Source organism: Phyllostomus hastatus, unplaced genomic scaffold (genome assembly GCF_019186645.2).
Source record: "Phyllostomus hastatus isolate PE091 unplaced genomic scaffold, TTU_PhHast_1.1 phas_contig_40, whole genome shotgun sequence".
Taxonomy (NCBI): Eukaryota; Metazoa; Chordata; class Mammalia; order Chiroptera; family Phyllostomidae; genus Phyllostomus; species Phyllostomus hastatus.
Genome location: NW_025333872.1, coordinates 95,504,830 through 95,722,724, shown reverse-complemented (window position 1 = coordinate 95,722,724; position 217,895 = coordinate 95,504,830). Strand labels below are relative to the sequence as shown.

At 52.9% G+C, this 217,895-nt stretch overlaps 3 protein-coding genes and 1 long non-coding RNA gene across 5 annotated transcripts; 3 read left to right on the top strand and 1 right to left on the bottom strand.

Annotated features, from left to right (window-relative positions):
• Positions 1–37,949: 37,949 nt before the first annotated feature.
• PLG (plasminogen) lies at positions 37,950–74,021 on the top strand. Its single transcript, XM_045843813.1, has 19 exons — positions 37,950–38,104; positions 42,306–42,441; positions 43,647–43,753; positions 46,989–47,103; positions 48,530–48,669; positions 50,083–50,203; positions 51,640–51,758; positions 52,853–53,015; positions 53,708–53,853; positions 56,983–57,142; positions 58,854–59,038; positions 60,582–60,730; positions 61,590–61,683; positions 62,576–62,696; positions 64,135–64,209; positions 64,668–64,808; positions 66,704–66,810; positions 72,852–73,003; positions 73,608–74,021. Exons 1-19 carry the CDS (start codon positions 38,056–38,058, stop codon positions 73,767–73,769), a joined length of 2,442 nt encoding a protein of 813 aa, XP_045699769.1. The 5' UTR covers positions 37,950–38,055; the 3' UTR covers positions 73,770–74,021.
• Positions 74,022–74,640: 619 nt separating this feature from the next.
• On the bottom strand, positions 74,641–163,114 carry SLC22A3 (solute carrier family 22 member 3). Of its 2 annotated transcripts, none has more exons than XM_045844103.1 (11): positions 162,895–163,114; positions 113,622–113,725; positions 110,453–110,607; positions 108,553–108,721; positions 107,337–107,454; positions 89,289–89,386; positions 88,955–89,169; positions 83,078–83,186; positions 82,195–82,307; positions 80,024–80,123; positions 74,641–76,020 (listed from the first exon to the last, which is right to left on the bottom strand). In XM_045844103.1, the coding sequence occupies exons 1-11, from the start codon at positions 162,970–162,972 to the stop codon at positions 75,960–75,962; spliced, it is 1,320 nt and encodes a 439-aa protein (XP_045700059.1). In that variant the 5' UTR covers positions 162,973–163,114; the 3' UTR covers positions 74,641–75,959. The 2 variants fall into 2 exon arrangements, with proteins under 2 accessions (XP_045700059.1, XP_045700058.1); XM_045844102.1 differs by lacking the exon at positions 162,895–163,114 and adding an exon at positions 153,715–154,201.
• Positions 153,322–159,602, top strand: LOC123822168. Its single transcript, XR_006786228.1, has 3 exons — positions 153,322–153,548; positions 159,054–159,427; positions 159,502–159,602. It is a non-coding gene; the product is annotated as an uncharacterized LOC123822168 (long non-coding RNA).
• A 25,314-nt stretch (positions 163,115–188,428) lies between the features above and the next one.
• On the top strand, positions 188,429–217,667 carry SLC22A2 (solute carrier family 22 member 2). Its single transcript, XM_045842522.1, has 11 exons — positions 188,429–189,253; positions 190,642–190,745; positions 193,452–193,606; positions 195,867–196,035; positions 198,943–199,057; positions 200,244–200,362; positions 201,605–201,819; positions 202,689–202,797; positions 203,772–203,884; positions 206,979–207,078; positions 216,725–217,667. Exons 1-11 carry the CDS (start codon positions 188,843–188,845, stop codon positions 216,789–216,791), a joined length of 1,677 nt encoding a protein of 558 aa, XP_045698478.1. The 5' UTR covers positions 188,429–188,842; the 3' UTR covers positions 216,792–217,667.
• Positions 217,668–217,895: the final 228 nt, after the last annotated feature.

Below are 217,895 nucleotides of genomic sequence, written 5' to 3'. Positions count from 1 at the left end.
TGTCCCTTCCTTGTCTCCTCCTGCTCCCCGTAGTGCTCAGCACCGGCAGGGACAGTGGGTCTGCCGCCGCCCGCTCCCTGTCGGAACCAACACCATCCCACGCCCAGCGCGCACGCCTGACGTCCATGGCCCACGGCCAGCGGGCTGCCAACGTCAACGGCCCCATCTCCTACTTATTAAAAAAAAAAAAAATGAAGCCTCCTCACTAGTTCCTCCAGGACTTGCAAATCAGGCCTCTCCCTTGGGGGAAATGGCCCTTAAGCACTTTAGATCGAGTTGGTTTTCAAGAAAAACTCTTAAGAAAGAACACTGTCAACACTGCAGCATAAATCAGATGACAGTTTAAGATAAGCCTGAGAACTCTCTGGCTTCTTTGAAATGTTTAGAGGAAAATAACCAATTTTAAAAAGATCTTCTAAGAGACATCTCATCATCGACCTCAACCATTTCAGCAACTGCGGACTCACCTCCCCCCTGTTTCTGCGCCCTCACGACCCCCTCACTCCAGGGAAGGTGTGTCTCCAGCGGCCTCCCGTGGGCACGGCTGTGTGCTGGGCGCCAGGGGAAGGGCGCTCTCCCCGGGGGTGTGCGATCTGGTTGTGCACAACGTTCAGGCAGCGCCACGCCGGCCGCCGGCAGAGAGTGCCTGCTGCGCTCTCGGCCCACCCTTCCAGGCGCAGCCCGCGTCCCGTCCCGCCGCCTCCACCACCGAGTCCTCGGCTCCCCAGGCGGCCCACTCCCCCCTGCCCTGGACTCTGCCGCTCACCGCCCACGCAGCGACTGCCAGGTGCAAACAGAGCCCTCACTTGTGACTCGATTGTCTTGTAGGTGCTGCCTTTGTCCCAGAGCTGGAGAGCAATCTTTTGTGGTGGGGGGCAGGGAGGAAGATCAGTTTGTTTTTTTTTTTCTTTTTGCATCCTCCTCAGCAACTAGCACATGGACAAGACTCAATAAACAGTCAAGTGCTGAAGTACGAGATCAGGCTTCACAAGGCACCAGGCTTGGGTGACGCTTAGCTCTCTGGGGGGGTGGGGGGATACCGCGGGTAGTTAGCGAGACACTAATAAAGGAAGAGAGCAAAGGAAATTGGACATTGAGCTTAATAAACTGGGGAGCGGGAGCCTGTTTTGCCTCACCGGGAAGCTACAGCTGCACGCCCCAGGGGTCCCACATTGCTCCACCAAGGGGGTTAACACTCCTCCCTCCCCCTCCCGGTCCCAGACTGGTCGGGGAGCAAAGGAGGAGGGGCCTGACCACAGAGGCCTGTCGGCCTAACTAGGGGGTATGGACCTATCAAAATTCCGAGAAAGCTTGAGAAGTCCATTGGTTACTTTGAGAAAGCCCCTGGACTGTCCCAAATCCAAGCTAACGCAATCCCAGGGGAATGAGAAGTCTTTCCCTCCCTCTCTCTCTCTCTCTCTCTCTCTCTCTCTCCCACCCAATGATGCACTTGCCCTGTTTGTTCACGTGCTCTCTCGCCCAGGAGCACGTGACCTTGCAGGTCTAGCCGCTCCTGGGGCCCAAGGCACAGGGCGCGGCTCCGAAGGTCTAAGCGTGAACCTGAAGCAGTAACTCTGGACACTGGCTCTCACCTTGGCCTGGCTGAGCACACGGCTGGATTTCTTCCCACGGCTGGACGGAGCGGGATGGGAAATTGGAAACCCAGGGGCAGCCCTCCACACAGATAAACCACCTCAGCACGCCGCAGTCCCCCCTGCGTGAGCCCTTGCAAGGCTGTCCTTGCGATCGCGTGGAAGAGCCTAGTAACCGCCTTCATCAGTATCTCAAAGAGGAGAGCGAACCAGAAGCAACCCCCATCAACAGCTGTGGCCAGTTGTGGTCGGAGGTACCTGTTTTTGCCCCAGGACCAATCGTAACCAGCCTGGCCTGGGTTCCGAGCTAATGTCCGACAAATATACAAGAGGACCTCAGCAGCTAACACCAGGGCGCGCAGACCACCCCGTGGAACAACGAGGAAGAAACACGGGGGATCTTGATGAAATCTTTATCAGCCTCCTCCAAAGGTTTCAGTGAGTAGAATCATGATAAAGCCAGATCTTTAATGCCTATCTTAAATTGTTACTTATTTTATGCGCTGATGTTGACAATATTCTTCCCTTAACTCCACCTGTGTTTCTGAAAAATCATCTTTCATCTCCGTCTGAAGAGCCACTTCTGGGTACCAGAGTCAAAGCGACTCACGGGGCCGAGGTGCTGGCAGCCGTCCTTGTGCCCACTGGAAACGGGTGTCTGAGTTCCACACTGAGAGCCTCCAGCGTCCTGGTGACACGCGCTTCAAGCCATCCCCGCTTTAAAACTCTGAGCAGCAGCGGTTTCCCTGAGATAGCTATGTTGGAATAAAATACTGTAGCATGTTGAAATGAATCCACCACGGCGGCTTCTAAGCCGCAGAGTGTCGCTGCCCTGACCAGAAGAATGCACGCCCTGATTTGCACTAAGTGTGGACGGCCTGCCTCCTCTGCACTGCAGACCCGGTGACCCCGCACAGTGTGTCCTTGCACCCCGTCCGCTGCTGGAAAGTGGCCTTACGGACATGTGGGACACGGCCTCGCTCCAGGCACTAGCAAAGGGCGAGGGGTTTGAATTAGAATAAAACACTGCAATTCAGAAAGTTTGGCATTCAAAACATCTTCCTGCAGATTGTCTCACGGGCTTGTGCAAAAGCCTTGGGTTTACTCCGAGGGGTTCTCCCGGTGACTCTGGGCCCGCCTAGGCGCCCAAGGGCCAGTCTCTGAACCCCATCTCATGTTCTCGAGGAGCACTTAGGGAATAACTACACTGGGGAGGAAGTATCCCACTTGAGGGAAGCTGCCGTCTGAACACCTGGTGCAGATCAACCTTTCCAGGGGCAGCACCTACGTTAAACACGATCGGCAGACCCAGAGCCCCCCGAACCATCCATCACAGGTGACCGGGAGACCGGCCTACCGGAGGGCTTCCGGGAAGGAGGGTTCTTCGCCTTCCCCTGCCGTCCAGGCCACTGGTTCACAGCCCGGACTGAGAATTCTCTCGGCTGTAAAGTGAAACCCACACTCCCCACCAGGGTAACACCGGTCGCCTGCCCAGGGTCAGTGCAGAAGGTCCCTCTGTGTGTAGTGCTCAGCCAGGGACGTCCGTGCATCCTCCATCACTACGCACTTCCTCTCCTCGGGAAAAAATAACACCAGCCACCACATTCTCTGCTCATTAGAGCTATTTTTCAAACCTGTCGTCATCTCTGTGACACTCAAATGATTTCTAGGTTTTTTCTCTCTGCAGATACATCTTTTTTTTAGAGACAAGGGGAGGGAGGGAGAAAGAGAGAGAAAAACACTATGTGCAAGAGATACATCGATCAGTTGCTTCCCCCAAGCCCCCAACTGGGGGCCTGGCCTGCAACCCAGGCATGTGCCCTGACTGGGAATCAAACCGGCGACCTTTAGGTTCTCAGGCCAGCACTCAATCCACTGAACCACACCAGCCAGGACTGCAGGTATATCATTATATTTGTGACTTACGGTTCAACTGTAAAACTTATGTTCCTAAATTCCACAGTCTCTTTCCTCCACTCTTAGAGGGGTGTATAGGGTTGGGGATATAACGTAAGATTCATTTTCTCTCTTTTACCCTTCAACCTCCTGTAAAAACCATGTCATCTTTGAAATACTGAAGGTTTTTTCAACGTACTCAGATTCAGAACAAGCTATAATGAGTTTCTTAAAATACACAAGCATTTCCAAAGATTTAGAGATGCCTACTGCCCACAGGCAACAGCTAATGCTTTAGTTGTTGTGACTCAGTTTATCTGGACACAGTCAGGCCCGGGCGAGAGCATGCGGGAGCCGGAGGGACTCGGGCGGCAGACCCTTCAACGTGCGGGCCAAGGTCCTCAAACCGCAACACCATTTCCTTCTACGGTTCATAGACCTTTCAGCGTCCTGCCGTCACCGAGGGTTAAGAGAGGTTCATCTCACAGACACACTAGGTGACACCATTTGGAGAGGAGAGGAGAGACACCATTCACTCACTCATGCATGCATTCATTCATTCATTCAGACACCTAGTTTTTGAGCTCAGTTTGCTGCCCACCACCTGGCTGAATGCTGTGAATGGCACCGAACAAGTAGAAAAAAAGAGAAGACATGTTTTTACATCTTATGCCAATTCCTAACGGTTCCTGGTATCCTGCTAGAGCAGCTGGGCCCCTTAGGAAGTGTTCCGTGACCGAGGCTGGGAGAGAACACGGGACGGTGCTGGCGCGGAAGCAAGCATTCCATGAACGCAGCTCTCCCAGCGGGCACCACACTCTTCCTCATGGGGCACTTATCACACTTCCTTTACGACTGTAGAGGGGACTACTACCTATCTGGCTACCAAAAGCCTCTTTTATAAGTACTATAAAGCGCATCATGATACATTAACATATAACATCCTTCTAAATGATATTACTATTTTATCAGTAATTATATTGTATATGACATTTTAAAATATGTTAATATGACGTACTTACTTATATGTTATATGTTGATATTATAATTGTATAATGACATGCTATATAATTATAATATTTATATTAATATAAAGTATAAATAAGTTCCACTTAGAATAGCGATAGAGATATGATGCTAGTGACCAATGTGAGCCATTTATAAAATTTTTAATTTCCGACTTCCGGCCAAGAAGGAGGCATAGGTAGATACACTTTGCATCCTCACACAACCAAAAGAAGGACAACAACAAGTTTAAAAATGAAAAACAACCAGAACTGCCAGAAAATTGAACTGTAGGAAAACCCGACAACCAACAAGTTAGAGAAGAAACATTCATCCAGACCGGTAGGAGGGGCAGAGATAGGCAGCCGGGGTGGAGAGGACTCTTGGCAAGGCGGCGGCTGGCAGACCAGGCAGTCCCATGTTTGCATGCAGGTAAACAGGGAGGAACAACTGGGAAGCGAGACAGACCCAACCCAGGGTTCAAGTGCAGAGAAATAAAGCCTCAAACCTCTGACTGAGAAAACCTGTGGGGGTTGCGGCGGCGGAAGAAACTCCCAGCCTCACAGGAGAGTTCGTTGGAGAGACCCACAGGGTCCCACAATGTACACAAACCCTCCCACCCAGGGAATCAGCACCAGAAGGGCCCAATTTGCTTGTGGGTAGCGGGGGAAGTAAATGAAAGCCAGCAGAGAGCTGAACAAGTGGCACTGTTCCCCCTTGGACCCCTCCCCACATACAGCATCACACAACACAGCGACGTGGGTTGCCCTGCCCTGGTGAACACCTAAGCCTCCACCTCTTATATATAACTGGTGTGCTGAACCAAAAAAATGGCCCAAACGGAAGAACAGATCAAAGCTTCAGAAAAAACACAACTAAGTGCCCTGGCTGGCTGGCGTAGCTCAATGGATTGAGCGTGGGCTGCAAACCAAAGCATCGCAGGTTCGATTCCCAGTCAGGGTACATGCCTGGGTTGCAGGCCATGACATCCAGCAACCGCACACTGATGTTTCTCTCTCTCCCTCTTTCTCTCTCCCTTCCCTCTCTAAAAAATAAATAAATAAAATCTTTTTAAAAAATACAACTAAGTGATGAAGAGATAGCCAACCTATCAGATGCACAGTTCAAAACACTGGTAATCCGGATTCTCACAGAAATAGCTGAGTATGGTTGCAAAACAGAGGAAAAAATGAAAGCTATGAAAAGCCAAATAAAGGAAAATATACAGGGAACCAACAGTGAAAAGAAGGAAACTGGGACTCAAATCAATGGTTTGGACCAGAAGAAAAAAATACAGTCAACTGGAACAGAATGAAGAAACAAGAATTAAAAAAAATGAGGAGAGGCTTAGGAACCTCCAGGACATCTCTAAACATTCCAACATCCAAGTCATAGAAGTACCAGAAGGAGAAGAGGAAGAGCAAGAAATTAAAAACTTATTTGAAAAAATAAAGGAGAACTTCACCATTCTGGCAAAGGAAAGAGACTTCCAGGAAGTCCAGGAAGCTCAGAGTCCCAAAGAAATTGGACCCAAAGAGAAACACACCAAGGCACATCATAATCACATTATCCAAGATTAACGATAAGAAGAGAACCTTAAAAGCAGCAAGAGAAAAGGAGACAGTCACCTACAAAGGATTTCCCATTAGATTATCAGCTGATTTCTCTAAAGAAACCTTACAGGCAAGAAGGGGCTGGGAAAAAGTATTCAAAGTAATGAAAAGCAAGGACTATATCCAAGATTACTCTATCCAGCAAAGCTATCATTTAAAGTGGAAGGGCAGATAAAGTGCTTCCCAGATAAGGTCAAGTCAAAGGAGTTCATTATCACTAAGCCCTTATTATATGAAATGTTATAGGGACTTACCTAAGAAAAAGAAGATAAAAAATATGAACAGTAAAATGACAACAAACTCACAACTATTAACAACTGAGCCTAAAAAAATACAAAAATGAAAACAAACTAAGCAAACAACTAGAACAGGAACAGAACCACAGAAATGGAGATCACATGGAGGGTTAAAAGTGAGGGAGTGGAAGGGGGATGGTGGGGGATACAGGGAATAAGAAGCATAAAAGGTAGGTAGAAAATAGACAGGGGGAGGTTAAGAATCGTATAGGAAATGGAGAAGCTGAAGAACAACTATGTATGACCCATGGACATGAATTAAAGGGGGAAGCGGGTGGGAGATGGTGTACAGGGTGGAGAGGAATAAAGGGGGAAATGGGACAACTGTAATAGCACAATCAATAAAATATACGGAAAAATAAAATTTTTCATTTCCTAGGAGCCACACTAAAAAGGAAAAAAGAAACAGGTGGAATTTATTTCAATGAGATTACGGGCAGACAGTGATAGACGTGGTTGAACTTTTTGTCTTAGTTTAAACAAATTAACTGAAAACAAACAAAAACCAAAAACACAGAACAGACGTGTAGCTGGAAGCACAATTTAGGAGTTTATCGGAATAAATGACCCTCGCGGGACCACAGTCCTCGGTCCCATCAGGCCCGCGGTCCTGACAAACGCAGGCGTCCGTGTCTCCAGGCACGGCTGTCAGGAGTGAGCCTTTGTGAGTGAAAGTAATTTCTGAGATAGCATAATTTCAACATGTAGTCAACATAAAACTTTATTTGGGAGATATTTTCCTTTCTCTTGCAGAGTCTCCCGAGCCCAGCGATCCTCCTCGCACGGCTCCCATCAGCCGGAACGAGCCACGCTCCGACCTGGGACCAGCCGCGGGCCCCCCAGGCCCCCTCGTCAGGCAGCACAGCTCCAGGCGGCTAATTAGAACTGATAGTCATGTAAACTGTTGTGTTTCTTTTTCCTGCCCTGGTTGCCAGGAAACCCAAAGCTAAATTTGGTGTTCAGTAACAGAAATTTTCTCATCTCTGTTCACCCTGTGTTCCTCTAGAGTTTATTTCTCTTCCTTCCAAGTGGATTTGAGTATCTTTGTTTTGTATGTCTTTCTAGAGAAGTAATTTAATATCAATAGCAACCATAATGGTAACTGCCTTTTGTTGTTGATAACAGCAATGATGATAATGATAACAATAATGACAATCAGTCACTCGCTGCGAACTAGGCAGGTGCCACAGGATTCACACGCATCACACAGCAGAATAGTGGCAGATCGGAGGCTAGAGCCAAGGTCTGACCCTGCAGCCCTCACTCTCGACCATTTCACTCTTAGAACGCCAGCAGCGATGGCCACCAGCACCACTGTGCCCAGACCTCAGACACGCCCCACCCTTTAGGCCTCGGAAGAAGCTTGTCTGGGCAGTTGCGTCGTTCCCGCTGTACAGGTTGGGGCTGAGGCGCAGAGGCCAGCTTCCCTAGTGCAGAGTTAGCTAATAGCCATTAGAGCAAGCAGGTGGCCTCGGGCTGCAAGTCCATGCAACTTCTCGATGCTCTCTTCTTCAATCATGGAAAACCAACTCAAAAGGACCAAACCTCTTAAGTCAATCACAGTATTTCCAGCTCTTTTCAGGAGACAGTCACAGTCCCCCCTCCCCTCCCACCCCCAATGCTGGGGCTTCACAAATGGAACAGACAACATCTCTGTCCTTCATAATGGAAGACATGCAAAGTAAAGAAAAATGTCATGCCCCTGGCTGGGTAGCTGAGTTGGTTGGAGTGTCATCCTGATATGGCAAGGTTGTGGGTCTGATCCCTGGCCAGGGCACATACAAGACGCAGCCAACCAGGGGCATACAGGGAGGAACTGAAGTGTCTGCCATAAAGGAGGGCGCTGGGGGACAGCTTTCTCCCAGAAAGGAAAGCAGGCAGAGGCCCTTGTCCCTTTTCTGAACCCTCTCCCCACAGAGTCACAGAACCAGCAGGTGGATGCCGTATCTGAGACTCTATCAACCTGGCTAACACTGTTTTCCCTGTCCTAGAGATCACCTGAGACTCTGTCCCACCCACGCTACGGGCCCACCCAAACTGTTAACTGTGACTTTTTCATATGAATGGCTGGTCTTGGCTCATGCTTCACAACTTCCTAAATCCTATCAAACACAACAGCCAACTTCAGTAAGTCCCCTGCCCCCATACTTCTTTCTAAGTGGCCTCAGGCCTGGCACTAGTGGCAGCCAGCATAGATTCATGGGCTGGCTTCACCTGGGAATCTCCAAGCCCAGCACAAGTAGCAGCCATCTCAGATTGGATTGCGTTATAGCTCATGCAGGGTGGTCCTGGGCAGAAGAACACCGGTGGGGGATGACCTTGGCCTGCACCACATGGGAAACCCCAGGGCCAGCACACCCAATGGACAGCTACAGACCATTTTGGAGCACCACCACCCTGCCCCTGCACAGCTGATCCTCCATGGAGGGCGGAGGGTGGTGGTCAGTGGTCTCAGCCAGTCCTTGCAGCTGACTGGCCTGGGTAACTCCCTCCCATTGACCTGCCAACAGCAACCAAGGCTCAACTACAAGAGGAGGGTCTACTCAGCCCACACAAAGGGCGCACCTCATGTACCCAGCTTGGGTGATAGAGGAGGCTGTGCCACTGCATCCTACAGCACACCCACTACATTCTGCCGTACTACCAAGATAGAGTCTTAGCAGCTCTACTTGATACACAGAAACAAACACAGGGAGGCTGCCAAAACAAGGAGACAAAGAAACATGGTCCAACGGAAAGAACAGGTCAAAACACCAGGAAAAGGGACTAAAAAAAATGGAGATAAGCAATCTCTCAAATGCAAAGTTCAAAACACTGGTTACAAGGATGCTCACAGAACTTAGTGAGGACCTCAACAGCATAAAACAGATCCAGTCAGAAACGAAAGATGCACTAATTGAAATGAAGAACAATTTACAGAGAAACAACAGTAGAGTGGATGAAGCCGAGAATGAAATCGATGATTTGGAACACAAGGAAGCAAAAAACAACAATCAGAACAACAAGAACAAACAAGAATCCAAGAAAATGAGGACAGTGTAAGCAGCCTCTGGGACAACTTCAGGCAGTCCAACACCCACATCATAGGGATGCCAGAGGGGCAAGAGAAAGAACAAGAAATTGGAAATCTACTTGAAAAATAATGAAAGAAAACTTCTCTAATTTGGTGAAGGAAATAGACATGCAAGTTCAGGAAGAGAGTCCCAAACAAGATGGATGCAAAGAGGCCCACACCAAAACACATCATAATTTAAATGCCAAAGATTAAAAATAAAGAGAGAATTTTAAAAGCAGCGAGAGAAAAGCAGTTAGTCACCACCAGGGGAGTTCCCATAAGACTGTCACCTGATTTCTCAAAAGAAACTTTGCAGGCCAGAAGGGATTGGCAAGAAATATTCAAAGTCCTGAAAAGCAGGGACCTATACCCAGACTGTGCTACCCAGCAAAGCTATCATTTAGAAATGAAGGGCAGATAAAGAGCTTCCCAGACAAGAAAAACTAAAGGAGTTCACCATCACAAAACCATTATTATATGAAATGTTAAAGGGACTTATTTAAGAAAAGGAAGATCAAAACTATGAGTAATTAAATGGCAATAAATACATATCTATCAACAAATGAATCTAAAAAACTAAGCAAACAAGAAGGACAGAGACAGAACCATGGATATGGAGAGCATTTTGACAGTCGCCAGATGGGAGGGGGTGGGGGAGAATGGGTACGGAGGTGAGGGGGTTAAGAAGTACGAATAGGCAGTTACAGAATAGCCGTGGGGATGTGTAGTACAGCACAGGAAATGGGAGTAGCCAAAGAGCTTACACACATGACCCATGGTCGTGAACGAGGGTGTGGTGACTTCCTGAGGGAGTGGGGGGTGCTGGGTAGAGAGGCACAAAAGAGGAAAAGTGGGACAACTGTAATAGCATAATGAATAAAATATAAGAAAAAACAAGAAGCAGCCAATGAACGCATCAATAAGTGGAACAACAGGTTGATGTTTCTCTCCCCCCACTTCCTCTCTCTTCTAAAATCAATCAATACAATTTTCTAAAAAGTCACAAATAATGATGGAAAATTCTTGACTAGATTTTGCATAGCAGGTGCAAATAAACAAACATGTCTAGCTAAGACTAACTAAATAAAATCAGAAAAAACAGGTCAAAGCAGTTAGACCACTGAGGGGACCCAAGAATGTGTCAACGTTGACTGCCACCTGCCCAGTTCTCCTAAAACGCCCTACATGCTCTCTCCTTGTCCCCATGAGCTGGATGAGGGCAACGTGCCCACGAGAGGACCCAGGCCAGTCTCTCTGTCCCAAGACAAAGTGACACTCAGCGCCATCCGCTCAATTGCTTTGGTGGCTTCTGGAGTTCACAGGAGGAAAGGTCACAGGTGCTGGGTTTCACGTTTGGCAGGGGCTTGTCATTCCACTTCATGAAGTTTTACACATGCGGGCTGTTGGCAAACACATGGGCCAAGGGTACTCGCGTTGGGTTTGGTGCCGTTACTTTCACTTTGGCCCTGCCATCTGGGCTTGCCACAGACTTCCCCAGCCAATGATTGTGAGACTCAGCGCCACGTCCGATCCCCAGGCTGCACGCTCTCTAGCAGATCTTCAGCCCAGGTCCCCGATGCCCTGTGATCACACAGGCCAGCAAGTAGAGAAATGACGACCAAAGATCATAGATCAGGAATCAGTAGGGGAGCAGGGAATGTTGGCACTTCAACACATCAACAATGTTGGCACATTCATTGTTCCAGATGAAATCTAATTCTGTAAAGACCATGGTTTTAAGCCTAACCTTTAAATGCCGTCTCACTTTTCAGGCTACAGTGCCCTTAATTATCCCTCCCAGGAGACTTCAGCCTGAGTCACTCCCAGTTCCCACTGGAGGATTATCTGTTTTCTGTACACCTGGTGGAGACAGTTTGCTACTCCGGCTATTTTGGCTGCAAGGAACAGAGCATGCTCTGCTCAGCTCCGGGGGAAGGGGGAGGGCTTGTCACGAGACCACAGAGACATGTACATGGAACCTGACGTACAAGGCAGGTCTTGGGACTGATGCACGGCCAGCTTCCTCTCCCGAGCACAACCTGTCCTCTCCTGTGCTCTCAGGGGTCATGGCCCTGACTCTCACGCACGGCTTCCGTCCAGCTGCTGCCCCAGCGCTCAACAATTCATATTCCCAGCAAAGATCGCTGTTCCAGTCCAACCCGACTCGTAACACGCTACGTCCCTCACCACCGATGGACTCGCTTTGGACGTCGGCAGGGGTGGGATGGTGTGGCACCAAACATGCCTGTCTGGCAGGCAGGAACCCTGAGTGGGCAGTTTCCCTGAGAGGTGCCTGGATGGCATGCAAAGGTTTGCCCTGCCCAGGAGAGACAAGTGCAATGACTTAGGCTGCTGGTCACCTGAGGAACGTGGGGGAATGGGAGTCACGTATGCAGCTGAGAAAGGAGATGAATGAAGAATAGAAATACACCCAGCTGGACTCACAGCTGAAATGAACATTTATTAGATACTTTATGCTAAACACTATACAGGGTAGGTAGGGCAAAAGGAGGTTTACAGTTTAGTGTAAAATAATACAATAATAAATAGCAATATAAGAATAAACTCCATTTCACATGGTCACAACAGTAAACCTACTTTTGCCCCACCCTGTACAGGCATTTTATATACATTATTTCATCTAAGCCTTACAAATATACTGAAAAGTAAGTGTCATTAATCCATCTTCCTCTGTAGGAACTGAGACTTGGGGACATTACCCTTGTTTCTACGTCACTCAAGCTCACAGAGACAGTAAGAGGTGGACCCAAACTTGAACCCTTGTATATTGACTCCAAAATCCTCTCCACTATGAAACACAGGCAAAGAGGTAACTATCAACACCATTCTCACCTACCTGATAAAACGTGACAAAACGTGGCTACCCCTGGGCCTTACCCATATTACTATGAATGAACAAAACTCAGACGTGACTGGGCCGCAAGAGGAAATCATGAATAATAAATCGCTGCATTATTAACAATGTGAACACTTATGACTCAGGACAGGGCCAAGCCCTTAAAAGAATTTGTTTTAATCTACCATTTCAACGATTCCGTCAATGCCAACCAAAGCCGACCTCGTGACCCGCTGAGCCAGTCCGCTGCGGGCATCATTCCCCCGCAGGCCTCGCCCGCTGAGCTTAGGGAAATAAAGGGCAGGCCCGACTCCGCCTCCTTTCAAAAGTGTTCTCATAAGCTCGTACCTATTTTTCTTCGCGATGAAGAAAAACTGACCAGTTTAATCAATCAGATCAATAAGACGCCGTGTTACGCTCTGAAAGAAATGAAATATTTTTAAAGCTCAGACCCGATCCTTAAAGATTTGAACCCGATCCCCTCAAAGCCTTAGAACTGGGGGTCGATCGGAAGCACGCTGTAACAGGAAGCCCCACCTTTCCACAGGTAGAGATGGGGGTGAAGGAACCCTGCCGTTGAAAACTTTTTCTTTTTAGACAGGGAAGGGAGGGAGAAAGAGAGAGAGAGAAACATCAATGTGTGGTTGCTGGGGGCTGTGGCCTGCAACCCAGGCATGTGCCCTGACTAGGAACCAAACCTGCGACACTTTGGTTCGCAGCCCGCGCTCAATCCACTGAGCTACGCCAGCCAGGGCCCGTTGATAACTTTTTATGCCGTTAAAATCAGCCATTGTTGAATCCAGGTAGAAATAAACGTGTTGCGTTTGACCCAATACCTTTGTAACATTAAAAAAGCAAAGCGATCTTTAAATGATCAATCACCCTGTAAGCAGAAGAGCAGATAACACTTTAGAAACGCCGTCGTACTAAGAAGGGCCGCATCTGACGTCACCGTGTCATTCCACCGTCGCTGTTCGAAGTGTTTCGGGTCTCTGCTGGGAAATGGCCGGAGACGTAACAACGAGAGAGAATGCCGACTGATTTCGGTAGAAAAGGAACTTACTTTTCTCTAGACATGGTGCCCAAAGGATGCGTGCAAGAACGATCGCGGCAGCACGGTTGCTAAGAGCCACGGCCGGCCCGCGTCACGTCCGTCCGTCGAGAGCGGAGAGGACTCGGGAGCGGAGCGGAGGTGCGTCCTTCCCGCCGTGGGAACGGACGGCGCTGAGCTCAGCCCCACCGCCGAGCCGACGATGATGCTGCACTCAGGGGCGCGCGGTGCAGCACGGGAAGGGAGGTGACCTTTGCAAAGGTCAAAAACACCGGAAATCTAATGCGTCCTCTGGGGAGTCCGGACGACGCGCTTTTTCCGGGCCCCGCAGTGGCGGACGGGCGTGAGACGCGGCTAGGGTTTTGTTTCTGGATTTGGGTCCGGACTGTACGAGTCGTTCACTTCGTGAAAATTCAGGCACAGATGGTGGGTAATAGAGAAGTCCCCTCTCCGTGCGTGCAGTCTTGTGTGTGTGTGTGTGTGTGTGTGCACTGTCGACACACAGTTTCATATTGGGAATGTCGCATGGCTCCAGGGCGCTGGAGACCCAGGTTCACGGCTGCACAGCTGGGAACGGAGCATGTGCAGAACTCCAGGCCGGGAACCCTGAGGCCACTCGCTGCGGCCTGCAGGCCCGCACTGCCTTGCCCGCCCCGGCGCGAGCCCTGCCGGGAAGCCTCCGGGACCTCGTGATTCTGATGCTGGCGGACAAGGTGCGGGTGGGGGGTGCCTGGTGAATGGGGCAGAGGACGCAGACTCTAGGCTGGTGTCTGAAGTTTTCCGCTTCTGTAGTGAAGAGCTACGTGGAGACGCCTAAGGCAGGAAAGGAGTGGGATACTGGGCAGGAAGGCCAATGACTGCCCCCACGTCGGCACGGGACTCTGTTCCGGGGCACACAGATTCAGATGACTCAGAGCAACTTCAGACTGGGCCCTGGCTCGGTAGGCCAGTTGTTTAGAGCGTTATCCCAAAGTGCCAAGGTTGTGGGTTTGATCCTTGGTTGGAGTGTGTAGTAGGGGTGTCAACCTCATTTTCACCGGGGGGGCACATCAGCCTCCGGGTGGCTTTCAAAGGACCAGATGTAATTTAGGACTGTATACATGTAACTACTAACTAGGGGAAAGGAGCTCAGCACTGCTGCCGGGTAGAAACAAGGTGCAGGGCGGGGTAAAACAGGGTGGAGGGCCAGATCTGGCCTGCGGGCCTTGTGTTTGCCACCTGTGATGTAGGGGAAGCAGCAGAACTGTCTCTCTCTCTCTCTCTCTCTCTCTCTCTCTCTCTCTCTCTCTCTCTCTCCCCTTTCCCCGCCTCTCTCTATAATCCATAAGCGTATCCTCAGGTGAGGACTAAAAAACTAAAGGTGTGTAGGTTTATAGTGCGTGGCCTAAACCTCCACACCAGTTGAGATCTGGGCCCATGGCTGTGCTGTAACTCTATGCAGGAGCCCCTGTCCGTACATGTAATTCCATTACCATGTTTATGTGCTGTGATTTGTATGCAAAAGTTTGCTAATTTATCGTTTCTGAGTGAATTTCAGTTTTAGAACTTGAAACAAGGCTCCTTTACGGAGACTGGTTTAAACCGTATCATCAGCATATTGTATCTGAGTTGTCTCTGCAGCGTTCGGAGTGATGAGAGCAGGCGCTGTGAAACCAGGGAGTCCGTCCTCAGAGCCCCGCGGATGGAGGCGCCCAGTCCTGGGGCCCGAGGTTGGAGAGTCGGGTTGGCGGTGGGAATGGAGAAGCAAAGCTACGGTCAATAAGATTCTAACCTACTTCCGTCCAGAGAAATGGGCTGAACACCAAGCCCTAGCAAAGACCAAACAACCCAGGGCTGAGCCTCAAATAGTAGTTTTGCATCCGAACTTCCTGCTTTCTGGGCTTCCTATCAGACCCTGGCGCGGGAGGGAAGGGTGGGTGGGTGCATGTTGACCTTGACTGTGATGCCCGGTGACACGGAGATCCTAGGCTTGGGTTAAAAACTTGACTTCCCCTCTTGCAAACCCCTGCCCAAGGCAGCTAATTCTGCTGAAAACAGTAACATCCCCCGCGGACAACAGAAAAGGCATGAACTCTTGGAGTCTCTTGGCATCCTAGAAATGAGGGAATTCTTAGGAAGGACTGAAAAGAAGGTTAATGCAGTCGGCTGGCCACTTGCCAGTCCTGCAGTTGTAAAATCGACGCGGCTGAGCTTGGAGACAAGAGCTCCCTGTCTTCCACACACAGCCGTCTCTGAGGACTAACCTTTGATATTTCAGACGCGGGTGGAAATTAGGTAATTGCGAAGCCCACTCACATTACTTGCAACAAAAACACGTTTTAGAAATAATGTCCGAAACTACCTTTCGGGTGGCACGGAGAAGTCCTGGGTTTCTAAGGTGGGCTGATCACACGTGTGATGAGGGGCAGTTCGACACAGTCCCCCTCCGCCGGTTTCGGGAGAGGCACCTGGCGCCCGCGTGCTGGCAGAGTGGAGCCCTGCCCCCAGGCGTGCTGGGCGCGGCGGTCAGAGGTGGTGGTAGCAAGGGGCGGGGGGGTGCTTCGGAAACAGGCAGGTGGGTTTTAAAGGGCTCGTTTAAGCTTCCGCTTGAATGGACTTAGGTGTCCCCATAAAGGTTTGAATCTGGACTGTGACAACAAGCCATGCCTGTGGGGACAGACAGGATTTGGTGTACTGGTGTGGCCAGCGATCACAGGTGAGCCTGGCATCCAGATGTACTTTGTATGTGTCACTTTCATGACCAGCTGTCACATGGTTGGTGACACGGCACTGAAGGGCTGAAGGTGCAAGGATCTCTACTCCCTGTTTCAAACAGGTTGTTGAACACAAAGCTTAGGAAATGGGTGATAAAGTCAACTTTATGTTGCCCTGAACACCTTCTCACATGTCACCACGACCCTGGCTAGGGTGGCTCAGCTGGTTGGGTGTCATCCAGGAATAGAAAGGTAGCTGCCAGTGCAATTCCCGGGTCAGGGCACCTGCCTGGGTTTCGGGTTTGGTCCCCGGTAGGGGCACGTGTGAGAGACAGCCGATCAGTGTTTCTCTCTCACATTGATGAGTCCCTCCCTCTTTTTCTCCCTCCCCTCCCCTCTCTCTAAAATCAATAAAAGAAAAAGAATTTTTTTTAACTGTGACCACGGCTAATTTTCTTGGCCGGAGAGTAGACCCCTCAGGTCCTCTGTCACTGTCTGTACCCTTGGGACAGTGGAGCGCCCTGGGTGGGGGTGGGGGAGGTGGCAAAGAAGGAAACCTTTGTTGGAAGACTGTAAGACGGATCAAGTCAACTTTTCCCACCTAGAAAAAGGGAGTTGGAGAACAGGCTACCGACAGTCCCTCCTCCTCCCCATTCGCAGTCAGAAGGCTTCCGTGCGCACTGTCAGGCCAGCGACATCGCTTTCCCGGGCTGTCTGCGCTTTCACAGCCCGGTGGCTCGCCCAGCCCACGGGGAGAACCTGTGGCGGTGGCGGGGCTAGTGCTGACGCACAGAGACTGTGCAGGACGGTGTGGCTCGAGCGAACCCTAGCGTAAACAGCTGTAGGATCTCAGTGAATCGACTGCTGGTCGGGGCTCTAGGACACAGCTGCTCGACTGGGTCGGCATGGTGGGCCCGAGTCAATGGCAACATCGGTGGGCAGTCCGTTGGGCCACCTGGGCGGCTAGGAGCCATGCGGGGGGCTGGCTGGCCGGGAGGTGCTGTGCTAAGGGACATCACAGATGGAAGACAAGACCACAAGACCCAGCATGGATGGAACGGCAAATCAATATCATACACATCTCTGCTTACATCACAGGCGCATGGGGTATGAATGAGTGACATCAGTAGGTGACAGTGCATCCAGAAAGGGGCCACCAGATGGCAAGGGGGTGAGAAAGGAAGTCATAGAAAGAATGACTGGAAGCAGAGGATTTTGTTTTCCGGAAAACCGGAAGACAGGAAGGGCACGGGGTCATGCAGATGGGGGCAAGTCGGTGTGGGGGCGTGAAATGCGACCGCCACGTTCAAGTGTTTGAAAGCACACGTGGAAAAGCCCTCCTCCGTGTTCTTGAGGCCAGCCCCAGAGCCGGGGCAGGGGCCCGGGCACAGGAGGGCACTCCCTGAGCATTCCCCTTGCTTCCCCGCCTTCCCCAGCCCCCTGCAGTTAGGCAGGACCACGGCGACCTCAAACCCCACTTCTGATCTCTCGGCAAAATGGCCGGTTTGCCCTGCAAGATGTGTCCGGAATGGAACCGCTGCACTCCTCCACGCTGGTCCGGTCTCAGAGGCCAGCACCATCCAGGGGGACCCACTGCAGGACCTGGTCTCGGGGCTGCCCCATCTCTCACCAGGCTGCTCATGGCAGCAGCAGAAGGGCCCTCCTCTCCTCAACACGCCCCCAGCTCACGCGGAGTCGGAACCAGAGACCTACAAGAGCCTAGAAAGCCAGTCGGGCCCCAGCCCTCGGCCACTCTCTCTGATCCCCTCTCCCACGCCTCCCCACCCCCGCAACCTGGTCTCCACCTCCAGCCACTCTGGCGGCCCTGTCATGCTCCCAGCGGCCCAACGGGGTCCCACCCCCCGGGGCCTTTGCCTTGCTGCTGCCTCCCTTGCAACACCAGGTGCCTGCAAGGCTCGCTGGCCTCTGCCTAAATGGGGCCTGCGCCAGGAGGCCTCGCCTGAGGTCCCCGTGGTGAAGAGCAGTCCCCAGCATCCACCCCCTGGCTCTGCTCCCTTTTCCTGGATAGCGGGGATCTCTCCTGGGTCTGTCACCCACTTACTGGCCATTTGCTCATTGCCTTGCACTTTTCCCTGCGCCAGAATGCATGCTCCTCGAGGACAGAGGCGCCGCGCTATTCCCAGGGCCTGAAAGGGCGCCTGGCAGGGAAGAAGCCGTGGCGCATCCACTGCATGGATGCAGGAAGGCCGTGCATGGTTTTAAACAGGGCACTCAGCTGCAGTGTTTACATCAGAGCCTCAGGCGAATTATTTGGAAGCTGGGACTGAGACGGGTGCCTTATCTGTTTCACCCTGTGCCTGTGAGGCAATGATATGTGTGTAACACTGGACAGATGCTGGCGGTGTGACGTGGATGGGGACGGGGGGAGCAATGCTCTTCTCTGGCAAGGGGAGAGAACCGTCACTGGTTTTCTCTTCCTAAGAGCAGTATGGGTACAGAGCTTCGAAGCTGTGCATTGCTCCAGTCGCCAAGGGAACCCCACCCCGCCCCCCTGGGGGCGGGGACAGGGCTGAAGGTCTCCAGCCCAAAATCAGCTGGCTTGTTCGCTCTCTTAGGGACACGTCCTAAGTTGTAGGGACAGCTGAGGCAACCTCCAGGATGGCTCCGAAGAATGGCATCAAGCGTGTGATCCCTGTGTTGATGCAGAAATCTGCGAAGTGGGCGTATGCGACCCCGACAACAGCCGCAGGCACCGGCGCGCACTGGTTCCCGACCCGGTGCGGAGAGCTGGGAGTCCTGGCTCCCTTTCTGCCACCCTCTCCCACGCCTCCCCTGGGGCCCACCTTGTCCTCCTAACGCTCCGTGTTGGGAAGGATGTCCTGGTTAGCTAGTTCCAACTCTTAAATTACATACATGGACAGACCTTGCCCTTGCCATATAGGTTTAAACCACATGGAGAATAAACGTTTGACTCCATTTACATTGCACTTGAAAAACACCCGATTAAGTCACTCATTCGTTCTTAAGGGAACGTTCGGAAGGGAACAAATCCTTCCTCCCTCCCTCCCTCCCTCCTTCCTCCCTCCCTCCTTCCTCCCACAGTCATCCAGAGCCCTCCACTGTGCGCAGGACACTGGGGACAACGGCAACTAACAAAACGGGGGAAAATGCCGACTTCATTCAGCTTGCAGCAGAGTGGTGCAGACCAGACCCGTAACCCATAAGCAATAAACAGACAAGTACGGCAGTGTGCCAGGAGGTGGTCCGTGCTGGAGATGGAGAAGGGGAGGCGTGTGCCGAGTGGGACTGAACAGTGCGGTTTTACGTTGGGTGGTTGTGGTACTTTCTTCTCCAGTCACATTTTCAGCCGTGCGACAGCCCCAGGGAGTCACAACAGATGGAACTACGGAAAAACACGTCCGAGTTTCCCGCCAGAGTTAGACCGTGCGCCCGTGAGGAAAGGGGCTGCTGCCCGCTGAGCGTCCCTCAAGGTCAAGGAACGCTCCTTCAAAGTTCGCTCCGACAAAGACGCCTCTGAGCCCACATTCTTTCCTGTGGCGCACAATGACGCTCTGCGAGAAGGGGAAGCCACTCGGAAGCAGAACTGATGCAGAGCTTCCGAGGGGCAGAGAGACGCTGGCCACCGGAGAGCGCGCAGCACTCAGACCTGCACAGGAGCCAGACACATGGGGCAGGCACCCCCCGAGCGCCGCTCCTTCCTCCTGGCCTGATCACCAACCCCCCCACCACCACCACCGGGAGGCCCGATGGCGCGGAGAGACGCTCGGGAAGCACCACTCTCGAGCCGATCTCCCCTTGATGTAGATGTCCAGACACACCCCGAAAGTTGGAAAACGGGGCAAAGTTCAGTGGCGGGTATACTCGGAGTGTGGCGTTTCTGTTTCTCTGAGGGTTTTCCCCCAACCGACAAAGCACTGAATGTGTTCCTCTTCTCTCTCTCTCTCTGACCAGCCCTCTAAAGTGTCTCTTTCTTGTGAAAACCGGGATCGGACAGGACTTCAGCAATCTTGCCTGCCCAGATTCCGAGCTGTCTCTGATGCCCGGGAGAGGGGTACCTCTCCGAAGGGCCGCCATCGGAGAGCTGTCACGAGCCAGGGCTGGGACTGGACCCCAGGGCACGGGTGTGCACGGCCCCAGCTCCCTACTAAGGAACTTCAGCAGGACTCCCATTCAGAAAAAGAGACAAACTAGAGAAAACTAGCTGAACATGCATGGCTAATGCTTCGTTATGATCTGGACGCTGAACTCACCCCCTTTTACACATGTGGGTTGGTGCCCACCATGTGCCGGGCAGCCTGCCACCTGTGGGGATGGGTGATGAAGAAGGCCAGCACAGTCCCTGTCCCCAGGGAGCTGACAGTCTAGTGAGGAAGACAGACAGTGGAACAAGCAATTAAGGTGAAGGCCATGAGACTCCACCCTGGGAGCAGGACGGAGATTGAAGTTGTGCGTGTGTGTGTGTGTATGTGTGAGAGAGAGAGAGCTGGGTGGCAGATGTAGGGAAAGCCTCCCCACCATCCTCTGCCCTCCAAACAGGCCCCATCATCCAGTCCCTGGAGCCAGAGTCCTGGCTGGGGGTCACCTCGGCCTCTCTCGCTCTTTCACCCCCATATCCAGCCAGCCCTCACGTCCTGAGGCTTCTCGTTCTGCAGGCTGCCCCGACCCCCCAACCGCTAACACCGCCTGGTGCACCTCTGCCCCCCTCCGCGACTGCTGCTTCCCCAGGGCTCAGTCTTGCTCCCCTCAGTTCTGACTTCTGTCAGCTGATCTGCCAAAAATGCAGCTCGGACCACGTGACTCCCCCGCCAGAAACTTCTGAAGGCTCCCCATCGGCTCAGGATACAGACCGAGTCACTAACAGGGCCCCAAAGCCTCCAGGCCCCAGCCCTGCCTCCCCCCCAGCTTCCCCCCTCCCTTGCCGGCGCCCCCGTGCCGTGCCGTGGTTCATCTGCCCGCAAGGCCACGCCGCTTGCTCTTCCTCGGAGCTCGGTAGCCTCCGCTGTCGAGCCCCCTGCCGACAGGTGCCCTTCCCTTCGCTTCGGTTGGCGACCTGCCCACGCTCGCCCCCTTCGACTCAATCAGGCCCCTCCTTAGGAAGCCGCGCTGACCGCCCCTCCCCCGCCCCCACCACGCCGAGTTGGGGTTGCTCCAGCGCTCTCAGCGCACCTGGGCGCACACCGACAGTCACTCCTTCCACCTGAAAGCCTGAAGCTCGGTCTGCGGCTCTGATTCTCTCGCGAGCTTTCGAGCTCAGCGAGAACTGGAATTGCCTTGCTCCCCTCTGCCCGGCTGGCGCCCAGCGCAGCCCGGATGCCCAGCAGGGCATCACCGCCCGTGGGCCGAGTGACGGGATGACCGTCTCGGGTAGTCCGTGTGGGCGACACTTGGCCCGACAGTTGGAAGTGATGACATCACACATGGAAGTAAAACATGGGGGTTTGTCTTCCCAAAGCCGGAGCAATTGATTCCAGCTTCCTGCAAGGTACCGCTTTGGGCTAGACAGAGAATAACGACACCTAAAATTGTTTCTGTGTTCCAAATCCTATGTTTTATCACTAAAGGGATATGAAGTCAACGCGTGCTCTGGGGAATTACTTTACATGCGGCACACCCGCACGGCACAGGTCCTGAGTCAGAGCCTTACTTGTTTTCAGAGCCGCTGGAGGTAAAGACACTGGCACCTGGGCAGGTACCTCGAATGACACCCCGCCTAATGAGGTCACCCTTCAAAATAGCAGACTCCCAAAATGACACGCACTCACCCTCAAATGTCGGAACAGTATGCTCCTTTCTCCGAGGAGGCTTGCCTCCTTTCAAAACTAGTTACTCTTTTGTAAACACTGCTGGGAAATCTAAGGAGGGCTTTGCAAGGAGAGAAACCTCAAGAAGTGTTTGGATAGAACGCAGGGGCCACCAGAGGCAAAGGGGCTTTGGGGGAGGTAGAAGTAGGTAGAGGCGGGATAAAAAGGGAAGGAAGGAGACTTGACTTGGGGTGGTGGACAGACGATCCAATACACAGATGACGTACTATAGAACTGTACACTTGGAACCTTGATACTTTTATTAACCAGTGTCACCCCGATAATTCAATAAAAAGGAAAAACAATGGCAGAGGCCAGCCATATTTTAAAATGGCTATCAAAGAGTGCAAACTACCCATCAGTAACCTATAACACTTAGAAATCAATTGCTCTAACCCCATGCAATCTGCACTTAAAATGACAAACTAGCCCTGGCTGGCATAGCTCAGTGGATTGAGCTCAGGCTGTGAACCAAAGTGTCGCAGGTTCGAATCCCAGTCAGGGCACAATGCCTGGGTTGCAGGCCATAACCCCAGCAACCGCACATTGATGTTTCTCTCTCTCTCTCTCTCTCTCTCTCTCTCTCTTTCTTTCTCCCTCTCTTCCCTCTCTAAAAATAAATAAATAAAATCTTTTTAAAAATGTTTTTAAAAATGACAAGCTATATGATCACTGTGGAGAAGTCTGTGACGTCATTTTTGGGGGTGGGTGGGGATGGGGTAGAAAAGCAAGCCCTCAGCCGTGAACACTGCGGGCCGGTCCCTACAAGGCACACACAGGCACCGCTCCCCCCTCTGAGCAGACAGGCTGCGGCCTCGGCCCGGCGAGAGGGGGGAGAGTTTCACACGCTCTCCAGTTGTGTTTTTTTATAACGTGGGTGGGGAGGGAAATGTCACACGGCCACACGCCCTAGACTTCCCCGCCTGCCTTTGCTCTCCGCCCTGAGCTATTTCTACCTTCCTTCGCAACCCCAGATGTTAAAAGTGTGTCTTGTCAGATTGTGATAAATCGTTACCTGAACGGCAGCGCACTTGGGGACCAGGAGCAGCTTCAGCCTCCTCTAAGTACGTCCTTTATGTGACAGAGTGAATCCACTCTTTGTCCTTCCGCACCCTTGAGGGAAAAAGCAGGGAGGGCAGCTCAGCAAAACTGCTGGCTCATTCCCAGGAAGGCTCAGACATATTTTTAAAAACATTTAAAATGAAATAGTGCTCTTAAATTTAAAAAGTGAAACAGTATAGTCTGGGGTGGGACTTACCTAAAAATAGGCCGCCGGTGAAAAAGTGGCCTGCCCACAACACTGAGGCTGTGTGTTTGCGTGTTTGCGTGTTTGTGCGTCTGCGTGTTTGCGTGTTTGCGCGTCTGCGTGTTTGCCCCCGTGCCCACCCCCGTGCCCACCTGTGCCCATGTGTCATACCGCATGGCTGGAAAGTGGTAACTTGGGCTCAAAAATTTAAAAAAAAAACAGATTTAACAAGAGGCCTTTGGTGACCTTCAACAAAAACTAAAAGCTAAATGTTTGTTGAGATGCTTTCAAAAAATTGTGCACATAGTAAACAATGAGTTTGTTTCATAAGTGCAAAGCTTCACAATGTATATGATACATAATTAAGCAAGATGAATCTGACCTTATCTGTGTAGAACCAAAGCATTTTAAAATGTCCTGTAAAACCTAAGTATGTTTTTCAATTACTGATTGTCTTGTGCTCTGTTGAATCTCACTCTATATTTTTATTTTTTTAAGATTTATTTATTTTTAGAGGGGAAGGGAGAGAGAAAGAGAAGGAGAGAAACATCAGTGTGTGGTTGTCTCTCAGGCACCCCCTAGTGGGAACCAGGCCTGTAACCTAGGCCCGTGCCCTGACTGGGAATGAACTGGCGACTCCTTGGTTCACAGGCCGGCACTCAGTGCACTGAGCCGCACCAGCCAGGGCCTCACTCTGTGGTTTTAGATCTCCCCTTGCTGTTGTGTTCCTGCTGGACTAGGGAGGTGGGACGGTCTTTCTGTTTTAGGGAAGGGGGGGCCCATAAATATGTGTTTGGGGAGCGGTGTGAGATGAACGGGCAGAAAGGTATTTTCATTGTCATTTTACCTTTAGTGAGCGTGTCAGTTCTTTGGCTAAGATCATTAAATTGCAAAAGTAAATTTTTTATCTTTGTGTGATTTTTTGTTAGTATTTTTCTTTCCAACAAAACGCAAGCATGGCTAAAGGGCACACCGTGACCCGCGGAGAGGGGTTCGGTGTGCCGCGGAAGGTTTACTGACGATGGAACTGGAAATTCACTTACACACGGAACACCAAGGCTGCGATAGTCTGCAACTGCGCCTGCGTGGTTCGGGGGGGGTGGGGGGGGTGGGGGGGGTGGGGGGGCGGGCGGGGCGGGGACCAAGGACCTGCGAATCGGCCCCCTGCACGGAGTTCAGATGCCGGTGAGTAACAGCGCTCTTGGCCGGAAGACCGTCGTCAAGGGCAACCAGGGAAGTGCTCGCTCCTAGACTGAACCGGCCACTTCCACAGCTGGGAAACGCGCACCAACTAACACTGTACTTCTTTCATCCCGTAAACACTAGGCAGTGGATAATCGACTCGTGGAGGGGAAAACGGGGGCTGTTCTGGAATTTTAAGATACCTGGGAACACAGAAGGTACGTGCATTCTCGCGGTGGTTTCGGCCTGCGACGCTGAGCCCTCTCTCTTTGACCAGAAAAACACTGGGGTTGCAAGAAGAAGTGGTTTTATTTAAGACGAGAATGGAAAGTAAAAATGTCCTGTTCTTTGATCTTTAACATTCATGTACTAGAAGTACCAATGAATATTTTCACCTTTCCCCTGGAAATTGGCACATTGAAGTGGGTATAAGTCATCTCTGATCTGCGGATTCTTGTAAGGTAAGACGTGGCTTCAACGCAGATGAGCGAAATAGAATTCTTCCTTTGTTTTGGGGCATGCATTTGAGAGACAGCTGACAGATTGTGTGTGTGTGTGTGTGTGTGTGTGTGTGTGTGTGTGTGTGTGTTTATCCTCACCCCAGGACATTTTTTCTTCACTGCTTTTGGAGAGAGAGGAAGGGGGAGAGGGCAACATCAGTGTGACAGAGAAGCTTCAGTTGGTTGCCTGGACTGGGGATTGAACCTGCCACCTCTTGGTCACAGGACGACACTCCAACCAACTGAGCCACAGTGGCCAGGATTTACACCCAGTTTTAGTAGTTGCTCAAATGCACACTTAAGACCACAGAAATTCTGACGTTCAACACACACTGATAGTTACATGGATCCAAACAGGCAGAGAAGTCGACAGCAAACGTGGCCGTTTCTGGCAGCGAAAGCTCGAATCTCTGTTAATGAATGCAGAGCAAACCTTCGTTCAGGTACGTTCAACGTAATGAGGACAAGGGAACATGTAAACTAACACACCCATTTGTCCGTTTTTCCACGTATTCCTCAAAAGAATGTCAAAGTCAATGTACTGAAAATAAAAAAAGAAAAGAAAGCATATAATAGTCTCCTGGTGGCGTTTCCAGCGCAGCTTCAGAGACTCGGCTGCCCTCGGTTTTCTCACTGAAACAGGCAAAGTTGACTTATTGTCAGTTGCACCTTAAAGTCTTTCTTTAGTCACTTCCAGAACCTCCCCTTTCGTAATACAGGGGAAAAGAAAATGCGTCAAAATAGAAGCAGTAAAAAAAAAAAAAATCAACAAAGAACTGGGAGCCTGCATTGAGCGCACTTGAAAGCAAACCTGGACAGAATGGCTGTCAAAAGCCACGTGGAAAAGTAGCCCAGTAAGGACACACGCATTGTAAGTATTATCTGTTGTAAATAGGGGCTCAACGTGCAGAACGGCTCGGGTATTTTGATACAAGAAAAGTAAAGCAAACAAGCAGGGATGTTCCAGAGAGAAGGAACAAAGCAATCACTGGGGTAGTTTTAAAGGAAATAAAAGGGGAGCATTTCTAAGGAAGAAATAGGAAAAGGAAAAATAAACTGTTATAAGTTGTTATATCTTCTAACGCTACAGGAAATGTTCTTAAGTTGTGCTACAGAGAAGAGGCCTATCCGACGGGGAACTGGAAGAGGAAGAGGAGGCTGAGGAAATCAGTTACAACCAGGAAGAGAAGGGTTCAGTAACAATAAGGTCGCCTCTGAGTCGGCCCCTCGGAAGTCCTCTTTTAAATGGGTAGGGGGCAGCGTGGTTACTACACACAGTAAGACAAAAAAAATTAGAAATCATTAGAAATATATCAGACCCCAAATCAAAGAGAAACAGCAAAGAAAGGTAGAGAAAAATTAGGCTCCAATTTAAATGATATAATTTCATGGCTTTTCCAATAGAATTGCTACCAAAAATCCTTGGTGGCAGGCTTCAGTCCCTGGTTCTTTCAGTTGCGTGTCCCGTTGCGACTAGAGTCCCATCAACAGTCACATAGGACACTCTGCCCACGCTTGCCTCACCCCCACAAAGCCAACCCGACAATATCGGTCCCTCGAGAAAGAAAATAAACACTTGGAACTACATCACACTGAAAAGGTTTTACACAGAGGAAAAACCCATCAACGAAACAAAAGGACAACGACTGAACGGAAGAGGATGCTCACCAATGATACACCCGAGAAGGGGTCAGAGCCAAAGTGCATAAGAAACACGTACAATGTAGCACTGAAAAACAATCCGATTAAAAAACAGGCAGATGACCTGCATAGACATGTGCGCACCCCCCCCAAACACGAAGGTGGCCAATAGACACGTGAAAATATGTTCAACATCATTAATCGTCCAGGAAATGCAAATCAAAACCACAAGCAGATACCATCTCACACCTGTCAGGATGGCCACCATCAATAAATCAACAAACAACAAGTGTTGCCAAGGATGTGGAGAAAAGGGACCCCTCCTGCACTGCTGGTGGGAATGCAGACTGGTGCAGCCACTGTGGAAAGCAGTGTGGAGAACGCTCCAAAAATTAAAAATTGGATTACCGTAGGACCCAGCAATGCCACTTTTGGGCATTTATTTGCAGAAACCCAAAATACCACTTTGAAAAGGGATATGCATTTCTATGTTCATTGCAGCATTATTTACAATTGCCAAGATATGGAAGCAGCCTAAGTGCCTATTGACAGACAAATGGATAAAGAAGTGGTACATAGATACAGGAGAGTATTACTTGGCCATAAAAAAGAATGAAACCTTGCCATTTGGGACAACACGGATATCATGCTGAGTGACATAAACCAGTCAGAGAAAAACAAATACCATATGATTCTGCTTGTGTGTGAAATCTAAAAAACAAAGTAAATGAACACACACAACAGAAACAAACGTATAGATGAACAGATTGATGGTTGCCAAACGGGGCGGGGATTGAGGGGACCGGGCGGAAAGGTGAAGGGATGAGAAGTGCGGGTCGGCAGTTACAGAGCAGCCACGGGGGGTCGTGAGTGCAGCCTGGGGAGCATGGTCAGTAACACTGTGACAACGACGTGCGCTGCTGTGGTGGTAGACGTACTGGGGCCATCACTGCATTAGTTACATAAATGTCCTCATCGCTATGTTGTACACACAAAACTAACATAATATCATATGTCAACTGTAATAAAAAAATTTAAAAAATGTTAATGAAACAATAAATTAAAAAATGTGTCCAGCGCCCTGGCTGGCATAGCTCAGTGGATTGAGCGCGGGCTGCCAACCAAAGTGTCGCAGGTTCGATTCCCAGTCAGGGCACATGCCTGGGTTGCAGGCCATGGCCCCCAGCAACCGTACATTGATATCTGTCTCTCTCTCTCTCTCTCTCTCCCTTCCCTCTCTAAAAATAAATAAATAAAATCTTAAAAAAAAAACGTGTCCCTTCAGGAGGTCTGGCGGGGAGTTCCCATGCTTCTCCGGGTAAGCCCAGATGTCAGCACAGATTGTTACGTCCGAACACATGCACCACGCTTGCTCTTGTTTATTCCACAGATTACATAACCCACTTTTTAAAATGACAGGTGGTCTCCGCGATGGGCAGTGGAAGTGCCGACTCAGTACAACATCCACTGCACCTTTTTCTTCTAAAGCGGTTCACCCATTGCCTGCATATACACACGCATTTCTGTGGATCAAATTACTAGATGGAATAAAAGTAGGAACTGGAATGTTTTCCAGCTTGTAAGCGTACTGGCTCGCCCTAGAGTACTTATTGTACAGTACTTATTTTACTAATTTACTGAAGCTTCACTTCAGAAGAGTGGAGGATAAACATTAAACTCCATCTAAGTAAAACAGTTTCTCCTTTATTTTTGTTTCTGTAAATAAGGGGAGTGAGACTGAAACAGAAATTTGGAGGTCGTCCCCCACGTAACGGCGAAGTAGCCAGCTCACAGTTCTGGAACCCTGAAAGGGCCGCCTCATTGTGTATTTCTGGGCAACGTGAAGCAGATGGCACTGAACACCCGAATGTGAGCCCAGGTCGGTCCATTTTACAGGGGTCGGTATTTCCTATGCTGAACTACTTTTTGCCTTGAAATCAGGTCCAATAAACAAACACTGTTCTGCGCAGCCTTCTAGGAACACGGCTAGCACATAAAGCAAGGCGAATCCGGAGGAGGGAGGTGACGAGGCCAGATGGGGCGCGCGACTAAGAAGGCAGAAGAGCCTGCGGTGGTGGCGTTTCCGGTGCCTGAGTTCCTCCGGAGAAAACGCAGGCAGCGACTCCCCGACCACCTCTCCTTGACCGGTCCTGTCCCAGGCCGCGCGCCCTGCGCCCGCAAGAAGTTAAAGCAGGAAAAGGCAGAGCGCCGCCCTCCTCCAAACATCTGCGGCCCCGGCCAGCGTCCGAACCCAAGGGTCCGTGTCTGGGGCGCCACGGCCACGCGTCCACACACACGCGCGCGGAAAGTGAAGACTGCATTCCTCTCTTCTCACAGCTTGTCTGCCCAGCCACCCCCCCCCACCCCCGTGGGGTCCGACGCTGAGCGGGCTGTCGCGCCCCGCGGGGGTGGGGGGTGGGGGAGGGGTGTCTCCACCGGAGGACCGCGGGGTCGCGCACAAGGAAACCCAGCCGAGCTCAAGGTGCACGCTCTTCCACCTTCCCCGCGGGCCTGTGCATCCTTCCCCCGGCACGACATCGCTGCCCCGGCCACCCCAGACTTCACCGGAACGCGGGTGGCCTTGGCCAGCGTCTCCGGTTTTCCAGAGGAGCTGCCGCCTCCCTTTCAGAAGCATCAGTTGTCCAGGGCAGTCGGCCACGCGCCTGCACCAGCTCTCATCCTGCCTTTGAATTCTTTCCTTTTCATCCCCCCCCTCCAACTCGCCTCCCCACCCCACAATCTGCAGCCTCAAAAGGGCCTTAACCCATCTCCCAGCTGGTGAGGTCGCTGCGGACAAACCCGGACGGGTTTGGTGACCTGGAAACTGCCACCGGGGAGGCGCTCCGGCTCCGCGGCAGAAAACGGTGTGGTCTGCTGCCCCCTGCCGGCTCTCGTCGGTATACGCTCTTGTTGAACAGGTGCTCTGAAGCGCTCGGCTTGAAGCTTCAGAGGCGTGGTATAGAAAAGAGGTTGTTTACGCTTCTGCGGGTTGGAGTGAAGTCTCAAATGCGTCAGAGCTTTTACCTCGAGGCGCGGGGATAGCCCGAGGGGAGGTCCTTTTAGTGCAGCCTCCCGGATCTCCAAGCTCTTGCATGAAGCCGACTTTGCACATTAAGCATGTAACGTGATCTACTTTATCGCCTAAGGTTCTCCAGGGAAGCCAGCCTCTGCACAATCAGGCTTACACAGAAAGTGTGCAGGTTCCTTGCCCACCAGTTGCTGCCTGCTAGCAAACCGATGGCCTGAAAGGCATGTACTGATAGGGACAATCAAGGAAAGAGACCGAAAAGGGAAAATTCCATTCATTTGAACAAGTATTTACTGGAGCCCCAACACGCCCTCTGCAGGTGTGCGGATATAAAATGCAAACAGAGTGCAGTGTGTGTCTTCCAGGAGTTTAACTTCTGCTTGGTGTTACTCCTCCTAAAAAAGCAGGAAGCGAACAGAACTCTGCCCAACCCCGTGGCGGTGGCGAGCTCAGGACCAGCCAGTGGCATGTGCAAAGGCGGGCAGAGACTCAGTCCCCGGGGCCGAGACCCCAGGCATTTCCCTCCCTGGGCCAGTCCGGGCAGCCCACGGGAGCCTCGGACTCCTGCTGGGACTCCGCACTTTCTGCCAGGGCTTGGTGTCGCCTCATGGCCAGGCTTCCGGGACGACCATAGCGTGCGGCTCATGCAGCAGGTGCTCAATAAATGCTCACCCCAGCTGCTGCAGTCAGTGGCTGTGGCAGTGGTGGGAAGCTGGGGCTTCTGCAGCAGGCAGTGAGGCGCAGGGCTGTGGGGCCGGGCTATGGCATTCAAAGCCCCTGCTCCACCCAGCTCTCCAGCTCTGTGACCTTGGGCCAGTTACTGAACCTCTCCTGGTTTCTTCATTGGTAAAATATGAAGGATAATAGTACCTTCTTCTTAGGGTCAGAATGGGGAGGAAATGAGAGCCCTGGCCATGTAGCCCAGGCGGTTAGAGCGGTGCCTCTGATACACCAAGCCTGTAGACAGTTTGGGGGTCAAGCAAGAAGCCACCACCAAAGATGTAAACAAGTCTGTCAAGTGCCGAGCACAAGCTCAGTCAAGGGCAGCTGTCACTGCTGTCGTTGCTGCTGTCCTTCTCAGGGGCCGATGACGAGGCGGTAGGCAGTTAGAAGCCAGCACCCGAGACCCAGGTCCTCGTGTGGGAGCCTGCTCTGCCAGTGGCCGTTGGCATAACTTTGGGCAAGTGAGTTTCAATTTCCAGATCTACAACACGGCCATGATAGGACAGGAAAATCTGGTGACTGCAGCGTGGTGCGGGTTTTGCTGGTCTTGAATCACCATGGTGTTTGTGCCAGCAGAGTGGACAAGCCCGCGATAAATAAATGGTGGCTGGTAGGGAACTAAATTTCTTTTTAAAGGGGCTGTTTAGACTGGCCACCAAGGCATCCTTGTCCCCTGAGGTAACAGTGTCTTTGTCTTGATTCACTTTGCCCCTTATCTGCATATCAGGAGGCGACTTCTGAGTGCATGGCCAGCGTCTGAACTGAACTGCGTGGCACCTTCCCGCTGACGTTCAGAGATATCTCAGTACTCTCCTTCGCTCCCAGAAGTTTCTCATCTTCCCCTGGCAGCAGTCTCTGAGGAAGGGCCTCCGGGGCTGCAGGTGCTGATTACGGCCTGGGCGGCGGAACGACTCCCCAAGGGACTAACGGCCGCCACCCTTCCGCTCCAACGGCCGCTCACGGCTGGGCACTTGGTCAAGAGGCTCAGATGAAACGGAACAATGTTTGCAATAACCCATCATTCCCTGGGTGATGAGAAGATTCTAGACGAAACTGGGGTGGGGAACCCCAGCCAGAAGTTTGCCTCCACACCGTGGGTCAGCTCCCCCTCATCGATACATTCTTTCAAGACAACGTCCTTCCAGCACACTGGACTGGAGTGTCGACCTAGCGGGTTTCTTTCCCTCTGCGGTCGCCCTCAGGAATTTAGATGGGAATTGTTCAGAAAAGGGCGTTTTAAAATCTGGGGAACTACTCTCTATACTGTGCCGTAAGACTAAGAACCGGAGAATCTGTCCTTTCGTGGAGGTCGAATGACCCCAGAAAAGAAGGGCCTGTTTTTCTCCACACATGTCACCTCTCCCGTTTCCGAGGAGCCGGAGCTGTCCAGGTGGGCGGCACGCCCTTTGGCGGCACGTCTTGGCTTTAGGGGCAAGCCCACGACACTGAGCAGCAATCGCACCCCCCAGTCATTGGCCCGCATCCCAGTTTCCGTTCTTGTGTCCCCTCCCCCAATGCTCTGCATCTGCTTCTCCTGTTCTAAACCGGGCTGCAAACTCAGGTGCCTCCGAGAGCCAGGCATGAGTTCTTGTGAGAGAGCCAGATATCATTTCTTAAGGTGCAGTCGCTAGCAAACTAAATCCTCGTCAGTCATCATTGTCACTCTTACCAGCCATGCAAACCCAAGTTCACTGTCACTGTCTCCCTGGACTTCCCTCCGCTCTCCCCCACCCAAACTCAGCCATGGCCGCTCAGGCACTCGGCACACAGCCGGGTGAGGCCGGCACCCCTCCACCCGTCGGGGACCGGCAATGCTTCTGGCAGGGAGGAAGGTGCTGGAAGCCAAATAATCACCCTGCTTCCTGGGAGAGGGTGCCCATGAAAACGTGATCACACCAGGTCACAGATCCCCACCCCCACCCCCAGAGAGGCCAGAGGGGCCACCGGGTTCTCGAGTCCAGCCCACACCCCTGGGCAGCGTCCCCTGTGCTCCTCTCGGGCCCTCTGCGACCCTCACCCTCCTCGGGACCGTTCGAGTGCCAGGTCCCGGCTGACAGGTCCTGCAACTCCCTCTCCAGCCCACACCTCTGTCCTGGGCCCCACACCAGGGGTTAGCCAGCTTCTTTTTTGCAAAAGCCAGGTAGCAAATATTTCATAGGTTTCCCTTAGCCATTGTTGCGCAAATACGGCTGGGGTCAGTGGTCAGTGGCACAGCGTGGCTGGGCGACAGTGTAACTCCATTGCCAAAGCAGGAGGCTGCCCCAAGGGCCATGGTCTGCCAGTGTCTGCTCCAGACCCAAACATCCAATTGCCTTCTAGATATTTCCACCTGGATGCTCACAGGCTCGCAAACATAACATGTCTCCAAACTAACTCCTTCCCTCCTTCTGGGTTCCTTCTCAGCGATCAGACGGCCGCCTGCCAGATGTCCAACTCAGACACGTGGGCACCCTCCAGCTTCCTTCCCCCAAATCAGGGGGTCACAGAATCCCGTCAGTTTTGCTTTGGACCCAGCTCCCCAATCTAGCTCCTCTCCTCCACTGCCTCCTTTCAGAGCCCCTCTTCTCTCACCGGAGAACCCCCCCCTCCTCGGACCCCCTCCCCACACCGAAGGCCACCCTTCCAGTTTAACACTGCGGGCTCCGGCTCCTTTTGGGCGAGAGAGCGCTGTGACACCGTGGGAGAGGCCGGCCCCGCCCAGGCCCCGCCCTTCACCACGTCCCATCTCAGCCTGAATTGCTTTACGCCATCCGGACCTTCCGCCTCTGGCACTTGGAACGTTCATCTGCCGGGAATGCGTCTCATCCTTCCGGTTTGTCTTCCAGGTATCAGCTCGAGGTCAGCTCCCCTGGGACGTGTGTCCCCAAGCCGGAGTGTGGCGACCCGCAGCCTGCTGGGCCACCGCCTGACCTTCGCACTCCGAGTGCTGGCCGCTCCGCGTCCCAGTCCAAGGTCGCGCCCGCAGGGCTCGGCGCCCTCGGGTGGAAAGCCCCCGAGGGCGGGGCGAGGTCGCACTTCTCTGCCTGCCCAGCGCCCCGCGAGGAGCTCAGCGCGGAGCTGAGCGCACTGGGGAAACGGCGGCGCGCCTGGCTAGGAGCGGGGCGCACAGCCACCTCCGCCCGCGCCGCACTGGGGCTGGAGGGCAGGGAGGTGACCGGGTCTCTGTGTGGCTGGTGTTCCATCGGTATGCAGAGAGTGGGGGTGGGGGGGTCTCCCCTGAGCACTCCAAGGCTCCAGACGCGCCAGGACTCCTGCAGCCTCCATCTGACCAGGCACGGGCAGGAGCCTCAAGCAGCCCCTAATCACCGCCAGGCCTGGGGGAGGCGGGGCAGGGCCATCTCCGAATCGGCAAGGCTCAGTGCCCTCGTGAGTCAGAGATGCTGTGAGGTCAGACGCTCCCCGAGAAGTTTCCCTACTTTGGTTGGGAGTCCTCTTTACTGTTGGGAAAGCATTTATGTCATCCTGGGTCCTCTTAAATATCTACGCACATCTCCAAGTATATTTCCAAGTGTACACACACACATCCAAGGACATAGGTATATACACAAATGTATACACATGTACCCAAATATATACAAGTATATTCTAATATAGACACACATGTCCAAGTAGATACACATACAGCCAAATATATACTCGAGTAACTAAATATGTACATATCCAAATATATACACATGTAGCCACATATATACATGGTGGAGAGAAGGCACAATTACAGTTGTGTATGTGGAAAATAATACCATAATTAAATTAATAAACACACGGATAAACTGTTTTGCATACTCACGACTGTAAGCCTACTTTGGCTGCACCATATACACACTGCCGAATATACACATACAAATACATACATGCATTTACATATAGACACATATATACAAACACATGCACCTCTCCAAACATAAACAGATATGGACATGCACATATATTTACTTTTTGTTCGGAAATAATTATAAATGCGCAAGCAGTCACATAAACAGCCCGGAGAAGTCGGCATCGCTGGGGAGTGTACCCATGAGGCAGCCACCCGGCCTCGGGGAGCAGCTGAGTTAGCTGAAGTTCATGTTCAACACCAGAGAGCTGCCCTTGGGACGGCGTGAGGCACTAGTCCACGCACCTTGCTGAGATGTCACCGGTTTTTACAAGCATTCGTTATTTTTTCTTAAAAGATTTTAATGCTTTCTATAAGTACTATGGGGAAAGATTTTTGTCTTCATCAGCTTAGAGAATAACATATTTTAGACGCGGGAAGGATGACCTGGTTTCCCTCTTTGATTTACGCTCAGTGGGTCAGACCTCAGAGCACAGGGGCGCTTGCCCGGGTCTGTGGGGGGTCCCGGGGCAGACTCAGCAATTTTGCTTCTCTACTAATATTTTCCTTCCCCTTATGACAGGTCTGATGAGGAGATGTCCAGTGGAGAATGAATGCCTCCATTTCCACAAGCAAAACTCAGTCAAGAAAATGCCACCTCTCCGAACGCTGAACGGGTCCATCGGGTCTTGGGACGCACTCCAGCGAGTTACACTTTAACCCCTGTGTCAGCAGAGTGGCCCTGCTGTCCCTTTATGGGAGCTGCGGGGTTAACAATGGCTGCATTCCGTGGTCCCAGAGACCGTGGATCAAAGGCCGGTGCACACAGGAGGAAAAGGTCGCCTGGAGAAATGACAGCCACCTTCAGCATAAGGAGGAAGCCTCTCCTGGGTGACACGCTCCAAGAAACAAACATGGGGACACAACCTGCAAACTGGCGCCACAGGCAAAGAGAAACTTGCTCAGAGCCCTGGCAACAATGAAGGCATGCTTCGAGCCCTTGATAATTTTTTTTTTTTTTTGCTGCTTTTGTTTTGCAATGACATGGCCCTGTTGCAGAGATTCAGCAATGTTCATGGTAAAGAATGAGCCTCTTTGAATGACAGTTCCCAGGCAGTAGAGGCTGGGGCTGGAGGATGGTGGCAGGTACAAGTGTCAGACCAGGAACCCAGGATCCAAGGCATGTCACCTGGGAAGCTGCGACCTGGCTGCAGCTTCCACTATGGACAAGGGGACGGGGGTGCAGGAACCTGAGGGGGCACTGTACCTCACTCTCCTGAAGATGCTGACCTTTCCTTGTCTGCATGACTCTCCTCGTGAGGTGCTTGCAAGGAGCTTCACATTTTAACGCCCGGAGGGAGGGACTGGCTGGCTGGTTCTCCCCCCCCCCGCCCTCCGAGATTCTGAGCGGATCTTGGTTGCAGGCCCCCGGCTGGGCAGAGAGAAGGAAATGAGGGTGCCTTCCTTTTGCTTTAATGTCCCTGTCCCTGGCCACAAGTGCTGCCGCGGTCTCCACCACCGTTAGGTGCAAAATTTCCTGGAGGCTGGGGGAGGGCAGAGACTGTGATTTGTACCTTTTATGTGACCCTAACAGGATGTAGCCCAACACCGTCCCCAGTAGGTGGTCAGTAAGTACTTCATGCCTTGAACTCAATAGGAATGCACGTCTCAGAATTAACTCAAACTGCTAACAGTATACAGAGATAATCTCTCCTTTTCTCTTTGCTCTGTGTCTGCCATTCTTTCAAGTGGAAAAACAACGCAGTTTGAATTAGTCATCTTCACAGCCTTGGGCAAAACCACTGCCCACTGCCCAATGTGCGGAACTGGAGGGCCGTGCGGGATTCCTGCGCACAGTGCGGAGCACTTCATCGCTCCGTGCCTGCCTGTGCCTGGGGGCTACAGTAGGGGGCGCAGTGCGTGAGGAAGTCTCCGCGCACCGCCCCCCACCCCACCCCGCCTGAGCCCGGGCGATCCGTCCCTCTCCCCTCCCCCCCCGTCCACAGGGGCAGAGCTCTGCGTGGTGCTGCCCTGAGCTCTCTGGATGCCGCTCTGTGATGAAGATGACGAAGACCGTGTAGTCGCCATAGGAGGGCCACTCATCTACAGAGACAACATCTGTACAATCCAATGGATTCTAGAAGCTTCCAGGAGGAAAGGGGACAGAAGGCCTCCCACCACCACCCAAATGAAAAGGAAAAGGAAAACAGGGGAAGGAAATACATATGGAGATAGAATTCCGACACCGTTGGGCCTGAGGAGTTCTCCCCATGACGCTGTCCCACAACATTTCAACAGGAAATGCATGCACAGCGGGGTCGTCATACACCTGCGGAGCCTGGGTGGTCCCCAAAGCACCTTCTCAAACACACCAACGTAATCCCCATAAAGACACTTCTGATGTTTTAAGAGAAAAAGCCCGTCCATTGCTGATTTCTCATCTTGCTTCCTCCTCAAGTCCCCATTAGTAAATAGGACCACCAGCCCTGAGAGGGGAGAGGGGGCTGGAGGAGGGAGAGAGCTGGGATAAAGCAGAAAATCAGGAAACACCGCCACTAGGTCATCGCTGCCCCTCACAACGGTGCCGCCGCCTCTCTCTCCAGCACGTTTTGGTCCTGAGACTTCTACAGGGCACTCAGTCCCAGGGCACTCAGTCCCAGGGCACTTAGTCCCAGGGCCCTGCAGTCCCAGGGCACTCCATCCCAGGGCCCCGCAGTCCCAGGGCCCTCAGTCCCATGGTCCTGAGGTCCCAGGGCACTCCATCCCAGGGCCCTGCGGTCCCAGGGCACTCCGTCCCAGGGCCCTCCGTCCCAGGGCCCTGCGGTCCCAGGGCACTCCGTCCCAGGGCCCTGTAAGAAGGTTCCGACTCCACAGCTCACGGCCTCACTTACAGACGGGAACTTCATAGTCTGGAGAAAGAAGTTTCTTGTTCTCGTTTCACATTTAAAATAGAGTCAATTTAGCTATTCCTACCTATTTTTGGACACTAAAATAGGAGTTTTAAAGCATTCACTTCCTTACTCACTCTAGCCTGAAGCCAGGGCAAAGCACAGAACTCACAATTAAAACTGAGACAGGCCCTTTAAACATAATTTCGCCATCCTTGCTTTATTTCATGAGGCTGAGACTCTAATGCATTGTGAATTCATGTGCAGAAAAAAAAATCAACATTTTTCCAGGACCACTGATAATCATGGAGAACATGTGAATCTACTGGGCATGAAGCAATGTCAATAATAATAAAATAACTTACATATAATCTCCACACTGGGAGCATGTGGGAATGCTAACTACAAAGCCCGACCTCTCACATGTAACCTAAGGCCTAAACATTTTTTTTTTTTTAGAGAGGGAAGGGAGGGAGAAAGAGAGAGAGAAACATCAATATGCAGTTGCTGGGGATCATGGCCTGCAACCCAGGCCTGTGCCCTGACTGGGAATCGAACCAGCGACACTTCAATTCGCAGCCCGCGCTCAATCCACTAAGCTACGCCAGCCAGGGCCCTAAACACTTTTTGCATTAGCTTCCCTCCTTGTTGGCCGGGTCACCTCAGGGAAGTTCAACTTTATTAGCCCGATCCAGAAATGGGGACGAAAATAACTGCTGGTTCGATGGTTGAATGACACCATGCATAGGCACCCTCAGCATAGTGCCCGGCATACAGGAAGTTCTCTGCACATGTTAGCTATCACTGTGACATTATTATTGTTGTTGTTGTTGGTATTATTAGCATTATTATTTACCCAAAAGGAAGAGAAGGGGAGAAGCGGGGAGGACACAGACCCTGTGGGGCTGACGAGGGACTGGGGCGAGCGGAGGAAGGAGGAACAGAGGCAGCGCGGCCGCCGGAGGGGCGGCGCTGCTTGCGCCATTTCCCAGCATCTGTTGCAGACGCAAACATGTTGTAAGACCCTCCGTCGAGGTAATGTTTGAGCCCTTCAGAGCACAGGGGCAGCGGGCCTCCGAGATAATGATTAACTCCCCGCGATTGCCTTGTTTGTGGGCGCACTTCCTGTCCTGCAAGTCCACCGCGCCTGGGGCTGGGACGCTCGGCTGTCTGCGCTCCGGAGGCCCCTGCCGAGATGGGGCGCGAAGAGGTGGCGCTTCTCCTCCTCTTGTTTCTGAATGCAGGTAAGACTGAGTCACTTTTTCACGTGAGTCACCAGCTGTGTCCCAGCGATGCCTTAAAACAGACACAGGATGGTTTTTAAGAGCATCTAGTCTAACTTAGCTTTTGATTCCTGAGATTCCCAGGTCAAAATCTCAACCCAAGATGGAGGGATTTGTCAAGAAGTAAGTTTAATTTTCATGTAAATCCTGGAGATGAATGGGTAGAGGGAAAAATGAGTGATTCTTAGAAGGTAAAAGATTGAGCTTAAATAATAGTTATTTTGGTTGACAGAAAATAGCCCGTATAGCTAACGGCCCAGGCTCTTTGCCTTGGTTCTCAGTGTGACTAATTTAGATCATGTTTGTTAAGATGTCGTATGCTCCTCATTTAAAAATATACACAGCGAAATAGCTCCTTGATGACGTTCTTTGACCGGTCTGTTGCTATATTTACTAGTTTCTTATTTGCTGGGAATTAAGTATGGCTTTTCCATACACAAACGTTTGCTTCTACACCTGGAAGAACCACAGGCTTTGATTGCCAAAGGAGGCATGCACACAGGAATTCAACACCTACTCAGTGCTTGCGGTGCGCCAGGCACATTTTCGTACACACATACACGTCTCTGTCCTTCACCAACACTAGTCCATCTAGCCGGTGCCACAGGTAGAGTTCTGTGTGCATCCTCGTTGTAGGTGACTTCATCCACACCGAGGGGAACCCTACTGTTTGCCTGTGGACCAAACCCCCACATCCGGGGAGTGAAGGAACCAGGATTTAACCCGAGGTTTTCCAAGAGGGAATCTTGGTGCCCTTCTCCCTTTTTCAACTTTGTTTAAACATTCTTTAACATACTCTAAGCGTGTCCTTGTAGTTCTTTTTTCCTTGGCGGCTTTATTGGGATGTAACCCACCCACTGTACCATCCACCCGTTTAAAGCATTATGTCTGATTGTCCCCACTGTGTTCGGAGCGGTGCACCCATCGACACAGTATCAGCTCATGCTCATCACCGCCCCCCCCCCAGACACTCTGCGTCCAGGGTTGTCACCCCAACCCCCTCTCCTTTCCCTTCGCCCCTCCCCCCTTCCAGGCCCATCTCCCCTGCCACTCACTCGTCTGCCTTCTGCCTCTGATTCGCCTGTTTCGGACATTTCACAGAAATGAAATGATACATTATGCAAGTAGCTCTTCGTATACACAGGGCATAGGAACTTGTAATTAAACTTGTGCATCACAAGCTGTGCTTTAGAGCCGAACACGTTGGAATGTAGCGGAGTCGTACAAAGGGACGTCAAAGAACGCAGCAGAAGATTGTGCCCAGAGGTTTTCTCGGGAAAGGGCCGTGTGTGGGTGTGCAAGTCTCCATCTTCCCTCCCAGCCCAGGGAGGGCGGGGCCTGGGGCGCCAGGAGCCGCTCCGTGGGTTAGAGCAGACTTAGAGCAGACTTCTCTGCGACAGGGTTGGCATCCCATCTCACGGACCTCATGGACGTGGGGGAAAGGCTTTCACAGCTCTTTCTGAAAGGAAGGCATTTCCTCTCTCTTTCTGAGAAGCGGTTCATCTTTTCAATGCACAGCACCCCCCGGGAGAGGAAAAACGCTTTCCCAGCCGTCCTCAGCGAGAGGCGGGGAGGGGGGTTGCATCTCACAAACCTCACCAGTCCCGTCTTCCAAACACATGAGCATGCGCGCACACGTATTCCGCACAGGGACTGAAAAACAAGCAAACCTATGGTATCGGTAAAATAAATACAGTTGCTGTGGTAGCAACATACGTCCACACTAGCCTCGAACAACACTCTTCAGCCGGTGTGCCGCAGGAACTCTTAAAACATGCCACTCTTGACTGTTCAGTCAGGGAGCATGGACCTCTGTTCCCTTAGGTTGTCAAATAAAAAATGACAACAGCCAACACAACAGCAGCCAGCCGGTATGAGTAAATCAAAATTATACCTACTTTTTTGTCAGATTTGCAAAAAAAATGTGACATTTTTTCAATGTGCTACAGAATTTTAGTGATTCGTTTATGTGTGCCATGAGATGGGAAAGGTTGAAAATCGCTGTCCTAGAATATAGGAATATTTTTCTTACTAAAATGATTGGTTTACTGTGTCTTGGTCAACAAATAAACTGCATTCCATTCCATTGCCTTCTGAGCCCTAGAATGGAACAGAAGACAACATTTGGGGAAAATTTCTCAAACCAAATGGAAATCAAACCTCTCTGGGGACACCCCTGGGACATGCGACCCTAAGGTGCGTCTCCGCAGCTTTGCGCTCTGAAACGTGACAATATAACACAATGAAAGGTAACTTAATCAAAGCACTATGTAAGCAGAAATTTTATTTTCTTGTTTGGATGTGAGTTATACCCTGGCCTGCTCCACTTTCTAAGAGCTCTTCCAAAAGTTCAACTTCACTCTTAACAGGATTCACTTTATAGAGTTAACTTGCTTGTTTTCTGAACTACATCCTAATTTGTAGAGTTTCCCAAAACACATTTCCTCTTGGAAATGAGAGCTCAAGAATGAGAGAAAATGCCAGATGGTGGCATGGACACTGGTCTCAAAGACCCATTTCCCCTCCGTCTCCTCACACCGTCATCAAGAGCTTCCTGTGTATCGCACGTAAATGGCACCAGCCACCCTCGTGCGCGGCGTCCACCTTGCAGCTTGGAGCATGTTTCCCTGAGGAGGGAGGAGGAGGAGGGGGGAAGGGGCCGCGTCTGTCTCCGCCCATCAGGGTGGATGGCCCGGGGCGGTGTGTGGCCTTTCCAGGTGCTCAGGGACGGCCTTTACGGGAAAGACAATCTGACTCTTCATCATCCTTCCCGTGGAATATGGTCGTCAGCACCAACCTGCTTTGGAATGTCTCCCCTGTGAACGGTCTTTGTGACGGCGCACGCCCGGCACGAAATGCTCCTTTCGCAGCCCGGCGTCTGGACAGACTGGTCCCCTCTGCTGTTCCCACTGCCGCTCCCGGTCACTCTTCCATCCCCTCCACCCATCCCCTCCACCGGCTCTGGTCCCCACCCCCACCCCCAGCCCTCCAAGTGGTCAAGGTCCCCATGTTGCCCAATCCCCTTTAGGCAAACTTTAGGAAACTTTGCTATCTTTATTTTGTTAACCTCTCTTGGCCTCCCCCCCTGTGAAAATCACTAGTGTGTTCCCCATTCAAAGGACAGAGGCCAACATCCCCAGGCTGGGGACAGAGCTGCTCAGCCCAGCCGGGTGCCTGTGGGCCTGGGAGCACGGCTCGGCCCCTCGGCCTCGGGGACAAGGGTCAGAGAGACCTTCAGGTAGATTCTTTGCCTTGGGCTTTCTCTCACAGAAAACTCAGGACCAGCATTTGCCTGATTTTTTAAAGATTTTATTTATTTATTTCTAGAGAGGGAAGGGAGGGAGAAAGAGAAAAAAGAAACATCCATGTGCGGTTGCTGGGGGCTGTGGCCTGCAACCCAGGCATGTGCCCTGACTGGGAATCGAACCTGCGTTGCTTTGGTTCGCAGCCCACGCTCAATCCACTGAGCTATGCCAGCCAGGGCAACATTTGCCTGGTTTTTTACAGTTTCTCCCAAAATGCCAAATACCTGTCCCCATCACAGAAGAACTTATCTCTCTTTAATGAATAGTGACGTGTCCCTGAACTCAGCGCAGGATAAAAATGACCTCGGATTACAGTGGAGATTAGTTCAGGCCCTGTGTACTCTCCACATCGTCGACCCACCAAACAACGTTGTGTCTCGGGGTGGACCCGTTCCGAGAACGCTCATCACATCAGTCCGGGGGGCAGGGTGACAGCCGCTGTTTGTGCTGCTGGAGATTGTGCAACGGCCTCAGGTTCTTCCGTCGCCCAGGGGCGAACAAGTCATGGCTACCGGCAACCCGGGTGCTCCTGGCAGCCTCCTGGGGTTCTATCGCGGCTCGGCAATTAACCGCAGACAGACCACATTTATTCCTATTTCAGGCTCCCACTCAGTTACGCAGCAACGCAGACATTACATTGTTCTAACCCACGCACGTGTCCCTCCAGGTGATCTGCGAACACACTGCCGTCTGCACACGGAGCATTTTCACTCCCGGCCGTTGGTGCTGCTTCCAGGGGAGCAGCACGTGTCCTCTGGCTGGGGCATGGGGAACGAGCAGGTGACCGCGTGGCTGCCGTCAAACAACAGTTTCGATACAATCCTACCAGCCGTCCCACTTTTTCCTCCCGCTTGCAGGTCGCGGAGACCCCCTGGACAGCTACGTGAACACGCAGGGCGCGGCGCTGACCGCTGGCCACAGGAAGACCGTGGTCGCCAGTGGCATAGCCGAGTGTGCGGAGAAATGTGAACAAGAAACGGAGTTCGTCTGCAGGTATTGCTACTGCCATTGAGCCTGTGACACTGTTGTCTCGCCGCTCGAGACGCTGTTCCTTCGATACCGAGGAAGTCGCTCATGGGCTTGACCAGACCAGGACTTAAGAGGAAAGAGGAATTTCCTGGGACAGGGGTTTGGACTCTGTACTGGAGCCCATTTCACTTCTTGTTAAAGTTGTGAGTGCCCCCCTTTAGAAAAATGCCCCCAAAGAAACGTGTTTATTTCTACACGAGACACGAGCGGCTATCATTCCGGGCGCTCGTTTCCCACATCGTCATCATCGCGACATACTAAGGGGGGTCCCGTGCGTGGGAGCGCGCCAGGCCCCGAGGAGCAAAGAGGCACGGAGGCAGTGGCCCAGCGTGTTTGATGAGTAGCACTGCGTCGGGGAGCTCTTTGTACAGATACACGGTCCAGACCCTGCCTGTGGTAGTGGTGGCGTAGTCACAGAAATGGGAAAGAGTACAGCCAGTGTGAGGTATCGATAAGGGACATAATCGACACGTGCTCCATCAAATTCAGAGGGAAGGACAATTCCTAAGGGCTGATGCAGCCCAGAGGGCCTCAGGGAGGAGGTGGGACCCGAGCTGGGCTTTGAAGGGCGAGTGAGAGCTTGCAAATACTGGTACGGCTGCAGGCATTCCAGGCCTTGCACTCGGCCGAGGGACCAAGGAGGGACCAGGGCGGCTGAAACAGCAGGGTCATGTAGGAGATGGGACTGGAGAGGCAGCTGTGGATGGCTTTCTGTGACATCTTCGGCAAGACCACGTGGGTGGGCAAGGATGCGTCAGTGGGAGGAGGTAGGATGGAGAGGTGTAGGTCAGGGGGCAGTGACAGGGGTCATATAGTCCATTTGGGGAACAGTGGTAAGTTCAAAGCAATCTTGCCAGCACAAAAGAAAATATTCTGGAAATTAAGAACATGCATGCAGACGCGGGAGAGCAGAGGGAACAGAAAGGGAAAATCTGGAGGACCGGAAGGGAGAAAGTCAGGTTAGAAAGACACCAAAGTAGCCACCGTGTGGCTGGGCTGCTTTCCCAGCGTCTCCTTGGTAATGGCCCCCACTGGACTGAAGGGGCCGATTGTAAGCTCCTTGATCTGTCCAGAGATACAATTGTCTCCAGAGTCTCCTGTTTCTCAATAGAAGTTTGCTTTCTAATTGAAGGAAAACACTGGTTGAGTTTCCTGATTCTCTTCCGCAGGGCGTTCCAGTATCACAGTAAAGAGCAACAATGTATCCTAATGGACAAAACCAGAAAGACCGCCGAAGTCTCCAGGATGAGAGATGTTGTTCTATATGAAAAGAAAAGTGCGTACCACATTTCCTTTTTAGTCCTCCTGTTCACTCACTTCTCCTCCCCGCCCTCCCCCTCTCCTCCCTCCCCGCCCCCTCCTTTGTGCCTGTAGTTTAAGAGACCACAGGGTGGGACACTGTGTGGGGGGCAGCAGCATGGAATTGGGGGTCCGGGCCAGGTGCGGCCGCGAACCCACTGTGGCAGCTCAAGTGCGTGTATGACCGCACCTTTTACATTTTCTTTTTCTTAATTTAAAAACCAAGGCACCAGACTTACAAAGTCCTTTCTACCTCTGTGACTCTGAAAATATTCAAAATTTGATTTTCTGTTTTAAGGAGGAGTGGGGGTGGGGTCTAGATGTTCCTTATGATCTTGACTTTGTTCTGCAGGGACCATGATGGTCCTTGAGCGCTAGCCTTGGGACCGAAGCCTGGGGAAACACAGAAACCCCGAAATGCTTTAACTCCTCAGTAGCATTTGCATAGTGACACAATTTTTAGTTTCAGTTTTAAACTTGCCCCTTGGAGGGGGTCCCTCAGACTCTGAAATATTGTCGTTTGAAAACGGGCCAGAGTCATAGTTGCTTTTCCATAGTTTTCTTCAGAATCCCGGATCGGCCATGCCACTGGTTAGGACCACAGGTGGCCTGCCTTTCTGTGGAAGAGGCATGTCTTTTTGGACATGACAAAGTTCATGAAGTGTGTATGGAGATGTAAGTGAAAGTATGATGTTTTTAAAACTGCCTCCCAAACTCTGTTGTGGGCGAGGTGTTACAACCATTTATGTCGTAACAAGTTGGCTTCGAAAATGTCGGGTTACCAAGGCGTGAAAGGCAACAAGGAACATCCCCTTTCACGCATTTTTGACAGTGGCTTGAACCATTCCCTGCAGCCCCACTATGGAACTCTGAGGTCTCTGAAGTTTCCTTCGGGCGGGGGATCGCTGCCGTGCATCGGTCCACCCCCTCAGGTCTAACGGGAGCTGTGGGTCCGCTCCCTCCCTCCTCACACGGTTCATCTTTCGTTCCTGGGATGAGAGTGTGACCAGACCTAAAACGTACCTGAAGTCATTCGTTCTTACAAATAGTGAGTGAAGGAGGAGCTCTATCGGACGACCTACTACCCATCAGATTCACAAAAGCGGGGTGAGGGGTCGGTGGGATTCTCAGCACTGACGCCAAATGCCATGTGTGGATTGCTAAGCAGGAGGCGCGTGGTGGTGCCCCTGGCCTCGGCGGGCGCAGGTGCAGCTGCCCGCTTTCCAGGTGCCAGAAAGGGGCGAAAGGTTAGGTAAATGCCGGCAGGTACATGCAAACACGGGACAGGTACAAAGTCAAAAGTTAGTCCTTTTCAGGTGCTGGATTCTTTGCTGTGGAGTCGTGTGGGACCCACTGCTACGTCACCCACCAGCGATGTTCTGGGAATAGTCGGTGTCCCGTTGTCCCACTGACACCCGCCACTTGCCGCCTCAGCCACCGCCACCACCTGGTCTAAGCTGCCACTGTCCCTGGCCGGGTCCCCGAGGTGGCAGGTCTGCAACATCCCAGCTTCAAAAACTCAGTGCTTTGGAATAAACTCCAGACACTTGCCAAGGGCTACAGTTCTGCCCCCTCCCAGGCCCTGTCATTAAAGCTCACCCCGTGTGCTGGGCTCACTGAGCCTGCAGCCGCTCTGACCGCATGCAAAGCACACACACCCGCCGCCTGGGATCCTCTTCTGTTCTTTCCAGGGCCAGCACCTTCTCACCTCCCAGGTCTCCGCCCAAGCCTCGCCTCCTTTTCAAAGTCTCCCCTGAAACCGCTGGGCCTGGAACGTGCCCTGAGTTTGCACCCTGTGTCAGTGTCGCAGGCCTATGCCGTGAGGGTAAACCTCGGCAAAGGGGCGTCTGCATCTCTCTGCAGGCGGTGGGGTTAAAGGCACCAGCTCGCTATAGGTGTGTTAGAAACCCTCTCCCCAGATAACCGGTCAGTTCATGAAAATCTTGGCTAAAGTGGGGAATCGTGAAAGATGATACACGTATGCCTTGAATCGTTTATATTTGCACTGAAAGCACAAGTTTGCATTGGCACACGGGGTGGGGTGGGGGGGGCGCTTCTTGTCCCTGAACACGGGCCGCCAGCAGGAGCTACTACCTGGCGCGTTCCCTGCGTGAACTGCTCTCCGAGTGCCTTGTCTGCCACAGCCAGTGCCTTCTCTCCGAAGGCCCGAGGGAGCAAGGGCTGAGACATCTGTCCACCAGCCTGGCTGTAAGACACCTTTACATTCTTATGACCTCCCCCAGACTCACGGAGTGGGCTCTGAGTGGGTTCCCGGCCGTGGATTTGACAGCAATTTCTAAAACTATCCCACTCTTTCAAGTCCTTAACAGCATTCGTCTTCGTTAAAAATGAGCCTCTTTTCCTCATTCATTTCTCAGTTAATAAATAATCCTGTCATAACTATGTATTGTGCCACATGGGTTTAGATCATCTTTACTCAAATAAGCCAGCTGTAGACAAAGTCTTGACGATAAAAACAGTCGGCTCTCGGTAAGCGTGTGACCCAACTGGTGGCACCGGAAGTGGGCGGACACACTAGAAAGTGGCCTGCCGGTCACGGGGGCCCTCCCCAAAACCCGTGCGACACTGGCGGGCCCCTGACAGTGCGCCTTAGAGACAGGACGGAGCCCTACCCCGTGGCTGGTTAAGTGGTGGCTGGTCAAGAGCATCTGCTGTGAATGTTGAGAGTAGACCACAGTGGTATCACCCTGTGTGACGCTGTTCCTGTTTGAAATACTGGGAGCGTCAAAGAACTGAGTGGCTTGGACCTCTTTTGGCTCCCGAAAAGCCCGCCCTGTCCGAGAGCCTTTATTTCCACTCCCTTCGCTCTCTCAACAAGCTGCTGATTTTCTCTGTCACACATCACCATGAGGCTGCGTCCTTGATAACTTTCCGATCGTGGCCCCCTGGGGCCACCAGGATGTGAGTTCCACAGCGGGAGCACCCTCCCCTGTTGCACACGCCATGCGCCCCCCGCCCCTAGCATTGTGCCCCGTGTGTGGAGGGGCTGTGGCTTGGAGTACTTGCATCCAGGCACCAAACGGCTTTGTTAGCTGCCACTCCCCCACAGACACCAAGGGCAGCCTTGCGTAGCAGGACCTTGGTGTTATCCGCCATACACGTCCTTCCTCTCAGCGCCACGAGCACAGTGCGGGCCTCGCCTGACTCTCTGCTTGTGCAAGGAACTGACCGCTGTGTGCACTTCTGTTCAGTGTTCCTTTCAGAGTGCAAGACTGGAAACGGGAGGAACTACCGGGGGACAGTGTCCAAGACGAGAAGTGGGGTGGCCTGCCAGAGATGGAGCGACACTTCCCCGCACAACCCGAAGTAAGCCTTTCTCTTGCGCCTCTGTGTTCACCGCGTGCGCTTAGGAAGGTGTGTTCCCTCTGGCCGCAGCCAGAACAGGCGGCCGAGCGGGTGCCGAGGGAGAACTTGTGGATGCCGAGGTGGAATGGATCGGCTGTGTACGGCCTAAACGCAGGAAGTGGTGGTTCTCCACGCGCTCTCGTGTGCGTGTGTTTCTGGAGCGCCTAGGTCACAGGAGGGCGCCTAGGTTAAAAAAAAAAAAAAAAAAAAGAACAGCAACAAAACCCTGAATTCGAGGCTGAGCCTGAGAGGAAACTGAAGATGACCATGGTCGGGACTCAGTCCGCCGAAACCAAACACACACCAGATCAGAGCTCTCCTCGCCGCGTGCCCACCGCGGCACTGCGGAGGGAAAGAGTGAACGAGGTGTAAAAGAAACGTGTGCGATCTCGCAGTTTGCTTATTGATTCAGAGTCCTTCTCAGTGTCTGTTTCCCAGCAGGACATCAGCTGTCGTTAAGTTTGCAGCAACAATGCTTATCGAGCAGGGTCTGGTGTCTGTTACCCTGCCCCGCCAACCCAAAAACTTGCCATTATTGCATCCCCGTGAGATGGGCAGTTGTAACATTCTCAGGACGTTAGAGCTTATTGACGTAAAAGGAGTAAAGCAAACGGGGCCAAACCGTTGCCTCCTAGAGGTCATCTAGGTCATCTCTGGCCTGCGGGTGAGGAATCCAAAACAAAACCTGCCCTTTCAGACGCCGGGTCTTGGGCTTTTGATATAACTTGTTATGTCTCCACAGCCACTCAGCTGTAGACCTGAAAATGCGCTGAACTCCCCCGCCCCTCCCGTTAACCCGGCTGCGTTTCAGAGAGAACGCGGTGTTTGGAGTCAGGCAGATCTGACTTGAATTCCTGAGATGCTACTTATTAATCGTGCAGACTCAGGCAAGGCTTGGTTTTACGGCGCTGCGTCCCCGTTTTCTCCTGTGTGAAATGAGGGTGATCATACGTTCCTGGTGGGACTTTTTTATTGAGACCAGAGAGAACGTAGAGGAAGATTTCAGGGTAACCCTGGAGCACGATTCACATGAGCAAAATGGTGCTGCTAGTATTGTCCTTACAGGAACAACGGACAAGAGCAGGTGTTTGGAACAGATCGGGAACTTGCAAGGCTTGTGAGGCTTTTGTTTCTGCTGCCTGTGCATAACATGTGGGCTCTGCTGCTAAGATGTGTCCGTAAATACAGTAACGGTGGTAATGTGGGCCGCTGTACTGAATAGGGAAATGGAAAATTGGACAACACAAATCCTTCAGCACATAGCTGGAGTGCATTCGATGGCAGAACCTTGAACTTCACACGGAAAACAGATGGCACACCATTCTGTGCTCCTGATACTATGCTGATGCTAAAAACGTAATCCAAGCGGTTCCTTTCCATCCTGCAGTTTCTCCCCGACTAGCCACCCGTCCCAGGGGCTGGACGAGAACTACTGCCGGAACCCAGACAACGACGAGAAGGGGCCCTGGTGCTACACCACCAACCCGGCGACCAGATTCGACTACTGCGACATCCCCGAGTGTGAAGGTCAGGCGCAGCCCCGGATCCTGCGTTCCCCTCTGCCCTCCGTCTGTACCTTTGCTGAAGGGCCGTCCCCCACAGGGACGCCGTGAACGGTCATTTAGGGCCGTGCTGGGCAGCACAGAGCCACACTCGAACCTTGTGGAAAGGCCCACACTTGGCTCAGACCCCCAGTATGGACCACCCTAATTATTTTTATTCAAATGTCCCTGTAGCGTGCACCAATACAAAACTCTAGGTGAACTCCAGGTACAAACGTTCTGGGCTTAAAGCTCCACAGAGTATAAAGCCAAAACCAGATTTGTGATTAAACAGTTGAGATAAAAATTTACAAAAAGCAATGCAATTCAAATGAACAATATTCATGGAATATGGGATACTTTCTCGTTGCACTGAAGCTAAGCAACGAGCCGGTTGTAAATCCGCAGTTCATTACTTTAGTAAGCCAACCGGTTCCATGGCACACTTCACAAGTCAATGCTGAAAGGGAGAAAGATCCTATTGAAAAAAAAAATGCTTTCATTTCACATTTCCTGCTCCATTTATTGGTGCAAGGGGGCATGGAGGATGGTGGGTTTGTGTAGCCATGTGGCGGGGTGTTCACCTGTGACACTCAGGTCCCCATCACCTTATCTGGTTCAACCCCGGGGACTCTATTTTTATGCTGCACTCTGAGGTCACGTGACCCTTAATTGACACGAACACATCGCTGTTGTCACCGAGTCTGACCCTTTTTCCCTTAGGACTCCATACAACCTGAGGTCTTCCATTACCCTGCTGTACTGGGTTATCTTAACCGTTCCAAATCAGAGCTTCTATGTGTAAATAATGTAAGAAGGCAAAGAACAGCCAGCCACGCTTCTCAATCACACAAAAAGCGAACTGCCGCCAGCGGAGGTGGACCCGCCCCTCACACCCGAGGTCACGAGCGCAGGCCAAAGCCCCACCCACACCCACATCCTGGGAGGGGGCGCACATCTATGCGATCAGATGATGTCACAGGCATTTTTAAAGATCCGTATGGGAACCAAGACACCCTATATTATTTAAAAGTCCCAGTAGAGACCTTACAGGCTTCTGAGAATACGTGCACCCTGCCCCGACCCCTCCCACCCACCAAGGGCCAGGGCATCCCAGTTCAAGGACGTGGCCTTGGGAATTTCTGGATTTGGTCATGACTCTTCGAGTTGAGGAGGTCTGGACCAAACTATGCTAATTTTACCATTTGAAGGAAAGAGTGATATTTTAGGTTGTGTTAGAAAACTGAGTGTCGCCAATCTCATTGCCAAGTGATCGTCGGGAAGTGCATGGGGACAAGGGCCAAGTGCCGCTTGCCACGTTGGTAGAGGGACTGTAGCCTTCCCTCCGCGACACGCACTGCAGTTTCTTCCTTCCCTCCTTTCTCGTCCCCCTACGCAGTCGACTGCATGCATTGCAGCGGAGAAAACTACGAGGGCAAAATTTCCAAGACCATGTCTGGAATTGAGTGCCAGGCCTGGGGCTCTCAGAGCCCGCACACTCACGGCTACCTGCCTTCCAAGTAAGTCTCCCTGGGGCAGAGAGGTCCGGCGTTCACGGCTCCGGGGCGGTTCGTGTTATCGCGATACGTGTGCGTTCCTCGAGAAGGGGGCGTGTCTGCTGCTGTGTTGGAATCTCGGAGTTGGCCGCTTCCCACGTGGCCACGAGAGAGGCGGCACGTACTCCCGTTTCCCAGACTGCGGCCAGGGGAGAGTGCCGGCCTCCGAGGGTGCTGAGCGGGACGCGCGGAGCCTTGGGTCCTCGGGGCCGGAGTTTGCGGGGACCGGCGTCCTGGCTGAGCCGTGTGCGCAGGGAAGCGTGAGGAATACGGGTCCATCTCACGTGTGTGTTCTCCTCTCCTCTCCATTCTTGTTCTTTCCTTCATTCCGATGAGACTCAAGGCTTCTTAGCGTATGCTCTACGGTCAGGCTTTGGGGGTTTTGTGTATCCACGTGTTTTATGTGTATTTATGTCAGTGCGGTTTTTCTGGGGCGAGGATTCCTGACTTCCACCAGATTCTCCACGGGGGTCATGGATTCCCTAGAGGAGTAAGAAAGAGTCCCTGATCTAGAAAACCTCACATGGACTGTTCTGGAAAACCCCTCCCTTTCTGTGACTCTCTGATCTTTCTCCTTGTCCTCTGAGGCTGCAGGATCATACCAGCACTTATTAAAAAAAACCAAAACACTGACCCGAAACGAGGCTGAGCCCCAGATTTCACTGTGGGAAACAGCTCTGTGCACTTCCTGTACCTCCCATTGCAAAGAGTTAACTCCGAACACAGCTGCCGCCTTTCCCATGAAAGAAGAAACACAGGAAAGGCCTCAAGGGCCTGCACTGGGGAAATGCACCTCCAGGAACTAGAGGGTCGCTTAAGCCGCTGCCGTTTGCTTAGCTCATCTTGTCTGAGCTTGTACAGCCTCAGAGAGGGGCCTGGAATCAACCCAGAGGGCAAGTGACGTGGCCTGCAACGCCCCATCTTGGCCCTGCGTCCCCACTGGGGGGCGCTCACCCGCCCGCACCCTTGGGCTAGGTGCTCACAGGGACCTGTCAGTGTCCGTAAGCTCAACTAGCAGGACCAGGACCTGGCCGACCGGAAGGATCGTTTCTTTAAGCTCCAAAGATGGCAATGAGCAAGCCCCTTGTGTTTTAAAAACTGCAAGTATTTGCAGTTGAATAACGGGAGTTTGCATCCATCAGCTTTCCACACGGCCTAAACGATCAGGTGACTGATCCCACGCTGTGATATTTTACGGAGACCGCCAGGAAAGCTCTCCTTAGACTCCTGAGCTGATCTTCCTTATGAGATGGGCATCCCTTTGAGCACAGCCTTCAGGCAGTCAGCTCCGTGGGTGCCAGACAGGGCCTAGCACCCAGTGGGTGCTCCCTATTTGCTCATTTAAAAGGATTCGTGTCTGTCCGCACTCGGTGCTATTAACATCCCTCTTGCCCATTCAGATTCCCAAACAAGAACTTGGAGATGAACTACTGCCGGAACCCGGATGCGGAGCCCCGGCCCTGGTGCTTCACCACGGACCCCAACAAGCGCTGGGAGTTCTGTGACATCCCACGCTGCAGTGAGTACGGCCCAGCCCCGCCCTTGGGGACCATGGGCTTCCGGAGAAACGTACCGGTGCCTGCGAGCCATGCCTGAAAGTGCCCTGCGTGTGCGGTGGGACACGGTTGCTCATTTCCAACAATCTGCTGGTTGCTCCAGGTCCTTGTCAGAGCACCCATTGGCCGTGGTTTGGTTTGGTTTGGTTTCCTTGGCAAAGACAGCTGGATGTGGGCTCTTGAAGGGCAGTGGTGACATTTTTGAAAAGGAAAGCGACTCTTGCCTTCCGCACACGGGTGTCGTCGCCCACCCGGGTTCTCTCCCAGTGCTGCTGTGCGAGCAGGAGTGTCCGGTTTTCGGAGGGCCCACCTGGGAGCGGGCAGCGGGGGGGAGGGAGTTCAGGGTGAGAAGGCGTGTGGCTGACCTGGCAGGGAAGGCCCAAGAGAAACCTTTTTATAATATTGTCCTTCTGAGAGTTCCGTCCCAAGAATCTGAAGCCGGGGGCGGGGTGGGGGGAGAGTTTAGATGAGGACAGCCACCAAAAGTCAGAGACAACCCAGCAGGCCCTGAGGGCTGCGCTCCGTCCTTGGGTCTTGACCGTCTTCCTCGGGGCTGGAGCGCCTCAGCTACTCTCCTTCTTTCTGAACACCCGTTCCTTTTGTTGTCCTCTGTCCTTTTTATCTCAAGAACCTTGTGATTTCTGTGCCCTTCCTTGGAGACCGTTTTTGGCTTTCTCTTTTTTTCTTTTTCTCTTTTGTGCCTTCTTTCTCACAGACTCTCTGCTGGCTTTGCGGAACACCGGGTGTCACTGAGTTCTGTTTCCTTGGTGAATCGTGTGCCGCTCACAGGGGAGGTCGGGTCACCGGCACAGGCGAGGTTCAGGGCTGAGGGTGCCATGGCGGTCCTCACCACGTGCGGCCGACTGGCTGGGGGAGACAAGATGGGATTGGGTACTCGGAGGCCTGGCTCCCGGAAGGGTCCCTCCTGAGTTGACCTCGTAGACACAGATTCTACCAAGAAGCCGGGCTGATGCTCTCCGCATCCGCCCCGCGTCCCATCCGCCTGCCCCTTCTTCGTTTCAAACACATTCACTGCAATTTCTCACCCCTGTTCAAGCGACACCCCCACCGTCTTCGGGCCCCACACGTCAGTGTCTGGAGGGAAAAGGCGAAAACTATCGAGGGACCGTGGCTGTCACCAAGTCCGGGCACACTTGTCAGCGCTGGAGCCAGCAGACCCCGCACAAGCACAACAGGACCCCGGAAAACTTCCCCTGCAAGTAAGTCCCCCTCTGGGCTCATCCCCTCGTGGCCGAGCGAAGTGTGAAATCCCACGGACTTTGCCTTCGCTTGAGTGACTACGGGTAGAGTATTCTGGAATGAACACTGGCCAAGTCCTACGCCAGGGAAGAGACCTTCAGCCCGCATTTCCCTGTAACACCGGCTCTCCAAGTCCGGTTCTCCTGGCCAGCAGCACGGACAGCCTCAGGAAGTTGTCAGAAATGCGAGTTCTCGGGGCGTCCTCCACACCCGCGCAGTCCACGCTGCAAAGGAGTGGGCCCCCTGGCTGTGCTGGCTGAACGCTCACCTAAACTCACAGTGGGGTTCGAGGACACTGGAATTCCAGGGCCATGCGGCACGCTCTTCTGAGGCGGGAACATCGTGGAAAGTCCACGTTGCATTCCGGCACGGAGCTCCAGGCCCAACACGGAGCAGAGCTGTTTTGCTTGACCGGGCGCAGTCCGGGAATATGTTTTTATCCTTTACCACAGAGAAGCTGCTGTCCCCAAATTCTGCAGAATCCTAGAGGATCCTGCTCTGCTCACGTGCCCACCTGTTGTTCAGTTTCTGTCACTCTGGAGAGTTAGCTGGCCACGTGTCCAATGTCCCTAAGGGCCAGTGCGTGTGCACCTCGCTATTTATTGACCCTGTTTTTTTTGGAAAGTCGGACTCACAGCCGCTTCCTCTTCAGGAACCTGGAGGAGAACTACTGCCGGAACCCCGACAAAGAGTCGGCCCCGTGGTGCTACACGACCAACAGCGAGGTGCGCTGGGAACACTGCAGCATCCCGTCCTGCAGCTCCTCGCCGGAGTCCGAGGACCAGCTGGACAGCCCAGGTAGGAAAGGGGCTGGGGGCCCCGAGAACCCCGGGGCCCTAGTGCGATGAGACACACAAGCTTCGTTTATGGGTCACTTCTCTTCCGGTCAGAGAACGCGCTCCGTGGTTCCAATTATTTTAAATGTGTGGAGGCCTGTTTCACGGTTCAGGATATGGTCATCTCGGTCAGTGTTTCCTGTGCTCTTGAAAAGAATGTGGCTTCTGCTGTGGTCAGGGAGAGGGCTCTGGAAAGGCCAAAGGTCAAGTTGGTCGGTGTTGTCGTTTGGTGGTGGTTGGCTTTTCCGAATCCTCACGAATTTTCCGTCTCCTGTTAAGTATCGAGAGAGGAATGGCGAGATCTTCGACTTCGGCTGGGCTTTCACTGGTTTCTTCTTGGTTTTCTGTTTGCTTTACGTATTCTGCAGCGCTCTCTGAGACAGACACACTTACTTAGGACTTTGTGTTTTCTTCAAGAAACGGCCCCTGTGGCCGTGTGTCTCTCCCGATCTCTGGAACCGTTCCTCGTTTTGAACTCTGCCCACGCTGCTGTGAACACAGCCGCTGCAACTCCACTCTCACCAGCGTCTCTCAGCCCTTTAGTCGAGGTGTTTAGGCCATTTAATGTAATTGTTAATGTGGCTGGATTTAAACCCACCATCAAGTTAGCTGTTTCTCCTTGTCCCCTTTGAATTTTGGTCTCTTTGTCATCTTTTCTGTCTTTGCCTTAAGTAAGTATTCTTTGTCTTTTATCGATCGCCACTCTTAGTTGAACGAGTTTTTAATGTTCTTAGTGCTTTTTCTAATGTTGACAGTGTACATGCTTAACTGATCACACCCCATCTCCAAATAATATTATTTTACTAGATGTTTAATGTGAGAACCTTTTAGCATTATACTTTTATTTCCCTCCTCCCCAAATATTGCATTTTTGTTCTCAAAGAGCTTATGTTATAAGCTCCTCATGTTCCGTTATGTTATAAATTTCACAATAAGTTGATGATAGCTTTGCCTGAAACAGTCAGGGATGTTTTAAAGTGATTATAAATAGAACATAACTTTTGTGTTTAGTTTCAGTTATTTACTTTTACCATTTCCGGTGCTCTTCATTTCTTTTGGTAGGTTCCAGTTGCCACCTGACGTCACGTTCCTTCTGGAAAACATTTAACCTTGAACATGTCTTGTAATTCAGGTCTGCTGCTGCTGAAGTCTTTCAGCTCTTACAGGTCTGAAAATGTTGTTTTATTGTCTTTAGCTTTACAAATAATTTTTGTTGGGGATAGAACTCCCGGTGGCCAGTTTTTCCCCCTTTCACCACTTCAAAGACGTTACTCCATTGTCTTCTGTTTTGAGCAGTTTCTGACTGGAAATGGAATCTTTGTTCGCCTATATTTAATATTTCTTTTTTTCCCTGGCTGCCTTGAAGACTTCCTCTCACCGCTGGTTTTCAGCAGTTCGACTGTGGTATGTCTAGGTGCGTCTGTCTATTTTTGGTATTTATGTTGCTTGAAGTGCTCTGAGCTTCTTGATGTGCGTGTTGTTGGTTTTCATTACTTTTATAAAGTCCTCAGCGATGACTGTTCAGATAGTTCTTCTTCCCTTCTTTCTCTCTCTCCACTGCCCCACATGCTAGGCCACCTCCTCTTGTCTCGCACTTCTTACATCTTGCTCTGCTCCCCACCCCCCACCCCTGCGCTTCCCCTTGGGGGGTCAGTTTGGATAATGTCTGTGAACCTTGTTTCAAGTTCCCCGCTTCCTTCCCCCGTCGTGTCTGCTCTGCAGAGGAGCCCAGTGAAGAAATACCTGATACCATCTCTGATACAAAGTTTTTATGCCTAGCATTGCCTTTTATTTATTTTTTTAATTTTCATTTCTGCTGAAACTCTTCATTGGTCCGTGCATATTGCTCACCTTCACGACAAGATCCTTTAACGTGTTAGTCGCAGTGACTGTACAGTCTGCACCCGATGGCTCCGCCTCTCCGTCCGAGCAGCTGCGATCCCCCTCTGCGTCTGGCCCTGCTGGCTGCCGCATCTCTCAGCAGCGGCGCTTCTTCCCCTGGCTCTCTGGGTGTGTCTTAGAAATTTTTTAATCAAATGCTAAACATTGTACGTAGAAGACCAGTAGAGATGAAAATAAGTATTAGCTTATTAGCTGCACTTTGACACGAGGACCTTTTTCAAGTTGTCTCTGTCTGTCGTTACGCGTCACTGAACTGGTAGAGGCAAGGCTGTGGCTGCTTTTCCCTTCAGTGAACCACAGGCCTCGAGTTCCTCTGGGGATGGGCTGTTGTTGCCTTGTTCTTGAGTCTGAGGGTCCTTCTCTGTACTCCTCAGCTTCCAGCAGTACCTGCACCACACGGGGCGGTGGTCACTCCATGCTGTTGATCCAACCCCAGTCATAGACGCTTGTGTCTTCTTACCGGTCGCTAAGCCTTTGGTGGAGTTAGACATTCTCTGTCTTCCTCGCCTACCCTCAACCTTACACAGACCATGGACCTTGGCTTTGAGGGTGGTGTTGCTCAGGGTTCTGGCCCCTACTGCCCATGGAGCCAAACTCTGCCTCGTATCTGCGGTGTGTCTGCAGTGGGAGAGCAGCAGACTTCTGCTTTGGTTGGCGAGGGAACCTGGGTGCAAGAGGATTTCCCGTCGCTCCTCCAGGAGAATGAGGGTCTTGCCTCCACCTCCCCCTGAGACGCCATGGGCATGTCCTGCCCCGTCCCTCGGCAGCTCAAGGCTTAGGCTTTGTAGAAGCAGAGAGTCTGGGACAGGATGCCCACCTGCCCACCGGCAGCCCGTCGCCGCCTGAGGCCTGCACCACAGGCAGCGTCTCCGGGTCTCCCTGTTAACTGTGTGGACACCCAGTGGAGATTCATAAAGAGAAAAAGCTTGCATATGGGTGCAACTTCCAACGATAAGCCCTCTGACCTGCTTATTTCCCCGCCCTGAGTTTTAAATGGACCATTTACCAAAAATGTTAGGTCATGAAAGTTCTAGACTGTTATGGTCCATCGTCTTTGCGTGCCTGTCCTGCCGTCGGGGCGGAAGAGTGTTCCTCCCCCAACGGAGACCCCGTGTGCTGAGTCCCGCACCGCTTCTCGTGTCTCTCTGCTCTGAGTGTCAGTCACGGATTTCTTCTGCCCTGATTTCAGTGCCACCGGAACAGACCCCCGTCGTCCAGGAGTGCTACCATGGCAACGGGGAGAGTTATCGAGGCACGTCATCCACCACCGTCACGGGAAAGAAATGTCAGTCTTGGTCGTCCATGACACCACACCAGCATGGGAAAACCCCAGAAATATACCCGGATGCGTAAGTCTCTGATCTTTACCCAGAGGAGGAGCCCCGGCCCGCCTCAGTCTGTCGGAAGGGCCCATGCTTAAGCTAGCTCCTTAGAACCGAGCTGCGCTTGGCTCCAGAATGTGAGGTGAAGTGTCTCAGGAGCCTCGATTTTAGCAAAACTCTGACAGAAGAGAAGTTGGAGGCCGGCTGTCTTTCCTGAGTAGTTCTGGGGAAGCCAAAGGGTTGGGGTCAATGAGGGGTCAAGGTCACATGAGCAGAAAGCTCAGGAAGGCAAATGACCCAAAGATTAGCAACAGTACCATTTCGCAACACCTGGTGAAGATCAAGGCCGTCTTGCAACTGTGGAAGTTTATCGTTCCAACCTCCCATCCCTGCAGGGAAGTTGTGCTTGTCCCTGAGTCTCGGTACCTATAACCGGCCCTGCCCGGACACATCCCAGCCTGAGCACTAGGGTCCGGAGGGATGGGAGTTGCCGGGACACGACAAGGAAAAGCAGGAAGGCAGACAAGAGTCAGGAAGCAGAGACACGCTGATAGGAAACGGGCAGGTGGGTGGACGGAAGACCAGCTCTGACCAGACCAGCCTTTTTGCAGTAAACGGATCAGCCTTTTAACACATCCAGTGCTCAGACACCCTCTAACTGGCTTCCTCACATTGTGGGTCCAAGCCCAAGACTGCCACTTGCCTGTAGCGCCTGTAGGCATGGTGTCAGACGCCCATACACCTGACACGCTTCAGATGTTCCCAGTCGGCCCCAGGCCGCGGGTCTGAATTGGAAGGGGACTCCAAGGCTGAGGCTTCTGCACGGCTAGGGCAGGGTTCCGGGGAGGCCCTGGTAGACCGAGTAGCCCAGCGTCCCAGGTTCCTTACCCAAATCTTTCCGACTGTTCCATGAGCCCCCAGCTCCCTCAGACCTCTTAGTCTACCCAGAGGTCTCTCTCCATCCCTCCATCCCCCTGTTCTCCAGTGTCACTCCTGCTCCCAGTCCCTGAGTGGCTGCAGCGAGGGAGGTGAGACAGGCAGGAGTGAGAACAATGCGGGGTTCCTCCCTGCTCCCCCAGAATGCATCCTACGGAGAGGACATGTGACCTGGGGGCTGGCTTCCCAGGCAGGCTTTCCAGAAGCCCCTCACACCCTGAACCCGCGTGATCTGCCAGCTATGACAGTTTCAGTTATATTACATCCATGGTTGTTTTTTTTTTTTCTCATTACAAATGCACCCCACTTGAACTACATTACGAGTCGACAGACTAGGAAGGCCGACCTGAACGTGCCCTCATCTTGGCTGTCATTTTTTCCCTTGGGGAAGGGCATTTTCGTCCCAGCTTCACAGCCCTGTGTCATCTTACACAGAAACGTGGACGGGGATGTGGAGATATTTGGATATCCACAGAGAAAAATCTAAAATATACATTTCTAGATCCATGTTGGATCTTGATATTGGAATTAGCCATTCTGCTACTTTCTTTACACGTTTATACATCATTTCATTGTTCACACGAAGGATATATTAACTTTTGAGTTTTTAAAATTGTTCAGACGTTGAGGACCTGGGCTTGGGGCATTATAATACTAATTAGCACCTTTGGTATCTTTAATGGAAATATTTCATATCACTTGCTAAGGCTTGGTCAGAACTACATTCAGAGGGTGTGTGTGGGGGGGTCCTCTGAGGGCCCCCTCCCCCAGCCACTCAGGCCATCTCCCGTCGAATTCACAGCGGCCTGACAATGAACTACTGCCGAAACCCAGACCGCGATGACAAAGGCCCCTGGTGTTTCACCACCGACCCACGGGTCCGGTGGGAGTACTGCAACCTGAAAAAGTGCTCGGGAACACAGGAGAGTACCCCAAACACTCAGCCCCAAGCCCAGGTTCCGAGCACCGCGAATCCTGAAGAACCAGGTACGATGCCGGTGGCCAGAAACCAGCATGCTTAGTGGATGGGAGACCTGGAGGTTGACTGACGGGTGCAGAGGCTTTGTGGCCACGGGACCTTGAGCAGCTGTGGGAGGAGCCTCGGCATGCCACCCTCGGGGTGGGGGACAGAGCTGCTGGTGCTGGGGTAATGTGGGTGGGCGGTTCCTTTAGGACCTGAAAACTGATTGGTTGTGACGCATGGATAAAATGGTAAGCCCAGGTGGGCGGAGAGGTTGGTAATGGTGGCGCTCACTGAAATAGGACATTGCAGAACAGCCAGTCCCTGGCTCCTCCACGGAGGGTTAGGAAGGGTTAACGTGGCTGTGACTATCCTGAATTCGGGGTGCTTGGTAAGGCAGTCAGGGGACGACTGTCCCACAGTCACTTGGAACCGTGATACGAGGCTGTCAGGGCTGTTGGGCCAGAACATGAGAACGAGGTTGTCATCTCAGGTGGGAGCCTCCTGGGCCCTTGAGCCGCCGTTGCACGTGCCGAGCACCTGCTCCTGTGGTTGCCAGGCAGCAGGCAGGTGCTCTGTCCCTTTGCCGGGGGAGAGAGATCAGAGAGAGGGGCTCACTCTCCCCCTGCCTCCCCGTGAAAACTCAGGGGTCGCATGGTGCATCTGACACTTTCGGATACGTCACGATCCCCCAGACGGTCATGATTCGAAGTCAGAGCCCTCCCCCACCTCCGCAAGGGTGGGGCCCTCACCTGCCCCTGGACCGGGCTGAGGCTGCCTCCCCTCCCTCTGTGCCCGACCTGGGCGTCCCTCCTGGATAAGACTCGAGGGGCCTCCTGTGGTTCTCACGTGTGTTTGCCCCGCATTTAGTGCACGGGGACGCACACACCCCGGTCCGGCCAATGTCGGGGTGCGGGCTGCCCAGCACAGTCCCCAGCTCGGCCGAGAAGCCACCCGGCCCAGCTTCTGCCTTCCAGGTGTTCCAAGTGGCCCTCGAAACACTGTGCCCCTGCCCCCATACATGCCGTGGCACCCATCCAGTTCTCTGAGGGTCCTGTGGTTTGTGGTGAGGGACAAGCTTGGGGAAGGTGTCCCAAGTCATCTTGGGAGACTTTTAACCCCAGAGGGTGGGGCCTCCAAGCACAACTCCAGCCAAAGAAGTTTCTAGAAACCCTTGCCATGTGCACTCCTCATGCACACCATTGGGGAGAAGGAGGTACTTGAGAGCCACCTACGCATTCCCAGCAGCCTCTGCTTCCCACAACCCCCTGGGGCACGCTGTGTCAGCACCCAGCTCCCGCGCTCATGCCGGCAGATGGTCTCGGCGGGTGGCCTGGCCACCGTCCCCAGTCCCACTCCCTGCACAGCCGGGGTTATTTCCAAGCCACTGTGCGTTCTGGGCACCTGGTCACCCAGGCAGTGTTCGCAGCCGTCATCGGCATGCTGGGCCTCCGCACAGCGCGGCCGTGGATCCCGCCGTCGTTGGGGAAACCTGAGGCAGCTGCCCTTGTTCCCAGTCCCAGGCGTCAGCGCAGGAGCAGGTGACCGGCCCTCTTCTCTCCCCCGCAGATTGCATGGTGGGGACCGGCAAAGGGTATCGGGGCAAGAAGGCGACCACGGTTACAGGCACCCCGTGCCAGGCCTGGGACGCGCAGACGCCCCACGTACACAACATTTTCACCCCGAAGAGCAACCCGCGGGCGGGCCTGGAGAAAAACGTGAGCCGCCCTGATGTGCACTGCGTTTCGCCTTTTGCTGACCAGCTTCTGCCAACAGAACGGGTTCTGTGCTGCAGCCCGTCAGCCTGGGCTGATCTTTGGTGTGGGGGGGAGGGGGGAAACAGGAGAGGTTTCGGGGGGGCCAGGCCTACGGGACAGCAGGCAGCAGGCGCTTGCCACCAGCAGGCCGACGGGAGTGCTTCTCCGCATGGCCCGCGCGCCTCTCCTTCCCGTGGGTGCTGCTTTTTAGGTGCTGCTTCCAGTGTCCAGTTTCTAGGGTTTGTCCTCTGTCCTCTCGAGTCTGGCGATCCGTGGTGATGTGTGATGTTTCAGTCGGATTTTCTAGAAAACAATTTGGGCCGTTAGGATCCCACACAGTGGGATTTCCCCTAGTGTCTCACACGTTTTGGGTGACTTTGGGGGCATGTGGAAGAGGTCAAAGAAGACAGCTCTTCATGGTTTGGCCCGTGGAAGGAACCCTGTCCCCAGGGATAAGCGTTTCTGGGCCACCAGCAAACAGCTCCATCGGGCGGAGGGCTGCTGGAACGAGCCAGGCACACAGCGTGCCGGTTCTGTCCCATGGTCCTCCACTGCTGGGCGTCTGAGGTCTCCTCTGACCCGAGTCCCCCATGTGGAGTCTCTACATTAAGGCCCCTCGTGGCTGGAGCTCCCTTTGAACCAGGAGACGTGGCCAGGGGCATGGGATGAGACAGGAGCACCCTGAAGTTTACCCCTCCTCCTCCCCCAGAGGGAGCACTTCCCCGCCACCCCCTGAGGACGGCCGTGACGTGCCCGAGCCTAGGGACCTTCCTCTTCCACCCGCTGTACCCTGTCCCGTAAACACCTGCCCCCTTTTCAGTACTGCCGCAACCCTGACGGCGACGTCAGTGGCCCCTGGTGCTACACGATGAACCCGCGGAAGCTCTTCGACTACTGTGACATTCCTCACTGCGGTATGTTGTCTTCCTCTTTGGAAGGAACCAGCTTCTCGCGTAAACGCAGCCCCACCTCCTGAACGCGGATCTCCGGGAGAAAGGCTTTCGAGCCAGCCTCAGCCGGGCTGCCCCCCCCACCCCGCCCTGCCCCACCCCGCCCCTGGCCCTCCTTCTTCATCACGGGCCCCTGGAGTGTGTCCCGCGAGGCCCACCTGTCAGGGAGCCACCCACGCCTTCGATAAGCTAGATGCAGAGTTCTCCCGAAGCACAAGCTGAGAGGCCATCTGCGCGGCCTGGCAGGGGTCCGCTCGGTCCCCGGTGGCGGTGGCGTGGTGAGGGTGCGGGCACCTCCATCGTCTTGAAGGGGGGAGGCTCTGTGCTGTCTGCTACCACTTTTGAAACTTGTAGAAGACACTCCAGAACAGGCTTGTATTCTTTATTTTTGGCTTTTGAGGTTGTTGAAGAGTTTACTTTTCTCTCTCCTTTCTCTTTTTAATTGAATTTATTGGGGCGACACTGATTCGCACAAGCATGCAGACTTCGGGGGCAGAGCTCCGTAGAACATTGTGGGTACACGGCACCGTCGCCCCAAGCGAAGTCTCTTTCCGCCCCCGTTTCCCCCTCCCCGCACCCCCTTCTCCTTCTGGCTGTCCCCATGCTGTTGTCCGTGTCTGTGGGAGATCCATGTACGTGTTCGGCCGATCCCTTCCCCTTCTTCCACCCGGTGCCCCCGCCCCGCCCCTCCAACAGCTGTCAGCCTGCGTCACGCACCCCCGCCTCTGTCCCCAACCACGCCGGCGTTCTCACTATCAGCCAGGGCTCTGGCCGCGAGCCATTCATTTATGTCGAGGTGACGATGGAAGGGCTGCCTTCCACCACTTCCCATGTGACTCGTGTTCCTCTGCCGCAGAGTCCGTTGCGTTTGACTGCGGGAAGCCCAAGGTGGAGCCGAAGAAATGCTCCGGCAGGATCGTGGGTGGCTGCGTGTCCACCCGGCACTCCTGGCCCTGGCAAGTCAGTCTCAGGACAAGGTAACCCCGCGCCTGGACACAACCTGTCTCCTCCTCCTGCGTGCGCCCTGCGGGACCTTGCCTCGAACCCGCCTCTGCCTCCTCCTTGGGAGGGAGGAAAACTAGAAAAATGAAAAGTTTAATTTTTCGAGGTTCTCTACTTTGAGAATCGCAGGGGAGGCTTTTTTTCTTGATCTGGGCAGCCGCCACCAAGACGTGTAGGTGCCACGCCCCGTGAGTCCCAGCGCTGCTGGAGAAGGGGTGCGGGTGCGGGAGGGGTTACGGGGCGTCCGCTGCCTCCTGGTAAAGGGAAGGGCGCGCGGTCGGACACGGGACACCCGGCGGGGAACACAGACCTAATCGCCTGCGGCCTATCCCAGACACAGGTCCGACCGACTACAGGTCGGGGTGCTCGCACGGTCTCGAACCCCTGTCCCTTCGGGTAGGGCGGTTCATGGTCGCCGCACGTTGGCAGCGATCAGTTCTGACCCTACCGAACCCTGGGCGGTTCGGGCTGTCATCTCAGTGGCATCCGCCTTCAGCAGCTCCGGTCTCCTGGTGTCACGCAGAAAGCAGGCAGGGGACACAGGGAGCTGCCGGCGGCGTGCACCGCTTCCTCGGCGCCCTTCTGCGCCAGCTGCCCGCGCTCGGTTGCCGGTCCCCCCCCCCCCCACCGTGAGCCCTCCAGCCCCACGCCTGCGAGACGCCCCTGAAAAACCCGAGTCCAGTCTGTCCAGTCCTGTTGTTGACCTGGCTTTTCTTTTCTTTGCCTTATCGCTGAGCAACTCCTTTCTGTGCGGTCTTCCCCCTTCCGCCCGCCTCAGATCCCTCCTTTCCCAAACTGCACCGGGGCCTGCCCCTGACCGACGAGATCGACTTGCCCGCTGGTCACTATGGCCTGGTCCGGAGCGGCTCACGCTGTTTCCATGAGCTGCCACGGGCCTAAACAGTCCTACAGAGTAAATGACTTAGGAGCCCCCTCCTCCAAAAGGGCATTTTCTCGGGTAAACCCCGCAGACCCCTGTGACCCACCGCTATCCTGCATCGCGTCGGGATACCTGAAGGAGGACTCGCCAGGTGGTGCACAGGTCTCGTCAAAAGAGAAATGAGAGAGACCTCAGCTGGGCGGACGGTTTCTCCCTGGTCCCTTCTGTTCAAGTCCAGGGCTAACCAGTCAAAACCGTGGGTGCAGGCCTCATGCTGGAGCCACGTGGGCTCGCTGTCCCGGATGGGCTGTCCCTGAGCCTCCCCCAGCCACCTCCCTTCGAGAGTGCTGTGGACGGGACCTTCTGGGACACCCCGAACTGAAGCCCACCTCCCAGCTGCCGCCGTCCTGGGCACGGGCTGCAGCCTTCCCTCCGGCAGCGCCAGCATGGCCCGAATGGAGTGGGCGCGCCCCGGGCTCCCCGGGCACCGCACCCGCAGACCAGCGCTGACGCCGGGCCTGTCTCCCTCCTAGGTTCAGACAGCACTTCTGCGGAGGCACCTTGATCGCCCCCCAGTGGGTGGTCACCGCCGCCCACTGCCTGGAGAGGTACGTCCAGGCACAGCCGACGTGAGCACTTGTCTCGTGGACTCCCCACCTCTGTCCTTCCCTGTCCCCTCCTTCCCGTCCTTCTGTGGCAGTGCCGCTGGGACCTGGGAGTGGGTGGGAGAAGCCTGAGACCAGGGCCACTGAGTGGGAGAGGCCGGGGGCGCTGCTGCAGAGAAACCAAGAGGAGAGAGCCAGCTCCGGGGGGTTGGAGGCAGCAGAGAGTGGCAGGTGGCCGCAGGCACGGGACCCCCAAGTCTCCCCTGACTGGGGGGGGGTCAGACCTTGTGCCGACTTCAGTGTTGGTTTTGTGGCCCAAAGGCACCCTGGGAACGTTCCTTAGGCTCAGGCAGAGGGTGGCCGGTCCTCTCGCCGCTAGAGGAGACCGACCGTCTGGGGAGGGCCGAACCCGAGGAAGGGGCCGGCCCCTGACCTGCTGCTGACGTCCCTGCCTTTCCCAGGTCGCCACGGGCTTCGTCGTACAGAGTCATCCTGGGCGCACATGAAGAGAGGATTCTCGGAGAAGACGTGCAGGAGATAGAGGTGGCGAGGCTGTTCCCGGAGCCCAGCCGGGGCGACATCGCCTTGCTGAAGCTCAGCAGGTGCCTGGCCCCGCAGCCGGGGCCCCAGGGCGGGACTGAGGTCCCTCGGCCCCGTCTGGGCGTCGTGGGCCGTGACAGAGGTGCAGGGGGGCCACTGCCTGGGACGGGAGACGCCCAAGGCCTTTGGGGAAGAACACTGAGCGTCAAGCGAGAGGAGCCAGCCCGGCTCTTCCGCCGCACCCTCGCCGTGGTCTTGACGCGGAGGCCTCGGGGCTTGGCCTCCTCGTGCGGACACGGCGTGGGCTGAAACATGAGGGGCGCGGCTACCCTTGACGCGCTGTCACTCGGGGTGCACGGTCAGCTCGTGCACATCCGCGGCCGGAGGACTGTCCTGTCCGGTGACTCCGGGGGGACCCTTCTTCTCCCTGCCCCGACCAGTGGCACGTGTGGGGAACCCCAAGGGGACTGTGGATTTCAAAGCACTCAAAGAAACCAGCACGTCGCCTCACACACACAGTCCGCAAATGCAAACACGTCTTCTCCCTGGTTTCAGTTTTCCCCTTGAAACGGGGCTTTCCTGCTAAGCCTGACAAAGTGATACGTCCGTGGAGGCCGCTTCACGGTGGCAGCGTTGGCAGACGGGTCCCGGTGGAGGCAGGGAAGGAGACAGACAGCTCTTTTGAGAACAGACGTGTTTGGGAGGGTCATCAAGGCACTCTGAGCATGGGGGCCGAGTCTGGCGGTCCCCGGTGACCGTGGGACCACGCGGGCAGTGTTGGCGAGGGGCCAGGCCCGCACGAGGCCGGCGGGCAGGCGTCCGAACGCCCCACCGCTGGGGCTGGTCGAACACTCTTCCCGGGTTCTCCGGGCCGGTTAGGCGAGGACGGACTTCCTGGGGTGCGTGGACGGTCCAGGAAGGACAGAGAGGAGGACGGACTTCCTGGGGTGCCTGGACACTCCAGGAAGCAAGGAAAGGGCCTTCCTGCTGGCTTAGCCTAAGAGAGTAGCCGACTCCCCGCTTTCACACGGTCCTTCCAGGGCCCTCGGGGGGCCTGACCGCCTGAACGAGGGGTTTAGTGACTTTGGGGTTCGGGAAGTGTCTCTGCTGGACTGATTCATTTGAGCTTCACGGTAGCCACCCCGTGCCCCCGACTCCCCCTGGGGGTCGGAGGCACAGGCGTTCTGTCAGGGGCACCTGCAGAGTGCCGTGCGGGTCACCCCGAGGGAGAGGCGGGGTCTATTCTGGAGACCCCGAGAGGACGCGGCAGCGTTGGCGGCCGTGGTGCGCTGCTTGGCCAGAGCAGGGCGTCTCTCGTCTCCCACCTGCTTTCCCCTCGGACTTGCTGACGTAGAGCCAAGTCTGAAGGTGCGAGTTCTGGTGTTTAGGAAGCCCTGGAACGCTACGACAGGGGGAGGAGGCCCTTTGAACACGATGCCACTGTGTTGATGCAAACGTCTCCAGCCCTCTTTCATGGGGTACCTATTGGGTTCTCACCACCACATTCACGGGGAGGGAACCGAGCACCCCCAGGACGGGAGACCTGCCCGTGGTCCCATGATAAAGTGTTTACTGCGATTAACGCTCGGTGACAGCGCTTCAGCTGGACGGTCCCCTGCGGACCGAGGCCCCCCGGGCTGATACAAAGCCCTGCACTTGGTGCAGCATGGGGACCGTGCGCAGCACAGACACGGACGTGAGTCTTCGCCGCCCCTCCTCCCGCCGCGGGTTTCTCGTCCACACAGGCGCCTTTCCGACACACCGTTCGGTCGTTTATACGGGCACCTGTGAGGGTGAACAGTTCGCCCTGGGGCACGGGGCCGGTGCCTCAAGGAGGTGCCCCCTCGGAGGACTCCGGGGCTTCAGGGCCGGTGGCATCTTGCCGGAGACCCACGGGCGCCTGGCAGGAGTCCCCCAGCAGAGCAGTCACGTGTCACGTTTGCCGTTTTCCTTTCAGCCCTGCCATCATCACCAATAAGGTGATCCCAGCTTGTCTGCCGCCCCCAAACTACGTGGTCGCCGCCCGGACGTCGTGCTACATCACCGGCTGGGGAGATACCCGTGGTGAGCTGAACCCCCCTCGCCCGCACGAGAAAGTGGGTGTCTGAACCGCCTCCGATCAGTGAGCGAGGTCTGCCCTCTGGGCTTTGTCTGGGTACCTGCCTGGGTCTCCACCGTCGGTCATCCCGGACACGGGCCAGGGGAGGGTGGGTGGTCCTTCGAGTCTCCTTCTGGGCCCATCAGTCCAGCATGGATGCTGCGCTCCCAGGAGAGCAGGGCTTTGACACCAGCGTATAAACGAGGGCTGTTCAGGTATTTCTCCTGCGCCATCAGCCATCCTGAGTTCCCTCGCAGCGTGGGAAACAGCAACTGAAACCAGAGTTAGCCCCGGATCCCCCAGCGCCCCACAGGTCTGATGTGCGTGGGGAGACTGTTGGGGATGGGCGGACTGACAGCTGGGGTGGGGTGGGGTGGGGGTGGGGCGGACTGACAGCCGGGAAAGGAAGGAAGGAGGGAAGGCCCCCAGTTCTCGTGGGTGTTGGGTGGGGTGGGGGTGGGAAAGGACACCTCTGTGCAGGGTCCCGCACCCGTCCCACATCAGCGGGGCCCTGTCTTCTCCCTGCGGCGGGCCCTGGTCCCAACGACATCAGTCAGGCTCGGGGCTGGGACACGGAGGGTGTCTCAGGTCTCTGCCTCACCTTCTCAGGGGTGCTGGGGAGTCCGGAGTCCCGGGGAGCAGCCCGGCTCTGCCGCCAGCTGGGCACCTCGGGCACATCGCCCACCTCTGCTCCACGCGGCATCGAGGCCCCCCGTCTGAAAGATGGGGGCTCCCGGACCGTGTTCCCACATCAGCCTTTCGCATAAGCTCTCCTTCGAAGAAAGGTGGTGTGGCTTTAAAAGAGGTTGAAAACTACTGGTCTAGATCATTTCAAACTTGTCGTCCTCTCTCTGCACTTCCCCTGCTGTCTCAGAAGCCCCACCCCCCAGGGGCCCACGGTCCCCTCTGCCTCTCGGAACCTGGAAACACAGAGGGGGCGGAGCCTGTAAACAGGGGGGCGGAGCCTGTAAACAGAGGGGCGTAAAGGGCGACGTGGCCGATGAGCATCCTTGTGCGTGTGCCACGCTGGCCCGCTCTTTGCGTTTCTAAAAATGTAAATGCCACCAACGCCTGTGAATTCAACGTTGGCTCCCATTTTGCAAATGAAGAGCGGTGCAGGGCGGCTGTGGATGGCCCAGGGGCGGACAGCCCCGAGTCAGGACCCTGGCTCCCACTTGTCGGCTGCTGGTCCCTAGAGAAGTCACAAGCCCCTTCAGTGGACAGTGGGCCGCAGGGGACTGGGGGAACAATGAGACAGTGCGGACGGACAAGGCACGGAGCACAGCCGAGTCCTGTCAGTGACAGGGGTGCCGTGGCTCCCACACGACTCTCTCTTGCAAGCGGCAGAGCACCCAGCGCCGCCGACTGGATTAAGTCCAAAGAGGAACTTCCGAGCCAGCTGCAGAGCCCCCTGGCTGATTAAAGCAGGGGCCTAACACCCTGTGGGTCTGGATGTGAGTTCCGGTTCCACCAGCTTCCACGTGGCAGCAGGAAGTGCTTTCATCTCCCTAAGCCCCGGCTTCCTCACCTGGGCCGCCTTCCGGAGTCGGTGTGAGCATGGAGGCAACTCGTACGAAGTGCTCGGTGCCTGGGAGACGGCGCCTCGGCCGCTGCTGTGCTTACACGACCACCGTCATCACCACCGTCATCGGCACCTCGACCGCCGTCAACGTCAGCATCTCCACCGTCACCGTCACGGTCACCAGTAACCGTCGCACAGCCTGTGTGCAGCTGAGCCCGAGGGAACCCAGGCCGGCCGGCCGGCCTGCCCAGCCCCCCAGCCCACTGGCTGTGTCTCTGTCCCACCCGCCACCCACGCTCTTCTTCTAAGTCCCCCCTTCGCCGGGCTGCCCCGTCTCTCCTGGCCAAGCTCGCACGCCCACTGAGAAAGCTGTCCTTGGCCGAACTCTTGGACCCGGGGGCGTCACAGAGCCTGAGTCGGGGTGTCTAGAAGTTTCCTCCTGGTCAACAATGACCTCGGACCAGCCCTGTTCTCTCCGCCGCTGGTGTGGGGCCAGCCTTCTCCTGCTCTCCCCTCCCATCTGCAGGCTGCCCTGACATCCACAAACCAAAGCAGGGCATGTGGCCCGAGGGGCCCGTTCTGGCAGCACGGAGTCAGCAATCACAGCCGCTTCAGAGGGTCCTGCTCCCCTCCCTGCGCAGGCCCCTCCGGGCTTCTGGTCCCAAAGTCACTTCCGGCCCCCAGGAATGCCATTTCCACTGTGGCCACGGGATGGCAGCACGCCCACACACAGCACATCAGCCTCGGGCACCAGTCCCGGGTCTGTGGTCAGCGTCAGCAGGTCTGTCTGCTCAGAAAGCAGAAGCGGGAGCAGGACACCTGGGGGAACTGATGGCTGAGGAGGCCGCTCCCGCCACACATGTCCTCCATTCAAGGGGTGCACCGCCCAGCGCTTGTGCCGGCCTGGCTGGGACGAGCCCTCCTTCCCCGTGGCAGCCCCGCCCCCAGCTCCTGGCAACCGCAGGCCAGGCTTGCTGATCCAGAGATGGTTGAACCAAGTTATTCGAGGTCTTTGGAGAAGAGGTGGCACCTCATCCCCCGCCGTTCCGTGCTCACAAGCAAAGGTTTTTGCAAACCTCTGGTGAAACTAGGCTTGCAAAGCTGGAGAACTGCGTGACGTATGGGTGCACCTTGGTGTGTCCATTCGGGAAAGCTGCATTTTCTCGGGCAGTTTTGCCAGTGCTCGATCTCCATTTGCCCAAATGAAAAACAAGGCGGTTTTTCACCAAAAAAAGAGATACAATGAATAAAACAAGAAATGTAAGTTCAAAAACGAGTGAGGACAATTTCCACCTATTTATATTAGAAAATAATTTTAAAACATTAAATACCCATTGGGATGTGGTGAGGTGACTTCTTTTCTGGTGACACTTGACACTGCCACGCCCTTTTAGAAAAGAATCTGGCGATCCTTTGGGGGAGCCATAAATATGTCTGTAAGATTTCTGGGAACTTGGACTTAAGAAAGTACTGAGGAACATGAGTAAAGCGCATGAACACACATGGAGAACATTAGAAACAGCTGCAGGAGCCAATGAGCATGGCCGTGGAGGATTCGGGCAATGACGCCACAAAGCCAGCTTCCAAGCCCAGCTTCGCGCCTCTCCGGCCGGAAGACCCGGACAAGCTACGCACTCTCTGAGCCTCAGTTTCCTCAACTGGCAGCAGGGATAACAAACGTGCCAGTTTCCGAAGAGCACGGGGGAGAGATTCCGTCAGCCACAGCTCGTGCCTGAAAAAGTTAGTGCTCAGTAAATGGCAGCTACTCTTTTTGCAGCGTTGTGGTAAAATACATGTGACAAAATTTACCATTTCTGAAGAGCACAGTTCACTGGCATTTAGCACATTCACGTGGTTGTGCAATCGACACCGTAATTTCTGGAAAATGGTCCTCACCCCAAAGGGGAAACTTCATACCCACTAAGCAGTCACTTCCCTCTGAAATAAGAACGATGAAGATTGCAACATTGTAACGAAATCCTTATTATATAATGTTGAGTGGAAAAGTCGGGGTATAAAATTGCCCCATACGGTCAAAGTAGTAGTAGTAGAAGTAGTCAAAGAAGCATATCAGAAGCCTGAAAGAGGACTTCCGGCCACGATGGAGGCACGGGTGGATACACTGTGCTTTCTCGCACAACCAAAAGAAGGACAGCAACAAATTTAAAAACGAAAAAATAACCAGAACTGCCAGGAAATCGAACTGTATAGAAGTCTGACAACCAAGGAGTTAAAGAAGAAATATTCATCCGGACCTGTAGGAGGGGTAGAGACGGGCGGGTGGGCAGGGAGGACGTGTATCCAGGCAACAGCTGGAGGACCGGGGCAGGGGGCCGGTGGACCAGGCAGTCCCACATTTGTGTGCAGATAAACCGGGGGGAACAACTGGGGAGCGAGACACACCACACCACCCAGGGTTTGAGCGCGGGGAAACAAAGCCCCAAACCTCTGAATGTAAAAACTTGTGGGGGTTGCGGCAGCGGGAGAAACTCCCAGCCTCACAGGAGAGTTCATTAGAGAGACCCACAGGTTCCTACAATGTACACAGACCCACCCACCTGGGAATCAGCACCAGAAGGACCCAGTTTGCTTGTCGGTAGCAGGGGAAATGACTGAAAGCTGATGGAGAGCTGAGCAAGAGGCACTGTTCCCTCTCGGACCCCTCCTCACATACAGCATCACAAGGCAGAGACGTGGGTTGCCTTGCCCTGGTGAACACCTAAGGCTCTGCTTCTCACTATATAAAAGACGCATGGAAGGAAAAAAAAAGCCCCAAATGAAAGAACAGATCAAAGCTCCAGAAAAATTACAACTAAATTACAAAGAGATAGTCAACCTATCAGATGCAGACTTCAAAACACTGGTAATCAGGATGCTCACAAAAATGGTTGAGTATGGTTGCAAAACAGAGGAAAAAGCACAGGCCATGAAAACTGAAATAAGGGGAACCAACCAACAGTGAAGGGAAGGAGTCTGGAACTCCAATCCACAGATCGCAGGAAAAAGAAGAAATAAACATCCAACCAGAACAGAATGAAGAAACAAGAATTCAAAAAAATGAGAAGAGGCTTAGGAACCTCTGGAACAACTTTAAACTTGCCAACATCTGAATCATAGGGGTGCCACAAGGGGAAGAGCAAGAGCAAGAAATTCAAAACTTATTTGAAAAAAAAAAATATAGCCCTGGCTGGCATAGCTCAGTGGATTGAGCGCGGGCTGCAAACCAAAGTGTCACAGGTTCAATTCCCAGTCACGGCACATGCCTGGGTTGCAGGCCACGGCCCCCAGCAACTGCACATTGATGTTTCTCTCTCTCTCTTTCTCCCTCCCTTCCCTCTCTAAAAATAAATAAATAAAATCTTTTTTTAAAAAAGGAGAACTTCCCCAATCTGGCAAAGGAAATAGACTTCCAGGAAGTCCAAGAAGCTCAGAGAGTCCCACAGAAGTTGGGCCCAAGGAAGCACACACCAAGGCACATCACAATCACATTATCCAAGATTAAAGATAAGGAGAGAATCTTAAAAGCAGCAAGAGAAAAGGAGACAATTACCCACAACGTGAAAGGCAAGGACCTACATCCAAGATGACTATACCCAGCAAAGCTATCACTTAGAATGGAAGGACAGATAAAGTGCTTCCCAGAAAAGGTCAAGTTAAAGGAGTTCATCATCACTAAGCCCTTATTATATGAAATGTTAAAGGGACTTATCTAAGAAAAAAAAGATAAAAAATGCAAGCAGTAAAATGACAACAAACTCACAACTATCAAAATTGAACCTAAAAAAACAAAACAAAAACAAAATCGAACTAAGCAAACAACTAGAACAGGAAGAGATTCACAGAAATGGAGATCACATGGAGGGTTATCAATGGGGAGGGAAAGGGGGGAGAATAGGGGAAAAGGTACAGGGACTAAGAGGCATAAATGGTAGGTACAAAATAGGGGAAGGTTAAGAATAGTATGGGAATGGAGAAGCCAAAGAACTTATATGTATGACCCATGGACATGAACTAAGGTGGGGAAATGATGGTGAGGGGTGGGTACAGGGTGGAGGGGAATAAAGGGAGAAAAATATGGGACAACTGTAACAGCATAATCAATAAAATGTATTTTTTAAAAAGTCCTGAAAGAGAATATATAAAATAATAGCAGTTGTATTTCTCAATCTCTTTACAAAAAAAAAAAAAAGCTCTTTATAATGAAAAAAAAAGAGAAAAGAAAGAAAAAAATGAAAATGCAAACAAACCCCCAAACCCCACACAGAAGACCTGATTAATAAACCCAGGACCTGAGAACACGAAATCTTACATATTGTTTACACTCTCAAGGGTCAAACAGGAAAAAGGAGTTCGAGTATTATTAGGAACTAACACTTACCCAGTCTCAGAGGCAAACAAGAGATTAGCATCGCTGCTCTGTTGTCCTGGAACTTTCCCTGCACGTTTTGGATCCAGTAACCGTGTCTTCCGTCTCTGTCAACACAGGCACCCCAGGCGCCGGCCTCCTCAAGGAAGCCCAGGTGCCCGTGATCGAGAACAAGGTGTGCAACCGCCAGGAGTACCTGAACGGGAGGGTCAGGCCCACTGAGCTCTGCGCAGGGATCCTGAACAACCCGGACCCCCCCGACAGCTGCCAGGTGAGGGAAGGACGCAGACCGGCCATTCCAGGCTGGCCTGTCCGGGCCCTTACACAATTCAGCCCCAAAGCAGCAGATCCCGGAAGGGTCTGCCAGCCAAAGGCCGCGTTCTGAACGGTGCCCAGCACGGCCCTTCGGGCGTGTCCCCGAACGCTGACCCAGATCCTCGGGGTGGACTGTGTGGGCCTGGAGCTCCAGGCAGGTTGAGAGGGAGCCGTGAGGTCCCGCCTCTGCCTCCGCCCACATGTCTTTCGGGGACTGGGGGCGGCCCACCCAGTAGGAAAGCAGGAGAGGAAGCGGGAGAAGACCAGCGGTTTCCCCTGAGAAGCAGTTCTCGGGGTGCCTCTGCCCGAGGGAATCCCCAAGGCAGGAAGGGAAGAGCTCAGGGTTCACAGGGACTTTTTCCCCAGCAAACAGCAGTTGATGTGGGTATCGTGCATATACTTTGCTTAGCATAGCAGACGTTCGAACAGTAGGTGAATAAATGCCTTTCGGTTGGGAACAGAGTACTCGAATACTCAGAAAACTTCCCCTTGGGAAACGGAAGACCCCAGGGTGAAAGGTGGGCGGGTTAATCCTCACAGCCTTTCCCTCCCTCTTCCAGGGTGACAGCGGAGGGCCTCTGGTCTGCTTCGAGAAGGACAAGTACATTTTACAAGGAGTCACCTCGTGGGGTCTTGGCTGCGCAGGGTTCAATAAGCCTGGGGTCTACGTCCGTGTCTCCAGGTTTGTCAGCTGGATGGAAGAAGTAATGAGGAACAACTAACCGCACGGGAGACCGAGGGAGGCGTCCACGTGTCCGAGGCTGGAACGTGGGCAGGGAATTGAGCATGCTCAGAAAAATGATTGACAGCGATCGAATGGAGACACCACACTTAGCTCCCACCGGCTGCCAGTCCTCACCGCGTGTAGGACTGCAGGCACGCGTGTCCCGTGCACGGGCTGCTGGGCTCTGTGACCGTGAGCTCACGAACACAGAGATGACGCACGTTGGAAATAAACTCTCTGTTTACTTTGATTTTGTGATTTTCACTGTTTTCATGTTCTTGGTTCCTGCGACCCGTGTTAGCTGGTGTAGGACTAACAGACATGGGGTCTTGCTCCTTGTCCTAAGGAACAGCTGCATGTAGGGCGAGAAGCCTGCGAGGCCAGAAAGAAGTCCTTATAGGGACTTCTTTAATAGGGACACCCATGCGTCTACCTCATCGGTGAAAGACAGCGTGACGTGCGTCTTCAAGATCTTTATTTCTGGCACTGAGAAGAAGGTTTTCAAACCTGCAACACACACGGAGAATCACGAGAACAAATTTTCTTGGGAGTGAAACCTGTCACTGATGGTCTGACTTGAGCCCAGCCCCGGGGACCACAGACAGGGAGTTGTGTATCATGAAGCAAGCCAGGCAGTGGAGGGCAAACACAGGACCAGCTGAGGGTCCGAGGGTCACCTGGGTCACGTAGAGTCTAGGAAAGGTGCCGAGGGCCTGCGGAGGGGCGACAGGCATGCATGGGAGGCGGGGCCCCCAATTTCCAACCCTAGCTGGCTGCCCCAGTGTGAGGAGCACACTGTCACGTGGCAATAGTGTTGTACAGTGCCACGTGGTCCAAAGGAAGAGAAGGGGCAAATGCGGATTGTTCTCGACAATTTTAACATTTTTATTGTTCTCAGAACCGAAGTCTCAAACTCAAAATACAGTTGAAAGGGGGCAGCCACCCTGCAGCAAAGAGAAACGCAAAGAAAGCTGACGAGGGGAAGGTGAGGGCCGCGCGCAGCGGACAGCGCGGGGTCCGCTCCGTCGGGGGACGGGGATCTGGGGTCCGCGGTCAGCACACACTTCGACGTCCGCTCTGTCACGCGTTCACAGAGAGATTCCCCCCGTTGGCAAGACTTCCCTTTGGTGCCCAGGGGGCCTGTCTACACAGAAGAAGTCGTTAAAAAAAAAAATCTGCAAAAGGTAGATACGGACTCTGCGAGTATACCAAGCAAGAGGGCAGACGTCCGAGGCGGGACCCCGGAAAAAGACAGCGTGTGTGTATTTCAGCCCCCCGTGTCAAAGTCTCAGTAACGCCAAGAGGAAGCTCCGATCCCTTATTAACACCTACGCAGTCACCCATACAGTCTCTGCTCATTCTTCTCAGCATGGATACACTTGACCTTTCTTTCACATTGAAGTGTAAGCTACTTGCCGAGACAAGTGAAGAGTGTCTGGGTGGAAGGAGAACCGTCCGTGTTTTTCCCTCTTGACCGTGGGCACGGTCCGAGAACCGAACTCGCACATATAAGATAAATACCCCCTTACGGTTAAAGTCCTGCAGCCCATGAAATCATTCACACGCCCTGGGTTTTGTTCAGTAAAGAACAGGTAGGTGTCCCCCCAGGGAGGACCAAAACCACCCCCCCCACCCCGGCATCTTGGGACCCAACCTGGCTTTATAATAATCGATTCCTCCGCCGATGTGTGCTGGTCTGTGGCACGAGGCCTGAAGGCGCCTGCAGCCCCGATGCTGCCGGCGCTCCCGGAGCTCGAGGTGAGAAGGGGGAGCACAGGCTCAGCCCTGCCTGTCCCAGGGTCTCCATCATCCCGGGAGCCTTCCCGACGCTCAGGCCAGGGCCTCGGTTCCTCGGCCGGCTTCGGGGAGTCCGGTTCTGCGCACGTTTCCTCTGTTTCTGACGGAGCTGTTGGAGGGGCTGGACGGGGGCTTCTCTTGTCGTCTCTCTGTAACTGGTGGGTCGGCGGAGGCACTGCCCACGGTCAGAAAAACACCTCTTCTCCCACATCATATGAAAACCACTCTGGATGGTGTGGACGTCTTTGTGGAGTATTAACAACAGCAGGAGCCACGCCGCGCCGCGCGGCTGGAGTCGTGGACACACACGTCTCTGCAAGGCACTCCAGGTCCTGGGGGGTCGCCCGCGGGGGTGGGGGGCGGCTCCTCCCTCTCGTCTTTGGCAGGGGCCTCAAAGGTGAGAGCTGGAAACTGGGGTTTTCTTTTTCCTGCCACACGTATAGGAATACGGGCTAACAAAACAAAGGAGACAAGAGGAAGCCCTCGTTAAGGATTAAACCACAGCTGGGAGAAAGTCTTCTCTGACTTACTCAATCGTGTATTTGGTTTGGACCGACACCCAGGCGGGACTTTACACGGAAAACTCAGCCCAGAGGCAACCCAGCCCCTGGGCCCAGGCCCGGAGCTCACCGGCTCTCAGGCCCCCCTGCCCCGCCCCCCGCCCCAGGTGCCTTGGGAAGTTCTGCTGAGCAGCAGAGGGTTTGGAAATGAACTTGGAGTGTCAACAACAGCAACATACAACAGCACCAATGACACGACGATCAAGTGCACTTTTAGAAGGAAAGTGCTCCCGGGTTTGGTGCAAAATAGTTTTGTTTTTTTTCCCCCAGAGTCAACATCTATGGAATACGATTCAAGTGCTTAACTTATAAAACTGTAAACCAAGCTTTTACCAGGGTAAAATCAAGCTTTTTCCCCAAGGGCAGGGACTAGGCATGATTAACCATTTATCATATTTTTTTAATGACAAAAAGTTACAGACACAGGGAAAATTAGAAACAGTTCGTGTGGCCTGAGCTTTGGCTGGTGTGAGTCTCCCTGTTCCTCGGTGGTTTGGAGGCTGACCGTCCCTGCGCACCGGTCGCCCGCCCGCCTGGCTGCTCTCCAAAGCCCCACCCCTCCCGGCACCTCACTCTGACTTCAACGGCTCACTCAGCTCACTCGGTAGGAGAGTCCTGAGCTCAGATCACCCCGGTTCCCTCCACTCCTCCCTGAGGCGTTTGAGAAGCTGACCCCCGACTGCTTTGGGGGTCCTGCATGCGTGCACCGCTCCCGCTGTGCAAACAAGCGGCAGCACACGGGGCGCAGGGACAGGAGGAGCCACGCGGCAGCCCTGGCCCGAGATGGGTGGGGAGGAATCTGCGCCCAGACCGAGAGGGAGTCCGGGAGCCCTAACAGCATGACGTGCAGCCTCGATCTCCTGACCTCTGACCCTGACCCTGCAATCCGGGCTGGGATGCTGTCCCCAGTAACAGCCCTGAGCCACATCAGCCCAGGAGAAGTTAGCCTGACTGTCTGAACATCTCATTGTGTGACGGTCTTATTTCCGTTCCCACCATTCCCCACGGCTTCATTTAAGCTTCTTGAATGTTCTCCTTCCTCTGGATCTTCTAGTGTAGCACTGCTGGGATTGGGTGGCAGGACTGGACCCCACCTCCGCGACCCCGACCTGGCCCCAGACCCTGACTCCAACCAAGAAACTGCCTGTGATGATAGAATCAGCCCAGCTGGGTTTCTGCTTTCTGGATGAAGCAAGGCTTGCCCGTGGCCTAACACTCAAGGGGACTTCACAGCGTTTTGATGCCTTTTTAAATTTCTCTTCCTAATTTTAGTTTATAAAATGCCAGGGCTTAAGGACACTCTCCCACCTCACCCCAAACTTCTGGTAACATTGTTTGAGGGTGAAATGCAAGCAGAGCTTCGGGTGAGGGATAAGCCAGTCCCAAGCACTTCCGAACAAGCATAAGAATCTTTTTGGGGTGACTTCATGGGACAAATGACCCCTGTCCCCTGATTGGCCAGTCCTGCAAGGAGTCAGCTGCTGGATAGGGGCTGGTGGTTTGGTTCCTAGTGAGCTTTTCTTAGGAACATTCTGGGATGGTTAATCAATCTTACATTCCAAAATAGCATCAAGAAACAGGACAGTGAAATCACTAGATACGTTTTAAAGGTCTGGTAAAGCACCCGTGAGACCCTTAGCAAGGGTGGTCTACCTCTGGGGAGGCGGAGGGTGCCACATTAAGAGAGGGTATGAAGAGAGAAATTTCCAGTCCTCCACAGGGATACACACTATTGAAGAAAGTCATAATCAAGTAGAACACAGCATAAAATAATAAAAACCACACAAAACCACGGAGTCACGCCTGAGCACCAGAGAGCATCCGCCCCAGGCCTAGCAGGTAAAGTTGTGAAATCTGAGTGTCGATATCCCAGTACAGAAAACCGTGTGAGGATGAGAGCTCCTGCTGCCCCCGATCACTGTGCTTTAGACAAAATGACGCGTGTGAAACCATCGACCACACAGGTACCTGCAAAAGTGTACCTACTCTCTTCCCAGCGCACAAGTGAAGAAAAACTGAGCGACGTTACTGACGTGTCAGTCTTTTCGTAAATATTTTGATACATTTGTTTAAAATTTAGAGAGCCATCCCCATAATTTCCAGGTCATTATTTAGAAAAAGGGTCATTTTTATTTTTGAAATTAACTGTTCAGTTACTTTAAAAAATTACACAGATAACACAAGACAATGTGTTGTAAATTTTAAACAAATCAATATGGGTCCTGGCTGGCATAGCTCAGTGGATTGAGCAGGGGCTGCAAACCAAAGTGTCGCAGGTTTGATTCCCAGTCAGGGTACATGCCTGGGTTGCAGGCCATGACTCCCAGCAACCGCACATTGATGTTTTTCTCTCTCTCTCTCTATCTCCCTCCCTTCCCTCTCTATAAATAAATTTTAAAAAATCTTTTAAAAAATATTTTATTTATTTATTTATTTTAAAATTATAAATTTAAAAAATTTTTTAAATATTTTATTTATTTATTTTTAGAGAGGAAAGGGAGGGAGAGAGAGAGAGAGAGAGAAACATCAATGTGTGGTTGCTGGGAGTCATGGCCTGCAACCCAGGCATGTACCCTGGCTGGGAATTTTAAAAAATCTTTAAAAAAAATCAATACGGAAGTGTGCAGAGTATAACAAGGGTGCCTTGCCCTCTGCCCCCTTGCCCCACCTGTTTCTAGCCCCACAGAGTACGTGATATTATTTCAGATGTTTTCCTGTACACTCTCATATTCATAACCTCTCTTCCTGGCTTTTTATTATGAAAGATTTCAAACCTAGAAAATTAGAACTGGTGTAATGTGAGTTTTTGTGAGTGTGACAAAAACATATTCCATCTTTATACATGGGTTAGATCATCACTTTCCCTGCACACCATTAGACACACTTCTCCCAAGCCGTCTCTTTCCCTCCCATTCTCTCAGTTGCTTTAAAAAAAGATTGACTTATTTTTATGTTTTATGTTCCAATTATAGTTTTACATTCAGTGTTATCTTGTATTCATTTTAAGTGTATAGCGTAGTGTTTAGACAATCATACACTTTACAAAATGTTCCCCCGATATTTCCAGTGTCCTCACTTCTTTTTGTCAGTCTGTGTATCTCTGTCATAGTCACCTGTCCATCTGTCTATTTATCCATCTGTCTGTCTACCTCTATCGACTATCTTCTCATCTCGCTACAGAGAGAAATTTCTATTGGTTTTATTTTTTTAAGATTTTATTTATTTATTTTTAGAGAGGGAAGGGAGGGAGAAAGGGAGAAAGAGAGAGAGAGAGAGAGAGAGACATCAATGTGCGGTTGCTGGGGGTCATGGCCTGCAACCCAGGCATGTGCCCTGACTGAGAATCGAACCTGTGATGCTTTGGTTTGCAGCCTGTGCTCACTCCACTGAGCTAGGGCAGCCAGGGACTATTGGTTTTATTTTTTTAATAAATACCGTAACACATTTTTCAGTGCCTTTTCACTTCGTAACCTAATCTTGAACACCTTCCCATTTCGTTCCAGAGAGACACATCTTAGTTCTTCTACTTGCTGTATAGTAACCCATATTATAAATATATTATTTCTTACAATTACTTGCTTACTGATGCACATTTCACTTATTTCTACTTGGTCAAATCATCCATCCCTTTTCTTTAGAATGCTTCTGAGTTTTAAAACCCTACTCGGAATGTTTCCCTCTTCATGACCACCTTTAAAAAATGATACACATTCACTTACAGCTTTTTCCTTTTACATTAATGTCTTAGAGCTACTTTGAATTTTTGCTTAGGATGTGAGCCAGGGATTTAATATTCTTTTCCTCCCCACGGGCATTTAACTGTCTCTGTACCACCCCTTCCCCAGTGGCTGGAAATACTGCTTTTGTTTAGGAGGTGCTACAGTCCATACGGTACCTGCCGAGTTTTTCGACATCGTCCACCGTCTCCGGCAAGGCAATGCCCTTGGTTTCGGGCAACAGCATCACGAGGCCGCCGCAGACCGACGCCAGGACGCCTGCGGAACAGGGGAGGCGTCACCGCCGGGAACGCACGGCTGGCCCTCGTCCCTCCGCCCGCTCCCCAGCCTCAGCCCGCCCTCGGGGCAGCAGGCCCCGGTGACCCTGGCCAGCTCTGCGGCTTTCCTCTGCCGCCGTTTCTTCCCCTTCCTCAAACCCTGGGCAGTCCCAGCGCCCCAGGCTCTGGGCAGACATCCATCCGTGCCCCCGGCGGACCATCACTTACTGAGCGCCTGCTCGGGGCCCAGCACTCAAAGACGCCCCCCCCCACTTCCTGGGAACGCAGACGCCACCGGAGAGGCGTCCCCTCCGCGTCCTTTCACTGACCCTAGAACGTCACGGCTTCCTCTCAGCCCCCTTCCGCCAGCTCTCTGCCACGGCCACTGTAGGACCGGTCCCTTCTGCCAGCGTCAGCCTCTCGATCTTGCTATTTTAGGCCCCTCGCCAAAGTGATTAATCCTCTCCCCAGTGGCCCAGCGGTGGAGGCACCAGGACACACCCCCGTCTTTCGCCCTTCGGGGCCCTCCTATCAACCCCACGCCCCTGTTTACCACCCTCCCCGTTCCTGCCCTCCAGAGTAGAAATTTCCAGAACCCTGGGCTCTGCTATTTCCTCCCCATCTCATCTCCGTGGCGCGCCTGTGAGTATCCACCAAGCAGCTCTCCGGAAAGGAAGGCCCTGATCTGCAGCATCTGCCTATGGCCATGGTGTAAATATCTCCCCGCGGCCGACAATTCCAGCTCCCGCCGTGACATCGCCGAATAAGGCGCTGGGAAGAGAGGTGCCGTAGCACCCTATTTTACACAATTCCCACCGGAAAGATGCAAAGACATAGATGACCTCAGGAACACAGGAGCCAGCACATGTCACTGAATTAGGGACGGATGGGGTTTGAGTCTCTGTGTTATCTGTTTCTAGTGTGTTTTATGTGCTTCCGTTCTCAATCGCGGCTGTGTCGGACACGTGGCTCCCTCTGCGAGGGCAGGGCCCACATTCCAGCGCCCGTGCAGGCCGGGCCACCGCCTCCAAGGACTGGGCTCCAAAACCGCTCCGTCTTGGCTGAACTCCGCCTGCTCGTGCCGGCTACAGAGTCAGCGCTGGGCTTCATGCTCGGATCCCAGGACGTTATCTGAAATGTTCTTTCACCGATTTCACTGGTGTGGACCGGTGCGGGGGCTGGCTTTCCCGTCCCTAGCACCGTTAGGCTTTTGCATTGCGAGCATGTGCGTTCTCGTGGACTCAGCGTTTCCCTCGCCATCTGAAGGGCGAGCAGCGGGTGAAAAAGGAAGCAGAGGCGGAGGAAAGCTCGCCGGCTGCTGTAGGGCCCACCCGCACCCTTTCTCGCTGAGGGGGGGCGAGGGGCGGGGTCGGGCAGAGAGGCGGGGCAGCCGGTGAGAAGCACGGGACTGATTTACCCGAAGGTCCCTCCCAACGCTGCGATCCTCCCCCTTCCTGGGTCCTAGGAAGATCAGAGGGAGGGAGGCGGGGTGAAGCTGGGGGGCAGGGAAGAGGCTACGTCAGGTGTGCGAGGGGCCTGTGTCCTCTGCTCCTTCAGCGCTGCGTGTGGGGCATCAGAGCGAAGCAAGATGTGACGCTGATAGACACGGAACGTTTAATGCTGTAATTCGATTTCAGGCTTCTTTCCAACAGACCGAAGGTCTCCTTCGGTCTCATGAAAATCTCAATGTGCTCTAGGGCCGGCACACGGCTGCCCTCTGTCCCGCAGGTCTCCCGAAGGTCTCCCGAAGGTCTCCCGAAGGTCTCCTTCGGTCTCATGAAAACCGCTGGCATTTCATTACTCCCAATACCACCAAAGAGTTCGGAAGCACTGAACTCAGAACGCAAGCGAAGAAAGCTAAGTAAGTTGAACACTGCTCATCACAGCCCTTTCCTGTCTCGTCAGTTTAGGACATTGAGGGTGTCACACTTCACGGCAGTCGGATTGGCTCCTCAAAACCGACAGGGCTGCCGTTCAGATACCACGCGCCTATCAGGAACACGAAGCGTAAGGACGCGGAGAACGCGATGAGCGCGCGTGAGAGCGGCCCGCGCGGCCCAGTGAGAGCTCACCGAAGATGATGAGAGGTAGCTCCAGCCAGACGGCGGCCAGTCGGAAGAGCAGAAACGGGGCTATGATTCCCCCAAAGTCACATAAGCCCGAGCACAGCGAAACGCCGAAGTTTCTGGAGAGAAAAGAATGGCTGCAAATGAAAAACGTATTTAAATAACTTTGAGACATGCAACATATTCAGACGAGGAAGCAAGGAAGAAACTGTAACCGTGTTTTCCCCATTCCTGCGGTTTTGGGCTTAGAGAACGACCACTCCGCCACTCCCACGAGCAGACCGTGTGCGTTGGGCACCGCAGTTCCACACGCGGGTAAGTGCCGCGTCCCGTGTCCCGTGTCCTGCGAGGCTGCCAAGGAGCCGTGCAGGGCTGCCGGGGGCAGCATGCTCACCACCCAGCCGCCTCGGTGACACTCAGGTGCTCGCTCGGCACCCAGCCGGACCGGGCCCCGAACCTTCCCCGGGGAAAGCCGGCCAATGTGCTCTAGGGCCGGCACACGGCTGCCCTCTGTCCCGCAGTAAGTGTCTGCTCGCCGCGAGAGGATGTGGAACGGGGTGCCGACGGAGGCGGTGGCCTCCAGACAGGTGACGCCCACAAAGAGAGAGTTAACCCCACCAAGCGTGCACGCACTCGCCAGGTTTTCTGATTCCTAGTGCCTTTCCGCAAAACCACGGCTGCGCAAGACGAGACAGGCAGGAGAAATGCTCTTTCTTTCACAGAATGTGGACGGCCGCCAGGCGGAGAGAGGCCACAACTCACAGCACGCTGTCTTTGAGGCTGGGTTTGGCCCCCGTCAAGGTGTCACCAAGCGAAGGGAAACTGTTCCATGGTTTTTACATCAACTCAGAACACTTAGGACAAACCGCAACACACATGTGGGAATTACCGTAACGTCGTTGGGTACAACTCTGAATTCACCAAATACACGATCTCGAAGGCTATGGTGATGCCCAGCCTGCCCAGGGTGGCCACCGTGGTCCTCAGCCATGCTCTTCCTGAAACACACAGAGAGTGGGGGGCGGGAGTGAGGGTGTGCTTTCGGTACAGATTCACAGAACAATGCAAGTGCTCGGTGTTCTCCAAGCCCTCAGTCTTCGCTAATTTTAAGTGTAAATGGTTGAAACCTTCTACCATCGGAGCCAAATTTCAACTGCAGTAGCCACTACCGGGGTGATGGCTCGCGTTTGCCGGTGCTGACGGCACCTCTGCGCAGGGTCAGATGTCAGCAGCTCGACCCCGGCCCCGTCTGTTGGGCGGCCACGCACCGGAACAACGTTCGGAGCGGGGCCTTCCCAGGGGGGCCTGGCCACGCCGGCCTTCGGTCTGGAGGATGGCCTTCACCGTGCCCTTGAAAACATCGGCACTGTGTGGTGCCCGTTTGGGCTTTCTGGTCACTCCCCTTACTGGTGACACCCAGAAGCGCCGTCGCCAACAGGCCGGGAATGATCCGACACCAGGCTGCCTTTGGTTCCCGGAGAGCGGAGAGCGGCGAGGCTGGGAGGACTGCGGTCTTTGGAAGGGGGCGCCTCCGCCGTGCCTCATCGCTACATTGGTCGCCCATTGTCTCCCTCATGTCACCCCCAGTCTTGCTACTTTCACCAAGGAATTATCCGGAAGAGCCAGATTCTGTAGCACCAGTCGACTCATTCGTTTACAGATAAACTGACTCAGTGCTCCTATGGTTGTACGGAGAGGCGCCCAACGTTCTTTATTAAACGCCTTCCTGCTTTTGTGTTTAAGGAAGGAGCAACCGTTCTTGTCCTAAAAGGTTAGAGCCCCGGGGTCCTTGGGCCGAGCACTGTCTGGCCCCCTCTCCGGTGGCCTCAGTGTGAGCAGGGGCAGCTCGTGCTCCGCACGCCCGACCCCCAGCTTTGGAAGGGAAACCCTTCCCTTTTACAGCCGATACTTATTTCTGCACACTCCGCACTGAACGATCCTGCCGTCTTCTGGGAATGACTGCCCCTGCCTGGACACATAAATGTTTTAGTAGGAAAGTAGGAGCGGATGAGGAGGATGAAGAAGAGGGTGAGTTCAGTAGATCGACGCCTGTCCTCTCTAAAGGAGAGCCAACCAATAAAAAGAGCTAACGCCCACTACAGGCAACTGTTGTCCGGGAGGGCATGCAGAGACAAAGGTGGCGCAGGAAATGCAGGCCGTGGCGGGGAGGCCCCTAGCTCTTTGGGTCTGGACCGCAGGCTGGCCGAGGCTGGCCTGGCGACCTGATGTCTTCCCCGGGCCAGGTCACCTGAAGCGCTCCTGGAACAGTCCCACCGGGGCGTGGGCACAGCCGAGCTGGGCTGTCTGGGCCGCCGCCTGCTCTGGCACCGAAGTCCAGTGGCCAATGTGGGTTTTCTTTATACCCCGCTTTCTCATGAAAGCCAGGGAGAGGGACCGGGAAACGCATCCTCCGCTCCCCTGGGGGAGCAGGCGGTTCGTTGCCAGGTGCTGGGGAAGGGAATGTGGGGGCCGGTGCCGATCCCCTGGGCCTGCCCGGCCGGCCCCCCTACCCCCACTGCTCTCGGGCAGCGAGGAGGAAGGCTGCCCGCTAACGTGGAGAGAACTTCCTCACCCCGGGCCGGTCCCCAGACCACAGGCTTCTCTGCTGAATCAAGACCGCTCTGGCAGTCCTGGTGACACCTGCAGTGACAAGCTAAGTTTACAGCCGAGGCTAGGACAGTTTGCTGGGGAGAACCAGACAAAAATCAAATTAAAGCACCCACACACACACACCATGAAAACCATCCAGTGAGTTCAGAAAATCATTCAGAAAATGCTGTCCCGTTGACACCCTTGAGGAGACTGGGTTGGTCCTACGTGGTGACCTTACACTGAAAGACCCTCAACTCACGCCCAGCTGCGGAGGCCAGGACAGAACCGCCCTTACACAGTGACAGGGGTCGTGTGGAAATGTGTGACAGGTGGCCCTAGGACACCACACTGTCCCTCAGAAGAACGAAGCAAAAACAATTTATTAGAAAGTGTTAGTGACGTGTGACTGTTATACAAACTCTCTCATCATCCCAGTAATGTGCTGAATTTATGGTGGAGTGACAGTAGACATCTTGTGATGATAATGACCAAAAAAAAATACCCCACAAGGCAATTTAAAAATGAGTACTGAAGCTGAAACCGCCTTCCAGAGTTGTGCGGACTCAGAGAAAGGCCCCTCTGAATGGGGGTTGGTCAAGCTTCTAGGGATTACTGGGAATAATAGCTCAATTTTTGAAAAGTAAATGCAAGATTTTAAACAAACACAAGTTTGCATCTCCTCTGAACATACCATCTGTTCTCAGTTCTGAGATAAAATTTAGTGAAAATTCCTACTAGAGGTATGTGAATTAAGATGCATAAACTTACTTTTCACTTAAGGAAAAATAAAAGTACAAGGCAGACTTAGCCACACTGCCAGGTTTGGGGCCAGCCTAAAGAAACCCAAGTCAGAGACGGCAGACGAGGCAAAGAGAGCTCTGTGTGTTTCAGACTCCGGAGCTCAAAAATGAGACCGACAGCAGCGAGTCTTGGGTGAGGATACACACAGCCAGAAAACTCTTTCTTTTCCCACAGTTTCATTCTTCAGACCCTGAGAAGCTGAGCGTAGTGGAGGGAAAGCCGATTAAACTGCTTTCTGGAGATGGTGGAAGAGCCGATTCCTCTAAAAGGCCGACCAGCATTCTCCAGTTGGTGACGCCGGGAGTGACCGAGGGGAGAGTCTTCTGACGTTAACTGAAAAGCCAAAAGCAGCGAGTCCCATCACTCTCTGAGCGGGTCTAAGGGCTGTCAGCCCCCGGCAGGAGCCTGTCAGGATCTGGCGCTCACAGGGTGCAGTCGGGGTTCGGAACCCACTGTTGTCAATCACGGCTAACACGTGTCTGCAGAAACAGCCGAGTCTGCAGCCCACGTATGTAAAATCTGTCCAAACTAGGAGTCATTGTTGTAGGTTGCTGTGCATGATGTGCTCCCATGATTCTGGCCCACACTTTCAGGAAAAAGATCTTTCATTTTAATTTTTTAAATTCAGTTATTTCTTTCTATTTAGAAACAAAACCTGTTATCGTATGCCAGGGTATGATTTTGCATGTGGGTATTGTGATTGCTTTCTAGAGTTGCACTTTTCATGCACACTCGTAAAGAAAAGAATTGAAAACATTTACATAGATATGGAATTTGCACTACCCGTGCATAATGTGCATCCTTATTGTTCCCTCAGAAATTTAGATTAAAAAATGCACATTATACACAGCAAATTACGGTAATTTTCGACATTGCTAAGAATAGGTCTAAAGCTTAACATGAGAAATTACATCCACAAAATAAAACTGACCCAACTAAGCAAATGCCCCCTATTTTCTAATATACGAACGTGTTCTCCGCACAACGGCGTGAGCCCCGCCCACCCAGTTACGCCCACACTGGCTTGGACGTCCGGCCGGCCCTGTGGTCACGCCGAAGGCAGCGCCCACTGCAGCCACCCGAGCTGACAGCCGCACCACAGCAGTAGCCTCTCTGGGCCTCTCTAGGGAAGCTAGCTTCCCTAGCTTCACGCGCAGTGGGTGCTCAGTTCTTACTGCACAGGCGGTGGGAACAGAGGACCGCGTCTTAGGGAACCCCATTTTTAAATGAAACCCCAAGGCATGTGCTATGAAAGGAAAGTGGAATAAAAAGAGAGGTCTCCTACGTTCCTGATATGCCCCCCCTTCCACTCACCCTGCACTTAACCCCCGAAGACAGGAATTATGAATATTTTGTTCATGTTCGCCCCCCAGTCCTGGTCTAGTGGCCACGATGAATAGGTACAGATAGGCACGCTTTGGCCGATATCTCTTACGCAGATTCCCCAGCTCTCAGCACGTGTTAACACAGCAGTGTAGTGGGCTGACTACTGTCCCCCTCGGAACGTGACCTTATCCGGAAGGAAGGTCTCTGCAGATGTGGCGGTTAGGACAGAGACGCAGAGAGGTCACGGGAAGACGGAGGCAGAGACTGGTCGGAGGCCAGCAACGCTGGCGACCTCCAGGAGCTGGGGGGCAGGCCGGGAGGGGTCCTCCCCTGGAGCCTGCAGAGAGAGCGTGGCCCTGCGACACGCCAGGGTCCAGGCTCCCGGACCTTGTGGTGTCAAGCCACCCAGACTGTGCAGCTTCGTTGCTGCAGCCCCAGGGAATGAACACGGGCTGGGAAACCGAGAGGAATGCGGCCCGTCAGGGCCGCTGATCACCAGCCATTCCAGCACCACACGGGGCTTCACGTCTTTCCCCTTCTCTGCTACAGATAGGCAGTTCTGTGATTGTATTTAAATAGGTTCTACCCGATGTTTGGGGACTGCATAAACTCATCTACAAATACCTGACTGTTTTGACCTCTGCATCTTACCACATCTCTCCTGGTCCTCAGGGCTCTCAACAAAGCAAAACCAACAAACATGCAAACAGCCTGTCAGGCTGACGCAAAGGGCCCCCGGAGAACCCAGCTCTCCTGTTGCCCCCCCCCCACACACTGACACTCGCCCCACACCCAGGAATGATTAACCTGCTGTGACTCGCACGTTCCCGGGGACTCCCCAAGTCCCACCTGGCTGTGTGTGGTGGCAGATGCCATCTGGGGTGCACTCACCATGTGTTCGGAGACACCTGCCACCTCCGTACCGGCCATCAGTTCCCGAAAACTCTGTTCCAGAATCATCTCTGGAACCACCCATCCCATCCCGGCCCGACCGCCACTCCCTTTGTCTGAGTTCTGGACAGTCACTGTCCAGAGCACTGGGGCTGCAGATGGCCACCCACTCACGGTCATTGTCCAGACTTCTGTGGCTGCAGACGGCCACCCACTCACAGTCACTGTCCAGAGCACTGGGGCTGCCAACGGCCACCCCTTCACGGTCACTGTCCAGACTGCTGTAGCTACAGACAGCCACCCCTCCCCCATCTCCTCACGAAGCTCACAAGACTGTAAGCAAGCTCCCGGCATGGTTTGGTCACCACCAGTGACAGATGACCCTTCTGTTCCTCACCTGGATAACAGTGACAACCAACAACGCCTGGTTCTGACCCCTCGGAGGCGACCCCTGCTCCCAGGAACCACACTCCACGTTGGAGAAGTTGTCGGCAGACCCCCCTCTGCCCAACGCCTCCCTGTCCCTTCTTCCACACCCCAGCCCCCCCTCCAGGAAGCTTTCCCAATCCCGCCCCGCCCCCCACCCCCCGCAGAGGAATCACTCCTCACACCTCTTTACCAGGATTTTCCTGCTATTTCTAAATCTTGTAATTACAGCTATTTCCTTCATCACAGTGCGCCGGGAGAGTATTGAAGTGTCTTGATCCCCTACTAGTCCGGGAACCGGTTGAAGTCAAGAACTGCGTCTTTGCCCCCCTGGAACCTCTGGTTCCCGTGGGGCCAGTGACGTGGCCGGTGACGTGGCCGGTGCTCAGGAAGTGCCTTGAGCCCGGTCATGCTGTCACAAGTCAGATCCATAAAGGAGGTCAGCAGTAAATGACATCGCCTCGAGCTGGAGGTCACTCAGTCACACCCACACGTGCACCTAGAAAGGGAGCGCCAGAGCAGTCTGCAGGAGCACTCTCCCACGCTCGAGAGTCTTCCCCGGGACTAGGCGGAAAATCGAGTGACACACCACTGACGTGTGCCCGGCACCGGGGATGCGATGCCATGGTGTATTTTCTAAGGACGAGCGTCTGCCCTCATGCTGGGTTGCTTTCCGTGTAAGCTCCCTTTCCAAGTTCTCGGCTGCCACCCCGAGTGGGAAGGCAATTACCCTCGGGTAGGAAGGCCGTGACCAGGCACGCCACTCCGGCCACGATGTTGCTCGCTGCAAAGGGGAGGCGGCGTCCGATGCGCTCGATGGTCAGGAGGATGAGAAGCGCTCCCGGCAGCTCCACGACGCCGGAGATGAAGAAGTCGACGTAGAGGTTGCCTCCTATGATGCCCAGGCGCATGACCAGCCCCTGGTACACCACGGCGCTGGTGAACCTGCAGCGACACCGGGAGACAGCGGAGAGCCAGTAAGAGGCGACGTAACCCCGACTGGCAGGAAGGGGCGCAGCGTAAATTTGACACAAGCTTTTGAATCCGTCACAAGGCCAACTTACCAAGCAAACATAAGAATAAGTGTGCACTTCCTCATTTGGGGAGTTCTCACCAGATCTAAAAAGGATGGATTACTAACTTCCTCATCTGAAACAGTGATCTACACAAGAGAAGCAGATTTCAGTAGCAATACACGGCAAGCAACACCTGCACATTACAGAATTGTCATTGACCAGGTTCAACGCTCCCGCATCCATGACCTTACTGGACCCGGGACTTTCACGGTGACTGACATCTTAAAACCGAGAGTGAAACGTTTGGTTCTCTAGCCTTTTCAACAGGCCAAGTTCACAAAGAAACGTTTGGTTCTCTAGCCTTTTCAACAGGCCAAGTTCACAAAGGTGTGGTTGCTGCACTGAGAATGTCCTCGTAGGCTAACATTAGCAGTACTGCGTGCCACACTGCTCTGAGTAAACAAGGAAAAATGGGGTGTTCGACAGTCAAGTGCATTTGTGTGTTTATGACATTGCAGAAAACCAGCATAAACGTGGCCAAAGCAAGTGGGATCCAAATAAGTGCTTCTTAATCGATTCAGTCCTTAAACCTTATGCTGACAAGTGAGATAGAGTAACGTTAAGTTCAAGAGCAAGCGTGGCACCAAAGGTATCATTTTTGTGTCCGTCCCTCTAGCATCTTTCTGATCCAGACAAATCCAGTTCATTCCTCTTTGGCCGTCCCTGAAATTGGTCTTTTCTTTAGCTGAGTTTGAAACCAAGGTCGCTGTTTGCTGCCCATGGGCAAGGTGCAATGAAACAACGCTGAACAGCAAACCCTCCACAACCAAAGGAACCCTCACGTTGCCATGCCCCGAGTGACAGTGGCTTTGCATTTCCATGGGCCGGCACACTCTGTAACCTCTGCTCCAAGGGCCCTTCGACCCGCCCAGCCCTGATTCCACCTCCACAGGGAGGTCCTTGCCAACCTCAGGTGGAGCTGATGACTCCAATCCGGGCCTCTGTTACCCAGACCTGTGACCTTGAACCTACCGCCTTGTACATACTGCTTCTGTCTCTCCCTTCATGAGCTCGGGTCTGTGGGGTGGCACCAAGCAAAGTGCCTTGGGTTCACCCAAGGTTTGGCTGATGACTGGATGTTGAACAAGAAGACGGATGCCCTGCCCATGTCTGGGCCCTGCTGTCTGGTTAACTCAACTCCAGCTCTGGCCCAGATTGGGTGGAAATCTGGGCAAATTTTCCTCAAGCCTTTGAGCCAAAAGTCCCTCTACCAGCAGTGACAGGAATTTGACTTTGAGTAAATTTTCACTGATAGTGGTCAAGCAGCTATTCTAAACATCATTCGCAACGGTCAACCAATGCTTGGTATCTCTGGCCTACGCTTGCTCCAGGGAGACTCGAACACACACAGAACACGGAAGAAGACTGCAAAATGAGTGTCTTTGGATCACGTTCTTGTCCTAAGTCTTTTCAATGTTTTATTTCTACTATTGCAAGACACATATTTTTTCATATTTTTACATCTCTTAAATTGGGACATGTCCTACAACCGAGCTGGTAGGAAAGCCATGAGTCATAGTTTAAATAACACAGTTTTTCTCCCTTCCTAGTGATAAATAGAATGAGGATGTGTCTCAATATCGATAGTCTTAGCGTTGATGGAACAATGATAGCTTCCATGATGATGCCCATGCAAGACCGCTCGTCGGTTCTACCATCCACTCTTTTCCTCTCCCTTTGAATTCAGAATTCCCTGAAACTTAGTTGGGCGCATGGCTGCCCTGCTGAAGTCACGTCGTCTAGCTTCTCTTTCAGCTTTGGGTGGCCCCGTGACTAAGGTCTCACCATTGAGGTGGCAACCATGTGTGTAGTTCTGGGTCTCATCCTTTAAAACGGAAATGGCTTGCTCTTCATCCACTGCCTTCCCCTTCCCGAAGGAGGGGACAAAGGAGATGCGGGTGAACCAGCTTCACTCACGCAGCCCGTCACAGGAGACGGTGCGGAGACAAGACGAATGGAACCCGGGTCCTGCAAGGTCTCACACAGCAGAGCCGCCCTCCAGAGCCAGGCTCCGCGCCTCTGGGCGCACGTGTTACAGAGACATATCTCTCCTCTTTGTCACGACATATTCTGTGTCTCTGTTCCCCTTGCGAGCTGACTGCGCCTTGTTGAACAGGGCCCACCAAGCCGCCCCCTGAGCTCGTCTTCTAAACGTTAGGACCTCCCAAGGAAGGATTTTTAAACCTACCTTCCCCTCTACTGCTCCAAAAAGAAGGCACAGATACCGAAAGTATAGGATAAGAATTTAGTATATTATAATAACATATTATTATGATGTTGGTTATCAAAATGTTTTTCACAAGGAGTTTCTATACATTATTTATATAAAAATGGCGAGCTTCTATGGAGTATATAATACCGGTTAGGTTCTGGGATTTCATTTAATTTTCATCAGAGCTCTGTGACATTAGCATCGTAGTCCCCCCCTTCCTGCAGTTTTGGTTGCCTGTGGTGAACCATGGTCTGAAAATATTAAAAAGAAAATTCTAGAAATAAACCACTCATACGTTTTAAATTGGTGCTGTTCTGAGTAGTATGGGGACACCGTGCACTGTCCCACTGTCCCACCTTGGACGTGAAGCAAGGACTTTGTCCAGAGTCCTCACGCGGTGTTGTGGTGTCACAGTGCATGCGTTCAAGCCACCCGTACTTCACTCAGTAATGGCCCCAAGCACAGCCAGGCACGGTTCTTAGCTGTTTCTCAGTGATCCCCTAACGCGCATCTTGCCTTCCTGTCCGCTCTTGTGATGTCCCCTTTTTCCGGGTCAGCTCTCTAGACTGGTTGTCACTGGTTAAGTCACTTTGTGACCACGGAATGACAACATGTAGACTTTGACAAGCCAGGAGAGGTCTGAGGTCAAGCCCAGAGGTGAGCAAACCCTTTCTGTGAAGAGCCGGGTAGTGAGCACCCTCAGTTTTGCAGACTCTAAGGTCTCCGTTCAAAGTACAGTTGACCCTTGAAAAATGTGGGAGTTAGGGCTGCCCACGACTCGCACAGTCAAACATCTGTGTACCACCCACATCCGCCCTGGGCATACGTGTACCCCAAACTTGGATGGAAAACACAGTTGGTTTATGAACAGCTTGGGCCCACTTATCCATGTGTGGCTGGACCCAAACAGTTCACACGTGCATCGTTCAAGGGCCAATGAAAACGCAAAGTCGTTTACCCAACGAGGACCTGCACACAGTAAGAAGATGAACCCGGAGGTTGATACCCAAGTCTGTATTGCTAACTGTTATGCTATACTGGCTTGAAAGTATGCAGAGTATAATATTCATTTTATTGTTTAAAAGTATGTTCGTATCATTTCATCAATGGCTCTCACAGAGCAGTGGAATAACAGTGGGTTTTACTTTCTTCTTTTTGGCCACAAATATTCTTTTAAAATTAAAATTTAACCTACGTAACTTTTGTAACAAGGAAAAAAGCTCATAAATTTTAAATTAAACGCTAGTATATCTTTTTTTGCTGTTGACTCAGCATCTTTCTCCCTTTCTCTTTCTTAACAGAACCCACACAGCACACCCCCACAACACACACACACAATTCATCCATTCATCTTCTCCGGGAAGCTGACTATGTCCAGTTGCAGGGAAGCCTGATTATCTAAGGCTCAGTCCACACTCTCTGCAGTGACTGGACACGTGACCCATTCTGAGGCAGTGAGTAATGGACATGTGACCCAATTGGAACCAATGAAGAAAGAGCTTCTGGGAAAGTCTTGCATTGCCCTTACATCAGAGATTCCCAAAGGAAATCTCCTCTCTCTTTGCTCAGGGAATTAAGGAGGAAAGGGTGGGCTCCAACACACCTCCACAGCCACCCTATGCCCGGGAGAGAAGCAGTGTAAAGGTGAGGTAAGCTGCCCTGCCGGCAGGGCCCAGAGGGAGAACACGGTGCTGGAGATGGAGACCTGATTCCGGCCCGCTCGGAGCCCTTCTGTAACTCGAGAACTCCGGAGACGGGAGCCAGGAAATGTGCTCATTGTCAAGGCCCAATTAAGCTGGTGTTCTGTCACTGGTTGCCAAACGCAGAATGATCTGGAGAATTTAGCCCAGAACAATGCTTTTTCTTTAATAACTCAATATTTTAGGCAAAATAATAATTCCGTGTTGGATAAAATCATTGCTTCCGCACCCTAGTTCACTGAGTCAAAAATATTTGGTATTCGTCTTCATTTCAAACTTTGAAGGTTTAAAATCAGCCTGTCACATGGCCACCGCTCTGTGAAAGCACAAGGGGAATGCGGAAGGTGCAGCCTCCAGCGACGGAGCGTGTAGCGCCTGTAACGAGGGAAGGTCGCCAGGACGGCGAGACCAGCCCTGCCTGTCCAGTGAATAGAAGGATTAATAGTACTTCCAAGCAAGTCAGAATTTTGCCAACTCAAGAACAAATCCAGCTGGTCTTTGATTTACTAGCATGTTCTCCACAGTGACGCAGATACCCTGAAAGATGACCCACTTTATGGGTGTCCGCGGGCCCTGAGAGGGTGAAAGCTGCGTCTTGGACGGCCTCCGCCTGGTAACGTGTTGGCCGCGCCTGGGCCGTGACGCCTGCTGCTGGCGACCTTTCACAGCTTCCAGCTTCACAGCTTTTACAGCTCCGAGTTCGGAAATTCGGCCGTGCTTATTTTCTACCACCCAAGGGTGAGCACATTTTGCCTAGTCTGAGTCCGATACAAAAGAATAGAAAAGCTGTATCAAGTTACTGAATGTCCTTTTACATTCACTTTACGGAGATACATATAAATCACATCCAAGAGAACTCAGCCATTCTAAGCAAACACTCGAATGAGTTTGGTACATGTGTAGAGTTACGTAACCGCCAGCAGCGTCATGATCTGGAACATTCCCACAACCCTGAAAAGTTTCCTCTCGTCTCTTCCCAGTCAAGCCTCCCCCCCAGACCCTGAGCCCCTGGCCACCCTCCGCCTGCTTTCTATCACGACAGTGCTGCTTGTCTAGAATTCCACATACGTGACCATGCAGAGCGCCACCTTTAGACTCCAACATGTCATTGCATTCCATCACACATTTATGCCACCTGAGTGGTACATGTCTGTGCTCATTTGGAACAAAAGGAAACGGAAAACGCTTTTGGGGACACTTGTCTGTTTGGAGGCCTGTGACCGGCAAAGCTACTCCCAGAAAAAGGCACTGCTCGGGGTTCAGTGGCACGGGCCACTCCCTTTTCTTGGCCCACGGAGCTGGCTCCTGTTTGCTCTGTCTCTTCCCGGTCTTAACTCGGCCAAGGTTTTGTTTTGTGTCAACAGTGATGTTCTCTGCGTTAAAAAGAGTACTCGATTCATCTTCCCTTGATTCATCCAACTCTGTGCACAAGGCTTCCTGGTGTTTTTCTGAAACACTTCTTCAAGCTGACATTTTAATTTAAATCCCCAAGAAAGACAAAGGCATTATAAATAGCTCTCTGTTATAAACACGGCGTTCAGAGCACCCCTGCTGGGGGGGACAGGCTTCTGGTAAAGGAAGACAACCCACCGAGGTCAGGCCAGAGACACCACATTTCACTCAGAACACTTTCTTTTATTTTTTAGTTTAAATTTGTTTTATTGAATTTAGGGGGGGTGACACTGGTTAATAATAAAATTATATAGGTTTCAGGCACACAATTCTATAATACATCGCCCATGTTTGTACTGTGTGTCACCAACCCAAGTCAAGTCTCCACCCTTCGTCTCCCCTTTATGCTCTTCTACCTCCCCCGCCGCCCCCTGTCCCTCTGGCGATCACCATGCGGTTGTCGTCTGCATCTTTGAGTTTGTCTTTTTGCTTACTCCCTTAACCTTTTTCCCCCAGCTGCCCAGCCCCTCCCCTGTGACAGCTGTCAGCCTGTCCTCTGTCTCCAGGAGTCTGTTTCTTGACTCTATGAGCCTTCGTTCCCTCATCGGTGGCGGCAGTAGTAACGCTCACCTCGTTAGAGTTTTGGACATTCAATCAGGTAACCCTTCCCTAAGAGAGTAGTGTGACTGATCAGTGGGGTCTGCCATGGGGTCGGGGCGGGGGGACAGTTCAGGGGTCTGCACGTCGGCCTTGCAGCTTCACCTGGTCATCCCCAGTCCGTGGACTTTTCGTCCATCCACGTTTCCCGGGGAAAGGTGCAGACACCAGTGGAAGGGGCAGCTTTCCTGTCCTCCATCTGACCCGGCGGTTCACTCAGTGCGGTGTCTTCCCCAGATCCCTACAGGCTCTGCCCGCTACGGGTCTTCTGATCTCTAAGAAGTCTGTGCAAATAAAACATTAACTGAAGATTTGGGGCTCACTGATTTGGAGGACTAGCAGCCTCCTCAGAGTTAGACGCCCCCGGGTCTTTCACGCCTGCGTGGGGAGCCAGAGGATGGGAACGGGGCTGGAATGGCCCAGGGGCTGCTGTGGGGGACCCAGGTCTTCCAGCCCACCTCCTCTTGGGTAACCCCCCGGTCAGACAGGAGTTAGCACCTGACACCACCGAGCCGCGGCCTGCTTCTAGGGGGCAACTGTGCTGCCTCTCATCCAGAAAAGAGAATTCGCCAAAATACCCATAGTGCTTTGAAAAGGTTCACACACCTCCTCCTACTTTAAAACAAGAGTAGATAAAACACTTACCATATATGGGCTCTTATGAGAAAGAACTCGCCATATCAAAATTATCATCAGTATTTGAGGCCTATTAAAGTAGTTAAAAATAAGTCCTATGGTCGTCCAATGAAAACATAATGTGAGTCACTCACATGTGTTAGTTTAAATTTTCTAGAAGCCACATTTTTTAAAAGGTTAAAAAAATAGGCAAAAATTAGCCCTGGCTGGTGTGGCTCACTGGATTGAGTGCCAGCTTGAGAACCAAAGGGTCGCTGGTTCAATTCCCAATCAGGGCTCATGCCTGGGTTGCAGGCCAGGTTCCCAGTAGGGGGCGCTTGAGAGGCAACCACACACTGATGCTTCCCTTTCTCCCTTCCTCCCCCCTCTCTAAAAAAATACATAAATAAAATCATTTTAAAAAACAGGCAAAATTAATTTTGCTGTATTCCATGTAATCCAATCCATCCACAATATTACCATGTCAATGTGTGACCCATATGAAATCATCAATGGGACGGTTTCTGTGCTTCAGGTGACACGGCACCACTAAAGTGGCGGAGCAGCTGACGCTCACAGCCCAGCTCAGCTCCCACGGCCACACTTCAGGGTTCCCGGGACGCCTGCGGCTCCTGTGTTGGGCTGAGCGGGTGGGCTGACCTTGGGCCCCGCCGGCTCTTGCCTTAGGATGGAGACTCTGTACACGGATGCTCCCGCCTCCCTGGCACGGTGGGTGGGCCACCCAGAAGAGCGAAAGGGCCTCTCTCTGGAGGCCCCAGGAGGGCCCCAAGGGCAGCCGCAGTCTCAGCAAAGGTTAACGGGATGCAGCTGTGGGTCAGGTGTTGGAACACTTGTTTCTTAAAAACAAATCTGAGAGGGTTTTTTTTTGTGGGGATGGGTCATGGGAGAGGCGTTAAAACAGACTAAAGAAAAAAGAAAATGCACGCTGAGTTCTAAAACTCTCACCCTGAAGACTCTGAACTTGGCGGGGAGACACAGAAACCTGATGTGAGTGGACTGAATTAAACACGCCCTTGAACTCCCTGATAGCGCTGACCAGTGTCGGTGCTCATGAGCTGAACAGGAAAGTTCTAAATATCAAATCTAAGAGAACACCCGTGTAACTACAGCGACAAGCACAGATACACAGAATTTTCAGGTCTGTGCGTCGTCGAGAACGTGTACGTCACCAGTTACACAGGGTCATTTTAAAGAGCGAGAACAGGCTAGAACAGGCGAATTAAAGCAAAAAATCTGGTATATCACAAATAAAAATCAAAGCCACACACAGCCATATCCCCTGCTTTTCGAAAGTCTGCTTTAGACCACTCCCCACTTACGAGAGACCTGCATCAGTACCTGCTTCTGCTAACCCACACAAACCCGAAGTGGATTTCCACTGTCAGGAGAAAAGGCGAAAAGAGAAAGTTTCGCAGGAGCCCAACAGAGGCAGCTGCGCCCCGCCCCGCAGAGAGAGGCCCCGCCCCGCAGAGAGAGGCCCCGCCCCGCAGAGAGAGGCCCCGCCCGGATCCTTCCCGGGGAGCCCGCTCTGCACCCAGCGTCAGGCTCGGAGCGGGGAGCTGGGTCTGTGAGCCGCTGGGCTTTGTCTCCACTCGTTCTGTGCAGCCGTTAGCGAGATGCGTCCTAAGGCAACTGCTTCTTCGCTTTCCGCCATTACGCCTTCCGAAAGGTGTCACAGAGCCGCCCAGGGTTTGGACAGAGGCGGAAACCTGTGCTCCCCCATCCAGCAAAATCCTTATCACCGTTTCTTTTCAGTCTTCTGAATGTTCCTGAACAGTTTTAATAAAAACACAGTCTTTTACACGACAGTGATAGACCATTATAGGCTCACGATGACATGACCTTCCTCCGTGCTTGCTGGGGGATGTCCCCCATGTTCTGTTACCTTTGTCTTCCTGGGCATTCAGGGGCCCACAGGACATCAGGAACGACGCTGTGTCTTCGTCCAGTTACATTCCTGGCAGGGGCTTTCTGCCTGGGCACGGGGGGCAGGCAGCCTTCTCTGGACAGGTCCTGGCCGTGATGCGCACCCCTCAAGTGCCCGGGGCCATGGTGAGGGTGGCGAGTCCAGGAGAGTACTCTCAGACAGCCAGCAGGTGGGGCCCGCTGCCACCTGCACTCTGACCGGTCTTCTCAGGAAACGGGGTCCCTCTCCTCTTTCCCTTCATACTGGGGTCTCCCCTAGCATGCCTCATAGGCTGGGTCCACAGGCGTCTCTCTCTCCAGGGTGTTCTGTCCCAATCCCTGTGCAGAGCTGTCCCTGCCTGCTGGCTGTGCGTGGAGAGGCCCGGCTGGCCCTGGCACCCTCCATTTCTAGGACGGTCCCAGCTTTGTCCCCGTGGGCACAGTCTTCTTCCCGCTCCCAGTCCGCCCGGAAGTGTGGCCTCTGGCTGGGAGATGGGTCTTATTTTTCCATAGGAACTTTGAATCGTTTATGTTTTGATCAAAGTATTGTTTATTTTTTAACCAGGCAGAAACCTGAAACTTCTGGGCAATCCTAATTTGAACTGAAAAGCATTTTTCTTATAGTCGGTGTTTCGCAAACTGAAACCTGTATTCCTAATAATTTTGTTTTTCTTCGGAAGAGATCTGCGGTGGTACTCATCAGCACCGTTTGCCAGCTATTTTCGGTTCTCTGCCTCCGGCCCCACCCATTCCGGGGGCGTGATGGGATCCCCTGGCGACTGGGCGGGGCCACCTCCCCACATCGGCCAGGAACTTGTGTGTCATTGCTGCAGCAAGACCCCCGGGGCCCTTCCCGGTCTGCAGTGGCCCAGGTGGCGGTGAAGACAGCCTGGTTTAAAGTGAGGAGACTACGGCACAAAGTGGGCCCTGTCCCCAACCCATGTGGCACCGACAAGAGTTAATCCTTTGCTGTTTCAAGCCGCCAAGACTTTGGTAGCGTGTGTCTCGTGCGCACACACACACACACACACACACACACCCAGCATATCCTGAGTGACCAAAACTCTGTAGACTCCTCAAGTTTATTTAAAAACCCTCTAGTCTGCACCTTTTTCTTAGTAGGACTTTACCATGGTAAGTACTAAGGTTCTCTTTTGAAGTAATTAAACTAAGAGTGATTTAAATTTGGGAAAATTGCCATTTTTATGATTTTGTCTGTTTCTTAGAATAAGTCCTTTAGATAAGATGACACCACTAGAACTAAAGAAAACTAGGACTATTTCTACGGCATTTTAAATGAACGGGCACTGATCAGCTGATTGCAGAAACGAACCGTAAACAGCAAGACTGCGTGCGCAGGGAGAGCTGGGGTGGAACCGCCTTCCGGCCAGAGCGTGCAGCTCAGGCTGTGCGCCGGGCCCAGGTAGTGAAAAAGCTAACAGACCAGATTTCAGCCCCCGAGTGGGATCTAATGAAGGTATGGGTGGGCCTGAAACGCGTGATCTCCTTTTACATTTACCAATTTGCTTATACACATCACCTCCATTGGAGAGGTACGGAGGGCAGGCATTTTCTCAGAGAGTGATTCTCAGTTTTTATTTTTAAAGAACCACTTGATTCTCTTAGGGGAGCATTCCTATCCCTTCTGCCTTTGCATTACCGATGCCCGGGCTGGGGCTAGGGCTCCCGTTTATTTCCAAGAAGAACAGTCGGAGAGCCAAGTCCACGATCGGGAAGTGTGCTCTAGAGGTCGAACAGGGCTAGGGGTGCTTACTAACAAAAGCACATTCGTCTTTTAGGGCCAAGAGTGTGAAGACGGCTGTGTGGTGGGTGTGGATGAATCTGAGCTCCGAGAAGCTCCTTCTCCGGACCTGCAGCCCCCTGGAGCCGCCTGGGGATGCTGGGTTTCCTTACACACAGTCGACAGGATTGGTTTAGGTTGTAACTAATTAGAAACAGGAACTTGGTACCTAATGACTCTGCTTATTAGATGGTGCCCAGAAAATTGGTTCAGTAACAAGACACATAAAGTTCTAAAAATGTATTTAAGTAGAGAACTATTAAATGAATTCTCAGCTCCAAAGGTCCATCTTCAGTTTAGTATACGAAGTAAACTAATATTTTTATGCATTCAGGAATATGCTAAATGACGGCGAACGTGGCGGCATGCACGTTGCAGTGCGCGTTTTTGTGCATCGTTTGCGGGCTTCGCTGGCAGAATGGACACCATTCTCTGTGTGGAGTCCGAGCAGGAAGACTGGCCCCGTTAGGGAAGCCGCTGCTCAGGTTTCCGGTGGCTTCCTTCCCAGCGTCCTGCAGTATTTTCTAGACCAGTGCCTTCCCCAATCTCGACTCGACTACTGTGCTGGAGCCCCATCAGGCACTCCCGGGCCCTAAGTGACTTTCTCTGGACCTCTTGCAATGAACTCCATGCACACAGTCCTCCAGTCCCAAGCCTGGGATAATAATTGCCCACGGCAGTCCGCAGAGACCGTACAGTGTCCCACGGGACTAGAACACCACCCAGCCCTCCCCGGCTGCATGGGAGCCAGGACCGTGATGCGGTTCCTCTTCTGGAAGAATGAAAACTATGTTTATCCAAATCCCCCTTGGAAGGGAAATGTCCGAAACAGACATTCTCGGAGCTGGAAAGTCCCCCTCTGCTACAATACCCATGTTCGTGCGACAGTTCGCTGAGACAGACCAGCTGGCCACCAGTGAGAGCTGGACATGTCTCTGGTCACCGAGGTAATCTCAGACTTAGCCCAGCACTGTCTAGTGAGCTTTTAATCTTTTCCATTTTGGAAATATATCCAAGAGTGGGATCGTTTAGGTTGATGACAATCCCTTTGGGATGAGAAAGCTCAAATGTCAGTGATTGATGTCACGTACACGTGTCGCCATGGGAACTGCCTGAGAGCATGCTCGTGCCCGAGTATCAGTGTAACATCGGGAACAAACGTTCCTCTACTTATTGCTGTTTGACTAAAGATTTTTCGACTTTACGATGGTGAGAATGTGATACCCATAAAAATGATGAGATAGTCAACCCTTTATTATTAAACAGGTTTTGTGTTAAATGATTTTGCCCAACTGCTGGCCAATGGGAAGTGTCTGAGCTTATTAAGGTAGGCTAAGCTCAGCTGCGATGTTCCGTAGGTTAGGTGTATACTATGCATTTTTGACTTATGATATTTTCCACTTACGATGGGTTTATGGAGGCAGACGTAACCCTATTGGCGGTTGGGCAGTATCTGTACTTATGCTTTAATAAGCTGTACATGAGCTATGAACAGTGGACTATACAGGAATATCATGAAAATAAGGAAACTACCATCAAGCTTTACCGGGTTTGTAGGCGAACAGAGCACACCAACCATCACTAGGAAGTACGGGCGTATTCGGTTCTGTAGAACTCGAGGCCCTTTGTTAGCCAGAGCTGTTACCTACAATTGTCCGCGAGCGTATTCCACACAAAGAAAAGAGGGGGGGAGTGCAGGGCAGAGGAAGGGATCTTTGGAATCAGGGCCTTTAAAATCCTTCTAAAGCCCTGGCTGGCGTAGCTCAGTGGATTGAGCACAGGCTGCGAACCAAAGCTTCGCAGGTTTGATTCCCAGTCAGGGCACATGCCTGGGTTGCAGGCCATGACCCCCAGCAACCACACATTGATGTTTCTCTCTCTCTCTCTTTCTCCCTCCCTTCCCTCTCTAAAAATAAGTAAATAAAATCTTAAAAAATAAAAAAAATCCTTCTAAACCATGAAAACAAAACTGCCGCCATGGTGACTCCCACAGTCAGCACTGTACTGCGTTGTACGAGCCGGGTAAGTGACGAGGGCTGTTTAGCCAACGTACTGGTTGACTACTGATAAATAACGCTGCATACCACTCATTAATCAACCTTACTGGCATGAAATAATAAGCGTTCCTTTAGCTCACACGTTTGTGGGCTGGCTTCGAGAGTGCAGGTCTAGGTTTGGGGGAGCTTTGCCACAGCAGCTCTGCCTCAAACGCCTCTGTGCCCTCTGGGGCCAGCAGGAGGACCCGAGAGTCTTCTCATGATGACGGCTGAAGGGCAGAGGTCAAACCAAACACACAAGCACATTTCAAGACTACTGCGTCACATCTGACAACCTACCACTGGCCAAAGCGACTGACATGACCAAGCCCAAGGTCAAAGGGCAAGACATACACTCCATTCACCGTGAGAACAAAGCCAGTTACATCGCCATGCTCGATGTCCGAGGAGCCAGGAAACACTGGCGCCCAGTGGAAATGAGGGGGATGTGACTATTTCAAACAATAACCTAAGCTACCACAACCCATTGTCATCCAGACAACCAAAGCTGGGTGGAATCTCTAAAGCCTCCTCTGGCAACAGAACCAGGGCTAGGTGTCCAAGTGACCTCTCCTTCTGTGTCACGTAGCTATCTGGTGTTTGACGTGCCGCCCATCCTTTGATCCTTTCCGGGTTTTCTCCATGACTTCCTGCGTGCTCAGCCTACTCACCCTGTCTGCACTGGCTTTTGACTGGGGGCTTTTCTGTGCGGTGACGCACACTCACACCACTGCTGTGTGCAGAGAGCCGGGTGCTCCGACCACCTGCATCTCCCCCTGCTGGCTCTCCCTTCAACACCTGTCGCAGGCCAGCCGGGAGCTTTGGCAAATGAAAGCAGCCAGACAGGGAACCAGAGGTTACTCACCCACGAGATGAGAAGCGTCCCTGGGAAATGTAACTGATACTGTTTACAGGACAACAAGTTCTCAGAATAATCTACCTGTTGAGTGTTGGATCAAATCCACTGTCCATATTTTCTTCTGTTAAAATTGAGAACAAACAAAGATCAGCTTTGAAAACCCCCTGAGCAGACGAAACCAGTTTAATCATACAAACCACACTTTATGTAGCCTGTTTTGTAAGGCCAACGTGAGCAGTGCCATTTCTTGCTTACGCCTCTGGAAATTATAAGCAAAACTTGAGCTGTTCCTTAGGGCTGCCACGCCATCACTCCTGACCAATTCCCTCTCATTTCGGAAAATTCAGTATTATACCCAATCAACACGAAGAACGCACAGCCATTGACAAGAGCAGTGGTCATCTGAGTCACCAAATTGAGCCACTTTCTCACGATGTAAGATGCTTTATACCAACATAGCCCTGGCATCATCTCCTGTTTCCAGTCTGCAACTGACTTTCTGGCGTATGCACCAGAAACTTTTACTGATTGCTACTTGTGATGAGTTAGTGGTTACTAATGATTAATTGTTAATTACTAAAGTGACTCATCAACCTCACTTTGGTTATTCCTGAACATCTGGCATTTCCCACACCTCCCTTCCCTTTGCTAGAGCCCCGGTGGCTCGGTAATCCCCGGGGGTAGTGAATTTAGGGTGCCTTCCGTAGTATGGAGCATCCTCGGGTCACTCTAAGTTGGACTCGTCGGTTCCCCTGAAATAGACCAGGACCTCTGGTGCCAGCAACGGGACAGGCTGGGGTGGGGAGGTCCCCGAGGCTCTTGGGACAAGAGGGGAACCCAGAGCTGCCAGCTTTCTGGGACTGCTTTGCATCCAAGCGGATTCTAATTCATCCCCACCTTCCCTACAACCTACGATGTGCATGCTTAGTTCATGGTGGAGACTGGAGAGGCCTTGAAGGATGAGGTGATTCCTATGGTGACAACTTCCTCCAAAGTGAGGATGCACTGAGAAGACATTCTGTGAAAAGCGAGAGCACAGGGTCATCCACCTTGGGCCTCGGGGTCCCTGAGGTTATATCCAGAGAGTGGGGACACTGGCCAAGGCAACGAAAGGACTCAGTGAAGGTTTGAGGTGACCATGGAAATGTCAGGTTTTAGGTGAGCCTAACACGGACCTAGGCAGTAGTCATCTGAGTCACCAAAACAGAAGGACTTGATACATTTCACAGAACCATGGCAGAACCCCGCTTTGGTGCTGGTGCCGGTGCCCACATGCAGTGTCTGTGCCGCCGGCCTGGTTTCTGAGTTCCACAAAGTGGCGTTCTGCCCACCGCTGTGCTTGGTGGGGACATTAAGGTCTCTGAAACAGAAGACTGCAGTTTGGCCTACAATTCAGCCCTTGGTAAGGTGTTGAGCTGACATGGTCATTCCTTCTCTTTCTGAAGACAGTACTTTGCTTTCTGGCTTATGCTGTACAGTTAAAAAGAGCTGGGGATGGATAGGTTTAGTTAGAAGACATTCGTTTAGAAAGCTCAGTGTACCCTTTGAGAAGTAGGTGGTTCCAAGGGTGGGACCGAAACTTGCGAGATGGGCGTGGAAAATCTCGCCGCACGGAACAGCGCGAGGAAGCGTTCAGGAGCTCCTAGGGCTGCGGCAGAGACCCGGGAGCCAGCAGGGTGAGCCTCGGCTGCCAGTGACGGCGGCACGAGCGTCGACAAGGATGACGACAGAAACTGCAGTGGCTTGAAACCTGTAACGTGTATTCAAATCCAGGAGTTCATAACGAGGCTTCAAACCCACAACACACGACACAGTGATCACTTTGGGGAGGACGGAGGGAGCCCGCTCATTCTGAAAAGAAAAAATATGCTTGCAGCCTGCGTTTTCTATGGGAACTGCATGTCAGAGTCACCGAGCAGCTGGTGGGAGAAGTTAGTCTGGATAGAAGTATCCAATGAGTAACAAATAAAGAAATCCTGTTAAAATGAGATACTGCCATTTGGCACCGTCTGATGAATTAATAAACGCAGGCGATGATTATCGGTGGCAGCTAACATCACAAGAAGGGACAGGCAGACACGAAGTGTCTCTTCATGGAAATGCATGCAGTCACTTAGACAAATGGGGTCTTGCCGAAATTATCCAACCGGAAGCCAATGAAAGCACTAGAGCTAACTACCACTTTCTGGGAAGAGCCACGTCATAGGATCCTCGGAGAGCTAAGCAACAAAATTTAGATTGCAGAAAACTTTATGGCAGTAAAGCCCCCAAGAGTATTCCTCACCCCCAAAGTTTCAAGGAAAAAAAAAAGTACAGGAACCTATAAAGACCAAAGAGGCTTATCAACCAATCACAATATAAAAAGCCATTTGTCCTAATTCAACACACAAGGGGTAAACACCCTGAGACAGTCAGGGAAGCAGCGAATTGGAAACACTGACTTGGTAATCCATGTGAAGAAATTATGGTCATTTAAAAACAAATGGTCCCTGGCTGGCATAGATCAGTGGATTGAGCGTGGGCTGCGAACCAAAGCATCGCAGGTTCGATTCCCAGTCAGGGCACATGCCTGGGTTGCAGGCCATGACCCCCAGCAACCACACATTGATGTTTCTCTCTCTCTCTCTTTCTCCCTCCCTTCTCTCCCTAAAAATAAATAAATAAAAATCTTTTAAAAAATGGTGATATTGAGATTATTTCTATATTTTATGTTTGATCTCCACAGCCATCCCAATGTGCTCTTACGACATTGGCCATCAGTCGTAAGAGCTGGATCACATGTGTAAGCATTGGTATTCGACTGAATATTCTTTGGTGTATGCTCAGCAGGAGCGCGAGACGGAGCACATGCTGTCCCAGAGACGGTCACTGCCCCCCGTGTGTTTCTCTAACACAGGTACGGTCGGAACGGTGCGAGATGGGGCGGGGGGTGCTGCCGGGACAGGACTGGTCATCGGTGGGGACAGCAGCGGTAGAGTACAGAAGGCCAAGACTGGGCCTGCGGTGGTCATTGCTGGTTCTGGGTGACGTGCATAAAGAGATTCATTAACTCTTTTTCTCTTTTTGAATATGTTTAAAATGTTCCATCATAAAGTTGTTTAAATGAGTGAGGTGAAAACTCACTGGAATAACGAAAGCAGACACACCAAACACCAGACTCGGCTTCGGTAGCAAAATGCCAACGGCGGCCGCTGGGATGCCAGAGTGAATTCCCGAGGGAGGCCGGAGTCTGACATCAAACAGGGATGATCCGTCAGCCTCGAGAGGGAAGGTTCTGGAAGTCACCACACTGGAAGCTCATGATCTCGGACAAGCACCGCCAGGCGGGACATTGACCTCCCTTCCTGTGGGAGCGACTTCCGAGGTGCTCACGAACTGGAAGCAGGTCAGTGCATCCGCGGCAGTGGCCTTGAACTAGACACTCATAGGACGTGTCACAGCAGCTGCTCTGGGAACCTCCCTCTGGCCTCTTAGCAGCTCATGAGAACCCCAGACACACCCGGTTAACGTGCGTTTTATCTCATAAGCCAGCAGCGCACAACTGTTTTTTCCATGTTCTTAAAACCTCCTATTTGGTTCTCACACATGCTTATCTCTGGGATGACATGTGGAATGTCTTCAGGATACTCCTGAATGAATAGTGAAAATATTCACTTGACCCATAAAATTGAGTACAAATGCTCACACGGTGGGCCCAGCTGTAAAGATGGACAGCCAATGGGATGAGAGAGAACCTGGAAGCAATGAATACCTTTTCCCCAAAAGGGAAGGACACAGCTCAACTGTGCCCACGGAACAAGGATCCACTAGTCGTAGTGGTTCAAACAGATTGTGCTTTTATCTGTACCATATACTTTGTGATCCGTAAACCTCAAGGTCCATCATTAATCTACTCCCAACAGGGACAAGAGTGGCCGCTGCTTGCAGCCGAATGCAAGAGTGAAAGAAGACAGCAGAAACCCAAACTCAGCTGACCGTGTTCTGGGGGTGCTGGAGAGGTACCCCTAAAACCAACGCAACCTTGATGTTTATTAGAATGCTTCTATCAAAACAAACTGAATGCTATGAACAAAACAATGTCAGCACCCTGCTATTCTTCACGGTGTAGAACCGAGACTTGCAGTTTCCCAAAGTTCTTCTCTGACGCACCTCCTGTAATAACCCTGCCGTTACTCTGCATTCACTTCAGTCTTTGCAGCTACGCATGGCATCTATGTTTGTGTGCTATTCTCTCTCTCTTCAGGGCTTGCTCCAAATATGCCGGGACGTGTACGTCTTCGACCGCTTATCAAATCTTCCAAAGGACAAATAATGAACTTTCAATGCCCCTCCCGACCCTGTTTCTCTTGGAGCAGTGATACAGAGGCACCTAAAGGCCTTTGCTGGGGGAAGGAGAGGAAGAAAGAAGGAAGGACGGGAGAAATGGAGGGAGGGAGGAAGCATGGGGCGGGGAGCTGGGGCAGCAGCTGTCCAGTAAGTCTGAAGGCCACAATATTACATTCTTGTTCAAGTTCTGGTTCAAATGCATAGCACTTCTGAGACTAAATCTAAAGACAAATCTTTAGACTACATTGAATGTCAAGAAAAGATCTATAGATTGTCCAATTGCAATGAAGGAATGATTAAATGCAGTGCAGCCTGCAGTCAGCAAAGTATAACAATTTAAGTAACTTGGTGCCAGCATTAAAATATGGACTACATGACCAATGAACCGCAACTATTACGCTGTTACAACTTCACCCACGAAGAATGACTTAGTCCGATGCGGTAACACGTGCGTATAAGTGGCTGACTCACCCACCGTAACGACCCTTGTTACTCGTGACAAATGAAAGTACCTCTGAGTAGCTGGGCGAGAGATACTTCCCATTGCACTTGGCAATGCTCCTGAGAATTTTCAGCGCTTTGTCGCCTTTCTTCCGAGTAATCAGCCAGCGGGGAGATTCGGGAACCACCCTGGCAAGATGCAAGCATTTTTGAGTCATGAGTAGGGATTTCAAAACCTGACCTTTCACGGCTCAAGTGTCTCTAGCAAAATGGATCTCACACTTAGACAAAAATGTAGGGGCATCTTTGAGTTTAGAGCAGGCTCTCAGAGATACAGACCATCTTTGCAAGTTGATTATGGAAGGAAAAAAAAAAGCAATGCTCACTTGGTCACTGGATCATTGCTCATAGTAAAAATAATAAAACAGCGCATTGCTCTTGCAGCAGGCTGTCCTAGGATACAGTGTCCTCGATTACACATGTGCCAAGAACTGGGATTCAGTGCGCATTCAGGAAAAAGATAGGGACCCAAATTATATGAACTGATCTGACCGCACACCTGGAACAGACTGGCCGCTGTTGAGGGGGGTGGGGGGGGGGTGGGGGGGGGGAGGGGGAGGAGCCTGGATGAAAGAAGGTGAAGGGATCAGGCAAAGAACAGAGATGCAAAACCCAGGGACACAGACAACAGCGTGGTGAGGGCCTGGGTGGGGGCGGGGCTGGGTGGGGGTGGGCAAAGGGGGGGGAATGGGGTCATCTGTAATAGTGACAACAATAAAAATAAAGTTAAAAAATTAAATTAGAGGAATGATTAAAACATGTTCATGCCATTAGGAGTCACATGCATATACCTGTAGCTTTCGCTTACTTTTCTCATATCCTTAACATTTTCTTATTCCTCAGAGAATTTCTAAGCAATATTCATTTGCTTAATAAAATATACAGAGAAGCAAATCAATGTCACTGCATTTTGCGCTGAAACACTGGCAAGTATGGTTTTTTGCCTTGTAGTTTTCATAAAGATATTACGAAATAAAACATAATTAACACTCTATTTAGAATGTTGTGCCTTGGCATTTTATTAATTGTAATAACCATGAGTCAAATAATCAATAAATAATCTCTATCAGTTTTTTCAAATTCTCTAGAAATTCCCGAAGCCCACTGACATTCTGGAGATGCTAGAAAAGCTCCTTAATTATTTTCCTATTCATGTTGGTTTGGAAGCAGAGATTCCATGCTTCCGGGGAATGAGAATAAATTCAATAATGATGAAAACCACATTACCAGTAATAAAGGAGGAAGAGAAAGTTGGGCAGCGTGATGGCCAGCTGGATCCCCTGCCAATTGGGGATAAAGTAGGCGATTCCGGGGAGGATTATGATTCCAAGGGTGAAAAACATCTGAATCACGATTCCCACAATCCTCCTTTGCTTGGAGCCGACGATTTCTGTCACTGAAGGAAAACAAACACAGAAGTCAGGGGACCTCAAGGTCAGCTCCGAAATAAACGAGCAGAGGCACTGCACCTGTGACATCCGTCTGCGTTGCTAGAGCGCTACGGAGCTCTCCAAGACGCCAGGCGGACACGGCGGAGCCGTGCCTCCCAGACACTCAGCAAGGCGCCCGCCCTAAGTAAGGCCTTCCCCGCCAGTCACCGGCGAGCATTCGCGCTCTCCTTACACGCGGCCCGGCATTCTTCTGGGCACGCAAAGACTGCGGGTGCTGGTTTCAAGAAAACTGCAGTGATGGCCATTTTAGAAGGTCACTGTGATTATGAAAACATAAACATAATACACTGGCTAGATTTTATCTCTGATCTCGAAAGGGATGCACATTACAGTCCCTCTAGGAGATTCAGTGTGAACATTAGACTCTATAAATAATGTTTCACTATCACGAGATCGTTTCTATCCAGTGGTCATTCTCTCTACAGGGTTGGGCTTTCCGCGTGTGTGACATTTCCTGGAAAATCACGGGGCGGGGGCGTCATTCCTGGCATCCGTCCTCCTCCTCCCCTCTTGCGAATCGGCTTCCCTCTGCTGCCCGCTCCACTCTGATCACTCTGGGGTAAGCTCTTCTTCCTGCCCCAAGACCACAACTTCTAAAATGCACTGTATTTGGGTCTCCTTAAAAATCCTTCACATTTCAAAGTCACCCCTTCTGCGCCAGGCAGCGACAGTCAATCCTTCTAGCACTCTCCCTCCCTTCCTGTCCATAAGAAGACTTTCAAACAGTCTCCAAAGTGGACACTGCTTGGGGAGGACTCGCCTAGCATAACGGAAGCCCAGACATCTCCGGTGATGATTAAAGAGGAGTATTCAAATTCCCCTGATCACAAATCCACCATGATTTTGAGAGTAGGTGCCCGTCTCGACACCACAGAAAGTCAAGCCAAAGAGAGCAGCCGGGACTTCCCAGTAATATGAGCCGAGAGCAAGGGGAAGGCTTTCTTCCTTTCACAGCCAGAAGGTCAAACTTTCTAGTTACGGGAGATAGCAAGGGTTCCCAAATGAACCCCTCCCTTTCCACTCACATCTCCAGCATGGTGAAAAGTTCTCCGCGGACACAGAAGGACTAGAGCACGGGAGTGTCACCTTAGACTGCGTCTCAGAAATACACAGAAAGGAATCCCTGGCTGGCGTAGCTCAGCGGATTGAGCGTGGGCTGCGAACCAAAGCTTCGCAGGTTCGATTCCCAGTCAGGGCACATGCCTGGGTTGCAGGCCATGACCCCCAGCAACTGCATATTGATATTTCTCTCTCTTTCTCCCTCCTTTCCCTCTCTAAAAATAAATAAATAAATAAAAATCAAAACAAGAAAAAAAAAAGGAAATACACAGAAAGGTCTTTAAAAATGTTTCAAGGAACTATGGAAATGTTAATAAAAGTTAATCTCTAAAAAAAGAAAAGCAGAAGAAAAAATCATGGGATAACAGTACGGTGGTCCCAGACAGCGGTCACCCCCCTGTTTGGTGATATGCCATATTCGGTCCCTGAAGCAAGGTGGCGTTTCAATTCCTAGAGAGTCGGAATCTTGCCCCCGCACCCGCTGTTTGCAGAAACAGGTCCTGTCGCCACACGAAGCCTCGGCGTACCTGCACGAGGGAGGAAGGCCGACTGGCCCGCCCTTCTCACGCACCCAACCCCCGTCCTCAGGTAGACAGGGAGGTGCGGCCGTGTCTTACCAATCACGTAGCAAGTGATCCACGTCCCCTTTCCGAACACGCCTTGCAAGAAGCGGAAGACCACGAAGACAGGGAAATTGGGCGCAAATGCCACCACCACGCCGGTGACGCCAACCCCGAAACAGGATATGAGGTAAATGACTATTCGGCCGTACCTTCGTGAGAAAGAGAGAGGAAGGGTCACCGTAAACATCGGCTCCGACACCAGGAAAAAGACTGCCCGTCTGAGTGTTGTGAAAAGAGGCCGAAGGACAAATTCGGGGGTAAATTTCTTAACTTCACCAAGACTCGGGGTTTCGTGCGTTTGCTTCTGTTGTTCTGTTGTTCTTGCCATGTATTCGACGAGGCCTGTCTGGAAAAAGTCCAGCCGTTGTTAATATAACAAGAACTGTGCATGTGATATTGATGTAACCTGGCAGCCAAGGAGAGTGGGCTGGAATGCACATGCGTGAACAATGACGACTTCACTGTACTAGTCAGTGGGGGGCAGTACACACCATTGAGTGAGCTTGTGTACTGTGTGGCTGTCGCCTTCACAATGTCTGAGTGAGCAGAGCAACGATTCTGCATCCAATTTTGCATTAAACTTGAACATTCCTCCACGGAAACTATGTGGATGATTCAGAAGGCTGCGGCTATGGGTGACTTTGTCTCTGCAATGCACCCGCTCATACATCATGTCTCATGTAGCTTTTTGGGAAAACATGAAATCACCCAGGTGACTCAGCCCTGCTACAGTCCAGATTTGGTGCCCTGTGACTTCTGGCTTTTCCCAAAACTAAAATCATGTTTGTAAGGGCAGAGATTCCAGACCATCGATGAGATTCAGATAAATACGAGGGGGCAGCTGATGGCGACTGGGAGAACTGTGTGAGGTCCCAAGGCGCCTACTTTCAGGGGACTTAGGTGTCATTGTCCTATGTACAGTGGTTTTCATATCTTGTATCTTCTTCAAGAAATGTTTCTATTTTTCACATTACGCGGCTGGATACTTTCTGGACAGACCCATCCACCTAGACTCCTTTTCCACAGAAGGTTTGGGCTGCAGCTTCATTTCCGGGAGTGTACACACACACACACACACACACACACACACACACAGGGTCCAGCATAAATAATGCCTCTTTTTACTACGAAATTATAAGCATGTCATTCTGTAACATGACAATATCACCCTCAAGCACCGCATGATATTTGGGTGACATGATCAATTTAAAACTATAAATCGTGACACCCGTATTATCACCCCACCCATCACACCGCAGCAGGCGTCACTTCTGCCGGACCCCATGTGTGTGTGCGTGTGTGTGTGCGCCCCTCTACGTGTGTAGAAACGTGTATTTCTAACCTTTCCACAGTGAGACTGTGGTTAGAGGGTCCGAGGAGGTGCTGACAAGAAAGCTCTGTGTAAAGTTCAGGTCAATGTGAGTTGCCCCTAAATTTTGTGTTTCGTTTTCCCCATTCACCTAATAGGAGTAAATAGTTTAGAAAAAGGCAACAAGGTATCATGGGCGGAAGATCTGAGAATCCAAAGTTAAATGGCTCCGCAGAACTGTGCCAAATTATAGCTGCAGAGAGTTTATCATCGGCGACTTTTAAGAGACTTGCCATGGTAACACTTTCCCCTAGCAACGTCCGCCAGATTCACACACGCATCGTCTCGCTTCAGCCAGCCAGCAGAGTGGAGGCGGCAGTAGGCCCAGTTTTCAAACTCACTCCCTGCCCTCCCCCAGATACATGGCCTGTGAAGCTGTTAGTTATCCTTTCTGTCGGAGGCATGAAGAGGAGAAGGTGCTGACAGATGGCCGGCCCTGCGGGGGGCAGAATCACTCGGGGGTCTGTCCTCTCCCAAGGACAAGGCGTCTCCGAGGATACGGGCCGTCTCCTCCTGGAGTGCAGTTGGGAACACTGTATCTCCTTCCGTCCCGTCCCTTTGCTCTGAAGACATGTTTACGGATTGTGCAAGAGAAACACGCAGAAGGAGCAAAGCCTACTGTTTAAATTAAGCAGAGTAAAAACAAAATTAAAGAAATACATGCTAAAAGGACATAACTCAACTTCCAATTGTAGCCAGCCAAGAGAGACAAAATGCTAGGTTGGGGAGATTTAAAAAAATAAAAGAAGAAGCATTTATGGGGCCAATAAAATACAGGAAAAGCGCATCGGACACGAAGGGTTAAGGAGAAAGCCGCATGCAGATGAGGATTATGGGGACAGCCAGAGAAACCTCAGAGATGGACATGGACGAAGGGTGGAAGGGTCGGAGGAGGAAACCACAGGCTCCGCCCACGTTGAAGTCCTGGTGGGGTCAAACTCAGATCACCAGCCAGCTGCAGGGTGTGGGGTGCATTATTGTCTCCCACTAGCTCACGCAATCCTGCGGGCGGGTGTCTAGGATGTACCCTTAGCACTGTCGGCTGTGAGCAGGGACCACAGGACCCGCCCAGGCTGGGCTAGGGGGACCGGAGCAACATTAAGCCAGGTGTGGTCAAGGGCCAGAGCTTCCTCTCCCTGTCCCATTGGGTACGGAGGGAATTATTAAATTACCCTAAGTATTTTCATAGTTAGAATTGGGATGAAGGAACAGCTAAACAAAAGCAGGACAGCTGACATCAATAATGTCTGAGACGGGAATATCGAATAGAACGCATGACCTTGAACATGTACAAGCACTGTGTCTGCCACGGACTGGTCCATTTGTGAAGGTTAAATAGAGAAAACTCTTCTAATGATTTTTGGAAAGCTTTTCTTTGCGGAGTTTTAACTCTGTAGAATAAAATACAAGGTTTGTTATTTTTTTTCATTAAATGGACCAAATTTGGCAGGGGCTGACCTATGACTGAATGAGTCGAACCACAGCCAGCGCGGGGCTGATGTGCACAGGATGAACCCACAGTGTCCAGCCCGCTGTCCGTCAGCCCCAGGGGGGGCCACCGCTGGCGGGTCTGCGCTTCCACTCAGATGCTCTCAGACCCACCTGCGGAGTTCAAGGACAAAGGAGACGGACACAGTTTAAGAAGAAAAGAATGAGTCCAGTCAAACCAGCGTGAACATCATGAGCAGAGGAATTAGCACTGCTTTCTGCGTCTAGTAAGTCTATTTTTCTAGCAGTTAATGTACGACATTCCATCTCCACGCACGCACGGGGTGCTGCCACAGCGATGCCTACCTGTCCGCTGCGTAGCCCAAGGTGAACGCTCCGGCCAGGAAGCCCAGGTTCAGGATGGCTTGCGTGAGGTCCAGCATCCAAGCGTTGACGCACACGAGGTCAAACTGGAAGACAAAGGGATGCTCAGAGGACGTGTGGCCACGCTTACCCTCGAGGCGCCTGAGCTTATCTCAGGTGCAGGTCAGTGACCGGCACATAGTTTTGCCCATACACTCCTTAAAGAAAATTTAAAAATCAATCACATGCGTTTTCACATTGATTTATAAAAAGTTTCCCTGTCTCCTTCGGTAACGGCCAAGGGTGTAATTTCTACTATGCTATAAATTACTGACATTTTCAAATAATGTTGCTACGTCACTCTTTCATCTGTATCCAATGGGGTCTGAGCACCTCGGCCATTTGAAATCTTCCACCACCCACTGAAGACAAGTTCTCCAAATCTCTAAAGTTTGGCACCGATTCTTTTCCTCTTTCAATTCTTATTTTCCTTCTCACATCCTTTAAACCTAGCATTTTATGTGTCACTGTGTATTGTGTTCATAATGGTGAGGTAAATAAACATTATTATTGTTTATACCTTTGTATATAGTAAATTATGTATGTAAGTTAACATTTAATTTACAAGTTCTTCTATTTAAAAATCTCGTCTCTAAATAGTAGAATGTTTTCTGACTAGGTTACAATGACAGCTACTTTTAGACCATAACGGATAAAAACGTAAGATTCAGTGAATTTTGAACAGAATCATTACACGAGAGTACAATTTTGTTGGAAAGGCAGCTAGCTCTCCGTTTCCAGAATGTTAAGGAAGTCTAGCCCTTCCCAGTTGGTTGGTGCCGCCTGTAGATGAAGAATGCTTACTACGAGAACCAGTTAGGGCTCAACCTCAGTTTCCTCAATTCTACTCTTTTTTTTTTTATTTTTATAAATGTATGTGCCAAGAAGCTTGTCTATATGAAAAAAAATGAGTGGGAACAGAGAGGGTTCTGTTACCACCATGTTACTCAACCCTTTTGCCTCTTAGTTATATGCCAGGTCCACAACCTATCATCACAATTACTTCTACTTCTCTACTAACCAACCACATGCTAGTCAAGCCCGCCTACAGTGTCACTGTCAGGAAAGAAACGGAAACCACCAGACTTGCAAAAGGTTGTTTGACCACATCATAAGCGTCATTGACTTTCTTGATTACTTCCTTAACTTCCTTAACACCGAAACCAACGTTCCAAACTGCCCCCTGTTGGGTCCCCACAGGCTCTAACCCCCCACCCCATCTGTGTACCATCATGAGACGGGAGAGAGGCAGGACTCCTTCTGCAAAGCGGGAGGGGGAACACCGGCAATGAGGCCCCTCACCGCACCCCTATTCCCCGGCAGGCCCATGTGCAACACCTGCAGGGAGAGGCTCTGAGAACTCCAGGCAAAGCATCCAGGCCTCCCCTCCACCGACTGCCTCCGCCTCCCTCCAAGCGGCGTGCTCACCCTAACAGGCTTCCGCTTTAGACCAGAGCATGAAAATGAACGTTGTCGCAACAGCAACCATCTCACAAATGCATATTCATAAGCAAACTGTCATATTTATTTATAGAACCCAACCCTCGCCTTGGTTCTACTGCTAATGACCTGTCCCCTGACACGGCGAGAAATAAAAACGGGGACGGTAGTCGCTAGCCCATCTGCAGAGCTGCTGAGATTAATGCAGATGAAAGAAGTGAACAGATTTACATATATATAAATGAGTAGCAGCTGTGGTCAGTTAGGGCACTTTTATCGTCAGTGTAAGCCCTGGTTTCTCAAGGCATGACAATTTCCAGTAAACTTGCAGACGGTTATTTATCCGAAATAATTCCCCGCTGGAATTAAGCATGTAAACAATGCAACCAGAAGACAAGTACATATAATCTCGGAATACGGACAGGCGATTCCGCTGCCAGAGAAAGCATTTTGCTTCAGAAAAACACCGACCCATGTCAAATACAAATACCCACACTGTGGGCCGGGCTGGACGTCGGACATTTGGGCCGGCTGGGAGTGCAGGCGCGCTGCTCAGGGCCCAGAGAGGGCCATCACTTTCATGCATCTGTTTATCTGCGTTCGAACTGTGTGCATGAAAAAGTCCCCCAAACATTCTTTAAGTCTGCAACTAAATATGCTTTAACATAAAGCTGGTCATCTTTTCACTTGCATAGAAGAAACTGTCAAAATGACTTTTTCATACTTTACATTATAATTAACTAAAAATAAACATCTGAATTATTAAAATGCTACCACTTCATATTTCCCAAGGTGCTGTGATGGCACCTAAAGTACCGTGAGGGTCACATGTCCTCTGCCCTCTGGGCTTTGTGCTGCATCCCAGGAGCTGGAGGTGGGGAAACTACATTTCCCAGAATCCTTTGCCAGCCTGGGGGGCGCCTAGTACCAGACCAAAAGGCAGGTGGGAGGTGGTGGGAATTCCTTTCTTGGCTATGGCCACAGCTCCAGTTCCCATTGTGGCTGTGACAACAGGGGTTGGTGGCTGCAAAAGTCAGCCAGTGCTTGTTACCACTCCCCACCACCTGGGGCAAAGGGATAAGGAGCCACGGGCTCCATAAAGCTGCGGAGCAGTCAGGGGCTTCCATCCTTTCCCGATCTCTCCCTCCTTGCGTCCAGCCCTTCCGCAAGAGCAGCAGTGCAAACCCTTTCATTAAATCCCTTCCTGCTCAAAACACCTAGTTTGGCTTCTGCGCGTGTGACGGGAACTGCCATCCTGTAAGAGTAAAAAATAAACGAACAAGCAACTTAAGTACCTGGAAGGAAACGCTGAGCACACTCAAGTTTCCAGAGAGCACAAACACGGCAGCCATAACGCTCAAAGGCTTGGCTGGCACTCCTGCCTCCCGGCTGGAGCCCCAGTCAGCTCCGCGCTCGCCGCCTGCTGTCGCAATGGCCCTGGGTCTGCAGCCCATCTCTCGTGTTTCGAGAGAGGTCAGCAGACGTCATCAGCGAAGGCCTTTTTCCTGAAACACGGGGCTAGAAACTTGTCTTTCCCACGAAGACCTAAAGCACCTGTTGTCCAATTTACCTAAGTCTGACCAAAGACATAACTGCTTTCATCTTTTTCCTGAGGCAACCTACCTAGAACAAGGGGGGCGTCTTGTTGTTAAGTGCGCACTGGCAAAGATTTTTACAATTATTTTTAAGTGCTCATAAATCCACCTTGTACCCATTCTGTCCTTCGTTCATTTCCAAAGTCACTTTTACACAAAGAGAACTACTCCCCCGGGCTGCAGCAGAACGCCAACCTCATAAAAGACTCAAACAACTGTTTTCTGTAACCATGAAAGGATTACTTTGCTTCATTTTGCGGAAAGCACAACTGTAGCCCAATTAGATACTTTTGAAGGGTTTCCAACCAAAGGGTTTTTCTTAGCTCTTCCTGGTTGTTAAAGTCCAAATAGACATTATGTGAATTTGAGCTGCAATGATAAACGCTGGGGCAAGTTACTGTTCAAGTTTTGATTTCTACATAGCCTTACAACCAGAGCAGCAGGGTATCTTCAATATACAAAGGTCAAAAGCCATAAGAAGGTAAAAAAAAAAAATGGAGGTGTGCAAAAGACTTCCACGCTCCAGAGGGGACTTGCTGGCTCCTCATGTCCCAGGGAACGGACCCCGATGGCCAGCAGCTGGCTTTCCCACAGTTGTCGGGTTTAGCCTTTCAGATGAACCTAAGAGATTCTAAGCTCAGAGGACGTCACGGTATGAGGCTTCAGTGAAAACCACAAGAAATCTTACTCGTCACTATTTGTGCTATGGAAGGAGAAGAGAAGTCTCTGACGTGAAGTGACAAGACCCATTTGCCTCTGTCCTGATTTTGCAAACGGAACCATTTGCAAACGGAACCATTTCTAAGCAGCTCTGAGTTCCAAGTCAGTAGCCATGAGGCCCCTCACGGAGGTTAAAAACATCACTTATGCTTTGGGTTTGACCCTGGAGCATGGGGTGCCCATGGCTATCTTTATCATTGTCCAAAAACAATTCCACACTGACCTCCATGGGCAGGTTCCATTTCAAAGCAACAAAAAGACACCACAATGAAGCCTGATAATGCTTACAAATTATTACAATCACAAAAGAAAAGAATTCGGGTGGCGGCGTCTCCATGGCAGGAAGGGATGCCATTACTAATTCGAGTCATAATGAAAATATCTTTAACATGATAGGTGGCATTACTTTATAGTGAAAAATGAACACTTTTATGATAGGCAAGACCCATCACGATGAGCTGCAGATATAAAAACAACTCTTCGGGTGTTTACACGTAGCTTCCCTGCGGGGGTCGGCATGACTGAGGCACACCGGGCTGGGAGAGTACCAGTGCGAGACATGCCCTGTTTCTGCCTCCCCAAGGAGCTTACCCACCATTCAGAGAGTCAAGGTCAACTTGTAAGAAGCAAAGGTAGGGCAATTGAGGTCTAAACCCAATGGGACTGACTGTAAAAGCCAGAGGGCCCCCGAGAAAGAAATGGCCGTGGGGTCCCGAGCCATCAGACACATGGAGAAGGGGAGACAGAACAGACCCTTTGACAAAGAGCTGGATTTAGAAGGAGACCAAAGGGGAAAGAAGGGTATTGGAGCAGGGCGATGGGTGACCCGGACACACAGACAGGAACATGACCCCCAAGGTTCAGCTCTGCCTACAGCACATGGGAGCCCAGGTCAGATTTTAGGCCGAGGAACCACTGGTCTGCCCTCCACCCAACAGAGAAGGGAGTGGGGTCCAGGGGGTGGGTCAGTGAGTCTCTCACTCAGGGAACCAGAGGCATCAAAAGAGCTCGGGACAGAGGGAGGAGGGAGTTCTCAAGGAGGGAGGGAAAGTCTGGAAGAGTGCAAATGGAAAGCCCCGAGCAGATGGCCTGGCCCCGGGACAGAGCAGGATTCCAGGGACATGAGAGAAAGTCCCGGAGACGAGAGGAAACGTGAGACCTTGCCACGGCCACCTGCAGCGGGGCGACCTCGCCCGGGATACAGGGGCACCTTCTGCGGTACCAGGTCTGTAGAGCCTCATTGTCACGCAAGGTGTCCTTCCAGGTCCGTAATGGCCATGCGTTCACGTACGGTGAAGCAAGTACATTTCAAGACCTGATGGACAGATGTCCTTTAAACAGAGGCCTTTTTGTCTGAGGTGTGAGGCTGGGAGAGACGGAAACACTGAAGTCTACTTTTGTAACAACGGCGCCTCGTCGTGTGTTAACGATGCTTTCCCGACGCGCCCTCAGATCTCAGAAGTTCAAGGCCCTGTACTTCTCTGTGGTGAAGACGTGCACTTCCTCTTTCTAAGATGTTTGCAATTCCTCCGAATGACGCAGAATGTCTAGAGACGAGGGGAGTTCTGTGAGGGGAAGAAATGCCTCAGGCAGGGGCAGAGGGGGCAGAGCCCTCGGTCCGGCAGGCACTTGCCCTTCGACCCCCACGTTCCAGGGTGAGGGTCTGCTTGTTTCTCTCGTTTTGCTGCCCCTCCCCCAAAGTGCTCTTCTTCCCCCTCCTGCTGCCCCTAGCTCGGGATTCAGCTTTCTCTGCTGAGTAACTGGCTATTGGTCTATGTCTATTGATATAAAAAAAATCCGCATTTTAGTAGATTTAAAAATCAGATTATAAAGGCGTAGGATTCCGTAAGTGTACAGAATCTATATGATACAAAGCATACACAGGTAAATATCAGAAAAACAGGGGACCCATTAAGGTAACTGACAATGCTGAGTGGTCCGACGACAGCTGGTTTTGTTTTCATAGTCTTCTGTGTTTTCTTTGCATGACGTACGCATTATTTTTATGTAGCTTAGAAAAATGTAAGACTACACCCACTTTGGAAAAACGAAGAAATTCCTTACTGCATGTAAAGCCACATGTTAGGAGGGTGGGAGAGAGTCTCACCGAGGGAAACACAGTGGACTTGGCTAGGGGAGGGGGTGGGAAGGGGTCTCAGGGCCGGACACACCGTCCCCCGAAGCTGGACACACCGTCCCCCGAAGCTGGGCTGGGGCGGGTGGACCGGCTGCTCTCCCGGACAGTCCGGCTGAAAGAACTGTTCATGGAAATCAGAGAGAAGTGGGGGTGGGGTGTGGAAACTGCCTTCTCAGAAGTCTTTCCATGAAATTTAGTTTCAAGGACATTTACAAAATAACTGAAAGTGTGAAAACACAAGTCAAGAACTTCCCTCTAGGTCGAGTTGCACCCCTTACACTCCAGTCCCCCGCACGCCCGGTCCTGGGGCGAGTTCTCACGGTGGAAGGCAGCTCTCCCTCGCAGCCACCCCTCCCTGGTCTGAAGCCAACGGCAGGGTCCGAACTGGGATGCTGAGTGCCGGACCGGGGACACTGCCGCCTGCCCGAATCTTTCCTCTTTCTCAGGACTGGGTCGTGTCTGCGGATCGACCTTCAAGTTCACGTGTTCTCCCTTCTGCCACTTCCAGGCTGCTGCTGAGCCCACTTAGTGACTTTGTCATCTCAGTTCATTGCACTTTTCAGCTCTAGAATTTCTATTTTTACGTTTCTATTTCTCTGTTGAGATCCTCTCTTATTAGGGCCATTTTTCCTTTAACTCTTTGAACATCGTTTAATTGGTCGAACGAACACTTTTATAATAGCTGTTCTGAAGTCATCAGCTACTAAGCCCAACCCCCAGGACCACCAGAGGCTGTCTCTAATGGCAGCCCCGCCCCCCTCCTCTCCCACCTCCCAGCATGCTCTTTAACGCACAGCAAAGCAAACCATCAACAAAATGAAAAGTTGACCGACTGAATGGAAGAAGATATTCATCAATAATACAGCCAATAAGGCACTAATATCCAAAATCTGTGAGGGACTCATACAACTCAATACCAAAATACCCACAAACAACCCAATTAAAAAATGGGCAGAGAACCTGAACAGACAACTCTCCAAAGAGGACACACAGATGGCCAAGAGGCATATAAAAAGATGTTCAATGTCACTAAGCATCAGAGAGATGCACATTAATGTGCATCATTAAACCATAATGAGACACCATCTCACACCTGGCAGAATGGCCGTCATAAACACATCAACAAACAATAAGTGCTGGGGAGGACGTGGAGAAAGGGGAACCCTCGTGCACTGTTGGTGGGAGTGCAGACTGGTGCAGCCCCTGTGGGAAACAGTATGGAATCTCCTCAAAAAATTAAAAATGGAATCTGTCTTTTGACCCAGCAATGTCACTTCTGGGAATATATCTAAAGAAACCCAAAACACTAATTCAAAAGAATACATGCACCCCTGTGTTCCCTGCAGCATCGTTTACAACAGCCGAGATCTGGAAGCAGCCCAGTGCCCAGCAGTAGACGAGCGGATAAAAAAGCTGTGGTACATCCATGTAGTGGAATGCTACCCGGCCATAAGAAGAATGAAATCTTACCATTGGCGACAGCATGGATGGACCTAGAGGGTATTACGCTAAGTGAAATAAGCCAGTCAGAGAAAGACAAATACCATACGATTTCACTCACATGTGGAATCTAAAGAACACTATAAACCAATAAACAAAACAGGAACAGACTCATAGATATAGAGGAAAACTGAGAGTTGCCAGGTGGGGTGGGGTTTGGGGGGCTGGGGATCGGGGTGAAAAGGGCGGAGGGATTAAGAAGTGCGAACTGGTAGTCACAGAACAGTCGCGGGGATGTACAGCGCAGCGTGAGGAATACCGTCAACAACATTGTAATAACCATGCATGGCGCCAGATGGGGACTGGAAAGATCCGGGGACACTCTGGAAAGCACATGATTGTCTAACCATCATGCTGCACCCGAAACTGACAAAAAATAATCTGGGATGCCCTGGCTGGCGTAGCTCAGTGGACTGAGTTCGGGCTGCAAACCAGGCATCGCAGGTTCGATTCCCAGTCAGGGCACATGCCTGGGTTGCAGGCCATGGCCCCCAGCAACCGCACATTGATGTTTCTCTCTATCTCTCTTTCTCCTTCCCTTCCCTCTCTAAAAATAAATAAATAAAAATCTTAAAAAATAATAATATGGAATGGAAACTGTAATTGAAAGATTAGAAAAATGCCCTGAAAATGAGGTCATCCCTCTAATGACTGAAATCTTCAAGAGCTCCCCAATTTTTACAGAATAAAGTTTTCAAGGCGCTTTTCGTAGTGGCCCAGCACATTTTCCCAAACTCACCACCCATCAGTTCTCACTCTTGGCTACACTCAACTATACGCACACAGCTTGCACACTATTTGAATTGTTTCTACCTTTTTGAGCTTCTAGCTGTTCTCTCTGATACACTATTTTTCCATCTCTTCTCTGCCTGATAACATCACATTCTGTTGTTCTTCAAGGCCTAGATGAGCCACACACACTGGATTGGATTGCCCTGCCTACTGAAACCTTTTGCCAACTGCAGCCCTGGCCAGTGTGGCTCAGCTGGTTGGAGCGTCAGCCTGTAGACCAAGGTCGTGGGTTTGATTCCGCATCAGGGCACGCAACTGGGTCGTGGGGTCCGTCTTCGGTTGGAGCGCATAGTGGGAGGCGACCGATCAATGCTTTGCTCCCTCCCTCTCTCTCTCCCCCTCTCTCTAAAATCTGTACGCATGGCCTCAGGTGAGGATAAAAACAATAATAACAACATTTAAAAAGAAAAAAACCTTCCATTAACTCCTGAAGTAAAACATCTCAGCTGTGACCACATGTCCTGAATTTTTCCAAATAGTCTCGATTCCATAATTTTGTTTGTCTCCGAAGTAAACTTGTTATTTCTCAGACTGCATGTCCCTGTTTGGTTTGAAAACCTGATTTACTACAACATTTTCATTCCATATCACTGGATTGAAAAGCTGAAGAAAGAAACAAATTATTTTTAAAAGATCATTGCTTGTAATTTTAAAAAATTATTCTTATTTAAGCAATATGTTGACTATATGCAAATTAGAAGATACAAGCTATTTATGATCACCTGAAATTCCACCCTGATATAAATATTCTTCCAGACTTTTATCGACGCATATACACATATGTATATGTTTTTTAAAAAATAAGGTGACAGCTACTGTTTTGTAGTCTGCATGCAGTTTCTGAGTTTGTGACTCTCTCTTCTACACATCACTATGCATGTCTGTATTTAAGCCATTGAATCTGTGACAATAATTATTGAAGCAATTCTTTATTTTGGATAAGGGATTAGGTAGTTTTAATTTCTTCTACCACTATGTAAACATACCGCAATCTTTATTTTTAAAAAGGAATGCTAATCTATAAGAGTTTTGACATACAGCCAAGTCATGACAAGCAAAATAAATGTATTTGGGGTGAAAGATTAAATTATGATTTAAAGAATTATTCTAGTTGTTTTAACCTTCCCATATTCCAACTTACTATGAAACAATTTTTTAAAAAAGATTATATAAAGCAACTTGCTAATTTATAGGCTCTTCTGTGTAACTCATACCCAGATCTCCTTGAATAAATGCATAAGCACATTCCACAGAGATCCCTTTTCCCCACAAAATTTTGAACCCTAATTTTTTTTTAAGATTTTATTTTTTTATTTTTTTATTTTCAGAGAGGGAAGGGAGGGAGAAAGAGAGAGAGAGAAACATCAATGTGCGGTTGCTGGGGGTCATGGCCTACAACCCAGGCATGTGCCCTGACTGGGAATCGAACCTGCATTGCTTTGGTTCGCAGCCCGCACTCAATCCACTGAGCTACACCAGCCAGGCTAAACCCAAGTTTTTTATAAAAAAGAAAATGTAGGCTCCATCTATTAGCCTCAGCATTAATTAAAGTGACTGTGGCTTCTTCTTGGAACTGCGGCTGTGCCCCTCCCCGAGAACTCTGCTCTGAGATTGTCGGGGGCTGTGGGGGCATCTGAAGGAACCTGGTACATGCATGACGTGACTCAAACAGTCTGGAAACAAAATGCTGGGTGGAGGTGGGCAAGGGTGGAGGGGCGGAGAATGGGGACCTCTGTAGTCATGTCTGCAATAAAAACCAAGTTTTAAAAAGAATAAAAGTAAAATAAATAAAACATAAAAAGTTTAGTTCAGTAATTAGTTACTTTACATAAAATCCACATAAAAATGGACATGAAAGCCGGAGCACAGGAAACCACAAGATCCTGACGGGCCAGAGGCAACGACAAGGACACCAAGGACACAGCGGGAGTCACAGCCCCTTGACCGCCCCCAACTGCAGTTACGCTGGGGGCGGATTTGCATTTGAAATCATACAACAACGAACGCAGCAATGCACCAACTCCAAGCACTGAAATGGGAAAGAAAATCACACGTCCCCCACTCGGTGCCTGACCCAAAGCCCAGGCACGTGTCCTGAACCGGATCAAACCCGCGGCCTTTGGTTCACAGGCCAGCGCTCAGTCCACGGTGCCGCACCAGCCAGGGCCGTTACTAAACCTTTCGATGCCTTTTCAGATTCCTTGGTTTGGGAAGAGGAAGGTACGAAACTAACTGTCATGAAACAAGAGACTTGAGGCCTTTGCAGTTGAGAACTACTGCAAAAAGTAGTTCTATCACACTTGCTTGGCATGTTGAAGACAGTCCCAGAGGACACAATGGGAAATGTTTCTTAAATGGAAAGTGATACTCAGCAGCTTTCTGGTCTGTAAGAGCTCAAGAAAGGCAGAAAGAAAGACTGGAGCCATCCGATTGTAGGGTGGGTGAAACACATACAGGAAAACTAGTAACAACTAAATAGTAAAACAATCATAATGAATAATAATAAGTCCCAGAATAAGCGTGATCATCCCTTTTGAGGAAAGAAAACACAGGACCTCCTCTCTCTGCTCTTGGGAAAGAACGGCAGACACCCCTCCCCACCCCGTGTCCCCTGGACACGCAGGGGGTGTCCTGTGGACTCCTGGGGCCTCTCCCAGGACCCCTAGACTCCAGCCCCTTATAGAGATCTGCCAACATGAGAGGCCAAGGATCTCATGATTTATACTGTGGTCCACGAAGCACTCCTCCCTAAGAACAATTTTAGGATGGAGGGAAAGACCTCCTACCTCTTCCTAGATTTTCGTGTCTTTCAAAATTATTGGTAACACTTTCCCCCACTGGGAAAGCACAGTTGCCAAAGATTTTCATCATCTGGTCAGAACGGAGAGTACCACGCACCCCTTTCAAACTCTGCCAAAGTCTATATTTTCTAAGAAGAGTATGCTCTCTCTGACACAGTCAGCCAAGCTGATGAAACATTGGTAACAGTGCCACATGAAACTCAGCTTCTCCAGGATACAAAAAGTCACCGACAAAGTTTAAATCTTAGGTATTTTCCCAGTTTCATACACGGCTGTTTTAAACGTCTAAAAAAAATCACTTATTTTGAGATGACTACTAAAACGTCATATTCTAAGCTTTTCACTACCTTTCTGACTTCAACACATCATTCTGGAACCTTCTGAGCCTTGATTTTCTTTGCACATCCAGCTCGGAGACACTACACAGACGGGTTGGAGGCCCGTGCTCCCCTGCTCTGACATTCCCGGCTTCCGGAAGGCGGCGGGAGTGCTAGGATCGCCAGGATGCTCCTCCCACTCAGGCAAGCCTGCTGGACCAGGGGGAGGGGCCAACCTGCGGGGAAAGCTCTAGAGAGAAACAGAGCAGTCACCAAACCAGTAAGAACAGCAGGCGCTACTGTCGGCAGGCGTCAACAGGTGACCTCGAGGTTAAAATGGTAAACCGATTCAAAGCAACAAAACTCTTGGAGTCCCACCTTCGCTTCCGAGCAGCCGGTGCCAACGGCCTGGACCCTCCCTCCTTTCCTCTGTGGGTTCGCACCTCTTTGGCTTCCTGCTCCCTTGCTTTGTGTGTGACAGCGAGGCTAAGAGGGGCTCGAAAAACAACTTATTCTGATAACATTTCCAATTGGTAAGAACTGGGAAAAGAGACTTGAGAACACACTGAATCCTGAGGAAGTGCTGGCCAGGGAGGGGGTTTTGGTGGAGAGCTCGGAGGAAGGCCAGGGACGGTAAGATTACTGACGAATGCCACCTGGAGAGGAAAGCTTTGTGAGCCTGTCCCCGTGGTGACTGTGAAGTTTGTAGTTATTTGACCCGAAGTCCCAAAGTGCAGACACGACTTTGTGGTCTGTGTAACTGAGGAGTGTTTGCGGCACACACACGTGCAGACACACACACGCACCACCCTCCCCGCCCAGCAGTGCCTCTCCCAGAGCCCCTGGGATGTCCCCCTGATGGTCCTTGCCCAGGTGGGGGAGGGTCAGGGGAGGCCCGAAAGGCAGGTCAGAACCAGGCTGCGCTCTGGGTGTCCCGGCTCCAGGGCACAGTGACTATCACCCAGGACTGCCGTCTGGTGGGTCCTGGGACCCGAGGTTGCATTACCATTAGCTGCACACGGCCCCACACGGAAAACATTTGCTTCTTCATGAACTTTAAAACAGACTGTTTTTATCGTGATTCCTTGGAGTTTTTGCAGCAAAACATGGGGCTGGCGTTCACGAACACCCTGTGTTAAGGCCTTCTGTGGGAAGTCTCCCTGCAGGGGGTGCCTGGGACACGCAGGGACCGGCGAAGCAGGACACAGCCACGCAGCAGCTTCAGCAATGTGGCCGTTGGACACCGCCCACCCAGGTGTTCGGGTGCGCATGCTCACAGGTGACGCCTTATCTAAGTGCTACGGCAGGGTCCGCATCTGGACTCTGGTGGCTAGAATTGATCTTCATCGACACCTAACGTACACTGCGTGCCAGGCTTGAGGGGGGTTGCCTGGTTTACGTGCTATCTCATTTAATCTCCCAGGAGCCCCTGAGGGAGATGTGACTATACCACCATTTTACAGATGAGGGGGCGGAGATTAGAGACGTGGGTGGTTCCACGCCAGTCGGCAGGCGGGGAGGAGGCTTAACTGAAACGTTTAATGGCTGAGTCCACCACCCATTTCGACCTCGAGGTGCGCCCTGGCTCACGGCCACTGCCGGTCACCCCCACCCCTGCAGCCTCGTGGAAAAGAAGCTGCAGTCTTCGAAACTTGCTAAAATATACACTCTTTTTCTAAACAAGTACAAGAGATCATTCTTAAACTACTTTGACTTGGAACAGATGCATAATGCAACAAATATGCAAAACTCTCTGGTTTTGATATTTTTAAAACACTTGTTACTTTCATTTAAATAAATAAACATTAATAATTACACACACTTCATTAAACTATTGTGTTTTAGTAAGTGAGCTATTGCTATCATTTTTTTTTTTTGCCACTTGAGTATTGCCTCACATTTGCTCTAAAATTTCCTGCAACTGATACAGTGCAAAAAAAAAAAATGCTGGGATCGTCGCAGTCAGGCTTCCTTCCCTCGGAGCATTGCCCTCGAAGCTTCATGCTGCTCTTAGAACGAGTTGCTTTGGGGAAGAGAGGTGCAAACTATCGGGTACAAGAAATAGGAATCCTGGGGCTTCCATCAAGATGGCAGAGTAGGTGCTTGAATTCTCCCCAACCCACATCAAAATTACAACTAAACTAGAGAAAAACCATCACTCAGAACTGTCTGAACTCTAGCTGGACAGAAGTCCCACAACTAAGGACAAAGAGAAGGAGCCATATTGAGACTGGGAGGAGGGGCTGAGACGCAAATGGGTGGGTTCCACACCCATGGCGCCAGAGAAAAATCAGGAGGGTTATCTCCACTGCAGAGGTCCCCCCTGAGGAGCAAGGGGTCCCAGCCCCACACCAGGCCCCCCAGCCCAGGACCCTAGTGCCAGGAAGAGCAGTCCCCATAGCTTCTGACTGTAACAACCAGCAGGGGTTGCGGCTGAGGGAGAGGGAAGCTGCTAGAGTCCCAGGCGTTCCTCTTAAAGGAACCATGCACAGACTTACTCAGATCCACTTCCTCTGAGCTCTAGCACTGGGGCAGCAGCTCCGAAGGTACCAGGGACACATGCGGAGGAACTGAATTGTCTGGCCTCAAGCAAGAGCTGGGGGGGCAGCTTTCTCCCGGACAGACTGCAGGCAGAGGCCATTGTTCTTCTGCCGAGCCCCTCCCCCCCCATGGAGCCAGCAGGCTGGTGCCATATGTGAGCACCCACCAACCTTGTAACCCTGCTACCCCTGCCCAGGAGATGCACCGAGACCCCCACCTCACCAACACCGTGGGCCCACGCAAACCATTTGCAGTGCCTTTTCCATACAAGTACTCTGTCTTGACCTACAATTCAAACTTTCCTAAAATCTCTCAAACAAGGAGCAGGCACCAGAGCCCTACTGAAATGCGCTCTGCTCTGTGGGGTCGACCTCTGCGCAGCTGATCCTACACGGTGGTCGCAGCCAGTCCTTGGGGTCGATCAGCCTGGGGGTAAATCCCTCCCACAGAGGTGCTAGCAGAAATCAACGTTCAACTAAAGCTGGAGGGTGTACACAGCCCACATGGGGGGCGCACCTGGAGTGCCCATCTCAGGTGGCCGAGGAGGCTGTGCCACTGGGCCCTATAGGGCTCCTACTACATGAGGCCACCACTCTCCCAAGCCCAAGAGATGTAGTAGCTCTACCTAATACATAAAAGCAAATGCAGAGCATCAGCCAAAATAAGAATACAAAGAAACACTTCCCGAATGAAAGAACAGAACAACACTCCAGAAAAAGAACACTAAACAAAGTGGAGACAAGCAATCACCTAGCTCAAACACTAGTTACAAGATGCTCAGTGAACTTAGGAGTAGGGTAGATGGACTTAGTGAGAACGTCAACAAATAGGAAACAAACAAAGAACTACGAAACATTAAGAACCATTCAGAAAGGAAGAACACTTTAACTAAAATAAAGAATATACTACAGAGAATCAATAGCAGAGTACATGAAGCAGAAGATTAAATCAGCAGTTTGGAAGATGAGGAAGCAGAAACCACCCATTCAGAACAGCAAAAAGAAAAAAGAGTCTTTTTTTTTAAGATTTTACTTATTTTTAGAGAGGGAAGGGAGAGAAAAAGAGAGAGAGAGAGAGAGAGAGAGAGAGAAACATCAATGTGTGGTTGCTGGGGGTCATGGCCTGCAACCTAGGCATGTGCCCTGACTGGGAATCGAACCTGCGATGCCTGGTTCGCAGCCCAAGCTCAATCCACTGAGCTACACCAGCCAGGGCAAAAAAAGTCTTAAAAAATCAGGGCAGTACAATCTGAGGAGCCCCTGGGACAACTGCAAGTGCACTGGCTTCCACATTGTGGGGTACAGGAGGAGAAGAGACAGCAAAGGAACTGAAAACCTCTGTGAAAAAATAACGATAGAAAATGTCCCTAACCCGGGGAAGGAAATAGACACCAGTCCAGAAAGCACAGAGTCCCAAACAAGAGGAACCCAAAGAGGCCCACACCAAAACACATTGTAATTAAAATGCCAAAGGTTAAAGACAAAGAGAGAATCTTAAAAACTGCAAGAGAGAAGAGCTCGTTATCTACAAGGGAGCTCCCATAACACTGTCAGCTGATTTCTCAGCAGGAACTTTTCAGGCCAGAAGGGACTGGCACAGAATATTCAAGGTGATGAAAGGCAGGGACTTACAACTAAGATTACTCTACCCAGCAAAGCTAATTATTTACAATGGAATTGAAAGATAAAAAGCTAAAGGAGATCGTCACCATCAAACCAGTATTGCAAGAAATGTTAAAGGATCTTCTTTAAGAAGACAAAGGAAAACACAAATTAAAAATGTGAATAATAAAGTGGCAACAAATGCATGTCTCTCAATAATTACTTTAAATGCAAATGGGTTGAATGGTCCGATCAAAAGACATAGGGAGGCTGAATGGACAAGAAAACAAGAACTTTACACCTGCTGCCCATGAGAGACTCACTTCAGATCGTAAGACACACAGAGACTGAAAGTAAAGGGATGGAAAAGATATTTCAAAGTATCGCAGGTTCAATTCCCAGTCAGGGTACATGCCTAGGTTGCAGGCCATGACCCCCAGCAACCGCACATTGATGTTTCTCTCTCTCTCTTTCTCCCTCCCTTCCCTCTCTAAAAATAAATAAATAAAATCTTTAAAAAAAAAGAATATTAAAAAAAGAAAAAAAAAGGAAAGATATTGCATAAAAATGGAAAAGAACAAACAAACAAACAAACAAACAAACAAAAAGCTGGGGTAGCAATACTTATACCAGACAAAATAAACTTTAAAACATAGGCTATATAGTAAGAGACAAAGAAGGACCCAGCAATTTCACTTCTGGGAATTTATCCAAAGAAATCCAAAACACTAAATCGAAGAGACATACACATCCATATGTCCATGGCATCATCATTCACAATAGCCAAGACATGGAAGCAACCTCAGTGTCCATCAGTAGATGGAAGGGTAAAGGAGAAGGGGTCCATAGAGACAGTGGAATACGACGCAGCCATGAAAAAGAATACACTTGTCATTTGCCACCACATGGATGGACCTAGAGGGCACTGTGCTGAGTGAAGTAAGTCAGACAGAGAAAGACAAATACCCTATTATTTCACTTACATGTGGAACCTAAAAATAAAATAAATGAACAAGCAGAAGAGACATAGGCTCAAAAATACAAAGAATATTTTGATGCTTGCCAAGTGGGATGAGGGTTGGGTGGATGAGTGAAAAGAGTGGAGGGATTAAGAAGTACAGGTTGGTAGTTACAGGATGGCCACGGGGATGTAAAGCACAGCACGGGGAATGTAGTCAGTAACATTATAATAACCGTGTACGGTGTCAGAGCGGTACTACGTTTGTTGGGGTGATCACTTAGTAAGTTATATAAAGTCTAATCACTGGGTTGTACACATCGAACTAACATTATATGTCAACTGTAACTGAAAAACAAAAAGCTATTTCGAGTGAAATAAAGATTATGCATTTGGTCTTAACCAGCAGTTCAGAATGGAAGGGGTGCTGCCTCTGTGCACTGAGGGGGATCTAGCTGTTTGTGAGCCTGATTCACGCCACAGGCCCAGATCCTGTCCCATAAGTTTCAGGAGAGAGACGCCGCCACCGTGGTGACGATGCGGTCTTTCGTGGGGCGCTGTCCAGCCACCCACTTGGGAAAGTGGCAGATCTCAGACCCCCAAAGCCAGCCCCTCAGCAAGCAGATGGTGGGCACCCTCTCTCCGCACACTGGGTGTCCCGGGTGTCCCCGTCCCTGCAGAGCACACACGTCGCAGGTAGACACAAGGCCTACATTCACTCATTTCCATGACTTAATGCCGAAACCGGAGGCTGGCACCCATCCCAGAAACGGCCCGAACAGCCTCCCCGCTGCCAAGTCTTTCCCCTTTCTCGTGGGTCTCCCCAGCCCACATCGGCTCCCAGCTGGAAAGCAGCATCGCCAGAGGTGCGCGTCATGGGGTGGGAAGGTGCGAGTCTTGGGCATCACCCCCGTCAGAGAGGCCAGAATCCTCTCCCTGGACCTACGTGACTCCGGGGAGGCGGGGGGAGATTTCTCTGTCCCACCAGGTATAGCCACAGTTAAAGTACTACAGCTCTCATGGGGTCGAAGCTGAGAGAGGTGCCGCAGGCAAGCTAAGCATGGTGATAAGACCATTCGTTCATTCATTCGTTCATTCATTCATTCATTCATCCATCCATCCAGAAGACTTCTGCAGACTGCTCCCGCGTGCGAGGCACGCTGGGCTCTGGTGTGCAGGAAGCCTGCAGGAATGGAGCAGCGGTGACGCAGAACGTGTTCCGACGCCAGGCAAGCGCGGAGGAGCGAGAGATGCGTCCCAGCTGAAGGTCTGTGCCGGGAGAGGCTTGTGCGGGAGTGGCCCGGGAGGCAGGTGTGGAGGGGCTGGCTGCACTCGGACACCCGGAGAGGGGGGCGGGGAGCGAAGGGGACGATGGGCCAGCAAGGGAAAGGAGGAGGGAGCGCAGGGCAGGACTGCAGCACGTGAAAAGGTCACCGCAGAACGTGGCAGCAAGACGTAGTAACCACGGGCCCTTCCCCAGCTCGACACAGTTTCCTACGCATTTTAGAATCCACTGTTTTATTTGATTCATACAAAATGTGAACTTAGAAGTCTTATGATCCTTATGGTGTTTTGTTTTCATGCAACCTCTACCGAGGGAATGAGTGGTGTAGCTGAAACACTGTAAAAGGCTGCACTAAGTAAGACGTGCGTTCTCATGAGGAATGATCAGAGCGCTAGAACGTAGCCAGTGCAGCGTAACTAAATCAGAGGGACACGCTGCTTGATGGGCGCCGTGTTCCCCTTCACCCGGCTCGATCCGTCATAATGTCAGAGCATTAACAAGGCCTGGTTCTAACACCCACCTCCACGGCACGCTGCGGCCCGTTTTTAGAAAGACAGAGACACAGGAAGACAGGCACGTGGGTGTCCACATCTGTAGGACAACTGAAGAAATGTACCAGAGCCCAGGACTGCGGTGGGTGCCCCGAGCAGTTCTGGTCCCACCAGCCCATCCAGAGCCTTGCCACGCCCCCTCCGGGAGGGAGGGTCTAATGCCCCTTTCCCTTAGATTTCCGGCTCGGTGCTTGTGACCCTCCTGGAACCAACAGGATGCAGCGGAGGTGATGCTGTGTGACTTCCCAGGGTGGCCCTGAAAGCAGAGGCCGCGTCTGCCTTGTGAGCTGGAATGCCCACGCTGGAGCTTGGGGGCCTGCTGAGGCGCGTGAGGCCACCACACCGGGAGGAGGCCCAGCTGCACAGAGGGTCCCGCGCAGCTGCTCCCGCTGTCGGACCCCAACGAGGCCGCCGCTGACAGCGGTGCCTGCCGCCAGATGCGCTCACGAAGACACCCCCCCCATGGTCCCCCCCCGCCCCCCGCCCCCCCGCCCCCCGCCCCCCGGCCATGGCCACCGGCCCTTCCTCCTCTGAGCCACACGCCGCAGAACAGAGACGAGGCTTCTCTTCTGTGTCGGTCCGGAATCTCTGAGCCACAGAGACTGTGGGACAGGGCGGCTGTTTCCAGTCACCATGGTCGTGCAATTTGTTGCACAGTGACAGGACCTGGAGTCCCGGCTTCACCTGTCACGGTTCGTTTCTTCTAAAACAATCTAAAGGAAAAATGGCAGCACGCTCACATCGGTTCATTTGGGGTACTGGGTGTGTGACTATTCAGTTTTTCTTCAACATAGTTTGTAGTTTTTAACTGAGCAGTTTCCATGAAAGACATTTATATTTCTAACATGAAATACACATTGTTGAAGTTTTTAGTAAATTTCTAAGTGCGAATGTTAAAAAAAAAAAAAATTCCAGAAAACTCCCCAGGTCAGGCTACGTGCGTTTTTCTCCATTCGGTTCAGGGTTCGGAGGCGGGGCTACGAAAAGTGCAGCGTGGTCCCCGTGGGGACCGGCGTGCGTCCCTGGACTCGCTAGGACGGTGGTTTTGCGCAGGCGCGAGTTCCGATGCGGTTTTTCCCTCGCTTGTGAATGAGGCAGAGACTCTCCCAACGTCCTGCAAAGTGTCGGCGTGCTGCCGCAGCTCGTTGACATGGCTTTTTGAAAGGCAATTGACTTTGGGCCTCATTAGGAAGGCTGAACAAATACACCCAGGCCTTGCGGGGTCATCCGTCAGCGCGCTCCCAGGCTCCCAGGCCTGGCTGTTTGCAGGCTGCGAGTCACCAAGAAAGTGAACCACGGCGAAAAGAACTCATCCGGATGGAAATCTCCCAAGAGCGCCCCCTCGGAAAGAAGGGCGACAGCGGAGATGATGAAGTGCACGCTAGTTAACCTATATTACGTCCCCATTGGCTAACTGGAGTCCTTCCTGGTTCCTGGCAGGGTGCAGGACCCGCAGACGGGGTGCCCGCTGCGCCCCCTGCTGGGCCTCAGCAGACAGTGCCCGGGGCAGGCGCCCTGCACAGGAGAGGCGCCGCGGAACGCGCAGGTGCAGAGCAGCGACCTGGGAGTGGGTGAGGGGCGGCAGCAGAGTCTCTGAGGAGTATGTCATGCTCCGTCAGCACAGGTGACACTTCACTGTCATACACAAGACCAGGAATGGGGAGGGGGAGCGGACAGCAGCTGGGGGGTCCCGGGACCCCAGTAAGGGCTGAGTCCGTGGAAGGGTGGGGACGGAGGGGGCCACGCTGGGCTGAGGGGAGAAGGAAGGTGGGGGTGTGGAGGCACTAAGAGGAGAGAAGCTCTTCAAGAACGTGCTACAACGGGCTGCAGCGCGGGGTGGGCATCGGGCGGTGCCTGCAGAGAAGGGGCGCTGGAGTAGGGTGGGCAGAGAGTGCCGCGGAGGGGGAGGGGCGGCGGAGCCCGAGAAGCAGGTGGGACCCGAGCCTAGGGACAGGTGAGCCTCCGCAGGGCAAACTGTTGTGACCGCCACTGGGACGTCGGGAGGAAGGGATGGGGCAGAGACGGTCAGTGCTGGATTTGGGGGCAGCACACTGACGCAGCTTCTTGTCGGGAGTCTCCCGTTTCCGGGGGATTTGTGGAGAGCGAGGGAAGCATGTGAGTGGGGAGGGGTGGGCAGAAGTTCGTAGAGAGGGTAGACCGTGGAGGTGAGCACGTACAGGAGGAATGCCCAGCAGCACTGAGGGGTCCCTGGAGCGCAGGTGAGGACACGAGGCAGGTGAGGGGTCTCCCCCGGGGCGTGCAGAGGAGGTGGGCAGAGACGTACAGGGTGGCCCCGAGGACCTGGGTGGGAATGCGCAGGAGGAAGGGACCCCAGAGAGGGCCCAGGGAGAGGCACACAGAGGGACAGCCCGGTCAGCAAGCTGCAAGGCTGGAACCCGCGGCTGCACAGGTGAGGACAGGGCGCCTGGGGTGGCTTCAGGGGGCCTGTGGGTGGAGGGCAAGAGGGACAAGAGGGGCACCGAGCTGCAGCCGGCTCTCGTGCGCGGAGCAGAGGGAGGCTGGGTGGTACTGGAAGATCTGCAGGCAGGGGCGTGGCATCAGGGGCGTGGCATCAAGGCCGCAGGACGTGAAACTGGTTCCACAGACCCGAGCGAGGCCCGATTGCTCCCTGGACAGAAACGTGCTGTGACCAACACGGCGTTTGCACGAGTCCACTCTCCGGTGATGCACGCGTTGGACCAGAAGCGAGAACAGGACTCACCAAGGAGCAGCCGCTGAACTTTGAGGAAAACCTGAACTTCACGTGACATCTCCTAGAACAGAGTCATTGTCCATTCACACCTAAGGTGAGCCGGTCATCCCCACCCTGAAAAAACCATCAGCTAAAGCAAAGCCCCTTCCAGACCGGTGCTTCTCAAAGTGTGGTCCTGGCACCCGCCGATCCGCAGCACCTGGAAACTTGGAAATGCACATTCTCGGGCCCAACCCCGGACCAGCTGACTCAGGAACTCCAGGGGGGGTGCCCGGCAGACTGAGTTTCACAAGCTTTCCAGGCGATTCGAAACATCGTGAGCCACGGCTCCGGGGGCAGGTGGGTAGGGACAGGACACTGGTCCGGGGGGCGGCTGACCTGGGAAGAAAACCAACTCTTACATGTTTTTCCATCTCGGGCCATCACGCAAGGCCCTCCCAGCCTCGATCTGTCCTTCGGGAAATGAGAAAATAACAAGCACTTCCCTTGTATGGCTATTTTGATGCTATCGGTAATACATTTCAAAGCACCTGGAACACATCCTGCTGTGTTTTTATGGCTGAAAATAAATTCCGTAATCTCAGACAGATAAACTAACTGATCGGCCCATGAATCAAGTAAATGGATCTTGTCCCACAGGAAAAAGTATCGCCAATAGAAAACAATATAAACTAGATAAAGCAAAACATAATGTGGTCCCCGAGGCATCTGAACAGACTCGAGCTATTAAGAACATGGGTCTGATTCAAACCTTAATTCCTTCCCAATGGAGCAAGCGCCTCTCTGGCTGTGCAGCTCGAGAGAGAAGCAATTAATTAGAGCTTTCGCACGTCCGTCCCACCCAGCTGTGTCCGCTGGTCCTGTGCCGAGTGAAGAAACATCCTCCTGTCACTCTGTGACAGTCTCCAGGCTGTGTTCAGTCGATGCCAGCGGCTTCCCTGCCCCCCACCCCCACCCCCCAGCCAACTGCTCTGAACAGGCCCCACTTTTCGGAGTCTGTCCTGTAGGCAGCGGGGTAAGGGCGCTGGGTGAGGAGGGATCGTCAATGGACTCTCAGTCCTTTCACTGACTGGGAGTTTCATCATCTCTGCCTGCTGCATCCTCCTGGGAACAAATCTGGTGCCTTTTCCTTTGCGGAAAACCCCGTCTTGTTTGCAGGCTCTAAACTTTGCCGGTGTGACTCGTTTCTCTGCCCTCCCCACACGTTAAACAAAGGCTTTGTTCAAAATGAACTTTGGAGCCATCTGCCTGCACTTGACTCATCGACTGTACATGCAGCACCGCCACAGCATGACCTTGGCTTTGCGTCTCCCGTAGCACCGCCCGGGGCCAGCGAGCACGTCCGTCTGTCAGCTGGGAAAAGCGTCCGCAGCAGTGACCGACAGCCCTCGCCACCAAGCCTCTGTGCGGGCAGCGCCTGGTCTCCAGCTGCCCGCCTCCCCCCTGCAGGGGGTTCTGCATAGATGACCGCACCGTGCGACATGCACACATCGGCATCCAACCCTGTAATCACTGGTTAATCAAGACCCCTATCTCATTTTGCGTACTCATTGTATTTTATCCCTGTTCCTCGTCCCATCCCGCCCCCGCAGAGGAGCCATCCTCATGGGTTAAGGCGCATCTCCTTACTTGTATTCTGGCAGAAGCTACCTTGTGTTCCGTGCACAGAGCTTTAGTTTCACATAAGCAGGGTTATACCCCATACCTCATTCTGTTTCTTACTTTTGTCCTGTGCCTTGGGGATCACCAATGACGTTCCGTGAGCATCTAATCCATCTTTTCCGGCTGCTGCGTGGGGCGCGTCCCTGCGTTTGACAGTCGCTCTCTCGCAGATAGCCTCCAACTCCCACCACCCCCGTAACGCCGCACCGAGTGCACCCGCCGCCCGATGGGTGGATTTGAGAATTTCCTTTGGAGTTTTTGCACAGGAGTGGAACTGCTGGGTCACAGGATCTGTGTGTGGCCACTTCATTTCCATCGGCCTTTCCAGACTGTGCTCAAGAACAGCTCCCCACGCCCTCCAGCCGTGGTCCCGGAACCTTCCGGACCCCTGGCATCACCAGTTTTGCATTTCTCGGATTATGGATGAATCTGCATTGCTTCTGATGCTTGATGGCCTTGTGTGGAGTTTTTTTTTTTGTTTGCTTGCTTTCCATGAAAACTGTCTCTACCCTTTGTCAATTCTTCTATGAGACTTTGCCTTTTCTTGTGGCTTTTTGGAAGTCCCTTTGGTAATCTAGACATATCAATGAACCTTCTGCCAGTTCAGACTTGAGAAACGTCTCTGCCCACTCTCCACCCTGCAGTCCTGGCCTGGGGTCGCTAACACCCCCGAGCCTTGCTATCCTCCCCAGGGAGCAGCCGGTGCTTCCCGGGGTGCGCGAGGATTAAATGGGTGACTGTTTACTGTGCTCTCAGGTTTTCTGGGAACTGAACAGGAAAATACGTTTCTCAGCAGGAAATGTGTATTAGTGACTGCAGTTTATTCGTGGTGCATCACAGTGTGGCTTTCTGTCCCTGCTGGGTATTAAGGCGTGATTGTCCTGGATTAGGTTTTAGTGTCTATTAAATGTCGAGAGAACTGGACGGCTTCAGGCGGAGAGCCGTTTGGCCCAGATTTGCCTCAACCCCAACCTGAACCTCAGTGCTCACCATCACCAGCTCTCCTTCACTGCCACGTGCTTATTTCACAGGTTGTCGGGGTGGGGAGGGGGACTTTCTGTCTTTTCTCTGCGGTCAGACGCTCACGACAGCACAAGCAAACTGGGATATGAGGTGGCCTTTGCAAACTGTCCCAAGACAAGAGGCACATCTGTCTCCTTGACAACTAGAATACAGGCAGGAACCCCACTGGTATCTTCCTAAGCACAGCCCCTTCAGGGCCCTTTTGCCGTCCAGATTTATTGAAAAATTTTGGGTGCTTTTAGGGAAAAAAATGTGATGGAGAGAGCCTTGTGTTAGAATGGTAATTCAGTTCTTTTTAAAACCCCTGACTCCAGCAGGGGCCCGGGGGGAGGTGGGGCCGAGCTGGTGCATGCTCTGAGTGACTGTGACCAGTCACCTTGCCCAGATCCCTATGAGCCCCGGTGAGGTGACAGCTGGCAGACAGGTGCCCGGCTGCCAGCCCAGCTGGCCAGACAAGCGCCCTCTGCGCTGGGGCCCGAGGGCTGCAGCGTGCGCCTCGGGCTGCGCCTCCCCTTGGCCGCCGCCGCCTGGTCCTTAAGGTCACGGAGCACAGCAGTTCCAACAATACCCTCCAGCTCAAACCGCCCTGGAACGCCGTCCGTGAGAAAGCGAAAGTCGGCCTACCCAGATGAAGCCAACGAATACAGCCAACAAATAGGCACTGACTATCTACAAGGTAGGAAGCTCTGGGTCTCTTATGTCCTTTGAGGGGAGGTCAGAGGGGTCCGAGCACCATGCCTGCCCTGAGGCAGCTCGGGCACGAGGAGGGAGGCGGAGGAAATGCGGACATGGACCCATCAGGGTCATGGATTCTGCATGGTGGGAAGAGCTTGAGCGCCGGAGGAGACGGCCCCTCAAGCCCTGATTCTGCCAGCTCTCACCTGGGCGGGTTCAAACAAGCTGCATCACCGCCCTTCCCCAGCTTCAGACGCTGTCCCTGTGACGTGGACAGTCGCACCCGCACGTCACAGGGCTGCGGAAGGACTGAAGGAGCTGTCCCGCGACGCGCAAGCCTAGAGCGGGCGCTCAGAATGGCGAGCTGCCGCAGGGCAGGTAAAGGACCGCAGAAGCCCCGGACGCCAGCTGCGGCCAGGCTGTGGAGGGCCTCGGTCTCCGGCCAGGCTCCCTGCTCGACCCGCAGGCACCTGGAAGGCTTCTTGCAGGAAGGGACAAGCAGGGTGACACTTGAGGAAGATCAAGAGGCGGTATCTACTGTGCAAGGCCTTGTGGCTGCCCCGCGGGGAGCAACGGGGGACGTGCCCCAAATCTGAGTCACACGCAGTCCCGTCCTCTGAGAGCTCCTAGCCCGCGAGGACAGTGGGAGCGCCTGTACCTCCACAGCCCCTCCCACACCCAACAACCCCCACTGCAGCCGGCAAAGCTGACACTGTTCTCTCGTTCATATAAAATGTGAGTAGGAGCGTCTTCCAGATGACCAGGTCCCTGCCCATGCCCGCCGCCCGTGGCGGTCTTGCCCTCCCTGAGATCGCCCTGGTTTAGAGAGGTCCCAGGCCCCAGCCTGACATCTTTTCCTCTGCCTATAGCCAGCACCCGGTGTGGGATCTGAGCCAGTCTGGCTCCAGCGACCCCAGACCACAGCAGAAAGGAGGGACCTGTGTGTGCTGGGTGTGGTCTCCCACGGCCCTCCGAGCCACCTGCATGAGGGCAGGGTTAATTCCAGGCCTGAGAAATGGGGGCTGGGGATGTGCTACCCACGCCTGCAGCTCTGACCTCCTCTCCCGGGTCCCTCCTTAGCTTTAGCACGAGTCCCGGTCACCCCAGATCCAGGAGCGGAGCCCCTGCCACGTGCCCGAGGGCTGGGATGTTGGTGCCCTGCCCCACACATGCCTCCCTGGGCCTAGGAGTTCACCATGCACCCCAGATTCCCAGGCCCCAGCTGCCCGTCTGGGTGGATTTCCTCAACAGCTGTAATCAACAGCTATAATCACAGTCACTTAGCACCTAGGACAGGCCAGACAGGTGGACCAGCACCGTGCACAATGACGTTGGCAAGCCACGCCCACTTCGCCAGGACGGCCTCTGGGACCCCTCGGACTACTCATGTTGCCCTCACTCCCCAACCTAGTACGTCTGTGTGCTGAGCCTCTTATGTGCCTCAATCTTAGGCCACCCCCAGCCATTTCAGATCTAAAATGTGATGACTTCTTTGCAGAGTTTTGCAACCACAAATGGCCATTATCTAATTATCTATGGGGCAGATAAGTACCAAGGCAGTGTTATTTGGCTTTGTAATGTACAGTAACTTGGGTTTATTTGGTTTAGTTTAAAATCACAATTCTGGCACCTGTGCCCTAGATACGCACGCGTCCCAGACAGGGAGGATTGGGGGTGCTAGGGGCAGACAGGGGGCTCAGACCCATGCGCTGAGACGCACGTCAAGAAGCTCTGTGGGGAGGCTCTAGGAACCGTTTCCTCTGCACTACAGAAACTCTGAGATCCATTTCTTCTTTTTTTTAAGATTTTATTTATTTATCTTTAGAGAGGGAAGGGAAGGAGGAAGGGAGAGAGAGAGAGAGAGAGACAGACATCAATGTGCAGTTGCTGGGGGCCGTGGCCTGCAACCCAGGCATGTGCCCTGACTGGGAATCGAACCTGCGATGCCTGGTTTGCAGCCGGTGCTCAATCCAGTGAGCTACGCCAGCCAAGGTGAGATCTATTTCTTGATTTGATTTTTCCAAAAGTTGATGCCAAATTCATTTAAATTCATTCCCCCATTTAATTTTCTCACCTGGCCTGGATAGTTAATATTTTCAGTTATCCGCATGATGTCCCTACACTTGTTTGACCTGAAACACTCATTTGACGATAACAAAATGAAACTTATTTCTCATAGACGTCTGCAAAAACACCGCTTTTAAAAAATCAGCCGTATTAAAGGTACACACAGTTTTCTCCCCGATCCCTTAATCCCTCCCAGTGTGCTACCGTCTTTAGAACAAGAGAGCCTGGCACCTCTCCCTTCTGTTTGTGTCTCAGAGGCATCGGCTTACGTCCCTGCCCGAGGGGCCGGAGACGTACGGGCTTTCATCTTGCGCCGTGGCCGCGCCACACTCCCAGTTGGCAGAAGCCCCGTGAAATCAGAGCTGCCCCGTGCGTACTCGGGGCATCAGCAGCCACCGAGGAGGCGTCGGAGACGGGAGAACCCATCCGGCAAGGAGGCGGCCGAGAGCATGCGCAGGGGAGCCGCACACCCGGGGAGCCTGCAGCACGCCCCCACCTTATGTCTGCCCTGGCCAGGTGACAGGTGTTCCGTCTTCTCTCAGGTGTGTGTGATAGCCTCAGCCTCCTGAGTGCTTGACTCTGGGCTCTGACTCCAGAGACCTGACAACATAACAGCAAAGACGGTCAAAGCCATCAGACTTCAGCCCTGGCTGGCGTAGCTCAGTGGCTTGAGCGCGGGCTGCAAACCAAAGTGTCGCAGGTTTGATTCCCAGTCAGGGCACATGCCTGGGTTGCAGGCCATGGCCCCCAGCAACCGCACATTGATGTTTCTCTCTCTCTTTCCCTCCCTTCCCTCTCTAAAAATAAATAAATAAAATCTTTTTTTTAAAAAGCCATCAGACTTCATTAACAGGAAACTGGCTCATGGTCCCTCTCTCCTATGCATCAGGGCTACCGTCCAGCACGGCCAGACCGGGCCCTGGCCCCATGGAACTCCTACACAGGCCTTCCTTGGGCGTCTCGGCCTGGACGCCACGGTGCTGATGGCATGTCACAGAAAGCCAGCCTTTCACCCGATCGGCCTCCACGCCGTGTGAACGGTACTGAAAAAGACTCTCGTTCCATACAGAATAAAACTGTATGCGTGCCACACTCTGATGAACTAATTTACATCTTCCAGGTGAACCTCCTATTTCTGCGCTGGGAAGCCAAGAAATAGTAAACCGCTGTACCTCGGCATGCACTGCTAAAACAGCGGACACCGACCAAGGAGAGAGACTCTCCAGCCACCGGGGTGAGGAGAGCAAGACCGGCGGTCGCTGGCACCGGCACCCTACCAGCAAACGCCCATGCGAGGCATGGGGTCTGCTCACGCTGCTGGAAGCTTCCAGAGTTTTCCTTTGAACTGTTCTCTAAGAAGCCAGGAAACATGGTCCCCCACACTCACTTTTAGGCATTATTAGACATAAAGCATACAACACAAGTTAACAGCAAAACCCATACAGGACACGTTACGTTCCCCCTACAGAGAAGCGATCTCGCCAGAACGACTTTGCAATACTTCATTGTTTTAACATTGCAGTTAAGTATTTAGTGTAAGTGTTAATAGCCAGATGATGGACGCCAAAGGCTGTGCCTATGGACAAGCTTGTGAGGCTGTGGTTCATTTTTTCCATATTATTCTCTCAATGTCCCGGTCCCAGCCACCGCTGTTAAAATGGACAGCAAGAAGCTCGCCCGTCCCTTGGTCACGTCCCCAGCCCCCACCCCGAAACAACCCTACAGGGAGGTCACCGGCCTCCTGAGACAGGGTTTGGCGTCAGACAGGTCCCTTCCTTCCTGCAGCCCAGGTCCGCACCCACCCCACCCACCTCTACAGCTGCCAGGCGTGGCTGCCCGATGCCACGGCCCCTCTGCAGACCCTCCAGAGGCCCGGGGTCTCGTGTGACATTAGAGGAGGCAGCAGGAGTCCGCTCCAGAGTGCCAGCGACCCCCACCCTCCCGTTGACGGCATTCAGAGCTCAGCGCACCCACCGGCAAGGAAGGGGTCCGGGCGAGGAGGAGTCCCATCTTGATTTCTGGAAACTGACACCTCTAGCTTTTAGGGTGGGGACCTGAGAACAAACTCTGCTGCAGACGTTACAGACGTAGGGGACCCTGGGTGTCCACTGACAGTTGACCGTCTGACTCAGTAAAGAAACGGGGATGGTGGGTGTGGCCCGTGGTCCCCGACCATCACAGTGACAGGGCCCCTGACACTGGAGCAGCGCCCTTCCCCCTCAACTGTGTCTGCGTCACTAACTAATCAGCGACTGGGACCCAAGCTTTCAGGAAAAAGAATCCAACAACAATCACCATGCTCATTCTCTGACTTCTATTTTCAAGTTCTTGAACACAGTTTTCAAAGTTTCACTGCGAGAATTCTTTTCCTCACTGGGGAGTTCTGGTCGAGATGGCGGCGCAGGGAAAGGCGGCCCTCAGATCCTCCCAGAACCACAGCTAAACCACAGGACCCCCATCGTCCAGCACGGCCTGGAACCCAGCAGAGCAGAAGGCCTATAACTAAGGACACGAAGACAAAGCCACATTGAGATTGGCAGAAGAGACAGAGATGCACAAAGGGGTGGTCCCACACCCACGTGTAGTACGTAAAAACTGGGAGCGCGCCCTGGCTGGTGTAGCTCAGTGGATTGAGCTCGGGCTGCAAACCAAAGTGTCGCAGTTTCGATTCCCAATCAGGGCACATGCCTGGGTTGCAGGCCATGACCCCCAGCAACCGCACATTGATGTTTCTCTCTCTCTCTATCTCCCTCCCTTCCCTCTCTAAAAATAAATAAATAAAATCTTAAAAAAAAAACTGGGAGCGATATCTCAGCTGCAGAGGTCCCCCCCTGAGCAGTGAGGGGTCCCAGCCCCACACCAGAACCCCCAGCCCAGGGCTCCAGTGCCGGGAAGAGCAGCCCCCGGAACTTCTGGCTGTGGAAACCAGCGGGCAGAGGGCTTCTGGAGTCCCAGGCATTCTTCTTATGGGGCCCCCACAAGGACTTACTTGGACTCCCTCCGAGCTCCAGCGCAGGGGCAGCTGCTGGGAAAGCACCAGGTCCACACAGGGAGGAGCTGAAGTGTCTGACGTCAGGGTGAGGGCTGTGGCAGTGGGGGGGGGGGGCGGGGGGGGCAGCGTTTTCCTAGGTAGAAGTGCTGGCGGAGGCTGCTGGTCCTTGTCTAGGCCCTTTCCTCCAAAGCCGGGAGGCAGGCACCATAGCTGAGTCTCCGTCAACCCAGCTCACACTGTTTGCTCTCCCTGGTGATTCCCCGAGACCTCGCCCCACCCAACGTGTGGGTCCACCCGAGACGCTTCCACTACCTTTTCCCAAATAGCCCAACTTGGCTCATCCTTCAAACCTTCTTAAAATCTCTCAAAACAAGCCGCATCTGGCCTCGGCACGCCCCATAGCTCTTACTAAGAGGCCCCAGGCTCACCACTAGCTGCAGCTGGCCTTGGTTCACAGCTTGGCCTCTCCTGGGCATCTCCAAGCCCAGCACACACAGCAGCCGTCTGCTTTGCAGCTCATGCTGCGCAGCCCCAGAGCCAGCATGCTCAGTGGACAGCTTTGGACCACACTGAGGCACCACCGAACCACCTCCACATGCAGCACCCTCAGGGGTAGACTCAGCGAGCACCAGAGCCTGGCCGAAGTGAGTGCTGCTCTGTGGAGCCAGCCTCTGCGCAGCTGCTCCTCCATGATGACTGCAGCCAGGCCTTGCAGCCAACTGGCCTGGGGGCCGGTCCCTCCCATTAAGTTGCCAACAGCAATCAAGGCTCAGCTACAACAGGGGGTGCGCACAGCCCACACAGTGGGTACACCTGGAGAGCCCAGCTTGGGTGATCGGGAGGCTGTGCCACTGGGCCATACGGGGCACCTAGTACATGAGGCCACTCTCCCAAGCCAGGGAGATGTAGCCACCCTACCTAATACATAGAAACAAATACAGAGAGGCAGGGAAAATGAGGAAACAAAGAAGCATGTCCCCTGTAAAATAAAACAGAACAGAACTCCAGAAAAAAAAACTAAACAAAATGGAGACAAGTGATCATCTAGTTCAAACCACTAGTTTAATACACTCAATGAACTTAGAGAAAGAGTAGATGAACTTAGCGAGAACATCAACAAATAGATAGGGAACACAAAAACAGAACTAGAAAACATAAAAAATAACTAGTCAGAAACAAAGAACACATCAAATGAAATGAAGATTACAGAGAATCATTACAGAGAATCAACGGGAGCAGATGAAGCAGAGGATTAAATCAGCCGTTTGTAAGATGAGGTAGCAAAAATCACCCAATCAGAACAGCAAAAACATAGAAGAACCCAAAAAGCTGGGGACAGGGTAAGGAGCCACTGGGACAACTTCAACAATACCATCATTCGCATCATGGGGTTCCAGAAGAAGAAGAGAGGGTAAGGAATTGAAAAACTGTGTAAAAAGAGAATGACAGAAAACTGCCCTAACCTGGTGAGGGAAATAAACATACAAGTCCAGGAAGAGCAGAGAGTCCCAAACAAGATGAATCCAGAGGCCCACACCAAAACACGTTATAATTAAAATGCCTAAGGTTAAAGGCAGAAAGGAGAATCTTAAAAGCAGCAGGAGAAGAGCAGAGAGCTACAAGGGAGATCCCATAACACTGTCAGCTGATTTCTGCACAGAAACCTTGCAGGCCAGAAGGGACTGGCACAGAATATTCAAGGTGACGAAAAACAGGGATCTACACCTGAGATTACTCTACCCAGCAAAGCTATCATTTAGATAAAGAGCTTCTCAGACAAGAAAAAGCTAAAGAAATCCATCACCATCAAACCAGTATTACAAGAAACCTTAAAGAATCTTCTTTAAGAAAAAGAAAACACTAATAAAATTGTGAATTAATAAAATGGCAATAAATGCATGTCTATCAGTAAATAATTTAAATGCAAATGGATTGAATGGTCCAATCAGAAGACATAGGGAGGCTAAACGGGAAAACAAGACCCTGACACCTGCCGTCCATGAGCGAGTCACTTCAGATTGAGAGACACACAGAGACTGAAAGTAAAGGGGTGGAAAAAGGTATTTCATGAAAATGGAAACAAACAAACAAAAAGCTGAGGTAGCAACACTTTAGCACCAAGGCTATATAACAAAAGATAAAAAAGGACCCAGCAATTCCATTCCTGGATGTTTATTCCAAGAAACTCAAAACACTAAACTAAAAAGACATAGTATCCATATGTTCACGGCATCATTATCTCCAATAGCCAAGACATGGAAGCAACCGAAGGGTCCATCACCAGATGAATAAAAGAGAAGGGGTCCACAGAGACAACGGAATGTGACTCAGCCATAAAACCATGAAACCTCGCCATCGGCAACCATGCGGATAGACCCAGAGGGTGCTGTGCTGAGTGAAGAAAGTCAGACAGAGTTAGACCAATACCATGGTCCTAAAAAACAAAATAAACAAAACAGAAATAAACTCACAGATACAGAAAATATTGTGACAGTTGCTAGATTGAAGGGGGGTTGGGGGGTGAGTGAGAAAAGTGAAGGTACCAGGAAGCGCGAACTGGTCGTTACAGGGATGTGGAGGGCGGCTCAGGGAACACAGTCCGTGACGTTGTAACACCCGTGTAAGTGTCAGACGGGTGCTAGACTCATGGGGATGATCACTCAGTTATATAATGTCTAATGCCTGGGTTTTACATCTGAAACTAACATAATATGGTATGCCGACTGTAACTGAGAAATAAACCATTATTTATTTAAAGTTTAAAAATAAATTTTAAACCGCATTCATTTGCTCTCCTTCTTACCAGCCCCCACACCGCGCCCCTCCCGTTTTCCTGTGTGGTTACTCACATGCCAGCCCCAGAGCCCCCTGTTCTGTCACGAGCACAGAACAGACAGCTCAGAGCACAGCTCCATCCCGCCCGGGGAAATGGCCTTAAACCCTCAGTGGCCACCTCGCCAGTCACTCATCCTGCCGAAAAGCTACACCGAGAACCTGAAGAGCCTTTGCCTTTTCCCTTCACAGAGCAGAAATAAACTGTCCTTTCTTGGTAATAGTTTTAAAAAGAAAAAAACATTGGCCAGTGTCATTCTGTTTGGAAGGGGGGCAGTGCACGCTGCCCCTGCGAGCCCAGAGGGCGTGACCCAGACCCCTGGACTGCGGTGAGCCCGGCCCCTTGCTGACCCCCGCCCTGGGCCGTGCCCAGCTGCTCCTGGGGCACCTCTCAGGTGACAACAGAGATGGGCCGAAAAGTGCCAGGACAGCTGGGAATGGCCGTTTCTGCACAACGGACGTCAGCACACAAAAATGCTGGTCCCAGAGTGCCAGCAGGGCTGCTCCCTCCTGCTCCGTCCCGGGTCCAGGTGGCATCCCGCAGGTGAGCACTGTGAGGATGACAGGACCCAGGTGAAGACGGGCCGGGGCGTCCCTCTGCTGCACAGGTGGGGGCAGTCCCTGTAGACCCGTGGTCGGGAGGAGGGCGGGGCAGGCTGGACGGGTAGGCCTTTAAGAAGCAGCCCTGTTCAGTGGAATCAAGAAAACTGCACATGCTGGGGAATAAAATGGGATCTTCACGCTGAAAACTCCAGAACATCGTTCAGTGACCCCAAAGCATGCCAGAGAAAGTGTAGCACCATATCACGATCGCATTAAATCATCTACATCAGAGCCACTAGAGCAAAACTTTTAAATGTCCGTTTTCTCTAAATTGGTATTTAGAATTCATGCCTTAAAAAAGCAGCAGCAGCAGGAGCAGCAGCACCGTTGGGGAGAAGAGCTTTGGCGTTTTAACCCACGAAGGTCAATCTCAGGGTTGGCCGCACCAAAATTATATAAGGGGTCAAATTGGTCACTCAGTCCCTTTCTTGTTTGCTCATCATTTAATCACAAAATGTATGCAACGCCATGTAATTTCATCAGAAGCGCTTATTAAACGCTATGTAATTTCGTCACATGTACTCTCGGACACAGGCTCTGCCCTCAAGAAGCCTACGGTCTGCCAACAGGTGGCAGGAGAAAACCAGACACTCCAAGGTGGTGGCAGGTGACAGGTGCCTGTGGGAGGCCTTCCTGGGACAGGTAACTCTTAGCTGCATCTTCAGGGGAAAAGTGGACCGTCCTTGTGAAGAAAGGGGAAAGGTGTTTTGAGACAAAGAAACAGCACATTGGAGAGCCAGGGAGCCCGCCGGGGGTGGCCCCGAGGGCCTGGGGCCCTCTGGGGGCACCTGCAGAGGCCCGGGGCCTGCAGGCCTGCACATACCTGTGGGCAGAGTCATGGTGGCCTTGTGCGCAGACCCAGGAGGGGACTGTCTTACAGGAATCAGCTTCCTACCATTTCATTAGGTGCCTGCAGTCTCCAGGAACTACCCCTAAAATGTTGTATTAGTCAGCAATGGCTCAAAGTAGGAGTTGTAACAAACATCCCCCAAATCTCAGTGGCTTGGCACAAAAAGGTTTATTTCTCATGAACTTCACTTTCCTATGAGGTGAATGGAAGGGGAGGAAGATGGCGGCGCTGCTCCCTGTAGTCTTGTAGGAACAGATCTCCTTCCATCTAAGGGCCCCGCCATCTCTTAGGGCTTTGGGGTTCCCCGCCAGCGGGGGGAGGGAAGAAAGGAGAGGGGAGTTGTGAGCACGAAGGTTCTTCTGGCAGTGTCACGTGTCACTGCCCCACCCTCCTGACCAGAGCTCTGTCACATGGCCCCACTAGCTGCAAGGGAGGCTGGGGAGTATAACCTAGCTGTACGTCCAGGAGGAAAACTACAGGGTATTCTCTCCCTTAAAGCCCAATGAATAACCAAGAGATTTTTTAAAATATATTTAAGGCAAACATGTTGGTGACTTTCGTGTTCGATCAGAGGTCAGCACACGACAGCTCCGGAGTCCAGTCTGGCCCGCTGCTCACTCCCTCCCCCTCCCCCACCCCCACTAGCTCAGCTCTAGTCTGTTAGCTCTCTACATGCTAACAGACGCTGATGTTTCTGAGTACCACTCACGGCCAAGCACAAAGACAAGCCCTTTGCATGCATGCTGCAGACCAGTTGCTAAGGTAGGGGTTGTTATGCCCATTCTAGAGCTAAGGAAACTGAGGTTCAGGCAGATGCTGTGACTTGCCCTTGAGGTTGAAATACAGAGGAGCAGGGATTTAGGTCCAGATGTATCTGACCCCAAAGGTCATGTATGCACTTTCCACCATTCTAACCTGCCTTGGGCCAAGAGTCTGTAACCCATACGTCAAAGAGTAGAGACGCATCTGTTGTCTCCCATTGGGCTGTGGCCCACCTGGCTTTGTCCAAAGCTCCACTGGCAGGTTCGCTAAGATGCCCAGGGAGCCTGGCTCAGCCAAGGGTGCCCCACCCTAAACAGGGACAGGGCCTCACTCTCAGCTGAGCGCAGCCCCAAGCCCTCCGGCAGTGAGCCAGCTTTCATCAGGGAAGCTCTGGGACTCCTCCCCTGAGCAAAAGGGGCGGTGCTTCTGCCCAAGGTCTGCAGAGTGTGTTGGGGGGGGTGGACGGTACTGGCACTTCATTCAACCACAAAAAGGCTGTCTCGCCCTTGGGACTCCTATCAGGCTCCTCATAAAGAAACACCCAGCGTGTCTCCTCGTGTGGTCCACGGACCACCTGCGTGAGCCTCGCATGCTCGTGAAAAATGAGGGCCCCGAGTCCCGCCCTGACCTTTCCATTCCGGATCTCTGTGGGTGGGTCCCAGGAACGCAAGGCACCCACTGCTGCCAGGGGTGGTTAATAAATTGCTACAGATTAAACGATGAGGAGGAAGTGGAGACCTGGACATCCTTCTCCTCCTGTGTTCCTCTTAGACGCCTCCTTGTCCTCGCCGGCCGAGGTCAAGGTCGGCTAGAGAAAAGTTGGAGCAGCCATAATACTATCAGGCAAAACGGACATTAAGATCATATATATCATGGATTTAAATAGGGTCCCTACGCTACAGTAAAAGGTTCAATGTACTACATAGATTTAAAAGTTCTAAATTTGCCCATACACGCACCCAATAAAATCGCCTCACATATACAACTTCTAAAAGCTGCTCTCTAAAAGCTGGAATTTAGGACTGACAAGCCCACCAACATAAAGGCAGATTTTGATATTCTAATTACTCTCGATAGACCCACCAGATGGGAAGTTGATTAAAATCTAGAATATTTTTTTAAAGATTTTATTTATTTATTTATTTTAGAGAGGGAAGAGAGGGAGATAAAGAGAGAGAAGCATCAATGTGCAGTTGGTGGGGGTCATGACCTGCAACCCAGGCATGCACCCTGACTGGGAATCGAACCTGCGACACTTTGGTTTGCAGCCCGAGCTCAATCCACTGAGCTACGCCAGCCAGGGGAAAATCTAGAATATTTTAACACCATTGACAAACTTCAAATATTGGGCATCTATAAAACCCCACACCAAATAAAGATTGCACATCCATCTCAAACACACATAAGACGTTGTTAAAAATTGACTGCGTAGAAGGCCAAAAAGCAGGTTTTAATAAAATTCAGAGAAGCAGTGTCATACAGACCATACTTTCTGACCACACCCACGTGAAACCAGAAGTCAACAATTAAAAGATAGAAACATCAACACACATTTGAACATTTAAAACAAGCCTCTAGATAAGTCACGGGTCAAAGAAGTAATAATAATAGAAATGAGCAATCCAGAGGATGGAATAATAATTAAAATCTGCATCTCAAAACTGGCTGGTTGCAGTCCAAAAAAAAAAAGCACACAGAAGCAAATCCATAGCTTTAAACACTGAGAGGAGAGAAGAAGGAAGGCTGGAAATACTTGAACCGAGTGTCCGACTGAACTTGGAGAAGGCGCCCCAGAAGCAAATCCAAAAACCAGAACAAAGAGGAGAGATTAATGAGATAGAAAGTGAATAATGCCACAGTTGGTTCTTTGAAGTTATGATAAAAACAGATGTTCTCCTTGTGAGGTTGATTCAGCAAAAAAAAAAAAAACAAAAAACCAACAACAACAAAAAAACAGGGAAGGCACAAATAACAGCAGAAATTTAAAAAAAAAGAAAGAAAATACAAAAGTGACGATCTTTGTCAAGCGCCCAGAGCAAATCAGAGGCTCAGGCCAGAGTCGGACTGCTCTGTCCGGGACGCAGGCAGCACGCTGCACGCCTACCCAGCAGCGAGCACAGGGCGCTGGTGGCGCTGACGCGCACGGCTGGCCCGCCCGCCCGCCCGCCCGGCGGGCCTGCCCTTTGTTGTGGGTCGGATGTGGGAGAGGCGAAGCGGAGACCGCGGAGCAGGCGGAGGGCCCCAGACCTGGGAGCAGCCTGCGCTCTCTTCAGTGGAGCAGCCAGCCCCTCAAATGGATGTTCCTTCCACTGGGGGGAATGGGCAGGGGGGTGGGGGAATGGGCGGGGGGAAACAAGAAGGACTCGGCCTATTTCCAAAGGGGCTCTGCAGCCCGGTTCCTGGTGGGAAGCCGGAGAGAAGCTCTCGCCCCACCCCGCCCCAACCCACCATAAGCAAGCAGGTAAAAACCCTGACATCGGTTCCAAAGACCCAGTGCTGGGCGGTGACGTGAAACCCTTGGGCGGCGGGGCTGGGCCTCGGGGCGTTGCATCACGCTCTTCCGCCCACCCGCGTCCCACAAGCAGATAAGGATGAGATGCGGGCGGGCGGGCGGCAAGCCTGCCCCGAAGAAGTTAAACGTGGATGGAAAATCACGGCCCTGCCTTGAGCGGCAGAAACAAGTGGGGGAGCCGGCCTGAACCGGCCAGGCACTTGGCATTGACTTCGGCCTTCACGCCTCCGCGCGCTGTTTTTGCTTTGCGAGCCGAAAAGAGGGTGGGTGAGGTTTAAGTGCCCGTTTTGCAACGCTCCCGTGCAGGGGAGAGCGAGCCCTGTCCGGAAAACGAGGGCGCAGCCTCCCATCTGCGGGGCCGGGAGACTGTCTCCCTGACACCAGGAAATGAGACAAAGTGGCACCGCGGCCAGAGGAGCAGGAGAGTAACGAAGTGAGGAGGAAAGTGAGGTTCGGGGGATCCCTGCACCGTGAGGGTCTGGGTGTCGCATGCCGGAACTCATTCCAAGGACTTAGAGCGCTGCGTGCGAGAGCCCCTCTGTCCGAGCCCATCCCGGCTGCAGACGGGCCTGGGTCTCCAGCAGGTCCTGTCCCACCTCCTGCCTCAGTGCCTCCTCGGAAACCCAGGACAGCGCTGCGTCCCCCACCACGGCCCCTGGGGATGAAATATAATAGCCGCACGAAGACATTCTGGACTCTGGTTGCCTTCCCACAACATAACTCCCCCGTCACCCCACTCTGTGATTAATATGTTCAACCTCAAGCCTCTGAGAACACGCTGGTACACGGTGTTGGCCAAAGATAGAACCGAAGTTCTTTAATCATCCTGACAGAATGGGAGAGCCGCATGCTAAACCAAAGACAGCGAAGTATTGGCGGTGCAGAGGAGCTCCCAGAGAGCCTGAGTGGCTCGGGATGGCCGAACTTCCTGAGGAGACGGGGGCTTCCTCTTAATCAAAACATTCAAAGCAAACAAACCAGAAGAAGCAAACAACTTGGGATTTTAAAGAGTCTCCCGCATACACTTCAAAAGCTTGTCGGTTGGCCTTCAGGAGTGCCTTCTGCTGCTGGTTTTCTTTGCCACGAAGATTTCTATCATTCCTTCATTCCTCTGAGCGTGCCCAGCAGCCACCCCTGGACGACAGCGGTGGCATTTGCGGCGCTGTGAAGGGCCTGGTCCCACCCGTCATTCCACGTGGGAGAGCCGGGCCCGGGCAGGCTGGTTCCCACAAGCCATCCGGCTCTCTGGACACAGTGCCAGGACCCCAGTTCCTGACCTTCCACCTTCCACACGCCCTTTCCAGAGCCATCGACTCTCAAAAATACCCACCCAGCCCCCCTCGAAACAACCCCAGACGCTGAGTGTTTCTGAAGTGCGTGTCGGGGCGCTCACTCACTCACTCACAGATTCGGCGTTTCCCTTCTCTGAGGTTCAAAAACCACGTCGGTTCCCGGAGACACCCCTCGAGGGCGTGTGCGTTTTGCCCCTCAGCTGCATTTCACTTGGTTTGAAGTTCAAACGTCTTCAAAAGTCAAGCGTCGACTCTCCAAGCTGGGTGTTCCAGTTTGCCCGGGACGTCAAGGTGCAGCGCCGGGCCGGACGAAATAGGTGCCGCTGCCCGACAGCGTGCTCGGGCAGGAAGCACCAGCGGTAAGGCAGGCCCTGCCCAGGCCCACACCCTGTCCGCTTGATCCTCGTCGAGTGTGAACTCTGCAGCCACGAGACCACAGCGGTTGGTACTGCAGTCCCCAGCACTACCGGCGGAGTCGGTAGACATTGAAACACCCCAAACCCACAGCAGCGCTGCCCTGCCCGGCGGGCTGCCACGGGGTTGGCCCCCAGAGCCCTGCACCCACACACAGTGCCTGAGCACACCCACGCGTGGCCGGGTGGCACAGGCGCAGCCTCCAAGACCCACGGTCCCGACCCCGGGGAGAGGAAGTCGGCAGACCAGAGGACACCGTTTCCAGAGAACCCCGTTTCCCCATTATTCAAACAGGTGCTTTAAAAATGTCCGTGTCCACATATAAAGGCAAAATGTCTTCTTCCCCGATTTGCCTGTGCACACTCAATCATTTTTTTTTAATTGATCTGTGATTACAGACAAAGTTCAGTAAAACTGCTCATCTGCCCACCCAAGGCTCCGGGGAGGCTGGCCCGGGGTCTGGAGCTCAGGAAGGCGAACATGCAAACTGCCCCCCAGGCTGGGGCGGAAGCGGTCCTGCATCTGGGGGGTGAAGGGCCACCGCCCCCCCCCCAATGCACTGCCTGCCCAAACACACCCAGGAAGATGCGGGGACTGCCCCCACCCGGGCCCCAGCAGCCAACACTGGTAAGTGGGGCGGGGTCCACTTCACAAGGCTGGTGGCCTCTCCTGTTGCGTTCCCGTGATTTACTAGCAGGAAACAGAAAAAATTAAAACCTTATTTTAAATGCCAGCTTTCCCGGCTTCTCTCCATTGCTGCTCTTTGCCCCAAAGCAGTTGTACAGAAATCATTTCCTTGGAAAGCCTCGACCTTTGTCCCTGTGCATGTCATATAATAATGCTGGCAGCTGGAGAAAGCTGTGCTGCCTTCGAACGCTGGTTTCTCCTTTCCTTTGCTCCCTGTGGACCGTGGGGGGACGGGGACGGGGACGGGGGGCTGCTCAGTGCAGCGGGCCGGCTGGCCCAGGACACTGCGGGTCTCCCAGCCAGCAGGCCCCTAATTCCCAATTAGTGTGCAAACGGGTCTCAGATAACGGACATAGCGTTGGATGCTTCGATTCCAGGGCAGGTGTGTGCAAAGCATCTTGGGACTCCTCTGACTTTCCTTCCCGCCCGAATCCACAGCTTCTCTGCGTTGCAACTCACCAGCCGAGGGAAATCAAACTGAAGGCATTTCCCGGGCATTTACGACACAGCCCTTGCAAGAGTGGAATGACCCAGGTCGGTCCCCACAGGTAAGCAACAGGTCCCAGCCGGCAGGGACCTTCCCCAGTGGCCGGCTGTCACAGTGCCCGCGTCTGCGGGGGGTGGGGAGCCGAGCCCCGTCCTCTCCCCACCGGCGCTCACTGCGGAGCGCGGGCCGGGGCGCGGCGTCCCCGCAGGCTGGGTGGGTACCCTTACCTCGCTGATGACGGTGGAGTGGGCCTGGGCGTAGCGCCAGCCACCCCGGCACGGCACCAGCGGCGCTGAGCGGTTGGGGAAGGCGGCGAGCGGGTCCGCGCAGCTGAGCGCGGCGGCGGCGGTGGCGTTGGCCGCCTCCAGGAGGAAGCGCTGGCAGTGCCCGTGGCCCCCGAGCTCGGGCGCCGTGCGGTTCCACTCCTCCTCGGGGCTCCAGCCGCAGCGCTCGGCCAGCGCGGCGGCGCTCGGCCCGCGGCACCAGTAGTGGTCGGGCCGGCTGCCCAGGAAGACCACCGCCACGAAGAGGAAGGCGAAGGTGACGCCCGTCAGGCACAGCAGCAGGAACACGCGCCGCTGGAAGCGCCCGAACTCGCCGGCCCTCTGCAGCGCCTCGTCGAAGGAGGGCATGGTGCGCGCCGCCCGCCGCCCAGGCTGGAGTGACCCGAGGGCCCCGCCGGCCGCCGGCTTTACCCCGCCGCCTCCCCCGCCCCCCCTCGCGCTCCCGCCTCACGCCCCTGGGCGCCGTGCCAGCGGCCGCGGTCCCTCAGGTCCCGGAGGCCCTCGCGCCCGCACCTCCCGCCTCCCGCCCGGGGTGCCTGCCGCAGCGCGGGACGTGCTTCCCGGGGCCGCAGGGTCCCTGGAGTGGGGGGGGGGGCGTGCGGAGGGGCCCGGGAGGCGCGGCCTGGCTGAGCGCCCCCGCGCGCGCGGGGGACCCGGCCCGGGACTGCGAGTGACGGGCACAGCCTCCGGCTTGGCGTGGAGCTCCATTCGGTCCCTGCCAGCAGCCTGCTCTGCAGTCGCCCTGGGTTCGGCGCCAGAAGAAGAAACTTTCAGAGTCACCCAGCAACCCCCAGGCTCCCGGACTTGGCCTCTCGGCTGCCCCGAGTGCATCCGAGGGAGCTAACGACGCGCGCCCCCGGCCAGCGCCTGTGCCCCGGAGACGCCCCGGAGACGCCCCTCTGGCCCGCTCCTCCTCGAAGGGGGCACAGAGGCCGCTCCGCGCACCCCGGGGCCCGGCAGCCGTTCCTAGAACAGGGAGCTGATTGCACAGCTCAGCCCCGCGGGATTCGATGTTGGCGACATCTCGGAGATTGTCCAGCTTTTTCAAAAGGGCAGCTGGGCAGCCCACAGAGGCCAAGCGTCTTGCTCAGAGGCCTGCGGTTCCAAGTGTGACCGAGTGCCTCAGCCAGGGACTTCCGACCCACTCTGGGCCCGAAACTGCCTGGAAATGGCGGTGTGTCTTGGCCCGAAGAGTTGTGACTTCTTCGTTGGCTCCCTAAGAGCCTCAGATCTGCTCCTTCCCCCCGGAGTAGGTTGCTACCACCTCTAGGCCGCGGCCTTCTCAGGGTGGTGACAGCCTTGTGCCGGCTGGGGAGGGGCCTCCTACCTGAGGAGGCGTCTTCTGAAAACGTCTCCAGCCCCCGACCCCATCCTCAAAGAAAAGCCTTCTGCTCTGACTAGCTTCCCTGCAAGGCTGAGAGGCTAATGCAGCCCAGACCCACCGTTCCTCCCTCCAGAGCAAGGACCCCGGGCTGCCTCGATCCAAGAAGGCTTCATCCCCTCCCAGCTTGTGGCCGTGGACAGCTTGGTCCACCCCGGTGCCTGGTCTGTCCGATGGGGCCCCTGCCCTCCTGGGGCCACGGGGAGGCCTGAGTGAACTGACGGACACGCACAGCCAGAGAAGCGCCCGGGGCAGGTGCGCCCTTCCCGGGTTAGCTGTTGTTACTTGCTGTCCGCGCTTGTGGCTGCGCGGGCGCCGTGCACTCTGCAGGAACCTCGTCCCCAGGATCGCAGGCGTCCCGGGACACACCCCCGGAGCGTGTGGGCCCACAGGAGGGCCTCACCCCAAGGCGAGGGCTGCTCTGTCATCCTATGATTCCTCGGGGAGCACCTGTGTTGTCTAGGTACCAAGGACATCGCTGCCCACGTGTCTCGTGCCCCGGAGGGCTAGTCCGTGTTCCTGATGGCTGCCTGAGTCTCAGGCCGCAGCTGTCCTCCTCACACGCGGTGCCTCCTCCTGGCCCCCTCCGGTGTCACCGTGGCCCGGCCCCACCCCACAGTCTCCGTATCATCTCAGCCCCCCTCGCTCCTTCGGGGCTCCCTCGCTCTTCAGCCCCACTCCCCCCGACGTGCACTGCCCCGCCCCCTGCCCAGCCTTATCCGTCTGCAAAGTGCTCAGCACCATCTAACAGAAGCATATTCTTATTTCTTTGCTTCTAATCTATTTTTACCTATTTATTTATTGAATCTACCTCCTTCCAGTAGGACACAAGTTTCTCGAGGGCAGAGAGCTCAGTCTGTTTCCCTCGTTTTGGTGACGTCATCACCTAAAACACTGCCTGGTTCACAGTAGGTGCTCGGTGAATCTGTGCAGAATGGACGGATGCCTCTCGACGCCCCCACCCCCACCCCTGCGTATGCACAAGGGTGTCGCCTCCTGCCTCGTCCAGCAGTGCTGCTCAGCCTCAGGAGCCCCCGGGGGGTCCTCCGCCCGCAGCACCGGCCTGCGGTCCTCGCTCCTCCCGTCTTCCCGCGGAGCAGCTCGGAGCTGCAGCCACCAAGGGCTGGCCTTGCTTTCCCGCTCACTTTCCATTTCTCACCCTCTCTCTCCAGAACTGAATCTCTGTCCCCCACCCACTTCTTCCTTCCTGGGAAGGAAGTTCTACCAAACAGAACTTCTTGCTGATCCTCATATCCTTCTGGAATGTTCCTAAATCTATGCCTGTACAAGCCAAGTTCCCTCCTTCCCATCTCACTCTCCCGCCCCACCCTGCCCACTGCCCAACAGGGCCTGGGGTGAATGCCGACACCCCCACTCCAAGCCTGTCCCCCCAGTTACTGCCATCCTGCTCCAGCAATGCCACCTTCACCTGGGCCCCCAATACATCTGGGTAAGAACCTTCCTACAGAGTTGGATTACCTTTCTCTTTGTAGTACAGGTGTCGGGGCATTTTCATTTTGATCACCTTTGTTTAAAGAAGAAAGATGACGTACTCTGAGCAGACAGACAAGACGCCCTTCGGAGCCAGAACTAGGGGGTTCAAATCCCCTTTTGCTCCTTACAGGGAGTGACCTTGGGCAAATTATTTAGTCTTTTTCTGTAAAACTGAGGAATAATGTGACCTCTTTGTTGTTCATGCAAGTCTCTTAGAACATGCTGAGTGCTGCCTAATGGTCAGCCATTAATGAAAAGAGAAAAAAAAAACACCCCCGGCCCTGGAACGAGCAAATGGCACGTCACACTCGTTTCAGACAGGCTGCTGTAAGAGCTAACGCTGGCAGACACAGTCAAAGACCTCTGTACGCCTTCAGGTCCTGTCCCCCACCCCTCTCACCCCCCCCCCACGGCAGCCACCGGCGTCCCTTCTTCGGAAGGTGCCCTGGGAAGAGGGCCGAGGGCCCCTGGGTGGGCATCCTGCGGTCCCAGCCGCCAGAGAGTGGCCAGGGGACAGGGGGGCAAGAGGAGGGATGGGTTTCAGGGGGTACAACCCTTAGCCCTTGGGGGAAGGCAGCAGAGAAGTCTGGGAGGGACCCCTGAAAGCACAGGACCTCCCTCACCCAGGTGTAGCTGCTACAAAGGTGTTATTCGTGTTTTAGTCCTTTTAGTCCACAGGTAGTGCCTACAGACAATGCTGTATGTGGGGTCCTTCGAAATGTATGTAAATGGTACCAAACTACAGATTTTCCTGCCACTTCTTTTTCCCTGCACGGTATATTTCCGAGAACCGTTAGCCTTGGGAAACACGGATCCAGCTCATTTACTCTGCTATCCCACAACTTCTCCATTCCTGCACCGAGGGACAGTCAGCTCGTTTTTAATTTTTCACAATTACGAAGAGTACCGCAGTGAACCTTGTGCACTCGGGCAAGAACGAGTCTAAGGTACACGTCTAGAAACAGACCGGCAGGACGGTGGGTGGCCTGCAGCGTGGGCTTTGCTGGCGCTGCCAGACAGTTTTGGAGGGCGGCCCAGATTTCAGATATGCCTCCCGTCAGCCACACGTGAGACTGTCCACCTCTGTGCCAGCGCTCCGGTTCGTGGGACGTTGGCAGGCACTCGGGGGGGGGGGAGGCTCGCGACCCCGGGCGGCAGTTGGCGTGTCCCTGGTGGAGTCCGATGGGACACTGTTTACCTGCCATGCATCACTCAGGCTTCGTCCCCTGCAGGTCAGCTCTTCGCACCCTCCGCTCTGTTCTCGTGGCTCCTTACGTTTTCTCACTGAGTGTTGGGGGTCATCCGCGTCTTTGTGTGCATTCTGCTTCTCTGCCGGCTGGCCAGGCATGGCCGTCGCAGGGCGTGGCTTGTCTTTGCACTCTGTTGACAGCGTCTCAGGGACTACAGAAGGCTTAAATTCTCACGCAGTAGAATGTACCCATTTTCTTCATGGCTCCTGCTGTTTGCGTCTTGCTGGGGAAAGTCCTGTGTGAATGCGTCTCTGGGCTCTTCTGTTCGGCCTCTCTGTCCATCTATCTGTCTCCATGCCGATGCTTCGCTGGTAGCTAAAGTCCTTCTATAGTGAGTCTTAACATGCAATAGGGCAGTCCCACTGCCTCACCCTCGCCTCTGGCTCCTCTCCAGAATTATCTTGGCTCTTTGGGGGCTTTTTTGTTCTGTGTACATTTTATATTTTATCAGTTTCCATAGAAACTTGGCTGGGATTTCTACTGGACACTGTGCATTTTATTTCTCCCCTTACTTTGGAGGTATTTGGAGAGAAAAGTTAAATCATGTTCACCTTTTCCTTTAAACACCAAGGTGAAATGTAAAGATTACAGTAAGCCAGGTCATTGGAGAGCCGTTTGTGCATATATTAGCATGGGTTCTTCTAATGCAGATGGTAGAACGCTGAAAGGTGAAATATTCAGTTTTGTGAGATGCTAAAGCTACGCCTTAAATGTGAAAGGGTGAAAGTTATCTGAAAAATCCAAAACGAAACCTTTTAAAATGCGGCCCAAAGGAATAGGCTAAGCAGAACGGGATGGCCCCCCCAGGAAATGTTGATGCAAACAGCAGTGTAGTGTGGTTGCTATGTAAACACAAATGCTCCTGTTTTAATTTTTCCTGTCTTTTCATGGGATTAGTTGTGGTCCGGGTGATTCTGCCGTGTATCTCAGTGTAGCGGCCGGAAGGCTCTGCCTGAGACGCCAGCACAGACGCCGCCGGGGGGAGAAGACATTTGTGGGGAAGGAACCCGTCTGAGCGGCAAGACTGGGGACAGGAAAGCAAACCTCTGTCTCACTCTCACGTTACAATGTCGTGGACTCTGGAATTTAGAGTCCAGATTCCAATTCCGACTTTACCGTGAGATCAAACGTATGCGGGACCTGTTCGCTTTTCCTAGGAACAGACTCTGTGCTGCTCATTCCGCCGCGGCCGGTTCAGAGCCCGCTGAGCCCGCGGGTCTCTCTCTGGTGTCGTGAGGAAAGCCGGTCATCTTCCCCAGTCATCTCTGGGTGACAGTCCCATCAAAGCCCCATGATGTGTCCTCCTGGAAGTGTCCCCAGACACCAGAGGCTCCTCACACCGCCAAAGGCAGGCTAACGCCCACTGCGATCACACCACCGGCTCCAGTCCCGCCCCGGCTTCGCCTGCACTGGCACTCACAGCCGCACGCCGGTCCTCCGCGGACACCCACAGGACACAGCCTGCGCCCGGGACTGCGCCACCTGTTTTACCTCCGGGGCCCCTTCTACTGCTCAGAGCCACACGAACCCGGTACGGTCGTCCTCTTGCAGGCAGGGAAATCGAGGCTTGCCAAGGTTGACTTCATTTGTGCAAATGTCACCCAGGTTCGCGTGGACCGCGGGAAGGGAGACCAGCTCTGCCGCCCCGGCCACCTCGTGGCCTCCACAGCGACGCTGACCCTTGCATCTTCTCTCGTGCTTTCCCCCCACTTTCAAGTGAGCACAAACCTCACTTAAGATATCACTTTGTTTTTGTTTTGTTTTGGGTTTTATTAAACTTTTTTATCCTCATCCGAAGACATTTTTTTCCTTTGCTTTTAGAGAGAGGAAGGGAGAGAGAGAAACTTCGATGTGAGAGAGAAACATTGTTTGGTTGCTTCCTGTACACACCTGGCCTGGGGATCGTCTGTACCCGGACCAGGGACCACACCGCAACCAGGCATAAGCTCTGAGAGGGAATCGAACCTGCAACCTTCCCACCATGGGACAATGCCCCACCGACTGAGCCACCTCAGCCAGGCTGGTTTTGTTTTGTTCTGTTCTATTTTTAAATAAAACTGTCCTATGCTTTCAATGATAATCTCTGTATAAAACTGTATACATCGGAGTACCACAGGGCTTTTTTTAACTGAAGCAAATTTTAGAAGTCATTTCCTTATTAGTCTATTTTCCTTACTTTGCGATCAAGTAACTCAGGGCCAAAGAGATCAAGGGACTCGACGAAGATAACTTCATCCTGCTTGCAGCAGCAGGTGGAACCAGGACCCGGGCCCACAGGCTCTTATAAAATGCTGGCTCAGTTTAATCTGTAAAGTTGCTGTTCCATAAGTTATTTTTTGGACTACAAATATAACACATGCTAGAAATTTCAAAGAAAACCTTTGCCTTTCAATACCAACATTAAGTAATTTGCATGAATGTGAAACCTACTCAGTCTTCACACATATACATTTTTTGAGGCCAGTTAAAATTTTTAGAGCATGTAATGGGAGAGTTTGTTACAAAAATAAAGTTTTTTGCTTTTGCATTTTTAACACTGGAAAAATAAGTGATCTAATAATTCCAAAGCATTGGACTTGTTTAGGGAGAAAAAGACAAAGATCAGCCCTGGCTGGTGTGGCTCAGTGAATTGAGCACCGGCCTGTGAATTAAAGGGTCCCTGGTTCGATTCCCAGTCAGGGCATGTGCCTGGGTCACAGGCCAGGTCCCCAGTAGGGGGTGCTTGAGAGACAACCACATATTGATGTTTCTCTCCCTCTCTTTCTCTCTCCCTTCCCCGTCTCTAAAAATAAATTTAAAAAATATTTTTTAAAAAAAGAAAGAAAAAGACAAAGATCACTGGTCAAACCCAGGTGAGCTCCACTCCCGAATTAAGTGGACCATGCCAACGTCAGTGCCCAGCTCCTGACAAGACACTAGGACTTTGTAGGACACAGTTATTGGGGACACTGGGTGAAGGGTACACAGACACTCTCTGTACTATTTTTGCAACTCCTTGTGAGTCCTAAGCTATTTCAAAATAAAAGTTATTTTTACAAAAAAAGTAATGGCGACCGGTCTTGAAAAACTTGTGCCAGATAGGGACCGTGCCGCTGAGCTCTTCCCTCCAAGGATGTCCCTGCACTCCAGATCCAGCCCCTCCCTGGCTCTGCTCTGTCGTCAGCGTCCCTGTGGCTCATGGAACCCCCTCCAGAACTCGGGGTTCCACAGAGCGGGGCAGGCTGCCTGGGAGCCCACGGGGACACGGGGTTATGGGGAGATGCTGCTGTGTTCCGGAGATCGGGGTCCGGTAGACCCTCGGAGCCCCGCCCATGCATAACCTGGGGGCTGCCCGGGTGCATGCTGTCCTCAGTGTGACCTTGCACTCAGCATAGAGGACCAGTGAAACGGAAGCCACAGGCTCTTTTGAAATGAACGCCCATCTTTAGATGGGTGAATACGCAGTTTTCACCCACGCAATGACCACTCAGAGTTCCCTAGGCCAGTCTTGTAAGACGGCCGTGACCCAAAAAGGTGTGTTTCTTCTGCCCTTTTACTGTTCTAGTTATTGGTGTTCATGAGTGACCTTACTGCAAAAGGCTTGATGTTTTTGCTTAATAAATACAGTCACACAGGATATACAGGGTTTTGTGGGCACATTTCTTAACGCACCTATGGACACACCAGAGCGGCTTGTATTCAGGGAGCTGGCCCGCCTGAATACGCTGGACGTCCCAGCCTCAGCTCACAAGCACGCCCCGCCCCCCTCCATGCCCGCAGGAAGTCCCGCCTCACCGGAGTGGGCTTACCCCTGCTTTCATGCCTCCAGCACCTCTGGGAACCCCTAGGGGCTCTCGCGGGGCCCTTTTTTATGTGTGTCCCACACACAGTTGGAGTGTTTTCTGCTTTTTCCTTCTCGCACCTTCCAGGAGTCTCTAAGACAACGGTGGGTGGAGTCTGTGTGTGCCCCGGAGGTGCATCACATCCACAGGCCATGCTCCTGTCTGAGCCCAGGGGAAAAGAGTGTAGGGTCAAAAGCTTACTTGGGAGTCTTCTCAGGGGCCCAGGCCTGGGAGGGGTCACGGTTCCCCTGGGCAGGGAGTGGACTGGCGCCGACTGGGTTGTGTCTAATTTGAAACTACAGAGGAGGGATGCTGACGTGGGCAGAGGTTTTCAATGCCAAGGACGAGCAGATTCACGCGTACTGACCACACTCACTAGGGGCCACTGGTGAGTGGGAGTCAGGGGTCATACTCTTTCCCACAGGCCTCCTGGGCGGCAGTCAAATCAGAGGGCATGCCTCGGTATCCGTCCTTCACACGTCCGGTCTGTGTGTCCAGAGCCCACAGACAAATTAGGGCGTTCACCTACTTGGCCAGCCAGTGCACACCTGACTCTCAGCCCAAACCAGCCCAGCGCCCCGTCACAGGCTGATACCGGCCTCCCCCCTGGGGTTTTCCTTAACCCACTGGTCTGGCGTCTCACCCTCCCACGCTAAGCCCTGCTTCCCCGTTAGCCAGAGGCCTTCACTGGCACCCTCAAACCCGTGCCGCTTCCCACACGTGTCTCCGGTCCTCTCACATGTGAAAGGCAACCTCTTCTCACCATCTCCTGCCTGCACCACGTCTAACACACAGACACGCGTGCGTGCCCACACCCCCGTCTGTCCCCACGTCTGCACGACAACACGGCGAGAAGAGCCCCTCCGCCAGGTACAGGCTGCGTGTCTCAGAAACGTCACTCACGCTCACTGAACCTCAGTTTTCTTGTTAGTAAATTCGGGATAAAAAAAAAAACAACAGCATAAAGCCCATCAGACGGTAAGGAGACACAAATAAATAAAACCATGTAAGTTGATTGTTTAGCCCAGTAGTTTTGGACAAAAAGGAGGGTTCGGTCAGCGTGGACTACCTTTTCAGGACCATTCCCACTTCCAAGTGGCACTCAGTCCACCCGCCACCCCATGCCTCTCTCGGAACCCCTCCTTCTCTCTCTGACTCTCTAAATACTGACACTCACGTCACACCATGGAGCTCCACGCACACCAGTCCGCGGGGGCACTCCTTTCCAATTGTGTCCCACGTCATCAGTCGTCATCGTCTTCTTACTGACCGCCAGAACCGTGGTGTGTATTTCCCTTGCATGCGTGTCCCTGGGCGATGCTGGACACGTCACGAGACGTTGTACAAATAACGTATTAGCTTCTTGCGTTATTTCGAGGAAAACCCACGACTCCTTTGGTTCGCAGCTTAGAATATTTGTATTTCCCGAACCTCTGTTTTTTTCCTGAATGCTTTACCCTAATAAGGTACCTTCCCCCCTACACTGGGGGGAAAAGGGAACTAAGTCTTCTGGAGTTTCCAGAAACTATTCCTCCCTGTTTCTCCACGAGCGAGACAGCTGTGATGTCGCATTATCATCAAAACGGGCCCAGAGGCCTGACGCAGTTGCTAATTATTGCTCCGCTGACGTTTCCTGATGCGCTCCTGTCCCGCCTGTTATGAGCAGGTGATGCCAGCAACACGACGAGCTCCCGGAGGACACTTGGCAGGCGGCAGCACTGTATGCCTCCCTGCCGTTCCCGGCATCATACAGGCACAAGCGGAAAAGATCCTCGCTCCGTGTGGTTGACAGGTGTTCGCTCCGGGGAGCGTGTTTTACCCGCCAGATCCGGTGAGAGACGAGCCGGTATCACCCAAATCTTCCCACTGGGACATTTTCTGATGATGACATTTCTTCTTTTGCAGATGTGATGTCTGGAGCGACCAGCACAGCCCTCGAGCACGTGTGAAATGACGCAGACACCCGGGGGTCGTAGTCCTCAGGGCACTGTTTCCAGACGGCAAGTCCCTGCGTCCTAGGGCTCGCTAATCCAAGCGTTCCGGGAGTTTGGCTCGGGAAGGAACGCGAAGTTGAGCTTTCACACACCCGCTCCGCCGCAGCTTCTGAGACGGGTGTTATCCTTTCGGGGAAGGCAGCGCTGACGGACGAGAGCGGTGGCAACCGCCCCAGATGTTACGGGGATGAACTGCTGGGCGGCGCACCCTCCTGGCTGCAGCCCTTGACGTCAGGGACAGACCTGGTATTATGATGTCTAGTTGTCACACACTTTTAACCTGTTATCCCTAATTTTAATAGAGAAGACCAAGGTTTGCGGAGAGGTGACTCACCCAAAACAGAGCAAGGGGCCGAATTCAAGTCCAAGTCTGTCAGACTCTAGAGCTGCGTGTGTTCCCACCCGGTCACGCTGCTTTTTCCTCACTCAGAGACGGGAGTTTAGACCAGGACAGATAAACCATCAGCAAGAGACGGGGTTGGAATTCAGCCCTGGGTCTGTAAGCGTGCAACCCGGGCTCTCGGTCCTTTCCACGCGCGTGTGTTTCTAGTCCATGTCTCTCTTGGCAGTAGGGCCGAGTGTCCCAGTTCCCGGCTCTCCACTTGCAAACTGACAGGCACCTGCCCATGAGGGACCGGGCGGAGTCCCCAGGAACACCACGGGTCACTGCTGACGTCCTCCGCACGCCCTCTGGCTGCCAAGTCTGTCCTGGAGAAGCCCCTCCTTCTCTCTCCAGATGCTACAGGGCTCCCCCGGTCAACATCGCCAAAAAAGTATAAAGTAGGATGTCCGCCCGCCGAAGGGCTACATGACACATAGCCCTCTGCACTTTGGGGCCCGGGCGCCCCCAGTCCCAGTGCATGGGCTCCCTCGTTTTAGTCCCCGACAGGCACAGCCTGTAGCCCCGGCGAACCACGGTAACCTCCCCAAATCTGTTTCGAAATGAATTGTAGTGGAGTGAAACGGAGAGGAAACACTGGATGGTAGTGACTTTTCTATCCTCCACTCTTTTCTAAACACATTTAAAAGCCTTCCCGGGTCCAAAAATGCCCCAGAATTTCTGGGTGTCTCGCGAGCCCACGTGTGTGGGCCAGACACTACGCTGGCTGCAGATGTTAATGCTGGGGGGGGGCCCTCGAGAGAAACCGGTGGCAGCCATGCCCCACAGCAGAGCCAGCCCTGCAGAAAGAGCATCAAGATGACCGAAGTGCTGCTGTCGTCAGCCTGAAATTCTCCGTTATCCCCTGCGCTCACGGCTTTGCCGTCCAAGCCCGGGCCTGGCAGAGGAGCACCGCGCTGCTGCCAATAGCAGCTTTATGAAACGTGGGCCCTTGCGCGCAAGCATGACAGCCGGGGGCTCGGGGACACCGGCGGCCTTCCAAGGGCTCCTGAGCCCATCCCTGGCTGTCCTTCCGGAGGCGGGGGGGCGCCCGGCACCAGGACAGGGACGGAGGGCAGGGGGCCCCACCCCGCGCTGACTTCCTCTTCCTTCCTCCTCCACGCTCCCCAACTTCTACCTTGAAAATACACTTGACTGTTGACTTGTTTTATTTCAAACAGTTTGATTAAAATTACACATGCCATGAAAAGAAAAATGATAGAGAAGGAAAGACGGGGAAACAATCACCTTCCATATAGTCTCTCTGTGTCCCTGGGCCCCTGCCCAAGCTGGCCATCGTCCATGATGTCCACGTTCAGTCTCACCGGAGTCACCGCTGTCCTGCAGAACCGACATTACACAGAGCCCATGCTTCCCTTTCTTGCTCAGCAACTCAGTGCTACCCACGGGCTCCCTTCTGTAGGAGACGCACATTGTTTTCCCATAATCCTTTGAGTATGTTATGACTACAGAGTAACTGTTAGTTCTTCCCTATTTAACTAAAGTCATTAATCTCTGTTTCTTGTTGGAGAAAGCGTGGGCGACGTCTCCTGACTCAGCCTTGGAAGAACGGCGGCATCCCTCTACCCCTGACGCTCCCCTGTCTCCGCGCCCCTCTGTCAAACGTGACGGGACCTCCGGCGTGGGTGCTCCGTGGGCAATAAGTCTCCCTGACTCTCAGGTGTGCCCCTCACAACCCCTTCGTCAACCGAGGCTTTCAGGGGGCTGCTGCCACTTGAATGTGACGAGGGCTCCCCCGTTCTACCGCTTTCTCCCTGTTCGCTTTTGCACTGATCTTGAGCTAAAGCCACAAAGAAACCATCAGAATGCTTTTAGCCACCTCCTGATCAGAACTGCAAGCCGGAGAAAGGCGAGGAGTGGACCATTCCAAGCTGGCGACCATGCACAGAAGACCCCGTTCCTGTGACTGTGTACATCCCTTTCCTGGGGCGATGGCAGCCAAGTACCGCCGGGCGTGTGGCTCGCACCAACAGAAATGCATTCTCACGGCTGTAGAGGCCAGAAGTCCAAAGTCAAGGTGCGGCCGGCAGGGCCATGTTTCCTCCAGATGCTCTATCAGAGACGTCTCGTCTCTTCCACCTTTGGGGCCTGCAGGGGTTCCGGGGCCGGGGCAGCACCTCCCGTTCCCTGCCTCTGTCCTCACGGGGAGCTCTCCTCTCTGTCTCTCCTCCGTGAGTCTCCTACACGGAGACCTGCCCTTGGATTCAGGGCCCACCCAGACAACCCAGGGCGGTCACATGTTGAGATCCTTACCTTCACTGCGCCTGCAAAGACCCTTTTCCCCCGTAAGGTCACAGTCACGGCTTCGAGGCTTAGGGCGTGGACATATCTTGGGGGGCGGTCACATGCAACTCACTACACTGCTCCTGGCGAAATGTATCTTGACGTGAAAATGAATGAAAAGGACTTTTTCCCTCTTTGTCCTCAAAAAAATAGGACTGGGAAGAGAGCAAACATTCGGAGCCTCTTGCCCAAACAAGGGCAAGAATTGGATATTCCTTCTCCCTTTCCAGCCCCACAGAGATGAACAAGTTATTCTCTCTGACTCTCCTTTCCAGTGCCGTGTAGGCCTGTATTTCTCATTTCTCCCTGGGAATGAAACTCCCAAAATAACCCTGGGAAGGCTTGTTTGTGTGGTGCTGCCACCCTGCACAGGAGGCAGGGTCCTGGCGATTCCATGGGCGGGCGGCTCCTGCCCCGTGTGATGGATTTATCTGAAGGGAAGACAGGACCAGAAATCCTGGGGCCGCATCCCTCCGCCGCCCTGCCGCCCACGGACAGATATTTCCAGAGGGTGCTAGCCCCTGAGCACTAGTCACCAGTCTGGGAACCGGGCCACATGGGTGAGCTCACTCCCCCAAATCCGCTGAAATGCAGCTGTCAGCAAAGAGCCGGGAGGCACGGGGGGGCGGGGCTGTGGGAAGGGAGAGCCCAGGATGGGAGCGCACAGTCCCGAGGCCCCCCGACCCCGCCTCCACCCCCGTCCCAACAATCAGCTGAGACCCTTTAGGCGAATCACCTCCCCCCTGGGCTTGTTGCCTCCTCTGTCAGATCCAGACGCCACCCGACCCTTGTCTCTCCCCGCCCCTGACTCCCCAGCCTTCCTTCCACCCTCTCTTCCCTCACTCCGGCAGCACTTGAACTCCAGCCAGGCGCCAGGCATGGTGGCGCAGTTGCTAATTAGACTCCCTCCTGGGTGGCTTCTACACCGCACCGACTGTGTTGGGTCTTTGTGGGGTCAAAAAAGAGGCTACTTTTGAGAGGGCGCCTTTAAAACACAGAGCTTCTTTTAGCAGAGCGCGTGGAGAGGAAGGACGGCCTGTCTGCGGGGGAGCCCTGGAGTGATGCCACCCCCCCGCACTGTGTCCCCAGGGAGAGCTGAGCAGACCTGCCACACTGCCTGGCCGCCCCTGAGCAGAGGAGCCCCGGGGTGTCCCCCTCCCCCACGCCGCTCACGCTAACCCTCAGTGCCCCGCTAGAGAGGGGCTCAGTGCACAGGTGTCTGGGGAAGCTGACTTGAGGGTTCTTCCACAGACGTCAGTGTGCTGGGGAAACATTTTCAACAATCCCCCCTTAGATGTGTTCCCCCAGCAACTACGGAAAAGCTCCAAATGGATGGGCCTCGCCTCCTCACAGGGGGCGTCCTCTCCCCTGTCATGCCGTCCTGCAAGCCGGGGGGTCAGCACACGGCTTCGGGGTGTCGTCGCCGGCCCCGGGCATCCGGCTGCATGTCAGGCACCGGCCGCTCCCACCACGGGTCCATCTCCTTGGCTTCCGTCCACTCGCATGGGGAGACAGGCCGGTTCTGTCTCCCCTTCACCATTCGTAATCCTACGATTCTGAGGTTTGTGGAAAACTTCTGGATTTACAGCTAAAAGAAAAGTATACAGGTTGTTTGCTCCTGCCACCTCCTCCAACGATCCCCTGCAAATAAAAGCAAGACGCATCCTTTTCCTTCCAGAGCCCTCGCCCCAGCACTCTGCGAGCTGGGGAACCCACGGCAGTTAAGACGCGTGGTGATTCTGTCCCCCAGGGCTCAGTGTCTCCGCCTCTGAAATGGGTTTGTTAGACCAGCACTGGCCTGCGACAGCTTTCGCTGATTTGTGTCAAAATGGGGAAGGGATGCCAAAACAACGTCATTCGGTTTTTTGAAGTGTATTATTATTTGCATGTGTTCTGTTTCTAAATTCTGAAATCATTTCTACAGTCTCCAGTACCCACGTGTCGGTCGTTTAGGTGGGGGTAAGAGGTGAGAACGTCTTCTCGCCGTTGCCTCGGTTTGCCGTTCGCCTCGGAGCATCTGGCCACAAACCTGTGTCAGTCTCCGTACATCTGAACTTGGTTTTCCTGGTCCCTGAAGTACAACCAAGCGGATTTCTCACTGGAGTCCACTGTTCCGGTTTCCAACAACTCTGCGTTAGCTATTTCGGCAAACCAGTTAAAGCATTTTGTACCAGGACCTTAGCCTCTCGGTCTGTCTCTGGTCACCCAGACCCTAGCGCCCACTCTGCTCTCCAACCACTGCTCCTCCGAGCCTCCAGGGCAACCAGTCCCGGCCCTGAACACCCTCCCATCCGGGCCAGGCTCCTCCCTCCCTCTAAACTCGGGAGCAGGTGGGCCTGTCTCACGGACCTTTCCTGAGTGGCTCACGCTGTCCCTGTCGCTGCAATCCAAGAGATCACAGACCGACGGCGTCCACGCAGAGACACGAGACTGGCTGCCCTTGTTAGAGGGCGGCGACTGTGTTGAATGCCTTTCTCCGTTCCTCATCAGCAAAGCCTTTCCCTGCCTAACATCCTGGAGCTGCCTCCGAGAAGCGAGCGAATCAGAGCATTTAGCACTAGAAGTCGACCTGGAGGCTAATAAAGTGGCTTGCCCAAGGTCACAAAGCTGGGTCAGGGGGCAGCAGGGACCCAGCCACCTGCCTCTTCCTGCCAGGGTCGGTGATGTGGGCCATAATGTCTTCTGGTCTTAATGCACCGACTTAACCCCTACGGGGTGATTTCAGAGAGTAACCAGGCCATGCCTCTCAGATACAGGGTCCCTCAGGGACGGGCTACTGGGTGGAGCAGTTTCCCAGAAATCACCTCTGCCCAGCACTGACGGAAACCCCCTGCGCCAGCCTTCGGTCAGCAGGTCCTCGGCTGGGGCCTCGAAACCTGCCCCTCCCCCTCCCCACCCCGCCCGGTGCGCAGGCCAGGACTGCGATGCCCGACGGTGTCAGCAGGCCCCTGACCCTTGGAGCAGGCCTGCACCCTGCTTTCAGCCGCCGGGTGGTTTCGGGCCACAGGTGCACACGCTTCTCGGAGCGAACATCTCGCTTCTCCACGCGCCAGGACTCCCTGCACCGAACACGGGCTTCCCTGAGGTCATTTCAGTTTGAGAGAAAGCGCGACTTTACAGTTTAAACTGTGAAGTACCGACCCACGGAAGTCGCCTTTAGAGATCGCGTGGCCCTAGTGACAGATTCAGTAACTCTTCCGCCTCAGCAGCAGGTGCGGGTCCCGGCCGTCCTCGCCCATCACTGGCAGGTGGCGGTGGGTGTCTGGTCGGACGACTGTGCGGTGCTAGGAGCTCGGCGGCCGTCCCCGCAGCACGGGACGGCTCTGGAACCTGGAGGGCCCAGCGGCAGGGCCGCTCACGCCCCCTCCCACCTGCTCTCACCCGCTGGGTGCTGGGCTGATTCCACGGCTGTGCCGGCTGCGCGCTTTGGGGCCGCGTGAAGCCCCTGGAGGCGACTGCTGGGGCCGGTTCCTTCTGCACTCACAACGGGCCGGGGCTGCTCAGCCGGCCCGAGTTGGTCCCTCTGTGCTCTGGTGGGGAGAGCAACCACGAAGAAAACCCTCCCTCTTCCCCCAGGTGTGATAGTGCTCACCCCCAGCCGCTGTGGGAAAGCTGGGCGTGGGGTTGCTTTGTAAGTAACCAACACGGGTGGGGGGGTTTTGCTCATGCGTCCATGTTCCCGACAAAGCCTTGGAATGGGGCGAGGGTTTCCAAGGATGAGGCCTCTGTGGGGGCTGGCCACTCCGACCGACCGGCTGCAGGCCAGTGGGGGGAGTGCAGAGCCAAAAGCCCGTCACCCTGCCAGCCTGCCAGCCTGTCACTCACCCCCAGGGTCCGGTGCCCAGATGAGCGTGTTAGTGATAAGGGCTGCAGGGGCTCGATAAACTTGATGGGCCGGGCACTGGACAGGCTGTTCCAGCAGCCGGAGATGAGTGCGGCCTGCAGCGGCCGGAGCCAGGGCTTGGAGAAGTGACTTTTCCCGGGAAGGATGACAGGGCGGGTTCATGAGGCTGGACAGAGCCGGCTGCTGCGGTTGGAGGAGGGGGCAGAGGGCAGGGCTCGGGGCACAGGAGGAGCTGGAGGCCCAGGAACCTCCGTGGTAGGTGCTCCCGAATGGACCACTCTCCCCGCCTCTCTGTGTCCTGGCTGGCACCTCTGTGACCTTTGAGATCAGGGTCATGTGTCACTCCTCTGGGGAGCCCTTGCTGCCTCCCTGCCCCCCTCCATGTCTCAGCTGCCCCGTCCTGTGTCCCCAGGCTCTTGGCACACCCGGGGACCAGGACCGGCTGGCTGGTCGCCCTCCCGAGTAGACAGTGGGCAGTCAGGGGGGCCCTGGAGCTTGGCTCTGCGCCAGGCGTGCAGCCAGCGTTCAAGTCACCACCTGAGGAGGGACGAGCTGGTGAGATCGGAAAGCTGGGGGGACGGAGAGCACCCTGCCCCCCGATGGGGACCTACAAGGAGTAGAGGGAGTCTTCCCACCTGGGAGGCCACAGGGGAAGATCCTACCCTCTCTGGGCTCACGTGCCCACACCCCCGAGCCCACCGATGCGCCGTGGCTGCCCAGGACGTTGGCACCTCCCAGGGCCCCACTTTCCTGTGCGAAGGACAAGCACTGGGGTTCGAATCTCCAGGTGGTACTGACATCTTTACCTTCGACCCAGAGCCCCACCCCTGGGGGTGTGTCCCATCGACGTAAAAGAACATTCCCACTGATAAAATGTACACAAGGACACTTACTGCAGCTTTGTCTGTGACGGTGAGACAGCGGGAAGAGGGGACGTCGCGAAGGGCACGTAGACGACCGTCACAGCCCCTCCCCCTCCCCCAGGACACGGGCGTGCCGGTGGAAGGGGGTGCCCGCTCCCTGCGGTGGCCGGACCGAGTGCCTGAGAGCTCTGCCCTGCCCCCACTTCTTTCTTTCCTGAGCTGCTCTGGGGTGGAGCGGGGCAGGCAGCCACGCAGGGGCTGCCGGGGCCTGTTGGGGTGCGGAGGGCACCCCGAGCTGGGGAGGAGGAGGGTGCAAACAGACGGGGAGGCCCGACCAGGGGTGCCAGGGCCTGGGGGAGTGAGGAGAGTGTCGGCTCAGAGGGTTGCTGGGTGGGGGAGGGTGTCTGCCCCCGCGGGGAGCCAGGCCTGGGGTCTCAGAGCCCTCGCAGGGTGAAGAGGCGCTCAGATTGTGGGGGGCGTGGGTGCATCCCGACATTGGCTGAGACGTCCAGGAGAGCAGAGAGGGGCTCTGTTGGTCTGGGGGGCAGCCCGATGTGGGTGCTGGGTTCTGCCAGTTGTGCCAGCTGGATTCGCTAGAGGATGGATGGATTCTGGAAACGTCACCCCGCAGTGAAGCATGAAGAGCGCTGGCCTCGGTCCAGTCCCACTCTGCTGTGTCCCCCCTGGGGTGTCCTCGCTGGTCCACCTCCTCCCCTGTGTCCTGGGCAAGGGCACCTCTTCTGTGCTCCCAGGGTGGCAGCAGGGTTCCAGGTCACCCACCAACGTGCCCCATGGGTGGCAGGGCAGCAGGGAAGAAGCGGGTGAGCGTCCCAGAGACGGGAGGGCTGGAGGGGAGCCGGACGCTTGGCTCGCCCCTTGGTCCCCCCCTTGAACCGCAGGTGACCGGCCGGGACCACGGAGGTGCACAGGCCACCCTCGCAGCCGCCCGCCGTCTTCACCAGCTCTCAGCGACCAGAAGTGTGCTAGCCAGGGGACAGTCCATGGGCGCTTTCCCAGGGTGCTGCGTTAGCCGCTTCTGTCGCAGAGCCGTAGGAGGCCGTCCCCCCAGGGACGCTGCTCCGAGGGGTGGGGACAGAGGAGCTGAGTTCGCAGCGCCTGGGGAGTTTGGATCCCAGCTTTGGGAGATTTTCCTCCGGTCTCTCTCAGCCCCCGGCCCCTCCGTAAGGTCTTCCTCCTCCCAAAGGAGGCTCATCTGAGTGGCCTCGGGCTGCGCTGCTGGCTCAGCAGCTGTCGCCTCCCTGCCACCTGTCAGGGTCCTGACCGTGCAAACACCACAAGGTGGAGTCCACGGCTCAGCCTCTTCCCTGTAGGGGAGAAGACAGCTGCGGAGCTCCGCCCCTCCCCCCTGCAGAGTGCACTCTGCCGGCCAAGTGCAGCGACTCCCTCAAACACTGCTGGGGGGGTGGGGGGGGGGGGCAGGGAGCCCTGTCCCGCTCACCCACCAGCCCAGGCGGAGTTTGCAAAGCTAACTTAAAGAGCAAACCGCTGTCTTCACCAGCTCACAGTGGACAGGAAGTGGGCTGCGTGTTTCTTCAATATTCTTCCCAGGCCAGGGGCTCACTCATCCACTCACTCATCCACTCACTCATTCACACCTTCACTGAGACCTGCCCTGTTCCCGGGTCAGGGCTAGAGCCCAGTACAGGCAGGCGGATCAGACAGGGGCCCCGCCCCGCTGCGCCCCTGGCCTGTGAAAGGCGAGCTCATGGAACGCATGGGCGCCCAATAAATTCCTGAGTGGCGCCATGCAAAGATGAGATCAGCACCCCGAGTTTTGTGGCCCCCCCCTCCGTGAATGTGGGACATGGACCGACCCACCGTCCCAGCCGGAGAGGTTCAGACTGCGGCTGGGGAATAACGCAGCTGATGGACCCACACGAGGAGCCGCCCCTTGACCCTGATCCCTTGAACCAAGTGTCTAATGTTCCGTGAAACAAGTCACTCAAGTTTTACAATGATAAGTAAAAGGGCTAAAGGCTGGTTGTGGGACCGACAATCACTCTTGGGTTCTTTGTTTTCACTGGCAAATGTTTTTCCCTGCTCAATCACGGGAGTCGTTGATGGCTCGATTGGCTAGAAAAAGGAACAATCACAAATGCTTACAGTACCAGTTGCTCGTTGTAAATGCCCGTTGCCATGTGCCTGTGCGTCTTTAAGGGGGGGGCTGTGCACCTGACGTCTGTGGAACAAATTCATCCCTGGAACACCGACCCATCTTGGAAGGCTGAGGGCTTGCTCTGCCACCCGGAAGGGAAGTACAGAGGCTCCTGCCGAGAGGCCGAGTCTCGGGGCTCCTCCCAGCTCTGGCCCCTTTCAGCTGCACCAGCAGCCAGTTCTCCCAACGGTCCCCTCCCACCCCACGGAGGCAGCCGGCCTTGCCCCGCCCACTGCCGGGCCCCCTGGCACACGCGTGTGCAGTGTGTAAATGACGTGCCCGAGGCCCACCAACCATCAAAGTAATCCCTGCTTTCCCTCTAACCCTTCAAACCAATGGTCTATCTAACTTATGTGCGCTCCCTGTGGGGACTTTCTATTTAGCTTGGCAGAAAAGGAGTTATATACACATGCTCTGCAGGCTAGGGAAATAAACACACTGAATCATAATCTTAATCTTTGGTTAGAAAAATAAATCGTCACAAACATAATACAGATTGCTCACTATGAATGTCCATCCGTTTCACTCCGGTGTTAGTACTGGGATAGCAAATGCTGTTGACTTTGAACTAAACTATTTCCACCACTCGAACCTGTATCTGTAGAAGACTGTTTTCAGCATCTCGCACACGTGTTTTCTCAACAATTGTCTCGATGGTGTCACGATGTGGGGACAGCTATTCACATTTCACAGATGAGGACCAAGACGCTCAGACTGTTCAAGGTCACGTAAGTGGTGGGGGCCCAGGCTTCAGCCCCCGTGTTTGGATAAACCCCCTGGTCTTCCACCCCTCGTCCACGTCTGCACGCGGGATGTACGAGGGCCGCTCTACTCCTTGTAACATCGCCCTGAAAGTGTTCCACACGTTTGCTTCCTGCACGCTCCGTACCCAGCTCACGGCTGGACACGCGGGAAGATCAGAAGACGCCACCACTGAGCTGGATGTCCCTCCCTGCCTCCTGCCCGCACGGACTAGTCTCCCTGGTGCCTAACGCCAGGTCTGAAACGTCCTTCATAACTCCAAGTCTTGAGCAGGCCGCTGACTGAAGTCAGCGAACGAGTGTTTGCAGTGACGCTAGAGATTCCGGGCCCCCTCCTGTCCTATGCTGCAGAAACAAGTTGGCCTCAGCCAGCCGGGCAACTTGGCTGCCCTGGACCCTGGGGTGTCAAGCTCATTTCTCTCCCCAGGAAACTACACTCGGAGGGATTGCAAGCCACAACGGGAGCAACCATGGGGGAGGAAGGGCAACGGGACCCCATGCTGGTGGCAAAGGATGAGAAAAGTCTGAGTTATCTCTGATCTCTGGGCGCCCCCCCTACCCAGGGCATTTGGTGTTTCAGGGCAAATAAGAGATGTTTGTTTGCAGGGCTTTTAAAAACATTTCTGATGGTTTTACAAGCTCCCACCAGGGTCAGTTCCCGCGGAGCTGCGCTGCGCTGAGGTCCGGGCGCCCCTCCCCCAGACAAACATGACTCGGGGCAGCGAGTTCCCACCCGGACGTCCGCAGCGTGTTTGTCTTGGACGCCACAGGCGCTCCGAGCACGACCCCTCCGAGCCAAGCCGCGGGCTCGGGAAGCAGCTGCGAGCTGCGGCTTGGGGGCGTGGCTAGGACCTTCCTTTCTGCCCCTGTTCTGAAATACAGGGGGGCGCTTTGAGAGAAAAGGGGCCACGCTGAGACCACGTATGGGGAAAATTACAGGTAACAAAAATGTCACATCGCTGGGGTATATTGGAAATTCTGGTGGCTGATCGATCATTATAAGGTGGCTCCTGGTGTTTCTTTTTTTAGTATTGTTTTGGATTATTTATTTATTATTTATTTATTTATTTATTATTATTTATTATTTATTTATTTTTAGAGAGAGGAGAAGGGAGAAAAGAGAAAGAGAAGGAGAGAAACATCAATGTGTGGTTGCCTCTCAAGCGCCCCCTACTGGGGACCTGGCCCACAACCCAGGCATGTGCCCTGACTGGGAATCGAACCAGTGACCTTTTGGTTCGCAGGCCAGCACTCAATCCACTGAGCCCCACCAGCCAGGGCTGGTCCCTTAGGTTTCTTTCTCCCCCAGCATCTAATAACACAATAGCTAAATGTCAAAGGCTGTTGCATTCACTGGAAATGAGTTATCTTTGTTTTAAGGAAAAGTTTTATTCATCTCTAAGGAACTCTAGGATTTTATAGCAAAATACATCACACTGTGAGGGCCATTTCAGAAGGACACAGTCCGGGACCTCTCCCCTCTGACTCAGCATTTCACAGAGTTCCCTGGAATTCACACACAGAATCGTAATCAAGGGACTATTAAGAGTTTTAAGTGACCTATTGATTAAAGAAAAACCATACAATCCCAAGAGAAAACTGCAGGAAACATGTAAAGTATTTGATGGAAAATGTACAGACATCCATATCTTTCTCATTAACCGGCACCAATCAGAGGTCCCAGCCACAATGTCCACCACAACAAAAACAAGAGCTTGGGGGAATCTTTTTTTAACATTTCCGGGACATACACGTGTATCTTAGGGACACCACTGAGTGGCACAGATGGAGGAAGACAATGTTTCTGGACGGGAAGATTGAGAAGAAGAAAGTTGTGTAAAAATGGCAGTTCCCACCCTCCCCCACCCAAGAATAGAGACGTTCTATTTATTCCCAAGGAACTTTTAACGTTTTGCTACTTTCTAACGTGAAAAAGTTCACATAAAGTTTCTCTGGAAGACAGACCCTCGTGTTTCCTGTTGTGTGACACAGGGTGGCACTTCAGAGCTGTGAAACGGACAGACACACAGACAGGAAAGAGCGGAGAACCCGTGACAGACCTCGGCGTGCACAAGAAGTACCTATTTTTTTCTTCTTTTCTCTAAAGAGGGAGGGAAACACCAACATGTGTGGTTGCCTCTCACACTCCCCCTGCTGGGGACCTGGCCCCCAGTGCAGGCATGTGCTCTGACTGGGAATCGAACCGGCAACCCTTTGGTTCACAGGCCAGTGCTCCATCCACTGAGACACCCAGCCAGGGCAGAAGTACCTATTTTATAACAGTGGCATCACAAATCCACGGTGCCGGGTGTTTTTTAAAGTAATGGCGCTGAGAGAATTTTCTGACCTTTGGGAAAGATAATACTGATTTCTTGGCTCACCCCCCAGTACATTTCATATGAATTAAATAATAATATAGAGTAAATAGCCTCGTGAAAATATAACACATGTTAAAAGTTTATGTCTTCTCAGTAAGGAAGTCTAGGCATACAAGCCATGGAAAATGAAAGAATTATATCTCTTTAAACTTCAAACACCTACAAGGTTAAAATTATTTAGAATAAAAGGACCAAAAATAACCTGGGAAAAAATCGCTACTACAGAGTGCCAGCTCCCTGACATGTGCCAGCTCTTCCAGGCTCTCTGTCCCTGCAGAGAACGGGCTATTTCTGGGCTGGCGGGGGCTGTCCTGGTCCCGTATCCACTCCCAGGACCCCTGCACCCACCCCCAGAGGTGTGCCCCCCCCCACCCGTGCGAAACCCATTCACTCACTGGCCCTCTAAGTGAAATATCTAAGTATTTCCACACCCGAGGCCCTCACCAAGGTACATGTATTTTTAGAAGTGTGTTACGTTAGGCTTAGATTTTTAAGACCGGAAATGTGATAGGGTCCTTTTAGAAGAAGTCAGTTCACAAAATTCTCAGGGGGCAAAAACTATCGTTGTAAGGGGTGAACTGAACCCAATTTCGGTGGATGCTGGATGGGCATGAAGAAGAATTTCACTGAGAAGCGGGTGCTGTTCCCTCGATGGGACAAGCGGTCCCCAAATGTCTGCCAGGGACACGCACTTGAGCGAGGGCAGGAATTCGCGAACTCATTCCGTACCTGGCAGGTGTGACCAACCTACAGACAAGACTCAGCAATGACACGGCTGTTCAGTCCCGGCATACAACTGGGATCAGTTTTACCTACAGAAAACTATCTATGGGAGGTGTGCCATGTAAAAATCATAGTCCTAGGCATGCGTGTGTGTTAAATAATAATAACTAGTTCATCTGCACCCTCTGTGTCCTGTCAAGTTGGAGTAACAGACCGGATTCGCCTCTCTGAGTGAATCCATCCTAGAACCAAAGGAAGAGCCTCACACAGTGGTTCCCAAGGCACTGGACGTCAGAGTGTGAGGACAGGGGTCCTGAGAAACGGGAGACGGAGGAGGTGAGCCCCGTGACCACCCAGGTAACTGCCAAGGGACCATCCCACCGAGGATACGGGGACCGGTGATGCAGGCCGTGCCCAGGGCACTCCCGGGGCAAACAGAGCCCCGCTGAATAAAGGGGCTGCAGGTGGGGAAGGCCGAGGAGCCTGGCGTTGGCAGAATCAGGTCCCGGAGAGGGGAGCGCACCCCTGAGGTCTGCGGAGGGTCCTCTCGAGAACTCAGCCGAGTCCTGAGCGGCACACGCCTGTGAGGAAGCTGAGGCTGGGCAGGAACCGTCTGAATCGGAGGGAAGAGCCCTCATCCTCACTCGGGGCCGGAGTGGCCGTCCCCGCAGCCAGACCAGAAAGTGTCGCAGGGATCGGTCAGCAAAGTTGTCCGGTGTCAGAGGAGTATGGAATAATTAGCCTGAGACTCCATGCTGCTCTGTCCCAGCGAAACTTTTTCAAAGCAAAACCTCAGAACGTCAAACTTTTTCCAAGTTAACTGCATCCCAGAACAAAGCTCCAGGATATTTATAGAGATACAAAAATACTCGGCACCAAACAAAGTAAAATTCACCAAGCATGCAGAGACACAGGGACACGGCCACACCGAGGAGACAAGTCAACAACCCACGCTGACCCAGAACGGACCAAACGTTAGAACTAGCAAATGCAGGGTCCGGCAGAAGGAATGCCTGCGTGAGTGCGGTGGGTGGGGCAACAACATGGGTGCAGTAGTTTGTAGTTTTAATTTGAACATTTCGCCTAAAATGTCATACGGTGTGCTTGACTAGATGAAAAACAAATGCACCGGATGTGATAACAGCAGATTCGGCTCTGCAGACCAGAAGACAATGACTTTGAAAACATAGCAATAGAAACTACAAAACAAAATACAAAAAGAGAACTTTAAAACGTGACAAAATTCTCAGCAAACTGTGGGACAACTTTCAACAGCCTAACTCTGAGGCCTTGACGAAGAGTAGAGAGGGAGACAACAGAAAAACTGTTCTAGAGGAACAATAGACAAAAATTTTCTAAACTTGGTAAAAAGTATCAATCCATAGATCCAACATACTTATCTAACCCTGAACACAAAAAAAATTTTTTTAAAAGTCACACTAAGTTACTTCATAACAAAACTTCACAAGCTAATAAGTTTATCAGTGTTGTCATATTCAAGCTAAATATGCAAAAAATGTTATGTACCAGCAACCATCAGCAGTTGGAATTAAACATCACTTAAATAGCACCAAAAAAAGAAATACTTAAGGAAAAACTGGCAGAAGACATGCAAGGCCTCTATGTGGAAAACTTGTGGGACATGATGAGAGAAATTAAAGAGACCTAAATAAATAGAGAGATGGGCCATTTTCACCCCTCCGAAGACTCACCCTTGTTAAAATGTTAACCCACGATAAATGGTCTCTAGATTCGATGCAATCTCTGTCAAAACCCTGGAGGGCTGTCCTGGGGAACCCCACACACACATGCGAAAAATCACAGGGAAATGCAAAGGACCTGCAGCAAACCTGGGGAACCACGCTTCGTGACTCCAGGGTTATTACGACGCAGCTGCAGCGGTCAAGGCGACAGGGTTGGGCACAAAGAGGGCCGAGCAGGTCAATGGAAGGGCAGAGTGCCCAGAAATAGACCCGCCCGGGTGCGGACTGCTGACCGGGATGGAGGTGTAACGGCCTGTCGGGGCAGAAAGCAGAAAGCACGGCCTTTTTGGCCAATGGTGTCGGCACACCTGGGTACATAGCCATAAGCCAAGAAGTTAACTTTGATACGCACCTCCCACCAGACATAAAAATTAACTCAAAAAAACTGAATCACAGATTCAATGTATATGTTACACAACATACGTGATCAAACCCTACAGTTACCAAACTTAGAGAAGGAATCATAAGAGAAAAATCTTGTGACCTTGGGTTGGGCAAATATTCCTTAGACATGACATCAAAGCCACCATCTGTAGAAGAACAAACTGATAAACTGGACTGTATCAAAAATTAAAATTTCTGTCGTTTGAAGGATATTTGCAAATCATAGCTGCTAAAGGGCTTGCGCCCACATGTGCAAGGAACCCGCAGGTCTCGAGAATAAGAAAACAATAGAAGATGGGCAAAATATTTGAACACCCGCTTCCCCGAGGGAAATAGATAGCAAATAAATATAGCAACATATACTATTAAATTGTACACTTTAGTCACGCACAGCTTGTTATATGGTCCATTATACTTCAGAAAGCTGTTAATTGTGCAAATCTGAAACACAAGGAGACACAACTACATAGGCACCCGAGTGCTCGCATCAAGAAGACCGGCCATGCCCACCGCTGGACAGGACGTGCAGCAGCGGGAGCTCTCACTGACCACTGGCGGGAACGTAAAGCAGCATACAACTGCTTTGAAGAACAGTGCGGATTGTTTTTTTAAATTAAACGTTTGCCTATCAGACGACACAACCACCCTCTTCTAGGTGTTAGCCCAGAAGTCACGGAAGCACATGTCCACACAAAGACGTGTGCACGACTATTCACAGCTCCCTTACTGATAACAGCCCCAGACTGGGCGTGATGGGGGGACCCAGTTATCTATCAGCAGACGAGTGGATGGGGTGACGTGCTCGTCAGCGGGGAAAGGCGTGAACTGTGACAGACGCAACCTGGACGACGCTCAGGGCAACCCTGCTGCGAGGGACGAGCTGCCGAAGAGCCCACGCCGTGTGATTTCACGCGTGTGAAACCTCAGCAAATGCGAGCTGAGCCTGAGTGACAGCGGACGGGGGGCTGTGTTTGGAACGAGGTGGGGTGGCCAGAGGCGTGATGACAGATGACACGAGGAGGCAGGGGGTGATGTCGGGGGCCTTCGTTGTTTGGACTGTGGTGACAGACTCACGGGGGCGCACGTGTGGAAATACCAGGCTCACCCCTGCCTGTGTGCAGTTTAGCGTGCGGCACGGCACCGCAAAGGCCGCTTTCACAAAGGTCCTACTGCGACAGTAAGGGGGAGCACCTGCCCCCTGGGGCCACAGGCTTCGCAGGGTGGGCGGATGGAGCCCAGGCCTGAGTTATGTATGTATCAACGCTGGGGACAGTCACGTCAGTCCATCACTTTGTACACCAACCTACGGAATGCGAGTCCAGCTGGAGAAGATTCGTTCATGAAGTCATTCAAACGTTCATGGGTGCCTGCCACATGCTAGACGCACCTCTGGGCAGTGAGGACACCGCAGGGGACAAGGGGCCCAAACCCCTCTCCTCAGAAACCTACACTGCCGTGGGGGAGAGTGAAGCTACACACAACCGCCACATAGAGTACGCTTTCAAGAATGAAGGCTACAAGGAAACAGCAAGGGCTGCGTGCTGCGTTGTGCGCTGGGGTGGGGCGGTGCTGTGGCTGCAGGGAAAATAGCCGGCAGGCCGGCTGGGGGCACAGCGACCCCGGGAGGAGGGGAGGGGCAGGTGGGGAGGCGAGGCCCTGCAGGGAAGCTGGAGAGCAGGGAAGAGGCTGGTGGGGGGAGCGGTGCGTGGGTGAATGTGCAGGGTGGGGAAGGGGGAGATCGCACGGGGCCTATTCTAGAGCGGGAAGAAGCCACGGAGGAGGAGCGGGACCCCCTCGTTTGCTGGGTGGGAGAGACATTGTCACGGACCCGGGAAGCCCTGCGAGAGGCCGAGGTGGCTGGGGCAGTGAAGATGGGGAAAACGGTCCCGTTCTGCACGGTTGGTGAAGGCGGGGCTGCTGGGCGGCCTGTGTGCTGGAGAGAAGGAGGTCAAGTTCGCCATCGAGGCTTCTGGCCTGCGCAGCCGGAAGAACCGCTGGACGTTCTGCTACTCACGCGGAGGTCAGGGGTCTCCGCTTGCAAGCGCCCCTCAAAATCCCTTTCAGAAAGGAGATCCGACCTGGCTTTTTTTAGGTTGTTAATAGGAATATTTCAAACTTAAAAAGAAAAGGGCTCCTTGGCTGCCTGGTTCATTCTGTGCTTGGAAATGGGTAGCCATCAAATAAATCTAGGAAGAAACATTGCCAGAGAAAACATTTGAAACTACACTTCTGATCCTTTTTCTGATCGTTAACACAGAGCTGGCCTCCGCCGCAGCAGAAATGGGTTGGGTTTGGGCCAAAACAGTGCACGGCAGAAGGTTGCTCTTAGAAGTTCTGCATCGAACCATTCCATGTTCGCCCACTCGTGGCTTCCGTCGCCCAAGTAGACTGAAAAGCAGAGCTGCGGAGAAAAAGAAGCCAGCCCGTCACTGGGTCCTGGCGCCAGAGGGCGTGCAGGCAGAAGTGGAAGACTTCCGGGGAAGGACAGTGCAAGGGCGCGACCCCCAAAGGCACAAGCTGTGGTCCTCACGGAGGCAGAGGCTGGAGGGGCCCCCTGAAGGCCCCAGAGGGAAAGAGGTGCCGCCCGCTCGCTCCACGAGCAGAGAAGTCACCCTCAGGATCGAGATCATGAGAGCACTCTGGGAGGGGAGACGGGGCCCCCTGGAGCCCGAAGGGCAGCAGACACCAGACCGAGTGCCCACAGTCCAGAGGTCGGGGGCCTGGGGGGTTGGGAAGCAGCCCCAGGCTTGCCCCTGCCGACCACCAGAATCCCCGGGGGGGCCCAGGCGAGGGGGTTGTCTAGGAACCGTCCAACAATACAGTTGCTAACCACTTGTGGCTGTGTAAGTTTACGTTCCGATTAGTTAAAATTCAATCAAATTGAAGGTGCACTCACCACATTTCAGAGTTCCACACGTGGCTGTCCGCTACCATCGTGGGCAGGACACGCGCAGACACGTCCATCAGTGCACAAGTGCCCCTGGACAGCCTCTGTGGGCTTCCGCTGCCTGCCCTGCCGGCCGGAGGAGCCCCACTGCTGGGCTCCCTCTGTGTTCAGTGACCTCGGTGACACCTGACCAGGGGTCTTCAAGCCCAGACGCAGGAGGGCATGCTGGACAAGCAGGGAGAGTGCCAGACAACCAACGAGAATGCCCGTCGGGGACCCTTCGTCCTTACTCTTCCTTCCCAGAATTACGGTCATGGCGTCCTGCTCGTGACTCCCCAGGAAACACGTCACTTCGCCAAAATGGTGACATCTTCTAAACTGTAGTTCACCTCCCCACGGAGCGCCCGTAGCAAAGCATTCTTGTGCTTCTGCACTGCGCCTCGCCCGTGAGCAGCACGCGTGTGGCATGTGGCAGGGACAGGCTGCGCAGAGCGGCAGGGGCAACGGCAGGGCTGGCTCTCCGGGAGGCGAGGGGCGTGACCCCGCCTGGGTCGCATGCGCTGCCTCGGGTTCAGCGCCCTCAGCTGTGAAATAGCGCAGCCGGGTTGCCATGCAGTGGGAGGAGCCTGGGACTGTCTGAGCGAACCAGGTTCCGGGAAGCCGAGGAAGGGACTGACTCTGGGCTGGATTCTTGGGAGGAAGTGTGTGTGCTTGCACACTCAGCTCGCAGATGCCAGGGGAACCTCTGAGGCAGGGAACTGCGAGGAAATGGGGCCCAGCTCCCGGGGGCTCACCAAAATGCACCCCAATTGCCAGCATGATGGAACCTGGACCTCGAGACTCCCTTCCGGCCGCCTCCGATGTTGCGCTGCAGGTGACAAGGGACCAGGAGACGGGCCTGGCTCCCTGGGCTTCGTCACAGGTCACGGCACGACGTGGGAGCGTGCAGAAGCTGCCGTGGTTCCGGGGGGAGGGGCGGCGCTCCGACCGTGCAGTGCCCCCCTGACCCCGGCGTTCCCACCCCGGCCTCCACTGCCCGTGGGCATGTCAGAGTGCTGCACAAAGCCAGCCCCGAATTCATCATCCGGGGCACGGAGGACATCTGACAACAGGGAACGCGGTTCCTCTTACCGGCTGGCAGAGCGGGAGCGTAAGCAGGTGCGGCGCTGAGCCCCGGATGGCGTCAGCGGCATTCCTGGGCGGTCTCACCGGGCTCCGGGTCACCTCGACAAAGGGCAAGGCGAGGCACCTGCTGCGGCCGCGGGCGCCGGCTGCCAGGGGGATTTGCCCGTCAGACAGGCGTGCTGTGGGGCGGAGGGAGAGGCGAGAACTTCGTCACTGGCACACTGACATAAATCGGAGCGGGGATTGAATGTCGCCGGCCGTTTGCTGGCTCAGTGGTCTTTCCCAAGCACAGGCGGCCAGACAGGATGACAACCGCACGGCTGCGACAGATCCGAGGCGGGCCTGCCAGGGGACCCTGAGCAACCTGGAAGGCAGTGAGCCCCGCGCCAGCCGGGCAGGGCTGGTTCACTGCGGCACGGCCCCTGAGCAAGAACGTTCTGAAGTCGGGGTCCACTCCCCCCGTGCCGTCTCCTTCGCTCCTGTGTCAGCATGGTGAATGAGTGGTGAATGACAGACACGCAGGGTTTCAAAAATGTGAACTATCTGCTTGGGGTTTTTCTGGGTTTTGTTTTTGGCCTAGGCATCTGAATGCACTAAGCAGAAGATCCCAGACGAAACCAGAAGTTTCCACGAAGTGAACTTCGACTTTGCACGCAGTACCAATTATCAGATGAACAAAAGCTACGTACAGACGTATCTACTAATTGCCAGTGCCGAGGGAAATGGTCAAACGCATGAGATCCTTCGGGCCTGGCTCCGGCGTTTGTTATTTCACAAGTGAAGGAGATGGAAAGAGAAACAGATACTTTTCTGGAAGAGAGAAGGGGCTTGGGGAAAGCATTTTGGTTACTAAGCATAGGCTCCACGAGCCTCACTGAAATTTCACAACGATCTTGGTTCTGAAGTTGATTGGAGGCAACTCAGAGCACAACTGGCCAAGGCTGAGGTTTTCAGCGGAAGCTACATTATTTTAAGAGTCTGAGCCCCGGGCTCTGGTGCAGATGGAACTGTGCGATGTTATTAGCCCAGAGGTTTTGGGACAGTGAAAACGGCCGAGAAGGGGCCATGGCCGAACAAGGGTGACATTTCAGGGTTTGCGCTAACCAGCTGCCTGACCTACGACCCATCGCTCACCTCTCCTGGCCTCAGTTTCTCACTTCTGAAATGAAGGGTTCGCACCAACACCTCTCATCTGGCAGCAGCCAGCAACGTCTGGGGTGTTTTGTCATGACTCGGGGGGAAGGGGTGCTCCTGGCATCCGGCGGGTAGCCACCGGGATGCTCCTGGGTGGGGAAATCTGATTTCAGCTAGATCGGACTAGATTTCCCACAAGGTAACACCCAACCCAAGCATCCTGCTGTTCTAGAGATAGCATTTCAATGACTTCCTTCCATGCCCCTTATTTTTAAGCTGTCCCAAACTATTGATCTTTAGTATAAGTAATAATTTGTACATATTACCAAAAACACGTGGGTGATAAGTACTTTTTAAAAATCCTCACCCAAGGACACATTTGTTGATTTTAGAGAGAGAAAGGGGGGATGAGAAAGAAAAGAAACACTTTTCAATGTTTAGAACAACTTTTTTTAAGATTTTATTTATTTATTTTTAGAGAGGGAAGGGAGGAAGATAGAGAGAGAGAAACATCAATGTGCGGTTTCTGGGGGTCATGGCCTGCAACCCAGGCATGTGCCCTGACTGGGAATCGAACCTGCGACACTTTGGTTCCCAGCCCACGCTCAATCCACTGAGCTACACCAGTCAGGGTAGAACAACAACTTTTAATTTTAGAATTAAACTTCCTAAGTCTTTGGGGACAGTTTCTTAATGAATATTTGCAGCCACTGCTGGTACTGCTTCAAAGTCTTCCAGAGTATAATGTCTACCCTGGCATTAAAACTCACCTTTCCGGAGGCTCCCTGGGGACTTGTTTTCGGGATACGTGATTTCACCGGACGGCACCTTCGGTGCTGAAAGAGGCAGGAAGCCTGTGGAGGGCCCGGGCTGCGGGAGCCAGGGGGGAGGCAAGGCCTTCTGCGCGAGACTGTGGCTGCTGGGTCTGCCCACAGGCATTAAAAATAAAGTAAAGCAGCCCTGGCTGGCGTAGCTCAGTGGATTGAGCTCGGGCTGTGAACCAAAGTGTCGCAGGTTCGATTCCCAGTCAGGGCACATGCCTGGGTGGCAGGCCACGGCCCCCAGCAACCATACATTGATGTTTCTCTCTCCTCTCTCTCTCTCTCTCCCTCCCTTCCCTCTCTACAAATAAATAAGTAAAATCTTAAAAATAAATAAATAAATAAAATAAAGCAAAACACGTTTTCCCCACAAAACGCCCTTCCATGTGCGTCTTTTCCAACAGGGGCTTCATTGAGAAAATCCACTTTCTGTTCGCTGACCCCCGCCCTTCCCCCAAAGCCTGCGTTAGGTGCCCCCGCCGCCACCGGGTGCTTCCAGAAAACCCCGTGCCTCGGGCGGCATTGAACTTCTCCTACTTCAACCGGAAGTTCTGCGAGTCTTTTTCCTAGTCTTCTTTCTACTTGAATTCCTCTTTCGTAGGAAAAAGAAGAGTTCCTGGAAGTACTGATGATGTCAGTGAGATGCTTCGTGATTTTCTTCCATGATCTAACGAGGGCGGATGCGGTGATACAGAGGCCATTGTCCTTGTACAAACCAGCAGGTGGTGGAGGCTAGAACTCTTGCTCTGTGGGCAGCGGGGTTGTTTCCTTGACAACAGAAGAGTGTGGGGTCAGAGCAGGCCATCTTCAAATAGACGAAGTTCTGTTTGGAACAGTTGTAACTTAACCCACCCGACCCTAAAGGAGAGAGCCATGCCCACGCCCATGCGCAGAGTGTGGGGGTTCCAGGAGACGAATCCTGGCGCCCCGCGAGGACGATCTCTCCGGCGCTCGGCCACGTCCACGGCGGCGGGCTCATGCGGCGCAGCAAGAGATTGCGAGCGGCTGCTCGGGATCGGAGGGGGTGACGGAGCTGAGCATCAGGCAGTGCTGCTCCGACGTTGTCCTCTGTGAACCCACGATTCTGGGTGAAGGCCGAACAACCTCCCGCTGCTGTGCCTAGCCACAGGGCCCCGACGCCAGGCAGTGACGACAGAGGATGAGGCAGACGGAGGTGAGCTGGGTGGGGACAGCACGGAGCAGAGAAAAGGGCAGGGGGGAGCAAAGGCCATCTTGGGAGTGACCGCCGACCACGGCACCCGTCGCTGCCCTCCGTCGCCCTGCATGGTGTCCTCGCGGCAGCTCTAATCGGAGTGCGGTTGCCGGTTTGGAAGAGAAGTTAGGTGCTTGCCCCGGGGACGCGGATGCTCCAGGGCAAGGCTGGACCGGGGTCTGGCTGTGGGGACTCTCCCCCCAACCTCGCCCTGCCCTGCCTGCCGTCACCGTCCCCTCGCGCCGCCCAGAGAACATGCGTCGCTGTGACACAGCCTGCCTTCCATCACCCTCATCTCGGGCGGCCGCACCTGAGCGGCACGGCACCTTTCCGCCGTGTCAGGCAGCGACGGCCGACACCACCCCACACAACACACGGCGGTGGAGCCTGCAAAACGTCCTCTGCTTCGCTGGCCGGTCGCCTGCTTCTGCCCGGCCGGCCTGACGCCTGGCTTGCCATCGGGTGGGCGTCCCGGGTGCCCTCCTGGACTGCTGCTCCCTGTCCTCTGGTGGGGGAGCTGGGGGAGTGAGTCTGGGCACGAGCGGCCTTCCCCAGTGCCGCCCGAGATAGCATCCTGGGGACAGTATTTCTTCCCATGACAAAGCAGCCTGACGAGAGATTGAGAAATACTTCCGATATTAATTACAGTGACCCACCCGATCACAGGGGTTACGTGACCGTGCGGGGCTGGATCGGGTCACGCTCTGGCCACACTCCCGAAAGTGCAGGCGCCCCCAAAAGCGGTCAGCTCCGTGGCAAGTCCCACAGGTCCCCCATCTGCGGTTTCTCCCCCCAGTCGCTCACTGCCCGCGTGGCTTTGCTGTCACCCGAGGAGGAGGGCTTCACGGCAGCCCCGCTGTGGGCTCCGCTCCCGTGGGAGTTTGAAGCTGGACCCAGCCCAGCGTGACCAGGCAAGGCCAGCGCGGTAAGTGATCTGCGTTCTCCCTCCTCCTTATCTGGCGGTTCTGTAAGTAATCCACGGTGGATTTCAACACCGTTTCTCTTTGGCAAGCGACACCCTTCTGGCCTCTCACCTGGTGCCCTCTTGCAGGTACACCTGGTGTCTTGGAAGGGAATCAGGCCCAGGACAAGGGACTGTGATGTTTCCTAGTGAAAGGTGGCCAGAGCCACCTCTGGGCCCCTGGGAGTGGAGGCGGGGTTATGACCTTGGTCACTTATTAACTCCCCAGCCCCTGGACACTTCCAGCAAATGACAGGGGGCAGGAGGAGTGTGGGGACACCCACCCCTCAGGTCCTGACTCCTCCCTAAGGAAACAAGAGGCGGCCACTGTGGTGGGGAGGGGGACTGCTTGGGGTCATGCCCTCAGACCGTGCTATCAGCAGAAGAAAAGGAGGAAAGAAGAGTGCACTCGCTGTCTGGTACTCCAAGGGGCGGAGCTGACAGTGGGCCGCTTTGCGTGGGGGCTTCCCACCGCAGCCTGCCCCTTCCGCCCACCAGGAAACGGGTTGCCCGTTTCCCTCGCACGTGGGTGCCCCCAGCATGGTGCTAACAGGGCATCCTGACCACAGGCAGCAATAATAGCTAAGGCGACAGGACAGCACCCTGAGGACTCTCCTGCCTCACACTTGACCTACGTGCGTGCCGGCCATTTTTCCTCACTAATGGGTCAAGGGGAGGACGCTTTCGGGTTGAAAGGTGAGCACTGGCCTTCTTTCAAAAGGAGGATCGTAAACTTCAGACGAAGACCCAGACGAGCAGCCGCGCAGCCGGGGGGGTCCAGTGCCCATGCGGCTGTGGGTGGCCGGACCCACGGTGGAGGCCGCGCATCTCCTCGGATGCGGACCTGGGCTCGGACCCAAATCCGCGTGATTCACCTCGCCCCAGGCGAGCGCAGCCAGAGGCACGTGCGTCCTCCGGCCCCCCAGGGCGGAGGGCGGACTGTGTGGGTGAGGTGCGGACGTGCCCCCTTCCGGGACAGTGGGTGTGCTGGGGAAAGGTTATCACGGCGAGCACAGTGCTCGTGACAGGCGAGCACTCAGGTTTCTTGCCCCACGAGGAACACAGAGGGGGGATTGTTTGTGGAGCCGGCATGGGGCAGGGACGCGCTCGGGGAGTGTGACGGCACAGCCAGCACGGCGTCTGGCCGGGCCCCTCGCTCAGGCACGGGGGAGCCTCTCTCAGGCTCAGAGGGGCGCAGCGGGACGAGCCCTGCCAGAGGAGACCTCGGCGGGAGGCCGCCCGGCCACGGGAAGGCCTGGACCAAAGGCTGCCTGCCCCCTGTGCAAAGTAAACACGCGCTCGCTCACTCTTGGACTTTTGCTCCGGAGTTGTGCTGAGCTGGCCGCAGCCTCTCCCGGCGGGGACTTGGAGGCAGTGCCGGCAAGCGCCTCGGGAGCTCTCCTCCTGCAGCCATCATGCCCACGGTGGACGACATTCTAGAGCACATAGGGGAGTTCGGCTTCTTCCAGAAACGAACGTTCTTCCTCCTGTCTCTGCTGTCGGCGTCGTTCGCCCCCATCTACGTGGGCATCGTCTTCCTGGGCTTCACCCCGGACCACCGCTGCCGCAGCCCCGGCGTGGCCGAGCTGAGCCGGCGGTGCGGCTGGAGCCTGGCCGAGGAGCTGAACTTCACGGTGCCCGGCCCCGGGCTGGCGGGCGAGGCCTTCCCGGGTCAGTGCCGCCGCTTCGAGGTGGACTGGAACCGCAGCACCCTGGGCTGCATGGACCCTCTGGCCGAGCTGGCCACCAACAGGAGCCTCCTGCCGCTGGGCCCCTGCCGGCACGGCTGGGTGTACGACACCCCTGGCTCCTCCATGGTGACCGAGGTAAGTGAGGCAGGACTTAGGGACGAGAGAGCAGGTGGTGCAGCTTCTCTTAAGGAAGAAGCCGGTGGGGCCCAGGCGTGCTCTTGGGACTCCAGGTATCTCACAAAACCCCGGTTTCTGACAAAGACGTGCAGCCTCTTACCCGTCTGGAGCATGAGTGGGTGCGTTTAAACCTGGTCAAATTCAGGCAATAATGATTCTCACTCATGCAACTCTCACCACTAAGAAACAAGCAAAACCATACGAATTCCCGGCAGGAAAGGGAAATTTTTCAAGCCTCCTCTTTTGGGGGAAGCCCTACCTCCCCCTCCAGTCCTCCTTCAAGCTCTCGGGACTCACCCGAACGGTGCCGCACTGCGAAACCAGGCACTGGTCTCTTAACGGTTATTGTTTTCTATTTAATTTGCTCAGAGGGTCCACATGAAACCACTGAGGGGCGGAGCTTATGCTATGGTACTATTATGTTACTAAACATTACTGGCAACATCAACATCCAGTTGCAAAACTTCACTTCAGTAAATATAGAGAAAATTTAAAAAACAGACTTGCTTTCATTAGAGGCAAATCAAAAGGCGGGGATGCAATTATTCTGCAAATACAGAGAACACCCATTGCCTGGCTTAATTTTAAAAGACTGCTTGGATAGTGTGTCGGAAGATGTTCTGTATGAACAGACGTGTTTAGGTCGAGGGGCCTTGTCTGAGGGTCTGAAATGGCCTGATAGGTCCATGAAATGTGGACGGTCACAGATTCCACACCATAACGGCTTTAGGAGGCTTTACAGCGTGGCTGACCTCACCCCTTCCTACAGAGCTGAGGAAACGGAGACCCAGAGCAGAGAAAAATTTTGCCCGAGGCCACAGAGTGAGAGAATTAGCCGTCAGCCCTGGCAGCCAGAACTGCTGACTTCCAGGCCGGCACCTGTTCCAAAAGAGAGCGAACCAAGCGTGACCACCCTAGCAGGGAGCTCCTTGACCCCCTCCCCTCACCCCCCACCGCTGTTAAAGAGACAGCCGCGAGACACTGCATGGCCCAACTTCTCTGGGGGCTTCGGTGTACACCTCTTTGCTTCTGTGCATTAAAATTAGAAAGGGAAGTGGTTTTGTACAGAAATGAAGCAATTACCCAGTTTCAGCAGGCTGAGCCAACAACAGCATGTAGCCTGATGACATGCTACCAGATGGAATGCTACGCTGATTGCAGGACAAATCTCTTGGCTGCGCAGGGAATATGAACATGATGGCGAGAAATCCATCCAGTGGGTTGGTTGCCCCTCGACCCCGTCCGTTCAATGCACCGGACACAGATGAGTCCCCCGGGGTGGAGGGGCCTCTGACAGGACCTTGTCTTCTCTCCCTCCTGCCCGGGACCCCTCTCGCCCTCGGCAGTTTAACTTGGTGTGCGCCCGCTCCTGGATGCTGGACCTGTTTCAGTCGGCCGTGAATGCGGGATTTTTCGTGGGCGCCGTGGGCATCGGCTACGTAGCAGACAGGTGGGTGCTGCACGTCCCAAAAGCACCTGGGCTCCCCCGCCCCGGCTGGAGCGCCCTGATCCCCAAACCACACAGGCTGCAGCAGCCCTGCCTCGTGTCACTTGCCTTGACAGTCTCGGACTTCTTCTGCTGGGGAGAGAAGCCAGGCCTCTGTCTTTCTTCCTTTTCCAGTTCTCGGGGGGTAGAGGCACGTTTCGGTATGAGGCGGTGGTCTTTCTCGGGGGCTGTCCAGAAGCTGAGGGCTCAGAGGGAGAACGGCAGGTGATTTGATCTTGTGGGGGCCCGGGCCATTCCCTGGCCTCACCGCCACCCATCCAGTGTGCGCCTCCAGGCCTCCGAGCTCCGTCCGCCCTTGGCCTGCCTGTCCTGGGCGCCGAGCGAGCAAACACAGGCCGCCCGTGCGATCACAGGGCCCCTGGGTCAGGGCCCGGGCCAGGTGCCATCACAGGTGCGGGGCCTGGGATGAAATGGGGTGAAAGGGAAGTGGGCCTGTCTGTGCTGAGGACGTCACTGCCACTACCATAACGTCCGAGTCACTGGAGAGAGACAAGGAAAACCAGTGGGGGGGGGGCGGGGGACGTCTGGCCAGTGGCCCGTGTCTCCAGGTCAAGCGTTCAGGGACCCCGAGCTCCCCCGTCCCTGTCATGGACCCCAGAGCCCCAGACCCACTGTGCTGAGAGCTCCTGATAGCCAGCACCTCTTCTCCGCGGGCGGTCAGTCGATAGTTTCAGGAACAGATAAGGAACAGGAAGATTATCTTTACACCGGCTAAGCACTTTAGACAGCGGGGCTATTGGGGCTGATTATTTAATACCCATCCTGCCGACTGCCGAGTGTCTCCCACGGGCAGGCAGCGTGCTCTCCAGTGTGGACGGTGTCCCTCATTCTCTGGCGTCATCGGCCACCTCGTGAGCCAGAGATGGGTGAATGTGTCTAAGTCGTATCATTGTATAGTTTTATACAAACACACAATACGCAGTGTTATAGAGCTATCCAATCACATCACAGTGTTATGTACAATACCACTATATACTTCATTCCAAAATGCATAGTAAATGAAATCTACTTCACGCTCGTCGTCCCAACTGTATCTACACCCAAACCTGGGAGTACAACAGTACATGTAAGTAGAACACTTTGATTACGTTACATTGTCAGGCTGGATTAAAAACTGGCTTGTTCAGTCAGGACGGCTTAATCTGTCACAGGCCCTGGGGCGGGGCGTCTGCGCCGTCACAGCCCCGCCCACTGGGGCAGCGGGAGGGAGGGAGGCTGAGGCCGAGGGGCCGCGCCACGGGCAGCTCCCCGGGACTGTCCACTCAGCCTCCCTTCCTGGGACTCTGTGTGGGGGACGTGTGGGGGGAGAGGACGGTCATTCTCTGTTATTTTCATCACCTCAGAACTGAGGACGGCTGGTCAGAGAGGACCCCTTAAGGCAGGGGAGCCCCTGAGGGAGGAGGGCCCCTGGGTCCCCTGTGCTCCAGAGTGTGGCTGTCGGGCCAGCTGCTGGCTCCGCCTCCACCCCTCCTCCGCCCCCAGGGGCAGAGCCTGACGCTCGTGTGGACAGACGGGCGCTGGCAGGTGCGGGGCCTCCCGGCTGGCCGAACAAGGGAGTTAATGATTCCCATCCCACCCAAGGAGCAGGAGAGAGCAGTTCCACTTTTCTACTGCCCCGGCATTCTTTACGCATAATCCCCAGTCAATCATCCACCTTCTTAACGATGCCATTATTGCGTTCATGATGTTAACATCTCCTAAGGAGGGTCGATTCCTCACTCACTGTTCTTCCCCCAGACGCTGTGCACATGTCTGTTCCATTTTCCTCCAGTTGTCTGAAGTTTGGCCGGCTCTGCCCCTCCTTCCGTTCTCTTGGTGTGTGCGCGTGGGAGGGTGTGGCAGGGGACCCACCTCGGGGTTCAGAAAAGGCGGTTTACGTTCTGAATACGGACTGCCGTCTGGGTCAGGCTGGTCTTTCCCAGCAGGAGACACTGAGGAAGGTCGACTAGCTTGCCCGGCACCCTACCGAGTGGGAGGGCCGAGGTTCCACCCGGGTTGCCACGTTTTCCTCGGCTCTGCGTGCTCGCGCTCTCCAGGTCCCTCCGTGGGTGAAACCCACGCCTCTCGAATAACACGCGTGGACGCGATCCTTCTAGCGCCACACGCGTGGCGCTCGGTTACAAAGGCCTTGGGGTGGCAACTCTCAAAGTGGCTCATGGACGGCGAGACTCGGGAGACCGTTTCCGTGAAGACATGCAAACACCGCAAAGTCCGAACGCCGTGTTAAGAAATGTGTGGGGGCGGGGGGGGGGTGCACTGAACAGTAAATTCTGTTCTCCCTAAAGCGAAAGCTCTTGGTGGCAGCTGGTTGGGACTGTCTGTGCAAAGGCCCCAGCTCCGGTGGTGACGGGAGACCCAGACAGGCCCCCGGGGCCCTTCGGCCGTGGGTGGCCCGGGGGAGTCACCCCCCCCCCCCGCACCCTCCGGTGTGGGCCTGGGCAGCGCTCTGGTCCTGGGGCGAACGGGGCCGCGTGCTTGAAACGTGTGCACTGCATGCCGATGAAAAGTCCTGCCCGGACCTGACCTGCGGTCAGACGCTCCGGGTGGGCGTTCATCGGTACCTCCCGCGATTCCGTGATGCAGGGGTCTCCGGCGGCCTCCCAGCGCCGGATCCCGTTCGCTTCCCTCTCTTCGTTGTTCTCCCTGCAGGTTCGGCCGCGCGCTCTGCCTCCTGGCTACCATCCTCATCAACGCCGTATCCGGGGTTCTCCTGGCCGTCGCCCCGACCTACGCGTGGGCCTTAATTTTCCGCCTGATCCAAGGGCTGGTCAGCAAGGCGGGCTGGCTAATAGGCTACATCCTGAGTAAGGACGCCTGTGGTTGCAGCCAGGGGAACCCACCCCGGGTCATTGCTGCCGAAACACAGTCAGGTGGGGGTAGGGGGCGGCGGGGCAGAAACGCGGACTCAGCCTCAAGACGGTGTCGGGAGGTATTTTTTCCTGGAACAAAAGAATCTCTAAAATCTCATGGGTCTGCTCATTCTGCATCCCTCCTACAAAGACAACAACGAAGCCAGAAATGAGGGTCAGCATTAAGCCATCCAGATTCTTATGTAACTCGAGAGGAATTTGTGTTTTCTGCACCTGGGGGATTTATGGAGAGAGAAAAATCTAGCCTGCGAGGCCTGTACAGTAAAAAAATTCAGTGACGAGCGATGCGCTAGATTTATAAGGGATTTTCATGCTTTGCATAAACCCACTCTAGCAAACCACAGTTATCCTCGGTGTATGATCAGGGAATCTGGCAAGTGCACGGTCAGCCCAGTGCCTCGGCCGTCCGTGGGACCAGGCACGACATTTACACCCCACTCAGCAGGAGCCAGACTCAGGCAGAAGCTCCGTGGAGTGCAGGAGAATGTTTGGGCTCGAACGGCATAGCATCTTTAAGGCAATCTGGAAAAAATCACCCCCATAATCAGATCTTGGGGATGAATCCCATCATTACTTCCCCTTCAGCTACAGTCAAACAGCATCCACAGCTCCGGCCTGTGTAGCTCGGTTGGTTGGGCGTCATCCCACCCTCCGAAAGGTCACCCTTTTGATTCTCAGACAGGGCTCACGCCTGGGATGCAGGTTCAGTTCCCAGTTGAGGTGCAGGTGAGGCAACCAGTCGATGTCTCTTGCTCATTGATGTTCTCTTCCCTCCCTTCCCCTCTCTCTAAAGTCAATTTTTAAAAAAATAGTATCCATATACAGGGAAGTGAGCCCATGGAAACTGACATCATGATGATAAGAAAGCTCTCAGGACCCATGAAAGCACTAGACTGCGTGTGCTTAAAATTGTTGCCGGTAGAGTCAGCTTGAGGAATTCCGTGAGATAAAGAAAGAATGCTGCGGGATACTATCAGGGCGCCTGGTGGCTGCCTGGCCAGCCAAGGAATTCACGGACGCAGTTCTTGCGTCAGTAATTCGGTGTCTGGGACACGTGACGTGTCCGAATACGTAGAATTCAATTGTATAAACACAGATTTCAGCATTCCACCTCGTCACGTTCATTTCATTTCCAGTCCCTCTGAATGTCCTGCAGGGACCCCTGTCCCCTTGACCTCTGTCCCCCTGCCCTGTCCCCCGCCCTTCAGACCCGTCCATGACCCCGCCGACTCTGAAAGGCAGACATTTCCATTTAGGGAGCACTAGCATAGTTTTGTTTCACTCTGTCGTGAAATACTTTTGGATAATTCGCAGTGAACGGTTGAAGTCTTGAACGCCATCACCGAACATTTCATACAAAAACTCTGCGGCTCGTGGCGTATCTGAAATTTCAATTCTAGTATGTTTGCAATATAAAAGTAACTGCCCCCTAAATTCAAGTAGCACAGACTCCCTTACCTGCCTGGAGGTGGTCACGGGGCGGGACGAAGCCCACTACTGCCCCTTGTGCCGTGGTGCACGGACATGCCGGCTCTCGGGAAACGAAGCCCCTGATCTACAGTGTTTTCCGATTTCTAAGTTATGGATACTGCCAGCGTGACGGATTTTGAGGTGCCAAGGAGTTTAACACCCGGCCTGCCGACTTCCAGAGAATGTAAAAATCGGTTCGGGCAAGCCAGGACTAGCCTACTCCGGGCAGCGTGAAACCCACGGGCAGACTTCCCAGCCGTTTGCCCACATTAGCAGAATCACCGGGAAAATGTTTAACTTGGGAAGGAGAACAGGTCACACGCAGGTGTTCATTTACATCAGAGCCACCTGCAGTCTGAACTCAGTGTCCGACCCATTTACTCAGGTCCCAAACCACCACTGCCTCATCACTGTCCGTCAAAACTCCGCGTGTCTCCGAAACGCAACGGCATCTGTCCTTGCAATTATTCTAGAAATCAAATGTTTTGCTTGTGGTAGCAGGCCTTCCCCCATCATCTAATGTGGGATTATACAATTTTTACATTAATTAACACAATAGCAATAATCCTAAAACAGGACTCAAAGGACATGTTTAAATTTCAGACAGCTACATAGAGAACGTTCTAGAATCTGGACATGTTGAGGTGGGCCTTCTGGCTCCCCCTAGCTGGGCGGCCAGCTCCCCGTTGTACGGACTCGCTGACCGCGTGGCTTCTCTCCGCAGTTACGGAATTCGTCGGGCAGAGCTACCGGAGAACGGTGGGCATCGTCTACCAAGCCGCCTTCACCGTGGGCCTCGTGGCGCTGGCTGGGCTGGCGTACGTGCTGCCCCACTGGAGGTGGCTGCAGCTGGCGGTCACCCTGCCCACCTTCTCCTTCCTGCTCTATTACTGGTAAGTCCGTGTGGAACGGAAAGGCAATACATTGCGGTGTCTCCTTTCTGCCTTCCCTGGTGCACACCATCCTCCTGATCCCTAAGGTTCCCGTCACTCTTCTGTTCCACCAGATGCCCGGTCCATATTTCCAGGATAAAAGTCAAAAGCTTTCAACACTTTGGAAAGCAAATGTCCCTTTACTTCGGCCTTAAGATTATTTATGCGGTGTTTACATTAGCTTCCGGTGGCTGCGGTGCCCTTTGAAGCAACTGATGAAATTTCCTTTCTTATTCCATCCCTTCTCAGAGGAAACTTGAGGCCAGAGGAGGCAGGGCGTGGCACTCGCGTGCCCACTGCCCACATCCATGCCTGGAGCAGACATCCCCAATCAATCGCAGCAGCCTTTATACCCCAGACCAGGCCAACTGGGGACCCCACACAGACCATAGCAATCCATCAGAGTTCTCAGGACAAGTGAACTATGTTTGTCACCCTGTCCCCGGGAAACACGGAAAAGAGCAGAAACTGTCGGAAACCCCACTGGGAGGTTACCTGAAATAAAACAAGAGGGATGCTGCATGGCCGTCCAAACCTCTCTCCCACGCAACAAACCCACAATGCACTTCATGCCTGGGCGTGTCCACCTGTTCTTCCCACGGCTGTCTGAGAATGAAATGCCTCAACTTCCCCAGGAAGCCTGTTTCTCCCCCAGAATCCAGTACAACTCTAAGAGTGACCCTTGGCTCCCTCCCTGTAGCCAGCCTACCTCTTTCATGTTTCCCAATCTGCCCCTCCCCCCCCCATTCCCATTAGGATCTTTTGATCCCTTGCCTGGATTGCTATGATCTTTGACCTTAGCATCACCACCCTCATGCTTCACGCTGCGTTTAAAATTCTAGTTCCACCTGGCTGCTCCACTGCCTAAGAGTCTTGCAGGAACTGTGCTCCCCTCAGAAGGAGGACCTAGCACTCGCCGTGACGGAGGCCCACCCGCCATCCCGGACCAGGCCACTTTGGAAGCACCACTTCTTGCAGTGTTTCACTCCACAGAATCAGATTTAACTTACCTACAACTGGGCGAACTGCATAATGGGACAACATTTTCAAAAGATCGCTCAAGACGCAGAGTAGAAAGCAGGTGTTTGGGGGGGAGAACGCAGGCGAGGGGGCCAGGTGAGAGACTGTTGCCCTCATCCCTGCAAGCGAGGACAAGCGCCTGAGTGGAGACAGAAGTCGTGGGTATGAAGAGGAATAGATACAAATACTGTGGGTAGGGTGGCGATGACAAAGCCCAATGACTGACTGCGGAGGCTTAGAGAGAGGAGGAGCCGAGGGTAGCCTGTGCCTCAGTGGGCTGGCGGGGGGGGGGTGTCGTTCAGAGAGGCAGGAGGAGCAGGTGTGGAAAGGAGGATGGTGAGGTGAGCTTTGAACATGCGTGCGATGGAGACTCCCACCTCCCCCCCTGCCGTCAGTTCCCACAGCGGAAACGCCTGGTGCCCACCTCAGCGGACGTGCCGCTCAGACCTGGGGCTCGGCTGTGCCCCGCTGTGCAGCTGGCTTCCCAGAGGCCCCCTGGGAACCCTCCGGAGGGGGCCCCGAGGCTGCCTGCACGAGGCTGAGCAGAAGCCTTTGGAGGAGGAAAGAACCACATATTCCCCCGTACAAGATTATGAAATTTCTTTCCCGGGGTGAGGCCTCTTGGGGTCCACCCCGTGAATAACTTAATAACTTTTCAGTGGGCACTGCAGTGCTGTTAGCTGCAGTCACCATGCTGGGCGCTGCGTCCCCGGGACTGGCTTATGTCGTAACTGGACGTTTGAAACTTCCGACCCCTTCAGCCCTTCCACCCACCCCACCCCTCAGCCCCTGCCTCTGGCAGCCACCAATCTGCCCCTTATCTATGTGCTTGTTTCCCCCCCTGGGGGAGCCCACCTTGGGGGGAAATCGTTCTGTGTTTGTCTTTCTGTGTCTGAGTCATTTCACTCAGTGTAACATCCCTCCGGTGCATCCGTGTTGTCAAAAATGGCAACACTTCATCCTCTTTTATGGCTGAATAATATGCACACACACACACACACACACACACACACACACACATTTCTGTTATCCATTCATTCACCGATGGACACAGGTTATTTCCATATCTTGGATGTTGTGAATAGTGCTACAATGACTATGAGAGTTTACATGTCTTTTTGAATTAGTGTTTTGGGGTTGTTGGGTTTTTTTTTTATAATTACCCACATGGAACGGCTGTGTCATATAGTAGGTGTACTTTTTATCTTTTGAGTAACTTCTACACCGTTCTCCACAGTGGCTGCACCAACTTGCAGTCTCGCCAACAGAGCCCGAGGGTCCCCCTTTCTCCACGTCCTCGCCAGCACTGGGTACTGCTGGTCTTTTTGGCGGCAGCCATTCTGACAGGTGTATCTCACTGTGGTCTTTTAAATATATCTTATCGATTGTGCTGTTACCGTTGTCCCATTCCCCCCCCTTCACACCCCTCTGCCCTGCACACCCTCTCCCACTCATTGTGGCTTTGATCCGAGTCTCCCTGATGAGCAGTGACGTCGGCCACCTGTCTTCTTCGGAAAACTATCATCTGTTCTGACTCTCTGCCCCTTTTTAAACTGGACTGTTTGGTTTTTTGCAGTTCAGTTGCATGAGTTCTTTATATGTTTCAGATACTGCCGTTTTCAGATGTATGGTTTGCCAGGATTTTCTCCCGTTAAGCAGGCTCCCCGTTCACTTCGTGGGTGGTTGCCTTGCTTTGCAGCCCCCGCACGACCCTCTTTCCTTTGTCAGGGCCTCGCTGTGCCAGGGCCCCCCCTCCAGAAATCTGGTTATGGTGGCGGGGGGGGGGGCAGGGGGCCAGGAAGATCCTCCCCCCATAACAGCACTGGTGACACTGACTCTGCGCCCTAGGTGCATCCCCGAGTCCCCGAGGTGGCTCATCTCCCGGAACAGAAGCGCCAAAGCCCAGAGCGTCCTGAAGCACATCGCAAGGAAGAACGGGAAACCCATACCTGCGTCTCTTCAGGTGAGCGAGCAGCCAGCCGCAAGGTCAAGTCCGGGGTGGGAGGCGGAGTTGGAGGCCGAGAACACACACAGCAGAGGGGCTGCCCCATGCCGGAAGCTGGGGGCGGGGCGCGGGGGCGCCCCGGTGCTTCCTCTCTCCCGAGAGAGTCGCGGTTTCCTGGTCATATATTTTAAATAGCTGGAAAGCATAAAACTAAGAGGAAACCAAAAAACCACTTAAAAGTCAAAGGAGGAGCGTCTGTCTCGTGCACTGAGGCCTGTGCCGTCCCGGCGCCTTGTTGCCCACGACCGGTTCCCCCAGGGGTCCGTCAGCATCCCCGGGGAAGGGAAGGGGGTTTCCCCCAGAGGGGAGGTCCCCAGATCAGGAAAACAGATTTTCAAACACAGCCCTTTCTCAGAATTTAAAAATCCTGGACAGAACGTGTCCCGAGATGTTTACACAGCGCCCTGCCTTCTTGAACGGAACGAGCGACCGAGCCCAAGTCTCAGCGTTCTGTGTCTCACCCCCCTCCCCCACAGACCTCGCCACCCCTTTATTGAACCCTGCTCCTCCGACAGGGGCTGGCGAAGGGGGAACGGGCGGATGAGGAGAGTATGTCGAAATAAGAGTAAATCGTTTCTGATGGAGGTGCTAAGATAGGTAACCGGGAAGAATTTGAGATTTTACGTGACACGGAGCACGAGGGTTTGGGGGCTCCGAGGCCTTGTCCCCTCCCCGCCTCTCCGGTTCCCAGGCGGCTGGCTGCCCACTCTTTTCCTCTAACGACCGGCCCAGCCCCTGCCCTTGGGTTTTAGGCCCGTGCAGAGACCGGTTGGGGACAAAGCACGCGTGGGCAGGCCGCCGTCTTGACAGAGGTCACCGGTCACGGAACAGCGATAAGTCTGTTCAGTGCTGGTCTCACTAGTGGTTTCTTCCCCGAGGCCCTTGGTCCCTCCCCTCCATCACAGGGGCCTCCATTTACGCCCTCCCCCGGGCTTTGCCTGGATGGCGTCCCTTTATATTCGCGCCTGGGCTCTCCGACCCCCCTGCCGTGGAGCGGGGTGAGAAGCCCGGGACCTGACCCCCAGGATGAAGGCGTTACGACGTACAGATGGAGGGAGCGTGTGCGGGTGCTGCTGTCTCTCCGGGAGGACCAGGGAGCCCATCGCTCCGTATAAAAGGCGGCCCTTTCTGTTCCCACCCTCAGAGCCTGAGCCCGGACGAGGAAGTGGGCGAGAAGCTGAATCCCAAGCTGAACCCTTCGTTTCTGGACTTGGTCCGAACCCCGCAGATCAGGAAACACACTCTGGTCCTGATGTACAACTGGTAAGGAGCGCTTCCTGCTGGGAAACCCTCCCAGTTCTTTTCTCGCCGATCGTCCACTTCGAGGACGGGAGGCGGGTGCCTCCGCACACAGCCTAGCTCCGCTCCAGCTTGGACGCTGGCGGGGGAGCAAGGTGGGCCCCCCGAGAGCGGGTTTCCCGACGTCCTTTCTCTCAGGCGGACGCTGACCCCAGCTTCCCGTTCCACATCCTCAGTCAGTACGTGCTCGACCTCAGCTGCGCCTCGGAATCACGTGGGAGATTTTTAAATACTAAGGCCAGACACTCCCCACCCCCTCCCCAGGGATACTGTTTAATTAATCAAGGGAAGAGCCAGGAATCTATATTTTAAAAATAGCCCACAATTGAGAGCGATTGGTATCGACCCACCGGGCATGGGTGTAGATCTCTCCTGATCGCACAGGGCAGGCGAGGAAAGCGCCTCCTCCTTTTCTTTTCTGCCTGGAGAAGTAACTTTCGAACAAGAATAAAGCGCAAGAACAAGCCAGCGGCTCCACAACCCCGGTGCTCCAGCGTGACCGTGTTGGCCGTCTGCAGGCGGCTCTGAGCGCCCCGGGCCGCGGCCCTGCCAGAGCCCCGCTCACGGCGGCACGCTCTCCTCTGAGGGTCTGCACAGGGGGTGACTCAGAGCAGCCGGGGCACAGCCACAGTCCCTGCAAACGCAAAGCTCATCCAGAATGAATCAAGCAACCTTCACGATATTGCATAAAAAATGCATCAGGGAGTAACTGTGACTCTTACAAATTATCCTCCTATTTTCCATTACAGACAATGACCACTTTCAGTCAACAAAATTAGACATGCTGTCAAAATGTTATTTGTGTCGTGGCAGAAGGTAAACCATTAAGAAGAGAGGCTGTGCTCATTTGCTCCTCTGGTTTTCCAGAATTTGAATTACGTCGTCAATCCTTTGACCTCAGTGGCATTAGAAGACCACAGAGAAATAATTAACAACCACTAATGACCGATATGGTTTTATGAAATAAATCACTGCACAAAAACATTGCTTTCTGCCTTTCAAACTTGGCCAGGGAACACTATGCTAATTTCTTCCTCTCCCCTGGTCCTGGGGCCGCAGCCAGCCGCCGCAGCGGGTCAGACAGTGTGAAAGCAACAGATGGAGGGAATCGTAACGACCTGCGGTCAACTCCTATTTTCCCGGCAGCCACCCCCTCTCGGTGACCTGCTCTCGCGTGCCTTGACCAGAGCTCTGCTCTCTGCTCAGGTTCACCAGCTCGGCCCTCTACCAGGGCCTCATCATGCACCTGAGCCTCGGAGGAAGCAACATCCACCTGGACTTCTTCTACTCCGCCCTGGTGGAGTTCCCAGCCGCCCTCATCATCATCCTTACCATCGACCGCGTGGGCCGCCGCCTTCCGTGGGCTGCATCAAACATGGTGGCGGGGGCAGCCTGTCTGGCCTCGGTTTTCATCCCTGAAGGTGAGTGTCAGGCCAAGCTAGGGTCTTGTGTCCCAAGATCCAAAAACTAGGGGTGTCACTGTCCTTTGATAGGAGGACCATGTAATTTATCATCCAGACCCATCCGGAAAGGAAGAGTGCAGTATCTAGGACCTTCCCAACAAACACATAGCAATCGCGCCCAGCGGTGCTCTGATGGGATATAATTGCACCCCACTGTTCCCTGCTGGATGAGGAGGGCCCACCACGCTGCAAGCTGCCCAGCCAGCCCAGAGCAGGGAGCGTGGGCTGGGGGCGGAGCGGGCCCCGTGAAGGCCGGACCCAGCACCTCCCAGATGTAGTTTAAGCAGCTCCCAGACCTCCCGAAGCCATCGTGCAGAACGAATGGGAAAACCTAAGTGAATGTCGTTGGTGAACAATTATTCAGTTCCTTATTTTCCTTTTAAGATACTTTCTCAATGAAGGGAAGCAAAACCCCGTATACCAGAGTCCTATCAGCAACATAGAGCATGGCTTGAACCTTTCAGCTACCAGCACCCACACAGAGCGTTCCCATGTTTTGCTATGTCTTCTGTGTGACCTCTCTAGACTCTAGTCGGCCCGGCTTTGGAAACTGGTATAACTCTGTGGTCCTCAGTGACCAAGGTCTTGAGTTCAAAGGTTGTTACGACTGTGTCTAAAGTTAAAGTGAACAGACATGGAGAATTTGCTGACACTGTCTTGAACTTGGAGGAGACCCCGTGTTGCTCTCCCGTCCGGCTCTGGAATGTGGACTCCCCCCCCCCGGCTAATCCCCGCCCCCACCCCCACCCCACCCCACCCCAGAGGAAGCACTGGTGGAAGAGCAGGTGTGTGTGTGTGACACGAACAGGTGGTGTGTTTCCCCTCAGACGTACACTGGCTAAGAGTTGCAGTCGCGTGCTTGGGCCGGATGGGGATCACGATGGCCTTCGAGATGGTTTGCCTGGTCAGTGCAGAACTGTACCCCACGTTCATCAGGTGGGCACGTGTCCCCCAGCGTGAAGGGCGGGGCTTGGGGCATTTGCTTCTTGGCCAGAACACCGCAGGTGCCAGCAGAGGACACTTTACTTTCCAAAGCACAGGGTGAGGTGGGGGAGGGGAGCATTTCAAGGCAGCTGCTGGGTCGTGTCTCACACTCACAGACTGGGGTCAAGTGCAGAAATGCGGGGTGAGAGCAGAAGACACTGAAGTGCAAGAGAGAATTACCCAGCAGCCTCCAGAGACAGGGGTCGGGAACAGCATGAACGGGACCATAGAAATGGGGAAGCAGGTGACTCAGGTGGAAAGTGAAAGTCACCCCTCAGTTAAAAATTCTCAAGAAAATTAAAACAAATATAACAGAATACAAATGAATTATGTAGCATATGTCATTTAACTGTAGTGAAAATAACATGAATACTTTTTTAAAGATTTTCTTTGTTTGGCCCTGGCTGGCATAGCTCAGTGGATTGAGTGCCAGCCTGCAAACCAAAGTGTCACAGGTTCGATTCCCAGTCAGGGCACATGCCTGGGCTGCAAGCCATGACCCCCAGCAACTGCACATTGATGTTTCTCTCTCTCTCTCTCTTTCTCTCTTTCTCCCTCCCTTCCCTCCCTAAAAATAAATAAATAAAATCTTTAAAATTTTTAAAAAAAATATTCTATTTATTTATTCTTAGAGAAGGGGGAGGGATAAAGAGAGAGAAACATCGATCAGTTCCCTCTTGCATGCACCCCAACTAGAGACTGAACCCTCAACCCAGGCACGTGCCCTGATGGGGAATCAAACGGGTGACCTTTCTCTCTGTGGGACGACGTCCAACCCACTGAGCCACGGCGGTCAGGGCAACACGAACACTTCTTTGGTTCACAGACGTTTTAATGATTTGGGGGGTTATCCCCTGGAGGGTGGGTGGGAAATAGCCACCGTGCCTTGATAAGTTCAAGGGTCAGACCTGTGCCGTGCATTCCAGGAACCTCGGGGTCCATGCCTGCTCCTCGGTGTGTGACCTTGGTGGCATCGTCACGCCGTTCCTGGTGTACCGGCTCACCGACATCTGGCACGAGCTTCCCCTGGTGGTTTTTGGTAAGAAATCCCCAGACACGTTTTTGAGTGAAAACCTGTCTCTCTAGGGACCTCCCTTCTCCTACCTCCAAACAGGCGCCCGTTGTAACGACTCGGCGTGACTGGCAATCAGTGGTGCTGTCGATGTTACTGACACTAGTGTGAGTAACGCCGTCGGCAGCGACTGATGCTGAAGGGTGGGGGCCCCTGGGACTCCTGCCCGAAGGGGTCCAAGGTCAAGGAAGAGGGGGATAGGACAGAGTTTCCTGAAGGAGACCCCTCGCTGCCTCCCACGCCTCCTGGGGTCTCGTGGCGAAAGAGCTCCCTCCTCCCGCCGCCTCTGCAGCCAGACGCAGAACCCTGCAAACCCGTCCCTGCCCCGCTTTCAGGAGGGGCTGTCAGACTCTGCAGAGGACGTGTCAGGCCCCAGCAGACAGAGACCTCAGCAGACAGAGACCCCAGAAGACAGGGACCCCGAGTTAGCACTGGGAGTGCGGGGGTTGACGCCGGGGCTGCCTCCTGGGGGGCGGCCACAGGCGATAGACTTAAGGAGGGCGCCCTTCCCTCCCGACGCTGCGGGAATGTTCCAGCTGAGCAGCAGGCCGGGTAGAAAGTGGCAGGCACAAGTCTGACTATCTACAGTTAACCGGCACAGGCCTTTGTTGAACCCCGAAGGCCACAGATCGTGAAAGGGGGACCTGGGCCCTTCCGTTCACTCCGCACCCACGGCCTTGCCCAAAGCCGAGGCTGTGGGGCGGCTCAGCTCCTTCTGCGTCCACATGGACACGGTGACAGATTCGCACACAGAACCCTCCCCTCCTCACGCTGGCCGGGACGCCTCAACGCACGGCCTTCAGTCCCCTCTAAAACCCGTTCTGAGCTGGTTTTAGTTTGACAAAAATGAAACACTTTTTACCCTGGGCAAACAATACTCACTCCCCTTGGGGGGAGGAAGGAGGAGACCCCCTCAGGTGCACACCAGGGGACCGTCAATTTCCTCCTGGCTCTGGTTGTCACACCAAGTATCTCTGCCCATTCCTCCTCCTCTTGGGGGGTTGAAAGGGGAGATTTCCCCTGGGACCGGCCTGCCAGGAATAGTTCCCAACCTCGGCTAGAACGCACCCCAGAATCGGGCCCAAGGAGCTCCTCCACTTTCCAACTCACCCACCCCACGGCCCACGTTGGCAGGACGCAGGTCTGCGCTGAGATGCCCGTGGCCTGGTCACAGGATGGCTGGCACTGCCTGCGGGGCACACAGGCCCCGGACTCTGTCCTCCCCCAGCACTGGCTGAGGGGCCGGTCCCCAGACCCCCCTCCATCCTGGGGAAGGGCCATCACAGCGCTGGGCTGCTGCCCTGCTGGGAGGACGGCAGCCAGGCCTGGCTCTCAGCCACTCCCGTCGGTGGGCAGGGAGCCCCCCACTGGGCCGGGCGGGGGCGGGGGGTGTTTCTGGGCAGAGCACAGGCGCTCCGGGTCCCTCTCGGCTCTGTGACAGGGCAGCGCCACGTCTGGGTCCAGGGACACCGCGGCTGACCCTCCCTCAGAAACAGTAAAGCATCGCAGTTGCCGTTCCACATTTCTTTATTTCTACAGAGAGCGGTGGGAGGGAGAAAGAGAGGGGGAGGAACATGATGCGCGAGAGGCAGCCGATGTCGCCCCCTACTGGGGGCCTGGCCGGCAACCCGGACGTGTGCCCTCCCTGGGGAGGGAGCCAGTGACCCTCCGGTCCGCAGGCCGGCACTCGGGCCACCGAGCCACACCGGCCAGGGCTGCCTTTCAACACGAACGTAAACTCTCTGACAGCTCCCCATGTTATTTTTGCTGGGGATCCTCCCTCGCCAACTTTTCATCTGAGTAGCTGCCAGGAATCAAAACCAACGGTCTTACACTTGAACTCCTGTTCCTTCCTTCCTTCCCCGCACACCGGTGTGCTAACTGTGGTCTCGAAGGGAGCAGGAGTAGAAATCTAGCAGTCAGGCCCTGGCCGAGCCGACACCCAGAGGAACCCTCGTCGGGAGGGCGCCGCGGGAGGGGTGAGGCGTGCCCCGGTGGGTCGGCTTGTCTCTGCCCATATGTGGCGCTCAGCGGGCGACGGTGGGACTCCCCCACTGTGCTGCCCTCGTAGGTCACTCGCGTCAGAGCGCCAGAGCCACCTGGGCCGGCTTGCTCTTTGTGTGAGTTCCGACCAAGGGCACCCCCTGAGGTGTGGGGGGCACTGTTCTGAGCGGGAAATAGACAGGAACTCATTGCAGCCTCAGAGCAAGCCCGTGAGGTGTGTATCACCCCACTTAACATGGGGGGTCCGGGGCCTCAGGGGGCTCGCAGGGGAGCCCGGCTGGAGCCAGAACCCCTGAGCTCGGGGCCCCCAGCCCAGCCGTTATTTTTGAGGGTGCAAAAGTGGAGTCCAGCGTGCGTGTTTTCTGAAACCCCAAAACTAGTAAAGCACCTACATCCCACGCCCTGCATTCTGTTACAGAAAAACACATACAAATGTACCTTAACGTCCCTAAACTTTAATGGGAATTCAGAGAGACAAAAGCACTACGATGTTTGCTAGTACCTCCCCCCCACACACCATATAGAAAAACTAGAGCTGGGGACCAGGAAAAGGAGAGCAACTGGAATTTATTAAACACCTGAATTCGAAATCAAAGTCCTGGCTATACGTTTTTGTGCTGTTATATATTAATGCTTTTCAAATACATTCATTACTTTTATTTGCCAGTAACACTCCAAGTTTCTAACTCAGTTTTCCTTACCAAGTGCTTTATATTGGCAAGGTTATGTTATGTCTTTTCTTAGAGTTGTTTTTTTTTTTCACAGTTATTTTCGAACTCCAACGTGTCTTCAAATTATGGCAAGGTTCTCTAGCCTAGAATAAACTTGACTCGAAATGTGAAGTATTTCATTTCCCTATAAGGCGTTGTAGCCCAGCAGGGCTTGGGATCGGCAAGATATTTATGGTGGAAAACAGGGCTGTCCAATGTCAAAGAAAGTCTTAAGTGTAGGAAATTGCCCCAAAATCGTTTCAGAAATCAGGGGTGCTCTCATCGCAGAGCCGGAATGCCCCCCCCCACCCCCGGCTCCGTGTGATTTCCCTCTGCTTGGCTTCCAGCCTCGGTCGGCCTGGTCGCCGGGGGCCTGGTGCTGCTGCTGCCGGAGACCAAGGGGAAGACCCTGCCCGAGACGATCGCCGAGGTGGAGCACATGCAGAGGTACAGAGCCGGGGCCCCCGTGGGGGCTCGCTCTTTCAGACAGGCCTCCGGCCGGCTCCGCAGCCGGTTGGAAGGAAAGATGAGGGAGAATCTGCGGGTCATCACAGATCAGTTCAAATGATATCAGACTTGAAACTACAAAAGAAGGAAGGAAGGAAGGGAGGAAGGGAGGAAGGAAGGAAGGAAGGAAGGAGAGAGAAGGAGAGAGAGAGAAAGAAAAGAAAGAAAGAAAGAAAGAAAGAGAGAGGGGAAAGAAAGGAAAGAAAGAGAAGGAAGGAAGGAGAGAGGAGAGAAAGAAAGAAAGAAAGAAAGAAAGAAAGAGAAGGAAGAAAGGAAGAAAGAGGGAGGGGGGAAAGAAAGAAAGAAAGAGAAGGAAGGAAGGAAGGAGAGAGAAGGAGAGAAAGAGAGAAAGGAAAGAAAGAAAGGAAGGAAAGAAAGAAAGAAAGAAAGAGAAGAAAGAAAGAAAGAAAGAAAGAGAAAGAAAGAGAGAGAAGGAGAGAAAGAGAGAAAGGAAAGAAAGGAAGGAAGGAAGGAAAGAAAGAAAGAGAGAGAGAAAGAAAAGAAAGAAAGAAAGAAAGAAAGAAAGAAAGAGAAGTAAGGAAGGAAGGAGAGAGGAGAGAAAGAGAGAAAGGAAAGAAAGAGAGAAAGGAAAGAAAGAGAGGGGGAGAGAAAGAAAGAAAGAAAGGAAGGAAGGAAGGAAGGAAGGAAGGAAAGGAAAGAAAGAAGGAGAAAGGAAGAAAGGAGAGAGAAGGAGAGAAAAGAAAGAAAAGAAAGAAAGAAAGAAAGAAAGAAAGAAAGAAAGAAAGGGGAGAGAAAGAAAAGAAAAGAAAGAAAAGGAAGGAAGGAAGGAAGGAAAAGAAAAAATACTATAGGAGATTACCTTTCTACTTTTATAGTAGGGCAGGTCTTTGAAATCTGGTCCAAAATCCAAGACCCATTAAAAAAAAGATTCATAAATTATGGGAGGTAGGGGAGGGGCGTGTGTAGGGCAGGGGAAAAGTAATGGGAGAAAAATGGGGACAACTGTAATTGAACAACAATTTTAAAAAATCCTTAAGTTTTTGCCTTCATAAAAATTAAAAATTCTGCATTGAAAAACTACTATAAGCTTATATATAATACAGCAAACTTAGAGAAAATATTTACTCCTCTACAAAGGGCCAATTTCCCCAATATGTAAAGAGCTCTAAGAAATTCCTAAAAGCAACCACCCAAAAGAAAAAATGAGCAAAGGATTTGAACAGCTAAGTCGGTGAAAAAAAAAGCAGCTCTTAAATACAGGGCCCGGCACCAATAACACCCCTTTTTTATTACAAACTCTTTTATTACAAAATCATAAGCATGTCATTGTGTAACATAGCAATATCATACTCAAGCGCACCATAGGACATTTTAGGCGAAATATGTGCATTAAAACTATAAATCATCACACCCATGTTGTTGCCCCACCCACCACACTCAAGCAGGCGTTACTTCTGCCGGACCCTGTGTATAATACAATACGCTCAAACTCCCTGGTAATAAGAAAGAGAGGATGCACCGGGCCCCGGTACCCACTGGGATGGCTGGGGCTCAGGCTGCGTGGGAGCGCCCTGTGCTGGGAAAGAACGTGCAGAAAGCATCCTCCTCAGTTGCCAGTAGAACACGAACTGCAAACCTCTACCACGGCCAGTAGGACTAGCCATTCCACACGTCTGGGCATGTACATGTATGTGCAAAGCCGCCTGTGCGCAGGCCTGTTCTGGAAGGCAAGTTTTTATGTGAGAAAAGACCGGAAACAATTTCAATGCCCTTTCAGGGGGAGACCCCTTATACATATAAATTATGTCATTTAATACAATATCATACAGCCATTCAAAAGAAGGAAGCAGCTTTATACACACAGATAAGGGGAGTTCTCCAAGACATATCGTTAATGGAAAAAAGCAAAAAATAGGAAGTGTACAGTCTGACGTGTGGGGAGACGTGGAGAAATACGCACGCACATGTACTTGGACTTGGGGACGGCTACACAGGGACCCTACCCCTGGCTCTCGTGGGCCGGGGTGGCTCTGGGCTACAGGTGGGAGGAAGACTTTCCAATGCATACTTTTTGGTACTTTCTGAATTCTGAACCGTACAAACCTGCTGAAAAAGTAACCTTTATAAGAAAATCTACGAGAAACGTATCTGACACACTCCCCACAAGTTTGTGCGTATGCTTAGATATTTGTGTTTATTCGCCCACACTCCACGCCTGGCCCACTGGTGCCGGGAACTGAGCTGAAATGTATCCAAATTGCATCCTACAAGATGCCCACCTTGGACCCACTCGGTGTTTGGGCAAACGCTGCCGCAGCGGAATCGCAGCGCTCTGAGGCTTTTCCTGGAACTCGAAGGTTGGCGCGGGAAGGGGCCTTCGGATTCATGCGGCGGTCACGCTGGGGGCCCGCAGGGCACTGGGGTCCCGAGGGCCTTGCTTGGCCAACACAGCAGTGTTTAAAGTAGGAAATTCCACGTTGGATTTCCAGGATCTGGGAACGTAAACAAACCACCAGAGCACTGGCCCACACTGAGTAGGCGTTTCCTCTTGCTGACCATGGGCAGGAGCTGGGGGCCGCTCAGCTCTGTGGAGGGCGCGCCCCGGGCACAGGCCACAGTCCCACTGGGCCCTGATGCTCCGTGCCCAGGACGTCTGTCCTCTCTGCCTGGGGCGTGAAGACAGCCAGGTCTCACAGCCTTGATCCCGACAGCCTTTCCCCGGAGCCCACGCTCCACATTATGTCCCCTGTACACAAGCACCTCCCCTAGAGGGCAGACGGCGCCCCGTGTAAGGCCCTGTCCTTGGGCCAAGCCCGGAGCCCAGCGCTGTGGGGCAGACGCCGAGCTCCTCCCAGGCGTCCAGCACCGAGGTCCCTCCGGGCCCTTCCGGGCAGCCCTGGTGTCAGGAAGGAGGGGCACGGGCCCTTCGGGCCGCTCCTCACATGTCCCTTCCACGTGGCCTGGCCTCCCCCGAGCCTCGGTTTCTTCATCCGTCAACGGGGACAGCAGCCCCGGCTCCTGCGGTGTCTGTAACGACTGGGTGAGATCACGCCCGTACGGGGCCCGGCCTTTCGTCCGTGTCTGGGAGCCGCTGTCATTGTTCTAGAAGTCGTCATAGCTGCTCCATAATTTCTGCTCCAGGTACAGAAAATATGTACCTGGATGTTGCATTGGAAATCAAATCTCAAAATAGGTTCTGCACTTTGTGAGTGAGGGAAGTGCAGCTCAGCGGTGCCCACGTTCGCCTGTGCCGGCTGGAGTCCCCGCTCCCACGGGCCGGTGCAAGGTGGCCACGAGGCAGTTGAGAGAGAACTCGGTCATTTTACATCCGTTCGTGTGATCGACACACACTCCTCTGGAGATTTCCACTGGTCTGTTTCTGCATGACCCCGCATACTTTTCACAGACAGAAGGCAGGTCCGTGGAAAGCTTGGGGAGCTGCAGAAAGAGATGAGGGCCGCAGCAGGCTGGGTGGGGGCTGCCCACAGGGACAGATGAGGGCCGCCTGCCTGAGGCAGCGATGGCCGGGACCAGGGGCTGACCGCACGTGGCACCAGGGTTCAGGCGTGCAGGGCGCCTCTGTTCAGCAGAGCTGACCCCAGGCATCACACACAAAGGGAGAGGCGGCGAGAACTGGATGGAACGGGGCCCCTTCCCCACCACCCATCATTCGGTTCCTAAGGGCATGAAGATAGACTTTTGACTTATTAACATTTATTCCATCTCTTGAGCCCGTTTCCTTTTCTGTAAAATTGGGAATGATACCTAATATTTACTAAGTGGTTTCAACTAGTGCGTTCCAAGCCCTTCCCCTTGGATCCTTGCAGCAGCTCCGGGCAGCAGGCATCGTTATTAGCTCCATCTGACACTGAGAAAAACCAAGGCAAGTGAGAGTACAGGACTCCCCCGGAGTCAGGCGGCCAGTAAGTGAGAAAGTGAGGTTCTAGCCCTGGCAGCCAGGGTCTGGGGCCCAGGCACACCTCTCCCCTCCGAGGGCAAGTGGGACGGTGGAAGTGGGGTGCCCAGTGAGGGGCTGCACTTAGTCACCCATCAATCAACGCACCGCTGTTGTTGCTGTGGATATTGTTTTTGGCTACTGGTGTTGCCGCTGTTGTGGTTCCTGCTGTTGTGCCCATTGTTGTTGCTGCTGTCACTTCCGTTGTTTCTGCTGCTGTTACTGCTGCTGTTGTTCCTGCCCTCGTTATTTCTGCTGTTGTTATTGTCACTGTTGTTGCTGCTGTTGCTGTTGTTGTGGCTATTGTTGCTGCCGTTGTTTCTGTTACTGTTGTTGCTGCTGTCACAGCTGTTGTCATTGCTATTGTTGTTCCTGTTGCTGTTTTTGCTGCTTTTGTTCCTGCTGTTGTTGCTGTTGCTGCTGCTGTCACTTCTGTTGTTTCTGCTGCAGTTATTGTTGCTTTTCCTCCTCTTGTCATTTCCACTGTTGTTGTTGCTACTGTTGCTGCCATTGGTTCTGTTGCTATTGTTGCTGCTATCACTGCTGTTGTTCCTGCTGTTTTTGTTGCCGTTGCTATCGTTCCTATTGTTGTTGTTGTTATTGCTGCTATTGTTCTCACTGTTGTTGCTGCTGTCAGTTCTGTTGATTCTGTTGCTGTTACTGCTGTTGTTGCTTCTGCTTCCATTATTTCTATTATTGTCACTGTTGTTGCTGCTGCTGCTCCTGTTGTTGCTATTGTTGCTGCCATTGTCTCTGTTGCTGTTGTAGCTGCTGTCACTGCTATGGTTGGTGCTGCTGTTGCTGCTGCTGTTGCTGCTGCTGTTACTATTGTTGTTCCTGCTGTTGTTGTTTGTTATTGTTATGGTCACTGTTCTTGTCTCCACTGTTGCTGCAGCTGTTGCTGCTGCTATCATTTCTACTGTTTCTGCTGCCATTACTGTTGTTGTTTCCACTGTTGTTGGTTCCACTGTTGTTGCTGCTATCATTTCTATTGTTTCTGCTGCCATTACTGTCGTTGTTCCTGCTGTTATTGTTATTGTTATTGTCACTGTTGTTGTTTCCACTGTTGCTGTTGTTGCCGCTGCTGTTGTTGCTGCTGCCATTTTTATTGTTTCTGCTGCCGTTACTGTCGTTGTTCCTACTGTCATTGTTTCTGTTATTGTTATTGTCACTGTTGTTGTTTCCACTGTTGCTGTTGCTGCTGCTGTTGTTGCAGCTGTTGTTGCTGCTGTCATTTCTACTGTTTCTGCTGCCATTACTGTTGTTGGTTCCACTGTTGTTGGTTCCACTGTTGTTGCTGCTGTCATTCCTATTGTTTCTGCTGCCATTACTGTCGTTGTTCCTACTGTCATTGTTTCTGTTATTGTTATTGTCACTGTTGTTGTTTCCACTGTTGCTGTTGTTGCTGCTGCCATTTTTATTGTTTCTGCTGCTGTTACTGTCATTCCTGCTGTTATTGTTATTGTCACTGTTGTTGTTTCCACTGTTACTGTTGCTGCTGCTGTTGTTGCTGCTGCCATTTTTATTGTTTCTGCTGCTGTTACTGTCGTTGTTCCTGCTGTCATTGTTTCTGCTATTGTTATTGTCACTGTTGTTGTTTCCACTGTTGCTGTTGTTGCTGCTGCTGTTGTTGCTGCTGCCATTTTTATTGTTTCTGCTGCTGTTACTGTCGTTGTTCCTGCTGTCATTGTTTCTGTTATTGTAATTGTCACTGTTGTTGTTTCCACTGTTGTTGCTGCTGCTGTTGTTGCTGCTGTCATTTCGATTGTTTCTGCTGCTGTTACTGTCATTCCTGCTGTTATTGTTATTGTCACTGTTGTTGTTTCCACTGTTGCTGTTGCTGCTGCTGTTGTTGCTGCTGCCATTTTTATTGTTTCTGCTGCTGTTACTGTCGTTGTTCCTGCTGTCATTGTTTCTGTTATTGTTATTGTCACTGTTGCTGCTGTTGCTGCTGCTGTTGTTGCTGCTGCCATTTTTATTGTTTCTGCTGCTGTTACTATCGTTGTTCCTGCTGTCATTGTTTCTGTTATTGTAATTGTCACTGTTGTTGTTTCCACTGTTGTTGCTGCTGCCATTTCTATTGTTTCTGCTGCTGTTACTGTCATTCCTGCTGTTATTGTTATTGTCACTGTTGTTGTTTCCACTGTTGCTGTTGCTGCTGCTGTTGTTGCTGCTGCCATTTTTATTGTTTCTGCTGCCGTTACTGTCGTTGTTCCTACTGTCATTGTTTCTGTTATTGTTATTGTCACTGTTGTTGTTTCCACTGTTGCTGTTGTTGCTGCCGCCATTTTTATTGTTTCTGCTGCCGTTACTTTCATTTTTCCTGCTATCATTGTTTCTGTTACTGTTATTGTCACTGTTGTTGTTTCCACTGTTGTTGCTGCTGTCATTTCGATTGTTTCTGCTGCTGTTACTGTCATTCCTGCTGTTATTGTTATTGTCGCTGTTGTTGTTTCCACTGTTGCTGTTGTTGCCGCTGCTGTTGTTGCTGCTGCCATTTTTATTGTTTCTGCTGCCGTTACTGTCGTTGTTCCTACTGTCATTGTTTCTGTTATTGTTATTGTCACTGTTGTTGTTTCCACTGTTGCTGTTGTTGCTGCTGTTGTTGCTGCTGCCATTTTTATTGTTTCTGCTGCCATTACTGTTGTTGTCCCTGCTGTCATTGTTTCTGTTATTGTTATTGTCACTGTTGTTGTTTCCACTGTTGTTTCCACTGTTGCTGTTGCTGCTGCTGCCATTTTTATTGTTTCTGCTGCCGTTACTGTCGTTGTTCCTACTGTCATTGTTTCTGTTATTGTTATTGTCACTGTTGTTGTTTCCACTGTTGTTTCTGCTGTTGCTGCTGCTGCCATTTTTATTGTTTCTGCTGCCGTTACTGTCGTTGTTCCTACTGTCATTGTTTCTGTTATTGTTATTGTCACTGTTGTTGTTTCCACTGTTGCTGTTGTTGCTGCTGTTGTTGCTGCTGCCATTTTTATTGTTTCTGCTGCCGTTACTGTCGTTGTTCCCTACTGTCATTGTTTCTGTTATTGTTATTGTCACTGTTGTTGTTTCCACTGTTGTTTCCCCCTGTTGCTGTTGCTGCTGCCATTTTTATTGTTTCTGCTGCCGTTACTGTCGTTGTTCCTACTGTCATTGTTTCTGTTATTGTTATTGTCACTGTTGTTGTTTCCACTGCTGTTGTTGCTGCTGCCATTTTTGATTGTTTCTGCTGCTGTTACTGTCATTCCTGCTGTTATTGTTATTGTCGCTGTTGTTATTTCCACTGTTGCTGCTGTTGCTGCTGCTGTTGTTGCTGCTGCCATTTTTATTGTTTCTGCTGCTGTTCCTGTCGTTGTTCCTGCTGTCATTGTTTCTGCTATTGTTATTGTCACTGTTGTTGTTTCCACTGTTGTTGCTGCTGTCATTTCGATTGTTTCTGCTGCTGTTACTGTCATTCCTGCTGTTATTGTTATTGTCACTGTTGTTGTTTCCACTGTTGCTGTTGTTGCCGCTGCTGTTGTTGCTGCTGCCATTTTTATTGTTTCTGCTGCCGTTACTGTTGTTGTCCCTGCTGTTATTATTTCTGTTATTGTTATTGTCACTGTTGTTGTTTCCACTGTTGTTTCCACTGTTGCTGTTGCTGCTGCTGCCATTTTTATTGTTGCTGCTGCCATTTTTATTGTTTCTGCTGCCGTTACTGTCGTTCCTGCTGTTATTGTTATTGTCACTGTTGTTGTTTCCACTGGTGCTGTTGCTGCTGCTGTTGTTGCTGCTGCCATTTTTATTGTTTCTGCTGCCGTTACTGTCGTTGTTCCTACTGTCATTGTTTCTGTTATTGTTATTGTCACTGTTGTTGTTTCCACTGTTGTTTCCACTGTTGCTGTTGCTGCTGCTGCCATTTTTATTGTTTCTGCTGCCGTTACTGTCGTTGTTCCTACTGTCATTGTTTCTGTTATTGTTATTGTCACTGTTGTTGTTTCCACTGTTGCTGTTGTTGCTGCTGTTGTTGCTGCTGCCATTTTTATTGTTTCCGCAGCCATTACTGTTGTTGTCCCTGCTGTTATTATTTCTGTTATTGTTATTGTCACTGTTGTTGTTTCCACTGTTGTTTCCACTGTTGCTGTTGCTGCTGCTGCCATTTTTATTGTTTCTGCTGCCGTTACTGTCGTTGTTCCTACTGTCATTGTTTCTGTTATTGTTATTGTCACTGTTGTTGTTTCCACTGTTGCTGTTGTTGCTGCTGCCATTTTTATTGTTTCTGCTGCCGTTACTGTCGTTCCTGCTGTTATTGTTATTGTCACTGTTGTTGTTTCCACTGTTGCTGCTGTTGCTGCTGTTGTAGCTGCTGCCATTTCTATTGTTTCTGCTGCTGTTACTGTCGTTGTTTCTGCTGTCATTGTTTCTGTTATTGTTATTGTCACTGTTGTTTCCACTGTTGCTGTTGTTGCTGCTGCTGTTGTTGCTGCTGCCATTTTTATTGTTTCTGCTGCCGTTACTGTCATTCCTGCTGTTATTGTTATTGTCACTGCTGTTGTTTCCACTGTTGTTGGTTCTGCTGTCATTTCTATTGTTTCTGCTGCCACTACTGTCATTGTTCCTGCTGTTGTTGTTTCTGTTACTGTTATTGTCACTGTTGTTGCTACTGTTACTGTTGCTATTGTTGCTGCCACTGTTTCCATTACTGTTGCAGCTGTTGCTGCTGTTGTTGCTGCTGCTATTATTATTCCTGTTATTTTTGCTTCTTTTTTTCCTGCTGTTGTTGCTGCAGCTGATATGGTTGCTGTTGTTGTTCCCACTCTTGTTGTTGTTGCTGCCATTTTTGTTGCTGCTGCTATTGTTACTCTTGTTGTTGCTGTTGTTGCTGCTGCTGCTGCTGCTGTTGTTCCTATGGTTGCTGTTGTTGCTATTGCTGTTATTGGCATAAATGCTCTGGGAGCTCAACGGACTTGTCTGAGCCCTTGCATCTGGAGTCTGAGAGAACTCCAGCACCTCTGGGTAATTCAGGTGAGCTTTTGCTACTCTCCCCATATCAAGTGGGTCCAGAAACTGAGGCAGGACTAAGTGCCTCCAGGTGGGGGGAATTCTGCAAGGATCTTGGAGGCACAGTAGCAGCCCCACACCAAATCTCAAGATTACTATCAATAGTAACATGTCAAAAGAGTATGTCCTGGAGCAACAAAATGAAGAAAGCAGCATTCCTGTGAGTATTAGCAACATCCCGGTATTCACAAAGACAAGACGGCTGAGAAACTTGCAACTTAAACAAATATTTGAATTGATTTTTCACTTATCCAACTGCTGAAAAGTAAATGAACTTTGGTAAAAAAAAATAATTTTCAAATTCTATTTAGAGAACTGATGATAACAGTGTCTAGACTTTGAAATCTTCATTTTTAACTGACACAAGATTGAATTTAGACATTTCCCACATTTTTTATTACAGAGTAGGGTAGAAGACCTTAAGTAATGAATTTAGGCCACAGAATTCTAGAAACTACTCTATCCACATTAGTTATTCACCAAGCTCTTAGTTAGAATCACCACTCAGAATTCATTGCAATACTCACCCTAGACAAAGCTTACAAGCCTTATACCCATATCTTGTATTTATTTATGATCCACTGTATCTTGGATTTTGGTCTCCTTGTCGTTTTTCTCTCCCCTCTTCAACTTTTTTTTTAATTGCAGACCAAGAAAAAACAAAGAAAAGATGATTTACCTCCAAGTTGGGAAGCAAGACATTCCACTACACTAGGAGAGACCTGCGGTGGTTTTGCTTTGACAACACAAGGCTGGAATCAGATCATCTTCCTCTCGTCACAAAGCCTGTACAACTCGACCCCACTTCCCTTCGAGCCCTGTTAACGTAGATCTGTAACCGAATGGAGTTTGCTGTGCTGCCCTCTAAACTCTGCCTGTGGGACCAAATCCTGCAACCCCACCAGTTCACTCTCCCCTCAGCTTTCCTTGGACAAGGGCCATTGGTTTGCTGGGATGTTTATTCTGTCTCTGTACTTCCTTAGTTTGTTCCCTTCTTCACAGTGATATCAAACCAAAACACATAGGGGAATTGTAGCGCAGGGAAACAGAAGAGCTCTAAAAAGCAATAAAATTGGGAGCAGGGAGACTGTTTTCTTAAAGAAATAAAACATCCAAAGGAATATCAAGCTGTCTAAAATGGATGTCAAGAACTTTAAATAGTCTCTCTTTTTTTTGGTATCATATATGAAGAAATTTTAAAATACATTGGTAAGTATCTGACCTAGACTTTAAGAGAACCTAAAATACAAGAGTCAGGAAATACACCCTGAGTAATCACTGTCTCTATATTTAGTTAGGTAGTGCAAATGTGTACTTTCTACATGAGATCTTGAGAGGAGTTTAATAAAAAGTAGTGTGGCCCTGGCCGGGTGGCTCAGGCGGTTGGAGCATTGTGCCCTACCCCAGAAGGTGGCAGACCCCTGCTCAGGGCACATGCCTGGGTTGCAAGTTAACTGTGCTCTCTCTCTCTCTCTCTCTCTCTCTCTCTCTCTCCCCCCTCCCCCCACACTTCCTCTCTCTCTCTCAATGCAATCTTAAAAAGCATGTCCTTAGGATAAAAGTAAATAAATAAAAATTAAAAAAATATAAAGCAGTGTTCATGTTGGCATCATTAAACCACAGGTGACAATGTTTTAGTCCGGTAACAATTTCTCTAAGTCGGTGGATTTAAAATATGACATTCGCATTTTACCAAAGCGAGACAGTGAACAGATTTACTAGGCTAACACTGCAAGATCTGTGATGAGAACCAGAAGGTCTTTGCCCTGGTCGACCTCTCCCGGCTCCTCAGAGATAATTCTCAACTGTTTTAGCTGCT

Coding starts and splice junctions, on each gene's coding strand:
- SLC22A3 (XM_045844102.1), bottom strand. CDS start 154,119: ATGCCCTCCTTCGACGAGGCGCTGCAGAGGGCCGGCGAGTTCGGGCGC. Junction 113,726..153,714: donor ACTCCACCGTCATCAGCGAG/GTAAGGGTACCC, acceptor TTTGTCTTCCAG/TTTGACCTCGTGTGCGTCAA. Junction 80,124..82,194: donor GCTACCTCTCATCATCTTCG/GTGAGCTCTCAC, acceptor CCTGTTCCGCAG/GCGTCCTGGCGTCGGTCTGC.
- PLG (XM_045843813.1), top strand. CDS start 38,056: ATGGGGCGCGAAGAGGTGGCGCTTCTCCTCCTCTTGTTTCTGAATGCA. Junction 53,016..53,707: donor CCGGAAAACTTCCCCTGCAA/GTAAGTCCCCCT, acceptor CTTCCTCTTCAG/GAACCTGGAGGAGAACTACT. Junction 64,809..66,703: donor GCCTTGCTGAAGCTCAGCAG/GTGCCTGGCCCC, acceptor TTTTCCTTTCAG/CCCTGCCATCATCACCAATA.
- SLC22A2 (XM_045842522.1), top strand. CDS start 188,843: ATGCCCACGGTGGACGACATTCTAGAGCACATAGGGGAGTTCGGCTTC. Junction 199,058..200,243: donor CCATACCTGCGTCTCTTCAG/GTGAGCGAGCAG, acceptor TCCCACCCTCAG/AGCCTGAGCCCGGACGAGGA. Junction 201,820..202,688: donor CTCGGTTTTCATCCCTGAAG/GTGAGTGTCAGG, acceptor GTTTCCCCTCAG/ACGTACACTGGCTAAGAGTT.